The sequence below is a fragment of the Aphelocoma coerulescens genome, chromosome 6 (assembly GCF_041296385.1).
Source record: "Aphelocoma coerulescens isolate FSJ_1873_10779 chromosome 6, UR_Acoe_1.0, whole genome shotgun sequence".
NCBI classification, from domain to species: Eukaryota; Metazoa; Chordata; class Aves; order Passeriformes; family Corvidae; genus Aphelocoma; species Aphelocoma coerulescens.
Window position 1 is genome coordinate 33,704,766 of NC_091020.1, and position 288,358 is coordinate 33,993,123.

Below are 288,358 nucleotides of genomic sequence, written 5' to 3' on the forward strand. Positions count from 1 at the left end.
CCAGTCCCAATGTCAAGCACAGAGCTGTCAAGGGGGACCTTGTGCTTTTCCAACCACCTGATTATGCGCACCATGCTTTCTTCTCCAAACCTGGAAAAAACAAGGGCTCAGGTAATTAAACCAGAAAACAAAAGGCACAGCAAGTTTATTTCATCACTCACTCTCTCCAGCTTTTGCAAAGCCCCTCTTACCGTTACTGAGGTAACAACTGCCATAGCTCATATTCCATGTTTGCTTTGTTCAGATGAAAATTAATCACACAGCCTTAAAATTCACTGAAACACCAACTCTGGGAGGTGAAAACATCCATATATTAAAAAAGGTAGCAGCAAGGGCAACTTGCTGTGTAGTTAAACCTGAGCTCAGGGATAAAAAGCAGATTTGTCAGTAACATACACCTCAATTACCAGCTCAATTTCTGTGTAGTGACACACGTCCAGGTGCAGCTGAGCAATCTGCACTGTGAAATTGGGCAAGAGAGGAACTGCTGGTTTCAATGGTAAAACTCCCCATTGTTTTGTCAGCAACCCACTGAATTGCTGGCTGTGGTTTTGCAATGTCTTTCATGGTAAAGAAACAGCAGAAACACCCTGCAGGAATTATTTTATTTACCAGATTTCCCCGGTATCTCCAATGTCTTGAAAAGTTTGCAGTTCTCTTTCGTACGCAGCATCCCAGCTGGAGTCGCAGGGGAAGAAAGGAGAGGATATCTTAATTAATACTGGGAAATATTTAGATTAAAGAGGGATGGGAAGAAAAATTGAAAGATTAAGGCTATATATTTGGAAGAAATGTGGGTGGTGAGGCACTGGTTCTCAGCATAGGGAGAACATGAACATGTGGCATAGAGTCCAGGGAAGGCCTGGAGATGTTCCAAAGGCTGGAGCTGGGCTGGCAGAGCTGGGGGTGCTCACCTGGAGAAGAGAAGGGTCCTAGGGAGAGCTCAGAGCCCCTTCCAGGGCCTAAAAGGGCTCCAGGAGAGCTGGAGAGGGACTGGGGACAAGGGCATGGAATGACAGGACAAGGGGGAATGGCTTCCCGCTGCCAGAGGGCAGGGCTGGATGGGATATTGGGAAGGAATTGTTCCCTGGGAGGGTGGGCAGGCCCTGGCACAGGGTGCCCAGAGCAGCTGGGGCTGCCCCTGGATCCCTGGCAGTGTCCAAGGCCAGGTTGGACATTGGGGCTTGGAGCAGCCTGGGACAGTGGAAGGTGTCCCTGCCCACGGCCGGGGCTGGGACTGGATGGGATTTAAGGTCCCTTCCAACCCAAACCATTCCATGATTCTACGAAAGGGCGAGAAGGCTGCATCCCGTGTAGCAGCGCCACTTTATAGAGTCACAGACTCTCTAAATAAATAAACAATACATAAACCAGAGACTGGTTTGTGTTGCGGGGGGGACCTTTAAGACCACTCATTTTCACTCCCCGTGCCGTGGGCAGGGCCACCTTCCCCACAGCGGGTGGCTCCGCGCCCCGTCCCGCCCGTCCCCGCCCCGGGGGCACCGCCGGTGCCCGGCCCGTGCCCTGGCACTCACTGCTCTCTGGTGCCCAGCACCGAGGGGCTGAAGGGCTCGTCCCCGGCCACCGCCATGCCCGGCACGCCCCGGAACCAGCGAGCGCTGCGGGCGGAGCGGCCGCGGCCGCTCCCGAGCGGGAGGACCCGGGCTCGGTGATCCGGCTGTGACGGGGGCACGGCCCTCAGCGAAACTCGGGGTGTTTTCTGATCCCTGCGGTTCTGATCGCTGCAGCCAGCTAAAATCCCGTCCTGGGAGTGTCCAAGGCCGGGTTGGATGAGGCGTGGAGCGACCCGGTCTGTGCCAGGTGCTCCTGCCCATGGCAGGGGTTGTAAGTAAATGGCCTTTAAGGTCCCTTCCAACTCAAACCGTTCCGTAACTCCATGAAAATCAGTGCGATATTTAAAATAGCTGTTTATTCTTTTCAATATTTATTCGTTGCAAATGTCGCAGACGTTATTGCTGTTACAAGGTTTATTGCAAGGTGTTTTAATAAAAAAAATAAGAGTGGTAAACAGCACTGCTGCACAGTTGCCTCCTGTACTGCTCCGTGTGTGTGTGTGTGTCATAGAACCACGGAATTTCTCCCCAATATCCCGTCCAACCTTGCCCTCTGGCAGTGGGAAGCCTTTCCCCCTTGTCCTGTCACTCCATCCCTTTTCCCAAGTCCCTCTCCAGCTCTCCTGGAGCCCCTTTAGGCACTGGAAGGGGCTCTGAGCTCTCCCTGGGAGCCTTCTCTTCTCCAGGTGAGCACCCCCAGCTCTCCCAGCCTGGCTGCAGAGCAGAGGGGCTCCATCTCCCTCATCATCTTCGTGGCTTCCGCTGGACAAGCTCCAGCACATCAGTGTTTCTCACGACAAGACAGACATTGAGGGGCTGGAGAGTGTCCAGGGAAGGGAACGGAGCTGGGAAGGGGCTGGAGCCCCAGGAGCGGCTGAGGGAGCTGGGAAAGGCGCTCAGCCTGGAGCAAAGGAGGCTCAGGGGGGACCTTGTGGCTCTGCACAAGTCCCTGACAGGAGGGGGCAGCCGGGGGGGTCGGGCTCTGCTCCCAGGGAACAGGGACAGGAGAGAGGGAACGGCCTCAAGGTGTGCCAGGGGAGGTTTAGGTTGGACATCAGAAGAAATTTCTTCAGAGAAAAGGTTGTTAAATGTTGGAAGGAGCTGCCCAGGGAGGTGGTGGAGTCCTCACGCCTGGAGGTGTCCAAAGAACCACTGGACGTGTCACTCAGTGCTTTGGGCTGGGTGACAAGCTGGTGATCGGTCACAGGCTGGGCTCGATGGGCTCGGAGGTCTGTTCCAAACTCAATGGTCCAAAGTCTCGCTCGCAGTTTCCCATCCTTCCCATGTGGGTACCCCACTTCCCCCCGGGACTACACTCCCCGTGATGCCCTGCGGCGCCGCCGGAAGCGGGCGGGCGTCCGGCGCGCGTGCGCCCTGGCGGCGGCGGCGGCGGTGTGTCCGTCATGGCGGCGTCCATCTCCGGCTACACCTTCAGCTCCGTGTGCTACTGCAGCGCCAACAGCAGCGCCGACCACGTACGTGCCCCCCGCCGCCGCCCCGGGCTGGCGGGGCTCCCTCACAGTGCACCCCGGCCGGCAGCTGCGCTGCGGGGCTGCCAGGCCGCGCCGCCGCCGGTGGGGCCCGGCCGCGGGTCACAGTGGGCGGGGGCGGCCCCAGACGGACACAGCAGGCCGGGATGTGGGGTGTCCGGGCGGGATGTGGGGCGTCCGGGCGGCTCCCCGCGGGATGTGGGGTGTCTGGCATGTGGGGTGGCCGGGATGCTCCGCGGGGTGCCCGGGATCTGGGGTGCCCGGGTTGCTTCCTCCCGGGTAGGAATGGGGGTGTCCCGGCTGCTCCTTGGGCTGGCGTGCCCGGGATGCTTCTCCCGGAGCGTGGCGTGTCCGGGATGCTCCCCCCGGCACGTGGGGTGTCTGGGCGGGCTGTGGGGTGTCTGAGCGGGCTGTGGGGTCCCCCGGCATGTGGGGTGCCTGCGGTGCTCCCCTCGGGATGTGGGATGTGGGGTGTCCGGGCTGTTCCCCGGGATGTGGGGTGCCCAGGCGGGATGTGGGGTGTCCGGGTGTTCCCCGCGGGGTGGGGCTCCCGCAGGACACGTGCGCAGTGCAGAGCCGGGGTATTGCCGAATCCCTCGGTTTTGTTGGCACCTTTTTAGCCTGAGCTTGCTCTTTTTCTCTGCACCTTGTGCCAAAACCTCCTGATTCCAGCTCAGTCTCCTTCTTCATTTTAACTAGGGATAGAGAATAAATTAATTTACCTTAAAATTACCTTACTTTCAAATTGCCTTCTGCGTTTTACAATCCCTGGTGTTGTTTGGGCTCCAGCCCAGTCTCCACACTAAAATTTCTGTAAGTCCCTGAAGGTTTAGACTCCTCTTCCCTTGGCTTTGCTGGAGCAGAGCAGCATCGTGCTCAGGCCTCCTTCTTTTCCCCCAGTAGCTGGGGCTGGGGCAGAGCCCTCCTTTTGCGATGTGTTTGCCTTGTGTAAGTTGTGTGTAGAATGTTCCTTTTGGACAACCCATCCCTGTAGTGTTGTAAAAGGATGTTGGCAAAGCAGAAAATTGGCTTTGGTAGAACCTCAGGGCAGTTTATACCCACTGCAGCTCAGATGTGTCTTTCAAACTTCATCTTTGTTTCAATTTAAGGCTAAGAAAGCTACAGTAAATGACTGCATATAGTGGATTTTTTCCTATTTTTAATCTCTTTTTTTTTTTCTTTTAAAATTGCAGGAAGGATTTCTGCTGGGAGAGGTGAGACAAGAAGAGACTTTTAGCATTAGTGATTCACAGATCAGCAACACTGAATTTCTACAAGTGATAGGTAAGTGATGTAACTTTGAGATGTTCTGAAATAGGCACCGCTCAGGTTTCAAGTTTTCAGGAGGTTTCATTAAGAATTGCTTCACTGGTGAGGCTATCACAGGGTGTCAGACTTTCAGGTTCACATTTGCCACAGTGTCTGTCTGTTTGTGGTTAAGATGTGAGGAAAGGAAACAGATCTTTGCAAGTTACAGGGGCTTTATGCACCTCCTTTTACGGAGGAAAGATCATTTACTGAAGACATTTATCTGCATTCCATGGTGGAGAAGTTACTGTGGGGAATTTCCTGCTCGATACAGTCGCCTAAATACAGCATGTGCTCAAAATAAAATTAATTAATTGATTGATTTACTGATACTGAAAGGAGCAGATTTTCAGTAGCAGGTTTGGATGGATGGCTGGGAGCTGGTGACATCATAAACTGTCACAGCAGGGCTGGACAAGGAATATTTGTCAGACATTTGTTGATAAGCACGAGTTCTGTACAGCTGATCTGTTGTGAAAAAGAAATGAAGATCAAAGATCTTGCTGTCAGGTTTTGGTTGGAGGAGATTTTTTTTAGACATGAGTGAGAAGCTGTTGCATGTTTGGTTTATAGAAAATAGGAAAGCCCTGAAAGAAGCTGCCTTTTTGTTTCTGGATATATAACCAGCTGATAAAACATATTTAAACCTTCCTAAATACCCAAGCATGCCCATACCTGGCTTTGTGAATGTGATCCCAGATAACAAAGCAGGGTGTGCATAAAGCTCAGTGAAAACACCAACAGCTCTGGATTGACTCTCAGATATTGTTCTGACACAGAACAGGTGATCTGGGAACATGTGCAGTGGTACCACGTTACATCTCAAAGAGATTTCCCACCTTGCAGTGGTGATGGTTTTGTGGTCTGGACACCAGAAGGTTGAGTAGTTTCCTGTTCTGGTTCCTAAGAGAACATGGGTGGTAAATTGAAGTATCAGCTATGAGCTGAATTACAGAAAATAAAGGCATAGAGTTCTTTGTGTGTGCATACAATCACTGTCAGAGTGTTGCTGATGGCTCTGTGTGTTCAGACAAAACTGACAGAGCCAGTCATTTTTAGGTTTTTAAATTAGACCTTGCTCTTCAGTGGTCACTGATCTTGGTTATTGTTGGCAGTGATGTCACCACCTGCAGCCTTGGCCTGGTTTCCTAAACCAGGTGTTTGTGGTGTTAAAAATTGCTCCCTTTTTAGATCACCCCTTTGTCACATTATTGGTTACAGTGACTTTATGAAAATGGAAATTACCCACTCCTGGAGACCTTCTGGATATTTTTTTTTTGTTTGCCATTTTTACTTCAATATTTATTCAACAGAATTAACTCTTGGACTCCCAGTTCATCTCATGAGATTGACAATTGTGGCACCGTTGTCACAGATGAGTTTTAATCATCTTTTATGTCTCCTTAGTATTGTGTGTACATAGTATGTGTACTAGATATATATATTAAAATAAATCATTGTGTAAACCTTAAATTTAGAATGTTGGCTGCTTCATGTGGTCTGAGCAGGAGGCTTCTTGCTTCCTGTTTCTCAAAACACAAGGTCTGTTTAGCAATGTCATCACCCAAGAATCAAGAATGTTGTTGCAGTCAATGTATTTGCTGGAAGGAATTGGTCTAAGCTGGAATAATTGTACTTACAGGCTTTGTTAGCAGATTGTTTCCACAGATTCCTGCATGATGGTGTGAAAATATTAGAGTTGATACAATTTTATATCAAATTAAGGATAGTCAGTAACTCTTAACAGCAGCATCCTGAGGAGTTCTTGCCAGTGAGATTGTGCAGTTTCTCAGGCAGTGTGCCTGGAATGGATGCTCAGGGCCTTGTTTTGATAGACACCAAATGTGCTGAGATGTGAATGTGTGCTGTCTGCTGTTCTTGGGAATTGTCATCCATCCGCTGGTGCCTCTGCTGAGATGGCAACCCTGAGCAGCCCGTGGCTGCCAGAGCAGCAGGTGGTGAGTCACTCTAGGGAGGCAGAGCCTGAGCAAAGTTATTGCTAAACACTCCAGTGGGATTCTGGTGGAGGAGCTGGAAATATTTGTGCTACGTCATCACAGAATCCCGGGATGGCTTGGGTTGGAAGGGGCCTTAAAGCCCATCTTGTTCCACCCCTGCCATGAGCAGGGACACCTTCCACTGTCCCAGGTTTCTCCAAGCCCCTGAAAAAATAAGTCATGCTTGGTGTTGGAAAAATAATGTAGATTGGATTTTTACTCTTTTCTCACTCTTCTCCGAGACTGCTGACATGTTACAACCTCTGCTGATTAAATTAGCATCTTAGCATTTATTACAACCTTTTCAATGAAAAAACACTGCCCTGACTTTTTAATATTTCATATAAAAGAACTATAAAGTACAACTACATGTTTTGAAATTGCTTTTAACCCCTTTTCTCGTTAGAGATTCTGTTTGCATTGCCTCTTTAAACACTACAATGTATGATATTTCTGTGCTTCCCTTCCTCATCCCTTTTCTTATTAATTGCTGCTGTAATAAACAATGTGTATGAATGCAAGTAAGCTGTTGTGGAAGGGTGTAGCAAAAAGAAAACAAGAATCAGAAATGCTTTGTGAGGAATTTGCAACTATAAAATAGTATTGAAAGTGTGTATTTGAGGCTCAGATAAATCTCTGTGTATCTGAGCAAGTGTATGCCTTGCTTATTAAAATATTTTTCTGTGTAAAAGGGCAAATTATAAAGTGAAGGCAGTTTTCTGGGTATGGTGCTGTGTCATCAAGTGTTGTTGAGACATTAAGGGCAGTGTGTGGTCTGACACAAATGTTTTCTTGCTCAGTAGCTCTGATGTGGAAAGTTCATGCAAGATATGCCACTGTAATTTCTCTTTGCCTGGAGCAGTTGGACATATGTCACTTTTTTCTTTGTTTGTTTGTTGTTGCAGAAATCCATAACCATGAGCCTTGTTCAAAACTCTTTAGGTAAGCTTTTTTTGTTGTCTTGCATGGTGGCTGCAGAATACAAAAATAGGGAGCTCCTTGCAATATATTGGCATTTCAAATGTCCCTACCAATGTTTGCTCATCTGATGGTTTTACAGAAACACACAGAAATGGCATCAGCCATGACAATCAAAGTAGGAGTTCACAGCTTTAGTAGTAGTTTGGAAGGGGCTTATTTCTCTATCTCTTTGGATTTCCATCTTGTGTAGCTGGTAGAGGTAGGGCAGCAGTCAGGTCAGCTCATATCACTCTGATAATGAGAATGAATGTCAAAATCAATTAAAATTATTGTAGTCTTAGGCTGGCTCTGCCTGGGCCTGGTAGGTCACAGCATCCTCTGTGTCCCCTAACCCTGGTAACTTGCTGGGTTAACAAGTTGGTTTGTACTTAGTGGTACCAACCTGCACCAACTAATATTGTAAAATTTTCAGCTTTCTAGTTATTTTTGCCTTCCGATCTCCTGAACTCCAGAATTTACATTAAATATGGTGCTAATATATTCTATTTAACAGCTTCCATCTATTTACATGTAGATTTTCTGTATAGTCTCCACTTGTTACACAGTGATGGCTGCTAAAGCTCTGTCTAGAACTCCTTTTGAGAAGGAATTCCCAATTAATCTCCTCTTGTCTTGAGAGATTTCCAGCCAATTAAGAAGACACAGTAGCTTAGACATTATGATTGACACTGGTTGCATTAAAAAGAAAAGCTGCAGTCAGTCACTTGCTGGCTGATAATTACAGAGAGGGTACTCTTAACCCAGTGATTTAAATGCTGCAGACTCCACACATGGGGATAATATCCCAGTGTCTGGTCAGCTCCTCCTGGATCCCAGGGATGCTTTGTGCAGTACATATCCAAACGGATCACGTTCCCTCCTTCCCCCAGGCAAGGAATTGGTTGTTAGTGCTGGAGCTGATGGAGGAAGGGGAGCAGGCAGGATCTCACTGCGTGCTGCTGCTCAGGAAAGCTGATGAATTCATTTACCGTACAGCACCAGGAACTCTCACAGCTCATACACTTTTTATCAGGACCAGAGCGTGCTGTTGGTTATTCCTGCAAAGCACAGTGTGCCAGTTTGGACAAATTTGGAGGAAAATATCCTCTGATAGAAGGCAGGTTACAAGCAGCCCTCCTTATTTTTTTTGTCTCCCCCCTCTCAGGCTCAGTTTAAAGGCATAGAAAGGCACAAAATTAATTTCTGGGCATAGAATAGCGATATGGGATACAACATCATAAAGTCACCCCAAGAGACAGAGAAAGAGTTGGATATCCACAGCTTACCAGGATTATAAATAAATACTGCAAACATGAATTGAAAAGATTGTGACTATATAACATACTGTCTCAAGTTAGTCATTAGTTGTAGTCTGGGTTTTCCCAACAACTTACACCTTAAAGTAAATTATACTTCCACCTTTATTTACCAGCCAAGCACTGAGCTCAGGATTTGGTGGTTTTTTACCCCACCCCACAAAAACTGAGATCATAGACTCCTAAACCAGAGCGTTTTCCTGCACTGCTTTAGGTGTTAGTGATATCAGCTCTTGAAAGAGACCAGGGAGGACTCTATTTTCAAATGTTTTTCCTTTTATCATGCAGTATGATCTACTTGAATTTCTAAACCTGTCTGCATAGGTGGATTTATAAATTCCTAAGTCCATCATGTCCACAAAATAACGACACGTCAGGGTTTGGGTTCAGCTGTGGAAGCAGAACCATATGGAAAGACCATGATACTTTGAATTATTGCTCACTCTTTTGGCTTCAAGGGTCCAGCCATGTGAGTGTAACTGCAGGATTGGAGCTCAAGAAATTGATTTGGAGTTGCATGTAAAATGGCCCTGCTTTCATTTCTTCTAGGCTGGTAGGCTTCTGATTATCAAAGCAGGGTTTTACAGAATGCTGGTCAAAATAAAATTGCACAGTGCATTTCTGTTGGTAAAAGTAAGGCTCTGGAAGTTGCTTTGTATTGTCTAGAATGCCATCTACTTGTAGAACACTCAAAGTATAAATTATTTACTTTATGTATAATATGTGTGTATAAACTGTGTACCTACCTTTCTTCTCTCTTCCTTTTTGTTCAAGCTTTTATGACTATGCAGGCAAAGTTAATGAGGAGAGTTTGGACAGGATTCTCAAAGACAGAAGAAAAGTAAGTTTTCTATCTTTTCCTCCTGTTGCAGGCATTAGAAAGAGTGGGTTTGGAAAACAAATGAAAAAAAAAAAAAGGTAGTTAACTAGAAGAAATACTTTCCTTCACAAATCTGGTGGTTTGTTTTGATCCAGGGCTTATCCTGTACAGAAGTTGTTGGATTTGTGGTGCTTAGAATAAACTGGGGACAATGTCTAATTTCCCTGAAGAAATGTAAAAGATTTAAGTGTAGGTCTCCAAAAGTGTAGGGCTGTATTGATCTTCTCAAACTCAAGTCCCTAGGAATTCAGTTTGTTTCATTGTCCTAAAGCTTTTGGGTAATGGTGATAGCACAGTTTTAGCTCCTTTATTCTCAGAAGGTGAATCTGTGTCTCTCAGGTAACACTTTGGGGTTTTTTCTGATGTAATTTGATTACAGAACGTTATTGGATGGTACAGATTTAGGAGAAACACTCAGCAGCAGATGTCATATAGAGAGCACATCATTCATAAACAGCTGACACACATCCTTGGAGTGCCTGATCTCGTCTTCCTTCTCTTCAGCTTCATTTCCACTGCAAATAACTCAACCCATGCTTTAGAATATGTGCTTTTTAGACCAAACAGAAGGTAAGCAAACTGTCAATGAGCCAATCCTCATTCTTTGTTCTTCTTCTTACTGCTATTCTTTAAACAATTTAGGAGTTTGTACAATTGCACTTAAAGAAGGCTTTGTGTTTGTCCAGTGATTTCTTGGGGTGTTTGTTAGTGGTGACAGGTTTTGGGTTTTTTTTTGTGCAAATAATTTATAAATTAAAATTAGGGTGAGCAAAAATTCTTTTCAGTCTCTAAATCATCAGACAAAAAAATCTATTTTAAGAGACATCAGATGTCACTACCATGTTTTTTTTTATAGTGGATCTGAATGTTTGAGTGCACATTTCAAAGATTCTAGGAGGTGTGGAGATGGCTCTATACTAAGGGAGTTTTTGATCCTGCATTTATTTTGAACACAACTTGAAATATTCATCAACTTTTATAACAAACCTAATGCAGAAGCTTTAATATTAGATGAGTTCTGATCATCAGAGGGATGGGATAATATCCAGGCTTTTGTAAAGAATCTTTTTCCAATGAATTAAGACAGCTTTCTGAACTTTCTCTGCAGGTATAATCAAAGGGTGTCACTTACTATTCCTAATCTAGGCAACACTAGTCAACAGGAATACAAAGTTTCTTCAGTGCCAAATACTTCTCAGAATTATGCCAAAGTTATTAAGGAACACGGGTAAGGACTTTTCCTTTTTAAATGAAGTCGTTGTCAAGTTCTACACTCTGTACCTCCCAGAGAATACTACAAATGTGCATGTTGAGCAGCACAACACCAGTTCTGGAGGACAGTGATCAGTTCCCAGTGTGCTTTTTTCCTGCTTAGAACTGGATCTTTTAGAAGAACCAAGGGAACTCGGTGCACTCTTCAGAAAAGCAGAGTTGGTGTGGCCAGTCCATGCTGGGGCCCTTCTGGCTGGAAGCTTCTGACTTGATTTCCACCCACCACCCACCTCCCCAAGGAATTCCGTGTGCAGGCTTGGTTTAAAACTTGAACTCTGCCTCAGAAGCATTGAAGTCTTGTTGTTTTTCTTAAGTATTTTCAATCAAATGCCATAAATTCAAAGTAGCTTTTCTGGCTGTTAACAATGAAATTATACAAGCTTAAAGATTTTGGCACAAGTTTAATCTCATTCAAATGAGATTTTATTGTTACAGAAGGAATTTTGGTATTGAGTATGCTGCTGTCTAAATTTTGGTTTATGACTGTATGTACTATTGCTAAAATAGGATATTTAGTAATAAAATACATTTTAAAAATACAGTGATAGACTGCTTAACAGGAATTCGAAGACAGCATGAGCTAGAACCCTATATTGTCTTTTCTCACTAATGATTTCTGCTTTGCTTTCATTTTTAGTACTGATTTTTTTGACAAAGATGGAGTGATGAAGGACATCAGGGCTATATATCAGGTTTATAATGCACTTCAGGAAAAAGTACAGGTAACATCCTTTACTCCATATTGGTCTGTATATATGTGGCATCTTGCATTCGTCCTTTGCTTAAAGCAGGAGTGAAGGAGATGGAGATTTTTAAAGCTCATAAACAATTATCAGGAGCTGTAGGGAGAGAAGCCTGAATTTAAATGTTTCAGTTTCTTTTTAATGTGAGCATTTGCAGTGGCTGCTGTGATAGTGGTTGGTACGAATATCACCACAAATATCAATTTTTGCAAGTAAATGATTTAATACTTAGTGATTTATGGGAGGTGTTAGTCATTTTTAAGGGTTTGCAGTGAAGAGAAGCCCTGGTGAAGGCTGTAGGGATTTGCAGAGGTTTAAAAATGACTCCTGGCTCTGGGTATGGAGCATGAGCAGAGCACCATCTGTTAGCTAAAACTTGTGAACGTTTTGTGTGGAGCATGAGTGAATCCTGCTCTAAATGTGCCAAAGCATCTGAAAATGCCTCGAGTGTCAGCTCTGCTCATTGTGAGCTTGTCAGTTCACAGCTTGTCCTGTGTGAAGAGCAGTGGAGCTGTGCTGCCCCGGGAGCTCACGCATCTGCTAATTGTGCTGGAGTCACAGCTTGTTCCCAGGCTTTCCCTTTCATCTGCCCTGGGGGGATTCATGTCTCTGCTCCAGCTCAGCTCTGCTGGTTGGCTCCTGAAGCAGGGAACAAGGCAGGAATCCCTCCAACCATCCCCTGCACCTGCCTGCACAGGGGTAAGCTGCTCTTTCTCACTGGGAAGTTGCTACTTCCAACCTCCTTTGGAAGGTGGGTAAGGCAGATACTTCCATGGCAGCTTCAGGGAATAGGAAAATTTATCTTCAGAGATGTATCCATTAGCTAATGGCACTATTCTGTAATGCTGGTCTTGCCAAGAGCATGGCTATCCTTTGTGCTCCTGCTGTTGTTTCAATTACTGCCTGGAAAAATGGAGTTGGGGTTCTTTAGCCTGGAGAAAAGGGGGCTGAGGGGAGACATTGTTGCTCTCTTCACCCAGGCAACAAGGGCCAGGAGGAGAGGGAAACCACCTCAAGTTGCAGCAGGGGAGGTTTAGATTGGAGATTAGGAACAATTTTTTCACTGAGAGGGCTGTCAGGCATTGGAACAGGCTGCCCAGGACAGTGGTAGAGTCACCATCCCTGGAAATGCTCTCTTCAAAACTGATCATAATTAATGATCATGACCAATACTTAATTTTATAGCATCACTGCATGGTTTGGGTGGGAAAGGACCTTAAAGCTCATCGCATTCCACCTCTTGCCATGGGCAGAGACACCTTCCACTATCTCAGGTTGCTGCAAGCCTCATCCATCCTAAACACTTCTAGGATGGGACACTAACCAACTTTGGATCTTATTACAAATCTTCTGTCATGGTGAATTATTTGGAAATTCTTCTCCTATAACGCAGCAACAGCAGTAAAGAAAACAATCTCGAGGTTGAATATCTCTGCTACAGTTAAATCCTGCTTCTAGTTTTGTGCTTCAATGCCTTCTTGTTTGGTAGTAGCTTTATTAATGTTGTCCTGAAACTATTTCCTGTATTTTTGCCCAATCTTAGCATATCTTACGTTTTTCTCCCAGGCAGTATGTATAGATGTAGAAAAAAGTGAACGTGTTGTTGAATCTTTTCAAGCTGATGTAAACAAGTTAAAAAGGCAAATCGCACAAAAGAAGAATGAAAAAGAACAAGAAATAAGTAAGTTGCCTTTTAATTACCTTTTTTTTTTCCACAAGCAGATGCTGTGAGGAGAAAAGGTTTTGTGGAGTTAAAATAATTGTTGTATTGCTGATAACTCATGGGAAAAAACATCCCGTTGGGAAGGGCAATATGATGGATTTATGTTGGGTGACACCTGAGCTGTGAAAGTTTGTGTTGCAGGTATTTTTGCTGGAGTCATCCAGTGTTAGCAAGCTTAAAATACAGAAGAGACAACACTGTAAAGAAAGAATGAGCAAATCAGTTCTGGAAATAACACAGGAAAAGATCAGTTGTAGGAAAAGAAAAGTGGAAAAAAGTGTTAAATACTGGAGAGATTCCTTTTGAAGGAGAGAAACAGGGTACTGTGCTCACAGGCCAGGAGCTATCCATGGTTTTATAAAGTCTTTATTCCCACTCCCTTTTGCTGACTTAATGGTAAAGATGTTTAGCACTGAAATACCACTTCTCAATGTTGAAGTAAATCTTTGTAGGTGTTGTTCATCTTATTTTGCTGCTCCATAATTTCCTGAGTCAGTGAGCCTTGCTGTCTGAGCAGATTTGGCTGATTGCCACACTGTCCCTCCTTCCTAAAAACTGACTGTGGCCTCAGGAGACTTTGGTTAGCAGTAGAGAAGTTCTGTGAAGCACTTGGTTCTTTTCAAAGAGGCATTGCTGATCTAACTGAATTTGTGAGTGCAGGGGAAGACTGAAGGTAGAGAGAAGGGGCAGAGAATAGGCAAATGGGAAGTAAGATTAAAACCCAAATAATTCATAACCAAATCACTCAAAAAACCCTTTGTATTTCAGCAAACACTGCTTCTCTTTACCCATGTTTTGAAATGATAAGCAAATAAGGAAATGTTGTCATTTTAGCTACAAGGTGTTTTTTATTATTTCTGTACCCTGTTACCTAAAGCAGTGTCTGACAAAAAGATGGTTTAGGTGAGTGAACACCCTAAACTCTGCAATGGGCCTGCTGCTGCTATGACTGGTATTTTAATTTTCTCCAGGCAGCAAGGCACTGTTATCACATAAGCATTTTAGAGCAGTTTGATCTGTCAGCCCAAGTTCTTCTTTCTCTGAACTTCAAATATAAGGTAACAGAGCCAGGATTAGTCCAGGACCATTTAAAAGGTGGAAGTAAATGAGTCACTGCTGTTTCCTGCTTGGCTGTAGATGAAGTAGGCAGGGAACTGCTACTATGGGGAAGCAGAGGTGGGTATTTAGTGTGACTGGAGCTGATCCCAGCACAGATGGGAAAAGCTGGGGGAGGAGGAGGAGGAGGAGGAAGAGCAGTCAGTGCTCAGCTCTAGGTACTAGCAGGAAGATGCAAATGCTGGACTGAGAATTCATGCCAGAGCAGATAATCATGTGAGAGGGCTGAAACAAGAAAACATGCAGCGTGGAGCTCTGCAGTATTTTTAGATGTGAGTAGTTAATTACTGAATCTGGCCTTCTGTTCTCTCACTTGCTCAATGCTGGGAGAATTTCCTCGGTTTTAGTGAGGAAAAGGGAGCGTTTGATTCCAATTCCTGCAGGAGTGTTGTGTGAGAGCTTGGTGTTCTTACAAACTTTGGGTTAACAGGTTACGACTTAGACACTCCAGCAGAAAAGGCAGTCGAGACTTCAGTTGCCAGATCACTGAAATAGTTCTGTACATGTAGCAGGATGTTCCAGCCTTTGGTGAGTGCTGTGCACCTCCCAGATGCCAGGAAATCTCCCATTGCAGGTCTCCTGTTGTGGCCCAGAAATGGAGTGCTGTTATGTAGCCACTTGAGGGAATATGCTCTTTTTATTCCCAAGAGACATCTCACTGACTCGGTTAAAGGAGCTCTTCACCCTGCATTGGTGGTTTCTCCAGAAACACGGTGCTACAGTAAATAGAGCTGATCCCATTGTGTCCCTCTCCTCACACATCCCAGTGTCAGTTCTGACAGTTTTGTTGGTTAATAACCTCTTAGGAACCAGTCAAAAACCTCAGTCTCTCCCAGTGCTTAACAAAACTTCCTGCCAGGAAGTCTTTCCTTGTGTCTAGTGTACAGTACTCTAACTTACCTTTCTGCAGCAGCCTCTTAGGCACATTTAAGAATAAAATTGTTTCCTCAGTCTTCCCTACTGATCCCAGTTATTCCAGCCTTTCCTATGTTTTATATCTCTGATGAGCCCTTTTTTTTTGGTAGAGTTTCTCCAGTTTCCCCTATTTTTTAAATTAATATTTTTTTGTGGTGTTCAAAATTAGATATATTCCAGTTGCATTTTTAACAACAGTGAAATGATACATACCTGTATCTCCACAGCTGGGCACACCTCATGCATACTGATATTTATAGTTTACATAAATCACATTTCTTTTCTGCAGAAGGATGCAAGTGTTCCTCATTTTGCAGCTTTTGCAGTTCACTATTCCTGTGCACATCTTCCTCAAATTATTTTCCAAATCAGCTCATTTAAGGTGACTTTCACATTCCTGTTCTGATACCCTGCAACACTCGCAGCTGTAATTCCATCATTTAGGTTTTTTATGTGGGTGTAGTTTTTAAAATAATAACTTCAGGGAAGAAGACATGGTGACTTCTTTGCAGGGGATATGAGATTGTCCCCTGGCACAAGGGGCATTGGAAGAGAAAGCACAAAGTGATTTTTTGAAGATACAATGTCAAATACCAATTATCATGGATGAAAAGTGAGTTGAGTTTTACTGAATAAGACTCAGGTGGAGAGGAGCAGGCAGGTTGAGCCCTAATGGAGGTGCTTTTTGATGTGAGAAGGAACTGAAAAATACAGAGGAAAGATGAGGTGGAAACAGCAACAGGCTGTGGAAACATCCTGTAGCTGTGTTTTTTGGGAGCTTAAACTGAAGGAAATGATCTGTACAGGATGACTGTGCACATGAAAGTGTAGCACGCTTGCACTTGCACAGTTTATTTGCTTTCTGACTCATTTTGGGTTTGACATGGGATCACTGGGATAACTGAGCTTTGCTGATCCTGATGAGCTTCATGGCTGTACTGCTAAATTTAGGGAAGTTTGTCACGCTCAAAGAGCAGGATGCAGTGTTAAGCAAGATTTGATGTGACGGTCAGGGGTAGCGTATTGATGACTCTATAAGCCTAAAATCAGAAGTATGAAAGATGAGTAGAGCAGACTGAGAGGACAGGAGCCAGTGCTGGAGTTGGAAAGCAGTGCCAGGGATGAACATTTGATGACAAGCAGAAAGAAAGAAGAGAGGACAGGCAAGGTGGTCACAGCTCGGGTATGTGGAGCACGTTGCCAAGAAATCATTAAGTACCCTCTGTTCTTTGCTTTGTAGGAATGCAGCAGGCAATTTTAAGCAGGCAAATGCCAACAGATAACTTGGAACCCATGTTTGTTCCACGAATGTCCTACACTGGGTTTGCTGTGGAAGGCTGCACACTTGAAGATTCTGACGTGTCCGATCCTCCCCCGCCCTACTCGGATTTCAACACAACCACTCAAGACAGTTCTGTCAGCCCCGGGCTCCTGGAGAGCAGCGTCTTCATGCCTCGGCCTCAGGCAGTCGGTTCTTCCAGTTATGTTTCCACAACTGCAGGATTGAAATATTCTGGCAATGGAGCATCCATGCCATCTTCCCAAAGAGCGCTCGCTGACAATGGTGACGAATCAGAAGACAGTGATTATGAGAATTTGCTTGAACCCACAGAGTCCTCTGACAGTGAATACTCACAGACAAGGGAGTCACGACCTTCAGCACATCCCGATGGTGATTCCAGGAACACTCAAACGTCTCAGATTTGATAGGGGGGAAAACAAAACAAATCCACATGACACTGTTTTTTCATAATTGTTACCGAGAGATTTTGGGGATTTAACCCGGAGGAAATGAACTACACAGGATTACTGTGCACACAAAATGTAGAAGACTTGCACTAGATGGTTTATTCACCTTGTGATACATTTTGCAAGTTTTATAATGGAATCATTAGGATAATCAAGTTGTACTAATACTGATGAGGTTCATGGATGTACTGGTAAATTTAGGCAAAATGATATTTATAGAGATCTTGTAGCTTTTGTTGCCATATTTTCTTTAAGACAATAAATTGGGATGTAGTAACTAAGCACAGTTAGTCTACAGATAATGTTCTCAAATCAAAACTTACCTCTTGCACTATCATGCCTTGAATTTTAATTTTTGAAAGGGAATAAATATATCAGCCGCCTTCAAAATAGCTTTCTATGGTAAGCCAAATTGGCCTTTGCAAGCAAAGCAATTTTGATAATTCTGAGAAGCCTGATTGGAAAAGATGTGGTCAACCTCCTTCTGTGGGCATGCCCTCATCAGAGGAGGGGTTTGGTTTGCCCTTTTTTACTAGCAGAATGTGTCTCACTTCAACTGATGGTTGCCTTTTTTCCTGTAAAGGGTGTTGGGGGGGGTGGGATGCCTGGTAAATCATCCAGATGAATGTCATAAATGGAATTATTCTGGTTTCACTGGGTTTACAATGACTTTATGCCACACTAGCCTCATTTATTGTCTCGTGTTCTTTTAGCATAAATATGAAGTGCACATACAGGAGTAAATGACCGACAGAAATAGTAAATTCCATCATGATTGGACTTTGGAGTTTGCAAATTACAAACATCAGAGACTGCTTCTTGCCTTTTATTTGCATCTGAGTATTGGATTTAGGCTTCTAGATGAGTTATTTTATGTAATAAATAGGGGATAGGGCAGGAGAAGATTGTTTGGAGAGTCCCCTGGGTTTATTACCTCTTTTCCTCTGGGTGAAACATGTAAATGATTATTTTAATTTGAATTACAGCTCTTGTCAGAAAACTGCCGTTTGGGATAAATGAAGTGTGGTATATTTAGAGAATTTCATGTTTGGATGCACTTACTTTTATTTAAATACTGCTTGTATGCTAACGTTGCCCAAAATATGTGAAATTGTGCCACTAAGAAGTTTGTATTATTGGACTTTATCCCTGATGTGTAAATGAGAAAATACACATTTTAAGATGAGGTTATCTGCAGCATTTATCACTTTGAGGTGTCAATAGCCACTTCTTTGGTTTATACCCAGAACAGCAAAGCAGTTGCTTAAAAATGTTAAATATCTCAAATTTACACACTGAAATTTTAGTCTTTTGGATCATATCTATAGGCAAAAGTCTGTTCATTACCCTCTCCTTACCTGTACTAAATGAAGCAAAATAACTTTGGGAAAAAATGAGATGTTAAAATTGCCACTCTTCTACCGAGTGTTTCCACCTTTAAACATCTAGTGCTCTGGTTTTAACTATTTTACATTGTTCTCATTAGCCTTAACTGGATGGATTTTTGTCTTGGGGTGTTGCAGTTCCTTGAAACAGAGACCTTGCTGTGGAGTCCCCACCTGTGGCTCAGGTGTGAACTCTGAATCAGTGCTGGAATCAGAATTGACAGGTTGGCAGCCACCGTCTTGATTTTTATTCTGCACAGAAACCTGCAAAATGTACATCTCTGACAAAGCAGTTCAATGTGACAATAAAATCTTATTTAATCCTAACATAGGTTTTAATACTTGTCAGGTTCCACGTTGGTGGAAGAGCTCACTTCCACCAAGAGAAGTGCAGCTCAGAAGTGGTGTTTTGTTCAGGCTGGTCTGTTTGTGGGACTGAGGGATGTGGCAGAGGGACTGTTCCATGCCTGACACCTGTGCTTATGTTTATACAAGATCCTTGAATTCTGGGGTTGTTTAACAAAAAATATTAAAAGCTCTGCTTGCTATTCCATGCACCATGGAGGTGGAGCAGGTGTCATCGTGCCCTCCAGCCAGTGCTACCTGCAGGTATTTTCATTCACCATAACTGCTGATTCCTAAGTACAAAGGGTATGGCTTTATTAATATATATTTATTTAATTAATTCAGGTAATATTCTGGCAAAAATACACCTGATTAGACTTCACAGTTTTCATGACAGTCCTGTTAAAAACAACAGTGTTGGGTTGTGATCTGTCAGAAGGCAACAGGGAGCTGCTTTAATCCTGAATTGTGGAGTTTCACACCTGTGAAACATCAGGTTTCCAGTCTGACTCCTGGACAGTCCCTGTTGGTGATTCCCAGGAGCTGGGCCTGTGGCTGTGTCCTCTCACTAACAAGGAAGGCATTGAGGAAAAGCTACTGAAAATTGGCTTCTGTGCCCTTCAGTTCCAAATCAGGGAGTTTTCCTGGTACAATGAAATATTTTCTGGGTGATGTGAGAAACCTGGAATCGCTGTTTCCTCTATTTCCAAATTTACTCTGATTCCCCCTCTGTTGATAGCAAGAAGAACAGGAGTGCACCATATGGGAAGCCTCAATGAATTAGAACTATCACATATGCTTACAAAAGGAAGCATCATCAAATATTTCTGAAATTAGCTTGGATTGACAGTTTGGGAGTCTCCAAGTCCTCTCTTTGCTTATGGGATGGAACGTGTTGGCAGAAGGACGTGTGAGCATTGTTAATTTTGGGATATTCATGACTGTGCAGGTTTGGAGTTCATGTCTCACATCTCTGGGGACATTTCACTGCCTCTGACATGTCCTGAGTTAAAATGTAAAGAGAAGCTGTTACTGTTGGTGTAGCATCAAGATAAGATAAGCAAACAGATAAAACTCCTGTTAAGTGGGAAGATGCTTCTGAGTACACTGAATGTAACTAGAATCAGTCTGAAACTTGGCTTTTTTTTTGGTGCTGCAAGGTTTATTTTAAGGTTTTTTTGGTAACAGACTTGCTTTTCTTGGTTCTTCCATGGTTCTGTCTCTGAGCAGTCTGTGGATCAGCTTGAAAGATGTTGGTCCCTGGCTTCCTTTGAGGAGAATCTTCCCCTGGCTTTCTCTTTTCTCTCCAACTGCTGTGTTTCACACGCATTTCTCTGTCATGTTAGATTTGTGGGGAGTATTTGCAGGTACCTTTGCAGCTCTCTTCTGTAGCTTATGGATTTGGGAAGAAAACAGAAGTTTAATTAGTTTCATTAGTAAATTGGTAGGTACTTGGACACCTTCAGTGCCTGAAGTGGCTCCAAAAGAGCTGGAGAGGGGCTTTGGACAAGGGCCTGGAGGGACAGGACACAGGGAATGGCTTTAAGCTGAAGGAGGGGAGATTTAGATGGGATATTGGGAAGGAACTGTTCCCTGGGAGGGTGGGCAGGCCCTGGCACAGGGTGCCCAGAGCAGCTGGGGCTGCCCCTGGATCCCTGGCAGCGCCCAAGGCCAGGCTGGACATTGGGGCTGGGAGCAGCCTGGGACAGTGGGAGGTGTCCCTGCCCATGGAAGGGGTGGAATGAGATGATCTTTAAGGTTCCTTCCAACCCAAACCATTCTGGGATGCTGTGAGCTGTCCCAGCCCGTGGTCAGGACAGTGACAGGAATCTCCTGCGGCTCAAATTCCCATTTGTCCCCCTGGGGGGGGGCTCCTGCAGAGCTCTCACTGCTACACCTGTCACACCTCATGGAACCAAGTGCAAGAATGTTCAAACTTGGACTCCTGGGTTTTCTTCACTCTTTCCTATAAATAACCTTAAATTGTGTAGCAGCATCTTGGCTGAAGTTCTAAAAGAAGAAAAAAGGAGATTCCCTTGGTGTGAACAAAAATATGTGGATTCCCCTCTGGGAACGGCCGGTGTTATTCCCACTGATGGAAGCACAGAGGCTTCAAAGGCAGGAAGAGCAGAGCTTCAGGAGACCTCACTTTACAGAAGTTCCAGCCTGGGAGATTGTTCTCCTTATTCTGAGAGAATTTCAGGTCCAGCTTCCCAGGACAAGTCCTGCAGATGAAGATGGATGTCAAAGCAGGTCAGCCAGATCCGGTACGAGTTGCCTTCGGGAAAGAAGGGATCATCACAATCGCATCAGCTCGTGGTGTGGGTGGGTCAGGAGCAAATCCAGCAGTAGGCTGTGTGCCAGTGGAAATCTAGCAGGTTTTTCCACCTAGGAAAGTAGTTTTTTCCTATTTGTGACCTTTAAACAAGATGGTAACTTGCACATCCTTGTCTTTTCCCTAGGCACCGTCCAGAGAAAACAAAACCCCTTACTGTCTTTTCCAGGCTTATTAGGGAGCAGTGCCTGCTGAGCTCTGCAGAAGGAGCTCAAGGCCACCAAGGCTGGGAAGGCTGCTGCTCTTCAGCACTCCCGGTCACTGCAGGGTTTTGCATTAATCATTTACAGCTCTCCTGAGATCCTGTTGTGCTCTGCTCCGGGCTCTGCCAGCACCAGGGCTCTCAGTACTCACCTGGTATTAAAGAGAAGAGTTGGTTGATCCCCTCAGGTGGATTTGTGTGCCATATATTTATTTCCTCTGGCTTTATTGGAGAAGGTGTTAGGAAGGGAAGCTTAAAAATCCACAAGAGACAAGTCAGAATAAACACACAGGTGTTTTGAAATTCTTCCATTATAAGCAATATAATTTTTTTAAATTTTACTGAATTTATTTTCCTGCTCAACATTTTGCTTTGGGCAAACGTGGCTTTTTTTCCAAAGGAGGAAAAACAGTACTACTAAAAGTTTTCCTTTCAGAAGACTCCACCATGGGGATTGTTCCAACAATTTTTTTTTGGTGCTAGTTTGTGATTTTTAACACATTTTCAAGAGCGAGAGGCTGCTGTAGCTGTGAGCAGGGATCATTGGTGGTCTGTAATATTAATAAGGAATAGCCAATTTTGGCCATAAATGGAGTCAAATAAAACGTTGACACTCAGGACTTACAGGAAAAAGTCCATTAAACAGGATGATACCACCCAAATGCTGTGGCTGTAACTTTCTAGCCTGAGCAGTCAGAGTTCCCAGCTGAGAGGCAGCACAGAAAGCACTGCTTGTTGTTCAGCAAAGTTTTTATCTTAAACCTGTAGAGAGGTTTGAACCATAGAATATGGAATGTTTTGGCTTGGAGGGGACCTTAAAGCTCATTGTCAGTGCAATAATCCAAGGTTTTGGCGTGCAGGAAGGCGAATGCTTTGCTGACTTTGGGCGCATTAAAGTAGCTGTCACCTGCTAATAATAACCCTTATTGCAGGGATGTTAAATTTAATACAGCCTGGACACTTGGAAGAACAGAGAGCTGAACTTCCCATGAGTGCATCAGCCACGCAAAGTGGGAGTTTTGATTCCCCCAGAAATGGAACCTTTGTTTCAGCAGGTGCTGCTGTGCAGGTCCCTCCTTTCCCTTTGGTATTGGAAGCGCTCACTGCAGGTTGCATCCCTGATGGACCTCGTGCAGTCCCAGAAATCGTGAGGAATGCAATTGTGGGTACTGCAGGGAGCCCAGGGACACCACGGGCAGTTGTTTTAACAGGGAACACAGTATGGAATTGGAGACAGCTGCACCAACACAGTGTCACAGCTGCACAGCAGGAACTGCCTCCTCCATGCAAACAGGATTAGACAGAGGATGGAGAACACTCCTACTCACTCCAGCAAGGGAGACCTCTGGCTCTTCTAGTTCTAGATCCTGCCTTGGATTTTGAAGTGCCATACAATAAATCCCTGAACAGAGAATAAGGAGACAGTCTGAGCAGAGGGACCAAGGGACCAAGCTTCCAGGAGTGCCCACTCCTGGAGCTCCAGAGCCTTCACACTCCTCATCCTGTTGAAGTGCTGGTAGGGTGAGGTGAGGGATGTGCCAGCTATCCTTATAAATGCCTGATCCAGGCATTTTGGTGGGATTAAGGCTGTTATTTTAGCAGCAGGTTTCTGGTCAGTCCCTTGGCTGCTTGGTGTGGGTGGCTGAGGAGGGTTTGCTCTTGCTCTGCTAGTTTTATGTGGTTGTGAATTGTCCAAACCCAGGTGAATTATTGGCTCTGGCACATTTAAGGGATCTTAACCCAGCAAGACCTACCACGGTGCCTTTCCCTATGATGGATGCATAAAGCCCATGGCTGCTATTCCCATTTTTAACTGCTCTCCTACAGGTTGCTACCAGGGAATGTTTGCTTGCTGAGCTGTTGATTTTGGACAAAAATCCTTAAATCAAGCTTTTATACCCAAATTCAAACATTGCCTGTTGAGCCCATCTCCAAAAATGTATAATGTATCTGTGCCTTGCTACTGGAAGAGCAGGGAGTTTGCAAGGATAAAGGAGTAGGAAAAGGCACTGAGTCTTTCGCAAGGAGTGAGCACTGCTGTGAAAAATCACCCTGTAATTCCAGCAGCTCCCACCCAGCTGTTCACCCATGGAACAGAGAAGCTGGGGAACTTCTCAGTGCATTTATCAAAGCACTTGCAATTCAAAGCAAGTGAAGCACTAAACAAATACCAAGCAGTGAGAGATCATTTCTCCAGCTTGTGTGGATGCTCTGTGTACAATCGATGGGGACAGGGGATGGGACTTATCCTGGGCATTTCTTCTGTGCTGATGTTCCCGAGGAAGGAGATTGATTTTTGCCAGGCTTAAAAAACAGCCTTGGCCTTCAGTGTTGTGGGAAGGGTAATTTCAAAACCAAATGTTTGTTGATGGTGTGGAATTAACCCCCAGGCTTTCAACAGGCTTTTTTCCCTCAAACAGTGGTTTCCAGACCCCGGGAGCTCCCAGTGCCAGACCCAGTCCTGCAGTGAGTCCCTCTCTGGCTGGAGTGACCACGGCAGATGAGGCAGAGCAGTAGGATTGATTTGACCTTCAGCTTAAGCTGGCCCAGGTTACAGCCTGTATCCCCGAAATCCACCTTTGTAATACCCAGCATCACATGGAAAGCTGAGTGGTTCCCTTTATCTAGGTGTCCTAGAAACTCCACCAGCTTATTTCATCCTGGCCCTTGGGAATCACGTCTGAGAAGTCCCTTTTCAGCAAGGGAAATGGGTCAGTGTCAGTCCCTGGTAACCATGAGTTCACAGCACGTGGCTTCTCTACTTGGCTGCAATGTAATTTTCTCTGTTTCATTGTTCATGTCTTTGTCATTAAGTACAACTGTTGTGATTTAATTTTTCCATTTCATGGTTGGGCTTGATTTGAGGGCACTACAAAATCAGATGGGGCAGCCACAGCTTCTCTGGGCAACCAGGGCCTCCCTCCCTGGGACTTTCCCTCCTGGGGACCTGCAGAAAGCAGAGCTGGACCCTCCCACTGGTCTGCCTTACATTTTTTTTTATTCCTACTGTTTTTGGCAATGATCATTTTTAACACCTTTGGATAATTCTCAGCTGTAACTGCACAGTCATTGTGGGGGGGAATGATAATCAACGTCTCTGATTCGAACACCCTGTGCTTTTCCCTTTTCCAGAAATACTCGTGCAGACTGACACCTGCTATTGTGCCGAGGCTCTTTTTGCTTCATCAAACTTCTCTGCAGATATTTAATCTACCTTTTTTTTCTTCCAGTTGCAGTTACAAAAGGCACTGACTCAAGTCTTTCAGCGTTGTCATTTCAAAAATGGATTCAGAATAACAAAAAAAAAAGGTTTCTTTTCAGGGGAAAATGAGAGAACAGAAAAGTCCTAAAGTTAAGCACAACTTTTTACAGGTGCTGGAAGAGGAGATCTGCACTTTTATCATTCCTTCAGAATCCATATTTCAGGATGTTTTAGGCAAGAGTAACACCTTGAGGAAAACCAAGCAGTGTTTGGAAGAGCTGCACTCGGGGCAGAGGAAAGGCACAGAACGGTTCCACCAATAATGAAATTACAGGGGAGATGGAGAGCTGGGATGTCAGGAGAGGTCCTGGAGGAGAAGCAGTGGCTGCTGGCTGGCTGCTGGCCCTGGAGTGTGCACAGAGGTGCCCACGGACACCGTGACACACTGTGGGACACCGTGGGACACTGTGGGACACCATGACACACTGTGGGACACTGTGACACACTGTGGGACACCGTGGGACACTGTGGGACACTGTGGGACACCGTGACACACTGTGGGACACCATGGGACACTGTGGGACACTGTGGGACACTGTGGGACACCATGACACACTGTGGGACACCGTGGGACACCGTGGGACACTGTGGGACACTGTGGGACACCATGACACACTGTGGGACACCGTGGGACACCGTGGGACACCATGACACACTGTGGGACACTGTGACACACCGTGGGACACTGTGGGACACTGTGACACACTGTGGGACACCGTGGGACACTGTGGGACACTGTGGGACACCATGACACACTGTGGGACACTGTGACACACCGTGGGACACTGTGGGACACTGTGACACACTGTGGGACACCGTGACACACCGTGGGACACCGTGGGACACTGTGGGACACCATGACACACTGTGGGACACTGTGACACACCGTGGGACACTGTGGGACACTGTGACACACTGTGGGACACCGTGACACACCGTGGGACACCGTGACACACCGTGGGACACCATGACACACTGTGGGACACCGTGGGACACCGTGACACACCGTGGGACACTGTGGGACACCATGACACACCGTGACACACTGTGACACACTATGGGACACCGTGACACACTGTGGGACACCGTGGGACACCGTGACACACCGTGACACACCGTGGGGCACCATGACATACCGTGACACACCGTGGGACACCGTGACACACCGTGACACACTGTGGGACACCGTGACACACCGTGGCTACCGTGGCCATGGCTGCCAGCCTGGTGCAGCATCTGCCAGCTGATCTGCCAGGGAAATGTGATGTGCTGGTTGCCATCTGTAAAGCATTGCGTGACCTACCCCCCACCTCAGTCAGAGACTGCCCTGACAGCTGCTGTCGGCAGCAAGGCTTTGGCTGCCTGCCCGCGGGGGGAGGCTGCAGCAGTGCGGAGCACATTCGTGAAAACCCACGCGTAAAAAAGAATGAGGGGTTTTTAAAGTATGTTTTAAACTATTAACGTCCTTTATTTGTTAAAAAATGCCAGCTGCAGTTTTTATGTTGCTTTCTACATTTTAATAAAATCTTCAGGGAATGCTCAGTGACAGCGGCAAGTACTTGGAGCCCAGGGACTGGGATCTGTTTGAAGACACAAGGACTGAAGGTTGGCTGCTGGGACAAGGTAAGGTCCCCACAGCACTTGGCTTCTGCCTGATGAAAGATAAATGGACATTTGTTCCCAGAGTGTGACCTGGCACTTTCTGATTTCATGACTAGAAGGATGGATGAGCTACCGAGTCCTTGGGCAGCTTCACTCGGTCTCTTCTTGGAGCTCCTGATTTTTAATGGACTGATCCATGCTATCCCAGTGCAGGTGCAGTAGCTGATCATACAGGCTCCCTGTATGCTGACATCAGGGACTTGGCTTCACTGGGATGCCCAATAGCACAGTACCTTTCCTACTGAGACATGCTGAGCACAATGGGGGTGTTCAGCCTGGAAAACAAGAGGCTCTGGGGAGACCTTGGAGCCTCTTTCAGTACCTGAAAGGGCTCCAGGAGAGCTGGAGAGGGACTTGGGACAAGGGCCTGGAGTGACAGGGTGAGGAGGAATGGCTTCCCACTGACGGTTAGACGGGATATTGGGAAGGAATTGTTCCCTGGGAGGGTGGGCAGGCCCTGGCACAGGGTGCCCAGAGCAGCTGGGGCTGCCCCTGGATCCCTGGCAGTGTCCAAGGCCAGGCTGGACAGGGCTTGGAGCAGCCTGGCATAGTGGGAGGTGTCCCTGCCCATGGCAGGGCGTGGAACAGGATGATTTTGAAGATCCCTTCCAACTCAAACCTTCTGTGATTCCACGAAATGCAGTGCCCTGACACCTTATCCAGGTCCATGCCAGCCCTGTGGGTTCCAGGGAGCTCCAGCCACACACCTGGTGGAAAAGCAAGGACAGAATGCAAAGCTCAGAGTCTCTGGTGACATGCCACGAGCAGCAGGAGCAGGGCCCAGGAGCAGCTCAAGCAAAGGGGAGAGAGCCTCAAACAGGTGAAAGGCTCATTGTTGCTACTGGCAACATCTCTGGGTTGCAGTGTTTGATGAGACGTGGGAAGGCAGGGAGGAGGTTGGTTCATCCATCTACTGCTCCCGTAGGATGGGAATGTGTCTGCCACCCATTTTCAGCTGAGCTCATTAGAGACTCTAAACTGGTATTGATCATAAATTCTCTGTTCAAAGCATTTTGAGAGAAAAGCCCTTTCAGTCCACAGTGAGCCTTTCCTGCCATATTTTCAGGTTAATCAACAGTTTCCACCCTTTATGAAAAATCATGAAGCATGTGTTCTGTCTCTTAGTGCAGTTCTCTCTCACTTGGAAACCTTCTCCATCCCTTCTATTTTCCAAAGCAAAATAATTAAAATCAGAGGTTGTTTTGCATTCCAACATAGCTATTTTTTAATGTTAACTCAAAAAATGGCACAGATAATTTTACCGGGGAAATGTTTTAACACACATACTGTTTTTCCCCAAACAGGGAAGGTATTTTCTCCTTCTTGCAATGGCTTTGCTGAGCTTCCCATGCACTGGGGTGGAGCTCAGCACTGCCCCAGCCCCTTGCTCTGCCCAGCACATCCTTTCTCCCACCCTCTTTTCCCCTTGCTTGCTGCAGCACCAGCAGCTCATCCCATCTCCCTGCCAAGCGTTCCCCAGCCCCAGCAAGGGGATAATAATGCTGTGCCGTGCATGAGGATTAATATTTTAAAGTGGATTGAGGTTAAAGGGTGTTAGATGGATCTGATCTGTGCTGTTGGGAGGTCAGCAGAGGCTTTAGGATAAGGATGGCGTGATAGTACTTTAAAAAATAATTATGGTTTATTCTTTTGAAATCCAATTATTTCCTGGAAGAACAGCAGGGAGTTTTAGTGGAATGGCCATGGAAGTCGATTGCAAGACATGCAAACCCTGCATGGCTCACAATGCCCACACCAGCCCTGGTGCCATCCCTCCTCAGCACACGAAGTTCTGCTTGCAGAGGAGTTTATAGTAAGCTCTGTGCTGCATAAATATTAAAACATATAATCAGATGATTGCCTACATGTTATATTTTCCTTTGCAGGGATGGTTTTTACTCTCAGCAGTGGCACAGCGTGCCATGCAGCCAACCCCAGCCCACGCAGCCCTGGGGGATTTGTCCTGTGGAACTTGTCTCGTGTTTCTGCGGCTTGGACATCACCTCCTGCGTGGGTACCCGAGTTTGGTTTGCAGATAAATTCCCAGACATGGAAAAAAGAAGCAGCTGCCTCTTTGCTGGTCCTTCAGCCACGCAGACACATGGCCCATCTGCAGGGTGTGCCCCAGGGCTGGGTGGCAGAAATTTAGTGCCCTTTCTTCCTCCTCACCATCGTGTAATGATCCAGGTAAGGATCCAGGTCAAGCTGCAGGTGTGCACTGGATGATACCTGGTTAAAGAGCCAGAGATCATCCACCCCAGCACACCTGAGTGTGCAAACACAACTGCTGTGGAGTGGATCCACCCCTGCTTTTATCCTGTGGATGAACAGGCAGCCCTGGCACCGCTGGTGTTCGGTGTCAGTTTGTTGGAACACATTGCCCATCCCTCATGGGACGTGCTGCATTATTCATCAGAGAGATGAAAAACTGGAGGAGCTTTTGTTGGTCCTGCTTAAACTCTCCGTTCCTGCAGCATTGAAAGGAGCAGTCATTACCTGTCTCCTCTTTCAGATCCGATTTGCCAGCATGCATATTTCCCGGGAAGCTCCTCAAGGCTGGGATGATTTATTTATAGGGATGACCTTACAGCCACTTGGAAGAACGTCTGCTGACATTTGTGCACTGTAGAGTACTTGTGGCAAGAAACTCCCTGTATTTCCAATTCCCCTTTCCATCTGAAAAAGTTTTGCAGCCTGTTTCACTGTTGAACTCTGGAGTAAGCAACTGCATGTCACAGCTGGATTCCTCCATGGCTCACTCAGACCCCCTGCTTGTTTTCCCCACCTGTTTTCCTGTTCTCTCTCCAGTTCCAAAGTCTGGTTCCCTCTCCAGATCCTGACCAGCTGCCTGGAGCAGCACTGCTGTTCCCTGCAGGCTGCTGTGGGATGCACGTTCCCCTGGTGCTGCTGCCTGGCTGTGTGTGAAGCATTTTCACCAATTAAGCTGCAAACGCCGCCAGGGTGACCCAGCATTACCCAAACCTGCTCTGGCTCTGACCAGGGCAGATTAATAAAGTGCAGGTTCATGATCCATGGGCTTGGCCACGCAAATCTCCGGGCATGTTCTTGATGAACAGGAGCCCCTGAGATTCCCCTGGGGCAATGTGACTGAGCTTTTTGTGTCCTGTTTATAAACAGCCAGGCTGGGCTCACCCAGAAGGGTTTTGTTTGTACCCACGCTGCACTGGGCTGTGAAGGGCTTTAAATAGCTCCTGACAACTATTTTAGGATTTCGAACAGGGAAAGAGCTAGTAAATGTCTTTGGAAAAGGTCTGATTATTGCAGCGGGAGAGCAGGGACAGGGAGAGGGAGGCATGGATGCAGAGGGATGCATGGCTGCCCAAGCAGGATGGCTGTGCAGTGAAATGACCCTTCTGACCACTGCTGTGTACTCTGGGGAGGCAAACTTTGGGCTGGATCTTCTGATGAGGCTGTTAAAATTCTCCAGTTTGGGATCTCTGTTTGTGAACCATTTATCACTTTATGTGGGTAAGAGCAGAGAGAAAAACAAATTACCCTAAAACTCATCACTGAGTCACTGCCACGGGACAGGGATTAGAATTTGGCATCTGGTGCTCACCTCCTTTTTGGAGATCCAGGCAATTTAGTTCCCAGGCGTCTCCCTGAGACCCTTCATCAATCCCCTCTGTCCCCAAATTCCACAGGTAGTCTGAACAAGTCCTTGCACCATGCCTGCCTCTCACTGGGCAGACCAGCAACCCAGCCCACTGCTGCTTCAGCAGGGAACCAGAAGAAAACACTAAAATCCCTCACAGAAGGCTGGGAGAGTCAGGCAGATCCCATGTTTCAAGCTGCAGCTTGGTGCAGCTGCAGAGAAACACCGAGCATGAGGCAGGGGGTGGTGGATCCCATCGGTTCCACCTGGGAATAAACACATTCCTGCCTGGCACAGCCAACCCCTAAACAGGCTTCTGGCTTCATGCAGGGGAAACGTTGATCTCTGCAAATCAAAAGCCTTAAAAATGTTCCAGGAAAAAAAATGTGGTTTATTCCTAGGGGGAGAAAATGGGACAGCTAAGGGAGAGCGAAGCAGAAGGGTGGCAGGAAGCCTTTGGGGACACGATGGCAGGGGACATGGACACCACATGGAGCAGTGGCAGGGCAGGACTGGAAGCCACACGGCCTGTGCTGATGCTGGCAATCATTCCAGCTGCCAGCCAGAGGAACGTGGAGCTGCAGCTTTCACTGGTTTATGGAGTGTTTATTGTCCCCATGTCCCCACTCTGTTCCTGGCAGGACTGTGTTGGTCACCCGAGCTGTTTAATCCTCTATCATCTGCTTTGGAATATGGGGTCTGAGGAATGCTTCATCCCATGCACACATTTCCAGATGATAAAGGACTGTCTCAGAAAGGTCCCCTTCAATTATTTTCAGGGATTAGATATTCTGCAGCAGGAGCTGACATGGTCCATGACCTCTGAGACATCAGAGTGAGAAACGACAGTGATGCTCCATTTAGATGAGGCAGATAGCCTGGCTGGAAACTTTCTGAAAATGAGATGAACCAAACAGTTAACAACTTTTAAAGAGTCATAATGATGAAAGGATTATTAAATCCTGAAGGTGGGACCAGGTCTTGACCCTTGTCTTGGGTTAATTGCCTTCTGTGGGGACAGTCCAGGACCTGGTGCTTTTCAGAGGGTTGTTCCAAGGGTTTACATTGGAGAAAAGGGAGAAAAACTACTGATCTGCCACTTGGACCAGGGGTGGGAGTTATCTGACAAGCTATAATTTGAAATCTCTGAAGTCTAGGAGAGAGCAGTCCTTTTAAAGTCTCAAACTGGTGGCAGTTCCAAGCTGGGACATCATGTGCCACTAGGGAATGGAAATTCAGTCATGCAAAACAGCTAAACATAACAACTGCTAAAAGAGAGCCTGTTTTGTGCAAGGAAATAAGGAGGCTCAGCCTATAAATTTATTCCCTCATGTCCTGCATGAGGTTTTTAGAAATTCCCGTTTACATAAAGCAAAGGTTAACCCCTGGTTGGGAGAATCCCTAAAACCCTACCCCGCTCTGGGTCTTCCCAATGCCTCTGAGTGGTCAAGGGTTAAATCCTGAAACTCAACTCTCTCTCTCTCAAGTGTCTCAACCACCTCTAAATCAGGTAAATTGGACTTGGAACCTGTCTTTAAGCTCTTCATCAGAGAACAGCTTCCATCATACTTCAGAGAGTTTCTGCTAAAATATGCGACTTTGGAAAATTTTTATTACTGAAAATCTGAAAGCACAATTTCCCCCCAGTTTGGCTTCCAGAAAATATCAAAGTATTGTCTGGCCTTGAGCACACACATAACTGATGGGGTAAACAAGGGAAGTTTATCTCACATCTGACTTACCAGGGGTTGTGGTGACCTACCCACAGGGTTTGTTTGAGCATTTTGATTTTCACACATTGTAATTTTGGTTTTTTTCCTTGCAAAGCCATATCTATACTTGAGACAACAAAAGGACAGAGGCACAAATGTGAGTGTACCACAGAAGCCCTCAGCAATCCGTGGTTCCCAGCTTCACAAAGCTCTTTAGATTCTGCTTATTTTCAGTCCCTGCATGGGGTTTCCATAGGGTTTCCCACCTATCTGCAGAGGATGGGGGAATTTTCCTCCTCGTAACAAATATTTGTTATTTAGCTTCTGGTCACCACAAACACTTACCCAGTGTTTTTTAATGAATTTTGAATTTCTTTTTTTTTTGTGCCAGACTTCCTCGTTTCTTCCCCCTGCACTGATTTTTCATGCCCACATATGATTCATTTAATCTTTCCCAAAAGAGTGTAGGAAATTAGATTAACGAGGCAAATTAATAAGCCAGTGTAGCTGTGAGACCTCATACACTTTACTTACCAAGTAGAGCACATCATCCTTCACTCAGAGGCCCAGGACAAGTTATTAATGAACAGATTTTGCCATCCTTGGTGCTATGTGGCTACTGCCAACCTGGAAATGCCACAGGAATGTGGTGGCTGTGCTCTGGATGCTGGGACAGTGGATGGCCACGGGGTGCTCTGCTGCAGCTCGGGAATCGAGGTGTGCTGGCTGCTCTGAATCCCTGCCAGGAAATGCTCTGCAGAGCTGGAGATTTTATCACAGCCCATTGTAACCCGACAACAATGAAGCCATTAGAGCCTGGACCTGAGCCCGCAGCGCTTGGAAGTGTGACAGACCTCACCTTTATGGGGACTAACAGCACAGTTTGTGGCTTTATCCATCAGCCCCAAAGTGAACCAACCTCCCACAGCCTCGGTGGGGTGGGTCTGGGGCTCCGCACCCTTCTCTGAGGTTTGAGATCTTTCCATCGTCAGGCAGCTGGAGATCAGAGGGTTGCCCTACCTGTTTCCCTGCTGAGGTCAGTAAAAAGCACACCCAGACTTTGCAGAGGGTCACTTTAGGAGCAGTAGCTCTCTGTACTCTCAACACCTCCAGCCCTTTGGCTGGGATGAGGTGGAGAGTGACCAACAGGATCTGCCTCAGGAGACAGGTCCATGAATCCCTGACCGTGCCTGGCACAGCTGCGGTGGGATGCTGTGCGCTCTGGACAAGCTCACGCTCCAAGACAGGGCTGGAGCCCATGATTCTGATATCGATCTTTGTTTAATACAATATATTAAGCAATTTAAACAGCAAGCACCTGGCAGTGCTCCCTGGCAGGCAGCCCACGCTCTGGGGAGCATCATTTGCTGGCTCTGCTCTGCCTCCCCCACCAGCAGCTTTGGGGAGAGGCACGGGAAGCTGGGAGAGACTGGGAGGGCAGGAAGCAGGGACTCTCTGGCTGAGCCCAGCCCCAGACAGATTTTCTCTGAGCGGAAGGATTGGAAGATTTCTCTTTTCTCTTTCCAGAGACTGGAAGATTTATTTTTTTTTAGTAATATTGCCTTTTCTGGTGAGTTTTTTCCTCTGGGATGGGGTACAGAGGGAACACCAGGGAAGGCTGTATTCTGACAGGCTGCTTTTGCTGTCCAAGGCAAGGAATGCTGAGAGACAAGCAAGTGCACAAATCCAGATGAGACTGGCTTTTATCAGTGGCTTTCTTTCAAAGTGCACCTGTGTCCGTCTGGAGTTAGTTTGAAAAGACACAGTTCTCGAGCACAGGGAAGTGGGACAGAGCAGAGTGCTCTGTTCCAGGTGGTCTCTGCAAACTTGGAGGCTCCTGACCATGGGAATGATGCTGTCCTGATTCCCTCAGTTCTCTGCAGCAGGAGGTAGGCTCCTTGGAAACCCGGGGATGGCAATGTGGTGATTGCCATGGAGCACCTGCTGGGAAGTGGTGACCTTGACTGCTTTAGTCAGACCCTAAAGCTTCACCCATTCAGGCTGGAGACAGAAACGCTTATCTCATCAGACAGAGTAATTTCTGTGCATCCTTTAATCTGGGAACCCCACCTTCTTTAGGGAGAATGGATGCAAGCACCCAAGAGCATCCTGGAAAGAGAGCAGACTAGATTGCTCTTTGGAGCTCTGGCAGGTTTGGGACTGAATGTCTTCCCAAGTTCCTTTATAAACAGATTTTTCTACTTGTTTATGTCAATTTTGCACTGCATAATCTGTTTGGTTTGCCTGAAGGAGCAGCAGGACACTAATTAATTAATGATCAGAGGAATGACTCACTTTCCTTGTGCCCTCCTGTGGCACCTCCTTTGTCACAGGAGGAAGCAGGAGCACAGATCCTGTCCCAGGCTGCCCTGGCCTGTCTCCTAGGGAAGGAGGGCAGCAAAATATGAATTTATACCGACCATGCAGTGTTTGTCACTTGCCCGATGTCACCACAGAAGAAGCAGCGTGGTGTGAGCCTGCTCCATGAATAGCCACTCAGTGTTCCTGAGGGAAGCTGGAAACGTTGGGATTTTAACAGCACTGGGATTAACTGCCTGCTTAAATGAGGAAGGCAATAGCTCTGTAATTAGTGTGACTTCCAAAACAAAAATGGGGATGCTGCTCAGGGAAGAGACTAAGCCTGGTCCCAGGGCAGGCTGGGCAGGAAAGCTCCTCCCTCAGGGCTCACCCATCACCACTGCTTCCCCAAAATGCCACAGCCTGCAGGAGCTCCAACACTTGCACAAAGGCTGCTGCAATCTCTATGTGGGAATCTGTAAAGGGTGGGAAATCTCACCAGGATTAAAATTCTCCCTCCCCCCACAAGCTGGGGTCTAGTGAGAACAGAGAATTAACAACGTGTTTAGGACAAAATAAAATTAATCCAGATTTGACCACCCGGTCTGGAACAGGAGAGAGAAGGGATGCTGAAGGGAGAGGAGAAGCTGGGAACATCATGTGGAGGGGTCAGTTTTATTTGTGACTGGGCAAAAAGCTCTTTGTTGTGGGCAGATCCCTTCCCTCAGGTCATCCTGGCTGTCACCAGATGTGGCTGAGTTCTCCATTCCTAAACAAGGCTTGGTCATATCCTCTTATGACAGCTTAGAGTCTGTCATTACTGTTCATTACCAGATTGACAGAGCAGGGCCCGTCCTTGCTGCCCTGCCTGCAGCTAAAATCATGGACGCAGGAGTCAGGAATCCCTGCTGCCATTAGAAATCATTAGAAATCCTATAGGAAAAAAAGCCTCCAAACCCCAAACTCACAACCCCCAAGGTCACGGTGCCAAAATAAAACATATATACTTATATTTGTATTTTTTTAACTGAAGGGAAAGATTTCCGTGTTACAGCATTGAAAAACAGCCTGAGGAGTGGCTGATTGAGCCCCTTAGAGTTCCCCTGTACATTTCCTTTTCTTGCCATACTGCATAAATGTAAGATTGAACATCACACAGCTTCCTTTGGCCCCTGGCCAGGCAGAGCTTGGAAAATAATTCCCTATTTTACAGATGTCTTTATCCATCTAGAATGTATAAGTTTAGACAGGAAGGATGTGAGCACTTCAGAGAAATTGATGTGCAGTAAAAGAAAAGCCCCACTAGGTACTTGCCTATTTTCCTACAGATATTCTTGAGAAACTTCAGGTGAACTGGAACCAGCAATGCACTGAGGTGAAAGCTAAACTGGATGTTTGCTTTCCTCCCACTTCCATTTGTGATCCGTAGCTAGGAACTGTTCAGTTCCCTATTTATTTAATGGGAGATGACAGAATATTTCAGGATACAGCAGCCCATGTTCTGCCAATTCATAGGATAAACAGACAAAATGTTTCCTGGGGTTGATTTGTCAGGAACAGCTGTTCTTTAGGACGTTGTAGGTATCTTTCCCCTCAAATAATTTGATCAGGACTTAGAAAAACCTCCACAAAATAAATACTCCACAGTTCAAGCAGACACTGCAGCTGCTCGGTGGGGAAGGCTTAAGTTATGAAAATAGGGAAATTGCTACTCCACAGGAAGATGGGAGCTAAATATTTCCTCTGGTGTGGGAGGAGTTGTCACAGCCATGGAGAAAAACAGAGCATCCAAGGAAATGGGAACCACAAAGAAGGGCAATTAGTGACTGGCAGATCGACATCATTTTCCTGTCTAAGCACTTGGTATTACCACTTGGGACAATCAGGGTCAGGACTCACCTTTAAAATATTTTCTATACAAGGAGAGAGACAGAATGTGTCTAAATAGAAAACATCTTCCTTTAACGTTGTTTTACCATTTCTTTCTTCATCTTCTCTTAGCCATCATTTTTGTGGCCGAATATTTTGTCACCAAATACAGGTTTTCCTCCATACCATGTAAACTCCCTTGTCTTTTCAGTTTTAAAACTGCACAGTGTTTTTGAGACCATTTATTTTAAAAGAGCCTTTAAAATGAAGGGGCTTCATTGCACAGAACCCCTGAGGTAACTGTCAGGAGTGCTGCATAAATTACAGCCTTTTCTAGTGACCATTTAATGCAAGGAAGATGGAAAAAACCAGCATGCAGATCATGATGAAAGCCAAGAGCATTTTTCAAAACTCAAGGTCTCCACGCTCATAATAAAAAATTCCTCGTCTCTGCTGGGGGTGACCTTGTAAAAAGCAGCTTGTATGTGCATCTCAAAACATCAGGACTAAATTAGGTCTTTGTAATGTGAGTGTAGTCTGAACTAGGGTGTTTGTATTCCCCAGAGGGGTCAGTGTGCCTGGGAGGTAACTTGTTTAGCCTAGTTCAGATGCAGTGAAATGCTCCGAGATGTGTTCGAGTGTGGTGAGCTGCAGGTGCTGCTTTCTCCTCGCCTTTAGAAGAGAGGACAGCTCAGAGCAGCTCGCAGGCAAGTGGCTCTTGGAGAGGTGGATGCTGGATGAGAAGTGAAACTCTTCCTTTTAGATGGGAAATGTTGCTGGCTGGACAGCTTACAAAAATGCAGACGTTGTGGTAAATGCTGGTGTGTTGAAACCAAGCTGGTTTGCACAAGCTCAGGAGTTCCAGCAGGTTTCTGAGCTACACTAAAAGTGCTGCCAGTCTGCCAGCATGACCAGGAGATGACCTGGAGATGGAGGGCATCTCTGGAGAAGCCCCATGTCACAATGAGGCATCTCCATCACTTCAGGGTCCACATCCAAACCAGCCTCGCTCCCTGTCTTGGACACCAGAGACTTTAGGAGATCCCACAGGGCTTTGGAGAACAAATTTCAGGGTTTCTGGATAAATTATAAAAGCCCCAGTTTCTGTGATAATTTTTGTTTTAAATACCATTTTTCTTTTTCTGGCAAGTTTTCATTATGTAGTTTTCATTACTTTCATTACCTCTTTTGTAGAACTAAGTATTTTAGAACTTTGAAAATTGAAGCAGAAAAGAAATAGAGGCTTTAATCAGCTCTAGCTATAAACTTGGATGAGAAATATAAATTAAATTATTTTTGTCATGGTCCTTCCAGTATTAGGCTGGCAGAAAAAGAAGCCAAAACTGTTCTTGGTGTTCTAGGTTAATGGCTTGTGTTTCTAATCCATAATCTCTTTCATTTCACACAGTCTCACTAAACTTGGGACTTCATGCTCTCTAGTCACATTATCTCTCAAGGAAAACCAACTCAATTAAACTTCATTTGGGTTTGAAAAGAGGCAGAGTGTGCATGTTTTGGAGACGATCAGGGCAAGCTTAGATTGCTTATCAGGAAAAGAATAACCAGCATCAGTCAGACCCTGGAACAGAGCTCAGAGAAGCCATGGGATCTCCATCCTTGGAGGATTCAGGCTCAATGGTACAAGGCCCTGATCTGAGCAGATCTTGTCTAGACTGTGCTTTGGGCAAGAAAAGCTGGGCCACAGGATCCTTAAGGTCCCTTCCAGCCTGCTCCTCTGTGATTTGTGGCATTACCTGATACACATCTAACTCCAAAACCCTGCAAATCTGCAGGCAACGCCTACAAATACAAAGAAGTATTGTAGCCTGCACAGCTCTGGCACAGTCACCTCTGGAATGGGCTGCTGCAGCCATGAATCCAACTGCAATGCCCGAGGGTATGGAAAGAAAAGGAATAGGTAGGTATTCTGCTAGATGAGGAAAATTAGCTAAACAGAGCACATCTACCCAAAATGTCACCCAGAACCAAGATGCTAATATTCCTTATTTTTCCTGGTGCATTTCAGGAAGTCCATGTTTAGTTTTAGATGTAAGGACTCAGGCTGAGTGAGCTCTGGGTGAGAGCAAATCTACTCATCCCTCTGAACTGAGCTGGGATATTGATCCAGCACTGGCACAAATTGAAATGCCTTCTGCACTCTGAAACTGGCAGTCAAAAACTTAGGGAAAAAAAAATTAATCAGCTAGTTTGTTTTGTTCCAAAACATTGGAATTATATTTTTAAATAATGAGATTTAGGAACCGATATTTGTGGTTCTTTTTTGGTCTTTGCTTTTAGTTTCTGAACCCTTTATTTAGTTGATATTTTACGATTTTCTGTGCTGCTTTGAGGACTAGAAATCTACTTCGAAAATAAAAACTCAGATTCTAACTTAATCACTTGACTCTAGAGGCAGAAGGTCTAGGACAGGAAGCAAACATTCCAAGAAAAACATTAAAATACTGACAGCTGACAGAGCTGTGATGTAACAGTGTTTAACTGAGAAGATCTAACAGGACCATATGCCAAGGCAGTCAACAGCTCTAAGGGGAAGCCAAGGTCCAAGGGACTTTTCTCAAGGGGTTATCAAACCTAAATAAGATGAAGCTATTTTGATTCTGAGCAACACCAGTGAGGCTTTATTTGGAATATTCTCTGATGTGAGAGGAAGACAGCCAAGAAATGAACACAGTTCAGCTTTGGAGCCATGTGCTCTGAGGGAAGCCCAGCTCACTTGGCCTCTTCCCTGAGTGCCTGAGGACACCGTGAAAACTCTTGAAGATTAAGCAAATCGGGCAGGATGTGTACTTGGAATAAGAGAGTGAAAATTCAAAGCCAGGATGGCAAGATAAGAGAAACAGCAACAAAATGAAATGGCAGTGTTGGAATCCCAGGTTCAGAGAATTTCAGCCTTTCAGTGCTGACAGGCAATGATCTTCAAAAGCACACTGCATTTGACCTGAGGCCTTGGGAAAGGCTTCCCAGATTATGTAATAGCACTGAGATTGTTGCTGTGCAATTAAAGTTATGTCACGGGGTGGAATATGCAGAGATGGAGAAAAATTAGGTTTATGGCATATAGTAACAATATGGAGGATTTTGCATGTGGATTAGTTCTTCTTCTTTCCTCCTTCTTCTTCACAAATCTGGGTGTTCTGGTATTGGTTCAAAAAACCCACAGTGCGGAACATGAGTAATTAGTTATTGGATTATAAGTAAAAATAAATTAGTTGGCATTCCATGATTGGATAGTTTGGACTTTAAATGGCTTTGGAAGTTAGAACTCAGGGCCATTTCCACCTTGTTAACTTAAGAGGCACATTCTGTACAGCTGTGCTACAGATAAGAATTAATAAACATCAAATTAGAAGAACAACTCAGCATCTTCTGCCTTTTAATGCAAACTCTGAGTAAAAGAACTCGCGAATCAGAGGCAAAAACGAAAATAGAGAAATCAACAGGCAGAACTTCTGTTTCTTCGGCAGAGTGGTTGGAAAGCTCTAATCCAAACAGATTTGGGCTCCATTTGAGAAATAAGCTCCCTAATTTGATGCAAATGATCAGCCCCATTCATTTGAACAGCCTTCTGCTTCCGACATGGATAGTCTGGACTCTCATCTGCATCAAGTTGGACGGGGCTTGGAGCAACCTGGTTCAGTGCAAGGTGTTCCTGCCCATGGCAGGGGGTTGGAACAAATGACCTTTAAGGTGCTTTCCAATCCAAACCATTTCATTATTCTATGATCAGCTGTGTGATAAACATTCCTGATATAACCAATGTAATGTGATTTTTCTATACCAATGAAATATGGCTTGTGAGCAAAGGGCCAAATCTGGACTTTCTCCCTGGGCCTTTGGTGTCTGCCCAGGCCCCTTGACTGTAAAAGTTGACTTGGCAGAGGGAGGAACCACGGGAAGTCTTGGGGAAACTGGGCTACGTGAAAGCCATACCCAGGAAGAAAAGAACATGGATCCTTCCCGGCCAAGGATTTCAATGGTTCCACCTCCAGTGGAGGAATGTGACCTTCCTGAGACTGAGCAGCTTCACCAATTTCCAATTATTCCAGCAGGAGCTCAACATCTTGCGCAATTTTGTAAAATTGGTTTTATTGATTAAGCTGAATTGCATTGGGCAAAGCTAAGTCAGCGACTTGGGCTCTCTGCTGTCGTGGTGCTTGGGCAGTAATAAGATGTGCAGACAAATGATTACACATGGATCTGGCTGGCTTATGGCAGCAATCGTTTCCTCCTCAGTTAAGTATCCCCCTGAATTCTCTGATCCTCAGTCCTCACTCTGACCTGTTGCTGCCTGTTCCGAGCATCCCTTCCCCCTCCCCAAGACAAGCCAGGACTTGCCTCTGCCATGTGCTCCTGACTCCTTTGTTCCAAAGGCGGGCAAACCCAAATGTACCCCAAACTCTTTAGCAGTGTCTGATTGGCCACTCACCCCGGGTCTGCCCCCAGTCCTCCCCTTTCCCCTTCTCCCAATAAAAGAAGGGCCCAAGGGGGGCCTGCCCTCTTTGGCTTGCATCCCTTCTGCAAATGTCTTGTCTGTGTTTCTATTTGAAAGCTTCTAATTGCAGGAATTAGGCAAACTGAAGGCTATATTTCTCCCTCTTTGCTTCTGCTGGTGGTATCAGCTTTGCAGCTACCATTTGCTGCTTTCAGAGCTACTGAAATGCTGGATTGCCCGTGCTACCTCTCTAGGCTGCCCAAGGCTTTCTAAGGCATTGAACTACGAGCCTAGCCGGTAAAAAGCTGTATTTCCACACTGACCTCTATGGAAGATCTAAGTCGCTGTAATATTTAAGCAATTTCAGCTGTACACAACCCCAAGATATGCTCTAAATTGTCCTTTGGTGTTAAAGCCCTGTAAATTTACAGCTGTGCCTGGACATGGGCAGCTCCAGAGCTGGCTGTCTCACAGAAGTGGAAGCTTTTGAAGCTTAAACTTTTTTCAAAGGGCTTAGGCAAGAGAAACTCAGACACAGCTGAGACATGTGGTTGGGAAAATGAAGCAACAAGTTCCTGAGACACAAAATCTGTAATTTCTCAGGGTGGCAAGGATTATTTGTGAGACAGCAAACATATTTTTCATATGAGAGCAGAAATGTGTGTTACAAAAAGCCTGTTTACAATGCAGCTTACCTACCAGACAGCCACGTCAAGCTGTCAATGGAGGGAGGACTGACAACAAGCTAATGACCTCCTGCTGCTCAATAAATATCTCAGCTTTGCTCCAGCATCTCTTTGTGCAGTGGGAGGGAGACAGTGATACCAGGCAATGTTCTGTTGCAATTATTTTATTCTGCTTCTACCCATCTTTTTAACACAACATACAAGGAAGGCAGGCACAGCAGCTTTTGTGAGGCCTGATACAAGTAAACAATAGTTGCTCAAGCTATAATTACTACATTATTTTCTTTTAAAGTTAGGAATAAAAGCAATCAAACAACTGTCCTTTCAGAAAAGTAATCTGTTTCAAAAATCATTTATTTTACCGTTCCCATCATTGTATTTGTAAATAAGGCAAAGCATGATGAGGTACCCTGCTAGACAGCTTTCTGCAAGATTAAATTAGAAAAAGATGGAAAGCTACTTTTTATGCAGTTGTTAAAACTCCCTGTTTGTGATGAAGAAGGCTAAGAGAAGGTACAGATTTTTTTACAGACCACACTTCTAAAATACATTAAATCATATTAAAGTAATAAGAATTTATGGATCAGGCCGGGCCTGAATTAAAACAAAAATCTCATCCAAAATTTCAGAATGTTCCAGAAAAAAAGTCCTTTCCCCATTTTAATTCCAGACTTGTGTATTCCTTATCCTCCTCAGTTACCATCCAAGATCTCCACTAATGGCTTCAAAGTACCCCTGATATTCTTTCACCATCCTGCTGAGCCAGTAGTGTGGCAATTGGCACCGCTCTGTTGGAATCTCACTCTTACCTGGTTTGTGTTCTGGTTTTTATTTGAGCTGTCTGTGTTTAATCCCAGATTTGCTCATAAAAAGGATAAGTCTTGATAAATGGGTAAGGGAAAGGCTTCTGAGACACAGAATGAAAATATCCAGAGTCCTTAAGCAGTCTATTGGTGGATTACGTCAACTCAAAGATAGATTTTGCTCCCTCTGGCTCATCAAATAATCTGATTAGCTGGTGCTGATTATGCTGGGCATGATGCACTGTGTTCTGCAAACCAGACACAGAACGTCCCTTCTCTGTTGCCTCATGTGCTCCTGGACAGCCTTATTTATAATAAATCCCATTTTCACTTTTGCCGACCACTAACAGCTTGGGCTCGAATTTGGGCCATATTAAAGCCACCTGATAACGCTGCCTTCTGCACAGGGGAAGTGCTGGGCTCTCCTAAAGCAGAAAAATGCCTGAGTTTTTGCCTCTCATCTCTACAGCCACTGGGTTTAGCATCTATGGCTTTTATACAATGTTTGGGGAGGGGTGATGCCATCAGGGGGCTCACAAAAGCCAGAGTCAGAGGAGGGGGCTGCCTAACCCAGCATCAAAACCAGTAGCAGCACAGTGTGGTATTTTCATCTCCTCCAGCCCCAGTTGCCAGAGTTGGAGGAGTCAGTGTTATGCTGACCCCCCACTTCATTTTCTGCTGCCAGAAGCATTTTGGAGGGGTCCAGGGGGTTGGTGGTTGTTAAAAGAGGGTGAGAAAGACGGTGGCCATTGTGCAGAGCCATCCAGGCTATTTAGGCCTGGCATTTCTGTATAGCAGTAAGTTTATGGATTTCAGTCCATTTTTATAATGGATTTTTTGTCTCGAGTCCTCGCAAATGTCTTACATGCCCCTGAAGGGACTCAGGCTGCTGCGTCCTTCTAGAGTTGCGTTGTGACTTGTCACTGTCATCCCTGATGACTTTCAGAGTGCATCCAAAGAGCTCTTTGCATTTTCCTGTTCTATTTTCCTTTCCTGTTTGTTTTTAACACCCTGTCTCACATTTTCCTCGGTTCCCTCTCTCTTTTCCTCCTCTCTGTCCTCCCCCCTGCATTCCTGCGCTGTGACAGACCTGCTGATGCATGCTCGGAGCCGCGGCAGCCACGCTGTGCTCACCATCTGGGATGGGCAGCTCCTGCAGTCTCGTGGAGTCTCCAGATCCACACTGAGTGCTGGAATACAGCCACCCCATTGCCTCCCGGATTCCCATTTTTCTCCACGTGTGCTGCCTTTCTGTTGGCCACAGACTCCTTCACCTACACAAGGTCTGCCCAGCTGAGGGAAGTTTCTAAGGTTCCCCAATCACAGGGCTCAAACCCTTCATTTGGAAAGCCCCATCCCAATGGATTTACTCCTTCACCCACTTCCTCTGCTCCATGTGGAACCAGAGAGAAAGCAAGAAAAATATGAGAATGTGGAAGCTTTCCATTCAAGTGCTCTCCACTTTGAACCTTTTTCTTTTTGCTATTGAAATATACTTCAGAGTGAGGAGGTAACAACTCAGAACAGACTTTAGACATATTTCTGCATAGTTTTTCCAAGATAGATTTGTTTATTCTCTATCTTTCCTGGCTGTTTTGTCCCTGAAACAATCACCTCCATACACTGACTACTTGGAGAGCTGTGAGGGGTCTCTTGCTGGCTCCATGGATGTTCTTCCATGTCCCTTCCTACCCAAGGCATTCCATGGTTCTGTGATTAAGCCTCCTCTGACTCCATTCTTGCCTGGATGGGGGGATAGTGATCAGCTGTAGTTGAATACTTTTATGATTCAAATGAAAATGAGAAAAGGAGCCACAAAGATGGGATTTACTGGGTGTGAAGGCTCAGGCTGACTCAGAGGCTGGAAAGCTGGTAACAAATCAGTGAACCATTTAAAACATCCTGTTCTCAATCCAAAACCTGTGCTTCCTTTGGATTTTTGTGCATTTCTATTCCTCGCCCTTTATCTAAGTGTTGCAAACCTTCCTTGCTCCTAAAAACACAGGATAAAGCAATGGCAAGTGCAGGATCTGAAGAGCTGGTCGAGTAGGGAGCTCTGCATATTCAAAGTTCAGCTAGTGAGAAATAACCATCTGGTGAGCACGTACATCCCTGCTCCTGGATAAGCTGAGAATGAGTCTCCTAATGGGAGCCAGCGCTCTGCCTGAGAGCGAGGAGTCACCAGGGTAAAGAGAATTACATAAGAGCAAGATCTGCACTTAGACATCACTAACTAGATGTAATCTTTGCACTCAAGCTGAGGTAGTTCTGCTGCAGCACAAAACCACTTCATGCCAGCAGACAATAATTAGGGTTTTGTCTTTTTTTGCTTACCTGAAGCACAATTTTGTGTCACTGAATCGCCCCAGCTACTGCATGTAACAAATGTGCTCCCGTGGAATGTTTCAACGCTTGCCTTCTAATTATAGCTTTGGGTATCATTTGCTCGGGTATTAACAGGGTGAATCAGAACAGAAACGTCAGGGAGGGTTGAGGGAAAAGGCCTTTTACTAACAGTGAGCATCAGGACAGAAAAAATCAGGGCATCTTGTAAGGCAAAGCGCTCGTGTTTAATAGGGGACAGCGGCAATTTGCAACTCAGGCTTGCGCCGAAAAAATCCTAAATGTATAAATTCTTTGTGGAAAAGGAAGGGAACTTCCCAGCCATCTGCCTCACTGGCTACCTGCAAGGCTCACACCTCCCAGGCACAAAGGGTTCCAAGCTGGTGGGGCAGCTCCAGGCTGACAAGGAGTGGGAACCAAGGGGATTCTTAGCTGGACATTCCTGCAAAATCACATCATTTGTGGACGTTGCTTGGGTTTTATCAAATCTGTGAGCTCTGACAGGAGATTTACTATCAGTTCTGGTTCTAGAGCAACAGGAAGAGAGGAGATTGGAGTTCGGATGGCTGAGGAAGACGGGAGTTACAAGAACAGGGATTTATGATGTTTGAGAAGTGCAGAAAAAAGAAAGCTGGAACACATATATGTGCAAATGATATTTTTATATCATGGCTCTGCCGTGGGTTTATTGTGAGGCATGTGGGGTAGTTGTACAACTCTGTGTGAAGGCACATGAGCTGCAAGGCCTGAGCAAATCCAGCTCTGCAAAAGAAGGCTCCCAAAATAACAGCTTTAGCTGTCAAATGAGTATGACTGTTCCAAATTCCTTCCTAGGGAGTTAAAATTTCTCCTTAAACTGGTGAAAGGAAATGAGAATTTTGGGTGGGATATAGGAAATTAGTACTTGCTTACAACTTCTGCTACCTCTAACAAAAATAGAATTATCTTTCTGACATTAAAAAAAAAAAAAATCAAATACCAAATCTATTGAGGACTGGACTATCAAGTCATGTAGATTTTGATTTGTCTCCAAATTAGAAGTCTGAAAGCTCTTATTGGATAAAATATATGTGCAAATATCAATGTTTTAAACTGCTGAAAGGTCATTCCTCTTGTATTTTTTTGTTTAAGTCTAGAACAAATGGCAAACTCCCGCAAGGTAAACCTGGAAGGAAACACCAGCAGCTTTTTGAGCTAAAGCCAAGGACATGGCCTTAACAATAAAGTCACCAACATCAAAAATGTCAGGTAATTGGGAGATGCAGCCCAGGATTTGCTTTTGCTCTGGTAAATAGTTTCAAATTCAATTTTAGCATGTGTTCTCCTTTGAATACTATCCAGGGACCCATTTCACTACTCAGAATGCTTCTGTTCTGCAGAGCAACTGTGCAGAGATTAAAATCTCTTAGAATCATAGAATTCTTTGACATTTTTTTTTTCAGTTGGTCATAATTTTTTTCCAATCCAAGCCCCTCTATGAGTCTATGGTTCTATGATCTTCCTTGTATTTTCATATATTTTTATTCAATCTAATCTATAACAACTATTTCTGGAAATTTCCCCCTGTTGTACAATTGGGGCAGCATTTAGGATTTACCCCAACAGCTCTCCCATCATCTGGCCTAGATGCCAAGAGCAAGGGATACATTTTTCTGGATGATTTCTAAGCACAGAGATGGTACAATTCCTTAGGAAAAGGAGTATTTTTTTTACATGACTTATCCAAGTCTTATTACAAAAAAAAAAAAAAAAAAAAGCTATCCCCCTTTTTCTACTGCTGCGTTTTGAGAAATGCACCAACTTGTTCAGTGGAGTCAGAAAGAGAATTTAGTAAATAATTAGTCTGGGAGAGAGAAATCACATTACCCTCCCCCTGCAACAGTTCTTGATGTTTATAGGGAACTAATTTAATTACAAATGAAGACGAATTTCTATTTCAGTCTCCATAAGTAATTACATTTTACTTGTCCTGACTCCAGTCCTGGTTGTTTGCCTGTTGGACAAAGGGATTTTCTCTAGCACTGCTCTGCTGGAATATCTCAGGTGCTTTTCTTTTATGCTGACTGAGGGAGAAGGGATGGATCCAGCTGGTCCAGGATGAGTTTCCCAATGCAACACCAAGCCCAAGGCATTATCTAAGAGAGTCTGGGAATGAAACCATGGAAATAAGAAAGTGCTAAAATATCTGAGAAAGCCTGAAATAAAAAGTAGTAACTGCAGTGGGAAAAAAACCAATCAAGTATCAAACAGTGTAAAACCCATGAGGGAAAAGCAAGGATGTGGACAAATACACATTTTCTGTCAGTGAGCCTACAAGGGCAGCTTAAGGAAGATGCAGACTCGCAATTTTTGAGGAGAAAGCAAAAAAAATATTGTGCAGCCAGTACAAGGACTGAACCCAAGGGCTGGCAGAGCTGTTGTTGCTGGTCTTTCCTTCCCAGAAGAGGAATGGGCTTTGCACTGTGGGGCTGCTGCTTGGATGAGTCCTTCCGGCCAGGGTGGACATCCTGAACCCCAATCCCACACATTCACTGTCCCGAGTCAGCAACGGCTGATAGCCACATGTGGAGGAAATATTGAAAATTTATTTCACAGAATCAATTTAGATTGAAAAAACCTCTGAGATCGAGTCCATCCCATGACCCAACACCACCATGTCAACCTGACCATGGCACCTGGTGGATTTTGGATTCCCACCCATTAATTCCTTCAGTTGTTCCATGGCAAAATATTTCCTGAGAGCCAATAAGAAATAGAGGACAGAGTCTGAAGCTGCAACCAGGGGAGGTTCAAGTTGGACATTATGAGGAATTTCTTCACAGAAAGGGTGATTAGACATTGGAAGGGGCTGTCCAGGGAGGTTTGGAGTCCCCATCCCTGGAGCTGTCCAAGGAAGGACTGGATGTGCCACTCAGGGCTCTGGGCTGGGGACAAGGTGGGGATCAGGTACAGCTTGGACTCGGTATCTCGGAGGTCTTTTCCAGCCTCAGTGATTCAGTGATTCTGAAATCACTGAACACAAAGCGCCGTTCTCCACGGCTGCTGCCTGGCCACGTGCCATCACAAGGAGGTTTTTTGAGGGATTATTCCCACAGGAAACTCCGATGTCCATGTACTCCGCACCATGGTGGATATGGAGCCATGCGGAGGATGCTCTCTTCTCCGCTACTAACACGCTCCGCGCGTTGCCGCCGGCGACTGAGGCGCATGTTTGGCTCGGGAAGGGCCGCAGGGTGCCGAGGGGTCCGGCGGGACGCCCGGGAACGGGAGCGGGAAGGGCCGGGAAGGGCCGGGAAGGGCCGGGAAGGGGCAGCGCGGAACCGCCCCCGAGGGTCCCCCGGGACCCGCCCTGAGGGGCCGGGACGGGCGGCGCCCCCTGGCGCCCACCCTGCGCGCGACACCCCGCGGCAGCGATGACATCACCGCTCTGCGCAAAGAGCCGCCCGCCGATTGGCGGAAGGCAGGAGCGGGCCCAGCCAATGGGTGGTGCGCAGGGCGGCAGGCCGCGCTGACGTGCGGCTCGGCCGTGCGGGGGTTTATTTTGCTTTGGGCCGCTCCGGCCGCCGCCATTAGAGGAGCGCGGGCAGAGCCTCCCCCCCCCCCCCCGCCGCGCCGAGTGGGAGTGCCCGCGGCCGCGGCAGCCGCGGCGCCTCGGGAGAGACCATGTCGTGAGCGGGGGGGGGGGGGGAACGCGGGAGGGGGGGGGGGGGCGGCGCGGGGCGCAGGCGGCTCCCAGTGCTCCGAGCGTGTTCCTCAGGGACGGATCCCGGCGGAGAGGTAAAGCCCCTGTGCGCTCACTGCCCTCCTCGGGCGGCCCTGCGGGACTAGGGGGCGCGGGGGGGAACGGGGGCGAGCTGAGCCAGAGCCGTCCGGGGACCCGCTGCAGGGTCGTGGGGGCTCTAAGGAGACGCCTCTGGCGCGGCCCGGGATCCCGCCGGCATCGGTGTCCCGCGTGGAAGGGTTTGCTGAGGGAAGGCAGGCTGGCACAGCCTCGGTACAAAGGCAGGAAACTCGGATTTTTTCTTCGGTGGCTGCTGCTCCGGACCCCGGGCTGTGGTGCCTCGGTGTGCCTGGGTGAGATCATGCCTGTGCTGCCTCCCTCCCACTTCTTCCCACCCTCCTGGTTTGATTTTGTTCGTGTTCGGATGTGCCTGTGTCGATCTCCAAGCGGTGGTGGAGTAGGTGATGGGAGTGATGGGTTGTGTCTGTGGATTTTGGGTAGCAGAACTTCCATGATATTGCCTGTCCCATCCTTGGAAGTGTCCAAGGCCAGGTTGGACAGGGCTTGGAGCACCGTGGGGTAGTGAAAGGTGCCCCTGCCCATGGCAGGGGCTTGGAACAAGTTGATCTTTAAGGTCCCTTCCAGCCCAAACCATTCTGCGATTCATTCTGTGATCACGTATTGTCGATGCTTTATCAGAAGTAAAGTACAGTGTGAGAAGTATTTCAAAATCGACCTCGTCTTTTGGAACCGAAGTCTAAACAAAAATTAGGAAAGTTGGATTAAGGAGCGAGGCAGGCTTTGGTAATCCGTGCTGCCCGCGCCTCTCTGTCTGCCTTCACAGTCCCAGACTGCAGCAGCTTCCTGGCAGGATAAGATAAACTTGTCTGCGGAGGTCATGGATGTGTCTGAGAGTCCTTTGGATGTGTCTGTGAGTCCTTCCTTGGGAGTGACAGAATCAGCCTGTCCCCACAGCAGTCACCGCTCCCTTGGGAGCAGCGGGTGGGAGAAATGATGGAGGAGATGAATCCGGGTGTCCTACACGGCTGGCACAGCCCGGCTGCTGAGAACTTTCTGCTGCTACGGTGACTTTCAGCGATGGCAATAATGACAACTTTTTCTGGAATTCTTGGGGGTTGATGTAGTAAACAAACGTTGTTTGACGGGCTTTGTGCTGTGCTTGAACAGTCTCTGCTCACCAGCTGCCTGCAGTGTCACAAGTGGTGGAGCTGGCATGTGAGGTTAGTCCTTTGATGCGTTTGTTGGTGCAAAAATTGAAAGGTGAGATGTCTTCTGTGTAGTAACTCCCTCTTTCTCTTCTTAGAGCTTGTTCTGGTGTGAGCAGAACCTTTTAACAGTAGTTCGGGAGAGATCAGTTGTAATTAGTTTCGTTTTTCCGTCCGCTTATCGGTCTGTTGTGACTGCAGAAGAGATTAATGAGGTTTATTTCTTTTTTTTCCCCCCTTTTTCAGTGGTTACTCAGAGAGGGGGAAACAGGTGAGCAGCAGGAGGTGTTCTGGAGCTCTTTTGCTGGCCTCCTTCGGAAGGCTAAGCTGAGTTGGTGTCTCAGCATGTGGAGTCTGGCATGTCATATGTAAAAGATCACCTCTGGTTTAAGTCTGTCACAGCATTCAAAGAGAATAAAGCTTTTGGATGGGAAAGCATTTCGTGGGGTTTTTGAGACTCTAATTATGTAGTGCAGTTCTCTTAAAGGAAGTTGCTACCTTTACTTTCCTTGTGGTGCTTTGAGAAAGGACAGGCAGGTGGGGGTGACACCGGTGAGGCTGTGATCTGTTCTTGTGGAGTTGTGTCCATTAGCATTTTCTCGGAAGTATAATTACAAATATTAATGTAATTGGAATGCTGAGTGGCATAAAAGCATCAACGGGTTTCATCACAGAAGCGTGACTTTAATTAGAGACTAATTCCAGCTCAGAATGGGTCAAGAGGACATTTTTAGCTTTGTGTATGGCCATTCTCATTGTATGTTGTCTGACCTGTAAATTCCTCAGGGACGGGAATTCCCACCCATCTTTGGTGCCCTTTGCAAGAAGGATCTGTAAATAAGTCAGAAGTGTAAGTTGGAAATACTTTACTGATTGAATGGGGAGTTATTTTTAATACAGTCAATCAAATAATCAAATGTTCTCTCAGTCACTTTAAAGCGAGATTTACCGGCTCCTTCATGTGGTATTAACTTGGGTGTTAATGGTTCTCTTTCCAGCTTCTCTTTGGCGTATCAGTTCTAGCACAACTTCAGATCAATACACTCCTTGTGATGTGCTCTCTGCTAATCACAGCAAAGCATTTAAACTGCTACTGCCAGTTCTCTTAGTAATCTCATGCCCTTTCCTCCCCCCAAAATTTGAAGACTGGGTTATTTTGGGCTGTTCAAAATTGATGTCAACAAGTAATCCTCAGTTTAACTGCATGAATTATGATCCAGAGTCTCCTGGTACTAAAATGGAACTAAACTTTAGTTTGGCAGCTGAAAATGGCTGGCTTAGCTGTAACAGAGTTCTTAATTTTTTATTTTTTTAAATAGTACTATGTATGAGGAGGGAAACAAGGGAAAATTGAAAAGAGAGTTTATTTCCAACGCAGCTGATGAAGAGTTTGCCATTTCCCTTGTCAGAAGGCATAGTTTGGTAAAATCAGTTTAATGACACAGATAATTGTAACTTTGTAATGTCAGTTGAATGGAATTTGTTACACCTTAAAAAGAAAACGTCTGTCTTCAAATTAAGATTTCAAACATTCGGAATCCAGACACTTTCCTGGTACTTTTCATAGCATTTCTTGTGTAGCTGTCATTGCTTCATCTTGCACAGGATTGTGACTGTGCTCATTTTTGCATCATCAGTGGCTGGAGCACAGCTGCTCTATGTAGTTAATTCTTTTGGTACTTTCTTGAAGTGCAAGATTAATAATTACCTCTTTGGGGTCTACCAGTTAACGTGCTTTAGAAGAACTGTAGTACTTCAACAGTTCTGAGAGCATGTTAATCTATAATAATATTTATGATTTTGCATTTCCTTCTTTCGTGGCATAGGCAGGGGTTGAGGAGCTCTGTAGTCAAACTGGAGTTATGTCCACCTGGAATTTTTCAAAACAACTTTTTTTCCTGTGCTGATGTCCCATTTATGCAGCAGCTCACTTTGGTGAAGACCAGGGAGAAGGGAGGTGTGGAGGGGATGGAGCAGGGAATGAGGGCAGTGATGTTTGAAGAGGGAGCTGTCTTCAAGAGAGGGCTGATACGGAGTCCCTGGTTCAAGAAAGCAGAAGGAATAGTAGAGTAGGTTTTTTAGAAGGAATGTGGGGAGGTAATACAGTGGAAAGATTGCTAGTGACTGGTATGTGCAGAGCATCTTGCCTAGGAAGCAGCCAAATTTGCAGCCCTTTTGCATTTTCTACTGTACAGGAGATATAATTAAGTTGGCATTTCCCCCTTTGGTTATTTGGGTTTGTCCTGATGTAATGTGTTCTTAAGACAAGGATACTACTGCGTGGTTTGTTGTTGGGTTTTTTGTTTGCTTGCTTGTTTGTTTTTTGTTATGTCTACTAAGTTGAATTGCTTTTTGCTGAGAATGGCTTGCAGATTTTAAATTAAGGACAGTTACTACTTCTAAGAAAAATGCTGGAGAAGACACAGCGTTTAAGGTTAAATTCAGAACTGAGCTGAAAATACTCGAAGTACTGTGAACTAGGTATAAAGAGAAAACCAGACATGTAACCTGCTGTCCAGGGAATGGGGGACTGGAAGGATGGACCTGTGTCTGCTTTGGCGAGTGTAAATAGGGCTGTGTAAGTAGGACTTGTGTCTGGAACTGTGACTTGTGAGCAAGGAAGCTGCAGTCCTCTCTTCCTCTCCTCCCTCCCGCTGTGCCAGAAGCCAAGATGTGGTGCTGTTTTATTTGGGTTATGTTTGCCATTACTTCTGTAATCTAACATTAAGGTTTAAAAATCCTCCATGTGGTTCTTTGACTTCAATTTGATTTAGCATCTGGTCCTGAGAAGCTGGTTTTAATAAAACAGAGAAAGTTGGGGTTACTTAGGAGTTTGTGGGCATTAAGTAACTTCTGTAAGGTATGTTGATTTTATTGGTAGCTTCTAGATATTCAGGAGTTGGTGTTTCTGAGCTAAAGAAAACTGTCAGAGCCATGATTTATGTGACTCTGGAAGGAATAATAAACTTGCGTGATCTGGTTTTTTTTGTTGTTGTTGTTGTGTTGTTTTTTGTTTTGGTTTGGTTTTGTTTTTGTTTTTTTTCCCCCCCTCACTGGATTGGAACTATTTTGATCAGGTAATCTTTTGTGGCTTTGAATTTACACCCACTTTTATAGGTGCACTCATTTGAAAACTGTGTGGCTCTTGGTGCATATACAGTTGATTATCTGGGAAGAGAAGCTTCTATCATAAATCTCATAACTGTATAATTCCAGCAAAATTAGGAAGTTTGCTTTGTTACGGTGATTGTTGGTTTATGAGAGAATGTTGTTTTTTTGTGGTTGTGAGGACTGTAAGTGCACTGTGAGAGCTTGCCTTGTGCTTCTCTCAGGCTAATGGGCTTGAAAGTATTCCTTGAGTCTCCATTCATCTTCCCAGTATCTAAGCAGGGACCCGTAGAGCCAGCTGGCATATTTATTCCTTGCTGTTATTTCAGTACTCCCCTGGAACAGCCTCAATCTACAGGTCTTGGATTCAAGAAGTGTTGAGTATATACTTTTGGTTTTTACTGGTTCTCACTGCCCTGGTAAGTCACCAGGAGTGTTTTGTTCTGGCGTCTTAACAGCTTCTGGTCGTCATTGACGGCGTCTGACAGATGGACCGGTGGGTTTAGGTTTTACCTGGGAAGGCTTCCCCTTACTGGGGGCCTGCTGAGAAGCTCTTTTTATCTTGCTGAAGGGCTGAGATGGGCTTCTGGGCTATTTACTTTTTATTTTTGACCTCTCCATTACTGTTTAGCTTGGCAGGGATAAAAAGAATTGTCACCACATGGCTTTTAAAGGGTTTACTTAAAGAAGGTTGTTCAGTGTTGCCTTTAGTAGAAACTTACTCCCATCCCAGAACCTGTTATTACTGCTTTAGAGCTGTTACTCTGAAACTTTCCAGCAGTGCAGAGTACCCTGCAGTGAATAACTCAGAGATATGGATGATGACCAAAATACAGATTACTAATCATAGGGTTAAAAAAAGAATTATTAAAAAACTGGTATAACTCTGTCTCTAGAAGGAGTTTGGATTTGTTTTCCTTGTGATATTTGACACTAGTTCTTTGCACTGTGTTAAGCAGCAGCATCCACACTAGTGGATTTTGTGTGCTGTGATTGTAGCATTTTTGCTTCTATTTTTTCTTTTTCCCTCTTTTTGATACTTTGCTGCCTTGCCAGGATCTTAGGAAGAACTGGATAAATAAAATGAGTGTGGTTTGTTTGGCTCACTTGAACTGGGACTTGCCTTAAATGTATTCCAATTGCAAATGCATGTATTGAAGACAGTCCTTAGCTGTATCTGAATGTGGCTTGCCATTAATTTGGAGCAAACTGCCCAGTAGTGGATGCTGAGTGTGTGTCCATGTTTCATTTGGAGGCAGGTGGTTTTCCTCCTCCAAATGGTGACTGTGTGTGTAGCCCTCCTCTAATTTATTGTCAGCCAGTATTGAGGAGGTCCAGGGGATAATTACTAGAAAATGTACGAGTCTTGGTGTAATGTTCCTGCTGTTGGACAGGTTTAAGTGTTTCAGAGTTTTGATGTCTGACTCCACAGTGTGTTTTCAGTCAGAGCGTGACATCTGGTTTTCCTCCTTGTGTGTGAGGATGGCTGAGAGCTAAACAAAAGTGGGTCTGGTGTTTGAGGCACAGTCTAAACACAGATAAACTGTTTCTGTATTTGACCTCACTTTTTATAAAGAAACATCTTGTTCAACTTCTGTACTTTGTCCAAGGCTAGTGTCTTTTTAAAACTGAAGTTTTAACAGTTCTGTTTTGTATGTTTGTTCTTGTAGATCTTAACTCAGTATTCATCTGTTGCTGTTCGTGGGCAAATTCATTAAATGCAGGTGGCTGTATTTATGCAAATGTTCTATCACAGCTCATTATTTTAAGTCATTTTGCTTGGGTTTTGATTAGTATTGTGTGGGAGATGCTGTGCATTATGTAACTGTTGATCTGCTTACCCTGGTTTGCCCAAATGGTGTTGGTTTCTAAGCAGTCAGTCGTATTTAGTCCATCCTAATGTGCAGTAACATCTCATCTGGACAGTCGTTCACTTTTAATTGAGGTTAAAATAAAACAAAAATGCAACCCTGAAAAAGAACTGAACTGCAAGCTGCTGCCACGGGGTTTTTATAGGTTGTTTTCAGCAGTTAAGATTTGCCTATCTTTTAGTCACAAATTTAATAGAGCTATATGGAGTTTGACCCATTTGAGATGAGTAACAAATAAAATACGAACTTGCACTGTGCAAGTTACACAAGAGGGTTAACTGTAGTGGCTAAGAGCACAGAAATGCTTCAAGAGATAAACATTAAAAAAAAAACCAGCAGAAAGAGAAAATGTTTACTATTCTCAAATATCTCTTAATTCTGTGATGAGTTTCCAGCTTTTGCAGAAGTGTCCGTTTACATTAGGCTGTAGACCTAATCATAAAGTTCATTGTCAATCTTGTATTTCAGATGTCTCCAAAGATGTGAAACCTCCCAAATGTTTTCCTTCTTACTCCATGGAGCATTAGCAAAATTGGACATCCTCTTGCATTAAAGCTGCATATAAATTCTTTTACTTGTGAAAAGTCAGCAGTTGGGTTGGAAGTGTGAATAGAATATTGAAAAGAAAGCTGAAGCAAAATCAGCATAATTTTTCTGAATACCATAAATACCTAATAAAGTAGATTTAAGACGCTTTGAAATGAGATATGAATCCATAAAGCAGAATGAAAACAATTTTTTATTAATTTTATGTAAATGAAACGCATCTGAATTCACCAATGAACAGACTTCTGAATATGTTCAGAAGTTAATTCTTACTTTCTTGCTTTTTTTGGTTAAGAGAACTGTGTTTCTTGCACTGTGTTTCTTTTTGAGAGCTCAGTTCTCCTGGATTTTAACTCATTGCCCACTTACAAAATGAAAAGTTTTAGGTAGTGAGTCAGGTCGTACCGAAAAATCTGCAATAAGGGAGTATTTTTGGTGATCTGGACTATCAAAAGTGAAGAAAATGTTAGAAGTCACTTAACATACTAGATTGTAAATAGCTACTCAGTCATAACTAAAATCTTTTCAGTTCTTCTTTTCTCATGCACCATTAATGCCGTCGTTTGTAGATTGTGTTGTGATGTGCATGGGAGTGATTTGGTCTTTAATGGAATTGAGATTTATGCCAGTCTTAACTGGGTGATGCTTCTCTTGAGGCAGGAGCCTTGTCCCTGCTGCCGGTGTTGGAGGGAGCAGAGGAACAGCTCCATTCCTCTGGAGAGCCAGAGGTGATCCATGTGTGTTTTGGAGCAGTGCTCTTGCTGGCTTGAGGATGGGAGGATGATGCAGTTTGACAAAAGCCTCCCGATCCTGCTCGTATCTGTGTTTGGTGAGACGGGGGTTTCTGCATTCTGTGGCTGCTGCAGTCTGGGTCCAGTTCCTGCGGTCTGCACTGCCAACAGCCAGCTGGTGTTCTTTAAGGAAATCAACATTTCCGAAGTAAAACCCCCACCTCACAGAGCAGCTTGTGGAAAATTATTTCAATGCTCTTTTGCTGAGATGACAGAGTGTTTTCTCCCTTTTGCTGCTCTGTTTGGGACTGAATCCTTGCCTTTTTAAAGAACTGTCCTAACAACCAAGGCAGACTATGCTTGCTTATTAATTCCTTGCTTCAGTGAGTTCAGGCTAATACAGAAAATGCTTCTATGTTTGTGGCTTTGCAATAATTTTTCCATTCTTTATTATAATGTGTAGATACTATTGCAAAGCTTCCAGATTCAGTGCTGATGTGATCTGTTTGTTCCATTGACGAGGTCAGGGTTCTTAATTTTGTTAAAATTAATTTGCAGGGATGACAACAGAGCTTATTGTTAGTTCCCATCAGATTACAGAAGCCCAAGTTCAAGCTTTCTGTTTTTAATATACTGATCTGTTGAGGCTTATACTGAATTATTGAGAAAGAAGAGCAAATAGTTGAAGGTAGAGTGAGTAATTTTGGTAAGGTAAGAGAAGAAAGTCAGTAAATGTGAGGAATGAGACAACTCTTTGTAGAAATTAAAACAATTTATTAAAACAGAAAAAAAGTTGAAAAATTGCAAAAAAACTAACAAAATATAAAAATTTGGGATCCAGATGGCTCGAGAGATATGCCCCAGGAGCGCAGGGATTCAGGAACTTTAGGCTTAAGACAGCTCTGAACCTCAGGTAGAGAAAAAAATAAACTTGCAGTTTAGGCTGGTCAAAAAGAAATCTATTTCTAAAAGCCCCTAGAAAGGGGTAGGCTTCTCCAGCACTGCCTTAGCAAGCTGGAGAGGAAGGGAAAATGAGAGTGGGCGTGTCTTTTGGATTCCTTTTATAGCTTTTGCTCCGCCCACAGTCCGCCCACAGCCCACCCACAGTCCACCCCCCTGGTTCAAGGCGGTTGGTGTTTTCCCCTTGACAGACCACCTCTGTCCACCAATGGCTCCTCCTGGTCAGAGGGGTGATATTAGTTGAGATAAGGGTCATGTGCTTATGGGGGGCTGGGCTGTTTGTTGCAACTGGGGTTTTTTTAAAATCTGCCTTGAAACCAAGATACAAGTAAAACATAAAAATACATCCAACACATCTTAAAACACTTGTAAAGGTATACAGTAAACACAGGAAGACCATAAAAGCTTGATTATTGTACCTGGACTGATGGATTGATTTTAACATTCAATTTAAAAATATTAAACTCAAATTAATTAAGGCACTTAATATGCAAAGACCAAGCACAAATAGGGATTTCATGTATGACAGTAAATATCCACCTTGGAAAATTAGGCTAGGATTTGTGAAAGGCTTTACTTCTGTACTCCTGAAGTGCTGAATTAATAGGTTCTGCATTTGGTTATCGAGATCCCTCGTTTTCCAAAAAATATACTTCTGCTTATTTTGTTCATCTGAAAAGTTGCTTTAGTGTTTTTGAAACACAGAAACCAGCCTGCCTTTATTTTTGGAGCAGCCTATGAGAGGCAGCTGCATGGGAGGAAGGAGGGTGATTCTTACTTTACCTTGCAAGTCTTACTGAAGGCTGAAGCTGGCACCTTGAGCTCCCTTTCCCCCTGAAAATACAGAAGCAGTTTTATTTGAAAATCTGTACACATGAACAAAATGAGTTTGAGGTGGGAACCCTGATTTGATCAGTGTAATTATGTAAGGTTTCAGCCAGCACAGATGCCAGCACCATCCCAGCAAAAAATCCGCAGTGTAGACTGGTCTAAATCAGCATCTGGTCTGTTTGCAGAGAGGGCTTGGTCGTTTAATGAAGTGGAGCTCCATATTGTTCCTTCTTTGAGCCAGTGGAAAAACAACTTCTGGACACAGCGAATAATTATACTGAGGAGAGTGTAATATATCCTGTCATGAGAGTGGTATTTGAGAACCTTGTTGTTTCTTCCCAATTTCTGTGAGCCTTTTTGTGTTTTCTTGTGCACCTAAAAAGAAGAATATTCTTGAAAGTTGAAACAAAGCAAAAGACAAATTTCTGATTATTCTAGGTCACCTTTTACTTCTGACTTTATGTAGTAAAAAGGTTATCTGATAAGGTTTTGGGGTTGTTTGTTTGTTTGTTCCTTATTTATCAGAACTTAATATATTTTCCTCTTCAGTGCATTGATTTACTCTACAAGTGTGTCCAGAAGATATTCAGCACACTGTCTAAACTAATCAGCTGGAATTTGTTTGAAGTTTTGTGGGTTTTAATTTCTTGTCTGCTCATGCTTTTTGGACATAAAGGCATGTACCTGCACTTCACAGTCATTGTGTTGCTATTTCTCTGTCAGAGGAGGCACTCCATGATTCAGCTTCTCCTCTGTGAGGAATCTAAAATAACATGTTAACTTGAAAACAGAGTCGAAGAAGTAATTGGAAAAAAATGTAATAAGCTTCAAACTGCTGTGGCTGGATGGTGATGCTGTTATCACCAGTAAATCATGGAATCACAGACTGGTCTGCATTGGAAGGGACCTTAAAGCTCATCTTATTCCGATCCCCTACCATGGGCAGGGACACCTTCCACTGTCCCACGTTATTCCAAGCCCCGTCCAGCCTGGACTTGGACACTCCCAGGGATCCAGGGGCAGCCACAGCTTCTCTGGGCACCCTGTGCCAGGGCCTCCCCACCCTCACAGGGAACAATTTCTTTCTAATACCTAATCTAAATCTACTCCCTTTCAGTGTGAAGCCACTTCCCCTTGTCCTGTCACTGCAGTTCCTGATGAAAACAGAATTGGATTGGTCTGGTGTCTCTGACCTCTAACTGTGCTCCCACCAGACACCAATCCCATCCATGGGTAGCTACAGTGGTGGGTAGAATTGGAGGTCAGACCAAGTAAAAAGCAGTAAAACAGTAAAAAAACCCCCAATGCTGAATTTCCTCACTGTACTTGGTGTTGGCAGAGCTGTCAAGGAAGAGAGATTGCGTTGCTCTATTGAGCCTTTTTATATTCTTCATAATAACCCGAGGCCTCGTGTTCAGAGGTGGTGAGCTCATATCTCAGAGGCTTTCAAAACTGCAGGTACTCAGCCTCTCTAAGAATTATGTCTGAGAGCATCTGCTTTTTAAGGGCCACAGAAGATAACTGCAGCTAAAAAGCTGATCTTGTGATACGTATGAAAGCTTTCCTGTAATGTGGGATGTCCTGAGCAATTATTTAGTTTCCTAAGTAGTATCTAGTATGTGTTTAGGTTGTTTTTGCAGCCAGCTGCTTTACAACTTGAGCTCCAATCTCCTTTCCCAGTCTTAATATCACTAAAACAGATGATGCCTTGTTTTCATGCCCCATCCCAAATGTGGGTTGGGATTTGTCTGCAGTGGGAACTGCTTTGTTTAAGGCTTTACAAACTAGGGCAGGGAAGAAACCATTTACAGTTACAGATACCCATCACACACTGTTTATGGATTTGATGGGAAGCATCACCTACTCCAGCCACACCAGCTTCTGCTCCAGTAGGAATTATTCTCAAGCACTGGAGTATTGGGACAGCCACTTTTGGTGGTCCTTGGTGGCACAATCTCTTGGTGGCAGTGGGCAGGTGCATGGGCAGTGTTCTCTTGCCTTCTCTGTTCTGAAAACCATGTTCAACTCTCCTGTGTTTCTAACTACAAAACATTAATTCCTAAAAAAACTCTACTGTTTCTAGAGAGAAGAAGCTTATTAAGAAAGTAATTAAAAACCTTATTTTGGGAATTGGGGGCAAAGCTTTGACCAAATGAAGTAGATAAACCTCATGTCTAGTGTACTCATATAGGAGGTGTTTTAGTAAAGTAGAGAAACCTTTTTTCCTTAAAGTTCCCAAAAAGTCTTCTTTGTAAAGTCACCTTTAGTAAAATCAAATTAATTTCATATTCTCCTGTATATATGTATGTATTTTCACTTTATCACAGATATGGGGAGCCTGGTATGATCCCACTTCTTTTTTCTCTATTATAAATGGGCATGGACATCTGTCAGGAATGGTGGAGGGGAAGCAGCAGGGAAATCTAATTGCCTTTTCAGCACATTCCTCAGTCTGACACAGTTTTATAACGTAGAGGTGGGAGTGAAGTGCTCTGCAGGCTGTTCAAACCAGTCCTGTGGAACCCGAGCTTTATGAGAGAGCTTCCTGTGTTCCCGATTGCTCCTCTGCTTTCATGCAGCATAAATATGGATCGCTATGGAAAAGGATAGTGCTGCCCTCTCCTCTGTCCTGGCCATGCGATAGGCCCTCATTCATGCAGCCACCTGATCTGGTCAATAGATCACTTGAGCTCTTGGAAAAAAACCATGTTCTGTGCCGGAGTCCTCAGGAGGAGATAGTAGGAATAAGGGTGACAAATTAAGTAGAAGTTTTAGCTGTGCCTTAGTAGAGCAAGGTGTGTGTGAAGGTATTTCAGTGAAGAATGTACTAACTTGTAAAACACTGGCTAATTGGGGAAGAGGTATTAACTAATTTTTGGGTTGATGTATCTAGTTTTGAATTTAATCCTGTTGTGCAGCTTGCGAGTTTCAGTTTCCTAGGCTCTGGGTGGTTTTGTTAGCTGAGAGAGTTGCAATATGATAAACAAGAAGTGTCTGTCCAGTGATGCGATGAGTTTGTATTTAATCAGTTTTGCATTCTTAAAACCAGCATTTTGTCGAATTTTACAAGCTGGGTAATTTTTCTGGGGTAAGGGAGGAAATGCTGTGTACGTTTGTCTGTTTGTCCTTTATCTGCCTGCCTCACCCTTTCCCTCTACTACACTCTCTACACGAAGCTTTTTCTGCCTTCCCCATCCTAGGTTTCCGATTGCAGTAAGAGTGTTCATGGATGTTTTGGTGTGAACTTGTTGCTTGGATCTACTTATTTTACTTCAGCAGATTGAGCACTTGTGTGGTGACCATTTTTTTTATAAATACTGGTTTATTGTAACCAGTCTCTCTTGGCCTCAGCAGGTCATGACTGGGTTTAACCAAGTAAATTAGGATTAGAATAGGTGTGGCATTTAATAATTAACTTTCTGGTTACTCAGGTCCAGTAGGAAACCTATAATGAATCTGTTTTCATTTTGTTTACAGGAATAGTTATCTGCTTAGTCTCATCCTTCATATTTGGCAATCTGAAGAAAAGGTCTGAGCCAGCATGAAGACAGAATCCCCTCTTCATTAGAGAAAAAGTGAGTTGGAATTGGGTTGAAATCTGAATTTGTAGCTTGAAAATACCGTCTTAGCCTACCACCACACACGGCTTGTGCTTGCTTTCAAGTGGCATTTTCACTTGTAACACTAGTGATATGGGTGATGTCCAGTCAAGACCTAGTCTTGGTTAAGCACATTTATAAAATTATTATATACAAAATTCAAATTATAAGCATTTTATGTAAATTCCAACACCCTCCTTTTCTGAAAGAACTGCTTACTCACTGTGTAACTGCCCACCTGATACACTCCTTCCAGATCCTGTAAGGTCTATTACAGGATGTTACAGGACCTAGACTTTGTGTTCCTTTTCTTGTACTGCTGTATTCATATTGAGTTTTATTTTAATAATTTAATATTTATAACTTGCTTCTGTAGCTGTACTGGTCTCTTCTCCAGTATTCTCAGTGCTTAATGCATATTCTGAATTTGTTTGGAAGTCTCTGTGCAAATTTGAGGAGTTTCAGAAATGCAGGACTGAGGTTTTTTCTCATTTCTGCACTAGTAAATCCTGAATTCTGCATGTAAAATACTGGTAGGTCAAGTCTTACCCTTTTCATAGTGGTTTTACTCCCCCTAGATGTTGTAATAATATCGAGAAAAACAGACTGCCCGTTTGCCCAGCCTGATTTTTATATCCACTGGGTTAAATCTCATTAATTTGTTGTGTTGAACAGCTCCTTTGCTGGCACTGTTTACTGATGGTGTGTTCCGACCCCTCAGCTTTCTGCCCGCCGCAGTTCATTTCAAGAAGTGCACGATGACAGAGCGTGGAATTAAATGGGCCTGTGAGTATTGTACATATGAGAATTGGCCTTCTGCAATCAAGTGCACCATGTGTCGTGCCCAGAGACCCAGTGGAACAATTATCACAGAAGATCCTTTCAAAAGTGGTTCCAGTGACATCGGCAGGGACTGGGATCCTACGAGCACTGAAGGAGGGAGCAGTCCTTTGATATGCCCGGATTCTAGTGCAAGACCAAGGGTTAAATCATCCTACAGTATGGAAAGTGCAAATAAATGGTCGTGCCACATGTGCACGTACTTGAACTGGCCAAGAGCTATAAGGTGTACCCAGTGCTTGTCTCAGCGCAGGACCAGGAGTCCCACGGAGTCTCCTCAGTCTTCAGGCTCCGGTTCCAGACTGGTCCCTTTTTCTGTGGATCCATGTGAGGAGTACAATGACAGAAATAAACTAAACACAAGGGCTCAGCACTGGACTTGTTCTGTTTGTACATATGAAAACTGGGCCAAGGCCAGGAAATGTGTTGTATGTGACCACCCCAGACCCAACAACATTGAAGCAATAGAACTGGCAGACACAGAAGAGGCTTCTTCCATCATAAATGAGCAAGACAGGGCTCGGTGGAGAGGCAGCTGTAGTAGTGGTAATAGCCAAAGAAGATCTCCACCAACAACCAAACGGGAATCTGATGTGAAAATGGACTTCCAAAGAATTGAATTGGCTGGAGCTGTTGGCAGCAAGGAGGAGCTTGAAGTTGACTTCAAAAAACTAAAGCAAATAAAAAATAGAATGAAAAAGACTGACTGGCTGTTCCTAAATGCTTGTGTCGGTAAGTTGTTTACTGCTACATTCTGCTCTTGAGCCCATGGTTAAGTATTTTGGGAGAATGAAGAATTAAAACAGAAACTTGGCATTTAATTTCAAACCAGCTTTTTTTATCTCTGCATTTCCATTTTAAAAAGTAAGCCAAATGTAGAGGTTCCTGAAATAGCACCTGCTAAGAGAGGCTGTGAAGTTCATCCATAATCTGAACAGGGTTAGACGTGTCTCTCAAGTGTACTTGGACTTTTTTGACCTTTTGTAGAAATGGATATTCTTGTAACCAAATCCTCTTGTTCCATGTAATTGTTAAAAGGTGGAAAAATTACAAAGCTAATCTACAGAACATGAGTGCATATAGTACTGTAAAAAGTGCCCTTACTGGATAATTAAAATTACTCTTCTTTTTGCTATGGGAAGACATGCTCTGTAGAGTCAGCAGCTGCAGCTTGGGAGTATTTGTAAACAGTGTAGAGCTTGCAACAGTACAAGATGCTCTGTCAGATGTTAAAAATAACACCAAAATATGTAGCTCCAAGAAACTGCATGTGTAATACTGACCTTGAAAGTAATAATGTTGTATTAATACACATAGTGTGTTGTAAATGTTTACAGGCTTTCTGAAAGTATTTTTTTAGTCAGCTGCTTCAAAAAACATTCAAATACCAATTTTGTTCTGTATTTTAGTGCTTTCCTAAGGAAATGCTGGATAATTCTCGCAGTGCTGTTAAAGAACAGAGCCATGTGAGAGCAGGGTTTTCTTCAGTTATTGACCTTGTGAGTTAACTTTTGTGCTGTAGCTTCCCAGAAGCAGATATCGTGTGCCCCAGCATACGAGCAGGTTCAACACTTGAAATACGCAACTATTATTAGAGTAAAACACTTCATTTGAAACTCTGGCTCTACTAGCATGTCTCATGCTGTTCCTTAATGTTTCACAAAGTCACTTCATGGTTGTTGTAATCAAAAAACTAATTAGTGGAGCTGCTTTGTTTAACATATTTGATCACGTGTAAGCGTTTTTGTGGGTATGCTGTGCTTGGTTTCTCCAGGCTAATAAATATTCGAGTTTATTTTTGTGTTCTGTGAATAGTTAGACGTTCACGCTTCCTTTTGGAAAGAGATGCCTCAGTATTTCCTGATACCTTCAGTTCCTTACAAGATTTTTTTCTTCTGAAATGAACAGCTGAAATTCTGTGTGGTATTTTTTAAGTTATTGAATACCGAGGGTGAATTGTCAGAGGTTGTTCCTATGTCTTACAAGAATATTTATCTTGCCTTCTGATAGCAATTGTATTAAATATTAGGGTATTTTTTCCTTTTGGTTTTTCAAAAGAGGTGTTTTTTGACTATTCTAATATTACTTAAAATATTTCACACTTTCTGATTTAACCTGTGTGGGAAGGGTTGTGTTTATATTTAGGAATGTGGGTTTGCAAGTATTTAATGTTACTTGTGACTATATAGTTGCACATAAACCTCAAAACCGTGTTCATAGAAGTTTTGTAATGCAGTAATGATTTGGTTTGAAGGGATCTTTGTGAGAAAGGCAGAATGCAGATGGAATTGTGTGCTGATTGTTACTGCTGCCTGCTGAAAGCTTTCATGGATTTCTTTCTCTAACTTAAACACCTGCTATACTCCTAGGGGAGAGGGATGATGGGGGGACAGGAACCAGCAAACAAAGCTGTTAATTATCAGTCCTTCATCTCAGAACTTCATTTTGCATATTACAGATGTCATATTTTCCCAAACACTCCCTGTAACAGGAATAACCTTAGGAAGACTGATGGAAGTTGCATGGATTCTCCTGTGCTTGTCTCTGGTTGTTGTACCTGTAGTGTGTCTGTGGTGGAAAAGTACACCAGTTTAGCCAATAATCATTAAAGCAAGAAGCTCAATTTCTGCTGGTGATCTTAGTGTGACATACTTAAACCAATTTAACTGTCAATTGAATAACTTTGCCCAAAGCATCTGTTTTTACCATTGAAATCAAGTGGGTTACTGTGACTTAGTGAGTACTGTTTGTTCTCCAGCTGGAGCTCTTGGGAGGTTCTAGCTGAGCTGAACACTTGTCAGTCCTTAGCCAAGCAAAATTATAAAGTAGGACAAGTTCATGTTACATGCCAAGTAAATTTTGTGAACATTGATGGACCAAGAGTTTGTGTGTTGCCCTGCTCCATCTGACAGATGGTGCCTTCTTAGGATTTGGGAGCTTCACACTGAAAACCTTCAAGTTTAAGCTCAATCAGTTGTGGAGAGTCCATTTGCTTTGAATCCATCTTTTGTAGGAGAGATGTAAAAAAATTAACTTTTAAAGTTAACCCTGAAGTTAAAAATAAAGATTAAAGGAGCAGGAGTAGGAGGAATTCTTGGCAGAGTGGTTATTTTCTTTTCTCTTCGAAGATATTATCTGTCAGAAGGTACCAAGGAAAATGTCTGATACTTTAGGACAGCTGTTTGGTTGAACTCCCTCTTCACATCTTAACTCCAACACAAAATGCTTTTTAAATTTAATGTCAAGTTTCATTAAAAAATGTATATCAGACTACTCTTTTCCACATCTGTTCTTTTTAGCTGAAACATGAAGAGAGATGTGTATCAAGTAGATTTAAGAAGGTACTCATGTGTGTGTTTGGATTTTTTTATTTTTGTTCTGTTGCAGGCACCCATTAATGCTTTTCCCACCTCAGTAAGTAAACAAGGCTTCCATTCCTTGCAAATCCAGGCTGTAAGAAATGTGATGAGTGCAACTCTTGCCTTTCAGCATGCATAGTTTCCTTGATGGAGGGTATTCCTTCCAAATCAGAAGGATTAGTGGCATTCCCCTTTTCAAACTCCACCAGCAAATGTACTTGAATGTTGGTTTTTTTACTGGCTTGCTTTTTTCAGAGTGAATGTATCTGTTGAGTGATTCTTTCTCACAAAGATGAGATTTTAAACTGATTCATGTGGTTAAAATTTATTAAAATCCTAGCAGAAACTGGAGTAAGTGTGCCTGGATAACCTGGCTTCCTGCAAATGCCAGTTTAAATTACAAAGAGGAATTACAAATGGTTTCTGCAATGACACCAGCGTTTTCTACCATCGTGTCCTAGGATGAGATTAATGTGAAGTCCAAGGTGACTCATTTCTTAGGGGAGGGAACTGATGTATACTTAAACTCTATTATCTTTTCTGTAACTCATGGTGCCTGTGGCAGGGACTGTCAGGGAGTCCTGGTGGCCTGTGGGACTTAGGGAGTGTCTTGTGCAACAATCAAGTGTTGCTGTGGGGCCTGGTGAAGCTGGTTCCAGCTGGCTGTGGATTTAAGGAGTACAAATGGATGAGGTTGGCTGTGCCTATAAAACCTCTCTGGCATCCAGAGTTTGCTTGGGGGTTACCCTGGAGCTTCCCCTCTCCTGGCACTTCTGGGCTGGATTTGACAGTGATGCTGGCAGAGTGTGTGTGCTGCAGGGCACTGCTGGGGATTCTTGAGTTATGAGTTCAACTCCTGAGCTTGAACTGCAGCCCATAGATTAAAAGTAAACTGAATTTCTTCTCCTTTTCCTTTCTCCTCCACGTGTTTATCACCTGCTGTGAGAAAAGTGTGTTTTTCTCTTGGTTCAGGTCAGTAGGGTGGACACTGCTCTCATGGGCCAGACCTCCCTGTGGGGATGGTGCCTCCCAAATCAAGTAGGCACACGTTCTTCTTAGCTCTGTGAAAGAAACAGCTAAGAGTATGTTTCTTAAACAAATCCAAAATATTTAGAGCAATCTGTAATGAATCTTGTTTTGCAGTACATCCTTAAAAGGACTGTTAGTTCATTCCTAGTATTCCTACACCATGTCTGCTTAGTTTTTCCTTTGTCAACTGCTTTATCTCTCCTACAGGGTTTTTTTTTATCTCATTACTTTTTTGAACTAGTGCCAGATGTGTTACCCAGGCCTTCAGAAACCCTGTGGGCAAGGAGAGTCCCTGTCCAGACATTGGTATGGAGTTGGCTGGGCTGTGTCCCACTCTCTCCTGCAGCTCCAGGAGACACAGAGGCACCTCCTGCTCTGTGTCCTGCAGAGCCTCTGGCTTTTCACTGAGTATTTATAAAGGCAGCCTGAAGGCATTGACATAAACAAGGTGCTTTCAGCTGGCACTGCCGCCCAGAGTCCTCCCAGGTGCCCCTTTCTGTTCTCCTGGGATGTTTGAAAATGAAGCTTGATTAGGGGATGTTTTTGTGGGGGGTATGGGGGTTTTGTTTCTTTTTGCTGGTTTAGTAAGCTCAGACTGGCTTCCTTATCACACCCATAGTCCAGCTGAACCTTGATGGTTCTGTCTATGCTGTGATAAGGGAGTGGGAAGTGTATGGGTGGAAACAAGCTGCTGGAGGCCAGGAAAGGTCATGCACCTTCTCTTGCTGGTGTCAGTCTAGGCTTGAAGTGTTTAGGGAAGTGCAGCATGGATTACTCACTGCCAGGTGATGACCTGCCACTCTGGCTGGGGATGGCAGATGGTGCCTGTAGGGATGGTTGGGAGGAGAAGAGTCCCTGCTGTGTGTTGTACAGCCTGGCCTCCTTCCCTGTTCCCCCAGGATAGTGGGAAGCATGACTTGGCTGCTGTGCCAGGTAGCAGAGATGCAAGATCATAGCTCTGACCTGAGTAAGAAATCTTGGTGTGTTGTTATCTGTGCCTTGTACATCTGTCCTATCACAAACGCCTTACATTTGTGTGTGTATATCTTTGAGACTGAGGAAAACTGCCTGCCTTATTCCTTGGCAGAAAATCATCTCCTGAAACACACTTTTAACTTTGGTCTCTTGACTACTTTTCTTAAACACTGTGATATTTTATGCTAAAAATAATTGAATAAATGATCAAGTTAAAACCAGTTATTTCAATTTTCCTTAGAAGCTCTGATGGTTAACTTTAATAATTGACTTTAATGATTTTCCACTGTCCAGCCTCCTCTTAGGGTACAACCCTGCAAGCAACAAGGGGTGTGGATACCTCTGACAGATTGGAGAGGGATAAGGATGTCTTTAAACAGTTTTTCTTACATCTGTGCTGCTTTGTCCTGTAATGATACATTCAAAACACACTACATGGATTCTATGTAAGGAGAAGAGCTGTTTGCATGGAAAAAAGAATAGCCAATAGTCATCCCCTCATGCATTGGATGGCTTCAAGTTTAAGGTAAATGTCTTCTTGGAAGTATTTCTTTCTTTTTTTAAGCTGATGCAAGTTGCTGAGCTTGAAGAATCAAAAAAACCTTAATATACAGAAGTTTCTGTCTCAGTGTCATTACCTGGAGAGTGATCTACCATTGATTGTGTGCTAATACTGACAGGGGAGGCCCTGGAAATCAAAAAAGAGGAGAAGGAACAGAAGGGTGTGGTTAGAGGCCCATAAAGGTTTTTCAGACAATCCCTCTCTTTTTTATCAGTGCGTCATATTTGCTTGCAAAGCAGTCCTTCCTTCAGGAGAAATTCTTCCCAGGCTGAAATTGTGAGTCACTTAGTATCAATAAAACTTCATTTATGGCCACCTGATGTACCCCTGGTGAAGAGCTGGAAGAGCCTGAGGGCTGACTCAGCTCCAGAGAATGCCACAGGTCCTCAGCACTCTGTGTTAAAGAAGCAGAGATTCTTAACAGGTGTCAGAATTAGGTTTTAGTGGGTCAGTTGATCAGCCTCTCACTTGCTGGCACTTAAACCAATCTTAGGATTAGTCCTTAGACAAGTAAATGAGAACATATATATGACAGACCACTTGCAGTTGTATCTGGAGCAGAAGAGAAGCAGCACAGGGCTCTGTCTCTCATCTGTTTTATGTTATAGCAGGATCTGTCTTGATTTCTGACTTCTAAAATGTGTAACTTGGTTGTTTGAGAAATTTGCCTTCTCTTGCCAAGCAGTTCAAGGCATTGTCCCACACAAGGTACCTCCTTAAGATGTGAAGTGTTTCCTTTTGCAGTCTGCTCGGATGGGAGAACACGTTGGTTGCGTGGCATTGCAGCCTCCTTGAATCCCAGAAATCCCTAATCCCCAGATAGTCACAACTGCATCAGTCTGCTTGAAAGAATTTGCCTACTTCATTTTGAGCAGGTTGTGCCAGCCTGTACTCCACAACTGTCAGAAAGATACTGAAGTAAATAAAGGCTGCTGCTGTAGTATTTTCCTTGGGAACTTTTCTATCTGGCTGTTCTGAAGCCACTGGAAATGTGCAGTTAGGGAAAACAGGACTTGGTTTTCGAGAAATGCTTGTAAGCCTATCTCGCATATTTTCCAAGTTTATATAACTGCACTAAACCCTATAAATATTTACATGTTCTAAAGAATAAACTTAATAGCACCTGAAGCTGAAATAGTTTGGTTTTATCAGCTAATTCTGGCTTATTTAATATGAGGGTAATACTGACATCTAATAAAGAAGGAAGCTGTAAAAGTTGTAGTAGGATCAAGATGGTACAAAGAGATATAACTGATTAATATTTTTTTTTAAATTTAGTCTTTTAAAATACCTTTCTTAATCTCTATCATCTAATATATCCTGAGACTGCAAATGCCTGATTGGTGCTGTAAGAGGCAGGGCTTTACTAGAAGAAGAAAAGCCTTGGCTTCTGGTGCTGTGAAAGTCTTCCAATAAGAGGAAATGCCTGAATTGCAAAATGGGAGCACAGTTGAACCTGTAAATGCAGAATTCTGTCTTGCAGTTGTATTTTCTCATGACTTGGGTGAAGCACTTGGCATTCTGTCCTTAAGATGTCAGACTATAGTCAGAGTTTGTACATTAGGCCAAGCAAGATTTTTTGGAGGGGGTGCAAAAACTGGTGTATTCAAGTGCAACAGCAAAGGGACGTTTCTGGAGGCCACTTTAAAGGAAAGCTGTGATTGTGTGGATCAGGTACTGAGTCACTGGGATGTGTTTGCATTTGTGTTGCTCTTGAAGCTGATCAGGGCTGTGCCCTCACAAGAGGCTGAGCTCCTGGAGGCTCCCGGGTGTTCTGGGAACAATCTTAAGGCAAATGCCACTCTTCCTTTTGACATTTTAACAGTCTGGGGAATGCAGTGGGTGTCAGTGGGGAGTAATCCAACTGGCACGGTGCTGGATCAGGACACGATTCGGAGTCTGCTTGTGTAAGTAATGAGGCACTTCTGTGTTGTGAAATGCAGGGAATTATAACATCAGTAAATATTTCTGTAATTGTTTTCATAAACAGTGGGGTTTTCAAGCTCTGTTTAAATAGACTTAATGAATTGGAGACTCTTATCTCACAGAAATCAAAGCCTTCATAGGAATGTGCCTCCTATTGTCAATAGAAGCATATTCAGGTCTCATTTTGAAATGGTGATACTGAATTTCAGAATTGCAGGCACGGTGCATGTAGGCAAGTCCACCTCAGTTCTGGGGTAAGATTTGTGTTTTCTGGTTCATATTTCTGACAGTCTGCCTGTTATCACTGTATTTTGTGTTCACTGCTGCCTTGGCTTGCATGGACTGGCACTGTAAGCAGGAGGGCACCTGATGGGCTGTCAGGAATTTTCCCTTTTTTTCTGCAGTGGCTCCAATGGAGTAGGTATTTGGTAGAACAGGTAAAGAGAAATGTTGATTTTTCTTGCTGTGGCTCAGAGGGGCCAAAGAAGTTTGTGATGCCTACTGGTGCTGCAGTAGTGAGTTGGACTAGACAAACAAAAATTTCCTGATGCTTCCCCCTGCTATAAAGAGTCATTTTTACCTGTTTTGATTACAGAGTAAAGAATGACCAGATACAATCCATGCACACAGTCACATTGCGATCTCTCCATGAGCTGTAGCTGTGCTAGTTTGTGTCATGTAGCACGCCAACCCTGTACCTAAAATACCACTAAAAATACATTTATAATTTTTTAAAAAAATAAGGCCTAGAAAACATCTGCAGTTTGCCTGGTTTGGATGTATTAATTGATCTTTGGCTTAAACTTCATCAGCAAAGTTTAGAAAAAAGTTTTTTAACTGACAGCTTATATAACAATTTTAGTAATTCTAGGACATGGGGCTTTTAGGAATGTCAAGAATTGCAAGACGTGGGAATAAACTTCCAGAACTGGCAGTGCTGCATAGAGCACATGTCACTGATTTGGATCCTTATTGCAGCTTGTAGTAGTTAGTGCTTGAAAAAGGCATTGCCAAACCTCACGTGACCACCTCGGTATCAGCTTAGACCTCAGTTGTTGCTGAGGTTTGATGAAGAGTGGGATGATAATAAGCAGCTGAGGGTGGGGGACTAGAAGAATAATTAAAATGATGAATTTCCCAGTAGTTGGCTGTAGTAAAATGTACTGCTTGACAGGCTGGCTGGCTGGAATGTGATTTGGGTCTAACCATCTGTCACCAAAAGATCATTTTAGGGATATTTGTTTGAGTTTTGAAACTGATTGTGGGTATTTGGATTCTCAGAATGGCCACCTACCAGTCTTGGGTGTGTTTGTATTGAGGGATGTGGTGGAAGGTGCAGATGTGGTAACAGGAATCTCTCCTGTGTCAGTAGGAGTAGTTAAAATACAAAAAGGGGCGATTAGTCTTTTTCTTAGTGGCTTTTAGTCTTTAACAAGATGCTTCTCGCAAATTAATGTAATAATAAAAAATTAAGGATATTATAAGATAGCAGAGAACCTGCTCTTCTATCAAATTTCTTCTTTCCTGGATTCTTGGGTTTCCAAAGCTGTGGTATAACTTGGTTTAAGAGGGCAGGTCATGAGAAATTAGTCTGATTTATTATCTGTGTACACATACATATCTACACACACGCAAAAAAAAAGTCAGTTTGGAGTATTTGGTTGGAATGATCATTGCAGCAGCCATGAGGAATTGCCTTATCAGTGGCAAAAATGTGCTTGCATGGAAATAAAGTTGTACACTTGGCACTTCTGACTCCTACAGAGCAAGAACTAAAATTGGACAGACAAAACTCATCTTGGGAGAATACACAGGCAGGCACTGAATGAGACAGTAGTGCTGGAGAGGAACAGGAATGTCTTCCTTACAGGAGACAGACACATGCAGCAGAAAACTAAAAAAATATTGTCTTATATGGTTTTCCTTTTGCCCTGGTCTGTTAGGACTTGGGAATGAGTGGGTAGGTCTTGTATGACTAAAATTTGCAGTTGAATTGTTGTTTTGGAACTTCTCTGCTTTAGACCACTGTTGAATAATCAAGCTTTTATCAGTGGAGGCTTACAGAGCACAGCTGATAACTTTGTAGAGAAATGTCTTGAACTGATAATCCCATTTTTCCCCCCTGCATTTCTTCTGAAAGCTTTATAATCTCAGCATTCAAAATGATACTTTTTCACTGAGCTAAGAATGCTTTTCTAAATCGTGGATTAACCAGCAAGCCAGTGGTTAGTGTGCTTCTCTCTAGCAGCCACTTCAATTTGTTGTGTTGGAGTTTTTTTAATTTTGGTTGGGGATTTTTGCTCGTTTGGGATGTGGAGTTGGTTTGAGGGGGCAGGAAATGTTGTGGCTTTTTCCTTTTTTTTTTTTTTTTTTGTTTTATTTTAAGTCGTGAGTGGGAGTGATTGTCCTGATTTGGTCTGATGACCTTTCCTTTTCAATCAACTTTCTGAGTTCTGGTGAGCAAATGAAGTAAAGGATGGACTTGGGTCTCAATCGCCAGCCTTGTGGCCTCTATTCAACTGCTGACTCTCAGGAGCTGGGAGGGAGGTTGAGCTGCAGAAAATAGGGAGAGGGTTTTCTCATTTGTCATCTGTGTTCTTACTCTTCTCTGCTTGAGCTGCTGCAGCAAGGGCTGCTTCTCAGTGGTGAGATTCTATTTACTTCTCCATTCAAGATAGCTTCAGGGACACTATTCTGTTTCCTCAGTTCAGCACTGCACTGTTCTCTCATGGACCACATACCTTAAATAGAATATATTTGAAGGCATTTGTAAATTTAGGAAGTCTTATATTGGAACAGATGCTGTTAGCAGCATCATTTCTTAGTGTGTTCTGATAACTGCAGCTAAGGAATACATTCAACATGAGTGGTCTTGATATGAAGCATGGTGCAGAAGTCAGATTGCCAGGGACTCTAGAAGACATTAGGATCATTCACTGTTCCTCCCATCTTGCTTTAGAAGGTACACACAGTGTATTTAATTCCTCTTTAATTCAGTTTTAATAGAGTACCCCGAGTGAAACTCTCAGGTTCCACTAGTAGCAGAGATGGTGAGCTGAAGAGAAAAATCTGTGCTCTGTATCATTTGTACTGTTTGGAAAAAACAAAATTTTTAGTCCAAAAACCTTTTAATAGATCCTATTTCTATGAGCTAGTAGTTTGTTTTTTGGGATAAAAGGGAAGATAAAACAATCAAACTAATCTTTGTCCTGTGAAGAAATTACTTTCTCTCTGGTCAAATGAAATGCTTGTGAGTATGTTACTGCCAGTGTTTCATCACAGGTCCAGTTCTGAGCTGGCTTTTGATCTCTTACATTTTCCAGCTAGTGTAGGTTAATAGAAATGGTCTGAGAGATGAGGTAAGTGTAAATATTTTGTAATCTTCTGCTTAAAATAATTAAAACTTGTCAAGTTTCTTGCTATGCAATTCATCATCTTCTGTTCGACCTGTAACAGGGTAGCTACAGGTGAGCTGTTAAATAAGGTGGCTTGTTCCAGAATGGCTCTCTTGCTGTCTAAAATGAACTGTATGTTGTTTCTCTGCCCTCAGGAGTTGTGGAAGGTGATTTAGCTGCTGTGGAAGCCTACAAGTCGTCCGGAGGGGACATTGCCCGGCAGCTGACGGCAGATGAGGTACGGCTGCTGAACCGCCCGTCCGCCTTCGACGTGGGCTACACCCTCGTGCACCTGGCCATCCGCTTCCAGAGGCAGGACATGCTGGCCATCCTCCTCACTGAGGTGAGTTCCCCTGGCCCTTGCAGAGAGGGAGCAGCATTTTATGTAACTGCACCACTGTGTGCAGCCAGAGGCACGCAGCTTTGACCTGTGGTGTTGTTAGAATATAAGTGAATCGCTGCTTTGTGCCTTGGATTGCTCCTCAAGAAGTGAGTTTGCTTTAAGAGACTTTGTTTTGATGCTCCTGAGGATGTTCAGTTTTCTCATTAATGAACAGTCTTGGCACACGTTGTGACCTTACTGGCAGTGGAAGCGAGCTATTGTGAGGCTTCCTGTGCTCTGGGTGGGGGAGAGGAAATGCTCTCAAAGCAAAGCGCTGACATCAGTGTCAGCGTAGTTTGTTCTGAGTTTGTTAATGAGTAAGTCTACCTGGTCTGGCCTTCCTGGCTTTTGTGGGAGCTTCTCTTCCAGAGTGAAGTAATTTTCTTGCTTTGCAAAATTGCTGAATTTTTTCTATTTTTTGCCCATTTTATAAACTGACTGGTTCTTCTGTTTTGCTCTTCATGTTCCATTTCCTTCTGTCACCTCACTTCTGTTGACTTGCTGTTCTTCATCTTTGCCCTGTAAACAATTCTGTTATCCTTTTTTGTCTGTTTTCTTTAACTCAGACTTTTGGTTCCTCACCTGATCAGGGCAAGATTTTTATTCTGCCTCCTTCCCTGATGCTTAGTGCAATTCTGAAAGCTGCTATTTGCCTGCAAAGTACATAAAGATGATGGAATTCTCAGTGTTGAATAATTAAAAAGAGTAGATGAAGCAAGACAAATGTAGCTAAAGCCTTGAGTATATATTTATATACGACTAATAACAGTAGCTTTGTGCTGCTTGCATAACTCTGCGTGGATGGAGTTACATGTTTAAAAACAAGTTAATTTACTGAAATACTGTCTTAGAGACTTTTGTGGTTGGTTTATTTCTGTGCCTAGGAATACTGACTCATCTTGCCATTTCTGAAAATGCTTAGTAGTGCTTGAGCCCCAGTGATACTTTCCTTTTCTAGGATATGAATGAGTGAAAATGTGGGTCTTAAAGGTGTTTTTTTAATATGCATCTGGTGTCATCCCTGTGCCACTTACCCTTCATTGTTGAACTAGTTTCTGCTGCCAGTGATGACTAGAACTGTAGAAATTTAACTCTCTTAGCTTAATAGTTTTTGGGAAGATTGTTTGTAGGAAACTGTCTAGTACTGGGGTAATGAAGTTTTGTTAAATCTAGACTGGGCTCATGCATGAGATTTGAGATTGCTGTTATTATGAGCTCTTTCCTATTTTTATCTCTTTTTCAGCTGGGAGTGGTCACCTGTTAATTCACTGCTTTGACTGAAAGATATTTTTAACCAGTTATCATTTCCATGACAAATGAGACAGTTCATTAGGAGTCACTAAACTTTCAATCTTTCAGAGTGCCAGTGTTTATAGGTCTCTTGCATTCCTTGCTAACCAAGTACTCTCTGCTGGTGGTCATCCCTCCCAAATCTTCATATTTAACGGGATAATCCTGAGTGCAGTAACTCTGTTGTGTTACAGGTATCCCAACATGCAGCCAAGTGCATTCCTGCCATGGTGTGTCCAGAGGTCACGGAACAAATCCGCCGTGAAATTGCTGCATCTCTTCATCAGCGAAAGGGAGACTTTGCTTGCTATTTTCTGACTGACCTTGTGACATTTACGTTACCTGCAGGTAGCTACAAAACCCTTCTTCCTGCTGGAAGATTTTATTGCTTGGTCACTAGTTGAAAATAATGTATTTTGACTTTCTGGTGATGATGTGTGTGCAGGTTTTATTTATTAAGAGCTTTATTAATTTGTTTATTAAGAGGTTTATTTATTAAGACCTATTTTATTAGATCAGATTTAATAGTTGAATTTAATTGCTCAGTATTTGTACACTTTCATCCATGCATTGCTCCTGTGAGCTGAGCATCTGTTGTCCTACTTAGACATGAAGAAATGGAAGAAAAGTGGTGTGTTCTAAGGAAAGGCTGTTTTTAAAGTGAATACTGAAGCCCAGACATTTCTGGTCCATGGTATGACTTTTCACATAGGCTATTTTAGCTTCCAGTCCTTTCTCTTGAGACCCAGAGCTGTTCTTTGTACCTGCTTGTAGCAATAGCACTTTTGGAATATTTTTGAGGTACTCTGAGATCAAGAGAATGTTTATCTATTAACAAGGAGCTATTAGAAGACTTTTAATCTTCAGTAGCTATTTCCTTTAATAGAAATGCTACCAGCAGTAAGAAAATATGCAGCTGGAAACTGTGCCAATCAGCAGATCTCTTTTGTGTGTTTTATAAAACATTTTAAGAATTCTATTTGGAACCCTTTTGGTTGAGTGTTACCTCATCTCCTCCTCTTCAGAAAGTCTGGATAATATTTACCACTTGGGTACCTGATTGAGGTGCTGTATTCAGTTGTACTCTGTGGGTTGTGTATGAGAGGCAGGTAGGATGGGTGTACAGGGTGTCTGTAGGAGGCTAAAACTTCATTGCTTTTTGGGGGACAGAAGGGAAACGGGCAACAGAAGGATTTCCTAACACACGTGAGATATGTTGTTCTCTCCAGAGCTGAAGGATTTGTTCAGTGTTCTCAAGAGACACATCTTAAAGCACTGTGTAGCTTTTTAACACATTAAGCCATTAAGTAATTAGAAAATAAGACTGTTCAAAAGCATCAAGGCTTTCCACTTTCCTCACACTTTGCCAATTGCACATCTTTTGCAGTTTGGCTCCAGAGAGCATTTCCAAGGATAGAAGTATAAATCACACAGTTCTGTTCAGATATTACCTAAACAATGTAGTTTAGGAACCAGTTTCCACTCAACCTTTCAAATTAACAGATTGGATCCTCCTGAAAAGCCAATGCATGGATGTTAGAGTGCAAAGCTTTTAAATTGATTGCTGGCCACTAAAAGCAGTTTTAGCTTTAAAAGCCCCAATCAATCGCACAAAAAAAGGACCACCCCACGTCACCCTGCCTGCACCAAGCATTAATGTGCTTCAGTAGCAACTCATGTGCCTAAATGTGGACTTAAAAGCCCTGGGGTATTGGACATCTGAGCAGGACTGGCAGCTACCACACTGCAATTAAGAGAGATCTTTGTGTCCTTGAAATACCACGTAGGCCCCAGTCCTTATCCCCTAGAGTGACTGAAGGGATGCTGGATGTTCCTGTTCCTATTTTATCTATTGCCTTAACTTTCACATGTTTAAGTTTCATGATTGTGCTGAAACCAGCAAAGTTTCTCTGGTCGCTGCTCTGCCCGGCAACCCTTTACTGCTTATCCTGTTGGAATGCAGGCCAGGAGCAAATATTTACTGTGTGGCACATGCTGAGTTTTAGAACGTGTGAGAGTGTTTGTTGGTTTTTTTTCCTTCTTTTTTATGAGGTAGTTGCAAATTCTGTCTCTAAAGTTCTTGGAGCAGTTGTCAGTAGGGGGCATTTTCCATGGCATAGCTCAATAGTTTTCCCATTTCTTGTTTTCTAACTTATCTGCAAACCTTTGGGGTTCTCAAAACTATTTTATTGAGGTCTGAATGAGATGATTAAGGAAGTGGATATTCTGGAGAAGAACACGTTCCTTGACAAACTGTACCTGTCCATTGGGATAGACTGCAGGGGAGAAGCCATTCAGATAGGTGGAAAAGCATTGCTTAGGATTGCAGCTGTGCTAAGTACAATAGGGTTGAAAGGAAAATTACTCCTTCTTTAAATTTCCCACCTCAAAGTGGTTCTCTGCTTTCTCCTTCAGAGAAATCCAGTCTTCACCCTATGCATGCTGTGATGATCCTTTCTGCATCAAAGGTGTGACAGTGAGGCTGAGGTGCAAACCTCCCTCAGCAGCTCTCCAAAGCCTCGGGTCATACATGACAGCAGCTTTCCAGAGGAAGTGTTAGACCTGATAGGGCAAAAGCTGTTCTGTGAGTTCTCCTGAGCAGCAGCTGATGATGTCTCTTTTACAGTAGCATTAAGTGACTCTTGTATTTGCTGTCTGTTTTTCCAGATATTGAAGATTTACCACCCACAGTCCAGGAAAAATTATTTGATGAAGTACTTGACAGAGATGTTCAGAAAGGTAAATGCACCGAGAACAGCTGGGATCATCCTGGCTTTTCATCAGAGCATGTTTCTCTTACTAAAAATAAACTACATGTGTCTTTATATATGTGGCTTTGTCCATGAACATGTTTCAAACAGAGATTGGATGCTTTCATGTTAATCTTCACCCTGGACATAAAGTCACAGAATGGTTTGAGCTGGAAGGGACCTTAAAGACCTTCCCCTCAACCAGATTGCTCCAAACCAGCAACTTTCACAGATGAGGCAACCACAGCTTGTCTGGGCAGCCTGTGCCAGGTCTCACCATGCTCAGAGGGAACAATTCCTTCCCAATATCCTATCTAACCCTGCCCTTTGGCAGTAGGATGCCATCCCCCCTTAACCTATCACTGCATGTCCATGTGAAATTATTTTAATTTTAATGTTTCCAGTCTATTTATGCAGCAGAGGGAGAATAGAGTCTGTAGAAATCATGTTTGTAGTGTGTCTTTGTAGAGCTTTAAAAATCTTTAGAAGTCAGTTTTGAGTCACAAGCTTTTTAAGGAAAACTGAAAAAAATCTTTTCATTTCAGTAACAATCCTCAAACAAATGATGTAGTGCTATGGTTTGGTTTGCTTTTGGTTTATTTTATTGACAGTAGAAGAAATTTCTTCTGCCGGTGTAGTTCACCTGTTCCTTGTAGTATGAAGGAAAGCAGAGTTTTATTCACGCAGAGGGGCAGATTATTGAGACTGTGCCATTATTCTTCTGTGTGAATTCTCTGAGATAAGTAAGTGGAGTGTTTAAGAGCTGGCTGTCCCGTTGCAGAGCTGGAAGAGGAGTCTCCCATCATTAACTGGTCCCTGGAGCTGGGGACACGCCTGGACAGCAGGCTGTACGCACTTTGGAACCGCACTGCTGGCGACTGCCTGCTCGACTCCGTGCTCCAGGCCACCTGGGGCATCTACGACAAGGACTCTGTGCTGCGCAAGGCTCTGCACGACAGTTTACACGACTGCTCCCACTGGTGAGTTAGGGCAGCTTTTTCCATGTGCTGTAGTGGTAAAACCCCACAGCCACCCCTCCCCAGTTCCCTGGGATCGTGCTCCTCGAAGCTGTCGAGTCACCGTGGTCCCGGCTGTGATCTTAATCTTATGTTTTAAATACGAGCACTGGAAACTTGGACACTGTGAACGCAGGGATGGCGTGTGATGCTCAGCAAATGGCATTTCAAACACTACAAGGCTTTATACTTGTCAAGCATGCATTAACCACAGTTACTGCAGCTGGAATTTGTGTCCTTGCAATGTAAATCATGCACATGCCATGCCTTGCTGCTTGGTGGGAGCTGTGCAGAAGAGTGTTAGTAGAAGACAGCCTTTTATTCCTTATAAACTTTTCAGTATTTTCATTCCGTCTGCTTAGTTATGGCTTTACTCAGGACTGCTCTTTTTATCCCTGTTCTGCCTGCTAAAATAATAGCAGTAAAGCACAGAGTGTTGGCCTTTAACTTATTCTGTCATTTGGCCATAAAATTGATTTATCATTCTGTAAAACAACTTCGGTTGCTTTGCACTGACAACCTTCTTTAGTTGGATAGTGTGGTTTGCTTCTGCTAGAGGGACGATCTTAGTTGGACCCCCAGTGGTTGTCCAGCAGCTCTCCAGGGTGTCCTGGACTAAGGGATGAGCTGATAAAGACTGATAATCCAAGACACAGGTGATCATTTATTTGATGTTCTTGTAGTCAAGGACAGGAGAAACACTGTCAGCACATACTGCAGAAAGATCCTCTCCCCGTCCTCAGTGCTGTGCAGGAGGTCAACAACAAAGGTTAATTTAGGAGTACCTCTAAGTAAATTTTGTGCTATTGGGAGAGAACTGCCCAAATTAGCCTCTGGAGCTGGATTCCAGAAAGTGATGTTTCAGTAGCAATTCTCCCAGGAACCAGTGTCTGAAAGGATCTGTCACTGCTTTGGTGTTGTTCAGCATGGAGTGTGCATCTTGTCCATGCAGGAATCTCCTTGGCATCACAGGCAGCTCCCATCAGGCCAAAACAGAACAGGTTTTGCTCTTTATGGTAACAAAAGCAAGCATGGTATCCAAAAACATGCTGCAAACTACTGAGCTTTGGATCAAATCTCTCAAAATGCTGGTGTTAACTGTGGTTGACTTATTGGTGTGTATAAATGTAACACTCATTTAGAGGCTATTAAATCTTGTTAAGCTTTTTAGTTTATGTCTAGACAGAATTTTCATTTTACTCTGAATTTGCTTAATCTTTATCCTTATTAGAAGCATAATTTTTAACTGATTGGTGTGTTCCTTTATAGGAACAAGTCTTCAGACTTTAAAGATCAAGTCTGTAAGGAACAAGTCATGTTCCTTATTAGGAACAAGTCTTTAGAATAAGTGTTTTAGCCAGGTTTTGTTGTAAATTGATCATCCTGTGCATTCTATACTTGCTGTATAGATTCCATTTGAGAAGATACATTTAATTTTGTGGGCTAGGACATGTGGCTGATTGGAAGCGATGTCGTCACTGGAACAGGCTCTTAAATACAATCCCTGCTTAAACTTTTATCTAGTGGAATTATTCTTCAAAGCCTCCACAAAGACACTTAAAAATGGGTATTTTTATAGTCAGACAGAAAACGCTCATGTAACTCATTTGACCTTGTTTTGTTCTATTTGTTTAGATGCTAAACAAAGAGAAATCTATTTACCAGAGACAGTCTTGTATGTGGTACTTGGAAAAAGCTCCATAGTGAAGTTCCCAGAGGCTCTGGCCTGTGGAGTCTTTTCCACTCACCTTTCAGTAGCTACACTTTTTTAGTTTACACAAAAGTGTGTTCTGATGTGTCCCTTTTTGTATGCCACCATTAGCTTTTGCTGGAGAATGGGCACATGCCCTAAGTTGACTTTCAGAATTTTATTCTTTAATGGATGCATTCAGTTCTCTTGTGTTAACCTGAAAAGTTTGCTTTAAATGAGATCAAAATCTTGTGTATGGCTGGCTAACTCAGGGAAGAAATTTCTTTAGGAGAACACTTTCACAATCAGTCAAGCTTTTGGGGAGTAGTTTGGTGTTTTTCCTTTTTTTCTTTTTTCCCTTGAATTTTCTGGGCTTTCTCTCTCACTCTGGTGATGTGGGAGTTTTTGTTGTTGTTGTTTTGCTTTGTTTTTTCTTTTACCCAGAATCTGATTAAATTTCTTTCAGGAGACCTGGGAATGAATTCATTTAGCACAAAGTGCTCAGAGATTTATGGGAGAAAACAGGCAAAATATTTATCAGCTGCAAAGGTGGAAATATTGGTGTGTTTGGATAAAAGCTGGAATGCAGATCCAGGAGATTCCCTGTGGATATATTACTGTGAATTAGCACAGACCTATCTAAACATCTTAGTAATAGGTATTTTAAGCCATGCAAGGGCTTTAGGTGGACTCAGGAAAGCCGGCCTGGCTGGTGGCTGCTGTCCTACACACCAAGATTTTAGGGTGATTCCAGCTTCACTGAAAGCATAGGAAAGATCTTATCCACACACACTCCCTGTCTGCTAATACTCTCAAGTTTTAATTAAATGAGTTCATTTCAGTGACTTTTTTAATAAGCTGAAACTTCAGAATGGTTTCTTTGTCTTCACAGTAAAGACCGTTGTTAAAAAGTTGGCTTAGCACTGTTCCCTAAATCCTGATTCCTAATATGAAGTTGTGGCTTTTTCATAGTGTGGTGATTATATAGAGTTTAAAATTTTAAAAAGTAAACATCATCTTCTTTATGTGTCATTTCTCTTGGTAAATGGTTAAATAAAATATCATGACTAAACTAAATCCCACATTGCATATTTGATTCTTATCCACACTGCTTTACAACTCCATATAATATGGAATTACCACCCCTTTGCTCCAAAATGTGGTAGAAAACAGATTCTGCCTCTTAACCATGGGCTGTTGGAAATTGATATGCAAGTACTTTGAAGTTAATTAACTCAGGATGTTGTTAAAAATAGAAAATACAATTATTTTTTCTGTGAGAAGAATGAGCAACTCCTCTTGTACGAAATGGAATGTCTTACTTATGTTCCCTGTATACCAACACTTAAATAAGCCTAAATAAGACTTAAAAAAACCCCTATTGCAAGAAGCATCAAACTGGGCAGGAGCCTGGTAGGAACTTGGATCATGTTTGCTGCCGAAATTGCTTTTCTTTTTTAAATGGTTCTTAAATGAGGATTAATAAATGGAGTCTCCTGAAGATAAAAAAAAAAAAAAAAACAACAAAATCAGTTTTCCTGATACTTGCTCTCTTTCTTCCCCCTTCTTGGGATAAAGGATTGCAAGGGTTAAATATTGCTGTCAGGATTATGGTGGTTGAGTAAATGTTTTTGCCTTTGCCACTCTCTCTCTCTCCCTTAACATCTTAGGTTCTACACACGCTGGAAAGAGTGGGAATCATGGTATTCCCAAAGCTTCGGTTTACATTTCTCCTTGCGAGAGGAACAGTGGCAGGAAGATTGGGCATTCATTCTCTCTCTTGCAAGCCAGGTAAGAAAACTCCTTTGTCAGAGGGCTTTTGGAAAAGATATTTTAATTTCTGAAAGAAATTTCAGAACTAGAAATGGTTTTGGGGAATAAGAATATCCTGTATGAAGGAAAAGCATCCCTCTTAAGCCAATGATCTTAAAATATTACTGAGTAAACTCTTCTGCAAGTATGGAAAGGTTCATTTGAAATTAAAATTTTTGAGCTTGCTATTAAGCAGTGCAACACAAAAAAGGAACGATGGTATTAAGGTGAAGTCTGTAGAACAAACTAGTAGATAATCATGTGTTTAATATCCTGCCTCCAGCTCCTGCAGCACTTTTACCTCCCAAAACACACCTCCAAACCTGTCAGCTTACACTGCTCAAACTCCAGCAAGCTGAGGTTTTACAGCTCCCCTCCAAAATGAGATTTACGTTCCCATAAGCTTCCAGCTATAGGAATATTTTTAGCTCCTCTTTTAAAGTGTAAACATGATTTTGGTGCTATTTCTTTGAGATTTGTTTTGGATATGCCCTTTTCCTATCATCAAAAGGTATTTGCCTTAAAGTGCCCTCAGATGAGTGCATTATTTTATTTTTAGACCTAACATTATGTAGAGTTTCACTTCTAAGTGGGGAATGAAATCCATTACATTGAATCTGGGCAATAGGACAGAGAATTATTACTGACAGCTGACAAGCTGAAATGTTTTTCCTTATTTCCAGTAATTTTCCAGTCTCTTGTTTTTCCTGTTAAAGCTTTATCACTCTTAAAAGCACTTTCTCTCTCAATTTGAAGACTGTTTTTTAAATTTCAATACACAGGATGGTAAGTTGTGTTTCAAGTGATGTCATTCTTTGTGTTTGGTTCAGCCTGGAGCGAGTTTGGAGCAGACACACATTTTTGTACTTGCACATATTCTTAGAAGACCAATTATAGTTTATGGAGTAAAATATTACAAGAGTTTTCGGGGAGAAACATTAGGATATACCCGCTTCCAAGGTAAGCATTTTGTTTTTTAAATTCAGTTTTAAACAAGGTTGGGCTGTAAAATCAATAGTGACATGAAGGGACTGTCTGGAAAAGGATGGAATTCTGTTGTAGGTAAATTTTCATTTGCTATTAAAAAGATCAAGACAATCTCTCCAAACTTGCAGTTTTTCATTTTATAGTAGGCATGGTGCCTGTAAAAGTGAACTCCATTATGTACTTTAAAGGAAGTTTTAAAAATTTATCTGTGTTTGAGTAATTTACACTTTACAGCAAGTGTGGTGTGAATACTGACTTATTTCTCATTAGTATTATAATTTTGCATAGCTTGATCAGGTTCTTTCTAACTTTTTCTCCTCCTTGTCTCCAAGACAGCCTGACTGTCCTTAACATAAATATGAAGATGGCTCAGTCCAGTTTTGCTTAGACTTAACATCTGTAGATTTCTAAAGATGCATTTTCTGCTTTGCAAACCAAATCTGTGGGCAACTTTCCCCTCTATTACATGCTAATACTTTACTATTCAGATAATAAAATGAGAGGGGATTGGGAGCATCTTCACATCCTGAGCTGTAAATAAAACCCATGGGGAAGGCTCTGTGTGTGTTCCAGGGGGTTGGGACATTTGTTTTGCCCACAGTTCATATTCCTGGCCTCAAGTACATCTGCTTGATGATGACCCACTCTATTTATAGCTTAGCAGAGGGCTTCCCAAAACATCTTTGTGATTTGAAAGAAAAAAAGTATGGTGACTTTGGAAGGAGGCAAACCCATGATGTATAGGAAACCCCAAACTGTGGAGTTAATGTTAATTTATAACTATTTCGAGTCTTGGCTTCTAAGTTTGGGGCAGTAACAAGACTTTATCTGGGGAAATTAATTACTTTTTTGTGGAGTCTAAAAGTTTGGTAGTCTTTTTAGTTACATGTTAACTTTTTTTTTGAGGATGAAAGACTGGGGAGGAACAGTTACTCATGTCACTTAAATCTGACTTGCCAGGTTTGTGTTGCTTTTAATTCTAAGGCTTGGTGGTTTGCAAATGGTTTTATTTCCTAGATTGGGCATCGATGCAGACAAGTATTACACGGCCTAAATGTGCTGAAATGGTTTCTTGCTCTGTGAACCAGAGGGAAACAGGGTGCCTGGAACACCCTTTTACAGCACATGGCTTTCCATGAATTTAGGCAGCCAAATAGTTACGACTTGAGATTTGCTTGCCACAAGCCACATCCAGCCATACATGGAAACACACAGCACGGGGAACAGGTGAACTTGGAGTCCTGTGTCACAGTACCTGGAATTGCTCCTCTCCCTGCCCAGCCACATTTTTGTGGTTAATGTGTGCTAATCAAACGCCATTGGCACAGCTGAAACCCAACAGCCGTGAGCTCCGAGTGGGGTGGGCTGCCAGGAGGAGGCTCCTGCTCTGGGCCTGTGTGTGGGCTGTGCTCAGCATGTGGAGCTTTGGCGAGTGCTGGGGTGTCCCTCAATGGCTGGGTAGCACCCTGCCTCTGTTTAACATCACATCCACCAGAAGAGTCCCTGGAAGTGTTCAAGGCTAGGTTGACCAGGGCTTGGAACAACCTGGTCCTGTGGAAGGTGTCCCTGCCCATGGCAGGAGGTGGAACTGGTTGGGCTTTAAGGTCCCTTTCAACCCAAACCACTCTGTAATTGTGGGTTATAATAGAAATGGGGAATTGAATTTTTTTAATGCTTGTTCAACATCATGGTTCAGTTTGTAGCACCCTCTTGTCCACCCCTAAAATACTCTCCCTGACAAGAATTTTTTCTCCAGAGATTCCTTGTTCCAGCTTGGCATCCTTGCTGTAGCTGCTGTGAGTCCCATAATTGCCAGCCTCCTTGTTTCCCAGATTCCAACTGACTGTTAATGCTTCTTTAAATACTAAAGCTTCAGTGGTGGAAGACCTGTTTGCTCAGGCCCTAACTATGACCCTGGTCAGACCCTCCTGGTCTGGCCACATGTATTTAGTGGCACAAATATGCAGCTTTTAAAATTGAGCAGAAAAAAAGGTAAGTGATGGAAGTGATCATCAGGTCAGGCTGGAGACACTAAATCCTATGTGGGTGGCTTCAGGATAGGTGTTAGCCCATACTCTTTATTTTCTGTGGCTTGTGCTCATGTCAACTGTTGTTACACGACCTTCTCACTTTATATCAGAGTGACTTTTATAACTCCTAAGAGCACTAGATATTCTCCCTGGCAATGCTTGAAATTCTTTTGTTGTGGAGCTCATCACAGTGTTGAGGAGGAATGGAAAGTGTAGCACAGCCTTCTGTCTTGGGGAAATGATTAGTGTGGAATTTTCAACAAGATAAAACAGTGGTGAAAAAAGATTTCCAAAACTTGCTGAATTTCAGTGTAGGCATGGAGGCAACCAGATGAGTTTCAGTCCTGAAAGGGCACATAGCTGTGCACTGTGTGCATGAAGAACTGATTCCCAGAAATTGGGGGACTGTCTTCCTTACATTTGACTGGATGTTATCTTCAGTGTAAACTGGAATTTTGACCGGATGTTTGGTTCTTTCCCTTAATGCAAAGATCTGAAACTTTCTGGTGAAGGCTTATCCCGTGATCTTCACCTTTTGTGTTTAATGTTGCATTAGAATGAGACTTAATAATGGGGACAGGAGGAAGGGAGGGCTAAGAAGGTATTAGAAGGATCTGTCCCTAAATCGTGGTGTTGTAAAAACTTGAGTGAATCTTCATTTTAAATAAATGGCAAGACTTTTAGGTAGCTCTTGATTGCTAATTCAAAAACAAGGGGGGGAAAAAAGGGACAATTATTTACTGGCAGCCCCCACTAATTTTTACTGCAGCACAAAAAGATGAGCTCAAAACTTTAGTAGAACCTCCAAAGCCACCCCCTGCCTCCGATTCCCATTTTAGCGTTGCCCTTCCCTCTCCGTGGCTGTTGGAGGAGCGCCGTGTTTGCAGCAGCAGCTGTACTAGAGGGGTTGCTATGCTACATGTGCACTTGAGTTTATGTGGGGCTATTTTTAACCTGTCACAAGGTGAGCTGTGCCTTTGCTTAAGTTGTCTTGCAGTACACACCAAGAATTATTTATGTTTCTGGAAGAAAGGAGTTCCAGTTTTATTTTGAGACCTCAAGCAAATTGCTGTCTTTATTGCTAAAAGTAGTGGGGAGAAAAAGTGCAGTTCCTCTCAGAATCTGTGGCACCAGGTGTTGGTTGTAGCTGAGCAAAGTAGTAAAATGTAAAAAAGCTTTTTGGTGCTTTTTTTCTTTTTTTTTTTTTTTTTTTAATTTATATGAATAATTGATGTGTGTTAATTTAATCTGTGAGTACTGTATATGAGCAGTCCCATTCTCTGGGATGGGTTACATCAGTGCTGAGTAACATTTTGTGCAGTGAGTTCTTTTAATAATAGGTTTTGTGAGCAGATGGTGGAATTTTTTGCTCTGGTAAAAATAGACATCTGACTGTAGCCTTTATTTCTGTGATGCAGAATCTAGTTTTTTTTCTTCTTCTTTTTTTTTTTTTTTTTTAAGAGTTACCAAACATAAAAGGCTGCTTTTCTAACCTTGTTTTTTGTTCATCACTGCACTATGGACCATAAATTTTAGGGCTGTAGTAATGAATTGGTTGTGATTTTAATCTTTCGTGTCTAAACTTGTACAGTTGCAAAGATGCTTGACTTGTGTTAATTAATAACAATTAGCTCTACTGAAAAGTGTGTCAGTGTCAGGCCAAACCAAATACGTTTTGAAAGTGATGTGCTTCTGTTACAGTTCAGCCAAAACCACAAGGTTTGTATCAAAATCCTTCCTTGTTGAGCACCAGTTCTGAGCCTCACCCTGTGCTTTAATTCCCCACAGGTGTGTATTTGCCTTTGTTATGGGAACAGAGTTTCTGTTGGAAAAGTCCCATAGCTCTGGGCTACACGAGGGGCCATTTCTCCGCCCTGGTTGCCATGGAGAATGATGGCTATGGCAATCGAGGCGCTGGTGCTAATTTGAACACTGACGATGATGTTACTGTTACTTTTCTACCCTTGGTGGACAGCGAGAGGAAATTATTGCACATTCACTTCCTTTCTGCTCAAGAGGTAAGAAAGAAACACCTGATGTGTGGTGGTGGCTTTGTCACAGCTGCTTGCTGAAGCTCAGCAATCTCTGTAGCCCCGTGGGTTTTTGGTGTCCAAAGAATTACAGGGAGTGTGCTGTTCTGGTTAATTAATATTGCTCCCTTCCCCATCATTCCAGGTGATTCTGAAAGGTGTTTTCCCATAAATATGATGCTTATTTACAGCTCTGTAAATGGAATGTAACTTCATTGTCCATGTAAATGACAGAAACAGAACCACAGAACAGAGTCACAGAATATCCTGAGCTGGAAGTGAGCCACAGGGATCATACAGTCCAACTCCTGGCCCTGCACAGGACACCCCAACAATCCCATCCTGTGCCTGAGAGCATTGAATATCAGCATACCTAGAAAAGGACACAAAAATAAGGGTTCTGTACCTAAGGCAAGACTGAAATCTGCCTTTTGGTTTGGTTTTTTTTTTTCCTAAAAGATGCAGCACAAATATTGGCCCATAGTTGCAGCATGTTCCACCTTCTATTCTAATGAAACTCAACTCATTTTTTCTTTAATAACTATGATAAAGACATGGAACTATTTCGGTAAAGGGTGTGCATGGATGAAGGGAGGGCTGGAAGACTGAAGTAATTGCAGAAAGTGGGCATTCTATAAATAAAAGGAGAAAGATACGGGCTTCAGGTCTAGAGAGGGGTGTTTCTTCAGCAAGCCATGATATTTGTTATGTGTTACAAGAGAAAATATTTCATCTAAGGAACTCTTAAGACTCCTGAAAATGTCTTTGTAAAGCCAGAAGAATCTTTTAGGGCCTGCCCTTTATATATGGTGCCTACCACAAACAAATAGTTGCTTTAAAATAACTGAAATACAGAAAGGCTGCATTGGAAATACACATGTGAAAAATTGGGAAGAAGAGCTGGAGCATATTTCCAGAGCCTTCAAACTTTGGTTGAGTTTGGCTTTCAGAGTCTCTGGGTGCGGCGATGCGCTCGGAGCAGGAATCGCGCTGGGCGTTGGGGAAGCCTCATTCCTGGTGTTTTCTGTCCCCCAAAGATAGGCAACGAGGAGCAGCAGGAGAAGCTGCTGCGGGAGTGGCTGGACTGCTGCGTGACAGAGGGAGGGGTTCTCGTGGCCATGCAGAAGAGCTCCCGCCGGCGCAACCACCCGCTGGTCACCCAGATGGTGGAGAAGTGGCTCGACCGCTACCGCCAGATCCGGCCCTGCACGTCCCTGTCCGACGGCGAGGAGGACGAGGATGACGACGATGAGTGAGGGGGAATAAAGTGCAAATGAGCAGTGCAGAGTGTGTGACCCTGAGTGAGCGTTGTGCTGTAGCAGTGGGGTGTGGAACGACCCAGGCCTAGGGGATACATGCTGGGAAGGATTCTCCGACAGCACGGGGAGAGAATGGACGCTCATCCCGCTGCCTGGAGAGAGCCAAGCGGGCTGGACTGCAGTTTGTATAAAAACACGAAAAAGAAACAAAAAACAGCTAATTTTATTATCAAGATGGAAGAAAAAAAAACCCACAAAAACCAACCCCATTTTTCTTTCTGACTGTAAATCTGTCTATAAATGTACCGCATGTGGTTGTGTAAGAGGTTGTGTAATAGGAAACGTATACCAGCATCTTAATTATTGCAGAGAAATTTTTCAACTAAGGGCACTTCTGAAAGCACATGTGAGCTGGATGGATAGCTCCTCCCTCTGAGATTCTTTTACAGTAGAACCTGGTCTTCTCCATCACCTTTTAGATACTCTGACACATTTCCCTGAAAGGCCCTTTCCTGTGAAATCTCACCAGTGCCCAGGTCAGATTGTGAGAGGTTTTTTTTTGTTTGCACAAGATATCCACAGCAAGTTATAAGCAAAAATACATTCATTATTTTACTAATATTTTAGTTATTGCTGTGCCCACATAATAAAGCCTAAACTCTACGGAACAAACTGGAAAAGAAACTAAATTTTTCATTGAGTGAAATGATTTGTTTCCTGAAAAAGCTTTTCGGGTTTGTTATTTTTTTGCCTTTTTTTTTCTTCTAATAGTTAATAGATTCCTTTCAGTATACATAAGGATATTTATTCAGAGAAGTGACCTAAAAGATAGGGATTTTATTCCTGTGAGCATACACTAAGCAAAATTGTGTGAAATCTGAGAATTTGAACACAATTGAGAATTTAATCTTGTCAAAACTCCGTCTTGCTGTGTTACAAATTATATCATTTTATCATTTATTCTTTGATCACTCAAACTTTGCTGCAAATGAAAAAATACTTTTTGAAGGGTTATTCCTTGGTCACTAAATCTAGTGAGAATCCACTTGGCAGTTCTAATTAAAAAGAAGAATCTATGCTCAAGTTGTTTAAAAGCACTGTTATATATTTCTCAGTATGTAAACCTGGGAATTTCTTGCATGTTGATTGATGTGGCCATACTTAAACTTATGTAAGTTCCTAAGAGTGTAAGTTCAGAGTATATTCTCCAGTAGAAATTTTATTATATTTGATAACTTTAGCCATGTAACCTGTAATGGATAAAGTTTATCTAAAAATCTCACTGAAACACTAAAGGTTAATGCCAGTTTTTACATATACAGTGCAATTCAGGTTGGCTTGAAAAGCACTTTTGATGGTGTGGTGGTTGAATAAGCAATTTTGCAGTAGATGGAATTGTTTTAATTAGAATTTGGAAAGAAGCCCCATAGCACCTATTTTTATGTAGTTCAGAGCTATGGAAACCCTGAGGAACTTGCTGCTTTTTCTTCCAAATGCTGCTTAGATGGTGTTGAAACGTGCACAACTCCTACAGAAACTTGGTGACGACACCGAAAGTAAAGAAATAATGAAGTACTGTATTAATTTTGAAATTTTCCCGTTCTAGATTCCACTGAGGTTTATTATGTCTTCACCTTTTTGGCCATTAGAGCTCCTCTGATTGGTGCATGCCCAGATTTCCAGGTGAAGGATGAATGCTGCTCTGCCATGAGTGAGTGACCCAAATTCAGTGCCCAACCCCAGATACTACAGAGCTTCTTCATGAGCACACAGTCCTGGTTCAAGCTCCCTTTCTAAATTGGGATTTTTTTTTTTTTTTTGTCCTTACCTTGCAGTGAAATCCTTTTATACCTCATCTAGCTGAGGATGTAAAGCTTTTCTGTCAGGGGAGCTGAATGCAGGGTAAGCTGGGATGAGGATTTCCATGCCCTGAGCTGGCCAGCACCGTGTGCTGGAGTGGTTTGTGTCGTGCTGTGACCATGGGGGTCCTAATTCACCATCTTGAGGAGCCCTCAGTCAGTGGCCAGACCTGTAACTTCAGATCCCAGCCTGCCCATGACCAGCTGCCCTGTGGACAGAAGGATAAGCCCCCAAGTCCGTGGGCTACTCTGAGGATGCTGCTCCCACCCCTGTGCTCTTGGCAGTGCTGTTCCATTCACGGAAGCAAAGCTTCCTTGTCCCAGGGGGAGAATTACCAGTGTGAAAGTCTACCTTGAGCCAAGCTGGCCCAGCACTCCTGCCCTCCTCTCCTGCTGTCCATGGGCAGCCTGCATTGTGCCCCTATCCCCCAGCCCTTCCCAGAGCAGTGGAGTCCCTGTGGTCAGTTCAGGTGTTCTCAAACGCATGCACCGATGAATTCCTCAAGTTCTGCTCCAACAGGACAGTCCTGGTACTTTGGATCACTTGGCTTTCTTGATCATTATTGTTTTGTTCTGATGTGTTGTACAATGAATGGTCTGTTCAGGTTCACAAACTTCACAGGCCTTTTGGGAACTGGTGAAGTGTCTTTTCCAGAATCAGAGTAATCCAAACCTCCTGTACCTGTAGATTAAAGAGGTACAACACCCCGGCTTCGTGCTCGCACCGCAGTCAGTGCATGTCAGTGGCTCCTCAGTCACACACCTGAAAGTTTACAGACACTGAGATTCATCTGCACACACTCCCTTGCAGCTTGTCAGCAAGTTCTGCACTTTCAGCCATGAAAATACATACAAAAAATTGGGTTTCTCAATGTTACTTTCCTCATATATTGCTCGCAGCAGCACACGCTTTTCCTAGCACAGAACTTAGCTTTTCATTGCTACCTCCTTTACAGCTGGTCAGGGTTTTTTTTCTGGTTTTATTTATGACTTCCTCAGTGAAAATCCCTGTATTTCTTTTGGTTTTAATATATTAAAATTTAGTAATTCTGGATTCTTCCAAAGTTCTGCTGCATGGCTTATGGCAAATACCCCCGAGTTGCATTTCCTCCATTATCTAGGTTGGTGTGTGTGTGTTTGGAGACCTTATTTAATTGCTGCTTTTCCTTTTCCCCCCTTTTATTCAATAACTTCCCCATATACCCTTTTTAAAAGATTATGTAGTGTTTGTAACCTTGAAGCTGCTTGTTTTAAGCTACTGTGACATCTCTGGAGTTCTCCCTGGAGATGATTATCCCCCAGGAGAGCGTCCCTGTCTGCCTTCCCAGAGCAGGGCAACAGCAGCAGCATGGCTCTTCTGTCAGTCACAAACCTTCAGCAGCAACTGTTCATTTCCCATTTCTCTGCCCAGTAACTTTCCATTTGAGAGCTGCAGCTCCTGGTGCTTCAGCATCTCCCAGTTGTTGATGATATTCTTCCCTTTGCGCTTCCACAGCTCCGATCTTCGCATGTTTTGCTGGTGTTCTTACTGCAGGCACTTGTAACACTTGGGATGGCTCAATTGCTGCTCCTGTTGAGCTTGTGGCACTTCTGTCCTTGGTTTTGTCTGAAAGGGAAGTTGGGTGTTGGATGAAAGCTCCAGCATTTTCTGAGCTCAGCTCTCACTGTCCCAGTGCGGAGTCACTGCTGGCACAGGGGATCCTGCGGCACAGGGAGGTACCGGATTATTGAGAAACAAAGTACCAGGGCTCGTTTATTTTTAAAACAACTCTAAACCTTAACAACAATTAAATGTTTTCCTCATGGTTTTGATGGTCATTTCAGTGTGTCCCAGACACCTCCCCTGTATCTGACCTGTTTTATCCCGGTTTCTCACAGAGGTCATGGATAATTCACTGCTGGGCTGTGCTGAGCACTGACAAGGAGTGGTCGCTCTGTAACAGGTGATCTCTATTTTGGATGTTTGGAGCTGGTAACCAAGTTTTCAGTTTAATTTAAAGCAAACAAAATACAGAGTTTTGTAACTTAGACACTTTGGTTTCAGCTTTTTTTAGTCCCCATCTAACTCCATGTGTGTGGTACTTGGACACAGTGGGAAAGAAGGGTGGAAACAAGAACAGGCCTTTTGCCCAGTGAGGCTCAAAGCCACCAGCACCTCTTGAGCATTTTTTTGGCTTTATTTTCCAGGGGTTTGATAATGCTTCAGCTCTTGAGAATGTACAGAAAATGTGTGAGTTGTAGCTGCCTTTGTACCTTAGTGGAAACCCACAGTGATCTCTTCATCACAGAGTGGTCTGAGTTGGAAGGGACCTTCCCTTCCCACTGGACTGTAAATACTTGCCAAGTGTGACCAGAATTACATTTCTGTACCTTATGGTTACCTCTCAGTGTCTCCAAGCCCCAGACTGCAGCGAGAGCTCTTGCCTTTCAGAAATTATAGAAATTTTATCACTTTTTATTGAAAACTGCACTGAACGCTAAATGTCCACCTTTACAATAAACAAATACAGTAACGGTAACACACTAAAACAAAACATACTGATAGCCATTGGTTTCTTTTTTGTCTGTTTGGGACAGCTCAAGATTTCTTTTTTTTTGTCACAGAAACAGGAATGTACCCATACAAAGGCTCAAAACAGGCCATCTTTAAAAACAAAAAGGCGATGATTCACAAAAGACTATGAATATAACATGTAACTAGTTGATACAAATCTAATAGGATTTGTTAAAATCAGTCACATCTAATAACACATCTTGAAGTGTTCTTGTATAAAATATCACGTGAAGAAGACCTTTATCAATGTCTAAAAAAGTGGATTTTGTTCATAGACAGTCTGACAAGTTACCATAAAAAGTGTTTCCTGAGACATAAGGAAATGCAACATTATTCTTGAACCCTTTCCAGCTCAAGACTTTTTCCACTTGATAAAATAGCTGCAGATTTAAAACTGAGAAAATATATTTGAGTACAAATAGTGTGTGAAACTTAATACTTTCTTCTTTTTTTTTTCCTTTTTTTTTTTTCTTTTTTTTTCTTTTATTTTTCTTGCATCATTGCAGGGCATAGGTGGATGCACAGCTACTTTATTCAGTGTATTGGGCAGAGAAGAGACTGGCAGTTTGGTTTTCCTTAGCCTGGGAGGGCAGTGGTCAGTGCCAAGAGCCCGTTCTGCCCTCCCCATCCCACGGGTCCCGGCTGGAATGGCTGGAACTTAGACCTGGCAGGAGAACTTCTGTTACACGGCACTGGCCCTGTGAGACTGCAAAAAGGAGGAGGAGTAGTGTTTGCTTTTTTTTTCTCTTCCACTTCTAAGCCAGGACTGCTGCCCCCCGTTAGGAGAGGTCACCAGATGCAAGAGAAAGGAAAGGGCTGAAGCCACACAATGGTTTCCTCTGACACGTTAACTCTGTAAAGATGGCTTAATTCAGTGGCCTGGACACAGTGCAGGAGCCCTGTCCTTTCCAAGGAATTGAGGGGGGAAAAGAAATTCATTTTTATTCATGTGATTGATGCACAGATGAAGGAAACTCAACACACAAGAACAGAAGTTGCTCATTAATGTATCACATCCTAGTTTTCAGCGCTGCAGGGAGCAGGTGACTTCTCCAGGGCTTCTCCCCAGTCTTGGCTGCTGTCGCTTTGTCGGGAACACTGGAACATCAATGATGCGTCTGTCCAAAATCAGCATTACAAATTTCGTATCAAATTCTTCTCTTTTAGTTCATGTATAACTTCTTTTCCAATGTCTCTTGGTCCTAAGTTTATTGAATGGTTTTTAAATTATCTGCTATTGCTCGTTGGGATGTTCCCTGTTGTCCCCGTGTTTTGTGGGCTGGTTGGGCGATGGAGCTTGGGAAGGATGTGCCACTGTGGGAAGGTTGTGAGTAACGGGGATGCCTCCGGGAATGATGCCCTCCATAGCTGCTGGGATTCCTCCCGGTGCCACACTCACCATCCCAGGGGGATACCTGGCAGAGGGGACAGAGAGAGGCAGGTTTGTCACAGCAGAGCTCATCACACACCCATCACCCCCACCACCTCTGTGGAGAAAACACAGCAACGAGCTTCCACTTCCCTCCTGGAGGCAGGTTTGGTTTTCCTGTTGAGTTACAAGGGAGAGCTCAGAGTTACCCATTAACTGCTGTGCCTCGGGTAAGCGTCCTCCGCTACAGCACCAGGACTGCAGCTTGTTCTGTGCCTTCTCACAGCCTCCTGAGCCAGGGGGAAGCCTTCTCCTTTGGGAAACTGGGTAAGGAACCATCCAGAATGCTCTCTGAAACCCCAGATGCTGGTGTGCTGACTGCATCCCTGTGTGTGAATACCTTGAACACTTACACCTGTTTGTAAATTTTTCCCTGTGTGGAAGGTGAGCTGCATCTTCCTCATGGAACAGCACAGCTGAAAGATGGGATCAGATCTAATCCATCTTTTCCAAAAGCAGGAGGAATTACACACATTTCAAGAAACAGTGAGTTTGAAAAAGGAGAATAATAAGAATTTCTTCAGCTGTGATGTGGGAAAATGAGGACAAAACCCTGAAGCTGAAGCTTAGAGCTCTATAGCCACATGAGGCCTGAGCTCCCACCTCCCTGTGGCTCTGCTGCCTTAGGGAAAGGCAGGTTGGAAAGCCAGGAGAGGAAGGAAGTTTCACCTGCCTGTGAAGGTGGGGAGCTGAGCCAGCTTACAGGGGCTGGGGGGCTGCAGCTCCCGAGGAGCTTAGCCAGGAGGAAGCTCCCTGCAGAGACAGGTTAAGCTGGGAAGCCAAGGCTTGTCCTCAGGTGATGGCACTGCCCACGTGTTTTGGAACAAGAGCAGCACTGGGAAAGGCTTTTTCCAGGTTTGGACGTTCTGGTGAGAGGGAGCATTCACTGCCTGTGGCCTGCATGGCACCGGAGCTGCCTGGGGCTCTGCTGCTGGGTAACTCCTGCCTGACGTGACCTGATGTGCCCTGTAGGGTATTTTGTGGCTCAGAGTATTTTTGGCAGTAGTGATACCCTGAATGAGCCCATGCTCCAGCTCCTTGAGCCTAATGTCTCCTACCAGCATGCTTGGAGCCATCTAAACAGAGCAGTAAGTAATCCTTAATCTCGGATTTAGGTGGAAATTGGGTCACCTGACTACAGCCCTATATTTGGAGCTTTTCCCCTGGCTCATTAACCCTCGAGGTGGACCTGGCTCACAGCAATTGGTCAGGAACAGGAGCACAGAGTCCAGTGACTCCCAGCCCAGAGGGGGATGCAGGCTCTGGAAAGGGAGGCTCTACCCACCCGTGGGTGGCTCAAGCAGCATCAGTGACTCCCCGTGCTGGTCCCCGGGGAGGAGTGACAGCGGCCGGGGTACCCGGGTGTCCCCCCTCGTGTCCAGCTGGATCCCAGCCCTGCCGTGCCAGCGGCTCCCGCTCTCCCGGTGCTCCCGTTCTCCCGCTCACCTGTACGTGGCACCATTGAGCTCGGGATGAATCGCCTGCTGGTCTATTACTGACCACGGAGCCGTCGTGACAAAGAATTCCTTATTCACACAGTTCCTTAGGCTTTCTGGGATGCGCCCTGCAGTTGGCGAAAAAGGTGAGTCTGTCAGGCAGGGCCCACCTTTATCACCCTCTAAAAAGCTGCAGTGTTTATAATTTCACTATGTCTGTCAGTGTAAAGGATGGGAGGAAAAAAAATTCCATGTTCCTTGTTTCAGGAGGATGTTTTGGCTGTCCCAAGGTGCAGGGTTGGAGACCAGTTTCCTGCCCTCACTCCCACCACTTGGGAAGCTGTTCCCTTGAGCCCCCTGCTTTGGAGGCAGACATGAAGCTGTGCCTTCCACCTTCACATGGATGGCAGCTTTTAGGACAAAAGAAGCACCCTTTTTGCTGGAGTTTTGTGCCCACCACCTTCGGATTTGGTTTTGGAATGCAGAAGTCACATCCACAGTGGCTGTGTCTGCACCACTGTGTGGGTTAGCACCAGTAACATGGGCAGCAATTACTGCTTCCCTGTCCTGTTCTCCCCAGTCACCAGTCTTTGCCCTATTCATTAAAAAAAACCCAACACAAAACCCCTCACCCAACCACAAACATTCCCAAATGACAGAACAGGAACGTTTGGGTTCTCAGCTCTTTTACTGGGAAGCAAACTGGGGTTAGATCCCTTTCCCAGTGTCCTGCTGGGACATGGGCAGGGTCAATCCCTGTCTCTGCTCCTCCTGACTCCTGTTGCAGGCACCCAGGGAGCCAAGCCCAGCGTCCCCAGGGGCCGGGTACCTGTGATCGCACGTCGGATTTCGGTGGCAGCAGCTTCTCTCATCTCTAGGGACGCCTGCTCGCTGTACCAGGCCGTGTGTGGGGTGCAGATCAGGTTGGGAGCATCTTTCAATGGGCCTTGAGCAAAACTGGGAGCAGGGGAAAACAAGCAAAGAGATTAATCAATGTTTAAACAGCGAATAAAAGATGAACGGCAGAAGGCTGGTGGTCTGCCCTCTGCATATGCAACACTCCTTCCAAGGCCAGGCTGGATGGGGCTTGGATTAACCTACTCTAGTGGAAGGTGTCCCTGCCCATGGTAAAGAATTGGAACTAGGTGACCTTTAAGATGCCTTCCAGCCCAAATCATTCCATGATTCCCTGGCCTGACAGTCCTGCCAGCCCAAAATGGCCACAGAAGTGCTGGGGAGGAAGCACAGCTTCTGTGCAAGGCTCAGAAAATGCAGGCTTCTGAAAATGCACCAAAAAAGAGCCAACAGGGCTGAAAAACCAACCCATGGAATGGCTGGGCTTAATGCTCTCATGGGAATAATGTTTGGGGGTGTCTGCAGCAGTGTGGGGATACAGGGACAGGCTGTGGGTCAGCCCAGGATGGGAGGAGGTGGACACTGGGGTTCCTCTTGTGTAGGAGCAAACTTTTTGTTCCTTAAATATTTCTGTGGTGAGAGAAGCTGCATTCGAGTTACAACCAACCCTTCCCAGGCTGCAGCCAAAAATGCCCAACACCGAGTGCAGTGACTTTCTTCTCATGGCCCAGTGAGTGTTTTGGGTTTTCTTTTAAGCACAGGCTGGGTTCTTGTTCTAAGCTCCCAGTGTCCCTTTGAGCACCCATAACCCCGGTGCTGGACTACAACCGATGGCTGCTGCAAGGTGACAACAGCAGGACCGTCCCTCAGTGCTGGGGCTGTGTGACAAAGGGCCGTGACACTCAGTGGCTGCCACGACAGACGGTGACACCAACACCACCCCAGGGCCGCCACCCCAGGGCCAGCCCCGTGAACCAGAGCTTTACCTGAATGGCTCCGACTCGTGCACGTCGAGCGCCGCCCCTCGTATCCGTCCCTCCTTCAGGGCTTGAGTTAAGGCCTTCTCGTCCACCAGCCCCCCGCGGGCCGTGTTCACCAGGAACGCTCCCTGCCTCATCTGCCGCCGGCCCGGAGAGGGATGACCGTCAGCTGGGCGCAGTGACCCCATCCAATCCTCACCCCCACCCTGGGATGCTGCCTCCAGCTGGGACAGCATCCCGCTTTTCGTGCTCCGGCCCCAGAGCAATCCCCATCCCACTGCATGGGGGTTTTCCACGGAAACTCCATCTCTGGTTGGTGTTGGCAAATTAAACCCACTGTTGCCGTCACCTCCACACCACGGGGGTGGGGATCATTTACTTGGCAGGACACTGCTCCCCTAAACACTGTGGGGAGACACACCTGGGTGCAACCAGCTATTCTGGAGGTGCTGGCTCACCGTGGGAGCTGAGGGATCTGTGGCCAGCTCCTGCACCCTGGGCTTGCCCACCGAAGAGCTCTTTGGCTGTGCAGGCGAGGTGAATTAATTACCTGCTTAATCGTGAAGTCGTTGATAAGGTGGTGGTTGTGTTCGTTAAGGTTACAGTGCAAGGAGACGCAGTCGCTCTGGTAGAGCAGGTCCTGCAGGGTGTAGACCCGCTGGACGCCCAGGGAGCGCTCGATGCCATCCTGCAGGTACGGGTCATAGAAGATCACGTTGAAGCCGAAGGCCTTGGCTCGGACCGCGACCGCCTGCGCAGTGCGACCTGTGCCGAAGGGAAGGGACAGGGGCAGTTAACTGAGCCCAACTTCCCTGTGTCTGTGAGGCTGAGCCCCCAGCAGAACCTGAGGACTGTCCCCTGCCCTGGGGCCTGCTGGGCTCCCCAGACATTCCCTTGCCTTGCCTCCGTTTCCTCATTTAAACACACTCATATGAGCTTTTGGCATTAATTAGCTGATCCCACCTCTAATGCTAAAACTCTCTACAGCTGTGGCTGAACATAAGACAGACTGTTTTACACAGCCCTGCCTCTGTGCAGGGCAGAGTGGCTCAGGAAGGGCTGGCTTGGTGTAGCTGTGGCTCAGGGATGGGGGTTTGTCTGGGAGAGGACAGCAGTACTACCTCTAGAGGTGCGGTCCCTCCAGAACACCACCAGTGCTCCTCCAAGGATTCAACCACAGCTCCCAAAAAGCTCCTTCCCCAAAAAGACGTGTGAGATGTTCTCCCTATTTCACACCAATCCACTGCAGTGGTTCTGTGGCTTTGGAAATGCTCGTTGTGGGTTCTCCCCGGACCAGTGAGAGGTGCTGAGCCCCGCTCAGGAGCTGCCCCCCTTGTCCCACGCACCGAAGCCGATGAGGCCGAGCGTCTCTCCGCGGATGCGGGCGGCTCCGGAGGCCACCTCCCGGATCTGCTCCACGCTCTGCACCCGCGTGCCCTCGCGCAGCGCCTGGTACAGCCACGTGTTCCGCCGGTACAGGTTGAGCACGTGGCACACGGTGGAGTCGGCCGTCTCCTCCACGGCGGCTGAGGGGATGTTGCAGACGGCGATCCCTGCGGAGGCCACACACGAATCAGCTCCTGTCCCCTGGCTGAGGGACCCTGCTCGTGGAGTGGGATGGCACCGGGCTGCCCTTCCCACGAGCTCCTTAAGCTGGTATTTACTCTGTGCCCCTTAAACACCCACGGGCAGATGGTTCAACTCCAACATCCCATCCTGGGGGTGCCTTTTACGGGTTCCAAGCTGGTGCCCAGCCCAGCCAGTGGGTGGCCCTGGCACTGTGTTCAGACACCGGTCATTGATTGACTGCATGGTTTAAAAACTACCTTATGGAAAGCAATACCAATTAAACTTTACGCTACATTTGTGGGGAGTCATTACATTTTCTAGTCGAAACCACATCATTTGGCCACCCAATTTGCCAAGTATAAAAAGAAGGATTATGCTGCAGTATCCCATTACTTTATTCGTTATATCTTTCCTTTCCTGATGTTCAAAGCCTCAGAACATTGTTATAATGGATAATAACAATAAGAGTTAAAAACATGAAGAAACCATTACACTGAGAAGACACTGTTCTCCTCCCGAAAAAGAAAACAATTCACTATATTGAGAATTGCTTTTTTTAGGAATGACTATTTGAGACTCTCTTATCGCAATTATCTCTGTAAAATGGCTCAGGTGGAATGGCTGTTATTCTTCACTTCCCCAGAGATAACCTTTAATACAACATATCCCAAACACTACTGCAGGCCTTCTCCATAGACTGAACCTTGGGATCAGATGAGTAAAACCTGCTGTAACTCAGCTGATAAAACCAAGGATACAATCAAGCTCCTGCAGCTGGAGGTGTGCAGCCAAATGTCTCTGTGACCACCCAAACCAGTTTGGAAACTGGGTGGCCCCAGCACTGTCTGACAACATGACCTCCCTATTTTTGGCAATACACACTAAAAGCCTTTTTCAAGTTCCTGAGGCACCTTTGATGAGATGGCAAAGGAGGTGGCAACAACCCAACACACAATTCCTGCTCCACCATCCAACGCAGTGCCTTCCCAGCGGAGTGGGCATGACTCAGAGAACCAGCTCAGATCAAGAGACTGATCTTGCTAACAAAATATAATAAAACACCCTTCCTCCAATTTTTCTAAAGCTGTGTCAACTCTCCTGTGCCAGAAATAGAACAACCATACAAATATCCAGTGGCATGAGGGGGCACCTGGAACTCGGAACAGCGTAGGAATGAGGGATTCAGACAGGGCAGTTTTAACACAGTAAGAACCCAAAAGCTGCCTTCTAAAACTGCACTGTTTTGTTCACTTCATGGTCAATTTTCTTGTCATAATATTCTCTGTGTGCAAAAAATGTAAACTGCACCTGTAATTTTGGGGCCTGAATGGAGGTCCTGCCTGGAACTCTGCTGTGCCACCTTGGTCCCATGGGAGCAGCAGCTCCTTGTGCCAATTTTAAAGGCTTTAGAGGAAGGACAGGGGAGGGAGTCAGGGGGCAGAGCCGGGACTTACCGAGCTCCCCAGCAGCTTTGATGTCGATGTTGTCGTAGCCGCTGCCTATTCGGACGATGACCCGCAAGGCCTTGAACTTCTCCAGATCCTCCCGGGTCAGGGTGATGGTGTGGTACATCATGGCCCCCACAGCTTCATTCAACACCTGCAACAAACACAGGGGTCAGGTCAGGGAGATGGTGTGGTGCAGGGTGATGGTGTGGTACATCATGGCCCCACGGCTTTGTTCAACACCTGCAACACAACACAAGGGTCAGGAGCCACCAGCACCCCTGGGGGGACACCTGCAGCTCAGGAACCAGGAATATGACACAGTGAGTTGGACACTTTCACTGCTGACCTGCTGTCTGAGCCACGTGTCACCAAAACCAGCAAGCTTGTGACCCACCAACACCTTTGGGAATGGATTTGGTGAATATCTGCAAATCATGATGTTACACCTGAGCAGACCAGGCAGACGAAAACCACGTCTGTCTCTCACCTGGACCCTTTTCCAGGTGGTTATCTGCAAACCCCTCTGCTTCCAAGCAGCAGTAAGTCTGCTTCTAGGAAGGCATTTGGTGTTGCAGCAGTGTCTGTTGGTTCTGAACAGGACTGTGTGACACTGGTAACACCTCAACCTCCTTGTGCACGTCCAAACCCCTGCCACACTGTTCACATCCACCTTTCCTGGCTGTTCTCAAGGGGACCTGAGAAGCTCTGCAGAGGCTGCAGAGTCACACAGGGCTGGGCTTTGTCCCCTTCAGTGAAGATCCAGACCTTCACTGGTGCTCGCCACCAGCTACCTCAGTGCTCTGGAAACCCAAGACCCATCCAAACCCCCCAAGCCTGGCTCATCTATCAATGTCTCACAAAAAACTCCCATTCTCCTTCCCCCAAATTTAATATCTGCCAAGACCAGCAGATGCTATTTGTATTCCTCTTTCCCAGATCTTGGAAGTGACTTCTGATCACTTCAAACTTCATTTGAGGTATCTAAAATAATACTTTTAAGAGAAGTATTTACATAAAGCTGAGCTTCCAAGCAGAAACACTCATCCACACTGCATGGATCTGCCTGAATGATTCCCAAACCTCCTCCACTCCCGGCTGGAGAGGGAGGAGCTGCTGGAGGTGCACCCAGCACCTGTGAACACCCACCAGCTGCAGGTGGGATGGTGTCAGCAAAGCCACAGCAAGAGCACCACAGACTTCAAAAAACATGAGAAACGTTAATAACATTGATGTGAAAAACCTGATGCAAAGAGATAAAAAGTTACTTTTTTTCCCCCAAACTAACATCTGGCTTCTAAAACAGCCTGAATTAATTTTAATCTGCACTGGCTTCTGTTGATGTTATCTGCTGATTGACTCCCAGTGCAGCTTTGTACACTTTCTGCTCAAAAATCAAACAGACTGGTTTGGGTTGGAAGGAAGCTCATTTTTCCAAACACAGGCAGGGACACCTTCCAGTGTCCCACGCTGCCCCAAGCCCTGTCCAACCTGGCCTTGGACACTTCCAGGGATCCAGGGGCAGCCACAGCTTCTCTGGGCACCCTGTGCCAGGGCCTGCCCACCTTCATAGGGAAGAATTCCTTCCCAGTATCCCATCTAACCCTGGCCTCTGGCACTGGGAAGGCACTCCCTGTATCCTGTCCCTCCACACCTTGTCCAAAGCCCCTCTGCAGCTCTCTTGAAGCCCTTTCAGGCACCGGAAGGTGCTTTAAAGACGTGGAAGAGCAAGGCCAGATCCCGCTGCCCCCACCCGCCCCAGCTCTGCCGGTACCTTCTCGTGAATCTCCTGAGTTGATTGTGCGTCACAGAACGCCACCGTCGCCAGGTCCTTCAGGATGGGCATCTCCACGGTGCAGTCCCTGCCGTCCAGCAGTGCCACCAGGGGCCGGGGGTGCATGGGGCCGTTCATGATCTGCGGGCGGATACCTGCGGGCACAGCGAGCGCGGCTCTTACACGGCGGGCCCTGAGCGGGGCTCCCTGTCAGGTGAGGGGCAGCAGCACCTGGTGACACCCTGCTCAGCAGGTCCAGGGTAACAGCAACACAGGGTGAAGTCTGGCCGAGGGACTGGGAACACAGCTGTGGCTTTGCCCCCCTTTTTTTTATGGGAATGGCTTTATGGTTCTGACCACCTCAGAAAGACAAGTCCAGAGAATCACTCAAAAAGTAGGATTACTGGAAAATCACGGGAAGAGCAGGACACTGAAGACCTCTTTAGCACAGAAGGTTATACTCTGATGCACAAACAACTACTAACAGTTTCATGGGAACAGCAAAGCTCATCTTTGTAAACCCAACGTTCTCCAGGCTGAGGTGAAGGAATTGATCACCACCAAAGGCCACAGAAGGCTGATTTTTATATCCTATTTACTGCTCTGCTGGGGATTAACTGGTTCATTTTGGGAGAAGTCACTCAGGAATTTCTACACTGCCTTTTCAGTAAGGATGTTTATGACATTAGGACCCTACAAAATATCTCAGGTATCTTTCTCAGCTGCCCAGGCAGTTTCTGGGCAGAGCACAGGTGAGGGGACCAGATGCTCTGGGTACAATGTGGTGCTTTATTTCTGCTGCTGCACCATGAGACGGCTGGGGCTGGAGGGTCTGCGTTTGAGTCTCCAAGCAGCCCTAGCAAAGCCTCTCCTCACCAAACCCCACTTCTGCACAAGAACCTGGCAGGGCTACCAGCCAACATCTGCCTGGCCTTTAAATGCAGTGGTTGTGCTGGTGAAGGGGACAAGCCCAGGGCTTGGCTGAGGGAACTCCATGGGGCTGTTTTGGGGTATTTTGTGGGGGCACCTTCCCCAGCTGATGTGGGTGTGACACACATGGGCACTACTGGCCACAGTGATGAACCCCAGACCTGTGAGCACCAAGAGCATGGCCCTGGGGAGGGACCCAGCACTGCTGCTACACTCACACAGCTACACTCATTTTACATGGGAAAACATAACTCCATGGAAACAGGCAGGTTTAATGGAGTGGGTTCAGTGGCTTTCCATTCCTTTTCCACTGAATCTGCCTAAAGAAATGAAGAACCAACCAACCCAGCAGACCTGACTGAAGGTTTTCAGCATTACAGGTGGGCGCTTTTAGAACAGCTCCTTCCCTCCCCCTTCCCTACTGAGGTCTCCATTACTGGAAGTTGTACATTCTGTTTGCATGCATTTCATCCAGATGGGAGTGCAAGTGTGTCAGTAGGCAGGCTAGAGTGCCGAGACGATCTGGATAAGGGAAAGAAGCTTGTGATAAGCAGATAAGCAAGAATAAAAACATGCCCAAATCTCCGAGCGCTTACACAATCCCTCTGGGCAGCACTGCACCCAGCCAGATTATTTTCTCAGGTTAACAAGGGAGTGAATTATAACACTGACTTAAATGCTTACTAATGTGTATGATCTCCAGGGCTTAGAGCATCACCTGCCAGCCTCACACCACAACTGAAAATACAAAGGAATCTGATGCAGGGGCAAGGTGGCCATGGTGGTGCCAGCCGTGCTGGCCACCATCCCTGTCCCCAAGCTTGGAGCCCAGAGCCCACCAGGGACCAGGACCATCCTCAAGGCAGAACAGGGGGCACACAGAGGTTGGAGTGGCTTCCTGTGAGTGTGGCACATGGAAGATGAAACCACAGGTTATCTGAAACTTTGACATTTAATCCGAGCCCCAAAATAACGGGTTTACTATGCTGCCCTTAGATAAGCTTCTTTCAAAGTCAAACAAAACACAGCTTTTTTTTTCCCCTTTTTTTTTTTTGCAACAGCATCTGTGTCTTTGCTTGGGATTAGGGATGTAACTGTGCATGATGACACAGGCTTCTTAGGCACATCACCCTTACCCACACACTCAAGTGCAGTCACTGAGGATGAATGTGGCTGTAACCCGAGAAGTACTCACAGGAACTGCTCTCGTTTCTCCCACTTCCAGGAGGGAATTTATTTCAGCTCGACAAGGAAAGTTTTGAAGCAAATCAATACAGGATGAAGCACATAATGTATGGAAATTACGTTTTAATAAAAAACATTGGCAGGTTTGCAGCTTAAAGCGTGCTCTGTTTTCCTCGCCTGCCTCTCCCGTTGCCTTTCCACCACCCTGCATCCATTCCTCACTGTCCTGGTTCCTACCTCTGCACAAACACATTCAAACCGAGACATTTGGGCTGGCAAAACCAAGCTAGCCCGGCTCATACAGCAGGTTTGTTCTGCAGGCGACTGCTTCATTAAGAACGAGGTATGCCACGGATCAGAAAGTAATTAAACAGCAGCCACTCCCCCCGAAATTGCGATAAAACATCGCAGCCATTAACCCCTTTCGCTCCTCGCCCCACCGAGGATACAATGCTGTGTAAACCATGAGCATCATCACCACCCCTGCGGAGCTGGGCACCAGCTCTCCTCGAGGCTGGGGTGGGATCAGCTCTGCTTCCCAACAGCCCCCCAGATTCGGTGGCTCCCACGCCATCTGAAGCTGATTTTTGCTGAGAACCCCCCCAGCTGTTCCTGCAAAGTTGGGGCAAGTATTGTTCAACACATATATATTTTTTTTTTTTTAGGCGTTTTCAGCTGCCTGCAGAGCCTGGCCAGCAGTGCGGGGAGAGCTTGCTAAGGAAGAGGGAGAGGAGGAAGGGTTTATGCAAAGGAAAAAAAAAAAAAAAAGCAAGAAAAGCAAGGTTTTGCAGCCACAGAGAACTCAAACTCCACCCCGGCTCACAGGCAGCGCCGCTTGTTGCACGCAGCCCCGCGCATAAAGTGCTTTTGTTTCATTTTTAATACACAAAGCCTGCTTGTCCTTTCCTGCCGCTCCTCCCCTTTGCCACCCACTTGTATCCGATCCCAATGGCACCCCTGCCAAGAGAATTAGGGAGTGCTCCCTGCTAAATGGCAGCCTTTGTGTGACCGCAAGACGGCTGGTACTATCTCACCGAAACAAAAGCAGAAGCCATTTGCCTAATTCTTATTAATCTCAGTTGCCTGTGCCATGCAGCATTAAAATAATAACAAAAAAAGAGGGGAAAAAAGAGGAGAAAAGGCTTTAAACATGTTGTCCTGAAGTATATAAAAGTGCATCAAGAAGCAATCCTGACACTCGCCTGAATTACCCGCTCACAACCAAGTAGCTACAGTTTTACAGTCAACTACACACTTTATTAAACAAACAGAAAAGAAACAGGAAATTTCCCCTTGCCTGGAAAATGTTGCCTCCACATTCTTCTTCTTATTAAAAACCACACATGGCAGTGGAGGAGTAGGGAGGGAGGAGGAAGGGGGGGGAACCCACACACGATAAAATACTACCACTTTTCAGTGCGTTGCCTCTCCTTTCGTCTACGAGGGGGTATCTTCAAACAAGCGATCCCGCGGCCCACAGCTGCAACATCTCAAGACAAATGTCTCTTTGAACACGGAGGGAAAAGAAAAGGCTTTTGTCCTGAGCCCCAGAAGAATGGTCTGAAATTGCGAGAGGAGTTACAGTCACCTCTGCGTGGCTCCCAACTCTTCAGAGCACTCCCTCCAGACTTTGCCGAAGCTTTTAACTAATCGTAGTTCTTTCCCAGCCCTTGAATAAAATCATGTGAGTGCCAGCCAAAAAATCTTATGCTATGCACACTAAAGGGTTTGTATATGTCACAGTTGCTTTCCCCCCTTCCACTCCCCTCCTCCTATTGACTTGCACATACGGCGGGGTTTTTTTTTGAGTTGTCTCAAATGGATTTAATCTGTGCCACGCTGCGTTTTATGTTTGTTTGGGTTTTTTTTGTGTGTGTGGCTTTTTTTTTTTTTTTTTCCAACTTAAAAATGAAACATGCCTTTCTTCCCATGCAGAGTGTGGCTCCAGAAAAAGGCTGATAGCCTTGAGCAGCAGCACCTTGAAAACAAACACAAAGCACTGGGGAAAGCAAGGCTGTGCTGATCTCAGCTACACCCAGAAACCAAGGGCCAAATTCTTTCTTGATGTGTGAATGAACTGATTTTCAGCATCAGAAATGACACTCGATCGCTGGCAGGATTCACATCTTCTTGGAGACGTCCATCTCCTCCTGGTCCTGCTCAGTTTGTCCCAAATAGGTAAAAGCAGCCCCATGTCACTGTTTGAGGGAATGGCTGGAGCTGTGTCAGGGAGGGTTATGCTGGATATCAGGAAAGGTTCTTCCCCCAGAGGGTGCTGGGCACTGCCCAGGCTCCCCAGGGAATGGGCACGGCCCCAAGGCTGCCAGAGCTCCAGGAGCGTTGGGACAGCACTGCCAGGGATGCCCAGGGTGGGGTTGTTGGGGTGTCTGTGCAGGGCCAGGAGCTGGAATGGATGATCCTTGTGGGCCCCTTCCACCTGAGGGTATTTTATGACTTTGTGACTGTCATCCCGATCCCACACTCTGTCAGAGTATGTAGGACACTGCTGCTGTGGGATGTAGAGAACGAGGGCCGGCTGTGCCTGGGCAATGCCCCATCTCCAGAGCATGGCTGGGAGCAGTCACTGGAGCAGTTGTTTTTCCCTCTTTCCAGTTGCCATTGTCACTGCCAGTGGCACCAGCAGCTACAGACAATTCCCACCCAAGAAATAAGAAAAACATCTGCACCTCAGTCCTGTTCAATACCATCAGCACTGCCTCTCCATAGTGTTACTCTATCCCCATTTTATCACCACCCCGCTGAGTCCAACAGCATCATCCCTCCCCTCCACAGACTGCAGGGTCCTGAACAACACAGAGCCGACCCAGGGGAGCACCCAGGAGAAACGGGCAGCAGTTCACTGGCACGCACAGCCCGCTACAGATAAGGGTCCTGCTCACCCTGTCGGGAGCTTCGGGATGCCCAGGGGAGTCCTGGAACTGGAGGACAGGGCAGGAATAAGGAGAACAAAGGTCTATGACCTGGAGTTGGTACTGACTTCTAACACTGACATTGAAAGACCTGTCAGTCTCCCTAACATCCAGTCTCTGAGTACAGGACAAGGGGATTTAGGTACATTTTTCTCTTGAATATAAACCATTGCTTAAGCACTAGAAAATCCCCAGATTTGCTGTCCCTGCCATCACCTCTGCATTACGAGCTGGAGAGCCAAGGTCCCAAGTGGCTTTCCACGGGTCTCCACTCCCTGCAAGCAGAAAGGTTGAGTGGGAAAGGTGCCACTGAGTGATTCTGTGAGGATGGGGATGTTTCAGGAAAGCACTGTGATGCTGCAGGACCCAGAGGACCAATCTCCTCCACCACAGTGTGCTCACCAGTGATGCTCTTTTTTTCACTTACATTTTCCTGTTAGCAAATGCTTCTCATAATAAATGCATATGCAAAAATGAAATAGGACACAAGTCTTATCTCACACTTAGGGGAAAAAACCCAAACATATTTGTAGTTTTTCTAACTACAAATACTCCAGAGGCACTTGGTACTGTGCAGACAGAAGCCACACACACACAGCATATTTAGAAAGTGACATCAAATATATATTTTTTAGAAATAACCACGGATTGTTTTGTATTTTAAAAGCAAAGCATCTTTGAGGCTGCCAGGATCCTACCAGGGACAGACTGCAACATCTTCTCCTTCAGTGGTGACCCAGGTGTTTGAACTGATGCTGGAGCGCCAGGCTCGCAGCCAGGGCTGCTGTGGGGAAGGGGGATGATGGCAAAGTGGAGGCAACTTTCAGCCCACTGGAAAAGCCCACAGGTTCATGGCAGTCCCCTCTGGTGAGGGAAATTGTGTTTCAGAGAAACTCCAGAGATGGGCAGAGAGGCAATAAGGGCCATCCTGCCCTGCTGGAAAGGGAAAAACTCGTACCTGGTGTTGGGAAGAGCCTGTGCAAAGCCCTGAACTCCCCAGCACATTTCCTCCAATCAGCACACAAGAGCTGGATTTTGGCCACTTCCCTTTCCAGATAACTTTTCAAGGCTTCCTTGAAGAAAGTATTTTTAAAAATTCATAGGAAGTTCCCATATAAAACAATGTCCTTATTAGCTGATCCAAGCACCGTGGTTACAGTTCCCAGCTGAACTACTGACACGTGAACCACAGAGAAATGTTCAGTTAAAATATAAATATACATGGTATTTACTTACTCTTTTTAAAATTCCTGCAGGTACACACACCAGAAACACCTCCTTTCGTGTACCCCATTAAAGCACTGGGATACACTGTTGACACCACAGGGATGCAGCCCTGGGGCACAAAAGCCAAACACAAGCTTTGCAAAACTCCAGAGTGCTGGTGTATGAAATGATCTCTGGGCTGAACTAAATCTCACCCAGGAGCACCGCACATACAGCTGCAAGAACAGGAACTGGTGTTAATGCAAGGAAAGAGTAACAGAAGGGTAATGCATGGCCTCTGCTACGTATCAAAATGTTGGTGTTTGGGTTATTCCCACATTGTTGGGTTGGTAAATCCCTGTCTGTGAACACTGAACACCAAGGAGTGACTTCAAGAGGAGCTAACATGAAACTCCTAATGGTCACACGAGGGGATGGGAGACAGGGGTGCCTGAGGGATGTGCTGACCCAGGGACCCTGAGAAGTGGGAGTGCAGAACAGGGCACGGATGGATGGGACAGCAAAACCAGGGAGGCAGTGGGAGCTGCCAGGGCATGGGAGGGGCCATAAGGGGTGGTGAGGTAGGGATGCTACCAAGGAAGCTAAAAGAAGCACCTGGGAGAGAAACTGCTTGCTCAGAGCAGCTCAGATGCCTGTATATATATATAGGGTTTTTTTGTAAGAGAGGGATGGGAAAAAAGAGTGGAAAAGCTCAGTTAGGGTTTGTTTGGTGGTTACGATTCAGACACCATATGGACCCTCAAACTGTCCCACTGCCCAGGGCTGAGCTTTGCAGCTCATATTAAAAAAAAAAAAAACAAACATGGAGAAGATAACAGAAAAACCCCCAATGAATTCTCCCTGAGTATGCTCCACTACTAAGCCCAGTGCTGGAAACAAAGTGTACTTCTAGAGCTCAGTGGGCAGCTTTCCTAATGTTATCCAGCACTCTCTCCAGTGCTGCACTTCAGCTGCAGGATATATCCTTTATTTCTCATGGGTGGGACGTTCACCTCTGAGCCACACATTCCAGCCATACGGCATCATGCACCAGGGACAACATCCCGTGCCAGCTCTCCTTCGGGTCCCTCCCCATCCTCGTTATCCATTTATCTTTTCCCTTTCATCCAAGTGGAAACAAAACTACAGCAGTAGAAAACGAATGAGCTGCTCCAGGAAATGGACAGCTTTCATTGTTTTGGTTTTTGGTTGTTTTTTTTGTTTTTTTTTAAATTTAAAAAATAAAATAAACCCAAGGAGAAGGATGCTGCTGCCAGGGGAGAGCTGCTGATATCGGCCATCTGGGCAGGAGGCTGCTCAAACTTCAAATTGCCCTGAGGGATTCAGAGGCTGTAAAGACGTTTTGGAACATGAGATATTGAAATCAAGGCTAAAGATGGGCCTGTTGACCGGCAGTGACAGCCCTGGCATGGGGACAGCCTGGAATTCTGCTGCCTGAGACCCCCACCAGACCAGCAGCAGGGCTGTCCACAACACACCAGCATTGTGGGGTGCAAACCTGGCTTTATCACACACACAGACCACCATGGTTTAGACTGGAAATTCCCTCAAATTAAAAAAAAGGTAAAGCATCAAAGCAAGCCCTTGGAGCCAGTTTTGGGAAGCGGGAAGGATTCAATCCCACCAGCTGTCCGTGCGCCACCAGCACCATTGGAACTTGTATTTGCACATTGATAGTGAGAGATTCTGAGTGGAAAACAAAGAAAAGGCCATGTTGGGAGATACCTGTAGGAATTACATGATGCTGTTAACCACTGACATTAGTCCTTCCCATTATGCTGGACAGAAAGTGCTCTGAGTCTTTTAAGCAACAGGGCTCCCTCTGAGCATCTCTGCTTTGCTGCTGGCATTCCTGAGATCTGCTGGAGGTTTAGATCCCACAGGAGGGCTGAGACAGCACTGGAGGAGTTTCTGTCTCTGGAGAGACAGAACTGCTTTGCTGGAGTGGGAGCCTGGAGAGCCTTTTGGAAGATAAATCCTCATTTCCATGTCCACCCGTAGCTGTTGTCATCTCAAGTCACTCGTTTACAGCCAGAAGGGACAACAACCCCACCAAGGATCCAGCCCAGGCTTTACCTCATGCTTTTTCCATAAGGGCAATGGGGGAGCCTTCAGTGAGAGCCCAGCTTGACTTTAGGAGCCTCCCCAAAGCCATTTTTGGCCAAGCACAGAGTGCCAAGAAGGGCTGGCCGCTGCCTCAGCTCCTCCTGCACGTGCTGCACATGGGCCAGGGAGCAGCTGAAGCCCTGGCCTGGGGCAAGGGATGGCTCCAATCCTTTAAATCCACCTGGACACCTCCAGCGCCTTCATTCAGAGGAATAAAAGGCCAGGAGCAGTGAGTGCTGTGCCAAGCAGCCAGGAGCACATGGGCTGTCCCTGGGCTGTCCCCACCGCTGTGAGCCACACCAGGAGCACTGGGCTGTCCCTGGGCTGTCCCCAGCGCTGTGAGCCACACCAGGAGCACACAGGGCTGTCCCTGGGCTGTCCCCAGCCCTGTGAGCCACACCAGGAGCACACAGAGCTGTCCCTGGGCTGTCCCCAGCGCTGTGAGCCACACCAGGAGCACTGGGCTGTCCCTGGGCTGTCCCCACCACTGTGAGCCACACCAGAAGCACACTGGGCTGTCCCTGGGCTGTCCCCAGCCCTGTGAGCCACACCAGGAGCACACAGGGCTGTCCCTGGGCTGTCCCCACCGCTGTGAGCCACACCAGGAGCACATAGAGCTGTCCCTGAGCTGTCCCCAGCCCTGTGAGCCACACCAGGAGCACACTGGGCTGTCCCTGGGCTGTCCCCAGCGCTGTGAGCCACGCCGTGTGTGCTACCGGGGGCTCCTCCACAGCCTGCCTGATGCCTGCTGGCTCCTGCAGGGAGAACAGAGAGCTCACTCCAAACCCACAGGTCCTGCCAAGGCCTTGTCCCTCCTAAGACCTCCTAAAATAGCTCCTGGGCGCTGGCCAAGCACACAAGCCCAGCTGGAACCGTCTGCTCAGCGACCCCGCTGCAAGGTCACCCCTCCTGGAGCCCGGGACAGCCACTGCTCAGCCCACTACGGGAACGTGTCAGCCGAGGCCGACAGACCTTTGGCAACTTTCTCCTCTCACATCCCCACCCTCTTCCACATCGATGGTCCAGTGAAGGAACCTCAGCACAGACAGGAAGCCCAAGTATTGCCATGTTCCCAGCAGGTTCACATGGCTCCTGCTTCTCCTTGTCCTAGTTTCTTGCTTCTCTTTATACCCATTTCTTTCTCCATCCCAGTCTGTACCCAGAGCTCCTCTGTGCTCTCCCATCACTCTTTGAGGAATTTGAGACCAATTCCTCTAAGTGCAGAAAGGATGGTGAAATATGTAAGCAGGGGAATAACCTGGAAGGTCCTGGGAGGTGCTGAATGCCTGCAAATCCCACTCATTTCCCTAAGATAAACACCCTCACTTCCCTGTAGCACCGGATTATAACTACGTGAGAAAAACCCCCTAAATGCTAACATTCAAAAGCACTTAACTATGACCTACTTGCTATTAAAGTTGATTTACTTTTACAACTAAAGCTTTACAGGTCTATCATAGGATTTTATCATGGTTGCACTTTAAAAAAACAAACAGGGCACACTTTACATTCCTGTTGAACTTAAAGCAGCCCAGAACCATAAAAACAGAGCAAACAAAGCTCCAGGCTTGGCAGTGACCACCAAACCCCAGCTGCTCCCCCTTGTATCCTTCAAGGAACAGTTGAAGGAGGGAGGCTGATCACCTCATGGGGCTCAGAGCCACCTGGCCTGGCTGAAGATGTCCCTGCTCATGGCAGGGGGTTGGACCAAATAACCTTTAAAGGTCCCTTCCAACCCAAACCATTCAATGATTCCATGAACCCCAATATTTTCTGGTTTAACTAATATTGAAAAAGACTGGGTGCACCTCAGGCAGGATTTCCTAAGCATGAGTGCCTTAAGAAGACAGAGCCCTGTGTGTGGTGATATCCTAGGAAAAATATTGAAGAGAAAATCACTCCTGCTTCAACCCATGTTCCCTAACTAATATATTTGATTATTTTCAATATTGCTGTAAAGCTGTCTCCCAAGATACATCAGGAAAATGATGATGGATCCCACACTATGCTTGCAGCCACATTCCCAGAGGAGAAGGTTCTGCCGGAAAGTTCAACAGGAATGGGGGATGACACAGGGTCCAGCAGCATCTCCTGGCCTGACATCTTCTCTCTGAGCCACCTGCAAGGCTGCTCACTCAGCTGGGGAAAAATAAAACCAACCCAAAGCCCCCACTGAGAAAGCTCAATCTCTTTATCCAACTTCTCAGAAAAAAGATTTTAGAGATGCCACACAATAGAGCCCTTTTTAGCTATCTGTGCCCTCGAGCCATGCATTAATACAGCTGAGACTAAGCTGGATTGAGGGAATTTTAAATTGGTGTGCTGGATGATGTAGAAAGCTATCAAAAAAAACCCCAACAAAACCCAAACCTAAAAAACCCTCACTCAAAAATGAAAAAAGGAGACTACACAGAACTGGATTGTAGGCTGGAGATTTCATGAGGCCAGGGTGAGCAAGCAAAACCTCCCACTGGAAATGTTATTAATAATCATGTCTTATCTCCTGGAACAGAGAAATTACCTTGATTAATAACAATACACGGATTATTTACAAACTCCCACATCTTAGAATACTATCATTTAATCATGTTTTTTTTAGACTGAGGGGAAAAAAAGTGGTGGTCAGAGCAGCAAAGTCTGTATACTAAACTCATCCTTCTTAACCCTTCTGACTTTGCACCTCCTTAGAGCCACACTGGCTGCTCATCAGTAACTCCTGTGTGCTGAGGGCATCCTGAAGGTGCAAAGGGGCCTTGTAGGTATTTCAGGAAGATATGAGAGCGTAGGTATGGAGATTTTCAGGTGCACAAAATTAGGCTAAATGTAGAAATTTGAACTTCAGAGAATCATTGAGTCATTTAGGTTGGAAAAGACCTCGGACATCATAGAGTCCAACCATTCCCCCAGCACTGCCAAGACCACCACTAACCCATGTCCCCAAGTGCCACATGGCTCTTAAATCCCTCTAGGGATGGGGACTCCACCACTGTCCTGGGCAGCCCTTTGGTACACAGATGTCATGTTCCTATGAGTAAACTTCAAGCCAGAAAAAAAGTCTTTTGTAATTCAGGGCTATTAAATCTTTTTTGAAATGTTCAAATCAAATTAAACCAAATGAGATTTTTTTTTTTTGTAAGTTGCTTTTAAATTCAATTCTTTCAAATATCCGCTGAACCTTTTGAAAATTAAATTAATTTTATTTTTAATGCAATGTGCAGTTGTGGAGATCTGAGGAAAAGCATGTGGTCCCAGAAGCATGTGGGGTTTTTCCTAACTATACAAGTTGCTCTAATAAAAAGATATTATCTCCCCCTGCAAACCTTGTCTGGCTTCAGCTTTCCAAGCTGAATAAAGATAGCAAAAAGTTCAATTATTAACTTTCCCATTCTTTATTTTCCCTCTTTATCAGGCTTTTCCTGGCCACTCGCATTCCTGCCTGGCTGCAAAACCCGGGCTGCAGGTCTGGACAAGAGCCTGTGGACCCAAAGAGGGCTGGAACCAGCCAAAACTCTTCCAAAAATTCTCAAATGACATTGAGGATGTGATTTCTTTTGGTACAGTGGACAGAAGCTCTGAGGAAGGACCCAGGAAGAAGCTGAGGTGCCTCTGGTCACCCCACCTCACCATTCCAGCTTTCTCAAAGCTCTGGAGGCTGAAGCAAACCCCTCCAGATTGGTCCAGCCAGGCTGTTCCTGGGGCCTGGCTGCACAGCATGCACTAGGAATGGGTGAGAACATACCTAACATTTTTTCTCATCCCTGACCCTAAAACATTCTGTGGATTAGTGATAATCCCCAGCCACACATTTCACATCTTAAATTAAAACAGGGGACCGGGCAACGCTGACTGAAAAACCGTCACCAATGTTGTGACACCAAAGTGCCCCCTCACCCCGTGACCTTCCATCTGTCAGCACAAGTGATGCTCACCCCACCAAGGGTTTCCACATGGGGTTTTCCTCTGTGTCCAGGGTGGGCTGGAGTCAAAGCAAGGTTAAACTCCCATCATTTTGTAAATCCTACCCCTGAAGCTGCTTCATCTCCCCCTCTCCCACCCCAGCCCTCAGCCAGGTCAGCTGCACGCCAGCGCCTTCTGGTTTATGGAAAACCATGTTCAGTGTCCAAATATTGCACAGATCCTTGAATAATAGAGCTTATAACCCCCCTAATTTATCATCACTGTTTAAAATAGTATCACTAATAAGTAATTGTAGTTGAAACATTTATCTTAAACCAGAACTATTTAAACGATGATAATCTAGAAAAATCTTTGCTAATCTGCTCCATCTTTGAGCAAAAGAAATACACACTCCCTGGCTTTCGTACTAAAACAAAAATGAGCACTGGCAGAGCAAGCAAAGTCATCTGCAAACACAAATCAACCTTTTCTCCTTGTGAGCCAGAGTAGCCCAAGGGATAACGGCACGATCACGCTCCTGATGTATTCATACAGCACATTTCATCTTCATTAATCCAGATAACACACTGGCAGATTCTTATTTTTCAGTTCCAAGAATGATGAGCTGTTCCTGTGCTCCAGCAGTCCAACACCCACCTCTCCCCCACGCACAGGGGTCTGACCATCACCCTGGAGCTCCAGGGGTGTCTCCTGCCCTCCCAATCCCTTGGGAAGGGGCTGTAGCACTGGAGCCCCAGCCTGTCCCAGCTCCTGGCTGTGGCCCAGGAGGCTTCAAAGTCCACCACACCTTTGGCCACCGTGAGGGGCTTTAAGGACCTCCTGAAGCTGCCCTGTCCTTGCCCTTCATGGCTTTTCTCATAGGGGCAACCTCAGCAATGCAACAAGAGCTAAAGGAGGCAGCTCAGGACGCTCAACAAAGAATTCCTGCACAGATCCGTATTTTCTCTTCGTTTTTCATGAACTGGTGTTTTGGTCAACAGTGTTCATATTTAAGGTGTCATATTTTCTTGTGCATGCCAAGGATTGCTACAGTGCAACTCCCACAGCTGCTGGGAGGCATTTCCTGCAGGCTCCTCAGCACACTGAGAGACAAATAAAATCCAAACTGTAGAGAAACTGACTGCTCTTGAAACCATGTTAACTCTAATGGGCTGAAAAAATCTTCATTTTTATGTCTCTTCACCATCACAGTGCTGATGTAGGTGAGCACAGGATATAGGTTTATCTAATAATGTATACCCAAGATAGTGAAAAATATTTTACATTTGCCTACAGTTATAAAACTGTAAATCACACTGAACAACATCACTGCAGTAAGCTCTTTTCCTCTAACCATTTGCTATATTTTATTGGTTCAATGAATCCCATCACCTATCAGCCCAAGAGCTGTACTTATAGACTGTATGGTGAGTCTCAGGTAATTTATTTAGTCTTAAAATTGTGCCACAAACCCACCAAAGCGAGGTATGGGAAAATGAACTGATCAGGTTTAATTTCTTTGTTGGGAATAAGATAGGGGAAGAGAGGGAAAGGAGTCTTGCACTGAAATTTCAGAAAGTTGACAAAATTTCCTGCCTTGCAGCAGAAAGCAGTTGGCAAAGAAGGATGCTGATGCATCCCACCCCTGTCTGCAGGTTTATACACTTGATTAGATCATACAGATTACAAAACAAACCAAATGAAACTGAGCGTGCTGAGAAAACTCCAGTGGCTCCTGCAGCGACGACAATCCTACACTGTGCCTCTGTCTGAGAGGGTCCCAAAGCTTCCCCAAGAGCTGCCACTGACACAAAACCACCCTGCTGGCTGTAGTCAACAGGTTCAGGCGACATGGCAAAGAGGGGAAGTAAGACATGGTGCTCATCAAGACACCCAGCTAAATGAGCACTGTACAATTTCACACAGTTTTCATCGTTCATTCCATCAATACCCAAGAGATAATTGTACAATACTCACTGTAATCTATTCTTTTTAATTAATACCTTTGGTAATACAAAGAAAAACCCAATATTGTGAAAAATAACAAAAACAAAGCAGAGCACATGGCCAGCTGACTTTCCTAAGAATACTTAAGAATACAGAGGTGGCTTTTTAATTACAATCAAACCCCTTTCTATTCTGTGGCATTACTTTTAGCAAGAGTTTTCCCAAATCTCTCCCTAATTCTCAGCCCAACACAAGTCGCCTTCCTTGACCTGCTGTCCTCTCTCTGCAAGCAGACAAAATTTGTCTCCCTCAAGCCCTCATCCTTTGGAAGGAAAAAGGAAGGAGATTCTTCTGCAGAAACATGTTAGAAGTTGCTCTCAACATAAAATCACTGAATTCTAGAATGGTTTGGGTTAGAAGGAACCTTAAAGACCATCCAGTGCCACCCCTGCCATGGGCAGGGACACCTTCCACTGTCCCAGGTTGCTCCAAGCCCCATCCAGCCTGACCTTGGACACTGCCAGGGATCTAGGAGTAGCCACAGCTTCTACAGGCAAGGCCTCACCACCCTCACAGGAAAGAACTTCTTCCCAGTATCTAATCTAAACTGACTCTGCTTCATCTTAAAAACCAACACAGAGATCCCCTATAAAAAGAGACCTAGATTTGTCACAGGATGTGGAAATTATTCCCCAAGTTTACCAAAACAAGCTATTTTGTTGCTGCTCAGAAGAACCAGACCTTGAGAGAGGTGCAGATCCATCTCAGTGCCTTGCTCAAGGTCTTGCCAACTGACATTGAAGAGTTTCATAACTAATTTTTGTTGTGTTTGTAAAGCAAGGGTCACAATTCGTGAAGAACTCCTCTTCCAGCTCTCACTGAATGAACATGATGGATCTGCACCAAGTGCAGCCACGTTGTGCTCTCTGGGGGCCCTGCAGGAGGTGTGGGTGAGGATGCAGCACAGATACCCAGACAGCAACACATCTCACCCTCCTCTGCCTCCTGACTTCAGTGAGCTGGTGAACGCTGCCTGCTGCCAGGATGAGGTACAGAGTGTGCAGGGGACATCCCTGGCATGTGCCCGGGTTCGAGCAATCGACTTGTGACTGCTCTGCTGTTTCTGCCCCTGTCAGGCACAAAAACAAAATCCCAGTTGCTACTTCCTTGTGATTCACATGAGGAGTGCCTGGAGTCAATGGGTTCAGTGTGGGGATCATTCAAACCAGCTGCGGCCACTAAAAGAATCCATTCTTCATTCCTGCGACCAGGCTTGCTAGAAAGTAGGGAGCAAATGTTCCACCCTAAATAGTTTTGGTCTGAGCACAAGAGAAGCTATTGGCAACAACAACATTGAGAGAAAGAATGTCTTAGCATCAGGCTCAGATGCCTTGCAAATGTATTTTGTATCCTCTACCCCAATTTGTATTTCTTTCTGCCTGTAACAGACTACATGCTTTAATCAGCTCTGGCAGATTGCTGAGCGTCTTTATTTTGGCTAGTAGAGAGCTCCCTTCCATATGGGACCTATCTAGGATGGAAAGCACATCGACTGGGATGGAGAGCCCAACCCCAGCTGAGCACCAGGCCGCCGTGGCCTCCACTGTGAAGCCAAATTGTGCAGGAGCCACAGAATCACAAAATGGCTTGGATTGGAAGAGACCTTAATGCTCATCCAGTTCCAGCACCCTGAGGGACACCTTCCCCTAGACCAGCTCCAAGCCCTGTCCAGCCTGGCTTTGAACACTTCCAGGGATGGGGCAGCCACAGCTTCCTCACCATCCTCACAGTAATGAACTTCTCCCCAGTATTCCATCTAAACCCACCATCTTTCCGTTCAACAGCTCCCTCTGGGTGACCAACCAGGCCTGATCTGAGCATTTTCTTTGCGTTGACTAGCAAGAGCAGCCCTGACACGGTGCATATGTTCTGAATTTGATGTACTTCAGAAACAAAATGAGGAAAAAAGTTATTGTGCTGCACTGTGAAATACCAAAAGCACTGAACTGTGCTGCATTAACATGGCATTGTCTCCAAGACTCTTGTCCAACTGCAGGCTGACAGGAGGAGCTGGCACACAGACACTGAGAAGTGCCCATATCCTTTCCTCACACCCCCAGCACATGAATGTCTCCATCCAGTTATCAGTGCAGCCTGAACTGGGGACAATGCTCATTAACAAAAGATACAAGGGAGGATAACAACTGAAAGATAAAGATTTGCATTTATTAATGTCACAATATAAAGGAAATGATAAAGCCCTGCAAGCCGAATTTCTAATTTGGTCCTAATCCCACTGGGCGTAGCTGTGCCAGCCCTGGCTGCCTCTCCGTCTCAGTCCCAGTCTCCTTTCCATCAGTCAGGACAAGCCTTTTCCCAAGTCACAACAGCTGGCTGGAGCAACCCTCCACCTCCTCTTTCTTGCTACAACTTTCCCTTAGAGCATGATGACTTTTAAATCCTTTTAGGCTCAAAGCCCAGTAACCAGTAAAGCCCAGCACAAAGTGATATTTATTTCTCACAACTATTTTTTTTTTCTGTAAGAATCCAATAGAAAAATAACCTCAGCAGTATTTGTCATAGCCAGAGGTGGATTTGAAGCTCTTATGAAGTGAGTGTGCTGCCCACAGTGGTGTTTGATGCCTGGTTCTTAACAGAGTTAGAGGAAGAGCCTACCCTGAGCCAAAATTCCTGTCCTCCTCCAGCTGTAGTAAGGAGTGACTTCAAATCTTTTGGGGGGCTGGAAACTTTGGTATGGACAAAGAACTCAAATGAACAGCGACAATGGCTGCAGAGTGATTTCCTTAATTAGAAAATTGGCTGTGTTCCTAAGGAGGAAGAAAACAATGCTGCAGACTGCCAAGGCAAAGAGCAAGTAAAAACTGTAGCACATGTAGCTCTGGAGGAAACACAAACGGGCTCTATCAGGCCCTCAGATCCTCCAAAACCACTTGTAATTATTAAGCTGAAAATCAAGCACAGTCCTGCTGCTGAATCAGAGCAGCACAGGCTTGTGAATATGACTTGGCCTTAATTAATTCATTTTGACAAAGCTCAAAACACTCTCCAGGCGATTTAAGACACCGTAAAAAATAAGGAACTGACAGTTTTTGACCTCAAGATGTCAAATACAGAACTGCTGCCTAGTTGTGATGAGCTGTCAGTCTCTCCCCTGGACATCCCCACTGCAGCTCTGCATTTCACAGGGTGGGCTGCAACCACCCAACGTGGTCCACGAGACGACTGGCACGTTCTGACAGCATCAGTCAGCCCATCCTCAACAGCATCCAAGAATCCCTGTCAGTACAGCAGCAGTGGTGGGTGGTCTTCTCAGCCTCTGCTCTGTTTGGTGATGGAAAATACTAACCAGGAAGGCTGTGTAGCTTTGTTAAACAGCAGACCAGATCCCAAGCACAACAAACTCTCTAAGAAGAGACATTTCAGAGCGTGCGTGTCTCTCAAACCAGCACAGGGACAGAGAGGCTGCACAGAAAAGGGAAGAAAACAACAGGCAGAGAAACTGCAGCTTTTCCCTGCACTGGTCACATGTGGATCTGTCAATCTGACCAGCACCTGACACCTGTGATCAGAAAGAAGCTGATACCTGTTGTGCTGAGACAACTGAACATCCTGCTACAGAAATTCAATGTCTGGTGCCAAAACAGCACTCCCGGGGAAGAGACAATGTCTGGGGAGACTGGGAAGGCAAAGGCAGAGGAAAACACTCCTTAGCTGCAACAGAAAACCAACATGCTGATGCCCCTCCTCAGCACAGGACTCTGGCCAAGGAGAAACAGGGGTCATGGACTATTTCCAGGGGCACACTTGAGATGCTCTCACTGTAGTTGAACATGAAGCTGTGGCCTCCCAGGGCTGCGCACGCTCCTCGGGGTGATGGGAGCCCCCCATCCGACTGAGCATGGGGGGTTCAGGTTTTCCTGCTTCAAACCAGCCACCCAGTGAAACAAAACATGAGTTTCAGATGTGAGGGAGGCTGAGGAGCACAGCTGTGGGCTGCGGACAGGTGACCACAGAGCAATGGCAGCAGTAAGGCTGAGTTTTCAGAGTGTGGCTCCAAAAAGAGATCTCAGAGCACACCCTCATGATCCACTTCCAGGCAGGAGATGAGAATCATCCCAAACTTGACAGGAGAATACAGGTATCACTCCAGGAGATTGCCAAAATTGCCTTACACTGACACCCAGGAGCTCCACATGGCTTAATAAAAAGCATCAAAGCACAGGTCACACACTGTTTACCAGAAAATTAACCTTAAAGCAAAACCTTGGAACCAAGAGTTTTTTTGAAAGGAATTTTAAATTGCTATTTTGCCAAATTCTGATTGAAAATTTTTGCTCAGACCCCAAGGGCTCATGACCCACTTACCAAGCATGGCACTGCTGTATTTGGAAGGACTTGAGTCAGAGTATTTCTAACTCCACAAAGGGTAGGAGCTAGAGGCAAACAAACAAAGCGTGTAACTGCGCCAGCTTGAGAGGAGAAGTGTACAAAAAATTTGGAACGCAAACATTTGGTGACTGTTACCAGCACCATTTTTCCCAAGCATGGAATGCTTTCCTATAAACTGGCCACCTTTAGGGCACCCTCTGTCCTGCCACAGTATTTTGGTTGGATTACAGTTACTGATTCCAGTATTTTCCTCTTTCTTCTGCTCTCCTGCTTTCTTCCTTCCTTTCCCACTTCTCCAGATGTGTTTGTGCTGGAGGAAAGCTGCTCCCTTTGTCTCAGTGGGGCAGTTTCCAGCCCTGCCTGCTGTCAGCAGTGCGTGCAGCCTGGGCTGTCCAGCACCTCTTAGTATGTGCTTCTTCAAAGAACCGTGGGGCTCTAAGTGCCTTATGAGCAGATTAAACAAACAAACAGGTAAAAGGCATATTAACTCAGTGTGCCTAATAACTTCCTAGAGTGGGAGTAAAGGAAATTGGAGATTTCCCAGGAAATTATGCAGAGTAAGGCCAGATCCTCCCAGGTGGCATCACATAGAGGAATTGTGTCCTCCTGGCACAGGCAATCAATGACCAAACCAAAACACCACCAAAACCTGGATGGGAATTGCATTGCAAATTCCTGTCTTGTTGAGTCCAGCTGCAGCTCTGGAGCCTGAGGGCTCTGGGAGGAGTGCGAGAGGCTTTGCAGGAGGAGTTAGAGCAGCAGTGCTCTTCTTTACTGGATCTGATGCCTCTTCCTTCCTGGAGCAGAACAGTTCATTGTCCCCTGGGAGAAGAGTGGAGCTTCTCCTTTGGCTCTCACATGTGCTCTGCAACTTCCCGTAGGCTGAACCGCCTGCACAACGTGACTGCACAGTGCAGAACCTCTGAGCACCAAGCCTTGTAGGAGCCAGGGCTGCTTCTCCCAGCCCTTCTGAGAGATCTGCTTTCCACATGTCTGTGCCAATGTATTTGCCTTCTCCCCTGGGAAAGGCCAGTCTCCCTCTCTGCTGATCCAACCCCTCTCTCCCTGCCTCAGCCGGCTGCACAAGGAGGAGAGCACATGGATGGGGACAAATGGTCAGGTTTGCTTTCCTCAGCACCACTCCTCTCTTTGGTGCCACCTCTGCTGAGGACACAACACCGTGGCTGTGCTGTCCCCAGCCTCTGCTCAGGCAGTCCCCCTGCTGTACCAAAAGCTATGGTAGGATGGGACTTCCCTCTGCATTTCCCAGGAAAAAGCTCATCTACTACCACAAAAGAAATACCACGTGAGAAAAGCTCCGTGTCAGAGCTAAGCACAAGTTACAAGACGTATTAACCTCCAACTTTCCAAACTCCCTCCTAGACGGACAAGGCAGTCAAATGGATCTGCTCTGGATTTCTATTACAAACCCCTCACAGCTGCAAATCCTTTACAAGGTGATTTTTACTTAGCAAAGCACCTGTTTTTCACCCTGAGCACTGTCTCCCCTCTGACAAATATTTCTGTTTACAGTCTGGAACTTTGTCATATCGAGCCGTGACTGAATTCATTATCTCCACACTCCTGTTGTGTCAATATTACATGACTGCCATTTCTCTGTCTCTTCCTGAACTGCTACCATGATTAACACTGCTGTTTGTGTTCACAAGTGACCTCCTTTGCTTTATTGCAGCCCATAGTGTCACAAATCCTAAAATGATCCCAAAATACTGATGGACAGGCCAGTTCTGACATCTGCTAGTTCCAAGGATCTTCAAACCCCTCTGTCAAACATCCCGCAGAAGTCCATCCTTCCCTCTCAAGAGAAGCATCCTTGGTCCCCTTCTGCTTTGATCACTTGTAACTCTGAAGCACTTTGCTGTTTCAGAAGCCCTGGATGCTCCTTCCATCCACCTTCCAGCTCAGATTTTCCACATTAACACTCCAGACTTCGTGTAGTTCAATCAAGTTTAAAGTCTCAGTTTTTGCTCTTTCCCAGCTACCACTCAGCTGTGCCTGGTGAAACACTTATGGCAACCATTTAGAATGGTCAAAAAGCCACAATAATTTATCAATTAATTTTGCACCCTCTCTACAGTAGAGGACAATGGGTCTGTATCTATGAATAATTTTAATTTCCTGAGTTATTTTTTGTCTTGAGAGCCTTGCACTGAGCTAGTTGGGCTAGATCATGAATAGGAGCAGTAGCCAGCCTGACAACAGAGTTTTAGGCTGAGCAAACCAAAATTGGGGTAAGTTGCCTAAACAGAATGAGAACAGGTATATGATGGTTTTACATAAAAATGTCAGAAATTAAGAAAAAAGAAACATTCAACTGTATGCAAAACATAACCTCTTTTAAATGTCCAAAGCAGAACAAAAGTTGTTAACACACAGCCAGTTCTGCACCTCAAAGACCATGCAAAAATAACCCAAAACTGAATAGTCGACAGCAAACTAAATAGTCAGCATCAGTGCTGACTGGTACCACGTCTAAAAGTAATTTGAGCTTTAATAATTCAACACAATTTAATTTGCTGGTAGTAGGAAAGGTGGAATTTGCTTTTTTTCCAAAGGATGACGTGGATGGATATCCTATCTCTGTAAGGTACACCCCAATTTGTGGTAAGTGCTGGGCGTGAGGCCAAACACACAGAACACACACACAAAGCCCTGGTGTTCTCTGGATCAGGTCCATAAACCACAGGAACTGAGATCAAACAAGAAATTCTCTGACAGATTTAACATGTGAAACCAAGCAACATCACCGATATTTATTTTACCCAGAAGACCTGACTAGAATTTTGTTTCAGAAGTTTTCAAACTTGCAAGTGTTTGGTGGAATTCCTCTTCCTTACTTCAGCCTGTTAATATCAGTCCCAGTGCTAACAACCCAACTTGTGAATGTACAGAGGGAAAACAGAGCTTCATGAAATATTGATACACACTTGGAAATTTGACAATTATCTCCAAAGCTCCTTGGTAAAACCTGAAGCAAATAAATAGCAAACATTTCCTGCACTCATTAAAACACTGAAAAACAGAGAAAGAAACCTACTCATTATCCATTTGACAAATCTATCCTATTATTTTTAATAATGCACAGGCTTCCAATGCATGAAACCTACAGCTTCTCCTGCTTAGGAAACCACTGGGTTTGTAGATCTAATTTTAAGAAATGCAATAAAAGTCAGTGATGTAGAGCTGGTTCCTTTTGCAGGAGAGAGTAAAAATCCTTCTCCTATTGAAATCAATGACAAAATCACCATTTTTCAAGTGAACTTGACTCACTGCCCTACTCTGGAAATTACTTCTCCAGAACGGTATTCTACAAAAATTAGAAATAATAATTTTGTTGGCCTTTTTCATGCAAGCTTCAGAAACACAAAACTGGAGTGAAAAAGAACTGATGAGCCAGAGAGTGGGGCTGCTGGTCCATGGGATGTATCTCTGTATCTTACTTATCTCACACCAGGAGATGATCCCCTGGCTCTCCCTCTGGCCAGAGCACGGCATGGGAGATGCCACACTGCTCCAAGGGAGCCTGGGCTTTCAGGATGAACAGCAAATACAGAGAACACCTTCCCTGCTGAATAAAAATGAGCCCTAAGGGGAAAACTTCCACTGCAGAGCATAACAGGTTGTTTGGCATTGCCCTGATGTTATTAGTTATTAGTAATCCTGGTCTGGGGACCTTCTAGCCCTGACTGCAGATGAAACAAGACCACATTCGCTGCAGACAAGAATGAAATGGAAATTTAAGACTCTTAAGCCAAATGTTTCAGGTGGCAGGATAACAGCTCCCACTGTCATGCAGGTCCACTTGACATGAGGAAGAATTCAGAGGCAGGGAAAGCTCAGTAGGAGATTACAGGAACTGTTGGCCAGGTGGGATAACTAAAGATGCATTTCAGCATTCCTGATTACTTCAGTGTCCCAGCAGGATGGTCTAGATACTGACAAGCTCTCTGCTGTCCACACTGAATCCTCTCTTTCATCCTTCATAATATTAATCAAGATTCCTTGCATCAACAAAATGAAATATATGCACTTGCATGAACTACTGTACTTTTTCAATATTCATTTAAACCTTTCTAACAAAGCACTCAGAAGAGGGCACAGAACAAAACAAATGCATGTGACATTTCCATTCCTGGTTTTTTTCACTCTGCACATAACAGACTCCAGTAAGAGACTGGGCCATCCTAAGAAAAGGCTGATAATCTATAGGGTCAGTAAGGGAATGTGTAGGAGGCAGCTTGAAACCGCTCAGGGATTTGCAATGTTTAGCACAAGTGTCAGGAAACGTGCTAAGGTTAAGAAGACCAGCAGGAGAGTCAGGGGGGTATTGCCAGGTTCTGGCATCCCACCACCCTACACCACCTGATGCTCCCTGGGTGGAGGGAACCCACCTGGAGATACCACCTTCACATCTGGAAAACACATGCCAAGTGTTTCCATGACACCTCAGTTCTGACCCTCTTCTTCTGAGTTTTTTCACGGAAAGTATATCCTAAATTATTTCTTATCGCTGTGTTTGCTGTCTAAACAAAATCACGTCTGCTTGTTTGCTTGCCAAGCTAGGAAATAATAAATTGCTCGATAACCAAAACAAGACACTTCTGGCAAACAATGAAGACTGAAGAAGCACTGATCCAAATGGATAATGACTGAGACACTGATTATATTTTTGAGATTTTTTTCTCCCCATTTTCATGTCTATACGTATCTGCATATATAAATAAAACATGAGAATGCCATCTTGGCTGTTCATACCAGTATTTACCAAGGATCTCCACCAGCAGATAAGCCCTGCTGGTTTCCTTCTTATTGTGACAACATGCTTATATCTCAGATTACAGAGCCTAAACCACCCTTTTCCCAGGAACTGTAACACTTTTGGGAAGGGCAGGAACTGTCCTGTGGTGTCACTTCTCCCAGCCTCTCCTTGCCTGACACTGCCTTCATTTACAAGATGAGGCGAGGGGCCATCATCTCCCTTGGCCACCCAACATTTGCTGGCTGAGATTCCGGGAGGGAATGCTGCAGGTGGGAAAGGACCACAGTCCTCCACCCCTGACCCACTGCTGGAGCGGCTGTTCCAAAGCGGAGCACAGCTCACACATCTGGTGGCCATGTTGCACACACTCTTTGCAAACAAAAAAAAATTGAATTTATGCCTGGCAAACGAGTTCAGGTGAAGGGCTTCCAAACTACCAAGGAAGTGGAGCCACCAGGCTGGGGGATGCCGAGGGGCAGTGGGGGGCCCTGCACGGGCAGGGCGGGGGCTGTGCCACGCTGTGCCACGGGACCCACGGTTAAGCCGATTGTTGGCCGGACACCCCCTGCACCGGGGGAGAGGGAGGAGGAAGGAGAGCCGGGCACTAATCTGCTCCATCTGCTCTGGAGCAGCTAATTGGATTGTGGGTGCACAAGGCAAGGTGCTGGACATGGTGCTGGGCACTTGGAGCCTCCTGTTTCCCTGAACAGAGCTGCTCCAGCACTGCTGCCCAGCACCTCTGCCCAAACCCCTCCCCAGGGCTGCCCTGCCCAGGGCATGGATACCCAGCACCGCTGCCCAGCACCTCTGCACAAACCATTCCCCAGGGCTGCCCTGCCCAGGGCATGGATACCCAGCACTGCTGCCCAGCACCTCTGCCCAAACCCTTCCCCAGGGCTGCCCTGCCCAGGGCATGGATACCCAGCACTGCTGCCCAGCACCTCTGCCCAAAACCTTCCCCCAGGCTGCCCTGCCCAGGGCATGGATACCCAGCACTGCTGCCCAGCACCTCTGCCCAAACCCCTCCCCCAGGCTGCCCTGTCTGGGGCATGGCTGCCCAGCACCTCCCTACTGGAGAGGTGGAACTAAATATTGGAGAAACAACCCACGCTCGTCCCACTCCCAGAAGTAACACTTCATCTTTAACAAAAGACCTACAGCAGACAAAAGAGATTCAAGATTACCTTTCTTTACCAAAAGCCAGCCGAATGCTGTTAACGTCAGGTTTTATTTAGGTGTAAAAGTCAAAAGTTTGCCTGCCAGTTGCCATCTTGAACCCTTACTAATACCAGTCCTACGTCTGCAACATCTATTCTACATCAGTGGCTTAATGATGTTGGTCTCCTTCTTTTCAAGGATTCAGCTCAGCATCTACTTCGCTTTTAAAAATAACAGGCAATTCAGTTGTGCAGCATTTTCATTAAACTGGGCTGCAGTGTGATGATACGAGAATGACAAGGAGAAGAAATATAAAAAATGTTTAATACAATAATAATAAGAAACCTTTAAATTTTTTTTTCCCCCTCTGCGAACACAAAGTTTGTAGCTATGGAAACTACTTATGAGAAAGCTAAAAAAATGTCAGCAAATATAGTCAGAGAATGATCTGGATATATGAAAGTCCTAACAATGCTAGAGAACCAGAGACACAGGGTGAAAGGAAAGTGTAAATTGAAGATGACAACACTTGTACATCTGACAACACATTCTCCTTTGACAGGCCAAATTCATTTTTATTGCCATGGCACTAAAGTCAATGAATTGCAACTGGAATGACTTTGACACTTTATATTGCTTTTGATAAAACCATTATAAAAAGCATATTTTAGCCTTCAAATGAGTATTTTAAAAGCATATTCTCTGCCACCAATGAACTGTACGTGCACATTGGCCAAGATAGTCAGTGTTATATCAAGACAGTCAGCAGCACCTCTTGAACATTCTGTTCTTCAGCCACTCACCCTACTAAGGTGGGCAGTTGGGGTCCCTTCCATTTTAAGATCCACCCACTCATGTGCTCAGCTGAGGTTGGTGAGGGTCCTTCTGAGCCTTTCAAAGGCTTTCCCAAAATCAGTGGGAGTTTTCCAGCTACTTCCCTTATCATTTTGCAAGTTAATGTCTTGATGCTGTGACCATTGGGACAGCAGACACGAGAAAGACCCATCTGCTTATTTCAAACTGTATTTTTGTATGGAACTTATGATCCCAGTTAAAAACATTACTCCACTTTTGGAGTTTTTGTTAATGAGCGCAGTGCAGCGTTTACCTGGACTGACACACTAGCTGGGAATGGCTCCAAGGACATGCTATGGTCTGTCAGGTCAATGTGCAAATTAAATCAGATTTATTCAGTGCACGGAGCTTCCCTTGGTGCTGTTTCAGTCCAGATTGTCAATTGAGCGGCCTTACATGGACACATTGTGATTCCGTGCTGTAGTTTGTACAGAAAACACAGGCAAGAAAACCTGAAATCGACTTCTGAGCTCTCCAGTGTACTGGGCAAAGAATAAATCAACATCAACAAATGCTCAGGAAATTTATACTGGGTAGGAAATATCCTGCTAAACCCCACCCATAGAAAGTTATGGCAATTTAGCTTTAGTTAGGTTAAAAGAATTAATAGTTTAAAGGAGTGGGCAAATGTCGCTCTTTTAACCATCTTTGATGGGATCTTTTAACCATCCTTTAACAGCCATCAAGGCTTTTGTTCCTGCCTATGCCCTTTCCTCTTTGGGGGTTGTCCATCTGAAGAGTTTCAGCCTGCAATTACGTGTGGTTAAGGCAGTTTTTATCTGTCACAGGGGAGAAAATACCAATAAAAGGCATCACAACGAGGTGTTAAAGAGCATAAGCAGAGCTGAGCTAATCACAGTGAAAAGCATTTCTAGCTGGGCTCTAAGCTGATAAAAGAGAGAGGGTGAGTTCCCTTCACACTGGAGAGAGCAACTTGTCCAAGGAGGGCAGCTGCCCTCAGCCTGGCTTTCCCTGCCCATGAAAAGGTCAGGCTTTCAACCAAATCTCACAGCCAAGTAATTTTTCTCTTGCTTCCTGATGATACCCACCTGACTTTACAGGGCAGCCCTGCTCCTCATCCCTGTGGGAAGCATCTCCCCTTTTGTGATAATTCACTTCCATATCTTCATGTGTAAACAAGAGCTTGAAAAACTACCCAAGACACATATTTGCAATGAATCACCATTTCCCATTTAAGCTCCCTAAGTACAGCATCAGAAACAGAAATCTGGACCAGCCCCTGTTTGGGAGAAGTCCAGGCTAGCTACAAAAATACAAGACTTCTCATCTGCCAACTGCTTTACTATTAAAACATTGGATCAAAAAGAAAAAGTAAATTAGGTAACCTAATAAAAATACTAGCAAACATCATAAATCGAAGTTGCAAAATTTGGAGGCGGAGCTGCAGCAACGTGATCAGTGACCGTGAGATGCTGCCTGCCCTAACCAGCTTTGCTGACCTGGACTATTTATTTCCCTGCACTCCCTCCCAGCTCAGCATGGGGCTGGCCACAAACCCGCTCTGGCTCAGCCCTCCTATTGACATGTGTTTGTCTCTCAGACCTTGCAGGGCTTTCTTCCTGCTCACCACTGAGTTGACTTGGTGTGCTCACTACTGGTGATCCTGTGGATGGCTGCAGGAGCATTCCTGTCAGCTTTTCCTGACAAGGTCTCAATGACACGGAGAGCAGCAGCTCTGCCAGAACTGGGGCAGGAGAGCTCCTGGCATGGGAAGCCGGCTCATCTCTGGAGACGTCACTTTACCAGCACAGCAAAGGGTTTAAGCTGCTCATTCACCACCTTCTCTTCACACAACCCTGCAACTCCCAGGAAGGGCAATTTATCTAACTTCTTAATAATTATTTTATGAAAAGCAAAGCAGTTGCAGCACTAAATCTCATTCCTCGTTTTCCCTTATCTGACCATGCCAAAGCAAAAGGTCCATAAACATGTGGCACGTGCCTGTATCCCTGGCCAGGATCCTGCCTCTACCATCAGGAATACCAGGCAGGAGAAGACACCTTCCTCCTGCAAGCCCTCTGCCTGAACTCCAAAGTGAACACAGCTGTGCAGAATGCACACGGAGTGTCAAACTCAGCACAAAATGACAAATGGGATATTTAGGAACAACTCACTGCAGAAAGACTACAATGCATAGTTCAACAAGACTTTAGAAAACCCCAAAATGATCTGTTTTAAGGTTTTATCCATACAACAAGCTTCAAAACATGACTGGGCTGTAACATGCACTTTATAAACCTCTGCTGACTGGGAAGACACTAACCTACACCAACAGAAAATATTTGCAGCCATTTGGAGACAGAGTTTAACACTGAATTTGCTTTCACCTTGTGATTTGAGTATCCACAGCCAAAACTACAGCCAGGAGAAGGCTCATCGCTCCTAAAAACAAATCCTGGCTCTTCCTGCTGGCAAATACAATTTCCCTGGATTTAGTCAAGTTTCTGCCAATCCACTCAAAGCTTTAAAACATCTTAACATATTTCTAACCTCAGCTTATCCCCTTCGTGGGTAAGTGTGAACACTCCTGCTCAACAAAGCTCAAACATCTACAAACCACCACACTTTTTCATTTTTAATCCATATCCTTCCATGTGCCACGTGCCTTACCTCGGTTTCTACTTTTAAAATTTAGTTTAACAGGAAGAAAACCTCTCAGGCTATTTGGAAAGGAAAAAGGGGAAATAAATAAAAATGAAGACAATTTTACAGGTCCTACTTCAGCTAAACCTTTCAGGGCCTTCAATGAGAAGATAATCTTTCTGTGATTATGGCCAAACCCTCTCGTTGCTTGGCAACACATAATTAAGGAATATGTTTTCAGATCCGCTTTGCAAGCTGGCCATTATCAGATGAAATTACTGGAGCAACAAATGTCATCCTCATGCAAATGAGATGGTCGTAGGCAAAAGAAGAAAAAAAAGAGGGTTGAGTAGCAAGAAAGAGCTCAACAGCACAGAAATGCTGCTGGATTCTTCTTGCTGTGCACCAGTAATTCTGGTGAAGGGAAGGGATAATCTAAAGATTTTTAGAGAACAGGGTTTCCAGTTAATAAACGAGACACAGGCAAGGAGGGATCTGTTTCCCATGGTGAAGGAGATTACTCCCAATCCCTGTGCTCTGGAGGTCCTTCAGCCCAGAGCTTTCGCTGCGTCGGCATCGACCGCTCAATCAGACATAGCGCAAATAAATGAACATATTTGTGTTCCCCACATTATGCCAGTTCATCTTTTTAGCCGCATTTATTTAAAAATACTGCCTGGATGTACTACTTTAGCATCTGATCCATGTCAACACAGAACATGCTGCCTAATACTGAAGCATTTTTTAGAAATCAATACATTACACCAGCTACATAAAGGACTCATAAGCGTGAAAGGACCGGCACTTACTTCCTAGCTGTGTAATTATGGTATGGCAGGGAAAGGGGTGTGCCAAGTGTCTGCATTTTGACAACTTTATCATTTCCACTCAGAAAATCATTCTTTATTTAGATTCCTCTGGAATGGCATCACCAGCTTGGCACCGTCTCGATGCCTATAAATGGTATCCCTCTCATTAAAGCTTTGTGTGTGTGTGCTGGTAGGGCACATTGTTCAGCAATTGTTTGCATGGGAGTTCAGCTGAGCTGCACAGGGAGAGAACTCCCTGCTCACAGAGTCACTACCGGCAAAAACATTTCAAGGGGTGTCTTTCCATGTTTTTTCAAACAGGCCACAAACGAATGCATTCGATGAATTCTCTTATACTTATCCAGGTGGTTTTGGGGTTAATTTTCTGGCAGGCTCTGAGTGCTACCATCAACATACATCTCTCCAAAGCAGAGGAGCAGAGCCGGCTTGGATTGTTCAGCTTTTCGTCTAAACAGCCAAGGGCCTGAGCGTTTCTAGAAGGGGAAGGGAAGCCTAGGAGCCACCATTCATTTTTATTGTTCCAGTGCTTAATGACAGGCTTTTAGTTTTAAGCACAGCCCTATTACTTTAACAGCTCTATCGCTTCACTTACAGGCATCTCGAGAAGGAAATGAAGGGGTTTATTTTGTATGCCTGATAAAACAGCAAATTAATAATAAGAAGAAAAGCCTTAGGTAATGGCCAAAGGTAAGTCGATTCTCGAATAACACCATTAACTATCTGATGAATTTAGTCAAAACAATGCTAACCATTTCCTCGGAGGAACACATTTGTGCCTGATAACAGCGGCAAAAAGTCAATCTGCAGCAAACCCTGTAGTCCTAATTGCTCAGCCAGCACAGTGTCTAACCTCCTGTTCTCTACAAACAACGGGAACGGCAAGATTAACCCTGGAAGCATTATCTGAGATACTGCTCATGTTTAACTGAAGTTGGCTAAACAAATAAAATATTTGGAATTTAACCACAGAGCGAGAATCAGCATCTTTAGCTCCATATGGCCGGCACAGCCCTGCACAGAAATCCCCTTCACCTCCTTTTCTAAGTAGGACAGCGTCTTAATATTTAGGCATGAACCCCCAATGACACTTGACTGTGGGTTTTTGGAGGGGTAAGTTAAGCAACAACAAGGTGGTTCTAAACTACTGCACGGACTAAGCCCCTTCAGTAATTACTTGGTTCAGGCGATGCCATGGTGGAGACGATGACGGGGGGCCCCGTGCGCCTGCTGAGCTTCGGGTACGGGGAGAGCTGGGCAGGGAAGGCGGGTCCGGTGGGTGCCAGGCCGCCGTCCCCCGGTGCTGCCGGCCGGCGGAGGAGCTGGGGGCTGCTGTGGGGGCTGGGTGCCGGTGACGCCGCCGCTGTCCGCTCCCTCTTCATCAGCTCCATGGGCACGGTGTAGGTGGTGGGGTACGCCGTCTTGGGGCTGGCGTGCGGGTTGGCCGCCGTCATGGGCAAGCCGACCGGAGCAGAGTAGGCAGAGGCGGGACGCGGGTGCGTGCTGCAAGGCAGGGGGGTATTGTATCCCGAACCGGGGAGGAAGTGCGGCCCCGCGGGAGCCCCCGTGGGGGCCGGGTAGGTGGTGGTCTCCAGCAGGTGCTGAGTCGGGGCGCTGGATGGCCGGCGGTGCATCTCGACGCCTCTCGGGGACAGCGGCTGCAGCGGCGGCGGGTGCTGCGGCGCGCCGGGGCCGTCCACGGTGGGCACCCCGTACTCTGCCGGGAGCTCGCTGCGGTGGCTGAAGCTGTTGGAGCGGGTCCTGGGGCGCAGCGCCCCGCTCCTGCGCTCCTGCCTCTGCAGCTGCATCTCTGCCTTGTAGTTGTGGGCGATGCGGGACAGCACGCGGGCCTGCCCCAGGTTGGGTGCCACCGACTTGATGTCGTTCTCCTCCATCATGGCCAGCAGGTTCGGGGAGTCGAAGCCCTGCTGCAGCAGGGCAGCGAAGGTGCTCTCCGAGACGCCCTCCGCACGCAGCAGAGCCACAAATTCGGGGTCGAAGCTCCTCTTGCCCTCTGGCCCAGGAAAGCTGGGGGGCACCGGCGGGTGGGAAGGAGTCGCCACCGTCACCTCGTAGCTGTCGTAGGGACCTTTAGCGCCGGTGCTCTCCCTGCCTGGCCCGTAGCTGGTGCCGGTGCTGGTGGTGGGATCCACCACCAGGCAGGTGGGGGCAGCTTGCCTGGCCGCCGCCGCCGCCTCGGGAGCCCGCTCTGCCCCATCGCTGTAGCCCGGCCTGCTGGGGAAGGCGGGTGGCTCTGCTGCGTACCGGGGGCCGGGGGGCTCCGTGCCGTACCACGCCGGGGAAACATCTCTGCCACGCATCCGCTGCCCGTCCAGGGCCAGCTTGGGGTCCCTGTAGAGGCGGGCGGCGTCCGGCGGGGCCGGCGGGCGCACTGCGGCCTGGTCCCAGGACAGCCGGCTGCCGGGCGCCCCGTAGCTCGCCAGCGGCCTGCCCGCCACGTGGTCGCGGTAGCAGCGGGGCTCCTTGGGTGACCTCGCCGACAGCGACGGGTCGCTGTAGTAATCCTGGGGCGGCAGAGAGCCCCGGGCCGCCATGGGCGCCGGCCGGTCGCAGTAGGCGAAGTCGGGGACGGATCCCTTCCTCAGGGGCCCCGGCGCGAAGGTGGCATCCTGGTACGGGTACGCCTCTTGCTTCAGCTCCGCACCGCCCTGCAAGATGATATCATTTGCCCGCGGCGGCTCGTACCAGCCACCCTCGCCGCCATAGGTCAGGGAGCTCCTCCGGCCCGGTGGCCTCTGGTACTCGAAGGCGCTCTCGCTCTCCCAGTTTCCCTCATACCAGCCGGCAGCGTCCCAGCTCTGCGAGCGGCCGATGTTGGGGTGCTTGCTGGGGATGGGCATCGCCACGAGGCCGCTTGCTCCCGCTGACACGGAGAAGAGGAGGTGCCTGCCTTCTCAGCGCTGCTCCGGCACGCATCCAAACCGGACCGCGCTTTGCCTGAGCCCTCCTGGGACTTCAGAAACCACCGGCGGGCGGTTTTGTCTTTCCGAGTGCCACCTGAATTATGAATGGTCGGTAACCTTAGCAGGCAGAGCATGCGGCGGCCGGCGGATGGGCTGCCCTGGCCGTGCGGAGCAGCCGCGCAGGAGAGCGGCCGCGCTCAGCCCAGATGCTTTATCCTGTGCCGCTGGGGACGGCGAGCGCACATGGACAACTGGCCGAGCAGAGTGTGGGGATTAGGAGCTAAATAAAACCACTAAAGCCCTCGCTCCATGTGACATCATTTTAGCCCGATGAAATCTCACGCAGTGACCCAGCCAGCAACCTCAATGCAATTTTTCCCTCGGGGCATGTTGATTTTTTTTTTTATTATTATTATTATTTTGTGGTTTTTTAACGTTTTTTTTTTTAACGCGTGTTTCATCTGTTTCGGTTGTTCCCCCTCCCCCGCTCCCGTGCTCGGGGAGGCTGTCCCAGCGCCCGCCAGGGATGGGCAGCGGGATAACGGAACGTGCATGGATCCGCTCGGCCCCGCACACGGAAAAATAAGAAAGAAAGCTTCAGTGTCAGCTCAATCTTAATCCAACCTGATGAAATGCTAATCCACTGCACACAGCTAAGGACAAATTAAATGGGAGCCAGCAGACAGGCCAAAAAAAGGCCAGTGCAAGATACTCGAGAATACAAGAGCGATTAGAAATTAGTTAGGTATCTGTTTAGCACTTTATGAATATTATAATTTGCGTTGGAAATTACTTTTTTGGGTTTTTTTTTTTTTGTAGTTTCAAATTAGCCACGCTAACTAGGCTCCAAAAGGATTCTTTATATTATTACCATAATACGCAAATCCTTTCATCATCCCAGGACAGAAAATTGTGGAGGTGTAATCTGGAATGTATAATTTTAAGACCCTAACACAGGTCATGGAGAAGGAGGGGAGGATCAAAGGATCTTAAGCCTGGCCTAACAAAGCAAAAAGGAATTGTAGACTTTTGCCCATTATCTCCAGCTTCCTTTGGAAAAAGTACATGTTTATGAAATAGGAAAACACTCAGAAACATCACACAAAACTCAATTTATACTGAGCAGTATTTCAACATTCATGTGGATTAAGCTTTTTTTACACTTAGAGTAGGCAAAGGGATTTAGATGGAATCACAGCACAGAAAATTGTTATTTGGGAATGTAATAAAAATTTCCATATAGAGTCATTGTTTTCAGAGGAGATATTAAAATGGCTCCCCAAAACATGTAATCTAAATTATGACAGGCTGCTCATGCTCAAATATTCCTTTTCAAAGAAGAATAGCTCAACTGCTCCTTATTTTGCTGACTACTGCTACAATGGCAACATTTTATTTTTTGAATTAAAAAATTCAGACAGAAACAATTTTGCCTTTCTCTGCTACAATCACAGATTTCTTGCCCTCCAATATACCCCATTCCAAGACAGACCCACTGAAAGCAGGAACAGTCACTGTCCCTGGTCTCTTTGCAAGACAGCTTGAGCATTTTTCCTGGCTAATCCACAATAAATGTTTAGTGCACAAGCCATCACATGATGCACTATTGTGCTATTATGATAGCTAAATCACTAATACAGTCTAATGCTTATACTTGCCTATCATCCTAATACCTCTGGGCTATATTTCTGACCCAAATACTGACAGGATCTTTGAGTAATCCCTAAATTTCTTTATTGCAGTAAATATTACAAATCCTCTTCAAACATTCTCTCCTCCAATTCCACCCTCAAGAATGAGGATCTTGAAAATTATGCTGGATATTACACAGACACGCAAAACGTGGGCCCCAAACGATTATTTATGCAATTCTCAGAGAATATCTGATTGGCATTATACTGAATTAACTAACAAACTTCAGGCACACTGGAAAATTTCTTCTTTTGTGAGAGTCAAGATGGGAAGACACATTTGTGGCTTACAAATAAAGCAGAGAATATTTTAACCAACAAAAACGTTTTATTACAACAACATTTTGCTAAAGAATAAAATGCATTCCCAACTGGATACAGTGAGATTGGTGCCATTTGTTTGTTCTGAAACAGCAGAAGGAATCTACCAAAAATGTATATGACAAAATAATAAAATCCTGGTCTGTAGATCAAGGGCATCTTCCACCATTGTCTTCAAAGAAATTACTAAAGAACAGTCACCATTTTAAGCCCTGGTTGACAATGGAAAAAATCATGCCACAGAGAAATTAAATTTCAAAAATGCTGATTTTCAACAACTGCAAGGGAAGTCAGAAGGGAGCTTGGAGCATTCACTACCTCTGAAAAAGCCAAAGGCTTTAACAAGCCCTTGGGTCGCAGGACGGACACACAATAGAAACCTCGCCCAAACCAACACATCTGTGCCTGGTGGCCGTGCCCTGCCCAGTGCACGCATGGGTGACAGCAGCACCCAGAGAGCCACCTCCAGACTCCCTCCATCCCATGCACAGGAGCACATCTGGGCTCTGAAAACCACCCTGGCACCAGCCTGCCCCTGCAGCCTTGCAGCCCTTGGGCAGGAGATGTGCTCTTCTTCCAGCTCTTCACAAGGGCCAGGAAACCCTAACTGGGGACTTGCCACTGGAACACTCATGCATATGGATGGTTTATCCCCTAAGTGCTGGCCTCAATGGAACAAACCTATTATTCCCGTGCTCCAAGCCAAGCAGAAGCAAACGCCTGCAGGACCTGGGGCTGCAGGATTTGCACATTCCCTGCAGCCAAGGGCCAGATGTCCTCTTTGGACGGCTCTGGTGGTCCCAGTTTTTCTTGACCAAGAGCTGTATCCAGTGGGGAAGACGTGGCCAGGAGCCACGGAGCTGGGCTGCCTCCTGTGCCACCAGAGCAGCAAAGGAAATGTTACACCCCCAGTGAACCAAGAAATGAATAAGAAATGATCAGAATGAAATATTTATGGACAGGCAGGAAGGGTCTTCTCTTTTTCTCTTTTTGGCAATCTTAAAAGCAGCCCCTTTGCAAATTCAAGCAGTGTGGGCAGCAGGGCAAGTGAGGTGATTGTCTCCCTCTACTCCACCGGTGAGACCCCCATCTACAGTGCTGCATCCAGCTCTGGGGACAGAAACATAAGGAGGACACAGAGCTGTTGGAGCGAGTCCAGAGGAGGCCACAAAGATGATCAGAGTGCTGAAGCACCTCTGCTGTGGGGAAATGCTGAGAGAACTGAGATTGTTCACCCTGCAGAAACTTTGGGATGATCTTATCACAGCCTTTCAGTACCTTGAGGTCCTCTAAGAGAGCCGGAGAAGGACTTTTTAGAAGGGTATGGACTGCTAAGACATTGGGGAATGGCTTCCCAGTGCCAGAGGGGCAGGGTTAGATGGGATATTGGGAAAGAATTCTTCCCTGTAAGAGTGGTGAGGCCCTGGCATGGGGTGCCCAGAGAAGCTGTGGCTGCCCCATCACTGGAAGGGATGGATGGAGCAGCCAAGGCCAGGTTGGATGGCGCTTGGAGCAACCTGGGATAGTGGAAGGTGTCCACAGCAGGGGGTGGAACTAAATGGTCTTTAAGGTCCCTTCCAACCCAAACCATTTTATGATTCTATGAAATTCTATGAAATTATTCTCTTCCTATTTCTGCATCCAGACCCAAGCAGGATGGCCAGGAGAAGATACAGAGACCCTGGGGCCCAAGCTGATGTAACTGATGGCACTGGAGTGCCAGGAGTGCCGGAGGCACCAGCACCCACACCCTCAACATGAGGGGGAGACAAGGACTGTGGAACAAGCAGAAAATTTATTCTCCCTTTATCTTTTAATTCTAGCAGTATTTTGGGAAAGGAGAAAAACACCACACACAGGAAAAAAAAAATCTGACCAAGAGATTAAATGCTCTGGTATTTCAGATCACGTGGAAAATGCAGAGTTTTGACTTAATATCCTGATTCTCAGTTTAGCATTGATCTCATACATGGTAACTTTTGCCACAATATTTGGTTACGATACAACTACCACAGAAGTCTGCTCTGAAAAAAGGTGATGACAGAGTACAAGAAAGGTGGGCCCATTGTTTAGACACTGCATTCAAAAGGCAAGAAATGTGAGCCTGGAACCCTCTTGCAGTGGATGTGAAACAAGCAATGCTAGAAAGTGCTGTTCTCTTCCCATGAGGAGAGTGTTTTACACATAAAACCCAGGGTAGGAAATCAGGATACTAAATCTGCAACACAACTGCGTAAACAACATTTTTTGGAGTTTGTAGCACTGACTCAGGAGAGGTTGGCTGCAAAATTTCATTCATATTGATATAAAACATTTCATTACCTATTCTGAAAGCAAGTTGCAGGAAAAATTATTCTGTGCAGCAACATAATACAGATTTGGATTAGTTCTGCTTCTTATTATTGTAAAATATATTTCAACTATAAACTTAAATCCTGTTTATATTGGGGAAAAATATTTTTAATGTAGATTACGATGTTGATGTTTTCCCCCCAATTATTTTCTTCTGGGAGAGAGTGGAACAGAAACAACGTGCCAAATGTAATTTCTGGCAAAACCTGTAAGATGCAGCAGTGTGGGAAAGGCTATTTCTCTTTCAAAGGCAAAGGAATCCTACCCCTGGTAGTGAAAAATCCTCTGGAGAACAAATACATCTCTTGTTAATGGAGAGAGCAGGTATCAGGACACCCAGCCTTTATACCTCGCTCTGCCACTGTCAGGAAGTAAATTGCTTAATTTCTTACTTGCCGATTCCCCTTCCATCAAGAGGGATATAAAAATATACACCTCTCACACTCGGATGGTGTTAAGATTAATCAGTGTTTGTCATATGTTTTCAGGTGACAAGGTACAAAGCTACTGGGAGGATAAATGCTCCTGCCTTCCCTGCCTGGGCTTTCAAGGACTGCGTGTGATTGTGCTTAATGACCCCCAAAGCTCAGGAAGCCTCTCCCGAACATCCTCCGCCCATGTTCAGCTTGCAGGATGCCAAGGAAGCAGAAATGAGCTTACTCTGTACTGTGGTGTGCCATGGATGCTGTGGAGAAGAAAAGGAATGGGATGCAGTGTGAGGAATGCACACACACACATACACAAACGTGCACAAATTGAAAAGAAAAAAAAAATTACAAAAAAAAAAGGGAGAGGAAAAGCAGCAAGAAAATGTTCCAAATCCTTTGAAACTACTGCATTTGCTAAAATTTGGCTCTGCAAAATCTCCCTCACAGTGGCAATAAGCACTCTGCCTAGATGGACTTTTTAACAGTCTCCTGAAATTAAGGGAGCACAAAGAGAAAATTAGCAGGATTGTGCTGGAATAATTTTCAATAATCAAAGGAGCAGCACAGCATCTGAAAGCACTCAGCGCTTGAAGCCCTGCCACATGCTTTTACCAATTTCCAAACCAAAAGCATCAATGCTTTGTAACTTCAACAAAACGCTCACAAACACCAACTTGGTGCATTACAACAAAACACTCTTAAGATCAGCCGGTTATTAAACAATCATTGCCTCATGGAACTCTGCATTTTGATGACTTTAAAGCAAAAAAACCAAAAGCTTATGTCCGTTTGTAACTCAGTCCCTCAGCGCTGGGATAGAACGTGCCACAACCATTGGCGTGACAGGCTCCAGGAATGAAGGAGCACACACTGCCCTGAAATGTGACCCACAAACTGGGACCAGCGACTGGGTTCAGCCACCATTCCCATTAGTGACATACAACTGGGCCCAGGCACATGGAAAATAAAAGGTCAGTATGGGACCCCAACAAACAGCAAAGAACCTCCCATGCCAGAGCCAGCAGACGTGTCCTCTCCAAGCTGGTGACACTGTATTGCAGTGCCCTTCTGAATCATTCCCCAGGGATCCCCCCAAAACCCCACAGGCCAATGTGAGGAGAGAGGATGTGAGACCTTTTCCCCTCCCACCAGCCAGCATCGTGCTGAGAAGGTGCATGGAAGCATTTCACGAACAGAAATGAGTGACCTTTCCCTTCATCCCTGTGGACCTGCCTCTCTGCTGCAGTTTTGTGCCAACCTCTGGCTGGAAGGGGTTGGATGTAGGAGATGTGCTCCTTCCCACTCTCATGGCCAGCCAGCCACATCTCCAGTCACTGCCACACAACAACTCTCCATCTGGATATCCCCTTTCACAGATGGGTGCCTTACCCCAATCTTCCCTATAATAAGAGGGAATGGCTGGAGCTGTGTTGGGGCAGGGTGAGGTTGGGTATCAGGAGAAGGTTCTTCCCCCAGAGGATGCTTGGCACTGAACAGGCTCCCCAGGGAATGGGCACGGCCCCGAGGCTGCATTTGGACACCGCTCTCAGGGATGCACAGGGTAGGATTGCTGGGGTGTCTGTGCAGGGCCAGGAGTTGGACTCAATGATCCCTGTGGGTCCCTTCCAGCTCACGACATTCTGTGGTTCTACAAATTATCTTCTCTTTATTTGGGAATGAGGTAGGTGCTGGAAGCACCCCAGTGAGCATGTGGTAACTTATCACCTCATGTTATACTCCATGGCAAAGCCTTGGAGGTTGCCCTGAGAAACTGTAGATATCCCATCCCTGGAAGTGTCCAAGGCCAGGTTGGACGGGGCTTGGAGCAACGTGTGATGGTGGAAGGTGTCCCTACCCATGGCAGGGGGTGGAACAAGATGGTCTTTAAGGTCCCTTCTAACCCAAACCATTCCATGATTTGCCATCCAGGAAGAAAATCAAACTGCAGGTAACAAATGCAGGAAGGCAGCAATCATCTAAAGCACACTTGCAGCTAAAAAAGAGAAGTGCAGCTGTAAAACATACTTTGAGCCATTGGAATGAGCCTTACAAGCTCTTCAAACTTCAATCAGAAACCATTTTGCCTTTAACGATGGGGAAACTCCAATAAAAGTTGGCAGAAACAGCACTGTCACATTCCTGCATCAACAAAGGGATAATAAAAATATCAGATGTATCCCTACAGCACACAGCTACAGTCTCAGGGACTACAGAATAAAAATCAATCTGGATGCTGAACAGTGGGTGAAAAGCAGCAGACAAGGTTCATTGGGCACATCCCTCAACCATTCGCAAAGATCTAATCTACGAATGCTCTTAAAAATAATCCTCCAGAAATCACATCAAGCACCTTGTCTCCAAAACTGGGTATTAGACTTTGAGGTCAAATCTCATCATTTTTAATAAGAATTCAGGATCAAGATTTAAACAGCATGTGTAATGAAAAGCATGGGAATTATGTCTGTCCCAGAAAGCAGTAGAGAAATCCATTGTTAAATGAATATATATTGTAAATCTGAACTCCGCCATGCATGCCTGGGCTTTGCATAAAAAATAATTAATTACTAGACCATGACACGGCCTGGGGTGATAAACAGGCTCGGGCTCAGGGTGCCTCTGTGCCTTACTTCCCCTGATGATGCCAAGAGTTTGAAACATGTACTTCCCTTTCACACCCATCGCAGATAAAAACCAAAACCAAACAGGAGGAAGTATTACTTTTGCTAAAAAAGCATTTATGTCTTGCTTTTTTGAAAGACTGGTCTTTTGTACTGCTGTATTGCAAATCATCAAAAGTGAGCTCTATCTTAATATGTTCCCTCTTTGTTGAGTCAATCAAATATCTGTATCATCATCAGCAGCAACACAGTTTTCTCTCCGAAGTGGGTGTCAATCTATAACTAAGGCTATTTTGTGAACTTAACCTGAGTTTTGAGGTGCTAGATGGCAGCAGAGAGTGTTTTGTTTTAAATGAAAATTAAAGAGATAATTAAAAAAAAAAAAAGAAAAACCAAATTAATACTGTTAAGCTAATGGGCTATATAAAAGTGTCACTAAGAAATGATCAATGTCCTGCAATTTCAAGAAATGCAAAACCAACTCAAAACTTGCTCTTTGAAGAAAGCTCTCTAATGAAAACCTTCACTGTTTCGGCACTTCGATCCATTACATCTGTTTGTGGAAAGCAAAAAATATAAAAGAAAAGTTGTGTAATGTGTTTCCCTGCAGCTTTATTTTAGTATAGCCAGATGTCCTACGCCTGTCAAAATATTTACCAATAAATTTTCAGGAAATCAGGATAAATTAAAAAAGACTGGCCCAGATCCAAACAGCACCAGTCCCTGAAATAGGGTAACTTGGGAGTCAGATAGAAGTTTTTTTTCTGGTATTTTGAAGGAAAACCCATCCTGTTCTCATGTGTCCCCGAGGACTGGTCATTTCTCATCACATATTTGGAAGCAGCCAACTTCTACCCCCTGGATGCTGGAGGCAGCTTCTGCAGCGCTCCCACATTCCGGAGCTCGGGAAGAGGCGCCAGGGCTGCCCCGAGGCCCTGCTCCAACAACCCCTTCCCAGTGAATATTCTGGGAATATTACCACTTTTCTGAGTAATCTTTAAATGTGGGGGAGGATTTAGAGTAAGGAGAAAAAAAACCCAGATATGATGACAACATGTTAATCCCTAAACCAGTTAATTTAAACGGGAAATGTGGTAAGGATGAAAATTAGGTTGATGGTATTGAAGTCATCAGCTGTAATTGTTTCTTAATTAATGACATGAAGTTGTATACCGTGTTACACAGAACCTTGTCTGGAGGCAGGGGAAAATGGAAAAATACAAGGCAGAATTAAGAGTTAGACACGTATTAAGTTCCCATCAATGGGGGTTTAAACACAAGGAGAACACAGCAGAAGAATTTTTTCCTATTTTGGTGCATACGCCCCTCCAGTCCAGGGAAAGGGGAGCTCCCCCTCCTGCAACAGCTTGAGCCACACATCTACTATGATGCACACCAAATTAATGGAATTTTTGTCTGCAACCTTATCTAAATGTGTCTTACTCTTTCCTGGATGCCTGGGGCATTTTGTCAGGCTGGCTCTGTATCTGGCTCGAGTCCTACATCTTGTCATGCACATTCCCCTATGGAACGTCACAGGAGGGAATGCACAGGAAAAACATCCACACAGGACTGGAAGCTACTGGAGCAGCCTGTGCCTCCATGCAAGGAGCACAGCACACCCCTGGATACAAGCTCCATCCCAAAGCACAAGAAGGACTCTTATGAGCATAGAGAGCTCTTGATTCAGCACAGCAAAAGGGTTGAAATTCAGGGAGTAAGGTCAATAAGCTTGAATAATATCTGTAAGCTCACTGAGGCTGCTTGAACTTTCTACATCCACATGATACTGTCCAATTTAAAAAAATTAAAAATCATAACATTTTAACAGAACCTATTAATGACAAGTAATTCCCAAACCTGCCAAGCCTCTATCAGAGAAGGGATAATTAAGAGCACTACTTTTTCACTGGTAAAAAGGGGTGTAATCCAGCTTTTCTAGGAATTTGAAGTGATTTTCTGAAACCTTCATAAAGGCCAAAGAACTTAATGTTGGAAAAGCAAAACATCAGGAGCAGCCAGACAGATCTTCAGTTTGCACAAATCAGCACAGGGTGCAATGGCAGAAGATCTGACAAGCTAACACTGCTTTTTCTCTAGGCTAAATGTGGTAAGCAACCCTTCCTTAAAAGCCTGACAGTTTATGTGCTTTGAGGTGGAAACTTAAAAAAAGAGAAAAAAAGTACAAAAAGCTTTCTCATGGGGGGAAATCCTTGTACTGTGTTTTATATTCATGGAACAAAGAAACTCAAATCCACTAGATACAAAAGGTCTACATTTATTCTAAATAAGTCACTTTTACTCAGGACAAGCGGTTTCTTCCGTGCCTGATATCATCTTTAACTCATTGTTTCTCATCAAATGCCTAGTGGTGATAAGGATTTCCTGAGATAAGATGATTCTATTTCTAAGCAGTAAAATAAGTATTATCAGATTCTACTTGGTGTGCAAATTTGCAAGAATGGAAGAAAATTTCTCCACCTAAATATCAAAGGTACTCATTTTGGCTACTGTTACATTATACAAAGCAGCAAGAATTGGAGGCAGCCACTTTTCAGAATTGCAGTTTTAAAGTATATTTTCCCTTTTGGTTCCAGGAGCAAGGTTCCTCTATTTTTTTAGCAGGGATGGACTGTGGTTATTGAATGAGAACCTGTTCCACAGTCTGCTGTCAGTGGTGTGTGAGCCCAGACCGCAGGGATGCATTGTTCAAATACTCCTGAAAAGCCAGAAACATCACAATTCTTCAGGGGGGCTTTTATTGAAGGTTACTGTGGGTTTTTTTAACAATAAGAAAGTGCACAATAAGCAGTAATTGACTTTGTGATTATTTAGTCCACTTCTATGGAGGATAAACTGAAATAAAGAGGTAAAATGCACCCCTGCCATAGCTCCAGGTAGGTACCAGAGTACCTACCATTACATAGTGTATTTACTCAAATATCACTGGACATGGTCTGCATTGACTTCTGTCACAGGAGGAAAAGTGGAACACAACATTTCTGTCCACCCTTGAAATGAATTAACCAGCCTCATGCAGCCACGGCAGAGATAACTTTGGTGATGTTGAAAACATCCATTTCTATCCCCAAATTCCTTCCTCCATTTCACACTATCACCTAGGTTGGAAAAGCCCTCTGAGACCACCTAGTCCAAGCTGTACCCGATGCCCACCTTGTCACCAGCCCAGAGCCCTGAGTGCCACGTCCAGTCCTTCCTTGGACACCTGCAGGGATGGGGACTCCAAACCTCCCTGGGCAGCCCCTTCACCCACCCTGGAATTCCATGATCCCAGCTGGACAGTGTGTCATGGGAAGGTGCCTATTCAAGGTCTGCAGACAAATTATTGCATCAAGGACTCAGACCCACCCAAGAGGCTTCAGTAACCACACTGGGGTCACATTCCCACCGAGAAACAAGGATTTGTGGAGAGTCAAGGCCACACACAGATACTACAGTGGCTGGAAGGTAAATACATGAGGAATTCCCACAGGAAGTATGAATTATGGGTAGCACCACAGAAGCCTCAGCCAAAGAGGACACCCTGGTGCCACTCAGAATGTAAGGCATTTAAGTCAAAAAGCCAGGGACTCATGCATTAAGCACTGAAAAGTATTATGTGACTGTGCTGGCATTTATCAGCCAGCAGACATATCAAAGGATCTGAAAGAAAACAAAGAATACAGATGGCTTGTCTGCCCTGCAAACAGTTCTGTTTTGCAAAGTACAGGCAACTTTGGTGGCACAAACTGACACGTAAGGACATGATTTCCCACTGGATAATGACAAATCCTGGAGCAAAAACTGTCAGAAAATGTCTGGGCTCGCTTGGCCTTGCAATTATTTTTTCACTTTGCTTCTTGCTCATCTCAGGGCTGCCACTTTTGGGGCATGTGCTGAAAGCTTAACTGACTCAAATGTTAGTGCAAACTGTAACCTCTAAAGCCAGGCATTCCCATTCCATGGCACTGGTGTTGAAGACAGGCTAGCGGGGCTGCAGTGGTCCGGAGCACAGGCAGCACTTGGGATCATCACAGAGGAATTCAGTGGCGTTGGGAAACCCGTGTTCTACACACAGACAAGATGCTGCTATCCTGCTTTTGGGATGTGCCACCACTGCTGCCTTGTCCCTGATGGGTTTTGACACTCAACAAGGCAATGACACAGCACCATAGCACCTTCTCCTCTGCCTGCTCCCACAGACACAGCCAGCACTGCGGATGGGCTGCTCCTCACTCCCTGCCTAGCTCCTGGTGATGTTTAATATTTGTTTAACCATATTGACAGAAACACAGGATAAAGATCAGCTGAGCAAGCAGCAAAAATGATGCTGCAAGTTATTTCCTTGCCTGGGAATGCCGTGTGCGAGCACTGGAGTCCCATGGGAGGGATGGATACCATGCACCAGGAGTGCCATGCTCTTCTGAGTGTGGGGTTTCTTGGAGGCACTGTCACACACCTTGTTCTGCCACAGGTAGCACAGAAAAAATTACATCTAATCTCTCTGTTGTTGCTTCCTAAATGAAAGGCAAGGGAGCTTCTCCCCTGAGGGCTTTTCTGCCATTTCTTTGAAAGGAAACTGCTCCAGATTTGGGAACAAGCCCACTCCTACACACTGCAACTTGGCTACAAAATTCAGGCCCTTTTTATCCCAGGCAGAGCAGGCGGGTCTGCCAGCTCCACATCCATGGCTGCAGGACTGTGCCTCGGCTTTGTTTCACACACAGCAAAGCCAACAGCCCTCCCTCTCCATCTCCCACTCGGATGTGGCTCCACAATTTTTACTGGAATTTTTTTTTTTCATACACCCTGAGGTAAAAACCCCATCGTGGAATGGAAAATTTCAGCTCAAAAAAAAAATTTAAATGTGGCAAAATCACAAGCTTATGGGAACAGGACCAAAAAGAGGGGCTGCTGGACAAGTCTGACTCCACACAGCACCAGCAGCTCCACCTCTAAAGCATACTTTGACCCACTATGGAATAAGACACAATTCCACAAACTGGAATTATGTAAACCACTCTGTATACATTATTTGCAAAAGCCCCAGCCATTCAATGGGTCCATGCTTCCACCCATATGGATCCAATTACAGAAGAGGCACCCAAAGTCTCTGGGACAACCAGAAGAGAAAGAAATGGGTAAGCCAAGACCACTGTGAGCACAGTCCAACTTCACTTGATCTGGATGAGCATCACCAACCCACTTAATTGTTGACAGACTATTCAAAATGTCTTTGCTGCAGGCTGCTGCCCTGAAATTCCTTTATCCCCTCAAGCCTGGACCTTTATCCCACCCATACACCTCTACAGATCAGAATTTGTGACCTGGTCAAAAAGCTCACATCTTCAAACCAGCCTGCTCAGAGCAAAAAGTAATGCTGTCATACAAAGATATCATAAATATATACTAAAAAATCCCCAAAACTAGAGGAACTGGTGAAGCTGAGCCATGCACTGAGACTGCATAGCTCCTCTCTTTGGAAGACTCATAAACCTGCCTGTAAAGGCTGTGAACTGGCTTTTTAAACAATAGCACCTCCTTGTATGGCTTAGATTATTTTTCCACGCCAGATGCACGTTTAACAGAGTAACACAAACACTGCAACTCCTTAATAAACTCTTTTAATGATCCGGCAGTTTGTAAGGCATTTCCCTCAACATGTGTCTGGTTATGGTTTCAGTAAGCCTGCAGGAAGAAGAATCTGTCTGGCAGTTTGGACAGTGATTACAACATGTAGCCTGAGGATATTTCACCTCCAGACCTGCCACCATCCTGCTGCACGGAATAAAGTCCATTCCTAGCAGAATCCGCAAGGGTTTGTGTGGGGAGTAGTAAAAGGGATGGTATATGCAACTTCAGGAAAAGCACAGAAATCCACCTCTGTGCTACCAGACATTTGGTCTTTCATCAGGTAAATGCAGCTTTGTATCCCATTCACATTTAAAGGGAAAAGCTCCTTAAGTGCTTCCACAGAACAGGAAATCATTAAAAGCAACTATTTTGGACCACATTGCCCTAAGGTTGATGGAGCGATAGATTCCTCTCAGTGAACACAATTCTGTTAGCAAATACTCCTCTCCTCCATCTGCTGAGCTAGTTCCCCAATTTCTCATCATCTTTCACTGATTATTCCATATACCTTTAATGACAAAACTGGGGAAAGTGATCATTTTTTTCAAAGTGTGTTTTCACAGCAGCTGGAATGGCCCCTTTTAGTGCTCTTCTATGCTATAATCCAAGATTAGGAGCCTGTAATAAAAAATAGCCATCAGAGAGGCCAGTAGAGTATTCAGCTGTCCTACAAACATAGTATTTTGGCAGATCCGAAGCTTTTTGCATTTTTCAAGGTAATTTTTACAATGCTCCTCACATTCAGTCCTTGTCTGTTGTTCACAAATACAACACAACAGCATCTTGCAATGGTGACTCCCATCATTTCCATCAAATCACAAACCCAGCGGCAAATGACAAAGTATACTTTAAAAAGTTATGTCTCCTGCACATTTACAGATTAGAAAAGAAGATCTTTTGACCAAGAAAGAAGAAAAAAGCTCATATATCAGAGAAAAAGAATCTAAACTTCAATCACATCTAAAGCTCCGTTAGCAGGTTTGTCGTACGATCCTTTTGAATTTCTTGTACACTCAGCAACTAGATCTGATGGTAAACATCAAACCAGGAAGGCAGCTTTTGAAAATCCAGGCTCAGCTGATAGAACTCTTTTAAGTCAAGTTCAAAGTAAGTTTTGAAGATGAGATAGTGTGCTACACCTGAGTGTTTATGACATTCTGTAGAAGGAGGCAGCTCCATACTGCAGCATACCCTGGATACTCCCTCCTAACTCATCTCCTCTGCTTTGTCTCCCCTTTTCCAAAATGAACAGGGCAAAATTAATAGAGGCAAGTAACTTATGATGAGTTTCAAACAGCAGCAGTGGAGAGTAAGCAATATATAACACAAAAAGGTCAAGGCAAAACCCACCCTTGTCCTGCTGATCAGCATTTCACACTCAGTGAAACTCCACAAAGCCCCACACATTTTGCTCAAATGGGTGCAGCACAACTCCCCTGTGAACTCTGTGCTTTCATCCACCACCAAGTCCTATTTCACCTTGTTGGCATTCAAGTAATATTGCAAATTGTTACCCTGCAGGCCACTTTCCATCTCCTCAAGAGCAACTGAACACTGGAACTCCTGGAGAGACGTAAGATATTCTTCCTAAAATAACACTGCTCTGCATTTGTTGCTGATGGCAAAACTTGCACGAGCATTGGAGAATTATTGGAGTGGACACCAAAAAGTCAGAGCTTGTTTGCTGTCACTTGATTTCAAGTAGCTTACACCATGTGAGCTGCAATAGAAAATGTTTCCTAAAAACTTTTTCTGCTGGAAAATTGATCTAGAAGGTAAAAGTCACCTGTGCCGTGACACTGTAACACACCATGAATGAAGAATTACAGCAAACCTGCCTGATCCCCACACACCGACCAAAGAAAAGCTGTTACAACAATGTGCTCAAAACCACTGGAACAACCACTCTTAAATTTTCCATCAGTTTCTTACAGGATGATAGTAAATGTGTTTTAAATTGGGACCAACCAAATCATTTTAGTAGAAATTAGGATACGAGGAGATGACCTGGTCTTGTTCACAGGACTACACATGACTTCCAAGTGAGTAACCAAAACTGTGTGAATGTATTTTGAGCCTACAGAGAAGACAGGGAATCCAGCCCTGGCTTTGGATCTCTTTATGCCTAAGTACTGAAAGAAACAAGGAAAAATCAGATATTCTACTCTAATCATCTGTCAGACAAATGAGAGCACACTCTTACCTTCACAAATTCTGTCCAGTCGCTGCCGCTTGACTTTGTGTTTATCCACAAGTGCCATTCTTGACGGGATTTTGCAACTTTCTGACTCAAAAAGCACAGCAGTCCCCCAGGAACTTAGGAGAACTCACAGGAATTGGCGTGCATACCGCCACTGTGGATCCTGCAGAGAAAGGAGAGGACTCGTAAGATTTGTGGACTTCCCATCCTGGAAGTGCTCCAGGCCAGGGTGGATGGGGCTGACAACCTGGGATACTGGAAAGTGTCCCTGCCCATGGCAGGGGGTGGAACGAGATGGGCTTTAAGGTCCCTTCCAGCTCAAACCAGTGTGGGATTTCCAGCACACCAGGTGAGATCTGCCTGTGCCCAACAGCAGAGCAGGTTTTGGAAAGGACAGCTGTGAGTTTGCATCGCACCAGTCACACATCTGGCACCACAAATCAGTCTCTTTATCCTCCCTGCAATCCCAAAAACCAGTCTCATACACAAGAACTGCCAAAACCCTGCATGGGCTTTCCAGTTTTATTTCTCACTTTAAAATCTATTCCTAGCAGATAAAATCCATTAGGTTATTTTGTAGGCTCACATATGCTGAAAGATTCTTAGAGAGTATATAAAACAAGGAAAGTAGGTTTTGCTCTGCCAGTACTTTCACACACAAACCACTTTCATATTTAAGCCTTGCCCTGTAAAAGTCATCAATGGACCTTGAATTTGCAAGAAGACCTTGATGTTTATTCCAGCTGTCACCGCAGCCTGTCCTTGCCCTCATACTTGAAGGGCCAGCATTAAACTTCGGGTGCCTTTTCTAGTGCACATATTTTCAATGCCAGTGAGATAAAATGATCCATGAAGCCACATCTGTGGCTGCTTGACAAGAAATGCTCTCCAAAGAGACAACAGCTAAAGGTTTTCTGCATTTTGGTGGCACAGAGGAAGACCCTTAATGGAGACTCTCAGGTCTGATGCGTTTTGCTCCTACAGAGCGCCAAAGGTTTGTTTAATCCCTGAGCACTCCAGCCTCAGCTCAGCTGCAGCCTCTAAATCTGCTGTTGTGGTACTGCACCAGGTTTGATTTTTTTGATGTAAAACCCAGGTGTGAGTTTTTCAAAGCAAGTTCCACAACAGTATTCATGAATCAAGACATGGAGGAAGAGGCCTCATGCTGACAGCTGAATTCCAACAATCCAACATAACACGCACTAATATTTTATGTGACTGCTGATTCAATATCCTCTTTTGTATTTTAAGGTGAAGACAGATGACCCTGGTAACAGCTACAAACCTTCCCAAGGAGGGATCCTGCTCAAGGAGGAAGCCTTTGCTCCCCACCAACCATCCACCACCCACTGAAAGGCACTAAAATTAGTGTAAATCTGTGATTTCTAGAAGCAAAGCACAGCACCACATTTTCGGAGGCTTTTCAAGGAGAGGGGAAGAGGAAGGCAGGAATGAGTGTAAGCACAGCAAGAAACCCTCTCCTGAGTGTCCATCTGTATAACCCTGAAAAGTCCCATGTAGTCTCTGTCTACATACACTAGAGAGGGTTAAAAAACAGAATAAATTCTGAAAAGCCAGCAGTAACCACAAACTTGGCACCACTCGTTCAAACTGACCCCCAAACAGCTCCTCCCCAGCAGGTGAATTTTCACACTGCAGCATTTGCAAACAAAATTTTTGAGATAAACCAAAATGTCCAGTTCACAAAATGCAGGATACAAGAGAAGACACCACACCAGAAAGTCCAGGTTGATGTCCAGAAGTTGACCTTGGGCAATGTTTGTAACCTGGAGTTTTGCTTCCCCTTGTGCAGAGCAGCAATAGCAACACTTAACCCATCCTCTGGAGCACTTCAGGTTCTGCAGGTTCACGTAGCCCAATCAGGCATTTCTACTTTGCATTTTATTCCTCTGCACCAGTGCTGGCTCTCCTAAAAACACTCCAATAACTTCCCAGAAAACCCAGTTAACCAGTGCAGTAGGCTGAGCACGCGAGGGGTAAAGGCTCTAACAAAGCCACCGCACGCCGGGATGACAATTTCATGGAGATTACTGTTATTATTATAAATGGTTATCAATTATGCATCACATTGATAGTTAATTTCCAAAAGGAAAAGCCTCGTGTCGGTACAGCTGAATTCCAACTAAGGGATGATCGGCGATTTCCTGGTAGTTAATGGCCAATTTCCCAGCAGCACAACTGCAGCATAATCGCTGAGATTTATAGCAATAATTAATTGATTTTTTTTAAACATAGGGATGCTACAGAGCACGATTCCCACTCATATTAAAAATTAATGCAACATTCTAGAAGACGCAGAAAACTTCCATTCCGGAGGCAGAAGCTTGGTACGGTCAAAATATTTCATGCAACAAAAATTAAGCTGTTAGTGTAGCTAAAGACCGAGCAGCTAATGGCATTTCCATGATCAACATTCACAGGCACACACATGGTTTTTTTACCACTTTTACATCCCATTCCACTTTCAGGGAAAAATACCAGGTTATTAAAAAAAAAATCACATCAGAAAAGAAAAAGTTACCATTTTGTTCTGAAAACATTCAAATGGTTCATTATGTTGGGGCTGCAACTCTTTCCCCCTTGACTTCCCCAAACAAAACCAATTTAAAAAGTGTACTTAATTCTGACAGAGTGCATTTTCTGATGGACAAATGCATCCATTAAAGTTTTTTTTTCCCCAGCCATCTCAATTCCCTGCATTACTCCCTGGAGGAAAACTTCCTACAAAAGAAACTAATAACAATCAGAGAAATTACTGCTCATCAGAGTCCCACGCAGCTTAATGTAATGCCCATGAATGAGCTCCTTCCTAATGACATGAACTGCCCCATCTTTGTCTGACAGGTGTCCATGGTGGTACCAAGCAGCAGTAAAAGCCCAGCTCAGAAGACTTATTAAAAATGTGGCAGGAGCTGCTGAGCAGGATTTGGCAGGGATGGATAAAATGGAGAAAAGCAGATGTGTGGGGCACAGAAACAAGAGGATATTCCCCAGCCTTTGCATGAGGCTGTAATTAAGAAAGCAGTTCTTCCATTTGTGGGATGGAGGATGCAATTAGTTGTGCACCCAACTTTAATCTATCCCCAGTGGTTTCTACGGCCAACCCAATCTCAAAACAATCACAAGGCCAAATGTCCCCCATAATAAAATAAATACAATCAGGCTAGGCAGAACAAAAATCATGGTCAGCAATTAAAAGACAAGAAAACATCATTGTCTAAGGAAATTTGAGAGGGAGAGGCACATGCACAAAAATTGTACTTCATCTTCAGCAAGATTAGGAAACAAGTGGAGTGATTTACATACAGTAATTGCATGGCCGTGTTAGCCTCCAACAGTGTCTTTCAAAATGTAAATTTTGTTGAAACCCTTGGACACGATGATAGCCCAGTAGCTATTTATTTATTTAAGGAAGGACTTTACTTAAATAAAACACTTTAGGAAAAAACCCCAATCCTGACGTAACACATTTAAATAGCTTCTGAATACTGTCTGTTAAAGAGATCCATGAGCCAGAAAATGAGTGAGACCAGAGAAAGCTGTATTAGGGCTTTTTAAATCCCAACTTTTGATGGAAAATGAAAAGAAATAAAGGTGATTTTCCAAAATAAGATGCACTGTTAGACAAAAGTAAGAGAAAGGGGAATTTGTGAAGAACATCCTGTCTTCTAAGCTCTCTCTCTCTCAACTTGCACTGTTTTATCATCTTTTTATGGCACGTGGAGGTAGGACAGGAGCACACACATCAACCACAGGACCACAGAAGGGTTTGAGTTGGAAGGGACCTTAGACTATCCAGTTCCACCCCTGCCATGGACAGGGACACCTTCCACTATCCCAGGCTGTTCCAAGCCCCGTCCAACCTGGCCTTGGACACTTCCAAGGATGGAGCATCCACAGCTTCTCTGGCCAGCCTGTGCCAGTGGGGAACATCCATGTTAGAGCATCCATCACAGGCACTGCCACCAAACCATCCAGCACCAGGCAGGTGATTCACAGAAGCCCTTTCCAGTGCTCCAGGCACAACATCTCACACGTTCCCTGTCTGTGCATAGCCTTGGGAAAGCAGGATGGTGTTCCCTACACCCTGTTCTGTGACAAACCAACTGACTACATTTTCTACCCTCTATGAAATATGGCAGCAACAAAATGGAGATTCTCTACTACAGAAAACTACCAGCTCCACGAACTGCAAAAGATCCCATTTCCAAACAGCAAAGGAAAATCTCCATCCTTCTTTCCTCACATCTATACTGAGTTTCCACATGTACAATTCCTTACTTCAGCAAACCCAGTCCAAATGTTTTGATGGTGCTGCCAGATATTTCCTAGGCTCTCGGGAAAAGAGGGGTTTCTGGAGAAGGTTTTGTACTCATGATTACTGCAGGACATCAGTCCTCTCCGCTGGAAGCAGAGCAGGATGCCCAAGCAGAATTGTTGAAGTCCGTATCCCCTGATGCCTTGGGCAGCTCTCCCTGTATCCTCCTTTGTGTAAAGGTCCAGTTTTTCAAAGCTCGATCACACTTGAACTGAGATTTGAACGCCACAACAGCCCTGAGAGCTGTGAGCTCTTCCAGCCCTGCAGCAGCACCCCTGGGTGTTCACTGTCCTGAGCTCCGGCCTTTCCCCCTGCTCAGCGCTTCAGCTGCCGTGGGCAGGGCAGGAAGGGCTGGGAACCAGAGTTCGGCGTAAGAAAGGCAACGAAGGGAAAAGAAAGCAGGAGACACGCAGAGATAATGACAGGGGAGGGAAGCGGACAAAGGAGACGGCACAATGCAGGAGGAACACTGGGAGAACACTCTCTCATCCCCCCTCCCGGCGCCGGCGGCACAGCCTGAGTGCGATGCCCTGCGCAGCCCCATCACCTCCCTCTCTCTCGGAGACTGCAGGGGAGGAGGGAAGCACGTGGAAGGGAAGGCACGGACAGCACGGCCCTTCTGGGCATGGGTTTTTTGGATACCGTCTTTTAAAGCACAATGAAACCACGCGGGAAACTCACAGTGTTAAGACACCATTAAACCAAATAGCCCAGTAGGAACCGAAAATGGATTAAACATTCACACAAATAGTGAGAACAAACAGAATTTCATTACCCAAAATAGTTGGTTTTTTTTAAATAATGCCTGAGAGATATAAACCCCCCCACTTGGGAAGAGGAATCACAGTTTCTGTGTGACCAGGGTTTGACTTCTCCCGCTCCATTAAACATGCTCAGCCACTGCATGTGAAATAGGATGCTGGAGGGGGGAGAAAGGCTTTTTCTCATTTTTTGGAAGAACTACCCTGGCTGTAAATCACACCTTGGGTTTGGCTGGGGTAGAGTTAATTTTCTTCGTGGTAGCTGGTGTGGGGTGGTGGTTTGGTTTTGTGCTGGAAACACGGTTTATAATCCAGGGATGTTTTTGTTCTTGCTGAGCAGGGCTTACAGAGAGTCAAGGTCTCTGCTTCTTGTACTGCCCCACCAGTGAGGAGCCTGGGGAGACACAAGGAGGTGGGAAGGATCACAGCCAGGACAGCTGATCCCAGCGGACCCAGGGATATCCCAGACCATGTGGTGTCATGCTCAGCATGTGGAGCTGGGGAAGAGGAGGAAGAGGGGGCTGTTTGGAGTGTTGGTGCTTGTCTTCCCAAGTCACTGCTATGCATGATGCAGCCCTGCTTTCCTGGGCATGACTGAACTCCTGCCCGCCTTCCCATGGGAAGTGGGGAGTGAATTCCCTGTTTTGCTTTGCTTGCATGCAGGGCTTTTGCTTTCCCTATTAAAGTGTCTTTATCACAACCCACGAGTTTTCTCACTCTTATACTTCTGGTTCTCTGCCTCCCATCCCTTGGGAGGGAGGGAGACACTGCATGGGACTGAGCTGCTAGCTGGGATTAAACTTCAACACTCTCCCAGCAGTCTGCATCCCCCCCAGACCATCATCACCCTCAAAACAGTGAGGGCAGGACTCTTGCTACAAAGCCATTTATAATTAGGTTTAATGTTTTTAGCAGTTATTATCATGATGCTGCTGCCACGGAGCATTCAGTGATGGTCTGTGTTAAGGCTTCTCCATGGGAATGCCTGGATGCTGCTGGGGGTGGCAGGAAGAATTATTTGTCCAGCTTCTTTTCCAGCCCAGAAACCCAACAACCAAAACCTTATCCTTCAACTGCCTTCCTGGTGCCTTCCCCCGAAACCTGCTGGGGGAGGTGCACTCCCTGGAGGCAGGGAAAGCAGGGAGGCAGCAGGTTAAACGCGTTCATGGAGAGCCAGCACTCCCACGTGAGCACCTGCTGGTGGCACACAAAGGGCTCTTCCACTCCTCATCACACAGAAAAGGTGAGTAACACCCTGTGCGAGTCTTGTGGTGAAGAAGTGGTAACAATTTTGAGGAACTTGCTATTATATGAGTGAACGAAATGTTCCATAATGGCATATGAGCCTGCACATCTGCTGCTAAATTAAACACGCTCCATAATGATGCAGACCACATCTTAAAACACTATGCAGTGAAATAAAGACTCTGCCAAAATAATGAGGCTTCAAAGATGACACATAGAGCCTGATCCTGCATCCCTTACAGGCCTTGAAAGTCACAGTGATTATCCCTCAGCAATTCTGCTCCATCAAAGCTACTTGTTGACTCAGGAAAAGAAAAATCACAATTATATATAGGTGCCCTTCAAAGGGAAAAAAGACATATGGGTTTGTAGCATTTTTCTTCCTCTCATCTTAATGATGTGTAAAGCATAAGAGAGGTTTTGGTTTGGAACTGGATTTTTAGAAAAGTTTTGGTAAGAATTGTATGTCAGGCTACAAATTGCTCTCCAGACTGCGTTCTCAGCAGCCAGACAGATATTATGAAGACCAGTTGAAAAGACAATACTCAAGTTGCCACAATAGCCATGGTACAAAAAAGAGGGGAGTGAGACATTCCTTTTATTTTCAACTTCTTTTACCAAGTTCAATTTTCAACATCAGTGATTTGCTCTTGACTTTGAGAAAACAAGATCCAGACATGCTCCCTTGTCAGGCACTAACAGCCCTCCACAGGTCCTCTGTGGGCTTTCAAGTAAAAACTAGGAAATACCAGAACTGGCACTCCCTTCATTCCTAAAGCTGCAATACAAACAAACAACCCCAACAGACAGCAAGAAAATTGTTTTAAAGAAAATAACTGTCATCTCTCTTTCTGGCACCAGAAGCGAAGCAGGTTGATGCTCTGCTTACCCTCCACCAACAGCCTTCAGAGGCTGGTGGTGGGCAAAACAATAACCAGGAGCTGAACCCCAATTATCCACTTAGCTTTGAGAGTGCCTAATCTATTTGCTAATTAATCATGGGCCTCCTTCAACCTCTCTTATCTTGTTTTTCTAAGTATCTGATGCTGATAACACACACACACACACACACACACACACACACACACACACGCACACGGATCTTGCAGAAGCATGTAAATGGCTGAAAACTACCCTTAACTTTTCAAATAAAACAAGAGGAAACGATACATAAATAATTTTACAGTCTCCAGGGGTCCCTGCCATACTGGAAAATAAAATCTCATTCTGCATTTTACCAAAATTCCTTAAATTACTCATTATTGATTTGCACCAATTGCAAAGATCAACGCCAGAGAAAGGCGAACCTTCTCTGTTTGCACATCTGGATAAGCAAAAGCTCTTCTCTACTCAAGCCATTAATTGCTCCCATACCAAAATCAGCACAGCAGATTAGAAATCCTGAGAAAAATGAGTATTTGCCGGTTTGTTGGCTGAGTTATGCAGTTACTTGTCCATTAGAGGGCATTTTATACTGCAGAGTGAAGCGCCGGCAGCTTGGGAACAGCATCACTAACCCCATCTGGAGTTGCTGGAGAACAGTTTCTGTCGACTCTCATTTAGTAATTGCCACTTTTCAACCTTTCCATATGCTGCATATAGATGAGCAAGCAAGAGCAAGGACAAGAGGAAAATAAGATGAAACAGCTATGAAAAAGTCCTGCTTAAATAAACCCTTTGGCGTGCGGCTATTGTTGCTTCCAAGGTTTGGTTTTGTTCAGTTCCCTTCTCGACCCCCACTTTAACACAGCAAACTTCCTCCTTTTCACTCTCACAAACAGCACTTTATGTTTTAAATTTTGAACATGATTAAACGAGAAGAACTGCAAATTGTGCCGTGGCACCACTACCCATCTCTGGAGCTAGAGGGGAGAGCTCATCCATCTCTGGAGCTGAACAAAGGCAAATCCAGCTTCCTCACTGCCATGAGGTGGGACATGGCCACTTACCTTCAGATGTCTCCCTCTGGTTACTACTAATACTGCTAAATGTGAACTGTAAATCGCTTTCTGCTTCTGCTGGCTAGGAAACCACACAAAGCCACCCACTCCCCAGCTCCGGTGGTTTTCCTCTCCCCATCTAAATGCAAATCAAATTAGGAAAGAGGCAGATATCTTGCTGTACATCTCCAAATACACGTATGTTTGTAATCAGGGTGGCCAAACTTCCTGAGTATGAGCTGCATACCAAAATCTCCATGGGGCCAGGAGCCACATCCTCTCAACCTCTGTACCCCCTCCAGCCACACACAGTCCCGGTGTCCCTGTGAATCCCAGTGTTTCTCCCATCCCCACGACTCTGTGCTGCTGATCCTCCAAGCCTGCTTCCCTCCCTGATCCCAGGGTTGACAGAGGCACCACAGCAGCACCCGGTGCTCCTGCCTTGCAGGATGTGACTGAACATCTGCATGCAGCAAACACTCCTGCAATACTCACAAGTTACTCCTGAATTCTTCCTCAACAGAAAGTTCAAAACAGCAATACAGCAATGCAAACCCAAACCACCCCAGGATCAGTGCATTCCCTTTGCTGCCCAAGCCAAAGGACCAACCCCACAACCAGGACCAACTGTCTTTGAGGCTCTTTCAAGTCCTTTGCTCTGTATCACTCCTAATTAAAAGAAGGATGAGGGCATCCTTACACGCAAAGCCATGGAATACTCAGTGTCCCAAGCTGTAACCAGGTGCTGCTGCATCGGGTTCATGTGACAAGGACATGATGGCACCCACATCCCAGCCCTACAGAGTTACAGGATACTCAGCTGGAGTGTCTCCAAGTCTGGAATCCTGCCCTTCACTCCCAATTTCTTAATTCTTCCAGAACTGGCGTCAGACAATTAAATCTTACATGGATGCCCACATATGCCAGGAAAAGATAGCACCAGCCCACTTCTTCATGTCCCAGTTGAGGGGCAGAGAAGGAACCTTAAGCCCTGCAGGAGATTCCACCATTCACCCAAGAAGGGCCTCACTCACCTGAAGAGCAAAGATGAAGCCCCTCCTGCCCCAGAAAACCAGGAGACTCAGCTTTCCTCCAGCACACTGAACTCCCCCACACATGGCACAAATTCAGTCTTTTTGAATCCCTGTCCTGGGATCTCTGCCTGGACTGGGAATAGTGAAAGGCAGCAGTGACACTCTTCTGTCTCCAGGAAATCTTTGGAGTTCTAGTTTGCCCTTTTCTTAGTGCTTATATTTACAAGCCACTCTTACATAAAAAGCACTCATCTGCATTGACTTATTTAGCAACATGAAATAAAATAGCCTGAAGCTATTCATGTTGCTTAACGTACTTTTTTTTTAATGTACATGATGCTCTGTGTAAAGGAATATTCAAAGGGGAAAACTGTGTTTTGTTTGTAACACTTATTACTATCACTGAAGGAAATATGTTCTAACAAGTCTCTGAAGGGGGAAACACGTGTAATACCTTTAACAGCTCTGCTAATTCATCTTCTGCTGCCCAACTGCTGGCAAAATCTCAAATGGAAACTCTCAGAATGGAAACATGGAAAAACCCTGTTTCTCGTGGTCTGAGACCTGTTCCCACTATACAATCTCTTTCCATCGGAGTGAGTCTTGCTTGTTTTCAGCACACAGCAGCCTTACTCGACAAAAAAAGAAGAGAGTTCAAGAGTTCAAGGCTACGTCTCCATTCAGGCGTACACCCACAATGCGAACCGGGCTCTCCAGCCTGTGCTGGAGGCATTCCTCTCCCTCCACCTACCCACAAAAGGGCCTTATCTGAGGGAAATCAGAAAGGAAGGAAGGGGCAGGATGCAAAGAACAGTGGAAGGGAGAAGAGCCCAGCCAGGTGTTGGGGCATCAAGCACCAAGGAGGGCTTGGATCATGAAATGGGGCAGCAATGAGGATGGAGGGTGGCTTTTGGAGTAACCAAGGGTCTGGGGAGCCCCTGGGGATCTGCCTGCAAAACCCATGCTCCAGACAATACTGAGCTCCATGGGGTCAGGCACAGGCACAGGCAGGATGGAAATGTGTGAGTGTTTCCATGAAGTCCCGTGGGAAAGAGCTCGTCGGGATGTGGGGCGGCTCCAGGACGGCTCAACTGCAGAACGCTGCCTCCTTCCCGCTCCTCCCATCCCTCCATCCCTGCCTCTCCCTTGCTGCTCTTCCAGCATCGCTCACACCGAGTGAAAGGAGAGGGAAGGAGGGAGCCAAGTGAGTGGAAAGAGGCTTAGATTTAGCAATAAATAAGATTAAATAATTCTCCCACCACCAACCTTTAGTCAAGAGTACCCTCTGCAACCACCAGGTTTGCATAATCTACACATCTTTCTTCCAAGCCTTGCCAGCTCTCTGTAGCAGGGCAATTTTGGGATTTAACAACACTCAGGTTATTGACCTAAATTTATACAGGCTCATCTGGAGCCATAACGGTCCATTGTGTGCCCAGGCCTGCTCGGGACGCCTTCATACACAGATTATTGATGCAATGAACTGTGACGGCTCCTATAGAGCTGTTAGGGTTTATTGTAGCAACACCTACTCGGGGTCCCTTTAATGCGCGGATCGGTGACACAATAGACAGAAGCGGCCACGACTTGGGGATGCATTATCCCACGGATCACTGGCCTGACAGCAATGGCTCCAGCCTCCTGCCTCAGTGCAGCCAGCGGCAAACACGCCGAATCCCCACGTTCCCAAATCCTGGGGAAGCTGGGAGTGGATGGCCGAGAGGTGTGGGGCCTGGCAATGCAGGGACGGTGCCCCCCTACCCACCCAAACCTCTGAGAGGTGACATTTGCAGAAAGCAATTTGCTACTGAAAATAAGGATTTATAATGAAAGCCCTGGTGGGATCAAACTTTTAGCAAGAACAGCCACAGGCCTGCATTATAGATCAAGGCTAAAAATCCTGTCTGAGAAATACATGGAAATTAGCCAGAAAAAAATCGGCATCCAATTTTCAGCATTAAAAAAACCCCAAAAACCAGAAAACATTTTATGTTCCAAGAGAATGCAACGAAAACAAGAGCAAAAGGAAAGTGCACAAATATCTGTATTTCTCTCTTCTTTGCCTCTTAAAGAACAAAAATAATCTTACGAGGCTGAGAGTTAAGCACTGTTTACAGAAAGTCACTTGTGCAGGGAGACCTGGGGCTGAGGAAAGGAAAATTAAGACATCACCACAAACCAAGTGTTTGCAGCCTCCTCACGAACACCAGCGAACAGTTCAAAAAGCTGCAGCTGGCTTTGCACTATCGCCTGCATCTTCCCCACCATTTACCAGGAGCTTTTTTTAACATCGGTGACACTTCACATTCAAAACTGCAGTTAAAAATAGACCGCTGGTCCTCCCCTCTTAAACCTGCAAATTCCCTCCCCTCCTCTCCATCTCCCCAGACACCCACTGGTCTCTCCTGCCCCGTTGTCACCCTCGGGGTGATGGAGGAGTGAGGGGGGCCCTGCCCAGCTGCAAGTCACAGAATCAAGGAATCACAGAACAGTTTGGGTTGGAAGGGACCTTACACACTCTCTAGTTCCAATCCCCTTCCATTAGACCAGCTTGCTCCAAGCCCCATCCAACCTGCCTTTGAACACCTCTAGGGTGCTCCCACTGCTCCCCAGGACCTCCTCCGACCCTGGGAGCATCCCTCTCTCATTTCATCTCAAAGCTGGTAGCTTTATTTTCAGGAATGAAGGCAATGTCTCTATTCTTGGTTTCCCCTCCCACCTGCTTTTGCAGATGATGTGAGTCTAAGGCTTTAAAAAACAAAGCACCCAACACTAATGCTTTCTCTCTGGTCTTAAACCCTGCAATCAGCAGATCAAATGTGATTGTAGAGAAAGAAATTCCTTTGTTATCCATAGCTACTTAAACACTGAACCTTCAAAACCTCCTCGGGAAACAGGCCTAGGGAACGGCTGCTGCTACTACAAGGAGCCCAGCACAAGAGAGACTTGAAAATCAATATCCTTCACCCAACTTATCAAATTTACTGAGGACATTTATACACTATAATTAAATAGAAAAGAGATACAAATACAAAAGAGTATTTGCACGGCACTGAATAGCAATTGCATTATCTCTGGGACAGAGGACACTTTGACAAAAAGGAGGGAAAACGCCATATATCAACTGAAGAAGCTGCAAGGAGCACGGGGAAGGTCTTTGCTCTCATAGCTCACGGGGAATGTTCAGCACTTAAGTAGAGACAGCCACAAAATATACATCACCACGTACACCTAAGGCATTTCTGCAGGTCCTGCTCAGTCAGCCAAAACGATGCCGTCAGAATTACACTGGTGATGGATATGGTCCAGAACACTCAGATGCCTCTCAGACTCGTGTAGGGTCTCCAGCACATGTTGGGGCACTTCCCCCTCACTGGCGTGGAAGCAAAGCAGACGCTATTATGTTGCTTTTCAGCATATGAATGTACCAAGTAAAATCGATTTTGCCCACTAATCCATTTGGTAAGTCAGGGATGCTTTCCACAACCAGCAGCCGCCTCTGCAGACTGGCAAGATAAAATCTTCTTAGCAAGGTTAAACCTGGGAAAGGCTGACTGCCAGTGCAGGGCAAACTAAAACACCGTGGAAAAGGCAAACTAGATTATCTGGCTATTTGTTAAACAATTCTTCTCACAAGGCTTGTGTTACAAGCTTTTTGTGAGTACTCCTTGCTTTCAGGTAGAGCAGCTCTGGCTCCTCACTCCGAGTCCCTCCAGGCAGCACACTGCTGTGGCTGGGACATCTCTCTTGCCATGGTGACCCTAAAATTCAGAATAGCCCAGTGTGGTGCTGGACACGCTCAGTGCAGGGGAACAAAAGGCAGGTGTGTTTGCAAAGGCACCCAACTGCAGATTTGCTTCCACCTCAGCCTCAAAGGTGTCATCTTCAGGGTTGCCTACAACAATTAGGCACTGCCTAATTACACTGAGCAATAAAACCCAACAAGCAAGATGGGCAGGACCCCTGCACGCTGCTCCTCCAATGCCAGGTGCCATGAGGGGAATCCCAACTATCCCCTTCCCAATATCCTCATGGGGATGAGTGAGTATCAGGTCAAAGGCTTCTTTGTTGCCTCTCTTGGGTCTTCGTTCGTTAATGTGAATCACACTCCACTCTATTTTGAGCAATCCTTTATTAAAAGTGCCTGTGAGTCATTTTCTCTAAACTTGAAACTCTAAAAATGGTAATGTTTGGGTAGTAGTCAGGAATTTTTAAGAATTTGCATTCTTTTTTTGATTGAACAGGAAAAGGAGGGTAACCTGACTCACAGAGAGCTTGTTTCCCCTTGTCCTGCACAGAAATGCTGCTCTTGGATAGAATCACAACTCATGAAATAAAACTTCTGAACATCTTCCACTACATACAAATGGAGACTACTGAAAGAACAAATACAAACCAAAATATATCTTTAGGGAAAGGCAAAAAGCCCAACAAGTGACAACCTGGGAGTATCAATCAACTTACGTTTGGTATGCTATTAAAAAGGAGTCTATAAAGGTAAATCTGTGAACTTTGGATTTACATACAGCCCTTTCCAGATGCATAACACAATAACTGAAAATCGTACTGCTAATTATTCCTATCTCCACTGTCCCCCATCTGAAAGGTAAAGAAAGGATTACGAAGAAATTGTTCCCTCTGAGGGTGGGCAGGCCCTGGCACAGGGTGCCCAGAGAAGCTGTGGCTGCCCCTGGATCCCTGGAAGTGTCCATGGCCAGGCTGGATGGGGCTTGGAGCAGCCCTGGGAATACTGGAAGGTGTCCCTGCCCACAGCAGGCGGTTGGATGGGATGAGCTTTAAGCTCCCTTCCAATCCAATACAGGATTCTGGGATTTGCTCTCTGAACTGGATGTCACTAACCTAGGACAGAAGCTTTGCACCACACAACACAGCAAATAAACTGTGCCCACAACCACCACATGGGGCTTTTTGCACCCCAGACACACAGACACCTCATCCTGCTTGATGACATCCCATGAGACACTACTGCCATGTCTTGGAGAAAGGCTCTTCACCAAAGGGAAAGGTCTCCAAAGAACTGATGGCACACGCACCGGTCAGCCTCCACGTTTCCCTCCTCCATCACCTCACTGCAGAGCTTGCTCCCGTGGTCTCCAGGCAGGACTGGCAGAAGAACACAGGCTCTGGCCAGGAAACCCACCAGAGAAATCACCTTTAACTGTCTCCTGGATGAACTAGGCATCTCTGATGTTCCTGGACACACAGGTTATGGTCAGACTTGCGTTTTCCTCAGCCCACGTCAAGAATGAGAGCTTAACTGCTCTTCCCACCACATCTGCATTCCAAAGTGCTTCGGTTCCTGCAGAGATCCCCACCTAGCACCATCCACAGGTGATGTGGGAGGGAGGAAGACAGCACGGCAAAAAAGCAACACCAACGTGATCTCCACGCAGAGAAGACTGGGATGGAGCTGAAATTCTTTTCATTCCCTTGGGCAGGACCAAGACCCATGGGGCAGAGAGGAGAAGGCACCAGCAGGTCCCAGGATGGCTCCACAGTGATGAAAGACCCAGCTCCAGCACTGTCATTCTTTTACTTTTTGAGCTTGGAGATGATTCTAAGATCCCATTCACCCTGCTCAACCACCACAAACAGGGATAAGGGTGATGGACGTACTGCTCCAGCCGTGGGGTTTCAAATCCAACCTGTGCAAGGACTGCTAGGGAAAATATTCTAAAGGGAAACTCACTTCCCCCAGCTGCCTGATAGAGCTCATCACAGGAAACATCTGCCATCCTCCACAGAGGACAAAAATCAGGAGGAAGCGGTTGGTCCATCCAGAGAAAAGAAAGTCAGAAACACTAAATGCACACAGGTCCTGCCCAAGGCAGGAGATCCACTTCTTCAGGCAGGTCTCAGCAAAACAAGTTAAATAAGGAGTTTTATAGACTGCCGAGCATGAAAATGGCAGCAGCCCACTTGATGAGGTCAGGGACTGAAGTGGCCTATGGTACTTGTAAGAGAAAACATCTGTTGGTGTTAAAAGGTCAGCAGGAAATGAACACTATTTACTTTGTCCTTACTGGTTAGGCCACCGCTCCTCGAAAGAGAACCACACATGGCTCAGCTTAGCACCTTCCCCTCGACAGCCACCCCATGAGCTGCCCACCTTCAAGTCCCCTTGGTGCACCCAGGAACTCTCCAAGCGACCCCTGGGATGGGGGATGAGGGTGTCCTTGCCCCTGGCAGACGCCAGGGAGCCTCCCTCCCTCCTCGTGGGAGGGAAAAGTCCTTCACACCGGCTCAGGAACAAGCCGTTAAAATAAATCCATCAACATAAAAGCGAAAAAACAAGAAGTTTCTTCTGAAAAACAGGAAGCGTGAGGTACATAGCAGCTTAAAATAGCTCCCGCTGGATTTGTTGACAAAACATGGGTCCCAAGGGGTCATGCCTTTCTGTAGTATTTTATTTTTCCTGCGGACAGCCGGCCTCACCCCCGTGGCTGCCCAGGGCTCTCCTGCCCTCAGCCCGGGGCTGGCACTGCTCCCTCCGCCCGCCCGGGAGGCCGATGGCCGCGGGCCTGGCCACGCTTCCTGTGCGCGGCACGGGGCTCCCACAGGAAACCCTGACGGAAAACACCCCCCGCTGCGAACCGGGGCTCGCTCCAAGAGACAGAGCGAGTGTTTGAGGCTGGCACCCCTCGTCAAAACGCAGTCTGAAGTTATACGTGAGTAGGAAGCTGGTTTCAGACTTTCCCTCACGGGCTCTTCACGCGTAGAAGAGCGCAGTGCTGGCCAGGCAGGACGAGCTGTTGGCACCTCAGGACAAGCTTAAAATGATAAGGGTCTGATCTCAAGCTCTAAGCCAACAAAAATTCCTAAATGAGGAATTACAGGTGGCATCTTCTGCAGAACAGAGGAGGGAGGAAATGCTATGCTTTGGCATTCAGTCAAGGTTGTGTGATACCCTCCCATTCCTCAGTATCTCCCCAGTTTGGGTTCTGCCTCTCCTTCCCCACAATCACAAAATCATAGAGGGGTTTGGTTTTAAAGGGACCTTCAAGATGATGCAGCTCCACTCCTCCACACCTTCCACTATCCCAGCGTGCTCCAAGCCCCGTCCAACCTGGCCTTGGACACTTTCAGGGATCCAGGGGCAGCCACAGCTTCTCTGGGCACCCTGTGCCAGGGCCTGCCCACCCCCAGAGGGAAGAATTCCTTCCAAACATCTAACCTACATCTCCCCTTTTTTCGTGTAATACCATTCCCCCTTGTCCTATCCTGATTCAGTCAGCAGAGGTGGAAAGCAGCACCATTTTTTTGGTCTTAATTTAAAAAAAACCCAAACCACATTAAAACAAGAATAACACTCTCAGATGATCTAATGTAGACTAAAAGGACTGAAAAGCAGGATGAGATCCTATCCCTTTCCACATCCCCTGGCCTACAGACCAAGGCTGCCCGCGAGCCCTGCCTGCCTTCTCCTTACACACCACACCAGACACGAAGGGGCCCCTATCGTGAATAGCTAATTACTGGCCCACATTAAATTATTTCCCAAATTAAGATTTGTGGGTTTTCCCCTCGCCTAACAATACGCCTTTGAGAGCAGCATTGCAAACACACTGGAGCAGGAGCAGCAGTGTAGCTCCATGTGCAATTAGGCCAGCATGTGGATCTTATTGCTCCTAAGGACTCTTATTTGATTTCCCGCACCACCAACTGGTGAGAAGTTTTCAAGTCTATATAGAGAAGAATTAGATCACTCTTTGGGGTGGTCGCATCTAGGGCTGGAAAACCAGATGGAGCGCGTTTTTCCGAGCCCTTTGTAATTGAACCAGCACACCAAGTTGCTAGGGAGCAGGCAAACACAATCACTGCTCTGGGGCAGCCCACAGCAGCGCTGGTGCCGCGGCTGCCAACACTCGTAGGCACCGTCTGAAGTGCCAGCAGGGAAAACGGGCACACAGGCTGGGGTTTATACAATATCAACGTGAATGTGGACCTACTGCAAGCATGGAGGAGCTCTGGGACTCCTGAACGTACCCATCTGCACCCACAGCCATGGTGTTAACCAAAGGAACCCAGGAGATGGATTTCTTCAGTTCCCTAAAAATGCAAAGCTCTCAAGGCTGAATCTGGGGAATGAAGAGGGGAGAGAGGGAGGGAGCAGTAAGGAAGCTTCAGCATTTCAAAGCTGAGTGGGGACTGAGCCATGGACACTGTCCTTCCTGAGGATCACAAAGGTGCATCTGACTGAGCACAGGATGGACAGGAGGCTTTCCTAATCGAAACATGTTTTATTGACTGAAGTGAGAGATGGATGAAGTGGTTTTATTCAAAACCAGCAGCATTGCACAGCACACAGAGAGCTACAGCCTAACCACAGAATGGTTTGGGCTGGAAGGGACCTCAAAGCTCATCTCATTCCCACCCCCTGCCATGGGCAGGGACACCTTCCACTATCCCAGGCTGCTCCAAGCCCCATCCAGCCTGGCCTTGGACACTTCCAGAGACGAGGCAGCCACAACTTCTCTGGGTTTCAAGTGCCTCACCACCCTCACAGGGAAGAATTTCTTACTAATACCTAATCTTATCCTGCCCTCTGTCAGTTTGAAGCCGTTCCTCCTTGTCCTGTCACTCTGGGCACTTGTCCAAAGCCCCTCTCCAGCTCTCTTGGGGCGCCTTTAGATACTGGAAGGGACTCCAAGGTCTCCTCAGAGCCTTCTCCTCTCCAAGCTGAACAACACCAGCTCTCTCAGCCTGTCTGTGGAGCAGAGGAGTTCCAAATGGCACAGTCTTTGCCAGGGAATGGCTATTTTAGAGACAAAAAAGGAGTCTATTTTCCCTGGTGCTTGACTGTGTACTGCATTTTAAAACCTGTGGGTTTAAAACCTCCTTATCAGCAGCTAACATGGAGCATGGCTCCCCGAGATGCAGGAAGCATGTGCAAACCCTACTCTCCTTTCTTTTCCTGCTATTTGTTTTTCTCCTTGGAACTCAGAACATGCAACAATAAAGTCACAAGTCAAATCATAAAAATGAGGCAAAATTTCTCCTTCAAATGCTGAGTTTGCAGATGGAGCAGCAGGAGCAACCTGCAGCTTCCCACGTGGCACCCCTGGGGCAGGGATGGTGAGGGAGGGCTGTTCTTCCTCCCTCCACCAAATATCCCCAAAGCACAGCGATTTGAAAATGAATTAGCAATTCCAGCCTAAGCAGAACACCTTTAAATATTTGTTCAGGATTTTTTCAGAAGGGAGCAACAAATAGGAAAACAAATGTAGGTCCACAGTCAGCACTTCATGACTCAAAAACGACATAGATGACTCATTCTCATGAGCACGGCCTGCATATAAACATTCACCTTGAAAATAATCCTGCAACACTGAACCAGGAGAGCAGGAGGATAGTGGGGACATCAGAGAGCTCATGGCAGAAGGAAGAGGCAATCGGTGATGGGGAAGCTATCAAGAAAAGGGGCCCAACAGAGAAATCCCCCTTGGAAAGCATATGCAAGCACCTGGACAGAGAAATCCCTTTGAAAAGCACTTTCAAGCACCTGGCTCATCTGTTTTATCAGGTTTTTGCTTTCCAGACAGCCCAAAGGTTTTGTGCATGAAAATAAAGATTTTCCTTTCCGCAATTTATCAGCATTTTGAGTTGGTGTTTGAGGAGGACTCAGCTTTTTAAAGACTATTACTTCATAGGTGTTTTCTTAGAAAAAATTAGAGAATATTTTCCTTTGAAGACACTAAGCTGACACCTTTGGTTTTGCATTTTTCATATCCAATTCCACGTGGGTTCCCCTTTTCCTTCTCACACCACTATTAGTCTGGCCACCAGCCCTCCTTTTCTACATCCACCTTTCTCCTGTCTAAACATGTGGGCATACAATACAAGCTACACCAGACCAACTTTTCCAACTGCAACTACAATGAACTCCTCCATGGCCCTGGAGCATCTGGAGCAACTGGGATTTCTGAAATAACATGATGAAATATCTGGGTGACTACACAGCCGACTTTGAGCAGCCAATTTGGAATTTCTGGCTGGTGGCGCACCAAGGGAGTGCAAGGTTCAAGTGCTGGCCATCACACAAAGTGTTTCACAATGAATTCCCACTGCTTTCTAACCCAGCTGCCTTGTTTAAAAACCAATGCAACCCTCTAAGGTATACAAATAATTAATTTCAACCCAAACTTTAAAGCAGCAACTCCCAAACTCTCTTTCCTGGCTGCGACCTCATTTTACAGACTGGTAGCTCCGTGCAACCCCCAAACAGCAGAATAAATATGGAACAAAATGAAATTTCCATCAGGCTCACGACCTTGTTCAGAACTTCCCCAAAACCTCATTCTGGAGCCATCACTCCGCTCTGGGAACCGCTGTAACACAAATGATGTTGGAAACCCACACTGAGCCACAGACAAACCAGTGGCACCCACGGAGACACCAATGGCTCCACAGTCTTAGATGGGAGACTGACACCTGAAACACGAGGCTCAGGATCTACAGGCACCTTTGGTTCTATGATAAAACCCTTATTTACCCTGTGAGTTCAATGATGTCTGTCAGGGTTTTCCCAGCAATGCCCCCAAATCTCTCCAGCCGGTTTCACAAACAGCAAAACCCAAAATGTGGATGTTACTTAAGAGCATCATAAAAAAGTCCCTTTCAAATTACCTCCCTTTGGCACTTTTTATTGCCACAAGACAAATTTTAGCTTTAGGGGAATTCCGATGCTTTCTGCACACTGCTGAGGATGCAGTCAGTGTCACAGACATAAATTATCAAGTCAAATGACTTGCTCCACTATGTAACTCTGGTGGCAGGAGCTGAGACTGGAATCAAGGCTTTCCTGGTTCCCACATCAGATCCTACACAATTACAGTTTCCCAGCCAACTGTACAAACGGGATGTGTCCAGGCTGGATATCAGAGACCAGCAAGAGGAAAACAAACAATGGGAATCACTTCAGAAAAACTTGATCTCTTCCTCTCTGACTCCAAGTTCATGATTTTGGCATCATCCCTGATGGTGGTGACTTACACAATAAAAAAGCCAACCAGCAAGTTCATGTGGCAGAGAGGGGGTAGAGCAACACAGATCCTGGGGAGGGATTTTTTGGCCATCTGCCCTCTTTCTGACATATTTTAAGAGACGAGAAATCCCCAGAATGGTTTATCTGGAGGGTTGGACTGTGAACTGCAGCAGTGTGGCCATTAATGCCTGTGAAGTGACATTCCCTGTACACACACACTGCATCCCAGGGCAGCAACCTGAACAGTAAACACGAGGATATTCCCCTACATGTGCAGAAAACCAAGGATAAAAATTTAGTCCTTTGGCTCCCTATTGCCATTAAAATTAATTGCCACATAAAGTTGCTGATTCCCACTAAATGAAGCCACACAATTTATCAACTCAAGGATAGAGCAAACTCACTCGTGGTTTAAATACGTTATCTGAGTTATTACAGGATTCTGCACCAGTGACAGTTTTATGGATAATGTAGGTTTTGTAAATTCATTAGTACGGGACGAACTTTCAAAGCAAACAAAGGCATTAAACAAACACCACAATACTGTATTTACACACAAATTAGATTTCCCTTCCCTCTCCAAAGCCATGCTGGGATACTCGGAGGAAAAATAGGAAAGCAGGTCTGCTGTAACACTTCAGGAAGGGAAAACAGGGCTGTTCATTAGCACCTGAATCAGTGGGGCTGAGCTCAGGCCTGTGTTTCCTGACCTAATACATGAGCAGGTCACTTGTTGGCTTCTGATTCAGCCCCTCCAAGCTCTTGAATTGTTGAAGAATCACTTCTATACCACAAAAGGAGACTGGACCTGCTCCAGAGCCCTTTGCAGTCCATGGCATCTTTCCACTGATTTCAGCAGGCTTTAAAACAACGGCACAATATCCCTTAATTAAAGGGACAATGTCATCTGGAATCTACTCCATTTCAACCAAAGTTAAAGCCAGTTTCAAACCTATTCCTGGGTGAATCCCCCTGCCCTTTTCCTGTTGATTAAATGCCTTCCCTCCCAGCTGAGATAGGAAATAGCTGCTGAGCTGACACAGGACATGGGAGAAAGAGAAAAATTGCATCTCTGTGACTTGCTGTCAAACCAAAGGAGACACTGAAAATAAGAGGAAAAACATTTTTTGGACTTTCCTACAACAAGAGACGTTAAAAACAATTTCAGAAGGAAGCACAAATTTTCAGCTGATACGGCTTCTCCTGCAAGAAATCTCATGATGGAAACTGTTTTAACCTGTACTTGCTGGAAGGAATGACTAACATTGGTATTAGAAAAAAAAGAGATTGGAGGAAAAAAAAAAGCTGTTTTTCTCCACTTTTCCATTCTGTTTACTCTGTGCATTTATCACCAGCATGTGTAGAAGCAGCCTCACTCTTTCCCCTGTGCAGGCAGTGAGTTAGTCACACTTTCCCCTGTTGTGTAGCTCCTTTAGTCAGCAGCAGGGAAGTGATAAAGATGAAAAAAACTAAACAAAACCAGGAAAACGCAATTGTGAAAAACACAGAAATTAGCAGGAGGTCCTTGTAGGCAAATGTAATATTCAAATCGATTTGGCTTGCTTTAATTTAGGAGACTGCAATCTGGAAAGGAGCTCCTGCCTCTCTACACAGCCTCTCCTCTGAAGGAACTGCACGTAGGGTACAGGAGAGGGAGGGCAAGGACAGAGGAAATGCAGCAGAGCTACAGGAACCCCTGGTGCAGAGTCCAGGCAGAAACATTTCAGAAACTGAGAAATTGCTGCTAGAGAATAGATGTGAACCCCAGAGTCAGTGCCAGCCTCCAAGCCCAGCAGGGCACTCACTTACGCTCACCAGGTGTTAAATAACCCGCCTGCAGTGGGAACAGCCCAAATTTTGTGGCCAGGATAATGTAATTATGCACCACTGCTTTGTTCTTGGGAGTCTACTTATTTAAAATGCATTGAAGAAATAAATCACTGTTGACTGTGTCGTCCCCCTTCCCTTTTTTGCTGGGCTGGGGAAATGAATGGCTAAAAAGAGTGACTCCTGGTTTAAATAAACCCAGTAAAAGCAGTAACAATAGGAAAGTCCCAAAATTTATTTCCAGACTCACAGCATCGCTCATTTTCCATTAAATTATTTGCCACAATAGGTACATGAAGTGACAAAGATACCAAATCACCCTAATAAACCTATACAAAATTATCACCCTAAACCATCTGGAATCACAGTGTTCTCGTGGGCAGTTTTACAGTCTTGGGACTCTTCCTTGATTATAAAAACCATGGATTGGTCACAGGCAGAGCAGGGGGAGGATGAGACTTTACATTTATTAGGCACAAATCTGCACCTACCTGCATTAACATAACGTAAAGACCAGGTAGGATCCTGCTTCCAAGACTTTGAGGTCCAAATCCTGCAGACACCTGCTGTGCATGACCAGACCTGGCTCTACCCCTGCAGAGAGGGGCACAGGATGGACACCACCCAGTTCCACCAAAATCCAGGGAAGAAAGGCTCATTTCCAAGTGCCACCAGTGAACCCATTAGTGCTACCACAGTTTCATCAGCAGGTGTGTGTGGGAGCAGGCCTCTGGATGATGGGGTTGATGCTTCAAGGTGTCCAGGAGATGGGGAAGAATGAGGGGATGAGGCTGTTCTGCCATCACTGCACTGCAGTTTTGGGGAGCAGCAAAGGTGCAAACCCCATCACTCTAATCCATGGCCGCCCACACCATCCTTTCATCTCCCAGTTCCAAACATCCTCCTGGCTCTGTGAGGGCAAGGATTTGTCTTAAATCAGCACCAAAGAGTAGCACACTTCCACTTAAAATCAGCCCCAAATCTGAGATACTTCCAATGTAGAACCCAGTCAGCAGGGGTTTGGGAATGGTCCAGCTCACACACAGCTGCTCCATCCCGACTCTTCCCTGACCTGCAGCCTGGTCCAGCCTGGTTTCCTGCCCATGGCAGGGGGTTGGAACTAGAAGGGCTTTAAGGTCAAAAAGCAATCTGTGAATCTTTGATCCTGTGACATCCTTCTAGGAAAGCCCCAAGTCACTAGCAAGACAACTTGAAATAAAACCACTTACAAGCTTGTACAGAAAAACACTTCCCAGACACTCTTTTCCCTCTCTGGTGTTAGTCATCAACCACCCCAAGTATAAAAACGACTGAATTTAGCCTGGCCAGGCACTTCTGTCAAATATTTAAAGAAAAAATGGCTAGCAAGAGGCTGTGCAATCTCATGTGAGCATTTCTGTCCCTGAAACAAATCTGAATTCTCTAAGGATCATCTCACATGCCAATGGGAAGCTCAGTAAGGGATGAGATATTTAATCTGCTTTCAAAATAATTTTGTTGGCATTGATTGTGCTGAATTGTATCTATGGGAAAGAATTTAAAGTAAGAGCAAATACATACATATATGACCCAGACAAGTAAGTGTCTGTTACCATTACTGTTGGCTGATAATCACAAAGAACAACAATGTAAATATTAATGTAAGGTAAAACCACCTGGTTTCAGCAGCCAGCACACAGCTGTGTTTTTAAAAATTATTCCAACATATGCAATATTATAAAAAATTCTCCAAAATGGCCTGGATTCAAATTCTTTTGCTTGACTCTTCCCTTGTTCCCCCAGAAAACCACCCCTAAAATCTGAGCTGTCCTTAAGCCCAGCTGTTTCCTGGCTTTTCTATGCAAATTGTTCTCCCTGGATTTTATTGTCTGCATGTAGATGTCTCTCAAAACGCACTCAAGTTTGAATTAGGGGCCCTACTTCCATCAAAGGGCATTCTTGTAAAATAAGCTTCACTCTCACAGTATCTGACACGGAATTATTATCCCATAACTCACGGGTGTCCTAGCAGTTCTGTATTAAACACAGCTCTGGAAAAGTCCCAGAGGGAAAAGCAGATGAAGGGACATGGAGAGGCACTCAGATGTAAACCTGTAAAGCCAGGAATTCCATATTTCCCTGCCAACCCGCAGAGCTCACACCATGTGCTGAGTGAGGATGTGCCTCCTGCCTTGCTGCTGAATTCTCACCTTTCATGATTAACTAAACACCAATTGCATTATTGTGTAATTAGGTTAAATTAAAACTTAGCTTAAAGCAGGAAACACTTCCTTTTCAATTCCAATCAAAACCGTTTGCTTCATTTTCAGTTTGATATTAGCATCTCCCTCCAGCATGACAAATTTAAAATTATTACTGTATGACAGCAGGAAAACCAGAAAGTAAAAGTTACTGTGGTAGCTGGTCTGAAAGCTCACAATTACCAGAAAATGAGGAGATTTCTGCTGCTGCTTTTCATGCTTATTCCCTCCCCAGTTTCCCACTGACTTTCTGGCTTCGTTGCAAAAAAGAAACTCAAATGGTAAAAAGTTGCCCAAGTTTTTTCCCTCCCCACAAGGATTTTTTAACCCACTGCACCTACTGAGCTCACCCTATAAATCAGCATTTTCTATCCACCCCTCTTTGGACAGCCAAGGCTGTAGTGTGTTTCAAAACGTATCAAAACTGTATCAGCACTGAAATGGTCCAATTCATCTTATTTATCAAATTCCAGCCTTAGGCCAAAGTATTTTTATGGTCAACCCCAAAATACCATTAGATTCATAACAACTGCTGCCCTAACATGCACCAGCACAGTGCCAGCCTGGAGAGTTTTCTTATGTGGCTCTTGAATATTTTATGTGCAGACCTTGCAGTGTGTGACCCAAATTCCATCCTCAACCATGGATATTCTTGGAGTCACAAACGTGGGGACACCATTCGAGAGCAGAGTCTGTCCTGTGCTGTTTAGGAACTAAATAATAGTCTGTGGTAATAAAATATTTATTATGCTCCACAACACTGCAACTGACCGGCTGTACTTCCTCCCCTCTCCATCAGAGAACACTGGAGCCCTCTGCAACTTCTGCTCAAGGCTTCTCAGGTTACACATCTTTATTTTTCTTACAGATTTTCCTATAGGATTGTGTCTCTGCAAGGAACCATTTGGCAGTTAAGGCAGTTCACCCAGAAACCCAGAGTGCTGTTTGGTTTTTTTCTCCTCATTGCCTCCATTTCTCTGGAATGACATCCCTGGCAGAGTGTCCAGAATCAATTTCCCAAACACAAATAAAAGCCCACGAAATACTCTGAACAGAGCAAAAAGCCACATCATACTTTGTTACCCAGCACTGTACCAGTCTCCAAAGGAATCCATCATACAGCAGGAGAGGAAAATAATGAAAGTCCCGTGTTAGGATTGCTTAATCCTGCTCCCAGTACAGACCCTGACACATGATGGTGGGAAGAAGTTCTTTACACAGAGAGTGGGCAGGCCCTGGCACAGGGTGCCCAGAGCAGCTGGGGCTGCCCCTGGATCCCTGGCAGTGTCCAAGGCCAGGTTGGATGGAGCTCTGAGCAACCTGGGACAGTGGAAGGTGTCCCTGCCCATGGCAAGGGGTGGAACAGGATGGGCTTTAAGGTCCCTTTCAGCCCCAACCATTCTGTGATTCCATATATCCCTCATTCCCTCCACCATGCCACGGTGATGTTCCCATTTCAGTGCTCTCAGAAGCAGCTCAATAAACTGGGAACCCACTCACAACAGCTGCAATTTCTGCTGCCACCAGTAAAGCAAGGCCATGCAATGAGGACACAGCACCAGGGAGATCCTTAATTTGGATTCCCAAAGGGATGTGCATCAAAGAGCTTGGTGTCCCGGGAGTCCCTGCAGAAAACCCTCGTAGCAGAGGGCGGATGGGGCTGCTGGGAGGTGGAGGATCACACCCTGCCCTCCCTCCCTGGTTATGTTGCTGTTGGCACCAAAACAGAGAGACCTGCAGGGGATGTAAGGAATTGAAATGGAAAAACCAGGAAATAAAATGTAAAAAGTGTATTGTGAGCAAGTGATTGAAGGAAGTAGCAGAGCCCTTAACAAATTGGTTATTTGTCTGGTTAGCTGATGCAGAAGTGGAACAGGAAATTAATTCAATATGCCCTAGACTTACATTCCACTATTATTTTCTGAGTTTTTTCTTTTTTTTTCATAGACATATATAAGCCAAAAAGTAAGGTATTTCTGGGCAAGCCAGCATTTGATGCTGATGAGACTTCCAATTAAAAAGATCTAATCATTATCAGAGCTAGACTACAGACAGGCTTGGAAACAAAAGAATAAAATAGGACCAGTTCAGGAGAAAAGACCCTGCTCAGAACCCACTTGCTACCAGCAGGTCTTGATTTGTTGAAAAATATCCCAAACCAGTAGGTAATAGTCACACTCACAATAAACCTTTATGAACAAGTTCCCACTCTCTGTGCCTCACACGATATGGTAGCCTGCCAGTAATTTTGCTTTAAATATGAAAATGGATATCAAATCCAACTTTCTAGATAAAATAATGACCTGGGAGATTGATGGCATTGCTATACTGCACAATGACCATTTAAAACGCTTTTGGCTGCAGTTACAAGGCTCCAGTGACCTCCAGAACCAGAGAAACTCCATGCAGCGATAGGAGAAAATAAAATTAGTGATTCACAATGAAGAAGTGAAGCAATTTAGTGCTTTTCCAAGAGGTACTGGCTGCAGTTAGCACTTCTGCAATGACACCAGTACTCAGGGTCGTGTTCAGAGAAGAAACAAACACTCTGAATTTCCATAAATGAAATGTCTGCTGCTGAGATGGCACTAAAAATGGCACTGGGGGTGCCAGGGAACTGAAGTGGAATGGAAATAGGTTTTTCATTATCATTGTGGGGAACATCACTCCCCCACCACGCGGTCATGGCACGGGAGTGGGCAGTAAGAGGATGGCAAAAGACAGAAAAGAGAGACAAAAGGGAATGAAGCTGGAGGAAGAATACAGGAGGAAAAACGAGGAGCTGAGACTAAAGCCAAAGGCAGAGTGGATGGAGCAAGAAATGCCAGAGAAAGACAAAGCAGAGGAGGCACCCCCGTCACACCTACAGCTGAGTCACATTTTGGGTTACTTTCGTTATTTCTTTGTATTCCGGCAGCATCTGGCATCTGCTGCTGAGATCAGAGCCGTGTTGTGCCAAGCGTGAATCAAGACCTTTCTGCTCATCAGCTGAAAATCCAAACAGACAAAAGGGAAAACTGAGCAAGGAACCACACCAGTCCTGCCTGGAGCAACCAGGAGCTGCAGCAGCAACAGAACCCACCCAAACACCACTTTGGTCATCCTGGAAGGACACAGAGAACTTTTTTTTTTTTTTTCCTACACCAAAAGCTGATTCTTTCAAGTGGTTTTTAGAGATCTCAGCATCCATCTGCCCCTCAGGAAGGATGGGTGAGATGCTTGGGATTGTCAGGCAGTGTCTGCATTTGCTGCTGTAAGCAGCTACAACCCAGCTGTGCTGCCATCAGGAACCAAGTGGGCTCTTCCAAGCATCCAGTACAGTCCACAGACAACATTTAAGCTCATCTGACACCCATCAGGCTACAATAATCCTGGGTCTGAAGCTCCCAGGCACGGCCTTGGACTGCCTTGCACCCTCCAGGCTCAGTAGATCCATTTAACTTGTGGAGTAAAAAGCCAGGAGCGCGCTCCTCTTGTATTGTGCCATGGAGCTGAGCAGAACTAATTATTGTGCAAATAGAGCTCTAAATCATTAACAAAAAAATGATTATAGCATCTGCCATCATTACTTGGCCCATTACTTAAAAAGCTGGATGCAATAAATAGGATGGGGAATAGCTGGTATTACACTTACAGAGCTCAAGAATCCGGGATGTCAGAAAATGAGCCCTGCCCGGAACGGTTACACTTGGGCTCTGTGAGTAATTTGTAGTCAGACCAATACAGTAAGTCCTTCATCCCCAAGCACTTAAAAAACCCACCAGATAATCATTAAAAGAATGAAAACACTGTGGCATTTTCTCCCAGGCCTTTTGTGTTTTCTTCCTGTTCTTTGGAACTTTCATAAACTTACGTTTTTACATTTCCCCATTAGATGTCTTAGATAAATATTTTAACTAAGTCAAAATACCACAACTTGAAATGGGGATGGCTTTTCCTTATTTACTTTCTCCCATGCTGGCTCTGGGAGATGTTCCATCCAACGGTGGCTGCTCTGGTGGGAGTGCAAGTGCCCCACATTCCTCACTGCTCTCCCCTCCTGCAGACACAGCTGAGCCCCACCACCTCTCAGTCTCCAGAAGAGGCATTTTTAGCAGGATACCATTTGCCACATGGCCTTCTCCATGCCAGCTGTGGATGCCTCATCCCTGGAAGTGTTCAGAGCCAGGCTGGACGGGGCTTGGAGCAACCTGGGATAGTGGAAGGTGTCCCTGTCCATGCCAGAGGGTGGAACTCAATGCCCTTTTAGGCCCCTTCCCACCCAAACCATTCTGTGATTCTGGAATCTGCAGTGGCAGTTGCAGAGTGCAAAGTCAGGCTTGGAAGGCACCTTCCAAAGAGAACCTCACTGCATTGCCCACACAACAACCAAGCAGAGGATCCTGCTGCAATTTAATTTCTATCAGAACTGAGCACTCCAAAGTTCATCATCCATCCTGGAAACACGTGCATGTCTCGGGCTTTGGCAGGAGCTTTGATCTAAAGCCTGTCTGGAGTGGCTGTGTGCTGCAGCAAGCGGCTGTCGGGAGCTGCACCACTCACTGGCAGAGGATGACACGGGCAGCTCATCCCTGGTGCTGCTGCAGGACCAGGGCCCAGCTCTGCAGCACACACAGATGAGCTCTGCCAGGTCCCACAGGACAATCCAGAGCTCCAGCACACACACTCTGAGTTTACAACTAAAATACGACAAAGGTCCCACTCCCACAAGGCAAATTCCCAACAGGGAGCCAGGGGTCCATGGCTGGAAGGGACCTCACCGACTGACAGCTCTAGGCCATGAAGTTTGAGAAATTTTTCTCTTCAAACAAAATACACTTTCTTTTACATACAGCCTGAATTTCTCAAACCACTACACACAGTTAGCAGTACAGGCAGCATCCCCAGAAGGGTCTCCCAGATGCTCCACAGGGGCATTCCTAACACCCCTCTCTGCCAAGTCCCACCTGACATGCACGTGACTTTTCTTCATGACTAACTAACCAACATCCTTTTATTAAACATTTCTTGTTTGAATCCCCTCCTCAATTAGCTCTTCCTCTCAGAGCTTTTCTTCAGCCTCACGTCCTCACTGTGGCCACATTATCCCTTCCCTTCTTGCCTGATCAGGGGTTCTGTGCTGGCTCCTCTCCAACTCCACTCTTCAATGCAATCATTTCACTTAAGAGCCTGGCAAGCCAGTTTGTTTTTTTTCCCCCATGTCTGTTTTACACAATTTCAAAGCAATGGAGAAAAAAAAAAAAAAGAAGGCATTTTTTCCAGTATGATGAATAACAATCTTACATTGCAGCAGCTCAGCTCAACCATGAATAGGGCACTTTTTTGAAATAATGAATAGAATAGCTGGTATGGTAAAACAGTGCACAATGGAGGCCTGTGGAAAGGAGAGAGAATGGAAGTGCAACTTCCTCACCTGCCTCTTAAGAAAGGTGCCAAAGGAGTCAAAATGAAGCAGAAAGAATGAACTTCTGTGGAAGTCTCTTTGAATTTTGATGCAGAATCGCAGATTAATTAAATCTCCTGTCTCTGTTTCTAAACCTTTATCTTCATGATAGGAAAAAAAAGGGGACAACCAAGGGTAAATGGAGTACAACATCCAAATGGGAGCAGGCAGTGCAGTGTTAGCCTGCAGTACTGGATACACTGGTCATCTCCAGGGAGGCATCCTCAAAACAAACAAAAATAAGGACTAACAGAGGCCACCTTTGTGCTAATTAAACTGTTCTACAGAAAATGACCAGAACTCCCTGCAACTGCAAAGCTGAGAGAGACTCACCTCTGAGGTACCACTGGCACAACATGGGCCATGCCCACGGGTGCCATAAGGTCCCTGTGGCCAAGCTGGGCACGGCCACCCCCTGCCCAGTGCCACCAGCCCTGAGCTGTGAGTCAGCTCCCCCAGCAGCACTCCTCTTCCTACCGCTGGCACAGCTATTAAAAACGTTTTTTCCTGCGGTTAGTTTATATGCTGCAGCTCATTAACATCTCCTAATACCAGAACTTGAGGCTAATTAGGCATGGCAATCCTGAGGAACATATTCTCCGTTCATCTTCCCAAAGCAGGATGCTCCTTGGCGGCCCAGCTGTAGCTCCACATGCTACCATGAGGGTATCACCCTGGAAATAAAAATACTCCAGGATCCCACACATTACACAGCAGGGATCCCGTACTTGTTAGTTGATGGCACAATTTACAGGCTGTTTTGCTTAAAAATTGGAAGCATCTCTGTCATCAAGGCAGATTCCTGCTCAGCAGCCTCAGGGATTTTCCCCAATAGTTATCAATACACCATGGCTTTCACAATAAAAACTACTGACTTGAAAACAAAGGGACAAAGTGGTTAGAAAACTTAGGAGACTTAAACAAAAAGCATTTGACAGAACAATGCTAGTGGGAATTTTTTCCCTATGGCTACAAATGCACAGGAACAAACAGGCTGAGGGCTCTCAGACAGGCTTCATGCACATGGAATACTTCTAGGAGCAGGCTGTCCATGTACACATCCCCTAGGAGTAACTCCCATCACAGCAACAGGTACCCAAGGAAGATGTGCAATGGGAGCTGTGCTCAACACCAAACACTTCTTTAAGCACAGGAGCTCCTGAAACCTGATTTCCCACATGTCTTCTGGACCACACAAATGCTGACCAAAGCTTGTCCAGAACTGACACGTTTTAAAGCTCCCTTTACCCACTGGATGTTCATGTTGTAGTTTTTTCTTCAGTGCAAACTGGGGTTGTTTCCTTCTGCCTGTTTTCAAAGATCATCCCTTCCAATGCCTTAGGTCTGCTAAAAATGACTATGAGGGTTTACCAGTTGTGAATGAAGAAGGCACTGCCTAAATCTGCCCAGTCTCCACTTCAAAGTCTCACAGATTTCCTTTCAACATCCGCATTTTATACCTAGAAGCAGCAAAACTTAAAAAACATCTTTTGAATAACTAAAGCAAAAGGTCCGTATAGTGACGGTATTTTCATCCTCAAGGACCCCACGAATGCTCACAGAACCCTTCCCATGGTCCATCACTGGAGAATAGGAACCTCTGAGGAATCAAAATGCAACTCTAGACAGCAGGAAGGATGATTTCCTTTTTTCTCATCGTCTTTAAAGATGTTGAAGCATCTTTACAGATGATGAGAAGAGCCAAGGGAAGAGCTGTGTCCATGGGCAAGGATACAGCGTGCCACCAAGAGAGCAGAGCGGCAGAAGTGATGGAACAGTATCATCCCCCTCTGAATCACCTGCAGCAAATCCTCTGTTGTGGGTTTTTTTCTCCTCCTTTTAAAATCCTTCCTCTGGGAACTGAGTGGGAACACTGGAAGCGTGAGCCAAATTCACTGCCCGAGGCAGCAGAGACCTGCCTTCAGCTGCCCTCTTATTTGCATTTTTCAATGGATTAATTTCCAAAAGCTTTTACAAACCTGGCCCACAGATTACAAGTTGGAAACATGAAAAAATCCTGGACAGAGATGAAGAGTCCACCTAAACCCTAATTTGAAGGCAGTCTAGATGCAAACTCTCCCTCACTAGACAGCTCAGTATAAAAATGTTTATCCACTCTTCCTCTGGAATCATTTCACATCACCAATGTGCCACTCTGGCCAACTACAGAGCTTCATGTGGGGACAATGTGCCCAAAACTCCAGGAGGAAAAAGAAAACAAGGATTTTCATTTTGGTCCAGCTCAATCCAAACAGGAATTTTGTTTGTTTTGAGCTGTCCAAGCCACTGACGTGTCGGAGTCCAGCAAAGCATTAACCCGTTTCACTAAGCAAGCAACGCATCCACCCTCTGGGCACAAAAGCATTGGGTTTGGCACCAAAATGAGGGCTGGAGCACCAAAGCCTGGCTCTCCACACAGAGCAGGAGCTATGGAGTGGGTCCCCACACCTCCACAGGCTCGCCAGCCTGCTCCCAAGGAGAACCAGCGCTTCCAAAGGAGCAGAAAGCAAAGCAGGCTGGCATCTGCAGAGGTTCCAGGGTTTTGTTTGCCTCCGAGCAAACCTGGCAGCGTGGGCCAAGCCTCACTTCTGTGCTCCGTGTTGGGGTGGATGATCCTTGGCAAGGAGGTGTGCCTGGAGTGTAAGCCATGGGAAATATAGCAGGAATTCTGCAGCGATCTGGGGTTAATATTAATTCCCTGTGCCCAAGGAGTAGCTGTGCGAGCGGCACTGTTTTGTTCCCGTGCTCTCGCAGGGGATTAGCTCTTGGCAGAGCGGCGCTGCCGGCAGGAGACTCCACCATCCGAGCTGTTTCCTGGCACTGAGCTGGCTTGGCTGGAGCTGCTCCTGACTCCTAGCAGAAGTAGGGTTTTTTAAATAATTTCTGAATCCTTGTGATGGTCTCAGCAATGGGCAGCAGCGCTCGTGCCCCAGCAGCCATCCACCATCTTCCCTGTCAGGCACAAAGCTCAGAGCAGTGTCCTGCTCCGTGGTAAGGGCTCATTAACACAATTATTGCCCAGCAGGATGGGAACACCTCCTTTGTCTCTTCTGGCCAGATGTGCACTCACTAGCCCAGACCACAGCAAAGAGCTGTGGATGTGAGATGTGACCCACCTGGGCTAACACTCACCCTTGTTCCATCACCAGTGCCCCAAACAAAGCCCATCAGAGAGCTCTGCTTCCTCAGATTCCACACAGATGATTAATCCTTTGTGGTTGATTCCCTGTCCTTGGATGCGTCCAAGGCCAGGTTGGATGGGGCTCTGAGTAACCTGGTCTAGTGGAAGGCGCCTCTGCCAAGCAGGGGGTTGGAACTGGATGGTCTTTAAGGTTCCTTCCAACCCAAACCATTCTGTGATTCTAAAACACAGCCACTGAAGCAGTCCCTGCAGAGAAAGCCACCTTCAAGGGACACACCCCAGGGACAGGGCTGCTTGTTGCCAACTGCATGCTCACATTTGGGGCAGCATTGTCAGGGCTTTAACTGAGCAGGCGTTTCTCTCCATCTTCACTTTGAACAATATTGTGCTGTTCCAGTATTGTACCAGCGAACTCACAGCGACCCTGTCAAATAAATATTTTTCCCGAGTAACACTGTTTTAAATATATTCATTTAGTATCCTTATTTGAAAACACTGGACAAATTAAACGACTGTAAAATTTGACTTTCCAGTATTGTGTGTTCAGATAAACTCCTACAGCACCCTCTTCCATGGCAGCCAGCCCGTATTTCCAAGTAACTACATTTTTAAAAAGCCAACTATGGTTTTCAGTATCTATGCATTAATCATCCCTGCCAGTTCAAGAATTATCCTTGAGTTCAAAGGAAAAAGTGTGAGGAAGAGGAATGCGTGTGGAGCTCCCCTTCAAAAAAGCTGCAGCCTGACCATCTTGTATCCCAGCTCCTACCCCATACCCCATCCCCAACCAGGGGCCCCCCCACAGGATCTACGAGGTTCCCCTATCGCTTCCATAAAGACTGAGCGTAAGAAGCGTTTCAGTCTGACAAAGGGAACCGTGAGGCTGCTGAAAACACCGCTGAGAGAAGCCCTGTGCTCCCAAAGAAGTCATGTTAATTGAATGTGACTTCAAAATATTTCAGATTCTCAGCAAGGATTTGGTAGCAGGGGAGAACACGCTGTGACCAACCGTATTTCTAACGCAGTATGAAAAGCAGTTTCAGTACACGCTGCCAAAAAGTGTCAAACGGGCTAAAATATGCTTGTCCATAGAGAAGGGGACAACGCTTCCAAAGGCAGGAGCAGGGAGGATGGAACAGGTCAGGATTGGGCCAGCTGAAGGGCTGTGTGGGGCTGCCCATCATTCCTGGTGTTTCAGTGAGCACCAGGAGGAAACATCAATTGTGGAGCGCCCAGTGCACGCCCCTGGTTTTATTGGATTTTCCTTTGCTCTCGTATTTTGAGAAAGGTTAAATATGTCAAACATTAGTTTACAAAACCTCTCACACAAATCCTCTTACTCACATGATCTTTCTAAACAGCCCCAATCTCTTCAACTACGCAGACGTGGCTACAAGCTGTGACTATTGATAGGACAAGGGTGAATGGCTTTGAGCTCAAAGAGAGGAGGTTTAGATGGGATATTGGAAGGAAATTCTTCAGGGTGGTCAGGCCCTGGCACAAATTGTCCAGAGAAGCTGTGGCTGCCCTGTCCTTGGAAGTGACCAAGGCCAGGTTGGACAGGGCTTGGAGCAACCTTGGCTACTGGAAAGAGGGGTGGAATGAAATGGTCTTTAAGGTTCCTTCCAAGCCAAACCATTCTAGGATTCTGTGATTCTATTTCTGCCACCACCTCTCAAAAACCTCCTGAGCTGCAGAGTGAGGGGTAACCTCCCCACCACACACTCACTGGGACACTCTGAGCACCCTCCTAACGGCATTATCATATTTTCTGTATATTCTCACCCATTCTTCCCATGGTCACACGCCTTGTTTGATCTTTTGTGACTGTGGCTGCACACTGAGCAGATGTCTTCATCAAGCTGTCCACAGCGACCCTCGGGTCTTTTTCCCCAGTGGTTCCAGTTCATTGAAAGTGCAGCAATGTGTGCAAGGAGCTGGGAATGCTTCTTCCCGGGCGCCCAGCCTTGTGTTTGGCAGTGGTGACTTTCATCTGACCGTGTGATCCTCCTTAATTTCAGCTCTGCCTCCTTCTGCACAGAGCTGACTCCCATCAGAGATGCCACGGAATCCCTCATTGTCTCTGTGCCACCAACTCCCTGTCCACCCCTTCTTTCCAGGTTATTGATTAATGTATTCAGACACAAAGTCATGATGCAGATACTTAGAGCAGTCCAGTATCAACCTATTCCCTGACAAAAAGTTGGTGCTTTACTTGTTTTCTGTTCTCATCCAAGCAAGACACTTGCTTAAACAGAGGCTCTTTGAAAATCACAAAGGCTGGTTCTCAGAAATCTACCACCTTGCTGATTTGTTTTTCTTTTATCTCATCTTTGTCATGTAGGTATCCTTTAACCGTGCTTTTTTGGTGTAGTATTCAGACGAGGCACACAGCTGTTCTCCATTCCTTTTTTCTTAAAAAAAACCACCAATAGGTGAATTTTGTGTACAGGAAAGACTCTGGTTAATTGCATGTACTGAAGGCAGAAAATCCAAGAAAAGGAGATGTCATAGAATCATTGAATGGTTTGGGTGAGAAACGGAGCTTGAAGATCATCCAGTTCCAACCCCCGTATCAGCATGACCCTGAAACTCAGCAGAGTAAAGTGGTTTCTCCCATGGAGCTCCTGCATATCCAAGTGTGTGTGTCCAGAGCAGGACCCACATGGGTGGGAAAGGACAGAGAAAGCCACACCAGCAGCACCCTGAGAGCAATTGCCAAGGCCACAAAACGCAGAAACTAAAGATTTGTTACTTTTTAAAACTGCAGTCGTCATTTTAAAGATGTAGCACATTTCTGGATGGGTTTCTAGAGAAGGTTTATGAACGTGCCGTGGTCTCTAAAGGCTTCTGTCCCCTGGGAGCAGGACACCAGCCCCTCAGCAGGGAACATGCTGAGCCATCGAGCTGCCACGCGCTCGCCCGTACCTGTCACTGCTCATCGGCGCGCGCCCGCTGCCCACGTCCCACACGCTCCTGTCCAGCACGGCCGCCGGGAAGCAGCTGAGCTGGGTGAGGCATTAACTAGGTCTAGGCTGGGGAAAATGCTGACACAGAACCTGCATGTCCTGTCTCCTCTGTCTCCAGCCTCACCCACGGCTGCTGTTAACCCCAGAGTCCATCCGAGCGGACAGGCTCTTCCCACAGGTTTGCCACTTGCAGGTTTTCTTTCATTTTTCCCACATCTTCCTACAAACCCTCTTCCACTACATCCTCACCATTCCCATTTCACTGCACGTTTTACCAGCCCACTTCCTGCCTTCACAGTTTCCATTTTCTGATTACCAACACCTTTGGCTTCCCCAGTTTTCAGCTGTTTTACCTGCCCATGAGCAGTGCCAGCCTGCTCTCCCTGGCACCTCCCAACCCATCCCGTCATGGCCAGCAAAGCAACATCAAAGACGAGAACGAGCTGGAAACGTCCTGGTGCTAAGATCTACTTAATAAGTTGTCAGCTGGGTCCTGTGTATCTATTCTTGCGGGCATAAAGATCTCTGTCAGCAGTCAAAACACGGATTTACACCCCCAGCACAATTCCGAGCAGCATTTAAAGATTTTTAACGACCATCCCTTTGTCCCAGGGAGTTAAGCGCTGATCGAATGTCACAACGTGACACATGAATGCACAACAAGACGGAGGTTTGACAGGCAGCAACATTGTAATATGATAATTCCTCTTTGTCCCTTAATCGCCTCTGTTTTTTGCAGACTTGATTCACTTACCAACATGTGATCAATCACTGCCTTTTTCAGTGAGATAATTTTTTGCCCTCTATCTAAATGGCTCCTGTCAAAGGGAATCCAGTACTAAATTAAAGCTGATATGCCTGTCTCTGTCCTTTGTTTGTAGACTTCTTCTCGCACACAATTGATTTTTAAATAGATTTTTTTTATGGGTTCCATCACTATTTAAGTATATGTATTTTTAAAAATCTGTCTCCTTGAAATTAACACTGGCTATGTACACATTTAGAAATGGTCTGGAGAATATAATTTAATGGAGAGGAATAAATACCAGGGTACGTGATGGCACCTGTATCAACTTCCCACTAGATATGGAGTAAGTTGCCTGTTCAGATCTTCCCACATGCTCTATTTAAAATGGGAAGAACAACAATCTTAAAATTTGTGACAATAACAGAAAGAGGATGGTGTAATTTAACATGAAAGGAAGCAATGCCGAGATCATCACTTGCTCTGAGTCTCTAAGGACTGTCCTTTTAGCTGCAGGCCACCACAGAACTCCTCAGATGTCTCTCACTGGTGTTTGCACACCCTGATGAGCATCTCCTTAACAGCAGGTAAGAGATCTTTAGTGGCACAAGCACCAAGAAGAGAATCTACCCTTGTGTACAAAGCAGAGGGGTGTTTTTACAGCTCTCAGGTGACCATCACATGTGCCCCAAAGAGCTCTGCATCACCCAGGTCAGAGGCAAAGCAGCTGCATCTGGCCAAGCCCCTCCAAGCAGAGCCACACTCATGCCAACCACCCAAACCCTCTGCCCTGCTGTCTGCTCTTCCCTCAACTTCCTCAAGCACATCCACTCCGCATTTGAAATCTCAAAATTTCACAATCTGTCCCTTCCCTCCAGCTCGTCTTTCTGATGCTGGCCTCTTCTGAGTTGGGTCTTCCACACCTTGCCCTGATGCACCACCTCAGCCTGGCCCTGCGGAAGCCAAGAGCACGACACCTGTACATCCAACAAAAGCAGGAATCTGCTCTCTGGTTGTCCTGGCTCCTCTGCCCCATCTGAGCGGCCACAGCTCCCCAGCAAGGAAACTGCAGGAATCCCCAGGTGCCTCCTCACCCTCATCCTCCCAGCCCAGCCTGTGCAGCACTTCCCAGCTGCTGTCCTTCCTCACCACTGTATTTGCGTAATTTGCAGTAATGAAATGGGTGATTTCAAAGCTTGGTAAGATGACACTTATTTAATTCACTGATTGAATGACAGTAAATTTTTGGCTGTGATACGCATTATAAATTATTCTACATGGTTTCAGCACTTGTCCTGGTTATGCACATAAGGCACTAAAGATTTTGCCAAGATATCTAATAGACACATCATAATTAGCCCTATAATATAAAGAATCACCTCTTTTAAAGCATATTTTTTCTTCTATTTTTGAGACAAGCACCTCAACAAAATGCTGGATTCACAGCTCTTTCAAAGATGGGACAGTTTCCCTGAAGGAAAAAGCCCACAAATTAATGTTTTCATCTTATGGTTCTATCAGCTTTTTCCTTCCTTTTCCTGTGCAGAGGAAAAAGGGAAAGAAAACAGCTCTGCAACAGAGGCATCACCCCTGGGTGAGGGCGAGCGGTGTTCCAGTGAGGATGCATCCATCCACAAAGGACAGCGGGAGCCAAGGCATTACAAACATACCCATAAATGAGGCTGGGGGAGGACTGGATCCAGAAAAAAAACCCAACAACAAAAAAAGCTCATTTTTCACAACACATTATTACGGCACAAAACGTATTTTAATGTATTTTCAGCAAGGCATCAAATCCCCCCAGTATCCGCTTTGTGTCTCTTGGCAGTTCAAGAATGCCAACGCGCCCCATCCTCGGGGTGCCAGAACCAATCTGTTGCCAAGAGACACAAAACTGATATCACGGGTGTGTAAAGCCGTCTTTGGAAACGTACGAAGCAGCCAACGACCTCATGTTCGGGGTTTGACTTAGTCAGCAAGACGTCAAGGAAGAAAAATTAACCTTTTGTTATAAGGTTTAAAGCTGACCATTTGTATCCACCTCCGAGGGAGAATCTGCCTTCCTGAGGCAGAAGCACGCTCGTGTCTGGTACTGCACTGCATTCAAACAACATGGTTTGGGGGGAGGTTTAATGTTTACTTTTGTTTTGTGAGGAAAAACATAAAAATCCTGAGAGCTGCGGCACTCAGGGAGCAGGGAGGCTCTGGCCTGGGGCATCTGGGCAGGTGAAGCATCTTCTGAGGAAACCCAAATGCTGGAGCTGGACCTTCCCATGAGCACTCAGAGAACCTCAGAATGGTTTGGTTGGAAGGGACCTGACAACTCATTGAGTTCCACCCCCTGCTATGGGCAGGGACACCTTCCACTAGACCAGGTTGCTCCAAGCCCCATCCAGCCTCATCTTAGACACTTCCAGGGGTCGAATGTCCCCACTCATGTGGGTACACATTGATGTGACCCTGCTGAGAGGAATTTTGAGACTCCAAACTGTAAACATCCAAAAGGTTTTTGCATTTAAAAATCCAGTCACCAGCAAGTTCGTCAAATGCTTATTACTCCAATTGATGAATAACCTGAATATTTCCCTGCATTTGGTTCTGGCACCTCTCTCTCCCTCCTCCAACCTGCAATATGGATGCAAACCCTTTCAAAAGGAGTAATTTTTCCCCCAGAATTTTCCTGCCACAATTATAAACACAAATCGCTGCCCTTCCCAGTTACGGAAATAAAATTCAATGCCTTCAGGATTCCTTCAAAATACAAAAATATAAAAACAACATGACTGCTTCTTTCAGATGGGCTCTCTGTGGACTGCTGCTTTTCCATTTGTTTCACTGAAGTTAAATAGTTGGAAATTAAGAATCTAATTAAGAAATACAGTAATTAACTGTAATTAAGACTTACAGCAAGATTTGGGCTTCTTTTTTTTCCCTAATCTGGAGCATAAATTTTTGCATGTCAAATTAAAAAGCCCATTTAGGAATCAAAATGTTAGAAGGCGGTGAAGCAACTAGACATCAGTTTGATATTATCCAGGAAAGGTCAAATTTAAATTATAGGACATGTTTAAAACAGTAAGTTGTTGGTGTAGCTTGCAGCTTTTGCATTTCAACTAATATATATAGATATAAGAGCATATAGATATATAGAGGTATCCATATCACAGGCGTTCACTATCAAATTACCTTCAGAGATAGAAAATGCACCATTTCACTTTTAGTAATTAGGATTTCCAGGTGTTTTTTGTCCCAAGGACTCAGAAGCACAACAAGCCTTCACCAGGACTGAAGAGCAAGGAATCCTGATAGATGGGAGCCTTAGTGCAAACAACCAAAAGCTGGTTGATAGAAACAGGTCATGGATTTTGGGGAAAATTTTTTTGGACTAGAAATAAAATGTCTTGATATTATGACCAGAGAAAAATATCCCTTTGTCTTATGAGCCCCCAGTTGTGGGAAGGGAGCTGAGCAGTGCCAGACCAGCATGTGGGCAGAGAGAGACAGGGCAGGCTGCGAGGGGGTGAGAAGAGTTAAAATTCCTACCAGAAAACATAAAACGAGATTAAAGGAGACATTTTGGCCATGAGGCCTTCTTTCGGCTGGAGAAGGCCTCAAAGCCAACGTGTCTCTTCTAATCCTATTTTCTATTTCAAGAGTGCATTTTAATAACCCCTTTGTATATGGTACAATGACTTTAGCAAGTCCTATTTTAAGCAGATTTTCCACACTAGAAGGCGAAATGGGTTAAAATAATTGCAGCATACACCTCGCACGCGTGACACTTTGTTTAATCCGGTGTCGGACACTGGGGACGCACAATGCGGAACAAGGTCCAAGGATAAAGGCGCCTTTCAGGACGAACAGCCCAAGGCATGGAATGAGGGAACCAGGCTGAGGAACACGGTTCCCTCCCACCAGCAGCCGGGCCCTCACCCTCCCACCTGGATGGGGACTTGGCTGATGTCACCACACCCCAAAATTCCTCCTTCTTTGGGTAACAGGAGGGACTGGCCATGTCCCACCAGATGAGAGTTGGTGTGAACTCTCTGGGCCCCAAAGCAGAGCCCATCTGCAGCTCCACTGTGGTGTCCCCAAAGGAGAGATCACCTGAAGCTCCACTGTGGTGTCCCCACAGCCAGCGACTCATTGGCCAAGCTCACCTTTGTCTTGCTACATTTGCAAAAACCTGCACCTGGATGATGTTTTTCTTCATCTCCACGCACACAAAACCCCATTAAACTGTTTATCTTGAGTGCGAGGTTAGAAGTTTCTTTTGTGTGCACAAAACTCAGCGTTTTTTGAACATAACAGGTGAAATTCTGTTCTTCAGAAAGACAAAAACCCAAGGGAGTGCCAGCTGTGCTGGGCAGCCCATGTCTTCCCCTCCCTGCCATAGGTCATGTTGTAGGAGCTAGAACTCCTCCATCAGGGACTCTTGGCTCTCCATCTCCCTGCCCTTTTACAGTCCAAGTGGTGGAATCATCATCCCTGGAAGCATCCAAAAAATGTCTGGGTGAGGCACTTGAGGACATGGTTTAGAGGTGAACAGGAAGGAGGTACCTCCAGAAGGAGAATGAGTTCTGCAATCCCATGGAAAAGAAAATTTCCAAGCCCAGAAGAGCCCTAGTGGAACCCATGGTTTCTACTAAGACAGGTTGTACGATGAAGTTCCCATGTAAACATCATGGAATCACAGAACTGTGTAAGTTGGAAAAGCCTTCTAAGATCATACAGTCAATAGTTAATCCAACAGTACCAATTTCACCACTAAACCACATCCCTAAGTGCCCCATCTTGACGTTTTTTGAACACTTCCAGGGATGGTGACTCCAGCACTGCCCTGGGCAGACGTCACAAAATACCAGAAATATCCAACCACAGACATGAAACTGCAAATATCAAAGTGACAGAAGGGGAACGGACGAGCACATGCAACAGTGAGTGGGAGGGCACCAAACAGGGGAAAGGCAAGGCTGATGAGAGAACTACTCATCTCTGATGATGAAAACTGGACTGGAACAATGGAAACAAATCCAAGTTAGCAGAGAAACTCCTGAAATAAAGAATTTGCAAAAGAAAAAAACTATTTTGTCCTCTCTATGCAGCATCAACCAGCAGTACCCAACCTCTAGGCAGCACACAGAAAACCAGTAGTCAAACTGAATTAAGGAGGAGGTTCAAGCACAGTGGTTCAGACACTACCAACCACCCAGCAGCTCCCTGTGCCCCTCCTCTGATGAAGCCCACTGGCTATGCCTGGGCAGCAGAGAACTTCAACCCCTCACCAGACAGATCAACTGGGAAATACCAAGGAGAAAACACCAAGAGGCCCAAACATCACAGGGTGCGTTGCAGAAAAAAATTAATTATCATAATGACAGGTTAAGTACACCTGAAATTTTTCTGCATCCCAGCAGCGCTTCGTGGTAGCCAATGCTCAGGGCCAACGGAATAAAACAAAGCAGGTGAGAAATACAAAAATCTATGTAGCATGAAATATCTCTAAGAGACTTGTTTAGTGAAATTAACTAGTAGTTTAATAGAAAAAAGCTTGATGTATGAGAGCGCTCCAATTTCTTCATAGAAATTAACATTTCAATCCTGTTTTTATCTAGAAGTCATTAAACTGTGCAACATGAATTATTGGAATTGTAGCAGAGAATTAACTCTATTCATCAAGTAAGTCCAAACAGTTTAGAGTGCATCTGTAATGAAAAAATAGCTCCACATTTCTATCTCTTCTCATTAAAGTAAACCAGTTTTCCCTCTCTCAGTATATAAAACTGTCTTCTCCTCATGTAATTTATATTACCATAAGCCAGCTCACATTCTAAACTATTACACGCCTCCAATTAATTTTTGCAGCTTTTGCCTGAAAATTTAATGAGATAGTAGTGTATGAACCTGCTGACTCCAGATTACATGTGTGCTTCCAATATTAATGTTGGCATAAAATAATCTGATACATACTTGATGAGAGCTTTCCACTATTGTGAGAGTAGTTAAGGCAATATGTAAACCAATTCCACTGATTTTCTTTCTCCTCCCACCACGTTTGCAATAAAAAATACCCCCAAAACCAGCTAAAATCATCAGTCTGAAATTGCAGAGTCCTGAGTTAAGCACTCATGAAACAGGTAACATCACCAGTATTTCCCTGGATGTTTTAAATTTATTACTCACCTATTAACATTTATTTTAAGGCTATACTTATTTCTAAATGCTTTTACTTTTGAATGCTGAAGGAGGAGAGGGACATCAAGGCCAGGCTGGATGGGGTTTGGAGCAACTCTGTCTAGTGGAGGGTGTCCCTGCCCATGGCAGGGGGGTGAGTGGAACAAGATGAGCTTCAAGGTCTCTTTCAGCCCAAACCATTACGTGATTCTATGTTGGGATTTACTTCTCCTAAAAAAGAAGGGCATATTTTAAATCCCCCTCAATGCTACCCTAACACTCACAACACTCGAGAAATCAGGAGTTTGCATTGGTGCTGGAAAACCAAGGGGAGTTTGCATCCCAAGAGTTTCCTTGGTTGCTTTCTCTTTGCGGCTCGTTTTACGGGGATAACTCTTACTTAATTTTGCAAACTGTTCTCCAGCATCTTAGACAAATAACCTTTTCTTCAGAAGGACACATTCTTTGAGACTAACATTAAAGGGGAAAAATTGTAATATTCCTTTCCACTGTGACTTCAACTTTACAAGCACATATAGGGCATAATATGATTTTAATACCTATGTGCCCAAGAGAAGAATTGGCAAACGCGATGCCCTGCAAGATCAAATAATTTTATATATAGACTTTAAAACACACATTTGGCACTCTTTGCTACAGCCCTGAATTTATATTTACAGGAAACTATAAGCTGCTTGGGGTGAGTCATGGAGCCCCTGAAAACATGGATTTTGCACCAAACTGGCAGGAGCAGGGAAGCCATGCCCAGGGAGCTGGCACAGCCTAGAGATGGGAGCCCAGTGGATTTAAACTCAGCCCCATTGCAGCCCAGTACCCTCCCAAGACCACAGGAATAACCTTGATTGCCTATCCCAATTAAACCATCCCCTAACACCATTAACACCTGCATTATTTCTGTGTTTCAATCACGGAAGAGAAGCTGCTGGATGCAGGGAAGAATTTTGGCTCTGGGAGATGACGTTTTGGGACACGGCCACAGCAAAGCCAGAATGTTCCAGCACTTGTCAGGAGAAGAGGCCTCACACCCTCTATGTGATGCACAGAGCCCCAAAACTCAGGTCTCTGTGAGACAGGAGGAGCAAACCAGTCAGATAAAAGAATGGGAGAAGGGATGGACGGAAGTGGACGGCAGGAGAAATAATACACAGCAAGTATGGAGGCCAACGACTGCACACTTTTAACGGCTCCCAGTGGCTTCAAATCAATTTACATTTAAAATAAATGAATTAAATCTGATAATCTCTGATACCACTCAACCTATTTGCTCTAGGGCACTGAAATTCAAATATTCTCCAGTTCTGAAAGTAGGCTTTCGCTCGCATGACAGACAAATGAAGACAAAGAGTACCCAGCCCAAATGCCACCTCCGTGGTTTTCACACCATCAAATGGCAAAATCACTTCCATGGTGTTCAAGGCATTTCACTACTATCACTTTTGCCCCTTGCAGTCAATCTCCTGCATTTCTAAGGTGGTTATAAAAAGAAACGTTTTAATTCCAGAAAATCACGGCCATCCAGATGACACCAAGCAAACAAAAAAAAAGGGGCATCCATTCCTGGCTCACAAGAACCCATCAGCTGGCACCCTGCTGCCATGTTGGATGGGGCCACACCAAAAAAACCCAGATGATTGCACTGATTTTGGCTAAAAAGAATCTTTTTGGTTTAGCAGGCAGCTATTTTCAACTGAGATCTGATTTTCAGCAGCACTGTCCTGACAAAGTCACGACACTGGGAACCAGTGGTCCGGCCTCTAACACACACGTGATGATGCTTATATACATATTTGCATCCACAAGAACTCACTGGAATCTCTGCTGAGGGTGACATTACCTTTTCTTTTACAGATTTTCAAAAATCAACCATGCACTTTTTTTTTTTTTACACAGGCATGTCCTTACACTTAACAACTGCTCGTACCTTTGCACGTCAAAAGAAACATGTAATTAAATTAAGAGATGCACACACTCTTCTCCTGTCTCTTCTCCTTGAACGCCACGCCAGACAGCAAATCAAAATCTGCATTTAAATAGAATATTTTTAATGTATGAAAGTGGGCGGCCTGAGGGTAAAGAGGTATTGCATTCACTCACCATATGCACAAAACTGCATTTAAAATGTGATACTACGCTTTAAAAATTTATTGAATTTTTTTTTCTCATTCCAATACCTTTGTTTTATTATAACAAAATCTTCAGCTCTACGGAGAATTTTGTATCAAAGCCTGCTAATAAAAAAATGTGATATTGCATCATTTTATCAATTTAATCTCGAGAAAAAGGATGATATTCAATCACATCTCATAAGTCACTATCTCTGGTAATTCCGGCCATTATTCAGTGCGAAATCCAAGCAGTCGGAATTCATTAACATAGGGCTGCTACAAATCTGCATTTTCTAGACTTTGTCAGAAAACGCAGCAGCCCAAACTCAGTGACCTGGATCTAACAGCCTTTTAGCCGAAAGGGCCCCGCTCCCCAATCCCAGCTCCCTTCCTGCGCTGGGACAAAGCCGGGACCAGGTCACGGAGCCGGTGGGGGCTTCAGAGAGCCCTCCCCGCCGGAGCAGCATCCCGGCTCCGGGGGGAATGGCGGGCACACGGAGCTCCCGAGGCTGGAGCTGGCTCCCCACAAAGCGAGGGGCTCTCCTCTCCCGCAGTGCCAGCACGGAGTGACATATGTTAGGGCTGGAGTGTCACATCCCATCGGACGGGCCGCGGGGTGACGGCGACCGAGAGGTTTTGATGCTGCGTTATTGGGTCAGCACCTTCGGGGAAAAAATTATTAAAAGACTGGATTTTGGGGTAACTGCAATGAGAGGCTTCTAAAATCAGGGGGAGGTTCACGGGCATGGTGGAACCCCAACCTTGTGCCCCAGGGGACAACAGCAAAACCCTGCCAAAGTCATCGGTGCAAAATCCAGCTGCAGTTAAGCAAAGCCCTTGGTGTGAGGACGCTCAGCGCGCCACTCTGCAGCAGGTTTCCATATCCCACCCGCATCCAGGAGACCCTTTTGTGGCTAAGAGATGCTCTTTGTCCTTTGTTGCCCACATGGCCCTTCTGCTGGCCACCCAGCAGCTTTTCCACCCAGCCAGGAGCAGCCTCCCACCAAAACACTCCCAAACTCAGGACTGTGAAGGGTCCCAAGCAGGAACATGCTGTCTTCCAAGTATTTTCCATGGATCTCATCCATGAAATCACAACAAAAATAACAATTTAATTCTAATTAGAGCATATTTTACTGACCAATGACCTCACTTCTTCACCATACAAGCAAGCTGAGAAAAGTTCATAATATAGTGCTTGTGTTTATTGCTGTACAAGGGGTACAGCTGCTATACAGGAGCAGAATCCCAGCCAACTTCAGTGGCACTGGTCCTGGCTACCACAGAAAATCTCTTCATGTTATCACATCTCACAATATCTGTAAAAATTGCAGTGATCTCCACTCCACAGCTCAGGTGGGCTTTGAAGCAACCACAGTGCTGTGTTCCAGAGGCACCTTCAACAGGCTACAGATCACAGACTCACAGAATGTTTTGGCTTGGAAATTACTTTTAAAGATCATCTGATCCAAAGCCCAAGGCTGCAGAGTGTTTCCATCACCCACAGATCCTACTCTACTCTCACCAAAGCCTGCAGCATTGAAAAACCACTTTGGTTGGGTAAATTTACATTAGTTTCCCCATAGAAATAAGGCATTTCAGTATGGACTCCTAGAATGGTTTGTGTTGGAAGGGACCTTAAACCCCATCCAGTGCCACCCTTTGCCATGGCAGGGACACCTTCCCTTCTTCCACTGTCCCAGGCTGCTCCAAGCCCTGTCCAACCTGGCCTTGGGCACTGCCAGGGATCCAGGGGCAGCCACAGCTTCTCTGGGCATCCTGTGCCAGGGCCTCCCCACCCTCACAGGGAGGATTTTCTTCCTAATATCTCATCTAAATCTACCTTCCTTCAGCTTGAAGCTGCTCCTCTTGTCCAGTCACTGCTTGCCCTTATCAAAAGTCCTTCCATGGCAGTAGCTGCTGCAGAGCTCCTGCTAGTGAAAACAGGCTGAAGGGAAATTACTGCACCCCAGTGAAGGCTCCTGTATCAGCATCATTTTCTAGAGATTTGGGTTATTCTGCACAATTCACACTTCAGAGATCCTTTTCCATTTTCTTCTTCCTTTGGTAGATACCAGTGAAACATCCACCACTGACAACAGCCACACCGGATTACTCTAATTCAAGTCAGACCCGTAGTGCCTAAGACCTTGCCTAGGAGAAAAGCATCTCCTAAGTGAGCAGCTTAAGCCCACAGAGCAGTAAAACCCCACCCATAACCACCACCAACCCACTCCTGCTCTGGTTTGAAAAATGTTACAGCGCACTGACAGTCACACAGACACAAATCTGCAGCAAAACTCCGAGCCCAGAAAGGTGAAAGTCATTATTTGTGAGAGCAGATGAGGCTGTTGCAATTCCAGAATAAAATGGTAATGTGCTGTTGGGAGCGAGCGGTACATTGTTTTAACGTGTTGTGATATTTATAAATATATGAAGTTTAAATAATCAGATGACAGAGAGCTCCTTTTCATCTCCTGAATGTTTATTATTCTTCACACATTAGCACTTTTTCCCCCAAATGTTATATCTTCTGCCATTTATAATTAATTTTAACAGCTTCTGCAACTTATCCCACAGGTTGTTGCTGTTTCTTTTAAACAGCGTGCTGCTGAGAAATTGATTTGTTTGCTCTGTGTGCCTACAGAAATCACATTATGAAATATGCATAAATGTCATTTCTTGGGCTGCTTCTGAGGATTAGCAAAGAAGAAAAGCTTGCTGAGGAAAAGGAAGAGACAAACAACAACAAAGCCCAACTTAACACTTAAATTCAGCCACATTCCCTGCCCCTGAATATGGGAAACTCCATGGACTACACTTCATTTACCATTCTGATGGTGTTGTTTTGATACACACACATTATTTACGAATTTTTCCAACAGCCATCCTTTCACACACATGGAATCAGAGCAGACTCTATCACCAGCACTTTCCCATGTGCGGGCTCAAACAGGCCCTTCCTTTCCATCCCAAGAAACCACAGCTTGCAGCTCTCATTGTCCACAGGGTCAGCACAGAGCTTGCAGATGGCACCTGAGACGGTCACGCTCTCAAAAGGTTTTATTACAAAAAAAAGGCATCACAACTGTGCAGTCCAACATCACAGAATCATAAAATAACCCGAGTTGGAAGAGATCCACATGGATCATCCAGCCCAACTCCTCTTCCTGCACAGGACAAGCCCAAGAACCCCACCAGGCTGCAATAAATGCTGTGATTCCAGACCAACAAAACACAGCAGCACCCACAGATTTGGATGAAAACAACTTTTCCTCAAAGGCTGGAGCAGGACCTGCCCTGCCCTGCCCAGCAGAGGCTCCCACACGTGCTGGAGGATGCAGTGGAAGCCTGGGAGGGAAGGCAGCTCTCCCATGCTATCTCCCACTGCAGAACATATTGAATGACACGTTCTGAAATGCAAACCAGATATTTTTCTCGAAGACTTCGTTAGACACATCACTCTCCTATATTATTACAGAGAGCTGTCAAAACAGCCTGGTGGGAAAGCTCTTCCCCAGACATGCACAAGTATAAATTGTCACAGTATAAAGTAAATTCCATTAACAGCTACACAGTCATTATTTTGCATAATAAAAGTAAAGGCTCTTCGCTTGTGATCTATGTATTTACGACCATAGAACCAACAAGCACTTTCTCTTTTCTGATGCCTTTGTTAGAATTACAAGATAATTGGTTGCTGTTGCAGATATTAATGTCTGATAACAAAGTGCCTAAAGGCAGGAAAGCTGAAGTGGTAGTGAAACAGCACCAGTGACAAACCTCAAAGTCCTGTTCTCTGAGGAGTAACCACACCAACACAAAGAAAATAGTAATTTTTAATTTGTATCATCACAGATATTATTTGAATGATGCATATTGCAAACTCTGAGCAACACTTTTAAAAAATACACTTCTCTTAATTCTGACAATGAAACCCCCCAAAACTGAGATAATTCAAGGACTCTTCAGTGTTCAGAATACCCCAGTATCCTGAGGGATATCGAAGAATCAGTCCTAAAATAAGCTGGGTAACTTCTCTGCTCCAGAAACAAATGTATTTCCATCCATAAGGGAAAAAAAAAATTTTGAAATAACTGAGTTCTCAATGATTAGTGCCAATGCATTCCCAAAAAGCCTTCACTTCCAGAGCATGTCCATTCTGGTTGGAAGCAGGAGCGATGATACACAGGAATACTCAGCTCTGCCTGAGTTTACACACAGTTGTGTTTATGAATAAAATTGCAGCTTCAAGTCTCAGCCATGATGAGCAATTGGGAGCCTGGCTGTTATAAATACCATGCCAATTGCAGCAAGCTGGGTTGGGGATAGTGTATATTATTTATTACAATTCAGTCTGTCATGGAATTAAGCACATTGAGCCAATTTCAATATGAGCATTGAGGGAAGAAGAGATTACATTCAAATGAATAAAGTTGCTTTGAAAGCAAAACAATGTCATCTGGTAGCTTTTTTTTTTTCTCCATGAACTGGCTCACTGATAGGTAAAAAATAACCTGCAGTTACCCACTCTGCACCTTCTCAGTCCCCTCTCCCTTCCTGTTGGGAAATCAGGGACATTTCTGGCATCTCCTCTGGGAAACTTGATGGCAAAGCTCAAGGATGCCAAGACCCCAAGGTGTAAATAAGAAAAACAAACATCTGCATCTGCTGTTAGAAAGGATTCCTCACGACAGCCGTTCACTTTTAGTTTTTTAATTATTCTTCTGTGATGGACACGATACCACTAATTTAATTTCAACTTGCATTTCCTATTAGTATAATCTACTGAGTTATCTCCACAGCAGTAGCAAAATCACTTTACGGTGAGCTATATCACTTCAGAGTTAATTACATGTATTTTGGGTTTGATAAATGAAAATAGGGGCTGTGATTAATTGAAGGACAATCAATATGATCCAGCTATTAGACAGCTTGATGAGGTATCCAGAGTATGAATATAATCTATAGTAATCAGCTAATTGAAGACTGTGGACTAAAAAGATTTTAGGAAACCCAAGCTTCAAACTGAAAAATATCCCAGTAAAATGGATGAAGAAAGAATGCTCACAAAACCAAGGAAGGTTTAAGACCTGTTTCTATTTTGGTTGGTTTTGAACAACAACAACAAAAAATTGCTTCACTGACTTAAAAAAACTGCTTACTGGAATAAAATACAGAAAACAAGATGAATTTTGTAAGTGAATCCTGAGCATGTTTCTTATTTACATCCCCCCCAAACTCCTTTAATCATATTTTACTAACGCCTTACGATTCCTGGAGCTGCCAGAGATGGTTAAATAGTTTCATTAAACCCCCTCTGTCTTGGTGTAGCCACATCCTCGATCAAATTAAACAGTCAAATAGTTGAACAAATGAACCTTTTCCATCTCCTCTGACATGAAGCCAAGTGTGCAAAACAGACATAAACCAGTGTGGGTTAGGCCTGTGATTCCAAAGGAGAGCTCGGGAAGGGAGAAAATAATCAATAGGAGCAAAACCAGAGTGTTCCACGTTCAGAAAAATATGGAATTGGCAAGTGCACTCCATCCAGCATCAGCATAAATGCTGACAACTGTTAATCTACTGTAACCCTGATTAATGATTGCAGTTGTCCATTAATACCAGGCATTTAAACTTACTACTAAAATTGATTAGTCAGTTAAGAATTCAATCCTAATGCTCAATAAAACTGCACTCTCTCTGCAAACGCAGCGTGGAACGAGGTGATGCATCCAGCAGCACTCCCAGGCGTGAGGAGGGGGCAGAGGAGGGGAGGAGCACGGTGCCGCTCCTGGCTGGCACATCCCTCTCCATGCTCCTCTCCTGAGCTGGTGTCAGAGCCATGGGTTCAGTACTTTGGGGAAACCCAGCTGGGCAGGCTTGGGGGCAGCATCTCAGGCTGGGATGTGCCCCTGGGAAGGACAATCCCCCCAAGCTGGGTATTGTAGATGGGGCCTCCTTCGACAGAGGGGTTTGGTGTGCTCGTCCCAACTCCTCCTCTTCCCCCTCAATGCCACCCTGTGCTTCTCTACCTTTTCCAGCCCGTAATTTCCATCATTATTATTCTTTTCCTACCCTGTTTGCCTTCCCAGCACCAGCCACAGTTGACTGTGTACAGAAGGGACTCAGCACACACCGAGGGGGAAATGTCAGTTCGCCACATCCCTTGTTTCTCCCCAAATGTAACGTGGGGGTACAGGATTTCACCCCACATTACAGCAGCGCTCTGCAGCCTGCAGTGCCACGGCCACAGATCTCTCCCAGCTCCTGCTGCAAGCCCTTCCTTCCAGGGGGCCCTTTGCCATGGATACTTCAAACACCTAATGCAAGGATTTTAGCATCCAAAAATCAGGTTTTGGGCTGCACCTGGAGCCTGGCAGCTATCAGGAGTGCTGGAGAAGGAAACTGAGGAGGCAGCATCAGTGCAGAAGAGACAAACAGTGCCAAAAAAATCATCTGTCATGAGAGAAATACCTTTTAAAGGCAGTCTTCAAATTCAGCTTAGACAAAGGAGATGTTTTCTGAACAGGTAAAGGCAGATAAGTAATTCTGAGGTTCTCTTTGCCAAGGGAGATATGCTTTAGAACCAACATTACACTCCTGTTCCTTTAGGTCACCTTAAAAATCCCAGAATCACAAAATCACAGTTTGGTTTGGGTTGGAAGGGACTTTAAAGATCATTTACTACATCCCCCTGCCATGGGCAGGGACACCTTCCACTACACCAGGTTGCTCCCAGCCCTGTCCAACCTGGCCTTAAACAGTCCTGGTGCACACAATCCTTCCAGGGATGGGGCAGCCACAGCTTCTCTGGGCAACCTGTGCCAGGGCCTGCCCACCCTCCCAGGGAACAATTTCTAATTTCCAATCTAAGTCTACCCTCATCCAGCTTGAAGCCATTCTCCCTTGTCCTATCACTACATGCCCTTGTGGAAAGTCCCTGATGACAGGGATAAATGACAGCTAAAAAATAACCCTGGAAGCAACAGAAGGAATCTGCTTTCCACACTGGCAGCACCAACTCACAGCTGCGGATCCAGAGATCCCAGTCTGACCTCTGCACATGATTATGGAGCCATCTTACTGGAAAGGTTCTCTAAGCACACCCTCCTCCAGCATCCCTGTAAAAGCAGGAGCCCCTGGAGATAAGAGCAGTAATTTGGAGCACTCAGGGAGTGCAGAAGTGGAGCCTGGGGTAAGATGCACAGATGATGTTTCCAATTAACATTTTCTAAGTGCTGTTGAAAGCAGACTGAAGAGGTGCTGAGCTGACCAAGCCATGGTCCTGTTCCAGCCAGATGCAGCCAAAGTCTTCTGAAGTTGACTCTGGAAAGGTGGGAATAGCACCAAGATGGAATTTAGGTGAATTTCGGATTCCTGTCCATTGGGACTCCCAAGGCAGTTCCAGTCTGATGCACCAGTGCCACAAGAGCTCCCACTGAGAGAAGGAATTAAACCACCACCGTTTTACCCACGGCCAAACCCACGGTGGGACCAGCACCGTGCAGGCTGCAGCCCAGCTGTCCCATGGATTCATTGCCCAGTGGTTTGCCAGGATGCTCAGGCTTCCCTTACTTTCACATATGACCCCTATCCATGGGCCCAGAACTGCTCAGGGCACTCGGAGTATTTCAGACACTGCAGCCACACATCACAGATGACGGGAATGCCAGCAGCCTCTGGAGAGGGTCTGGGGCCCAGACACACTGCTCGCTGCCCCTGCTACATTAAACATTTCAGAGCAACAGTAAAACTTGTTAACATACTGTCAGAAAGAAAAAATACCAAGAGAAAGAGGAAACTCCACACAACAAAATACCTGGAAGCCACCAAGGACTTCGGAATAAATCCACAGCTGATTCATAAGGACAACCCAGGACACAGCCCGGATTTTTTCATTATTTACCTGACCAGCAGCCTGGAAAACAGTGCTTCTGCAATGGCAGCACCCGAGGACATGAGCTGATTTTTCGTGATCTGCCAGGCTGCAAGACCAGATGCTGTGGCTGCTTCTTCCTGGAAACATTCAAGGTCAGGCTGGACAGGGCTCTGAGCAACCTGATCTAGTGGAAGGTGTCCCTGCCCATGGCAGGGGGTTGTAAGGAAAGGATCTTTAAGGTCCCTTCAAACCTAAACCATCCTGTGATTCTAGGAGAGCTCCTGGTGCTCCCAACCTGCACATCCCACACATGTCATAATTGCAGCAGCACCAGCAATGATGCAATGGCCTCCTCTGCAAAGCCCTTTAATAACATTAATGTCTGTCAGACCAGCCTTTAAGTATTAACATATGGGGGAAAAGCCAAATAACTTAATATTATTGTGTGTGCATCTGAAATAACACTCCACAAGGTCTCTTATACCAAACATTAAACCTGCTTAAGAGAAGACATTTGAGCAGAATCAATTATTTTGCAGTAATTCTTCACATTGAATGAGGCATTTTAAGTATAAGTTGTCACAGCAGAACTCTTCACATATTTAAAAGCACATTTTCTGTGAAATTTAGTTACAAAAACAATAATATGAATATGAAATTATCCTTTATGCAGCAAAAGGCTTGAGAGCAGATCCTTCCCATGACTGTAGACAGACATACTCACAACATTATACCAAAGGTCCTACCAACACTTCATTATAAATTTCTCCCCTTATACTCAGGGAATTAGAACAGTCTCTGCCTAGAGGGGATTGTTTTCATAAACTCGGTGCACAGGGGTCTCGGTACAGACAGGAATGTTTATGGAAAATCTGAGATTAGAACATTTCAAACTGACTGGTTTCAAGTTGCACACATGTAAATCTATAAATAGCACGGGAAATGTGTGTATGAAAACTGAAGAAATAACACATTGGGAAAAAAACCCCAAGTTTGTCATTACAATGGAAAATGAGCAGTTTTTTCTATTTGACTAAAAATCTAATTTACTACCAAGCTATTCCATTTTGCTGCTAGATTGCCACAAGTGTTATCTGCAGGAGCTTTTAATACCAGCTTGTGTTTACAGCCCCCAGTGGGGCTCTCCAGGCAGGGCTCTGGAGCAGGGTGGGTTTAACCCTCCCAGTGATTTCCCCAGGAGCAGAGCTGTGTCACTGCTCACCGTTTCGGGACCCCACCCTGACTGGCAAACAGGAATTCCAGTGCAACCCAGCAATTTCAAAGCACTTAGAAACCAGTAAAACCCAGGTATCAAAATGCTGTGCAGTGCCTTGATGCTCAGGCAGGAACCCCGCGATGCTGGGCTGGATCCAGCTCCTCCTACCATCCCAGAAATGGGCAGTGGGAGGGGATGACACTCCAGGGATGTGCTCATAGGAGGAAACACAGATGCACAGACTATGGCAAGGAAAGAGCATCCAAGTTGCCAAAACAATGATACTGGCACAGCTCAGGGCCATGTCCTGCCACCAGCAGGATGGGATGGCCAAAGGATCAGACAGCAGTAGGAGATACAGCACTTCTACTGAGCCAATGCACCATTACCTACCAGTTACTGCCAGAGTACTTGCTCTTCAGTAGTGTTTTAATAGAGAATCACCTTGGAAATAATGTTGGTGATCACAAGCTCACAGCTCTCATGGCAGAGGTGCCAGGTAGGATTTAGCAGGGGCTTTCTGACCTGCCTCACTACAGGTACTGTCCTTGCCGCCCCTTCAAGAAATCACAGGATGATATGAAATCATCCCATTCCACCCCCTGCCACGGGCAGGGAGCACCTTCCACTATCCCAGGCTGCTCCAAGCCCTGTCCAACCTTGCCTTGGACACTGCCAGGGATCCAGGGGCAGCCACAGCTGCTCTGTGTAACCTCTGCCATGGGTGCTTTGCATTGAGTACAGCAACTGCAGGACATGTCCTGAAAAGGGACAAAGACCATTGATGGTAGGGAGTGGGTCAGCAAAAGCTTTAAAGGCAGCAATTAGGTCTGATGGATAAAATATATAATGCAACATCAAAATTAAATTAAAAATTAAATTTAAAATAATTTTAATTTGGCTGACTTGGGATAATCCTACACTCTACAACATTAGGGCTTTGGCCAGCACTGCAATCTCCTCAAATCTCATTAGCTCAGCTAACTGCACTTTGCCTCCACTTTCTTCTCAGTTTAGATTTAAACTCTCTACAGCAGAGCCCATGCAGGGTGAAAACAAATTTTAAACATCTCACTTTGCTGAAATGTACTGCAAGTGTATTTTCTTTTGAAAGAGGCAGGGTGGATTATCTTCCTGAAGTTCTTGGGATGTTAATACTTGAGGGCAACCTCTGCCTCTGCAGTTGCAAGGGAAGGGGACGGCGAGCGAAGGCAGCGCTGTCGCTACTACAGAGTTCCTCAGGAATTCCTGCTGACACAGCTTCCTCTTCATCTCTGTCTCACATCAAGTTAGTAGTCAATGTGTTATTTTAACAGCATGACAACAACTATACAGAATGTCAAATAGTTACCTTTTATCTGGAATTTTATTCCTGCCATATATTTCAATGGAAATATACAACTTAATGTTGCAACATATTTCACGGTGAAATGGGTAATAAAAAAACTATAGACTGTGCACTTCCCCTTCAACATAAAGGAGGAATACACTGAAAATCTCTACTGTTTGCTACTCTTTGTTGTCCAAAATCTCCACACCAATCTACTGTGTTTGAACTATAAATATTGCTAGCTTCAAGGCTTTTGTTTTTATCTTTTTAATGAAACAAAATATAAATGTAAAATACACTCTGAATCCATCTGCTCAGCCTCAGTTTCAGTTCCAGACTGATGTAAGGATGGAGACAGAGGACAAACCCTTCAGACCACACTTTGATCCCAACACATGGGAGCCTGGTGTCCCTTACCCTGAAGTAAGGTGCTTTCAAAACCCCAGGGAAGGAGAAAGTCAGGATCAGGAAATTTTACATCAGCAGGTGCAAAGCAAAACCCCTCTGTTGTGTCCTGTACCATTCTGGTATCAGGCCAATGCTGGGGGTGCACTCAGGAGCTCCTTCTGGGGTCTCAAAAAATGCACAGAGAATCCTAGAAGAGTTTGGGTTGGAAGGGACCTTCAAATCCTGTTCAGTCCACCCCACCCTGTGGTGAGCAGGAACATCTTCAACTAGACCAAGCTGCTCTCTGCCCCAGCCCGCCTGGCCTTGGACACTCTGAGGGGTGAGGGGTCAAATGCCTCCCTCTGTCTGACACACTAAATGCTTTTAGCAAACTGAAAGTTCCTGTGTATCTTCAGAGAGATACATTTTCCCTTCTAAGTAAACTACAGACCAGGGAAGAAATATTCCCTGTCATTTTCCATACAGATGACAGCTGGCTAATTAGTGAAATTATAGCTTTGTCAATATCACTTCATTCACTCAACCCCTCTTGCTATTAAAAAAAAAAAAAGAGCTGGAAGATCCAAACTCTTTCACATATTTGTGTTTATCCAAGAAAAGTCTTCTTTTTCAAGGGAGGTCGGATGGGCAGAGCTGTGACAGCCACAACGTCTACATGGAGCAGTCTCCAGGACTCATTTAAGACTCTCACTTAAGTTCCCCTGGCTTGGCCAGGTCCTACATGAATAATTATATACAAATACACCTGCTGGGAACATAAGGAGGACAGAGAAGCTTTAGATAGTGAGAACATGAGCTACTTTAGATGAATGATGCCTGGCAAGTTTTCCTGCTGGAGGATGGATTTACCTGAGGACCATCAGGCTTCTGAGCTTTTCTCTCCAGCATCCATGCTGAGTGTGCTTGCTCTGTCCTCGCTGTGCACAGAGGCACCTTTCAGAGTACACAGGGATCTACCAAACAAACATCAGATCTGTGATGCCTTCTGATGATCCCAAGCTTTTCTGCTAGCCTGGCCCTGCCCCCAAGCAGGACCTGGCAATGCTGCACACCCTGAGAGCTGCAATTAACTCCCAGTGCTGTGACTTTTTCCTGATCAGTGAACAGTTAAACCAGAATTACTATCTGCAGTTCCTGATGAGGTCAAAACACGTAAATGGACAATACCACTGGAGCTGTATAAACCCAGACAGTGCTCCAAGGCCAGTGTCTGAGCAACCTGCTCCACTGCCAGCTCAGGACTTTGCAGAGGAGCCTGCAGGACCTGCTCTGACCTCCTCCAGAGGCAGTTTCCAGTAACTTGACTACACTCTGAGCTCCCTCTTGGCTTTTAGAACCTGCACAACAGCCTCCAGCTCAACCACAGGCTGCCTGGTCACTCTGAGACACACAAGAAAGACAACAGGGCATCCTCAAAGGTTTGCCAAGCCCTGCTCTATTCACATCAGGGCCGGTACGACCTCGCAGTCCCAGCCTTTTCTGGGCCAGGCATGAGTTCAGCATCTGCATTTGCCCAGCAAATCCATGCAGTTTGCAGACATCAAAATAGGAACAAAGCAAAATCGCTGAATTCCCTGGTTTTCTTTCTTGACATTGATTCCTCTTCAACGGCTTCCTCCCTCAGCAGGAAAGCCCAAGCCACTGGATGTCCATCCATCTTGAGCTGGGTGACACCAGCCAATGACACACAGCTGGTGACAGCAGGCTTTTGCTCTGGGGACCTGCCCAGGATTACTGCTCCATCTCCTTCCCTGAGAAGCAGCCTTCTCTGGAAGGCGGCCGGGATGCGCTGCCGGCTCCAGCCCGGGAGGCTTTGCTGGCAGAGGCAGAGATGAGCAGGTAGCAGCTCCTGAGAGCTCCTGCACAGCAGCACAGCACAGGCAGCACCACTGCCAGCAGCCAAAGCTCCTGATCTCCTGGAGACCTGCTGGGCTGCCCACAGATCTGCCCTTGACGCAAATGCCCTGAAAGCTGGAGTGCAGAGCACCACATCCCACAGCTTTTCCTTTCCCCTGGGAGAGGTTTCACTGTTTGGCCCAGCAGCTTCATCACTTTGGTCCACCACCACTCCAACCACCCCGGCTCCTCCGTGGGAGTTGCTCCCTTCACCCTGCAAAGACCCAGCCAACCCCTCAGCTCTGCTAATGAAGGCAGAATGGCAGCCCCAGGTGGAACACAGACAGCTGGAAGTGGGAGAGCCAACAACAAGCCAAAGGCTATTTTGGAAGGATCTGAAAAACTGCTGAGCGGTGATTTATTCAACAGATTCATCAGTTCACCAACTTTCCGAAGCTTTGGAGATGGTATAAATGTAACAAGTGAGTCTCTTGCATGAATAAAAAATTACGTTTTACATAAATTAAATATATAATTTGATTAAACATGTTTATGTCTCTGCAGTGACATTTAGAATAGGAAGTATTCATTTTCTGTTTTGAAAGGGAAAAAACTCTTTCAAATGTAATTTGAAGCTGTCAAACCAATCTTCTTTACAGATCTTTTAAATGTCACATACCTTCGAAAGGGGATGGCAGATTCCTTTTAAATATGCAATTGCAAACAGTCCAAGCAAAATCAAGAATTTATTAAAATATGCTACTGACATTTATACTGATTAGGTATAGCCCTTTCCTCACTCCCTTTCGATAGACTCCCCTACAAAAGATGTGTCACAACAGCTCCCATTAACTCTGTGCTCGCTCTAATTCCCCAGCACACCACCAGCCCTTCCCAACCAGCAAAATCCAGCTGCAGGAGAAGAACCTCTTCTTCTCTAGGGGCAATAATATGGATTTGTGGTTCCTTTACATGAAGAATTGTACTTTTTGATGATTTCTCACCAGCACGCCTGAAATTTATAACCAAAAATATTAACTGCACTTACTTTAAATCAAGTGCAGCACTACCCCTAATGGCTTTAAATGGGAGAGTGTGTTAATCATACTCGTAAAGAAAACCCACTGCAACTCATTTCCAACAACTTTACAGGAGCAACCTGTATGTTTTGTTTTATAATCACAATATCTAGCCTTAGATTATTCATTATTTTCCCTACTTAGAATGCATTTCTGGATTGTTTTTTCCTTTCCCTTTTCTACCAGTGAATGATCGAGTGCAGCAATGATGGCAGCTCCCATTCCCAGTTGCTCCCCACTGACATACTGGACATTTTAGGGTCATTTTATTTTTTTAAAAGACAAAGAATTTAATGATTATTTCTTCTCCTCTGTCACCAGGTCAGTGAAGTGCACAGGCATAACTCTCATTAGCATTAATGGAAATCCCCACTGTAAATTCTCCCCCGTGAAGCAACATTAAAAGCAAGGCCATCCTGAGCAAGCACACTCAAATTGGAAAATAAAATATACCTCCCATTTCTCACTACCACCAAAGGGAAAACATAATGAAGAGCAGGAGATTAAGCTACAATTCCTGTATCAAATCTTCCTTGTACTCTATAATTACTCAACACAACATATACAATAGTTACTCCTTAATGACGAGGATTTGTTGCACGTTATTGAAAGACTTTATCCTAATGCTCTCTCAACTTTCTGGTGCGTAACACAGCCAATTACAGCATGGCCACTGTGACATAAATCACAATCACCACCAAATCTGCCTTTCTTCAAGCTTATACTCAGTGTTTAAAAATCCTCCACCACCTGCCCATCCACCATGAGGAAAGCCACACTGGTGGGTTCAGCTTGTGAGGGTTAACAAAGTCATTTGCCTCCAGTCCCCTTCCCTCCCTCCACCAACCATTGCAAAGGGTGACCAAGATTTCCAGGGATTCCCAAAGATGCACTTTGGAACTCGTGACATAAATATCAATACACAGTCCCTCGGTGAACAGCTGCTCTCTGGTTCATGGGTCTGTCAATACCTTCTGCTGACACAACAGTGATCATCAGTGTCATAAACATTCTTTAAATACAGCCAGAGAAAGCTGAACACCATAGAAAGCACATCCATTTTCAGGGGTTTCTCAACCATGCACAGTAAGTCACTGTTCCACCCCTCAGAGCTCCTCCCATCGCTCCCCTAAATCACATCTTCTGCAGGACTCAGGAGAGCTGGGCCACCAGAGGAGATCCTGCCTGACACCCACCACACCTGGATGAATTCAGCACCACGTGGGGTAGCTCATTTCTTCACAGAGCCCCTTGAACCACACAGCATCATCTTCCCGGGGGAGGGCACTCAGCACCTGACAGCACAGCACCTTCTCTATCCCATCCAAACCATTTTTCCTGCTCCCACAGAAAACAAGGAATCTTTTGGCTAGCTGAAGCAGTGTTATTCCATTTCCTTGCACTTGGAAAGGGATCCTTGACCAAGACTCATCTGCAGAGCAGGGGCAGCAAGGAATTTGTGTTCTGTCCTGCTTCTCAGTGTACCCAGTCGCATTTATACATGCTAACACACACAAGAACAACCAAACACCTGAGGTGTAAATGGGACCAGCTCAGCTTTGGCTGTGTCCATCTCCCTGGTTTATGGAGTCCAGTCCCACCAATCCCTTTGGATTGCTGGGGGGCACAGGAGTTAAGCTCTCTTCGTGTTTAAATCAACTTCAGCCAGTTCACGGTACTTTCCAAACCTCTGTAAGGTCTTAGAGGTTTTGTGCACAAAAACAAATGGTCTGGACTTAAGGCAGGACCCCCTTCCCTTCCTGCCTTTCCAAGGAATGAGTGAAGGAACAACCACCAAACACTGTACATGCAGCCTTTGCAGGCAGGCCATTGCCCTGAGGAGAACACCTTCAATCCCTGAAGGTTTTATTCTCATGAAGTGCAGCCTTGGGAGTTGTCAGCGGCTGCTTTCTGCCCGGCATTTTTTTCCCAAGCACTGCCAATGCAGGAATGGCACCTGGAAAAGGCAGGAAATCTGCCTGGTGGGCTTCCCAAAAGCACAGCGAGTCTGATCCACACCCGAGCTACTCTGAAACACAATTTTGGAGCACGTCACCAGCTGGTGTAAATCAGCATCACTACAGCAGCGTGGCAGAGAGCGGAGCCTGGCCCCCATCACCGCTCCAAGGCGCAGGAACATCCCTGATTCCCTCTGACAGAATCAGCGCACTCGTCACCGGCGTTTTTCTGAGCCAGAGCAGGAGGTTTGCCTTTATTTCCACTTTACTGCACCCTGCTGACCCAGGACATGACTTAAAAACACCAGCTATGGAGTGACAAGATTTAACAGTCAAGTGGTAACGCGCTCTTGGTGCTAAAAGCCTCCTCGGGAAGGTTCTGCTTTGTCACGTGAGCAGCCCGGGCACACGGACACATCTCGGGAGACCGGCCCACGGATGGGCCAGATCAGCCTCACGTCCTCTGTGACAGCAGAAGACACAGATTCCTCTCAGACTGCCTTCTGTGCAGTTCCCAACGTGAGCTTTCCAATGACAGCTGCAAAGTCCCCTCCGCAGGAGTCGGTTCTGTCCAAACCTATCCCCACTTCCAAGCAGCCCCTTCGCTCCCTGAGCGTTTCCTAAGCCAGCAGACCCCCATCCTCCTCCATCTCCACCACACTGAACAGCATCAGCAGCTCTCAGTGTTAGGTATCCAGCAGACAACATTCCTCCCTCCTGGATCATGGTATTTGCTCAATTTCTGGGAGCAGGAATGGGGGAAGCAGCCCTGGAAGGAATAATACCTGAAGATAGTTATGGAAAAATTACAGAACCATAATACAAACTCCATACAGAGTGTGTGAGCATGCAAGCATTTCTCCTGCCATAACAAAATTAATGCAAAACATGCTGGGATCTTGTTCTTCCGATGTGACATGGGCATTATTTTTGTTGATCTGTCTGGCTGGGTTTTTGAAAGCCATCGCTTCCTGCATTCCACAACAGAAACTTTACACCCACAAAACCTGGTACCATTTCATTTTATTCTTCCTGTCTTTTTTCTATTTGTTTATTCAGCTAGCCAATGTGAGAGGCCGTAAATCGCACTGATATTTAAGTCACAGGGGGAATTCCTTTAAACCTAAGTAAAAACTCATAAACAACTTCCTGCAGTCAACAATGCATTCATTTTCTTCTCTGCTTTCTGACTAATCTTCCAGCTAACAAATCAAATCAAGTACCCAAATGTAATTATTCTCTTGTGATAATCATCTCCTTATACTCTACTACAAGCATACCTTGGCCTATTTCTTCTCAAATTAAAATTAGCAGAGAGGCTTGGGATGGCAGGAAGGAGAGGAGGAAAGGTCATGAGCCATTGATAAACCCAAGGTACAACAAGGAAACTCTTCAAGTCGACCAAAGTCCTGCATCTTGAGCAGAAGGTTTGCCTTTTTGTGCTAGGTTGGTGAAAAAAACTGATGCCAAATCCAATTTAGATTCACTTTTTATTAGTATGACTCATAGTACAGTTTTCAAGGCAATGAAGTGCACGATACAAAAAATAGATGGTTTTAGAACCAGGACAATTCCCCTAAGCTTGCTGGAAGCAATGCAACTACAAATAAATCCAGGAATTAATCTGTGACAAAGTCAGTAGAAAGCCAAGAAACCTTCACAAAATGCACACACACACAGGACAATGTGGGGTGAACATTTATTTAACCCTCCACGAAATTTGCTGTTTGTCCTGTAATTAGCCCTTCCACACCCCTCCTGCTTGCTGTGGGCAGGGACAGAGCCTGGTGGTCATTCCCACCGGGATGGCAGGTCAGGGATGAGCGAGGTAAATGCCCCAGAGTAAAGATCCCTCCCACAGCCACGGACCCGCTGCGTCACCACTGCTCCACACCATCGGATCACAGAGGGGTGGCCAGCGCCGACAGCGGGGCCAGGAGCACCAGGCTAAAAATAAACCCCCAGAAATAAACTTGCCTTGGCTGCCAGCCTCCTGAGGATGCAAAGGCACACAGCTGGAGGGGAGCAACAACAGCCCCGAAGTCGTCAGTGTGTATGCAACACAGCAAAGGGACAGTGTCAGAGGGGAAGAGGTAAGAGACCCACCATGGGCATGGAAATGCAGTGGGAGTGGGAATGGAATCCCAGCAGGTGAGCGGCAGCCTGCCCAAACTCATCCTCATCCTCCCCAGAGTGCAGCTGGGGAAGGCAGAAGCTGGCATGACCCACCTGGGAATGTGATGCTGCAAGCCAAGGTCCATGAGAACAGAGCTGGAGGGCAGCTGGTAACCCTACTCTGCATCATTTTCTTTTATTTCACTGCTTTATTTTGTCATCTTCAAACAAAATCCCCATGACAAGTTTTCCCATGCAAACACTTTCTGTAAGCCTTTGCAAATGTGCAGGTTTGAAACAGAGAAACAAGCAGCCATGCCAGGCAGGGTCAGCCATTCCCAGTTAGGACATGGGCACTTCAGAGGACACACAGCTTATTCCAAAGGCTGCAGGAGCGGGAGCCCGGGGTGTTGAACAGAGCCCTGCTCACACGGCTCCAGCAGCACCTCCTTCACCAGACCTGTGCCTCACCAACACAGCCACACCTCAAAAACAAACACTTGGATTCCTTCATCTGACCTACAGGACTGCCTGTGTGTTACAGAGTTCAGTAAGGGACAGCAGAGACACTTGGGAAGTGGTTTTTTTTAAATCAGCTCGTTTGGGGGAAGATGCACATCAATGTTTGCAGTATAATCAGTGACAACGCTCTGGCTGGTTAAACCCTTCAAATAAAAGGGGATTATTCTGCAAACACTGATGTATCCTTCAACGAGGACCACCATTAAATTGCTGACAAATTATTCCCCTACACAGCACACATTACAATGTGAGGAAACACTTCCAAGCCCAGGCTGCAGCCGTGTGTTGGTGCAGGGAGGCAGGAGCAGCCTGGCACAGCAGCCAGATCCCCGAGCCTGACACATCCCATGGCTTAAAGTGAGGGAGGGATGGTCACCAGGCCACCAGCCACAACACAGAAGTCTCCTGCAGCACTTCCCTCCCAGCAGACCTTATCCTGAGTTTTCTGAGCGTTGTTTTTTTACTTTGATATATTTGTTTGACGCATTTCAAGGGAGATATTCCTAATTCTGTATGATGGAAAGTGATTTCTAAAGAAATGCTGTGATTTCCAGATGAAAACGTTCACTCCATGATTTAGAGGAAAAATCCACAAGAGATCATGAGCAGAGTTTCCCAGAGCTGATGGGGAGCAAGAGCCCCAGGGCTCTCCTCATCCCTTTTAGACACCCAGCACAGAACCACAGAATGGTTTGGGTTGGGAGGGGCCTTAAAGATCATCTTGTTCCAACCCCCTTCCAGGGGCAGGGACACCTTCCACCAGACCACGTTGCTCCAAGCCCCATCCAGGCTGACCATAGTCTTGGCTAGCTCATTTTAACCTATTGACGCTCTGCAAAATGTTTTGAAACCCTCAAATAAAGACCTCATAGTATAATGAAAAACTCTTGTATCATCTCTATGGGGAGCTGAAACTCCCTAACACTCCCTTTGCACAAAGTTTACACTAGGAAAAATAATTAAACAGCTATTGGACTGATTCTGTGCCTGTTCAGCAAATATCAGTGGCTTGGTAACTTCCTTATGACTTTACAGAGTTTCCTGTAATTCCCAGGGAATTACCAGTGTTTCTACACTTCCATGCAGGTTATTTCAGGGGTTTGGGTCTTGGCTTGTGGCACATGAACACGGCATCACTCACACAAGCCAACACCTGCACAACTCCCCAGAGCAGATCTTAGCTGCTGAGGGTATCCAAGATTCCAAAGGATGGTCACTGAAATCACAGGCAAACATCAATTTGTTAGGGAAACACTGTTCCAAGTGTCCTTTTCCTCTGCACCAGCCAACAGGGAAAGACAAGGTGTACATGGAAACTCACAGCAGGGTAGACTGGATAGTGGGAAGGAATTCCTCCCTGTGAGGGTGGGCAGGCCCTGGCACAGGGTGCCCAGAGCAGCTGGGGCTGCCCCTGGATCCCTGGCAGTGTCCAAGGCCAGGTTGGACAGGGCTTGGAGCAGCCTGGGACAGTGGGAGGTGTCCCTGCCCATGGCAGGGGTGGCACTGGATGGGCTTCAAGGTCCCTTCCCTCCCAAATCATTCCATGGTTCCCTGAGTCTGTGAAGCAGGGGTGACCTGCAGTAGCCATGAGCTGTGGGGCGGTTGCCCCGGACTTTGGGGTGCACAAACCTGAGCAAGGGGTGCCTGCCCAGCTGGCACCACACCTCCTCCTGCTGTGGGGCAGGGGAGACTGACAGGAGCTCAACAGGAGAGAGGATGGAGGTCAGGACTGCCTGAACATCTCAGCTTTACGTGGTATGCATCTATCCCAGGAAGCAATGTATTTTTTATGCCTTTTTTTTTTCTTCTGTCTGCTATTTTCAAGTCCCAAAAAAGCTACAGGACATGGAGCATCGTTATGCACACCACAACCTGAGCACAGCAGGCAATTTTAACATTTCAGCTGCATGCACAAAACCCTCTAACACATGTATATTTTATTTGATTTACTGCAATACTTTTCCTCCATCTCTTGAAAGTAATTTTTCTCTAAAGCGTAACTGCTTAATTGGCAAGTGTACAAAATATAATTACACTGCATACAAGTTACAATATTGCTTATGGGAATATCACTGTTGATGCATTCTGCTTTATTTTGTGTTTAATCTCTATTAAGAGATCTGTGTGAAAATAGCAAGGTACTCTTGATCTTATAAACATGACATGTAGTTCAGTCATTTCCCTGCCTACCCAAAGCCCAAACAAATGCAATTGAAAAGCAACAGAGAATTCCTGGGCTAGCTTGGCATGTCCAAGTTAATAAAATTCTTATATTCTCCTCTAAAGAAAGTGCAGTCCACAGGACACTTAAAAAGAAAATCCCCAACCTCTCCAGGCTGAGGTTTGTCACATCCATTACACTTTGAGACGACAGAAAGACGTGGCACATAGGAATACATCGCTCTGTGTGACAGCTTTAGGGGGGTTTATTACATTCCCCACAAGGACCTTTGCAATCCCATCTTTTATAATGAAAGGATAAAGAAGCAACACAGCGACGTGGCTGACTCGTGCCAGCGTGGGGAGCAGTGCCTGGTGCTTGGCACAGCAAAACCTCCCACCCTTTGTGCCCCTGGCTCTGCCAGCCAGGCCAATGCAAATCCCAAACTGCAGGAGAATGTGTCAAGGGAGGGTGAGGTTGGGTATCAGGAGAAGGTTCTTCCCCCAGAGGATGCTTGGCACTGAACAGGCTCCCCAGGGAATGGGCACGGCCCCGAGGCTGCGTTTGGACACCGCTCTCAGGGATGCCCAGGGTGGGATTGCTGGGGTGTCTGTGCAGGGCCAGGAGTTGGACTCAATGATCCCTGTGGGTCCCTTCCAGCTCAGGAGCAGCTGTGGGACCCTTCCACCAGCCCCAGAGCAGCTGCCCATGCTGTGAGCACTTACACCTGTCTGTAAGTCACAGGCAGGAGGAGATGCCCTGTGCAGGAACGGGTCTTGCTGCTCTGACAAACACCTACCATCAGCATGGTTTAAGTGCCTTAAAGGTTTATTTCATTTGCTTGAGTAATGAGATTAATGTGATGTTTGTTTGTTTAAGCTAAATCATACAAAGCCAAACATCTAAACGTCCTTAATTCGTGGCATTAGCCCAGGCTGTGTTACCATGTGAGCCCATCTCACTGTCCTGCTTTTAATTGCACCAACAAATTCCTGCTTTGCTCCGGTTCCTCTCCCAGAGGTCAGACAGCACAGGGACACCTCAAGCAGACAAATAAACCAATCAACATTGTCACTTTGACATTTTACCACGCTGCTTGTTTTCTCTGCCACTGGATTTTAACATAGTTTACTTCTACACCTAAAAACCCAGTGTAAACCCAGCAGATACAGACCTCTGTATATTTATTTTTAAATAGACATGTACCTCTGTGCATAGATACAGGAGTAGATACACAGGTACATAGGTGTATATAGGTGTATATAGGTATATACAGATATACACACATACAGAAGGGATATGAAACAATGTTCTTGCCATAACAGCTCCTGCATTCTCAAGCACCACACAGACCAGAGCCCAGTGATCCCACAGACCTCACCCACGAATGCTGGATGAGATGGGCAGATCCATCTGCAACCCCACCTAAAAGCAGAGTAAACCTGCAAACCTCCAGCTGTACATTCCCACTTCAAAATAAAAGTAAACATGCAAACAAACACATTGCTTTTGTACCTACCACTACCCCAGCACTGTACAATTAATGTTTAAATCTGAATTTGATCTGTTTTGATCAGTTTTCACTCTTCTACTCACAGGTTTCCCAACAGGGATAGTTATTTCTAATGTACCATGGTCACCAAGAGCTGGCTGGGAGTTTGAGTGAGTTCTGCACAATTAGATACAGCACATGACTTTCAGAAAAAGAAATCCTCCCTCTGTTCCTTCCTGCACCTAAATTAACTCTCAGCTGACCCAGGCATTAACCACAAAATGGACCAACACGGCCCCTGTGAACTTCTCACCCTGTGCCAAGTACCTGGTGTTGATACAGATGTAGCTCACCCCTATGACAGACACAAGGCAGTTTTTAAGGAAATGGTGGGAAATGAAGAACCCATCTAAGTACTCAAGATCCCATCCTGCAATCTCCACCTTCAGACAGAGGTCTCCTCTCTGCAAGTCACCCTCTGGAAGAAGATCTGTCATGCTGGTGCTTGGGCTCTGCAAACTCTTGGATGCTCTCATTTAAATGATGGGCTTTCATGGATTCTGAGGTCAGAAGAAACCCCCTTGATTTTCCAGCCTGACACACTGCACACTAACTTACCTAAATCAATCCCTGCTTGAGCCTCATTCACTCCAATGAACAAACATCCCTGAATTTGGCATTTCCAAAGATGGACAAATCACCAGCACCTTCAGCAGCCTCTTCCACCACCGTCACTGCTGAAACCATGGACCTTAGCTCTATTCTCTCCCTGGCTTCACCTTCCAGCTTTCAGGTCTTGTTAAAACTCTGCCTGCTAGGTCCAAGAACTCTTTATTATTCAATTTATTTTCCCTGTGACAACACTAATTCCCTTAATTAATTTACCTTCCAACACTCTCCTGGATAAGTCAGGCAGACAGAGGTCCTGGCCCCTTCCCCAGCATCCCTTCCTGGCTCCTTTGGCATTCCCACAGCCCTCCCCAGCCCCTTCTCAACAGGCAGCAGGGACAGGGTGGCTGCCACATCCCTCCCCCAGCCTGGCAGCCACCTGCCAGCGCAGACAAGGAGCACACAAGACCTTTGGCCATGATATCATATTAGTGGTGCTGGCTCGTGCCTCCTCGCTGCCCCACGAAGACATGATTTCTGCAGACAGCATCCTGGAGCTACGGCCCGAGTTGTTTGCTCTGAGATAGAGGAATTTACAGTTGGCCATCTGAGAAATATTACCTGCTCCTAGCCAAGCAGTACAAATTGCTGTCACCAGCGGTCACTCCTGTTTGTTATTTACCACTCTCCCAATCTTGGTGACATTTCAAGCTCCAGCTGCGGTGACTCTCTGCCTTATCACGGCTTGCTCAAACATTAAGCAGTGTGAGGACAGAAATGGGTGTTCAGGGAGGCTTCTGGAAAGCGTTGTTTGGAAATTACTCCTGGTTTTACCACGGGATTTTGAGAGCTGACACTCTCAGTTGTTCTGCATATCCCCAGTCCAAACAGTGCTGCTGTACCAAGCTGCATTTCTTGCTGAATTTTAAGGAAATAAACCCCTCTCAGTTACTTTTATCAATCCCATTCATGAGTTCTTTAAGTGAAAAGAGAGAAGTTGGTTCCCAAGGATGTGCTGCCCCCAAACCCATGCCAATGGGAACTGAGTGCATTGCCATCCTGCCTCCATCAATCAAATAAATCCTCAGAATGCTTGCCCAGGGCTCACGTGGAGCTGACAGGTCTGTGGTGTTCAGCCTGGCCCATTTACTGCTTTTCTAGAATAGCACAAGGTAAGCATTGCCACAGCTCACAGGAACTCTTCAGTAGTTCAAGACTTAGTAAAAAATTCACATTACTGCCTCTGTTTACTCTCTAAACCTCTTCAACAAGAGACACCAGGGCTGAAGCACAAAGGTCTGACTACAGCAGTGGCTGCTCAACATTCAATTCTACCACAATATTAACAGGGAATAAACATATCATCACTTTTCCCCATCAAAAAGTGTAATATTTATGATTTTTCTATTAACATCATGTTAATTTGCTCCGGTTCCTCTCCCAGAGGTCAGACAGCACAGGGACACCTCAAGCAGACAAATAACCAATCAACATTGTCAGTTTGACATTTTACCACACTCCTTGTTTTCTCTGCCACTGTTTTGCAACTCCAGCGTTCCACCTGCACTATCACCTCAGAGAGGAGAAAATAAAACTAAAAAGCTCCAGATGTTTATTCCTGGTTCTCAAAAAAACTGCAACCCAGTTTTATTTCTAACATCTTACAGTACTGTTTGTTGTTCTCATCACTACCAGCCACAGCTTCCCTCTGCATCCCTTTCCCCTTCCCTCAAGCTTTGATTTCTGTTCTCTGCTATTGATTCCCCACTCAGGCACTTGGGTGTGCAGACATGGACTGAATTGGTGCACCCCAATTTGGCATCCAGCACCTTAAAAAACCCAGACCCCCAGCTGGAACAGCAACAGGTGAAGGTGGCACAGACAAGCAGAGACACACAGCCAGATTCTCCCTTCTAGCACATCATTCAACTGAATTTTTTTCAGAAACAACCACAACATGAATCAGTGGCCACAACCTCACTGCCTGTGGCTAGACCAGAGCGAGATCTCATCCCAGCAAAGGGCAAAGCTGAAGTTGGCACAGGTATTCCAGCATTAAGCTTTGGGACATCCTAATTCCAGGCTTAATGTTGCACTGTACCATTTTAGTATGAAAAAAGGGAAGAGCTCAAACAAGTGGCAAATATAAAATCTACATGAGATTGTGCTGTAGGATCATGAAACTTCTGAGAACTGTGAGAACATGAAAACTAATGAAAAGGGTGTTTTTCCACATATGGAATTGAAATTAATGTCATCCACAACTAATCGCAGCAAAGCTTAAGGCTCTCAACTTTTAAATGTAACAACTACTATTTAGCCTAATTACTTTGCTTAATTTACTGACTCCTTCCAACATCCCCTCTCATGGAAAACCTGGTTTTCAACATAAAAATGACAAAAAACCTGACACTTTATGACAACTCTACAGTACCACCAGCATTTGTATTTGGCCTCAAAGATTTTTTTAAAGGGGAATTTATTTGCAGGGTTTTCCCTCCAGCTAACACAAATAAAGGACTTTCCCCACACTCCTGCAGAGCCCATGACACCCCAGGGTGTGACACCCACTGCCCTCACAGGAACTAGCCGTGGGATTCATTGCTGGTTTTGCTTATTTTCTACCCCAGCAGTGATGTTACCAGCTCCAACACCGTGCCAGCTGCATGGAAAACTACTGGATTTCCATCTCTTCCCTCTGCCTCTTTTGGGGCCGATCCTGCACTCCCTGTACACCTGCTGCTCTTCCCAAAACCCATCAGCATTTCAAAGGGGTTCATCCATGCTCCCAGCCAGGGTCCCTCACACCTTGCAGAACCACAAATTATAGTTATTACAGTAATAACCAAAGGCCAGGCTAATTTTGGAACATCCTACAATTTTGTGCCAACCTCTCCAGCACGCAAGCTCCTCTTTTTTCATGTGAATGGATTGCTAAAAAAAAGAAAGAAGAAGAGAGACAGCATCCATTACATATCTGTTATATTTAGCAACAGAGAATCCATCTGCATTATTCCTGGTCTCATTAAAGACTTGGCTCCTTGTAAATATTGTGTCTGTAATCCCCACGTTCTCCCTCCGCTCAGTGCTTCAGGGGTCTATTTCTGTAATAATTGGTGTGTGTTGTTGCACAGAAACAGTGGCTGAGTGTCTGTCAACATTGCACAAGTCAATGTACACAGCAGCAACCGCAGCACAACTCCTGTGGAAATCTGCTCCACGAGGTTCCTACAGCACCTCCTCAGAAAAATCGCAGCCAAGGAGCCCTGCACTCTACACCTGGGCCCAAAAAATGGTGGGATTTGGTCAACTTCGATTTGGCCACCGTGGTGGCAGAGATCCCACACTGCTCCAACTGCTGGTGGGGGTTAGGGAGAGGACCTGAGTGAAGCAGAGTCCAAAATTCAACAACCAAGCAGGTTTCTTTTAACCATATAAAATCTATATCCATCAGGAGGGATGGAAATTAGCCCAGGAAGAAGCAGGGCAGTTACTTTCAGCAGGACCACTGTTTTTTACTGGCTCAAAGGATACATTAAATCACTGCTAGATAAAGCTGGAGGAGCAAATCATTAATAATTAATATCTACAACTGATGCATTCAGGTAACTCGGGTTTTATTTGAATCTTACAGTAAAGGCCCAGAACAGATGGGACTTTATGGATGCCTATCGAGATGCCTACCTTGATCCACCCTGGAAGACCATGTATTTGAAAAACAAGCCTGAATTATCCAAAATAACCCTGTCATGCATGGACACATAGCTGCCATCAACTGTGGAGCAGGGGGACCCTGAAAGGTATTCCAGGAACTGTCCTCCCCTGGGAAAACCGCAGAGCAAGGATGAGCATTCAGGATGCCCCAGAGCATGCTCTGCTCCTGGCTGGGACTTCAGGATGGGCTAAAAACCCCATGAAAACCCCCAAAATTGGCAACCCCGCCAGGCAGCAGCAATGATGACCTCAGGGAAGGGTGGGTAGGTCCATCCAAGTTGATTCCAACCATGCTGAGCCCTCTCCACGACTGCTGAAGGGGTCTGACAGCAGCTCCTTACCCAGTCCCTGGGAGCTACACACATCTCCCCACCAGATAAAACATGAGGAACCCCCAAAACCACACCACCAATGGGAACGGAGGCAGTGACACACACAGCACTTCGGGGCATCCTCTGCAGCACCACAGCTTTGGTGTTCTGCCCCAAACGCTGCCCTTGTTCCTCACCACACTTCTCCTGACACAGGACACAATTACAGACCTCGGACCAGGCAAAGCAAACTCCATCCCACCCACACTGAACTCCAGAGTGTGCAGGTGCAGATGCAAAACTCTGGTTCCAACAGGTGTTTTTCCCCTCCAACTATTTCAGCTGTATTTCTTTTTAATAATCCCATGGAAGTTCCAAATAATGTAACCCAGGCTCTCATAAATCACAGCACATCCCAGGAAACGCTGTTTAAGGCAAAGCTGGGTGGAGCTTTGAGCTACTGGGTGTACTGGAAGGTGTCCCTGTCCATGGCAGGGGTTTGGAATTGGATAAGCTTTAAGGTCCCTTCCAACCCAAACCATTCTGTGATTCTATGAAAACATTACAGAGCAAAAAAACCCCACAAGCTTTGGCAGGAGGGCCCCCATGACCTTCCCACAGAGCGCTACTGTGCTCCCCCTCACCAGATCAAGTCCAACAAAAAGCAAACTCCAGTGTTCCACCTGCATTATCACCTCAGAGAGGAGAAAATAAAACTAAAAAGTTCCAGATGTTTATTCCTGGTTCTTAAAAAATCACCGGGGCTAATGGTGCAAGAAAGGGGAGTGCACACTTATAAAGCACCATTGTAGGACTAAATAAACGACACTGATTCTTCTATGCTCTGTCACCAAAACTCCTGCTGACTTCACACAGAATGTTATGTGGTGACTCCCTGGTAAAATGCCAAAAATCCTGATCTCCTCACCCGATGGAGCAGAGCAGAAGGAGAAAACACACGGGTGGCACAACGAAAAGATTTGGTTTTCCTGCCCTCGCTGCTGCAGAGGATGGTCATGGAATTTTTCATCCTTTCACCTAAATCTTATCTTATTTTGTTTGGCAAAAGAAAAGGAGGAAAAAACCCCAAACTATGGGAACATGGCATGAGGAGTGACAGTTGGCCCAGAAATACCTGACCATGACAAACCACATTCTAAAATTACATCTTTGTACCTGGGTGTGACAAACTTCATTTGAAATTACATCTTCCAGCACCACAAACAGCAGTGAGGAAAACACCAGTTCCTGCCTAAACAACTGTGTTATCCCAGTAACCACAGCGAAACCAGCAGTGACTTGCCAAAACCTCCCCTCCAAAGTTTCAGTGCTTCCTGCCAAAGGGGGAGACCAAAAATCACCTTGCACCACCTGTGAGCCCTGACCATTTCTCCTTTCTTAGTCTGTAATCTAAATGTCCTTCACAGCTGGGGCCAGGGGTCTGAAAAAAACCCCAATTTCTAGGGCAGGGGTAAGTGATCAGCCCAAGCTGAAGAGCTGCTAACCAGCAGCTCCACTCTCCACTTCTTTAACTTACTACAACCAGAATACAAAGCAAAGACAGGAATACTCACTAGATCTGATGTGGGGAGTAAATGTGACACCCATCAGGTTTTATGAGACAGCATCACCCACCAGATCTTAACAAAACACTTGCAAATTGCCAGTGCTGTGTTCTGAGCAGCTTTTCCACTTCTTCTCCTTAAAACATGAAGCCTCTTTCAATTCCCACAGCTAGTAAACAGCCCCAAAAACCCAGGGAAAATTAACCTACCTTTTCCAAATGGTTGGGCAAACCCAGATTCAGGGGTTTTTTTTCATTAGAATATTTCATTCTTGCCAGACTCAGCTGAACTGAAGAAGTTTTATTTGAACTGCAGCCAGCCTGATGGATAAATCAACTTTCCTGGCCAAAGGCTTCAGTATGTTACTTCCAGCTCATGCCTGGGACCTCAAATTTGAGGCTGATGTTTTTCCTGATACAAGGAATATTATCACCAGGTCCCAGTGACAAATCTCTGTACTGAAATGCCAGCGTTAAAGATGACAATTTGTGCTACAGTTCTTGCTGTGGGGAAATTCCTTGGAGTGTTTTCCATCTAGGAAAAGCAGGAGTGGAAAAAGGGCACACTTTTGCCCTCGGAGGAGTGGAGGAGATGAGAGGGAGCTGTCAGCAAAGGGGGCTGTGGGGTGGCAGGTCCATGGGGCATCGCGCTCTGGAGCCACCCTGCCAGCCAAGCCCCGGGATGCCACATTGGCTGGAAAACCTTAAAAAGGGGGAAAGCTGATGGCAAGAAAACATCATCTATGATTTGTACAATAAAACCCTGGACCAGGGAAGCATCTCAGTCTGAAATTCTAGGAGAGAAAGGAAAAGCCAAATGCTCCTGCAATCCATGCTTCTAAACACAGGAGAGTGCCACCACTCTGACTGAACTACCTTATTTTCTGTTCAGCTTTAGAAATACTTGGTTATAACTTTTAAAGGGAGAGATATTTTGATTGCTCATGACTGGAAAGAGCTTGGATCAAGTGAGGAACAGTGCACAGCCCCCAGATGCGCCCGGGTTTGCTAACGATGAAAGCCAACCTCTGTCCCCGCTAATGGCTAACAGGTGGGTTTCACAAATGTCTCCAAAAATAAAAAGCTCCTTTCTAAAAATACCACCCTGGATTCACAACGCCAGATTTTCCAGAAAAATACTGACGATAGCTGACGTTTCCCAAACAACCGCTTTTATGGGAACTTCGGGCTGCCCCTGCAGCAGAAAGTTTTGCGAGGCAAAGAACACAAATCCTTGTTTAAGACTCGAGCCCGTGGACGGACCCATTCCCTCAGCCAGCTCCAGAGCTCGAGCACAAATCAGCTTTATGGAAGTAACAGATTACAGAACACATCGCTACAAATAATTTTTTTTTTTTCCTAGAGGATGCGTAATTGAAATGTCTGCGATCCAACAATCACCTCTGAATTCATAAATACCTCATAGTATTCCAAACACACTCTCCTATAATGAGACCGTCTTCAATTTTCCTTGGTAAAGAGACCTTTAAAGAATGCTAAAGCAGGTCGGCGCCCTTATGCACTGATGGAAACAGGAACAAAAGCATTTTGTCACCAGGCATCTCGTCTATCATTAGTTTCCCCACTCTGCTTAAACAAACCTAAAAGTACGTGCCTTTTCTTCCTCCCTCCTCCCCAAACACCCGCAATAAGTGCGATTTCATCCCGAAGGAAAGCCACCATCTGTATGGAAACAAGGGACCCGTTACACCGAACCGTCACCGCCGATCGGTTCTTTCCTGCTCCACTAATGTTTTTTAAAACACAGGATTAAAATGTCATCCCATCCCTCCCGTTCAAGGGAGCCGTGTGTATTCCTCTCCTCTGGTCACGGTATACTTAATCAAGTGTGAATGATTAAAGTACTTCAATTAGAGCTACGTACATTCATTGCAGGCAATTCAAAGGCAGCGGAGAAGTGCAGCTGAAAGAAGAAATTACTTCTACTACTTTGAGATCTCCATCTCCTACTTTCCTCCTCCCCAGCACAGCCAGAGCCCTGGGACCCGGCAAAGTACCAGGCGCTAAGCTCCAGCCAGGATTTACCTTGGGGGCACGTCCCTCGGCAGGACAAAAGGCTATTCTTTCCCCCTCAGCAAGTCCGGCAAGTTGGGGGGGGGGATGTTATTTTCTTTTTTTTTCGTGGGGTAGAGGGGTGTGAAAAGAACAATCTCAGCGCCTAAATCCACGCACCCCCTCTGATTTTCCATTCTAGTGATACCAGGGAAGGGCTTAAAATATCCAAATCGAGAGGGAAAAATATACGTAATAAATAAATAGTGGGGAAATTATTTTGAGCTCTGGCGGCGGGGAGGGGGGGGATAAAAGGTGGGAGGGAAGGAGCGAGGCGCGGCCCCGCGGACACCGCGCACCTCCGCGGGTTAGAAGCGTGGAGAGTTGCTAAGTGACTGAGGGGCGAGCGCGGTTATCGAGGAGTAATAAAATAATTCTTAAAAAATTAAAATTAAAGAAAAAATTAAAAACACTAAAACCATTTTTTTTCCCAGAATAGACCTAAAATTAAAAGGGGAAAAAAAAAAAAAAAAAAGGCAATAACTAAATACACTCATCTCCCCCCCCCCAAAAAAAAAAAAAAAAAAAAAAAAAAAAACCAAACCATTTATAAACGCAGCGCAAGGCGGCGGCTGCTCCGCGTCCCCCGGAGCATCGGCCGCGCCGCACCGCGGGGTTCCCCCCTTGCCCAAACTTTCCTGCCGCCGCCGCCCCGTTAATCCCCCGGCAGATGTTGTCGGCGGCTCTCGGCACTAAGTAAACAATGCGGGGCCCGGCACAACAAAAGATTTCCCACTTCACCCCGCCGCTCCGCGCCCACCCGAGCAACTTGCGCGGCCGCCTCCCACCACCATTACATTTCCACCCACCCTCCCCTCCTTGGGGTTTTTTTTTTCGCCTCCTCTGTCCCCCTCGCCGGTGAGATTGACTAAAGCAAAGATGTCCTCGCTTTTCCCTTGTCCTTCTCGCCGGGAAGCGCAGCCGCCGCCGCTCCCTTACCTGCTCCCGGCCGCCGCCAGCCCCGCGCCGCTCTTCACCGCCGCATCCCTTCCCGCATCCACCGCCGGGCTCTGCTTGCCGGAGATCCACCTTAAAAACGCCACCCGCTCGCACACCGCACAAAAAAAAAAAACTTAATCCTTCCCCCCCACCCCCCTTTCCCCGCTCTCCTGCTCCGCCCGCCGCCGCGCCGGGAGCGGACGGGGGCACCGGAGCCCCGCAGCAGCAGCGGAGAGGATGCTAATTGCAACTTGGGGGGGAGGGCCGCTCTTCCCCCCCCCCCCTTCTCCTTCCTCTTTTTTTTTTCCCTCCTTCTTTTTTTTCCCCCTTTTTTGTTTGGGTTTTTTTTCTTTTTTTTTTTTTTTTTTTTTTTTAAGCCAGAAAGTGCCCGGGCGGCGTTGGGCGGAGCGGCCGCTCCCCCTCGCCACGCTGGGTGAGCGGAGAGCGAGGAGAGGTAGAGGCTCTCACTGCCTCGCTTTTTTTTTTTTTTTTTCCTTCTTCTTTTTTCCTTTTTTTTTTTTTTTTTTTTTTTTTTTTTTTTTTTTTTGGGCAATAGGCGGGGTCTCTCCTTGCAAACCAATGACACAAACCCACATGGACCAGCCTCGCCCCCTATAGATACTCTTCACTACAAATAGGCTCTCTCGGGGGATTAGTGGATCAGCTAAAGTACAAACAGACGCAGCGAGGAAGGGGCGGGGGGGCGGCGGGAGGCGCCGGGGGGGTGGGGGGGGACCGGCCCCGGGACCGTGCGGGGAAGGGCAGAGGCTCGGCGGGGCTCCGGGGGCGCGGAAGGGGCTCCGCGGGGCGCGGCGCCTGTTGCGCTCGGCGGAGGGCGGGGGGGGGGGGGGCGCGGGCAGGGGCGGCCGCCGCCGCCGCCTTTGTTCGGCCACCCGAGCCCAGCGCGCCCGGCCCGGCTCCGCGGCAGCCCGGGCACCGCCGCCGGCCCCGGGGGGACGCCCGGCCCGGCCCGGCCCCGCTGCCCCGCGCCCTTTGTAGCGCGGCCCCCCCCGCGCCGCGCTCGCATCCCACCCGCCGGCCCCGCACCGCGGCCGGAGCGGATGCGGCGAGGCCGGCGAATAAAGGCCACCGGGGAATAGAGGCCACCGGGGATGCGCGGCCGGCGCTGTTGACATCCCCGCGGCCGAGGGGCTGCCACGGCCGTCCCCTCCGAGCGCCCAGTTTGCTGTGACCGGGGTGTGATCGCGGCGGGGCGTTCGGCTGGGTGCGAGATAACGAGAGCGCGCTCGGCGCGCATCTATTTGTATTTGTATTCCGTATTACCCCCGTAGATTTGGGAATTAATGTTTTGACAGACGTTCTTCATCTGCTTATCACAAGAATGTGGGCAGGTGGTGATCCCATCTTTTTGTTGTATAATCATCGAGCCTCCTGCATTATATATATCCCGTGCTTCTCAATCAGCCTGGGAAACAGTACATTCCTTTCCTGCTCAAATAAAACCCTTGAACCAGCTCAATTGTCCATCACAATTAATAAGCGAGCTTCAGTTTTTGTGGGTGGAATTACACGGTTCAGGGCCTAAAGATCTTGATTCTTAAAAGCACGTTGTATGTCCTTAGTGGATGTTTACACCATGTTCATCATTTGTCCTCCCAGCACCTGCTGCCGGGGGCTGCTGCCGCTGTCCTGCAGAAGCTGAAGCCTCACGTGGCCTCAGCTCCCCAGGATTCCCCGTGGTGTCAGGGCAGAGATGGCCACAGCTGTGGCCACCCCATGACGCCCAGGCTCTGCACAATGTGGGTATGGCCAGGCACCTCCACGTAGATTTTAGCAAAATTCAGCAGCTTTCAGCTGGAAGATGCATCTAATTCTGCGCTTTTCCCTTTGGCAAAAGTCCCTCCAAAGGGAAAACTCTGCCTGCCTGGTGGAAACCTCAACATGAAAATCACCATTTCCGTATTATTGGGACTTCTTGGATTTCCTTCATCGGCAGCACTGCTAACTGTCAAAATATTGTGGGCAGCTCCTTTGCACGTGGAACGTGGGCTGCAGCAGATGGAGGGATTTGCACTGACCAAGGCCTTGCTCATGGCATTGCAGTGGGGAATTTTTTACACCACGACCCCCCTCTCTCTTTGCTTTACCCAATTTGCTTTGTTAAACATTACATACACAATGTATGGGGGCGCAGGGCAGGAACACAGCAATTGCTTCTAATAAATAACCTTGAGTTCATGATGTAAACAAAGGCAGTGACACAAGTTGAGGCCAAAGACACAAATAATTATTTCATTGCCAGAGCAATTAGGTTACAGGTTGTAAAGGAGAAAGCTCTTAAGCTACGCATCTTCGAGTTTAGCAGGGGGCAATCCTCAGGCATGTGGATTTTTCTTCAAACTATTTGGATTGCGATCGAACATTCATCAAGTGTGAAATAGCCTTTGTAATGAGATGCTCGGAAAGAAGATACACACTGGGTTCAGTAGGAGGCCTGGAACGATGGGGTTTAACTTCAAATTGCAGCTTTTAAAACTTCCATTCAGCTGCTGTCCAACCTTGAAGGAGCTTTGGCTCCTCCAGTGTCTCACTGGTTTGTGTAAAATTCGGTGTGTGCTCCGAGTGGGGCGTTTTGGCTTCCCAGAGCTTGGGAGCAGCAGTTTTGGGACAAGTAAAAGAATTAACAGCCCAAGAAGAGGATTGTTGTGCTGCCTGCAGGCACCGACCAGACCTCTCTTCTGGCCTCTTTCTTGTGGGTTGTTTCTATATTTTACCCAACTTCTGGACAGATGTTTCAGGCAGTAAGGCTGTTACTGAAAAGGAAGGTCCCACACATCTCTGAGGCACCCAGCCTTATGGACTAACTGGGGGTAGCTGTGCTGATAATCCCTACTAGGAGAAGAATAGTCCTGGAAACGTAGCTGCTGAGGGATGCCTGCAAAGCAAAACCAAACTGTTCCTCTATTCTATTTATTTTAATCTATCAGTAGCTGTACTGAAAAGTTCTTGGTAACAATTAGGAAACAAGCCCTTCCAGCATCATTTTTTGTGAAATCAAATGAACTTTAAAAAATGTACTTCCTACAATTCCTTCCAGAATGAGAACTGGGTGTTTGGGGTGCAGGATTTACACGATGCCCCCTTTTCCCTGCCAGCCAGGGTTCACCTGCCTTGCTGGAATAGCACTGCTTGCCCAGTGTTGCAGCTTTACTCCCTAAAATACAACAGAAAGTCTGCAGCCCCTGTGCCGGTACCAGTTCCATTTGATGAATTTGTAATTATTTTTAGTAAGGGATTACATGCTTCTCTTGTGAATAACTTGTTTTCTCTGAGCAGGGGATTCAGGGGAACGGTGATGTTGGGATATTGTTTCCTGACCCACATGCTGGCTCTGAGCAGCTGAGCACCCGTCACACGAGGCTCCGTCAAGCGGGAGCACAATCACACTTTGCCTCTACACTTCACTGACACGTCAGCCTGGGAGCAGCACCTCCTGCTGCACTGGTATGGCTCGAGGAACTAAAAAAAAAAAAAAAAAAAATAAAATTTACAGCCTGCTTTTCATAAAGAGGTTGATTTGCAGATGCAAATGTGGGCCTTGATCCTGCAAAGACGATGCTCCTGCGTCGCTTTTATGTAGCGCGAGGAGTCACGGTGACTTCAGCTGGATGACTCTCAGTGCATAAATTTCAGCACCGGCATCTCCCTCCCTGCAGATTTAGAGCGAGTATCTGTTGACTAGAATAGACCAGTTATTTTACTGCTCCGAGTGTTTGTGCAACTTAGTTACTTGGTGCTCTGCAGGAACAGGCAGTCACAAATCCTGCCTCGATCCTTCTGAGCCGCGTTTGATCGTTAGAAATGAGATTTGGATGTGAGGAGCGCCGAGTATCCAGCACCAACGTCAATACCCCATTTATTTTTTACCAGTTTTTAAAATGTAACTTGTTTTGAGCAGATATGCTGGCTAGGTTGTAATGGATAATCATTACAGTAATTGAGAAGGTGCTCATGGTTTTTTTACAAATGGGTGGCAGGAAACACTTGTTTTCTAGAAATGTAAGTCAAGAGTTTGGTTCATCTGCCTGCAATACAAGTGCAATAAGCAGGAATATGGATACAGTGAGGCATGTTCCTGAAAGGCTTTTGTGAGTGTAAATCTGGAGAAATGAACTGGTTTATTTTCCTACATACTCCACTTTGAATATTAGCACCCTACTTTAACTTTAAAATGTATTAAAAGAAGCACGTCCTTCATTTCACTCCTGTGACTGATGCAAACCAGGGATGGATTTGTTCCAAAACGTATTTGGTAAACTGTTCTGGACCTGAGCATTTAGAAGATAGGTTGTTTTTCTTAGAGTTTTGATCTCGCACCAGACTGACACGGGTATATAAGCACCATCAAGAACAATTACTTTTAGTGGGGAGCCAAAATTCCAACATTTGGTATCAGTCTTGTAAAAGTTAGTTCATCAGGAGGATGTTTCACATCACTTTTTTTATTATTTACTGTAAGGATGTCATCCAGTGTGAGGGAGTGCACCGGTAGAAAAAAATTGCTGTTGAAGGCAGTGTATGATCTTAGATCAGAAGCTTCCCCCTCCATTTTAGGATCAGTTTTTAGAATTTAATTACTGTAACACTATTTTTTACACATTTAAAAGGTTTTCAATGAAGACTTGGAGTTTCATATTGCAACAGTAACTTAATGCAAGTGAAAAGGACTCATTCCTGCCACAAGCTCTCAGTGGGAGCCCAGGGAAAGAAGGGTGGATGCATTTATCTTTTTTTTTTTCTTTCTGGTTTAAAAGCACAGTGAATCTTGCTTGTCATCATGAAAAAGAAACCACCACGGCAGGTTTCAGTGTGGAAGTTGCCAGGAATAACAGTTCTCAGTATTCCATGGGAGTATCTCAAGTGGATTCCTTACAGGAGATGACCCTCATTTGTCCTCTTACACTGATGCTGCCTTGGTGTTTGAGGTGCTGGGTCCCCCAGCTCTGATCCCACACTGCTATGGGTGGTCAGTGTGTTCTGTAAGGGTCCTGAGACCACAGATCTTCCTTGGTCCCGCCCTTCCTGTGGGAGCAGGACTTGCACATCCCGGGCAATGTCCTGCAGCAGGGTCACGCTGGACTTTGAGCTCCTGCTTGGCAAAGCGTGGGTTATCTGCAGTCTGGGCAGAAACTCTCTCAGCTCTCCCTAATTTTGAAAGAAAACCAAGCCCACTAAAAAAAAAAAAATAGCCGTTTGTGCTCAGCTGCTGCCGCAAGTGCCTCCAGGAGCAGTTGGCTCCTCTGGGCCCCGGCCACGCGCTCCCAGCCCTCCCTGCCTCCTCCTGCTGCCAGCACCAGCATTTGTGCAGCTGCAAGGTGAAGTGGATCAGGGAACAGATCCAGCTGAACACTAATCCTGGGGAAGAGGGGGGGGGAGAGTTAAAAAAAAAAAAAAAAAAAAAGCTTATTTTCAGCTGGATCTGCTGCCCAGGCTGGTTCTGTCTTCAGCCTCGTGGGACACGTGCTCTCACCAGGAGAGGCTGCAGCAGGAGGAAGGAGCAGCCGGGGCAGGGGGAGCAGGGCTGGGTTTATGGCAGCTCTGGTTACGCTGCCCGAGGAGCATTTGTCAGGCTATGACCTCGTGTTAATGTATGAACTGTGTCCGTGCCCCATGCAGCGGGGTGACAGCGCTGGGCTTGCACTCCCAGAACCATGACGCTGCGTTCTGCAGGATCTGGGGGAGAAAAGGCTCCGGTGGAGTTCATGTTTCTCTTTTAAATACAGGGACGTGGCTGTGGTGGGGAGACAAGTGTGGGTTCACAGGGATCAGGGTACCCACACACATTATTGGAATTTATTAATCCTCTCCTGGCTTCGACTGCAGCAACAAGTGGGCTGTAAGACCAGCAAAACACCTGGGATCCCCTAATACAATATATAAAACAATTTAGTTCAACAGTACATTGATCGTAATGGTAGCAGTTGTGTTGCAATCTGGGCTCGGCATCGTACTTTCCTCACATCAAATTAAATATAGATTTTGACTGATTTCCACAAAGTCGCACAAATTTAGGGGCCGGGTGATGTTTTACATAATATGTTGGTGTTATCCCTTCTTGGCAAATTTATTCCCGTTGAGAAAGAAAAGGAGTTCCATGCTGAGAACTCTTGAATTGAATCGATGATTAGAACGAGGCAATACATATTACTTCTGCCCTACTACAGCCACTGAATTCAAATCGGTGGGAAATTCTCAAATCCATTTCCCTTCGCAAACATGAGCAAAAGGATGCCAACATACAATAAAATTCTCTTTTCATAATCCTGTTGTGGGGTTTTTTGCCCCTGCATGTGTGTGAAATCATTATGCAGAACTGTTGGGGTATATTTATTCCCATTTTCTTCGGTTTATATTCTTAAGCAAGGAATTACAAGTCTGGAGAAAAGCCTCACAGAGTGCATGCACATTTGTACCCCCCTTCCATAAAACATCTTAATGTCATCGCTGCGTGAGCAGAATTGTTCTGCTGATAGAACACAGGGCTGATGTTTAATCTTTCCAGGAAAGTTTAATGAAAGGTGCTTGAATCAATCTGTCTGGTTTAAAGTTTGAAGGGCATTTGGATGCTCTAATTTGATGTATGTGCCAGGTGTTTCTAAACAAATAGTTATCAGATAAAGACACTTCCTTCTCCCTCTCCCTTATCATGGACTTCCTCAACCTTTACCTTCCATAAACGCCAGCTTGTTTCAATGGCCTCTGCTTCCAGCATCCTGTAATATCTTAATGGGGAACTCTACAGCACCCAGCCTTTAATTCCACAGTTTTTATTGTTTTGTAAGCCAGTTATTGGGAGATTTAACACTAGAATGTCAACAGAGGAGAGTTTGGTTACAAAATGAAGGGGTGGACTGTGCCTTCCAGGCAGTGTGCTGCCTTCTGGGATGCTGGGAATCTCCCTGCATGGGCATTGCTGGTGTTTGGAGGGAAATGTGGGCTTGTGTTGCTCAGCCCCGACTCACGGCACCTTATTCTATCTGTCACTCACTGTTTGAATTACAGTCACGCCTGGGGCGTCATCTGAGATCTGTTTGCAAAGGAGCTGGCCAAAGGGGGTATGACAGATGTCTCTAAAACCCTCAAGGGTGTGGGAGAGGGAATAGGGAATGAGGATCCGTGAATTCTTATAACACAAGAATACATCAAATCACCATTACGTATCAGATTTTACATCTGAGCAAATTAAATAGTGCATCCAAAATACTGTGGAGCCAAATCATATGATGGGGCTGAAATAATCTTGTGGGATAGAGGTCCATCAGGGGTTACTGTACACAGCCATCCAGGCACGGTCTCTGGGATCATGCTGCTGGCTGTTGGAAGCTAGAAGGGATATTTCTGTTTCTCAGAGTTTGCCCTGGGGCATCCATCGTGATCCATTAGAGACAAGGGCTGGATCCAGCCAGCAGCTCTGACCTTGTCCTCCTTATGCTGGCTGTCTTTGGGAAGATCATCCCAGTCCCAAAGCACCTGCAGGCTGGTGAGTCAGAGAGATACCTGGGGAGCAGAGATGCAGTGGCTGGCGCAGAGTCCCTGGGCAGGGCAGGAGAAGCTGCTTCCTGGCCAGCATCCTCCTCACCAGAGCCTGCAGTCTCCCGTGCTAATTAGGAACTTACTGGCATAAAACTGAAGCAGTGCAGCCCTGCACGAGGCCCTCCAAGGATTTCAGTGCCTGGAAGGCATAAGTTGCATTTCATTGATAGTACAATTGTGTCTTAAATCTCTCTGGTCACCAGAGATGTAGCGAGCATGGTGTCAGCTCGGGAGGGAGTGAGGGAAATGCAGATGAGGCGGTGCCTGTGGATTGCCAGGTGTGATGCAGTGTTGGCAAACAAGTACAAAGGGGCCTGACATGGGTGAGCCTTGTACCCTCCACTGCCATCCAGATAACCCAGGGCCACTCAGCACAGGCTCCTGCAGCGGGCACCATCACCAGGTGGGATTGGCACTGGACCTGACCGGGAATTTAAAGAAGGAACAGCATCCCAGAGGTCTGTTGGGTATTTGGGAGTGATTCCACACATGCACGGGCAGCAAAGCTACCTGCACTCATCCTTCCAATTCTGCATTTTGACTGAGGGGTTTCTTATGGGAAAACAAAGCTCCACAGCCAAATCTCAGCCAGCCCTGCCAAAAGCTGCTCATTGCCAGGTTAATTCAGAACCACGGAATCACAGAGCAGTCCGAGTTGTTGTGTGAGTTGAAGCAAAGGACAACCCACCTGAAAACAGAGCCACTGTCACAGCAGTGACTGCTACAGAGAGGATTGCTGGGTTTTAAACTGAAACAGTTGTACATTGGAAGTCCTATTTTGATATAATTACACTGGTGTAAACATGTCCTGTACCATCTTGCTTATTTTCCTTTCCAAACTGGAAGAAGCTGCACTGGTGTCTGCATTTCTTTTAGAGACTGAATTGTGTCCCCAGGAGGATTTTTTGCTGTTTTAACAGCAACTTTATCAAAGCAACAGACCTTTGTGGTGAAGACCAGTTCTTAGTTTCTAAGTAAGCATTTTCACTTTTTAGTTGGCAGTAAACAAGCTGTAGGAATCTGATTCTTTAAAGAGAAAGATAAAAGGCACAGAAGATCTGGTCTCTTACATTCCCATTTCCTGAATAAACTTCAGAACACGGCCGCCAGAGAAATCAGACAATGATTAAAGTTTGAAAAGACCTCTAAGATGCCTTCAATCTTCACCATTAAATCCCCAGGAAACCTCAATGCCCAGGATATGTGGTCAGAAAAAAAATATCTCCAAAACACAGAGACAGGACGGATGCTCCTGTTTGTTCCAGCGTCTTTGTGAAAGCACGTGGTGCAATCAACTTTCTGCTGGGTCCTGCCTTTGAGTACATAAGGTCTTCTCTCCTGGTTTGGGGGAGGTTCCAGGATGAGAGGTTTCTGATCCTGTTCTGCGTCACGTTTTGAGAAGCACTATGTATTCCATGGTGACAGCTAATATAATATAATGTAGTATAATTAATATGACAAGTACCAACTGTGTGTTGATTATGATCAATGATATATTACAGGTACCAGCTGTGTGTATAGACTGTTCTGGTTTGGGATCTTTCCTTGTCTGGGACACATCTTTCTTTTCCTCCTGCTTCCCAGTATGGCCTCTGCTCCATCCCTTTGTATCTCCAAGGTTTTGGTGAGTGCATTCAGTAGCACGATGAAGAGCCCTGGGAGGTGCAGCAGTACTTGGGTGGATATTGGAGGTACAGGCCAGTCTCCCAAACCAGAATTCCATGCAATCCTCTTTCCAAAGCACGCATTTGGATGTGACCATATCAACGAACAGGCAGCAACAGGGACAGCTGCTCTCCTTGAGGAAGCAAGCAGAAGTCTTCGCTAGCCAGGCTCAAACACTTTGACAAGTGAAGAGGATATTTCAAATGCCATTGATGCTGTTTTCTAGGGAAATTTTAGTTCATTTAATGAACCATCTTGTTTAAAACTCAGGTACCTAAAGCTAGAGGGACTGAGTCTGGAGTGATTCTTGTTGAGAAGCTGGGGAGCAGCAGCAATGCCCCTGCGCTGCGTTGGCTCTCAGCAGTGTGAGCAAAGAGGAGTTTTATAAACCACAAATGCAATGTGATTTCCAGATAAACTTTTCTTTGTACCTCTGAGAAGTCTGTTGGGTATGGATCCTGAGCTAAGCAGTTGCTCATTACTGGAATTAACTCATCCTGCCTTTATTTCTGTGCATTAGCAAGGATGGGAATAACTCCTGTGCAAAACTCGGCCTAAACTAAAATCCTGGGAAATTGTGTTGGGTAGGGCCTAGGTTTTGTTTAAACAGATAAACAGAAAGTACAAAAAGGAAAGAACTACTCAGAGCCAACCCCAAAGGGATTGTGTTGTGCAAACCAACATTGGCATTCATCCTCTGCAGGTTTTTATCTAATTTAGATAAATATCTAAATCAAATTTCATTTGCAAAACAAAAAGAGGCACTTAATCTAGAAAATATCAAACTGGGAAACTGGGAAACTTTTTCATTTGGGGCTTTTATTCTACAGGAGGCTATTTCCTGAAATCATGATGAATTTGCAAATAGTTTCAGCTGTCCCAAAATTGCACTTTTCAGCAAACAGCTACTTGTCTGATGAAAATCACTCAGCTGTTACCAAGGTCTTGGCTAGCTCTGGCTGTTACATTTCCAAGGGATTTTGCTACAACAGTTAAGCAGGAGCATCCTGGGAGTTTAAATATGGATCATTCTCCCCATCCTGTTGCAACTTCTGCAGCTTCAGCTTTTCCTTGGCTCCTGCGTGCTGGGGGCTGGGGATGTGCATCGGGATGGCAGCAGCTGCTGCTGGAGCATCCTTCAGGAGGAAACAAGGACAAGGTGCAGCGTTTGGGATGAAGTCTGAAGGAGTTACAAAGTGTAGTTGGAGAGGGAGGGCTGGATGGAGAGCCCAAGTGGAGCTGGGCAGGGTTGGAGGATCTCTGTGGGAAGAGAAGCATCCTGGCAGCTCCTGGCTGCCAGCTATCAAATATAAATGTTATCTAGTGAGGGAGGCTGGGGGGAAAAAAAAGGCTTTAAAATCCAGTTTTACACACATTGTGTTTTGAGTAAATATTATTTTAGCTATCTAAAGTATTCAAACTAATCATGGCAGTTTCCTTTAATGCCTGCCATTCCAGGCACAAGGTTTATTTACTGTAATGTAATACATCTTGAGGGAATGTCGTATGCAGATATTAGCAATTAACTCATTAATCTAAAAATCACAATTCTTGCAATTAATAGAGCACTGCACAGTCACTCTAATTACAAACTCTGCACAAAAGGCCAGTCTCACAGGGAACATGTAGCCTCCTAATTAGCCAAGATTTCAAAGGCAGACAGAAAATTGAGATGTTGAGGGTCAGGAAGGGAAAAATGTGACTACAGTGCACTGTGAGCATATGTGACAGCGGGACTGACAAGCAGTGCATGAAGAGCTCCTGTGTGGGGTGGCACTCCCCTGCCCAGGACAGGTGTGTGCTGTCTGCCCATGGTGCTGCCATGGATTTTGGGGGGAGGCACCACAGGGACCTGTGGCTCCTCCAGACAGGCACTTCCCAAACTTTGGCAGGGCGCTCAGACAGAGGAGCCTGAGGAAAGCACTGCTTTGCCTGCTGGGACACCCATGGCTACACAAGGGGCTCAGGGATGGGGAGCAGCCCCTCGGGATGTCGGGATGTGGCTCAGCATTTTTCCCCCAGGTCCCACAGGACGGAGTCTCCTGGCTCCAGGCCAGCAAAGCACTTCTGTGTGGTTTAACTGTAAGGACAGGAATAACCCTGCTGGCTTCCTTAGGGCTGCTCACACACTTAAGGACTGGTCGATTTGGAAAAACTGCTCAGCACGAAGCAGGAGCAAGTCCTCCATGGCTGGGCATGACCTTGCACTCTTTCAGCATCTCCATTTTTCCAGCTGTAAATGGCAGCAGTTCCCTCGCTGCTCCTGTGCCAGCTGGTGTGGTGGCAGAGCCCTGCAGCTACCCACCTGCCTCTGGAGTCACCCACCTGCCTCTGGAATCACCCACCTGCCTCTGCAGTCACCCACCTGCCTCTGCAGTCACCCACCTGCCCCTGGAACCATTCACCTGCCCCTGGAATCACTCACCTGCCTCTGGAGTCACCCACCTGCCTCTGGAGTCACCCACCTGCCCCTGGAATCACCCACCTGCCTCTGGAGTCACCCACCTGCCTCTGGAATCACCCACCTGCCTCTGGAGTCACCCACCTGCCTCTGCAGTCACCCACCTGCCCCTGGAACCATCCACCTGCCCCTGGAATCACCCACCTGCCTCTGGAGTCACCCACCTGCCTCTGGAATCACCCACCTGCCTCTGCAGTCACCCACCTGCCTCTGCAGTCACCCACCTGCCCCTGGAACCATCCACCTGCCCCTGGAATCACTCACCTGCCCCTGGAGTCACCCACCTGCCCCTGGAACCATCCACCTGCCCCTGGAGTCACCCACCTGCCCCTGGAACCATCCACCTGCCCCTGGAGTCACCTACCTGCCCCTGGAACCATCCACCTGCCCCTGGAGTCACCCACCAGCCCCTGGATGGGCTCTGCCCTTCCCTGAGCCAGGAGAGCTGCTGTGCTCGCTGCACATCCTGGCAGGAGCACTGGCCCCCAGGCACTGCAGGCATGCCTGCCAGGGCTCCGGAAAACATCCCCAGGGATGCTGTGGGAAGTGTTTCCTCGCCCAGGCCTCCGCCCAGATGCTATTGTAATCTTTATCTTCAAGCAAGAGACAGGGAGTCTGCCAGGACACGGCTGGTGTTGGTAGAAACTGTTGTCATAAGCTGCCTTAGGGTGGAAAAAGGCTGTATAAGACAAAGCCTGTTTGGCTCACAGAGTAGAAACATGATTGCAGCGCTGACTTCTCTCCCCTTGGATTGTGTCCCTGGGCTCCAGACTCCTGAGAAGTCTGGAAGCTTACGGGTTTAGTCCCAAAGAGAGTATTTTTTTATCATAGATTTTTTACTGATCGTGTCCCAGAGATAAACCCGTGTGTGGGCAGCAATCTTTTTAGGCAGCACCAATTTTTCTAGGGGGCACATCCTGTTATCCTTTCTTGCTTACAGGACCCTTTCAACTCAAACCAAACCATCAGTGACTACAATAACATTCTTGAAGGACACTGAAAGGCCCATAATAATAATAATAATAATAAAAAATCTGAGATCTTTTGGGGACTAAGAATACTTAAAACGTGTTTGGGAGAGAACTGAGGCAGGTGAAAATGCATCCTAAGGAAAAACACTGTCTACCTGCCACTGATAGAACAGAACTGCACAGAGGGGTGGGACCTTGGAGGCTGAAGTTGGCCCAACATCCCACAGAGAGAGGAAGGCTTGGAAGTGATGTCACAGGGTTTTTTTGCCATTTATTGGGCTATGCCAGGAGCTGCTGGTGCTGCTATGGGACGGGGACTAAGCATGATGGTCATCCCTGGAGAGCACTTCACAAGTGGTTAGAAAAGTGGTTAGAGTGGGAAGAAATGTTCATTTCTCTAGAAAGGTGGACAAAATGCTTAAGAAAAAAAAGTTTTGCTAAAATTACAGTCTGTGGATTATTGTTTGCTGGGAACAGAGTGATTCTGATGGATTTTTTAATAACAAAGGTTGCTGGATGTGGGAATAGACAGGAGTTATTAATATATCCTTGCAGGATGCCCTGGCTGGGAGTGGGGTGAAGCTGCAAAGATCTCCAGGGCTCTTGTCTTGTCTTTGCCCTTTCCCTCCTTGTCTTAACCCAATTGTGCCCGACCTGGCTCTGCTGCAGCCGGGGCACTGCAACCTGACCTATGGCCAGGGCTGTTGGGAAACTTTGATTAATTAATGGTTGTAAAGCATTGCTAGGGCTTGGCAGGAAAGGCACAACGGGTACATGAAGTACTGGGAAGGAGCACAATGATGTGATGTTTGTGTACAGAAGAACTCAAGAAGTCAAGTTTTCTTTCTTAAAACGTTCTCTTTTTTTGCCTAAGAATTTCACATATGGAATTGCTGTTGTGAAGGGTTTTGTTGCAGCTTAATGACAGTTATTCAAGGGGCAGAAAGTCAGTGTAAATCTTAAAACCTCTCCATGGCTGTCACGTAATTAATTTCATGTTTTATCAAGATTATCTCCCCAAATGAATGATGAGAATAATATGTTTTCAATACTGTTCATTCAGTAATTAATCATTGCAGGAAAGAAACTTCATTTCAAGCGCTAGTAATGTATATGTAAATTATTAATCAGAGGGTTGAGCTAACAACAGATCACTGGATGCCATCCAGGACAGATGAGATGTGACCACTTGCATGCACTTCTTAAAAGCAGGAATTTTATCCAACCATTTCAAATCACTTAGGAAAGCCAGTAAGTTACAGATATGCTGAGGGAAGTCATGCTCAGATTTAAGGATTCAGTATTGCACCAGGCATTGTAGAAAAGACGTGAAGAAAAATAAAATGTAAAATTTTTCCTAAAGTTCAAATACAGCGGTCTGTCTTGCAAGACAAAAAAGATGATAAAAAAAGAATTGGTAAGTCCAAGCTGGCAGTTATTAGAATAGTAAAAACATAGTGCTTATGTATATAATGGTTTAACTTAGATTAAAAACCATAACTTATCTGAAAACCCTCTTTCTAGTACGTTGGGGGTTAAATATGGTTCACAGCAGCTCTCACAATTAAATTGTTTTTCCCTTGCTTCAATAAACTGTATTAAAAACCATTTCCTGAAAAGTAAGAAAAGATCATTATTTTGTTTGCAAACCAACCCTGTGTTATTCCTTTAAAGGGAAACCATGTGGAGCTCCAGCACCAGGATCACGCACCCGAGCCCAGGCACAGGCAGCAGAGAGCCCTGCTCCTCTCCCAGTGTCCCACAGAATCATGGAATCCTTGAGGCTGGAAAAGCCCTCTAAGATCATCAAGTCCAACTTGATGGGAGGGGTCTGAGGTTTACAGTCACCTCTTCCCTCATGCTGTTTGCATTTGGTAGGGGATAGTATTAAAAGCATTCCCAAGGATAAGAGTGCAGTGTGCAACCTCCAAATGACTGCAGGCTCATGTGCTCGCCACGAGAGCAGCTATAAATGCACCTCCAGCCATGAGACTCGTGTTTCAAAGAAGGAAAATGCATGAACCTGTCACCAGCAGGAAGGTGGGCTCCCCAGGCCACCTGCTGCAGTCATGGCACTGTCCTCCTCCTGTTTACCATCCACCCTCTCCCCTTCCCAGGATTTCTGTCATTATTTACGCCGGAATTTCCACCTCAGTAGGGAAGGAGGATGCTCCTCTTCCCTCAGCACTGGAGGAGAGTTGCTCAGGAAGCACTGGGCTCTCCCACTGACACAGCCAGTGGTTTCTGAGGCACTCCCTGACGTGGTGCATCCCCACGAGGACACTGACAGCCTGTTGTGGGACACAGGCATGCACAGGGTGGCCCTAAGTGGCACCAAGAATTCCCATTTCCATTCCCTGCACTGGGAGCTGGGTGGCTCTATCATGGAGGTGACAAGGTTAAAAAAGATGGGGAGAAATGGGAATATTCCTCCAGGCTTCGTTGTGGATGCAAAGGGCCCTTGAGGGATTAAAATATGAAGATGGGAACTGTCATCTATTTTGGGAAATGTTTTCCTCTCAGGGACTAACTCCAAGGCTATTAATCAGCATAACAAGAAGAGGAAGAGACTCTCAAAGATCAATTGCTCCTCGCTGGAGAACTAGTTCAAAATAATTGTATATGTGTTGGGGCTCTTTTTGGTGTAATTGAATGGTACCAAAAGAGTCAAGTATATTTAAGGGATAATCTCTCCTGTGCTGTAGTGAACAAAGCAATAAATGCCTGTTGAGATTGATTAATCACTGAGGAGGTGCCAAGGAGTTTAATCCATCCCAGAAGTCTTTTATGACGAGGATCCTGCGAAGTGGTGGGGATTCTTATTACGCACGAAAATTGATAGAAAATTAAAAAATCCCTTGTCTTTGAAATACACAAATATTATGTTTCTGCAGCTACCTGCAGGAAACCTCCACCCCAGAGGCTGGGATAAGGATCTGCTGGTCAAACTGCCTGTGGACAGGAAAGGGTCATGCAGTGTATTTCCCAGAAAGCTCTCCCATCACCTCCCCCGTTCTGGTGGAGAGGAAAAGCGTGGAATAAGATTCTTCTGACAAAAGAAGCTTCAACAGACAGACCTTTTAGTCTTACAAATCAGCAGAAGAACAGTCATTCGAGCACACAGAAGTGCTCCCAGAGCCAGGAGAGTTTCCCCAGGACCTCTCTGGCTGCACCTCCATCACTAACCACCCAGTGGCACAGCCAGGAACGGTCCCATTTATTTGGAAGTACTTGCTGGATGCAGTAATATATCCCTAAACTATATTTTGGGAAGGATCTTCTTTTGCCCCCCAGTTTCAGCTCAGAAGCCCACGAACTCCCAACGTGCTTTATGATAAGCAGCAGCTCAAAAGCAGCCTTTGTGAGTTGCCATAAAATGTGGGAGGGAAGGCAAGTGCTTCTCCTCATGGAGATGTAAAGGTGCATTGATCAGGTACAAAGGTGAGGCTACAAACCTGAGCTGGACGTGGCCACCGCTGGTTCAAACCCACAAAGGGCTGTGTGCTGGGAGTGCACTTTCACTGGCATTGTGCAAAATCAAATGAAAGACATGATGGGAATGAAAGCACCTCAGGGCTTGACTGTTGGCCCTTCAATTCAGCGTGACTTTTGCCATCAGCTTTAAAAAGTGTGGAGTCAGACCCCAAAGGAGACCCACAGCTGCTGTTACCTTAGCAGGGACAGCTACAACTGCCTTGACTTCTCTTGCACAGGATGTGGTAAGAGTGTTTTCTGGTTAAGGAACTGGATGGGACCCAAGAGATCTGATTTCAGGGTTTATTTCTGCCCTAGACTTCCCATGTGACCTTGGGAACGCCGCTTAACTGTGGGTGTCTGTCCCCAGTCACACACCACCACCACCACCACCACTTCATTTCTGGTCCCAGGCTGGACTTTTAGCAAGGGAGGATGAAGGATGTCATGCTAAAGTGCCCCCCATACTTTGCACAATATGGCCCCAGTGTTGGCTGACACCTCTGCGATGCAAAGGCACTGGAATTTTGGAGCAGAACACATTTTTCACATGGGATAAAAACCTTATTTTGCCTACCTGACTGGATAATGCTTGGAGCTGTAACTACTCAGGAATGAACCATCCCTAACTCTTACGAGAATATTTCTGTCTTGATTAATCTAATATGAACAAAAAATATTAGTATGAGAAAAGTCTGAAAATTGCTCTTTATTATTACTTGTAGGTAATAGATGAGTTTAAAATAAAATTCATATTCCCTTCACCTTCTCCTGAACAGTAGCTGGTATTTGATATCAAGAGATTTTTTTCCTATTAAATTAATCAGAACTCGTCAAGTTCTAGGTAATGTCAAGGGTTTGTTGGTTTTTTTTTTGGGAGGGCTAACTTCAGAATGAATACCAGTGAGTTTGAAAAGGGTATACATTTTTCATTATGTCAGATGAAAAGAACATCCTTCCTATTTGTATGATAGTGCAATAAAAGACATCACCGGTGACTTCAGCTCCTGGGTAATTTTTCACTTGTCTCTCTGGTTCATTTTCCTTTGATCAAACAAAGACTAAAAATACTGTGGCATTTTACTACTTCAAAACTCAGGCATACGTAGACTTTATCTTTCCAAGGGAATACTGGAAACTACTGAATATCTGAATTGCCTGAACTCTGCGGTTCTTGGATGAGGACCAGTTTCACCAAGCGCAGCAGAGCTGCAGCATCGCCTCTCCCAGGGCTCACTGCAACCCCACCCCAGTGCTGCCCCCAGCCAAAGCACAAGTGGGGCTGAATCAGGCAGTCACAAGCTGGGGGGAGTTGCAATGCCTGACTTTTATTGCTTGAATATTTGAAAATCATCTTAATTCCTTTTTTTTCCCACCAGAGGAGAAAAATGACAATGTCAGAAGCAGCTCAGGCTCCTGATTGCTTAACTGTCCCCTCCACTTCCCTGACCCTGATTAATTCTTTGCCCGTGCTGCCTGCTCACCTTTGTCTTTCACTTTCTACCTTCTTGCCATGCTTATCTTTGAGCACTTCCCCTAATCCCACTCACTTCTCTATCGTTTATTTTCCTCCTTTGTCCCCAAAATCAATGGCAAAGTTCTTAACTCTTGCTGCCTGAACTTCCTGTCCTTTATCTCACTTCCTCTCCTCTCTGCAGCAGCATGTTCCTACTTCTCCTCTCTCCACCACACATTCATTCAGCATTTTCTGCAATGCTTTTCCTCCCTTCTCCATCGCTGGCTCTCCACCTTTCCCTGAGCTCCCCTTGCTCCAGCAGCTTTCCCAGCTCACTGGGCACTCACCCTTTCTGCTGAGGCAATGACAGCCCACGTTCTGCAGGGCCTTTACTCCACATCTGCTGTTGAGCTCCTCTGCAGTTTTCCCACCAGTCACTCCACCAGCATCGCTGTGGAACCTCTGCTCCCAGATGTGCCCACATCTGCATCTGCCCCTTCAAACACTTTTGCCTCAATCTTCAACTTTTCCATCCTGGCCTCACAATCGCCTCGATTTCCATGATGAAGCTTTCCCTGCTCCAAAAGCCTTCCCTGCAACCCATCCTCTTTCTTCTCACCATTAATAATCCCTGCTCTCTCCCTCATCTAAACTGCTCCGTGTCTCTTGCCTTTTTTAGCCCTTAAGTGCTTTGGGACAGGGAACATGGATCATCTATGTTTATAGAGTGACTGGTAAATTCTGTGACACTGTATAAATATTTCCTTTATTAATTACAGTCTCCAGCATGAGACCTTTCTTCAAAAAAGGTCTGCAGAAAGGAAATACATATTTTGGCAGCATCTCATTGAGTGTGTTGACCTCTGTGTATAATTTCCCTCGCAGCACAGGAAAGCACATCCCACAGCGATCGCTATCGGTGCGGCAGACACGCAGCCCTCCTTCCGCATGCAGGAGATAAAGACCTGTCTGTTAACCTCCTGTTTGTCTCCACATCATCACAGACCCATTACCTGATAACATTTTAAGAGAGGGTGACGCTTCCTACACCTCGGCTCCTACAATTAGATCTGAGTGTCAGAGAACATCATGTCAGTGCAGGTGAGGAGAAGGGAGGCATTAATCTTCCCTGGCGGCACCCGTGCCAGCTGTTTGTCAGGGCTGGAGTAACATTTCACTTCATTCCCTCACTTTGACACGAGGCTTTCTGTGGTGTTCAAGCCTTCCCTGTCAGTGGGCACTGGCTGAGGAGCTCATTGTGTGGATGCTTCCTCAGATGGCCAAAAGCTGAGTTGAGTGCCTCTCACTCATATGGCATCTGATGGTGCTGCTGAGGTGGAGAAAAACCCTCTTGGTGCCTGGGCTGAGCGGGGGGCACGGACGGGCCTTGGCAAGTGAGTGTCCCATGGTGTGGATTAGCTGAGTGTGATAGGGAGAGCAAAGAGATGGAGAAGAAGTGAAAATCCAGGAAGGAAATATATGCCCTTGCCAAAAATGCTATAAATAATTCCCACCACAGGCAGCACAGCCTGGTCTCAATAATGCCCAGGCTCTTCTTTCAAACTTTCCCCCTGCTCTGCAGAGCTGTGTCTGTACAGCCACGCAGACACAGCCATAGAAGTGTCTTTACACTCACATATTTACAATCACTTTTAATTTTTATAGGGAAGCAGATTAAATTTTGTTCATAAAAGACACTTTTTATCATTTTGACTCTTCCCACATTAGGAATTGTACCAGTTACAACTACACCAAGTATCTAAATACATTTTAAATAATCAGCTGCCTTACCCAAATAGATGAATATGAAATGTGTAGAGACCTCACTCTAGTCCTTCATCAGCTCTCTCATAAATGAGTCTTAATGAAATATTGACTTAGTGCTGGCACTGTTTCAAGAGCTTGCTTGCACCTTACCCCAACCACTGTAATATCAAAAGCCTAATCACAGCATAAATCATCACAAACAAACAAACAAACAATCAAACAAACATGTTTGATTGCTTTGCAATGCGAGAGTTTAACAAGGCTTTCCCAACTGGGATCCTGGAAGTGAGGTAATCCCAAATTGACAGCTGCTCAGCTGGGAACTGTAATGATCGGGACCCAGCAGGGGAAAAGTCCATGTGAACTGGGGTTTGAAAGAGCCAACGATGCCTCAGTAAAAACTCTTACATTGGAGAGATTGTTCATTCTGAATAGCTATTGAGCCCATCAATACCTGTGCCCTACTGCAGAAGAAACACACAGACTATTTCTACCCCTGCATTTTATTCACCTGCTTTTACAAATTTCCTCCAGAAAACAGAGGAATAATGAAGCGATGTTACAAAATGGTGCAAAAGGCAAAGGCAAAGCCATCAGAGAGCTGCAGAGGGTCCCACAGTGCCAAAGGACTCTGTGGCAAAACTGCAGATTGAATTCAATTCTGCCAGGCTCAAAGGGAAGCCCCAAGCCTTGTCTGTGTGTACTCACTGATGAGCTCCTCTTCAGCTCTCACCACTTAGAAAAGAGATCTGAGAGCCACCGCTGATAGTTTGAAGAAACATCAGTCAAAGCTCCTAGGCAGCCAGAAAAGCAACTAGAATCTATAGGCATGTGTGCCTGAAAGCTCATTTAATTTTTCCAGCTGTATAGCTGGTGCAATAAAAGGTGCTACATCTGTCCATGAGCTCTGATCCATCTGTATCCTTCCACCATCACAACTGCAGCAAAATGCCACTAAACCAGACAACATCATTATGCCACTAGATAAATTCATGTGTGCTCACCTCTTGAATATTGTGTGCCGTTCCCCCGTATCCCCCTCAGCTTGGAAAATGAGATGATTGAAGGGGAAATATGATAAAGATCTGTAATAGCCTGAGTGGCATGGAGGAGGTGTAATGGGAGCGATTATGTGGTACTCAATTTAAGAATAAGTGTTTGCCACATGAAACTTCTGAGCAGTTAAAGCAAATAGCAGGAACTCCTTTTTTTTTTCACCCCCACGTAAAACCTACTTAAATTGTGGAATTAATTTGCCTCTGTGTGTCAACTCCATTAAAAAAATAATGGATTTTAAAGTGATAAGAAAAATTTACATGGGGAAAAGTCCAAAGGATGGATTGTGCCTCTTTCTTCTTCTTTCCACTCCTCTGTTCACACTGAGCTGTTCTGACTCGTTCCTCCTTGAGTGGTCTCACACCTCCTTCAGTGTCCACACCTGCTGATAGCTCTGGGCTCTTTAATTACTGTGCAGCTTCTGCTTTATGTGGCTTCCTGCTGGTCAGCAAAGAATATGATCAAATATGGAGAATATATCAAAATATGGCCTTAGCATGCCTGTAGCTCCTTAGGGGGAGCAGGTGTAAGGAAGGGAAAGTATGGATCAGGGCACATTTGGTGTCCCAAAATGATAGTTCTCCCATAACCTCACAGAATCACACAGAATCATTTAGGATGGAAAATACTTCCAAGATTATCGAGTACAACCTGTGACTGATCAGCACCTTGTCACCCAGACCAGAGCACTGAGTGCCACATCCAGCCATTCCTTGGACACCTCCAGGAATGGAGGTTCTGTCACCTCTTTGTGGTTACAAAGATTAAGGTGGTTACAAAGACTAAGCTACAACCTGGAACCACCACTGCCAGGGAAACAGTATTTATCTATTTGTATCCAATGGCTTTTACCCGAAATAAATGGCTTTTTGTATTTAATGGCTTAAAACTACCAGAAGGCAGGGTTAGATGGGATATTGGGAAGGAGTTGTTCCCTGTGAGGGTGGGCAGGCCCTGGCACAGGGTGCCCAGAGCAGCTGGGGCTGCCCCTGGATCCCTGGCAGTGCCCAAGGCCAGGCTGGATGGGGCTTGGGGCAGCCTGGGACAGTGGGAGGTGTCCCTGCCCATGGCAGGCAGTGGAACTGGATGATTCTTTAATATCCCTTCCAACCCTGACCGTTCCATGTTTCTGTGATTGTATTGGTGTTTATTAACTACCCACCCAGAAAAGCTTTGCCGTGTGCTGGAGCCAGGGGCCTGGCAGTGTCCCAGCTCCCTGGTTAGGAATGGCTTTAGTTGGAGCAAACCTCTGCCTGTGCAGCTGCTGTACTTTCAGACAAGGAGGAGTCACTGCAGAACATGGGAAGCACAGTCCTTGTGCTCAGCCTCTGCACAGCTGCTGCCCTTATCAGCATTATCATGTTTAAGTTTCACACAGTGTGGAATAAACAGCTTTAAGTTGTCTGCATGTAACCACAAACAGGGAGTGTTGAAGTCAGGATTAGGGCTGGGGTCTTCTTGGCTTCACTCCTGCACTTCCTTAGTCCACGGTTCATTAGTACAGAGGGACAGAAATGCTGGCTTTGACCTAGGATTTAGTCCAGCGTCCTGGAGCATGGGATTAGAAATCTCTTCCAAAATTGTTTCTCAATAGCCTGTAAAGTTATCCAGAATATTTTCATATCCACAGGTCCCTGTTGCTGTCAGAGGGCACACACACACACAAACACACACACACACACACACTGATCAGCCTCCTTCCCTCCCCAGAACAGCTTTTCCTCATTTGGGGCTACCCTGCACAACTCCCGTTCCTGCCAGTGGGAGTTGTGTGTGTGTCTAAGAAGAGAATTTGGCTGCAGAACAGTATTTTAACTACTATATTTAACATATTGTATTATGACATTTACAATATTTCCCCCAAAGCTCTTCTCAGATTGAAGAGAAGCGACTCTCTGCGTTGTGCTGGCCCTTTTTCCCTGCTGATTGACAGGGAAATTAAATCAGTTCATTGCTTGTATGTTGTACACGACTAATTGTGCTCAGCATGGTTGAGCAATAGCTCATTCTGTGAGCCACCCCATGGACTTCCCCAGAGCCTCTCCCTGCGAGGGAGGGCTCATCCTGAACGAAGCTGGGGCTCTGCCTCTGCATCTGAAGGAAGGTTTTTGTCACCAGAGAAAGTTTGGGGGCCGGGTGCTTGTTTTATTTTGGGGGAGGTTGTCCAGGTTTCTCTGGGTCTGTTCAGCTGTTTGAATGTAGTTCCATAAAACTGGACTGGAATAACATTTACAGCAAAAATCTGTTTCATTTGATGTTAATTATTTAATATAAATTCAGTTATTATGCCATGCCCCAGTAGCACACAAACTGTTCAACCATAAACAGATGAAAGACTACTTCAGGGGCAAACCACTAATGTCTGGAGACATGAGTCAGATAACAGAGTCTTGGAGAGGAGGAGGAGGAGGAATCTATATCCAAGAGTAACTGAACACAGCCCTTTTAGTCTAGAAATAGAACTATAAATTCCAGGAGATAAATTAGTCTTCTGAAATGTTTGGTTCTGTGGGCCGCAGAAGAATAAAGCAGTATGCACAATTTTGTAGAGAGGGAACAGTTCATGGAGACCAAAAAAAAATTTAACTTCAAAACAAAAGCATGGGAGTGCATTAATTTCCCTGGAGTCCTTTGGAACAGTTTGGATCATTTCTAGTGTTATTCACACAGCCTTTTACAGTGAACTATTACAAGAGGAAACTTCCCTATACCCAAAGCCCAAGCTATGTCTTAAGTGTACAACCAGAGGCAGATCAAAATTGATCAAGGAGCTCCCCAGTGCCCTCAGACAGACACGTGATGGCCACAACTTCTGCCTCTCAATGCTTGGAAGCTGCTTCTGTTGGAAATGTGTAGCATTCCTCCTGTTCTAGTCAGGTTTTGGCTGGATTTGAGGATTGCACCTTGGATTTGTGTTGGTTTCACCTGAGTAGGCAACTTCCCATGTCCCTGCTGCAAGAACCTTCATCTCTGGAAAATTCAGGCTCTCTGTGGTGTTCAATATTTTATGGCACCACATCTAGGGTCCGTATCATGCTTTGGGATCTACTTCTGAGCATCCTCTGCTGAACCTGAGCATGGATGGTGCCTTAGGAACCTCTCCCAGGCACAAGGCCATGTAGTGCTGTGTCAATACACATTCCCAGTCCATTTGCCAGAAGTAGCTGGTGACTTCAAAAGCTGACTGCCATTCTGGAAGGTAATTTGAGCACTTCAGAATGTAAACCTGATTGAAAGTCAGTGACATTGAAGGGGCAATTCATCTCATCTCCCTTAGCTGTCCAAAAGTCATTCCAGGCTTCCTGGGATTCCTCACAGGCAGCAGAGAGCAAGGTTCCTGAGGCTGGTGACAGATGTAGGTGACATTGTCTGCCCTGTGTAGGCACTGAGCTTTCTCCCCTGGCACAGGCAGAGCCCAGGCATCCATGTGGGACAGATATCCAACTTGCAGACAATTAGTGATACATAAATTAGGGGTTTAAGTATTCTAAAATGTAATGCAGGGCACAGATACTGAAAAAACCACATTAGATGGTGTGAAACTCCCTGCTGATGTGACTTCAAAGTTCCAGGGTCCAAGAAAAACTCTTTTATAGGTCTCTGCTGTGCCTAAAGCTCAGTTGCAGTTGAGATGCCACTGTTATCCTAACAGCACAGGTACAACCTCTGCACAATTAGGAATCCAAGTAACTCCAGGAATTTAGCTCCCAGTTCACACTTGAAATAGCACAGAGTTGGCTTTTTAGTAGTTTCCCCTCTGTGCTTCGTATTCCCCCCTGCAGAATGCTCATCCTCCAGAAGTTTAAGAAGAATATGTTGTGTTTTAGGGACAACAGGGCACTTGGCAGCACTGGGACATGCACCCCGTGGCAATGGAGACCAGTGGGAACTTCGAGGTAGATCCAGCCTTTAACCAACCCCAAAGCCCAGCAGACACCTCCGGCACTAGGGATGCTGAAGGAACTCTTTTAATGTCTGTCCCTGTAGTTGTAAAGTCTGTCACTGCAGTTCACGAGAGACAACTAATCAATAACCATGGAACCAAATAGGCAAATAAAAATAAAATCCATTAAGATGGCAGAGGTATTTACTTCTTGTATTTACACCATGGAGAGCTGCACTGTCAGTCAGTGCTTCCCCTTTGCAAGATAGAAGCAATTTGTGCAGACTGATCCCAGTTTTCTCATTAATATGTAAATGAGGCATGCCAGTTGTTAGGTTAGAAGAAAGCTGTCATGTTTATTGTGACAGATTTAATGGATGTGTTTGGATTGTGCATTCAATGTGTTTTCAAGAGCATGTCTTATCTTTGTTTAGGCAGTAAATCAAACATGTAAACAACAATTCATTAGCATCTGTCAGAAGCTCAAAGCTACATTGTTATAGTTGAAAATCTCCCCAGAGGTGAAAAAAAGTATATCTGACTTATTCCAGATTAGTTGGAATATTTTCTCTCTGTTTGCCAACTTGTAAGCAATGATTGAGCTGCAGCATAGGTACACTCGGGTAGCACTAGGGGTCAGACAGAAACAGCCAAACACCGGGAATCCACATCCACTGGCCAGAGAGGGGACTGCAGCCACCCACCTCTGCCACCACTAGGGACCTGCCACTGCCATGCCCAGCTCTGGGGTGGTGGCTGCAAGACATTGTTTATTGCCTTGGAAAGAGCTGAAGCCTGTGGATCACCACCAGCAGCTCAAGCACAACATCACCAAGTGGGAAATTTTGGTGTTGGGTAAGTGGGGTACATGGAAAAAATAGCTTGGATTTAGAGATCTGGCTACGAGTGGCCTCACAGGGTGTCAAGACTGGATTTGGTGGAGTGAAGAAGGACTGGACCTTGAGAACCCCTGGTGATTCATTGCCCAGCAACACCTCTGTGTCCTGCTTGGAACAGCCTGAAGGTGAACACACAGAGCAGGATGACTCCTCTCAGAGATCTCAGTGTGCTTTGCAAACATCAGCCAAACCTTGTCACAGAGCTGGGACAGAGGAATTGTTGTTTCCATTTAACTGATGGCTCTGAGCAAAGACAGAGGTTAAACCATTTGTCCAAAGACATGATGGTGCAGCCAGGTGGACTAAAGGGGAACATAAAATCATAGCAACCTTTATTCTCATAGGAATTACTGATGTTTTCAGCTCCTACTAGTTAATAGAATCACAGGATGGTTTAGGTTGGAAGTGACCTTAAAGACCATCTAGTCCAACCTGATTCTGCTTTTTTTTGCTGTGGTCTCTGAGACAGGTAGGTGGGAAGAAACAAAAGACAAGTTCACTTATGACCTTCCCTAAACCCAGATCTGCAGTGTTGAAGTGTTTCTGCATTAACTCACTCTTCCATCCCAAGTTTCTATGCATTTAATAGAAATAATAATTTGGAAAATGGTACTTAAGAACTAGTAATTACAGTACATCAAATATTTATGATTTGCAATCAACCTGAAAACGTTCTTATCTACACAGCAAAGTGTGATCTCTTCCAGTGAAGACACAAATTACCTTTCTTAAAGATTCAATGGGCTTCATGTATCAGCAGGCTCCTTGGGATGGTCCAGCTGCACCCACAATTTGGGGTTTAACTACTCTGTTGCAGCTGAAACAAGAGATGTCCACTAAATATGAGTGACAAGTCTGACTTGGCCATGGCAGTCGAGCAGCTCTGCCAAGTCCTCGAATCACAGAGTCACAGGGCTGGAAGGGACCTTTAAAGGTCATCTAGTCCAACATCCCTGCACTGAGCAGGGACATCTTCACAGAAATATGGAATGCCTCAGGAGTCAGGTGCTCCTGCCACTGTTCAGTCAGAGAAACTGTGAAAATCTGATGGTATTGTAGTTGTGGGAAGACTGAGACCTTGAACAAGGTCAGGATTGGTGCCCAGGCAGTCTGAGTAGAAATGGGGCAGTTTGATTTGGAGGCAGGGATGGATCTGCATCAAGAGAGCTGGGTAAGGTCCCTGTGGCTGGGGGTTCTCCCTCCCCATGAGTGCAGAAGGACAAAGTGTCCTGCACGGTGAGGATGACACAGGGAAAAGGTGGGGAGCCAACTCCTCCGTCCCTGTTTGTGGACACAGAGCCCAGGGTGGCTCCCCCATGGGCACGGCCTGGGCTCCAGTGAGGGATGCTCACCAGCCATACAGGTGACCCAGCATCTCTTTAAGCCCAACTGGCCTATTAAACACAGCCCTTCCTGGTCTTCTGCCCTCTCCCCTCAGGTTCGTGATGGATCTGACCTTCAGAGGCCTGGGGTTGTGGGGCAGAAGGAACCTGTGAGTCGCTGTTGACCCCTCAGCCCCTGCGAGCCCATCACAGCTCACTGGGCCAGATTCTCATTTATTCAACTTCCTTCCTCCAAAGGAACTTACAATTTAATCAGAACTTCTTAATAGTACATGAATTCTAAATTGCAGTCATTTGTTGCCACTAGCCGCAGGCTTTTCTGTCTGTTAGAAATATCTACGTTATTTCTTTCTTTTAGAGTTTACGTAAATAAAATAAAATAAACTTTTACAAATAACGTTTGCCACTTAATGATCTCAGCCAAAGTATCTATCTGAGGAAATAGAAATCCTTCCTTACAATTCATCTTAAGGATGTAGTTTCAGTTTCTTATAAAGTAATAATGAATGTACTACAGATAATGTTCCAATAGTGCAAATGAGAGGAGCATATAATCAAAATGATAATAGCGGGTATTGTATGGCTGGTATAATAAAATCTATCCCACAATGAAAATCATATCTCAAGGCAACGTTCTGTCTGATTTTTGCAATAATTGTACAAGAGAGTGCAGGGCACCAGGCAGCCAGAGAAACAAAGGTGCCGTGGTGGTTCATTAACCAGGCATGCCATCACAGCCCATCCTGCCCGGTCAAGGGTCTCTGCTGGGCTTTACGAGAGGAACCAACCTCTCAAAATGGAATAAAAGTCCATACTGGATCCAGTCCACATCTCCAGTGCAGTCAGGATGCAGATTAAGGCACACAAAGGGCTCGGTTGTGTGTTTAACAGCTCCCTGCCTGCGCAGCCCTCTTGGTGGGGGAGATGGGCTTTCCTCCAGCAGAGCCCACGAGTCCTCACAGAGCCAGAGGATCATGGAATGGTTTGGCTTGGAAGGGGACTTAAAGACAACCTGGTTCCAACCCCATGCCATGGGCAGGGACACCTCCCACTAAAAGCCTTGTAAAGCTCCATGTGGGTTTTGTTCTTTCATCACAGCCAGACTTTTCCAAGTGATCTTCCTCATGATGGGACAACCTGTGGCTGTTCCTCAGTCTGAGATTTCTGTCCATGCTGGTGAACCTCACATTCCTCACGTGTTTATTTAATTTCAGTCTGCTGTGCAGCGCTCTGGGATGGTGCCTGTGTTTCTGACTGTTTGGGGCCCATTAGAAACATTTGTGTACATCCATAATTACTGAATTTTAAACCTCAAATGACTGCCTTTGGGGACAAGAGGCACAGCAGATATAATCTGTCATGTCAACTCTCGTTCACTTCACAGTTATGTATTTCCATAGGAGATGACCATGCCAAAACTGCTCTCAGGGTACCAACAGCATCAAAGCTGCCTCTCCAGCCAGCAAAGCCAACTCAACGGGAGAGGCAATGCTCTGGGTGAAATGGCTGGAGACAGACTTTTTTCTCCCCTGGTCTAGCTTTTCATTATTTGCCATCATCTTTGATGCCTTAGGCATTTTACTTGGGTCCTGCCCAGCACTCTGGTATTCCCAGTGTGCTGCTTCACCCCACTGTAATCCCTGTGGAAAGGGGCACAGGGCAGACACTGGGGCAGAGCTGATCCCCCGCAGGGTGTGGGAGATACTACATGGAGGGCATCACGTGGCTATCAGATTTCAGCAGCCTGAAGTTATTTGCAAGATTAGGATCTTAATCTGGAAAGTGGATCTAATCTAGCCTTCCATACTACTGCCATCCGTGGCTGCAATGGGGTTTGTGTTTGGGTTTAAGTGCTGCGGATTAGTTGAGTGGCACGTACGTGTATTTACATGTGTGTGCCCTTAAGTGAGGAATCATTTTCATTCTGCTCTCTGCATGCTTTTCTACTCTGTTGAACACGTATTCCTGTTTTCATTACACTCCGGAGTTTGATTGCTGAGCTGTGTTAAAGCATCATTACAATACTTCACAGTGCTCAGATGGGAAGTACCATTAGCATCTGCTTATGGCACTCTGCACATGCATATCCACCTTTCCCAAGGAATTCCCATGCAAGGCAGAGGGCTGCAGACCACGTGTAGGGCTTCCCTGGGCCAGCCCCAGCGTGTGACCACGTGTGGGGCAGGGCAGGAACATCCCACCTGACATTCCAGCTGCTCTGGGGCTACGTGCATCAGGAGGCCCCTGAAGGTTTTATTTATAACACATGAGCTGGAAACAAAGTGCCAGCTCCAAAAACTGAGATGCCACTTCACTGAGAAGGAATGGCCACTTGCTAGCAATGGCAGAGATAGGGAGTAGGATCTTGACACAAAGGAAAATTGAAAATTTAGTGGCACTAAAACAAGCATGGAAATGTGATACTATAGCTCAAACTCCATGCAAACCCCATTGCATTTGTTATACACACAGGAAGGGCATCCCATGCATGGACAGAGACTGGACTGGGAGAAAGAAAAGCATCTGGGCTCACCACTGGTCTCATATAAAGGCAGAAAAGTGTAGAAAAAGTGATTAGAGCTTTTGACAAGTTCTCACACAGCCAAGTGGCTTCTGCTAACCTCCTTCAATGTTGTATTTATACATTTGATCTGTTAGAAAGACTGGTTTTACAGTCCAGAAAACAACTGGGGGCTAAATCTGTTGGGTGTACCTAAGAGTCTTGTCAGAATGAAAATAATTTTAAAAGTTATTATAGTTTTGCTCAAGTACATCTTCCTTTATGATGGAAAATCCTGATCCCACAGCCACAGGAGAAGGCCTTCCTGGCTTAAAGAAACAGCTCGATTTGAAAGAGAAGAAGAAGATGTTTCTGAAGCTAAGAGAACACATATAAACACCACAAAAGTAAAATCTTATAAATCAGGAAGTTATAGATGCTAAGTAAAGCAATGTAAAAGTTGGAAAAGGTCTAAAAAGAAAATTATGGTCAGCAAAATAAAGAGAATGATAATTCCTTGAAAGCATATTAGCAGAAAACCAAAACAAATTCCTAAAAATTGTGTTGACCTTGCTAAAGGCAAACCCTCATCTGTTGGAAGGTAAAGATTGCATTGCAATTTATGTTATTAACCATCAAATCACCAATAATGATGCAGAAAGTCAAAGCTCTGAACAGCTTTCATGGCTGTACTTGAAGAACCATCCCGAGGATGTGCTCATAGCACCTGCATGAAACTTTTCTCTCCACCAGCACTCCAGAAGAATACTGAACACTACAAGGAGACAGTTTAAAACTGGCAGGATAAATCTGTGGGTTTGCAGTTTAAAACAGCCAGGTAGGGTGTATTCTAGAACAGGATTTTTTTCCCTGTCAGCTCTTGGCTCCTACCTCTGTCCTCCCTGCCGAGCTTCCTGACACAGGGCTTTTCCCAAGAGCCTGGAAAACAGCAGTGAGGAGTTTTCTGCTTCCCCGGTGCTGCTTCTGCCCTTTGGTTTCCCAGGGATGCACACACTGACCCCACAGTCCTTCACCCAGAGTTCTTAGAGCCTCTAAGGGCTGCTGGGGGAATCCTTCTGTTTTCCTACAGATTTTGGTGCTGTATTTCCACGTGTGGTGCTGCTCCATCAGCTCGGCACAGAGCTGTCTTTCCCAGCTCCTGCCTCACACCACACACTACAGGGGCAGCATGTCTGCACTCACACACCTCACAACTTGTCTGGCTTCTTAACTTCAGACTAATTCAGAAACAAAAGCTGAATTAGAGTTGGTAAAGAGATGACAAGTGAATGCTGGCAGCAAAAGCCACAAAATCAGAAATATAAAATGAGAATTAAGTTGTTAAGCAGATTGAATAATTTCAAACAGAGTGGGGAGAATTTTGCAATGAAAAAGATGACTCCAGCATATAAATTAATCTTTTGTATAGGAAGAAATGAAAGTCATTAAATGTCATTGTCTTATTTTAAAAGCAGCAATATCCTGTCTGATTGCAAGTACTTAAAGTGGGATGATTAAACAGAAACCTTATCTTCAGTGTTCCAAGGAGAAAAATGGAGAAGTTATCCAATTATGGATAATAAAGAACAGGGAAATATCGGAGCAGAGGGGAACTTGGTTAGGTAAGTTATGGAAGAATACTTGGCAATCTATCCCACCCAACATCCCAGGCACAAACAAAAGGGGAGCTATCCCACGTCACACCAAATGTCACGGCTTTGAGGAGCCTTTGAACTGCACACTTGCTTGTGATTTGCCATTTTTGTAAGCCCTCTTCAGACCTGTATAAAACAATAGCCTGAGGCCCTTGTAAATACTAATATTCTGTTAAAACATCTGGTTACTGTAAAAGGGGATTGTCTTTATTTCCAAACAGGAGTTTACAAGCAGATTATCAGCTGCTGGCTGGCTGTTACTTTATACTCTCCAGCAATCCTCCATGCACAGGCATCTTGCTCTGCCTGAATGGCATTTTTCTAGATTGCCAGTGAAATTTTAAGTAGAAACAGTAGTTCACATGGCAGAGGGAATGCTCTGGTTGGGGTCTTCCCTTTCTGCTGCAGATATCCAGATGTCCATAAGCTCTGAGTGCCTCCTGCCTTTAGTGCTGTTACTCCTGCAGCGCCTGTGTGAGCTGGCACAGAGGACTGTCCCCATTCCCTGCACAGAGGGAATGGGAATTGGGACAATATAAAACAACCTCTCACAATGTAGCAGAAACAGTGGAGGTTTAGATCTTTGGCCAAGAATGAAGCTTTGCACTCCTAATTCAAGGGAAAGGTTTCCTTCGCTCTGCCAAGGGAAAGAGCCCTTTGTCTGGACAGGACCTCCCGTTGCTGTCAGGAGATGCAGGAAGCTCCAAGCAGAGTGTGGAAAACTATGAGGAGCTAAAACTCAATTTGCTTCGTTTTCAGGTGATCTTGATGTTTCTGGGCAACACGACCTCTGTGAAAGGATGTACCACCAAGGGTCTGGTACCTGAGCCTGGGCAGTGACTGCCTTAGGGACAGCACAAAGCCTTTAACCTTTGCACCTTTCCTGATTTAACCTTTAAAGAGTGTAATTTCTACTCTCAGTTTTTTTTCTCCTTTCGCTGTTTGGGCAGCTTGGGCTAAATACAGCCAGCAGCACCAGGGGAGCCCCTGGAGGGGAAAGCCAGTCCCAGAACACCCCAAGTGGCACATCCCCTTTCCCATCTACTGCCCACAGTTCCACAACCACCTGCTGGGAAAAAGAGCAAGGTTAATTTGTGTATTTTTATGTCTGTGTGGCTGATCTCAGGCTCTGTATCTGATGCATTTGGCAAGTAAATAACTAGACATGAAAGTGGAACAATGTACCTGTCAGGGGGGTTGGTGTCTATGGGAAACTTGCTTTTCAGTTTATAAAGGGAAAATGACTGTTAATGAATTCAAAGATGCTTCAAAACAACCCCCTAAAAAAAGAAATCAGTCTTTAAAGTGCACTTAGTTACGCGTAATTGATGTCATTAAAGGGATCTTTTGCAGAATTGTTATTTATGTAAAGGAATTACCAGCTGTAGGACTTGGTATTTCTATCTTTTGAGCCAGCAATCGGGTAAAAAGTACCTTCAGAACCGAAACTTGCAGTCAGACGCAACCTGAAGCTCAGCCCTGGCAGCCTGACTGTCTGCAGATATTGTGGCTGAGTAGAGAGGATAACACTTCATAATCTGGTATGACTTAAATCTCCTCTGTGCCAGATAAGATAGCAAAGGAAGAAAATCAAATCAGGTTTCAGGGAGAGTTATCACACTTCTTTGTACAAATTTGTATCTAAATCTGCAAGCTGAGGAGCGTGTTGGGAACATCTTAAGCAGGATGGGTGGGAGGGAAGCTGCTCCGTGCCCCACAGCAGCCTGGCTGCTCCAAACGCACAATCCCACATTATCCATGGAACGCCCTCCTCAGCTGGCTGCCCACAGCCTCAGATTTATGGGCCATTGCCTTCCACATCAGCATGCTGGGACTGGTGGGATACAGAGCTTCTCCCACCCTTCTTTCCTCATCAGAAACCACTTTTGTTTTCCAGACCAAGAGACATCCCAAACGGATAGGGAACACTCACAGATCTTGGGACATCTGTTCTCTAGCCCGCCCTGCTGACTTGTAGGATGTGCTTTTATGATGGAAATGATTCCAGTTCCATTTGCTGGCTGTCATGCTGCAGTGGTGCCGGGGTATTTGCTGGAATAGCACTGCCTTGATTTTTACGATGGAGCGGAAATATTCTACAGGACCAGGGATGTATTCCTTCCCCCAACAGCTGAAGTGCCAGCTTTCATCTTGAGCCATCCTCCTTCTCTTCCAGACCCTCACCCGAGCCGGCTGCTGCTCAGCTCAAGAACAAACAGATGTTGCTCTTGCTACACAGTATGTTGTTTAATCCCATGTCAGGGAACAGTCTGGTGCATTCCCATGCAACTGTCAGCTTTGGAAGGTATTTTGCCCTGGCTCTGTAAGGAAATGCAGCTGATAATAGTGTTAAGGCTTTACAGCAACTCTGGCTTAATGGCCTTCAGGGTTGGATTCTGAAATGTTGCATAGGGATAAAAAAAGGAAAATATAGTGCCCAAATTTTAGACATAGAGCTGGGATGACTGGGATCTGCTACCAGGTTATGGTTTCAGATGTGTAAATCACCCCATCTAGTCCTAACAGTGACCTGTGCATGGAGCAACTCTAATTTGGACATTGAAATATTCAGGATCAATTCACAAGCTTCCAAGTCCACATGATTGGATTGAAATCTGGGTGTGATCAGCAGCGCAGAAGCAAATCCCTGGTCCAGGCTGGGATGGGAGTTGTGGTCCCCATGTCCTGTGCAGTGTGTGGGTCTGGGAAGAGGGGAGCTGCTGTAGGAAGTGGCCATGCTCAGCCTGAGGATGTTGTGCACCCACAGGACACGCAGCTGCACCAGGCACATCTCTGCCTCAGGTGAGGAGGGCTTGGCTGCTTCCTGCACTGCCTCAGGAGAAGGTGCTGCCCAGAGCTGTCCTCAGGCACAGCCAGCCCAATGACCACTGTGGCCCTAATCATACACTGGCACAGGGGAGGACTGTCACTGATTCCACACTCAGACCTGGGGCAGACACTGGAGGTTTGCCTAAACACTGTATCAGGACAATAATTTGCTTTTCTGTGAATTTTCCAAAGCAAATTAACATATGTAACAAATGCAGAGCTAGATCTTGATAGGGAATGAAACCCAGCTCCGTTTTGAAAACAGACCTTACAACGTGAGGCAGAACGAGGATCTCTGCACAGGGTTTGTAACCCACCTGCAGCAAAACAAGTGATGTGTTCCTGACAGAATGGAAAGGTCCCTGGGAAGCTCCCAGGGGTGGCTGGGGGGCTGATGAGGCTCTTTGAGACCTCAGCCCACCTGTCACTGATACCCTGCATGGTGTCACTGCCTCAGCAATGCTTTCTATAGTCAGCATCCTTCCCCTTTGGTCCCTCTCAGTCTGCTCACCACAACCCTTCCCCTTCCACTGAACTGGGTCACTTAAAACACCAACTCTCCCTGCTGTCGGTTGTCTGTTTGGGACGGGAGTCAGGATTTAAGGATGCAAAGCTGCCTCTCCCTTCTTCCCATCCCTGGATGTTGCTTTGGAAACACCCTCACTCCCTGCCAACCCTGTGAATGGCAGCCCATAACCCAGAGCCCGACTGCTCTCTCCTAGCAGCAGGGCCATTAGTATCACACTACCCATTATCAGTAGCCCTCCACACCGGTCCCACTAAAATCAATTTATCGCCTGGAGTATTTGCCTCATAAAAGGGTAGTTTCCTTTTTTTTCCCTTTTACCTTCATAACCAAGGTTGTCTGCTCAAGAATGTAGAGAGTAAATGAGGTGGTTCAGCTTATAGATACAAATAGATCTTGCTTTTTTGACTTGCAAAATGAATTCCACTGTGACTTCGATAAAACTTAAGTATGCTAATGTTCAGTCAACCAGTTGTCTATTTATTTCTGTTTATGCCAGCATACCCATTAGCAACTTTTTCTTGTTTTCTTTTAGAATATTAAATGGTTCAAACATATTCTAAAAATTAGTTGATTAGCTTGTTAGGGCACATTTCCACTGCTAGTTCCTTCTGTAGCAAAAGAGAAAATGAAGGTAATTTTGTTTGCAAGGAACGTATGATTGGAAGCTGACTGTTGAAAGATGTGCCATGTCAATGTAATGAGGGAGTGTAATATCTTAGTTTGCATCAATATGGAAATAACTGTGCAGTTTGACAGACCTGATGCTAAAGGCAGCAGCAGAGCACTCATTATGCATTCAGCCTCTGATTATGAAAAATAGTGTGTTTTCCTTTAAAGAGGAATACACATTATCAATCAAAACCATGCCAATTATTTCCAAAAGGGATCACAGCTAAACAGGCGTGGGGTCTCTTCAAGTATAACTGCACCTGAGAAAACAGACAGATATCAAAGTACATGATAGTTTAATTTCCTGACAGTTGAATTAATTAGGCAGTATAAACTCTGCTTCCTGATTGGTCTGAGCTTTGCTAGGCAGGCACCACGACTTGTGATGACTTTCTTCACTAAGTTGCATCCCTGGTTAGGAATTTGGTGTCCCTGGACCTGCTCAGGTGGTCCTGAACATGGGAATGGAAATGAACTGAGGTCATGGAGCTGCTCTTTAGGACAAGAGCACCCTTCCCTTATTCTGGCACTTTTTTTTTTTTGTTAACCCTTTTCCTCCTGTGCTGTTTGAATCAATATTTGGTCTTTTGATCTCCATGAGATTCAGCTGGGTGAATGTCATGATATCTTCACTCCATAGGCAGTTAAAGCCATTGCTCCAGTCCTTTTGCCATCCACCCAATATCTTGGCCCTCTACACACACAACACTCTTCATTTGGGGTCTTTAGTTTGTCTCAGAGCCCAAAGCATTATTTTAACCCATGGCCTGCAGGGGTTCCTGGCCCAGTTTGATCTCCCTTGTCTTATTTTCAGCAAATGACTTCTTTAAAATGCATAATCAGGCTGCATTCAACCACCTTAACAGAATGGTCATGGGGCTGTTATTACGTGTAAAAGGAAAGATAAGAGGATAATTGCAAACTTACCAAACAACATATATGAACACAGATAAATATCTGGAATAAACAGTACTAGCAAGGAGTGGAAGGGCTGCTAAGGTCTTCATCTTATTTAACTGGTTGGCTCACTGCCTTTTGTGCAGGGGGAGTTCAGAGAGCAGAGCTCGAGAACGTGCCACTAACACTTATATGTGGCATCTTGCAAAGCAGAGGCACAGCCAGACTTCAGAGGGTTCAGCGTGGAGCAAGCAGTACCACACAAATCAGAAACTTCCTTGGCTTTTCTCCCTGTTCCATTTCCATTCCATCAATTTGTCCCCAAAGAGATGTCTAAAGGAAAGTTGTGTTGTTGTAAATAGGGAAAGTCAGTTGATCATGTAGGATTTCAGGCTGCTTTTGCATTCGAAGGTCTCTAATGTCAAGTTGTCTGTAATTTGTACTGAACCAGAAGCAAAATACTGCTGTGCTGTCACTGGAGTGTCAATGACTTCCCTGCAAAACTGAATCTCTGTGACATTTACACATTCTAAGGACCTGTCTGAGCTTTGCATTCCACTGAGATGATGCAGGAATAACAGTTTCTTCAGGCTTCAAATTGAAGCTCTTCTGGCATTTTGCAGCTATAGCAAGGGGGAAAAAAATGGTAGCTTGTAACTGACCTTCTGTTCTGCTCCTTGGGAACAGCACACGCTTCATAGGGATGGATGGGACTTAGAGGATTGCAGTTGTACTGGAGGTATATAAATTGCTGTAGAATTAAAGCCTAACTGGTTCTGGTGGCTGTATTTTCACCAGTCATTTGAAGAGAATATGGGTGTAGAAATGCAAAGCTCAGTGCTGGTTTTCTCAGCTGCAGGAAACCAAGCAGATGTATTATTTCTTTGTTAGCAAGGTACAAATAAACACGAACTAAAGAAATCAGGAATGTAAATCCTGACTCTCCATAAGAAACTTCACTGAGAAAGCCCAATAAAACTAGTTCAGAACTGGACTACACAGATTTGTTTAAAGAAAACAGAGACCTCCTGGTTTATATGTCTCAAAGGAAAGAATACACAAAATAAACAAAAAGATTCAGTAAATACCATTCTATGATTTGCTGGCCTGAAAATTAGTGTGGTACATTTTTTTTTTTTTGGTTGAGAGACTGAACAACTCTTCTCATCATCAACTGTTGTCCGTAGATGTACCTGTTTTAAGTGTTCCCCCATCACAGTCCATCTTGATCCCTTGCCATTCAACCAAGTTGCAGTCATTTAGAGCACTTATGTATTGCAATAGTTTCTATGACAACAGATGATGGTGATGTTAAGAGTAAAGAATTTTAAGTTGGGTCTATGAATAGGGAGATAAAAGCACTGAACTGCAGAGGCAAAGCTTTGCTTCCAAACATTCAGCTTCAATATCCCCGCTATTAGTATTTACCAGCAAATAATGACAACTGTAGGGAAAAGCAAATACACTCAGACTTGAAGTTTTAGGCAAGCAAATGTTTTCCTAAAAATCGTTATTCTGTGGATTTGATGAGTTTCTGAGCAGCCCAGGTCGTTGGGGAACCGGATTCAGCCCAGCAGTCACTGCCCCGTTGCATTCCATTGAGAGGAAGGTGTGAATGCGCCGAGCCTACATCTCACCCTGCGTGGGACTGAGCAGCTGAGTGTGGCTGCCAAGCCCTCTCAAACACAAAAATACTACGCTGCTTAGTGATGATGGCTCCAAAACCTGGGGATTAGAACTCCTTCACTTGCAGAAAAACTTCCTACCGACACCTGGGAAGACAACACTTCTCTCCCAGTTCTCCTGCAGGCCCCCGTGCAAAACTCAGTCTGCGGCTTTCAGACTCACGCTCCTGCCACTAATCCAGTTTTTCTCCTAGCTGGTTTATCTCCACACAAAGCTGCACTTCAGCTTGCTGGGGTCAGGACAGGCTCTCCATCTTTGGGCAGTGCTGAACAGAAAAGAGCTTTGCCCTTCAGCTGGGGGCCAATATCTGATCGTATGATGCAGAGAACTCGCCAGGAAAAGTCTTCCTCGGTGGTTAGTAAACGTCAGGATACAATCGGATATCTACTGCACTAGTTTAGGTTGCATAATTAATTCAGTGTTACTTGGACATGGATAATAAAACCTGCTTACCTACAGCAGTCCAAAAAGGCCATTAAGAACCCACAGTTAAGAAAGCTTTAAGTTCCTGCCAATCCCAATGGCAGCTGCACGGAGAGAGAGAGGAGCGGATCATGGTTTTGTGGCCAAATTTGCTGTAATCAGGACCCAGCAACACCACATCCTGCCAGGCCTAATGACAGGAGCTGCTCAGCTCCCTGGGCCCCAATCCCGCTGGGAGCAGAGGCTGCAGGGCTAATACACTGCCCTGGGGGTGATAGGGGTGATGGGGTGTGGGACAGCGGGGATGACACAGGGAATAATTCTCTATCCCGGAGAGGGGACTGTGCTCCCCTCCTTGCCTCCAAACCTGTTCCCACTTGGTGTAAAACCATGAAGGCACCACTGATTTACCCACCGAGCTTACAACTGTAGCCAACCCCGACCTCTATCAATTCTGGCTTGTGTGTAACAGAGTAAATCCAAACCCTTATTTTCATCAGCTGTCGAGTACTGTTGCTGTTCTGGCCTCCTACTCGGCTCACAAGCAGAACAAAATTTATGGACAGAAGGATTTCTTTGAAAGCAAAACTAAACGAGTCCAGTTCTGTTATGGGCTAATCTGGGCAAAAGCATGTGCCAGCTCTTGTAACCTTCTCATGCCTGCACTTTGTTTTCCACTAAATGTCAGCTCTGATAGACTAGCCTGCTCATCTGAAAGGGCAGGTTTTTGCTTCAATAAAAACAAACCTAGTTAAAAAGATAGACAGTACCTCAATAAAAAAATACCACGGACACATGAAATGTTTGGGCTTAATTAATATGGCTACACTGCACCGTTTCCTTGCTGGCATATGCTAGCAGAGTGTATTTGTTGTCAGGGGATTTTCAAGGTTATAAAGCATCTTAAAGGTGTTGGGGAGTGTGTAAATTAAGCTGCTACAGGTAGGTAATGTTCCCATGATGTCAGGACTAAATATGCTGGTGCCTCCAGGTAAGAATTTACCGTGGTCTGGAGTACACGCTGGGGGCCGGATCCTCAGTTAATGTAAATCCTGCTGGCTCCACTGGTTTTACTGCAGCGATTCAACCTCGCTGCGTTTGGATTCAGAGATCCAGCCTTGCCACCTAATGTCTAGAGTACTCCAAGGCACAAAGAATTTAGACATTAAAAACCCCACCCTCAGCAGCTGAGACTTTTGGCTGGATGCTGCTCCTCAGGAGGGATGTGGTGGCTTACTGGGTGCCAGTTCATCTCCTTGGAGCTGGGGAGAGAGGGATTTTGGCAGGACAGGCTGCCCCAGCACAGCCCCACCTGGGAGCCAGGCAGCCAAATTCACAGCATTTCTGTTGCAATAAATTGTCATCAAGGGGAAGGCGGACATTTAAGTGGCTCATTATTTACTGGACTGGGGAATGAGGAAGCTGGAGGACAGAGGAGCCTTATTCAGTCATTTTGAAAGGGAAGAATAAAATGGCAGGAGCCTTCAATTTTTTCGCTGGAGGTCTAAAGGAACGAAAATACATGCAGCTTCTCACTGCAAGTCCTGTCCCTCCCTGGAAGGGTGGCACTTCCCTGAGCTCTTTGTCTTGCTGGTGAAGTCTCAAGCATTTCCCTCTTCCCTGTCCCCTCCCCATCTCTGCACAGATTCCATGAGCTATCTGTCACTGTCCCCTTGAATCAGCTACAAGTGCCTCTCCCACTGCCCCAGACCAGCCTGTGCTGGAGCATGGGACCCCCACAGCTCCCCACCCACTGAGGGCTGCACGTGAATGGATCCAAATGGGCTGGACCAGCCAGGGTCTCACTGGGAAGGACACATGCAGGAGTAGCATTCCTGATTCCAGCTCACTTATTCCCTCTGGGCTCTCTCCATAAGAAGAGCTTCCGGAAAAGTATTTAGGGAAATCTTGTAAGCATTAGCAGCATGATGGAGCTCTGCAGCCTCCGTGTAAATGTTATTCTGGGTTAAAAGCTTTGGACGAGTATGTTATAAACATAAGTATGTCTGTGGGGATTGTTAACTCTCCCTTTGCCAAGGTAACATTTCTATTCCTGAGCAAGGGAAGGCTGTGGAATGCAGTACAGCCATGTTGGTGTACTGGCACTCCTGGCACTTTGGATGCTGATTTAAATCACGGGGGAGTACAGCACAGAGTGGTGGGTCAGGTATGTGCCCCTTCCCAAGGAAGCAGTTGCTGTTCCAGCATGGTGTTAGCCCCAGCAGCAGCCCTGGTGAATCCTGGGGCAGCAGCAGCTTGGTGGAGGTGCCAGTGCCTGCCAGGATCTGTCCAGGCCACCCAGATGCCCCCTCCAAACCCCTCTGCTGCCCAGTCCATCGTGTATCATGTCATTCTTCCCATCAACAACCAGTGAGCCTCTGCTGTGGGGGTGAGAAGCCCCCCCCAGACCAGGAACTGGGCACCTCCCTCATGGAGAACTGGGAGTCACTGATCCCAGGGCCCTGGGCCAGGGAGAGCGACCCAAACCAAGTATGGATTTTAAGGTGTACCAGATCTGCCCAGTACAGGGTACACTGTCCCTGAAGAGCCAGACTGGGCACTGCTCAATTGGAACAGAAGCTGGGAGAGTTGGGGCTGTCTAGCTTGGAGAAGAGAAGGCTCCAGGGAAACCTCAGAGCCTCTTCCAGTGCCTAAAGGAGCTCCAAGAGAGCTGGAGAGGGACTTGGGACAAGGGCCTGGAGTGACAGGACAAGGGGGAATGGCTTCCCAGTGCCAGAGGGCAGGGCTGGATGGGATATTGGGAAAAAATTGTTCCCTGGGAGGGTGGGCAGGCCCTGGCACAGGGTGCCCAGAGCAGCTGTGGCTGCCCCTGGATCCCTGGCAGTGCCCAAGTCCAGGCTGGACAGGGCTTGGAGCAATGTGGGATAGTGGAAGGTGTCCCTGTCCATGGCAGGGGTTGGAACAAGATGATCTTCATGGCCCCTTCCAACCCAGAGTGTTCTGTGAACCTGATACACACATGGACACCTGAAAACACCAGCACAGGGAGGACATCCCTTAGGAAATACAAATACCAAAGAAGCAGAACAGCATCCAAACCCTTCCAGGTTGTACCTGACTGCTGTTCATGCCTATTAGGAGGACTTTCCCTATGGGAAACTTGGCTGTGAAAGCAGTGCAGAGCAGATCCTGAATGCACGTCCATGGCAGATGCCATGCAAGCAGCGCTGCCATGCCCAGAGCACGGGCACTGGGCTGATTTTGGGCAGGAGGGATGCACCCACATGGAATTCCTAAGGGATGGGAGCCCATGCAAGACTGGCCCACTGGCTCCTCTCGGGAGGTTTGGAAGGCACTGAGCAGCATGGATATGAATCCTCCTGTGGTGTGGCAGTGCTGGGCACCCTGGGGCAGGGGGGCGGTCACCAGGAGAGCATCCCTTGACCACAGTGGTGGGGACAGCAGGGACAGCAGGGACAGCAGCCTTTGGAGGGGGCTGCAATGGCTCATGTGCTGCTGCCACGTCTTCTTGCCGCTCGGGGGAACAAATTACCCTCATCCTTCTAACATTAGCAGCCATTTCCATAAGCAATTAACCTCTGCATTACACCATCAAGCATCTGAAAAAGGTGTTGTGACACAGTTTCTAAAGGATGGAATGACTCGGCGGCTGGCATGCATAATAAAGGGTGGCCTTGCTTTCCAACTCGAATTTCTAAACAGGGGCAGAATAAGCAAAAACTTTACCAAACAGAAATATTTCACACTATTTTGGGAAGGATTTGTTCTAGGTTTGTAATTTAAGTTTTGGCATTTATTCATTTGATTTGAAAGAAAGAATTATTTTTCAGCAAAGCAAATGACTACAGAAATTGTTTTCCACATTTGTCACTTTTTTTTTTTTAAGAAACATTGCTTATTTATTTTATTTTATTTTACTTCTGTTTTTTAATTTTACTCCCATGAAACTGATGAAACCTGGTTCAGGATGAAACAGCCCTGGATTTGCTTTGGGGGCCTCCCTTCTCCCCTCTCTCCCAGGAGCTGCTGTGGATGGGGAACTCCATTTTTGCCAAGGGATCCCCACGGGGCAGGAGCAGGAGCAGGCAAAGGGAGGGAGCTGGGTCCCTTTCCATTGGAGATGTGTGACCCTCACTGAGATCCTCAGCCTTGCTAAACCTTCCTTGGCTCTTCTGGCCTCCCAGGGCCTCCCAGCAGTGCCACAACACAGGAGAGGTTTAAGAGAAGGCTGCAGGTTAATCACTTCCCTGGTAATATGAGCAAGATGCGACCATTCAGCTGGAAAACCAGGGAGAAAAAAGGCCATTGCTTTGTAAAGGACTGTGCAGCTTTCCTTTCTATGCTGCTTTTTGTTCTCAGCCAAGAGGTTTCAGCCCTTCTGGGCTGGAGAAAGCCTGTGAAATCCCCAGGCTGTAACACCTTGTAGTACGTAAAAAGTGTCCATAGACATATATTTCTATAATCTTTATTTTTGTAATCTATATTTTTATAATGCTTAAGCCTGTTAGAGATTCCACATGCAGTTGGAATCCCAGAATCCCAGACTGGTTTGGGTTTGAAGGGACTTTTAAAGCTCATCCCATTCCAGCCCCAGCTGTGGGCAGGGACACCTTCCACTATCCCAGGTTGCTCCAAACCCTCTCCAGCCTGGCCTTGGACACTTCCAGGGATGGGCAGGAGTTGTGTGCCCGCTCTACAGCTGTCAGGGGAAATTTTTTTTTTGGTGCTCTTTGTTCTCTCAAAACTCCTTTGCTTCACCCATGAACATATCCATGCACATGAAGTTTTTCTCCAAATCCCTGGGGAGCAGAAAGCACCAAGGCTGCCCCCAACCAGGCTGCCAAGGAGTGTGGAGCCAGCCTGCTTTCGCAGCACCACTGGGACTGGCTCTATGTGAATCAAAATATTCCACCAATATCTGGTTTTATGGCAAAAACCATTAGAAATATTCAGTGGAGTGAATGGTAGAAGAGGGAGCATTTTCCAAATAACTCTACAGGGTTTTTTTCCTTCCTCATTTCCCTTTTATAACACAATGAGTCTGTATGGTTTTATGTCCCATTTTTTGCAGTGAGGGGGACTTGACAAGGAAGGGTTAGGCCAACAACAGCCTTACCTTTTTTTTCTTATTTGGGAAACAACACTGACACTTTTATTTAAAGATCAAAGCAAGGAAAACACCATGACTCCAAATCTATTCCTTTTTTTTCCCCATAAAAGAATGCTATGGAGTTTACTAGTGGTGCCCCTAATGAGGTAACTTCAGCCCCAATTTCACATTATTAGCACTCTATCTAGGAGAAGCTGATGATCTCTGGCCACTGTAAAACATGATTCCCAGGCCAGGTGTTGGGCTCTCAGCCAAAATGCTCTGTTTTTCCCAACACTGCACTACAAAGGGCCTCAATGATGATAGGAAAGATATACTTCCTTCAGGGATCAGAGATAATTAACTCTTTATAGTTGCTCTTTTATTATTACTGAACCCATGCCAAACTTTGCATTGCTTTACCTCATAAAAGTACCTCCTGCACTGCCGGTAGTATCCAAATTACTTTTTTCATTTGTTAACAGTCAAGCCTTTAACTGCTTTTTGAACTTCTTTGTTGTAAAAAAACTCTCCAAATTGTCATTTACACTGCATGTTTCTTCTCAGTTTCCAAACTTTGCAACATAATTGTTCTTACCAAAAGGGAGGAATTTAGAAAATATACAAAGAAGTCAAAATAACAACAGCATATGTTTCATAGAGCCACCTAAGGACCATATTTAAGGTATTGTGTGCTATTGTGCTGCCACAACATTGAATTATTAGCTTTACATGTTCATTAATAATGATATCACTGCTCATTTGCAAATCTCCAAGAGCAGTATGAAACAGGGCAGAACATTGTCATAATCCCAGCTTTACAAATGGGGAAGAGAGAGAGGGGGAAAATTACTTTCCTGGTGCTAAAAGAGCAGCACTGGAAGGGGCTGCCCAGGGAGGTGGTGGGGTCCCCATCCCTGGAGGTGTTTAAGGAATGACTGAATGTGGGGTGGTTGACAAGGTGGGGATTGGGCACAGCTGGGACTGGATGATCTCAGAGGTTTTTTTCCAACCTGGAGTGGTCCTATGATTCTGTGAATTTACTCATCCCCAGGAATGGGACTGTGCCTCAGGGCCAATCCCACGGCCAAGACCTGCCCACTCCCACACTCGAGACTGACACAGCTTCCACCTCTCTCCCCACCCCGTGACAGGGACATTTGAAGCTGGGATTTGTAGGGAGAAACATGAATAAGTTATCAATTAGTCCATGAGAGTTCCTGGGGTTCCTTGTGCTGAGATGCAGTGGAATGACCATCCCCTGGACAACCCCTGGGCTGGAGTTCTGGCTTTCCTCCCAGCCTTGCAGAGGCAGGGCACATCCCTCACGCCAGCTCACTGCCTGTGCTGGAGCATCTGCCATGGGAACAGCATTCCTGCTGTTGGAAAGACCTGCTCTCCTCAGAAAAAGAAAGGAATGTGTTCTGAGAAACAATGCATGTTGGATCAATACCCATTCTGCTCCTCAAGTTGGTATTTCCAGTGGGTTATTTATCTCCAGCCTCAGAGTTCTCAGCTGAAGAGCAGATTCCTCAGTTCATACCCTGCAACCAGGTGAATAGAGATTTGCAGATCTGCCGCTCAGTCTGAATACACATGGAAATGAAGAGAGAGGAAAAGAGATAAGTAATATTCACTGCATTTGGGATTTGCTTTCCTTTTGAAGCTGCATCTGAACACAGACTAAAAACATAATCTTCCCAGATCCAGGCTCCAGGATTTTAATCTGGATTTCTGGCTGATAACAATTAAAAGCTGACTGCACAGAAGTATTTTATTTAAAAGAATGATTGGCCTAATTGTATTCAACTGAAGCATGGCCTCCAGATTGGAGCTGGTCACATGTAAAGTGTGGGGAATAGCTGAGTTACTCAAGATCACAAAGGGAGTTAATAGAACTGGGATCCACATTCAACATCTTTTTCATTATCAGCTCTTTGTTCTACCCATTAGTATACACTGACTCCCTTTGGTAAGATCCTTTGTATTTCCAGCTTATCAGGGTCTCATAAATGAAAGCCATGTGCTTTTATCTACTCATTCCCTTTAATAAGTGTCACAAACATTCTGTGTGATTGATTAACTGGTAACAAGAAAGAGACAAAGTAGGAATATGCATATTAGCATATTTTTCTTTGCTCAAAGAAATGCATTTTATACGTACATGGCACTTATATGAAACTGCCAAAAGTTTCAAACAAAGGAGGAACTGAATTACAGTACAAAACACAGTGGCAAGGCCAGATTTATCCTTGGTGTAACTCACTGATGTCAGCAGGGTTAACCCAGAGATGAAATAGGCTCACCACATGTATGTGAAACACCCCAGTAAGCTCAGAGGGATGTTCATAGGTTTAGCAGCCAGAAGGGACTGTTAGGATCATATCATCTGGCTTCCTGCAGAAACAGGGTGAGAAGGTTTCACCCATTTCCCCATCACACCCAGCTGATGGACTGAAAGATTTCATTCTTGGCAGGGGAGTTGTTTGGAACCGCTGTGGGAAGATGCTCTGTGTACCTTGGAAGTGCTGAGCATCCTCCCCTCACCCCCGATGGCAGTGGGAGGCTTTGCTCACTCAGTTCATGCTGCATTTGGCTCTGTAGGGGCTGGAGATGGAGGCTGAAAGGCCTCATTGCACCCAGTTTGGGAGCACTTCCCCTTGGATGGTTTGGGCCTGTGACAGATGTGCTGCTCCTCTCTGCAGTGAGGTGAACACAGGCTGAGGTGGGAAGTCCTGAGAGCAGACTGGAGCATGAATTCACCTGTTCTAGACATGAAAGGCTTGTGCAGAGGTAGAGAAGGGACAGTGGTTAGCATTGCTGTCCTAAAAACCACTTGACCCCAAGGAATAACACCTGTATGGCAGTCGAGGCACAAGAACAGATTAACCTTGAGTGTTGACACTCAGCTCTGTGTGAGATTCACTGAACCATTGCTCTGTGTGCCAGCTCTGGGGTAGGAAACAGTGAAATTCACTTTTTGGTTTGCTGTATGCAAGAAGGAATAAACTCTGAGTGAGTGAGTGTACTGCAATGCCTCCTCTGTACGCCTTTGGAGGTGCCAGTCTCGAACTGAACCCTAACATTTCTCTAACATTTTACCATCTATAACCCCCTGAGTGTGTTGGTGTCTTACCTTGACCATTGAGAGCTCCTTGCTCCCCAGACAACCCCTTCCATCACATCAGTGATGTGATTTCTCCCTGTGATCCACAGTGATGCCCACTCAGTGCATTCCTGCTGACCATTTCGCACAAGGACCTCACATTTCTTCTTTATGGATAAATTAAGTTCTGTAAAAGTCCTGTGAGGTGTTATATGATCCCTAAATTATGATGGGAAGCTGAGCCATGGAGCAGACTTAGTGACATTTTTACTCTTCACAAAGCTAGACCAAGAGCTGGAAGCTCACCTTGCATCTCTGAAGGGTTTGTTTAGACCAGAGGATGTGTCTCCCTCCCATACGGAACCACCCTGGGCGATTTCCCACTCTGCTGTTTAAATGCAGCTGAAGAACAAGTCAGTCTTTTCCCTTATGCTACAGTTTATTTTTACAAAGTACTACACGAGCACAAATCCATTAGGATTCATCCCATCTATATGTTTCCTGACATATCCTGCCCTTTTTACCTCCTGAACTCCTATCCTGAACCCAGGGCCGTGCTAAGCCTGAGAAGATCTCTGGGATAATGCTGCTCTGCACTTCCAGGTCTGGCATCTTCTCTCACAGCCAGTTGTTTGGAGGGACAGGCACATTTGCAAGATTATCTTTTGGCTTGTGGCAGCAGAAATCAGAAACAGATTATTGGAAATGAGCAGCTCCTACCATTTTATCTCCAGGCCAGGTGGACATGGATGACCTAGAGGATATATTTAGCAGGGAACACTTCAGACCAGGGTGCATGTGTGTATCCAGTTACTAACTGTTAATCATATCTCCTTCCCCTAAATTGGCCAACTCGAAGGACACCTGGCAATTCTGGAACATTCCTGTTAGATTACTAATATCAATATTAAGTGAAAGAGCTTGAAGAATGTCACATTAGTTTCTGATGGCTCCCTTCCGCCATACTTCTGGCCAGCAGGCTTTGGCAGATGTGGCTCCATTCTGTCCAAATGCAATCCAGGGTTTAAGAATGTGCTCACTTTCCTGGGACCATCTGTTTGCTTTTCTGCTGAAGGAACTCCAGCCTCTTTGGCAACCTCAATGTATTGTACTCAATAAATCCTGACATGTAGCAAGTTTTTTTGGCAGATCTTGAATCTGAATGTCATCCAAATTGTTCATTATTGATATTAAAACCGATTTGTGCATCACCAACCATTAAAGGAATGCACTAAATATCTCCATGAATGAGAAACCAAGTAGTCTATCAGAATACATTTATCAGCAGCAATGTTAAAATGGAAGAAGAGTTCTAGGGCTTTTCCTGCTATTGCAAAACCCACATCTAAGAGCAGCTGCAGGACCCAAAATGTACAAAGAGCCAATGTACCAGGTAAAAAGTCAAAAGAAAGGTGTCTGTCCCAAGGACTGCCTCATATAGTCCAACATGTGCTGTCTGGAGCAGGGAGTAGAACCTTGCACCTATTCCTTACTCCACAAATCCACTGCATGACCACAGCAAGGTCTCTCCACCCTACATGGGTTTGACATCCTCTTCAAGTCGTTGTCTACCCTGCAGGATCTTCAAGGTATCATCAGGTTTGTAAAATAGGGACTGTGAATTTTTTTACTATACCCTGATGTCCAGAACGAGCATCTGTAGCATGACAAAGTATAATGCACCTTTCAAAGAGAATTTCTACAAAAAATAATTATGTGTACTTTCTCTGTGTGTAGAGTGTGCACACATGTTATCTTTAATTAAAAATGAATAATTTTCTAGGTAAGGAAATTGGTGTAAAATTAAGTTTACCAGACTTATTTTTGAGGTCTGGTTTCTGTTGGAGTTTTGTGTAAGTACTGTGGGGTTATTGGGCTCCAGTTGTTGCTGGTGTTTCAGTTGTCAGAAATCAGACTCCACATTTCACATGATTTTTCACAAAAAACTTGCAGAAGCTTTGGAAAAATCTTACCACCTGATCTCCCATAAAGAAATAGATTTCATTTCTTATTAAAAATATGTTTAAAAAAAAATCTACACTTAGCCAATGTAACGATCTATTCTGACACACCACATTGAGAACAAGGATTCTGTTGACATTTCGTCATCTCTCCTTACTCCTTTCTGCTCCAATAACTATTAAAAATTCTGATATAAAGTTTTTCCCCTTTTTAGTTGGACATGGATGACAAAAAGTAGAAATCAGACAACTGTTGCAATGCCACTTAGACTGCACAGTTCCACAGCAGTATCTGGATCCAAACCCGAAGGCTGGCTCCAGAAGGAGCATCACCATTCTCCTTCCTTTGCCTTTTTTCTTTCCAACAGGTGGCCCAGGAATGCCTCATTTCTAGAGAAGCTTTTCTCCATAAGCTAAGTGGGTTGTAGAGAGGTGCAAGTCAGTCTCTTTTTTCAGTTAACAAGTGACAGGATGAGAGGAAACGTCCTCAAGTTGTGGCAGGGGAAGTTTGGTTTGGGCATTAACAAAAATTTCTTCACCAAGAGGGTTGTGCAGCCCAGGGCAGTGGTGAAATCACCATCTCTGGAGGGATTTAAAAGCTGTGTGGCTATGGCACATGGGGACATGGGTCAGTGGTGGGCTTGGCAGTGCTGGGGAATGGGTGGACTCCATGATCTCAGAGCTCTTCTCCAACCTAGAGCATTTTGTGACTCCTTCTCTCTATGCGGTGGGAACACGCAGCCTCGACAGCACACTAAACTTTTGAACTTTTCCTATATATTCTCCAGACACTCTCACAGATCCTTCCCCAGTTAATTTAATGCTGCTGAAAGGCTGCAGATTGATAGCTCAGGAGACCAAAGCCTGTTGTTACAAGCAGGTAATTATTCAGTAGGATAAATGCTTCCTCCCATTGCCCTGTCACGGTGACTCCAGCCTGGGAGCAGCCAGACCAGGGCTAGGATGGGGGCACTGCCTCTGCTGCAGCTCCAAAATCAGTCTCTTTGCCCAGTTCAGTGCCAGTCACAGACCTAGCATGGATTTTAGGATGTAGCTATCTCTCCACTAGAAAATGGAGGGAGGGTGCCAACGCTTACGGATCTCTCTATTACCAAGCTGGCTCCGTTACAAGCGGCACACAGAGATTTCAGTGAGCAGCCTTCCAGCCTCAAGCCAGGGCACAAGGGTTTGAGGAAATGTGTTAACAATATCACCCAGTGTGACAAGGGAACTGTACTTTTAATCAGCTCTGCTCCTTGAGGTGATCGCTCTCTCCCGCTCTGCTCCTCCTCGCACAGCACAGAGTAGGGGAAAGCACTTCACTGGCTGTGAGGGGTTTTATTTCCTTATCAAGACTGGTGTTTTTTATCATTGCTGTTCTTCTGGTTTGTCTCACTTTCATCAAACTGCTGGGCCTATTAAATGAACAGAGGATCACTCCATGTATTTCAGTTGGGATTAAAACCCCTGCTCTGATATCCTGCTTTTTGCTGTTACAACCTCTTCTCCTCTCCACTTGGCCACATCAGCCTGTAGAGGCTGACACTCAGTCAACAGCTCCTGCTTTCCTCTGCCTAGGAGTACAAAATCCTCTGGTATCTTGTGTAGTCCTTGCAGTGTGAATCTGTACAAATCAGTGCAGTGGGAACAGAGATGACAATTGGAATTGATCAGTTAATAACTGCTGAGATAAATGTCTGTCCTTAAGGTGAGGTTCTGCTCCTGGTCATTCATTATTGCCTGAAACCTCCTGGCTTTGCTGGGGCAGGCATTGCCCAGCGTGGGACACCAGGAGCTGGATACTCCTTTGCATATTTATGGAAATCTTCTACTATATGAACTGGCAACTTTGCTGTCAGTCCTGTTCTGTCACTGTCTCTATTAAATGCCCACATAACCCAGGGTTGTATAACTGGCTGAGAGGACACCCTCGTGGATGTCAGGAAATCTGTATTCTATTTCCTGTATCATGTTGGGTAATGGATTCTCCATGGGTTTGGATTTCCATATGTAAATCTGGGATACTAATTCCTGACCTGTTCCTGGAATTTATGGAGCTTAATGGATGAGAAGTTATACCTAATTAAGGAGAAGTGATTGGTATGGAAGGGGATAAGGGTCTGGCTCTGATTCGTGCCCTGGTGTTCAGACATGATCTTTACCCAACTATTTTCTGCTAAAACACCAATGCTCCAGCAGGGCTGGTAACATCCCCATCTTTGCAAGTCACTGCACTGTGCTGTGGCAGATAATTCTGACAGCCAGCTCCTGCAGGAAATAGCAGCAATCAGAAACCTGACCACCTTCCAGTGAAAGTACAAGATGTACTCCTGAACTTGCCTCCTCAGTCATCAAGGCTCAGAAGCATGTACATCAGGAACAGAAACAAACCCTTTCCAAATAAAACACCAGGCTGCTTCCACAGGGGAGGACAGGAGAAAGAAAGCATCTGAAGGATGTTACTCATCTCCTTTAATACACTGCTCTGAAGTGCATCAATACACGGCGTGAGGGTGGCACAAGAAATGACACAGCCTCACGAGTCATGCAGGGCTTGGGGCAAATGTTGGTGGCCAGCTATGCTCCATTTCTTTGGAGAAATTGAGCCAATAAACATTTACTGCCCTGCAAAGAGTGCAACTCTCGTTTCTTAGGAGCAAAGCTGCCACTGAACGTGCACCAGCTGGTAGGAAAAGCTTTGCAGTTCAATAGCACCTTCTATCTGCAAGACTCTGCTAAAATAATAATAGTTGCTCTGCTCTCTCTAGTGGAAAATAAAAATGAAATGGAAAACAGATGATTTTTTTGCCTGTAGGACATGAAAATAATTGATTTAGGACTATAATTTTTAGTAGTAGGACTGTGGACGTCCCAAAAACTCCCTAGGAGATGGGAGCATATTCCAATGGAAAGATGACTCAGTGCTGCTCATTCTTATTCTACTTATTCTTGTTCACCAAACATCGTGTGCTGGCCACAGTTACCGAGCAGATATGAGGATATGGGGCTGTGGGAATCCTTGGCCTGAAGTGACATGACAAATCTTATATCTTTATGGTGTAACTCATGTTGGCTTCATTAGGAAACCCACGTGTTGGAAGTGGGATAAGGAGTGGCCTTGTCAGATCAATGTCCACTGACAAACACAGGAACCATGTACAAAGGACGGCTGGTGCCATTTTCAGGAGGCCTCTCTCCTCTGCAAGGAGGATTTCAGTGTACCAGGTGAAAGCACTCAGAAGGGTAAATCTATCCTTATGATCAGGGCCAGCCACTCCTGCTCTTTTATTTCAACTATTTGGATGTTCTTTCCTCCAGCTCTACTGAGTTGATAAATATTTGTAGTGGTTCAGATGTTGGAGCGGAATAAGATGATCTTACTTTAGAAGTGTTAAATGTATTTCCTCACAAAACAATTGCCACTCTGTGATGTCGACACGTGACCTTTTGATGGCTGCAATAACAATCTGGAAGGGCTGGGAGGGGAGGTTGGAATGAGATGACTTTTAGGGACCCTTCCAACCCAAACCATCCTTGTGATGATTCTCTGTACATATTCATTGAAAACTTGGGCTGAAGTCCCACACCTCTACCTCAGCAGCCACTTTAGGTGACCCTAAGGAGCCACAAACTATTATCTCTACAGATGTACCACAACTGGAAGATTATTTGATCAAACCTAACGAGGGTTTTAATGAATTCAGCAAATACTGAATCCACTAACAACTGTTGCTTACAAAGTAAATTCCTTGGGGCAGGGATAGATGGGATCTCTGTGTTGAGTGTTACACAAAACATATTGACCTCATCAATAGCAAACAGGGATCTAGAATGTCAGTTATTGAACACAGATAGAATTCAGCAATTTCTTTTTATCAGAGGATGAAACCCCGACTCTACCAGCTGATTTCAACAGAACCACTTGCCTGCTCAAATCAAATCAAATCAAATCAAATCAAATCAAATCAAATCAAATCAAATATTTTGGAAATAAATTCTGAAACAATTAAAAGCAAGGCCTGAGAATTGAGGTGCAGCTGAGTGATCCCACTCACATGATCTGGAGAGGGGAAATTTTGATTTGCGTGACAATGTAATGGTTTACAAGGTGGAGCTGTCATGGGATGGCAGGGAAGAAATCCAATTCTATTGGAGTAGGAAAAAGCCAGGGAGGATTTGGGTGTATCAAAATGCTCTGTAAATTCAAGATATTATTAACATTGCTTTGTGTTAATTTTATCCCAGGAATCACAGAATCATAAAATGCCTGGGTTGGAAGGTGATTAAAAATCATCTCATTCTACTCCCTGCCCTGGACAGGGACACATTCCACTAGACCAGGTTGCTCCAAGCCCTGTCCAACCTGGCCTTGGACACTTCCAGGGATAAGACATCCACAACAAATAGCTACAAACTGAATAGAAAGTTAAATGCAAATGGGAGCAATTCCTGATTTATGCTTAAAATATGGAGCTAGTCTCCCATGGTTTCTTCCTTTTACTTTTATTAATCCTGAAAATTAATTACTGCAAATGATTTGATTAGTCAAAATAGAGGAATCAGATGATAAATATATTTTTTTAAACAAGTTACTTGAAACCATGATACAAAAGTTCACAGTAATTAGCCCCCTACTAACAGTTACATAGAAATTAGAGGAAGCCTGTTTTGGTTCTTTTTCTTTTATCAGAATGATCTAATTCTCAGATTTTTATCACACTGGACTGGTGAGCCATATCTTTAATGCTCTCAAACAATAAAACACCACAAAATATTTGGGGAGCAGAGACAGAAGGGGGATTTAACATTTCCCCAGTTTGAGAAGAAAGTCCAATTCTCCTTACCAATTGCAAGGCAGGCTGGTGCAGGAGTGCTCCCCAGCACAGCGTCCTGCATGGTTCCTCCTGCCCTGTCCAGGAAAACCATCCCCTGCCCACCAGAGCCAGCTCAGGAGATGTGGCCACGTTGTCAGCACTGCTGCATCCATCAGGGATGGCTCATCTGCCCAGTCCCAACATGCAGGCACTCCCTCCTCCCACACAAAGAATTACATGACTTATGTTTCTTTAAAAAGGTTAGTGGGAAATGATGCTGAGGTCTGGGAGCACTGACAACAGGATTGCTGTCATACAAAGCTGGCTGTTTCCTATGCTCCCAGCAGTTCTCACAGCAGCAGATGAAAACCACAAGTTTCTTTTCAAATCAAGCAGTCTGTTACTGTTTTACACATCTGGTTTGAAGATTGATTGACACTCAGAGAGAGATGATGTAAAGTCTTCGGAGTGAATGGGAGAAGTGGTTTGCAAGACAGAGGAGGTTTTTGCACAGATTAAATCCTGGTAATGCACCAGCTCTGTAGGAAGTGTCTGAGGAGGATGGGAGGAAGGTGCCAGGGAACTCTTGGTCTCCCATACCAAGGGTCAGCCAAGTGCATCCAGATGTTCTGGCACAGCTACGCAGCCCTTTCATCTGCCAGCCCTCCCTTCTCACCCTCCTTGCCCTTCAGACTGAGCAAAGTGCTCTTGCAGGTTCACCCAAAGCACCTTTCCCTCTCCTGGAAGCCCCATGAGCACCAGAACCCAGTGTTGGGTCCCTGGGGGTGGCTCCAGCTTGGAGAGCCAGCCTGGGGTAACAAAATCCACCTGAACTCAGGAAAACTAAAATAAACTGAAAATGAAGTGACAAATTCCTGCTAGCATAATTTTTTTTTTTTTAACACCACTCCTGTTGGCAGGTTGGAGAAGGAATAGCATCTTCCAGGAGCTCTGCTTTATGGAGAGCAACTGCATTATCCTGGAGGAGAGCTCCTGACAGGGCTGCAGTGCTAGTGCTCTGCACAGGAAATAGCTTAATCCTATCATAATCTCCCTGCAATTTTCCTCTGTATTTTGATATATATTGTTCCAAAGATACAGTTTTATTTGAAATAGAGTTTATTTTGGACTCTGAAGTGTCAAATTTAATTTCAAGAGTTTTTAGTGTAGGACAAAATCTTTTTTTTTTTCCTTTAGTGAGGGATTAGAATTGTAGTAAATAACCAGCACTGAGTTTCTGCTCGGCAAATGTAACTGTTTCCAAGGCAGATATAGACCAAGAATTGACATTTATTCCCTTACTGTTACCTACACTTTAGATTTTTTCAAATGTTTTTATTCACTATCGCCTCTGGACCAGCAACATCAAAACATTATATTTGGAAAGATCATTACTGTGGGGACTCTGCACTGCAGGAGTGCAGCTTTTCAGACTGCCTGGATCAGTTTTGGATGGAAATCTCTGCACTGTCGCTTCAGAGAACTCAGTCCAGCAGGTGGTTTATGATGCAGAGAAAGCTGTAGTGGAAAAAAAGGAATGTTGGATTTTGTTAGTAGAAACAAAGTTTAGTGTGGATCCATGCCAAGGAAGATGAGGTTTACAAGTCCAGTACTCCTGGTGCACATGAGACATTATATCAGTGGTGAGAAATTTATTGCAATCATCTTCCTATTTCCATTTCTGCCTCCTTTTTGGTGACATAATAGTGTAAAGAGGAAAGGTCACACCTTGATGCCAAGATGATTCATAACTTTAATACCAGAAGGAACAATTGACCTAAACAATCGTTGGCTAAAGTGTATTTCCAGCAGTGCTTTTAGTCTTGATCTGAAGCCAAACAAATAGAGAAATATCCACCACAAGGATATTGTGAGGGGTTCAGAACCACCTGCCTGAGGAAGGAGGTTGATATCCAGTGGAGAGTCTCTGAGAAGCCAAGACAGAGCTGACCAAGCCCTGCATGGAATTATCTTTCAGTGGAGATGGCCCCATGGCAGGGGCTTCTCTGCAAAGTGGCTCTTGTTGCACTCACTAAAACTAGCCTGGAAGTAAAGCTATGATGGTTTTCCCAATGTATGGTATTGACAAAGCCATGGATACACAAAAGGGATGAAACCAAGGTCCAGGACAGCACAATGGCATTTGCTGCTTCGGGAAGCTGCTGCTGTGCAGCCCCTGGGGGAGTGAGGTGAAACTCCTTCCATTGCTCTGCTTGCACTGTTTGGCTGTGCACAAAGGCAGGCGTGAGATGGCAACGAGAGAGCAGAAACAACGTGGGGAGGGAGAAATCTGGGCCACCATTTCTGTGTCTGAACTGCAGACTGGGCTCTAGGAAGAGACCTGAGAGTAGGAAAGTGCTACAGATAGAGCCCCACCGATGGCGGGCCGGTGCAGCCCTGACTGCGGTGAGTTGGAAGCATTTTGACTCCATAGGAAGTTCTACCTACAGCAGGTTAATATTATCCAGAGGACACTGAGCCAAGCTGTCAGAGAAACTACTGCTTTAAAAAACCAGGAACTGTGTCACAGCACGACAAACATATGCACAGATTGATTTTGGCTACAAACCAAGAAATCCGTACAACCAAAGAGCCCAGCTTTTAGTTGTAAGCACGAGGACACAATTAGGATACGACCTGCTCCTGCAACACTCAGGCCAGCAAGGAAAAGCCAATGGCTCTTGAAATACTTCTGCTGGAAGAAAATTTTGGTACCAAGTACAACAAGGAAAATGTAAAAGAGAAAATAGAAGCAAATGGAGATGTGAGGTGTATGCTTGGCAAAACAGGCTTGGGTGGGTATAAACCAGAGTGAGAAATCTGAAAGAAAGACAGGAATCTTGAAATGGGTGATTAACAAAAGGATAGACCAAGGTTCTATTGTGTTGTTTTTACTGTGTCCAGAAGATCCCATGTGAAGGGGCAGATTGTCTCACACTCCTGTGTTACCACTTAAATCCAATTACATCTGGTCGAAATAAAAGCTGACAGACACAGCAGGTGTTATCAATGAGGTTTTTTGGAAGCAGCCATCCATCCACAGAGCATTACCAGGACCCAAATGGGCACCTTTGGCAACTTCAGAAAAGAATCTGGCTATTGAGTTGGAAAGTGTTTCCCTAGCCCAGAACACAGAGGGTTGTTGAGGGCAACAGAGCATGGAGCCAGGTATTACTGAGCTGCTGCTCACGGCTCCTTGAGTGACCACCTACAGCACATGAGACCATTTTACATCTTTCCCAAAAGTGCCTCTCAAGTTTGCTTTCACTCCCCAAAACCCCAAGCCAGTTTCTCTCTTCATTTTCTTCTCACATAGGAGCTAAATAAAATCCCATGCAAGTTTTGAAAAGAGGTAATAAAGATAACATCCTGTGTTTAGATTAGAGACGAAAAAGGGATGGAAGGGATGCATCATCAACCTCGAGGACATAAACTGCCAAAACAGCCTGGGAACTAGGATGAAAATTTAGTTGGCGTAGAGTTTGCTGTTAATTGACACTTGAGGAGGTTCTTGAGCATTGCCTGGAATTTGGAAGTGAGCTCTACCTGAAGTGAAATACTGGGTATTCAACACAGTTTGGTGGGGCAGTGTGTCTGCATGGTTTGTGTGCAGTGACGCATCACCATGTCACCAGTCCCAGCTTCACTGGCGTTCTCCTCTTTCGTGTAAAGATTTTCAAATGGTGCCTGGTAACTTCACGTAGATGATCCCAGCACCAATTTACACAAAGCTCCCAAGCTCTGCGTTCATGACCCCAAGATATGGCGGTCACATTACAAACATAAAAGATTTCAACTTATATTATCTTGATTTGCATCAATGCCCACTTGCAGTTCTCCTAACTTTGTCTTTTTTGGTGTTTCCTTTTGTTTCCCTGCCCCACAGACTGCAGAGCACCTGTTGCACAGTGCCCACTTCATGGATGGGGAAATGCCACACAGAGAAATTCCTAATTTAGCCCCAGTCCTATGGGCATCCTGCAGAACTGAAAGGAAGTGAAGCCTCTAAAGTCAAGTCCTGACTGCCAAACTGGCCTCTTTTCCCCCCAGGAAATTATTAAGCCCCTGCGAAATCTTGAACCTCTATCACAATGGCATTTGCAAAAGAGGATTTTAATGTTTAAACAGTGCTTGAGTTAAAAATATATTGAACATTCCATTTACATTTCAGACAAAGTATATTGAATTTACCATGAAAATATTCCTATAGAGGCAAGATAAAATAAATGAAAAGACAGCTCTCCTTGTATTTCAAATTTTTTTTCTGCAGAACTAATACAGGATTAAAGAGGAAAACCTGGTAGCTGCAGGAACAAGTTTGAGCAATCACTTGTCACTTGCAGTTAGCACAAAAATGTATTATAACAAGATATTACTTGTAGAATTTCCACTATAAATCTTTTATTCATTCCAAGGAATCCCAGGCCAGGCATTTGCCATACTGCATTGTCAAAAATAATGCCCAGCATAAATGGTGTGCGAGAGACCATGAACATCAGAGATAACAAGAGTACTAACACCTTATGGGCCTTAAAAACCCAGTAGTGGTATTTCTGGTCTCTCATTAAAACTGAAATAAAAATATTGTTTAAGAATGACTTTTATGCTTAACTATTAAATGCAGCATTGATTCTTTGCTTATGGTTTTCCCTACTTTTCTTCTTATAAATTGCTGAGTGAATGTAAACAAGAAAGTAAATTTTTATGGCCCCATTCTGTTGCCGGGCAGGAGAATAACTGAGAGCTGAAACAACCTGGCAACCTAAATGAGCATTAGGAGCTAAAGAACACCTGTAAAACACCACTCAGAACTAAGAGAATGGAGAACAAAACTGGTTGAGAGGGAGGCACGGTGCAAACCAGAGTGTTTCCATGGAGGTCAGGAAATTTTGGGCAATTTTTGTGGGTGAAAGAGATGCAGGCTCTGACCGGTATCCTGATAACTCCATCTGCGTTTAGCAAACCTGCTGAGCTTCTTTCTTGTGTTGGTCCCACCAAGAGCTGTGGTTTCCCTCACAAGTTAAAAAATTATAACTTCACCAGTTCCTAAAACTGGTTTGTAGTTCCGATTTTGCAGGTGAGAGATTTCGCCCTCGGAGCTGCTTCCCTCTGCACCAAGGAACTGCTGCTCGTGGCAGCACTGCAGCCCTGGCTGAGCGAGAGATGGACTCTGGGCTGGTTTGGAGAGTGTGGAGTCACACTTAGGATGGACTTTGAGATGCTCAGTGCAGAGCTGGGGCTGTGCCAGAGCAGCACTGACCTCGACTCTCAGCATTTGTCCTGCCTGAACACCCACACCTTCACTAACGTGTTGCACCCCTTGGCTTTTTCTGAACTCACCCAGGAAACACAATTTGGCAGCTGCTACTCGCTACTGAGGACACTTTGCTGAGTCTTTCCTTTTTCAGATTTCCACATTCAAATGCTGATTATTTTTTTGTAACAGTTTCTTCTGCTTTAGCTCTCTCCCTGCATCATCTTTCTAGTGTGTCTGTCCTGCTGAACGCCTCCCTTCACTTTTCCAATACGTAAAAGCCATGGCCAAATTCCCATTGGTTCCCATCTCTTAGCTGCATCTTCTTCCAGATTCAGCTGATTTGGGAGTGTGGGGGATAACAGTGGGAAATGTGAGCTGGTGTAGCTGTGTCAGTAGGGTGACTGCAGGGTGATCAAGAGGGCCCCTAAGAAAGGAAAGTTTATAAAGAGACGTCTGCCAAACCTCCTGGCACATTTCTATCTCAAACAGGTAAGCAAGCTGCGAGTTCATCTCTTTCTTGGAGATGTTCCCCTTTCCTTCCTCCCTGATTCAATCTTTTCAGCAATTCTTTATTTTCTTCTAATTCATCCCTCAGATTTTTTTTTTCTTTTCATTTCTCTTTCCTATGACTTCCAGAGCCCATGAAGGTAAGAAACATCTCTTGTCCCAGCTCACTTACCACAAATAGAAGAAAAAAAATAGATGTGTTTCCCGGATTCTCTAACACATCCTTGCTTTCATAGCAGAAGCACAGGGCGTGTTTCCTTCATCTGTAGAGAATGGAGAGCAAAGCAGGGCAGGGATACACCAAATGGAAGGTGACCTCTTGTGTTTTGGTCTCTGCTCTAGAAGTTGTAGACTGAACCAGACTCTCTGATAACATCAAGCCTCAAGGAGATCTAAGGTAGGATAGCCAAGGATGACAACATGCCCTTAATTCTCATCAGACCTGGAAGGTGGCATCCGAATTTTCTCAGCATGAAATTTGGAACTGCTGCAATAACTCATGCAAGTTCAAATGCCTGAGAGCCACACAACATCACCATATGTCCTATGTGTAACAAAAAAAAAAAAAAAAAAAAAAACACCAAAAAATAATGTGCAAATGCTTGAAAGAATATTTCCAGTTAGGAGGGCTTTTATACCCCACTTAGAAAGGGTCCTGCTGTGTTTCCAAGAGTTACTGTCTCAGCTACAGAGCTCCCATGAAAGGGAAAATTATAACCATAAAGGGAAAATTATAACTGATCAAATTTTAAAGAAACTTCTAAAAATAGCTTGTCTAAAGCCCTTAATGTCATAATGATAAAGTCTAAGATCTCAGGTCCTCCAAGAGCTTAGAGCAAGATTCATCCCATTAGGAAGTTTGGGCTTTTCCATTAATTTCTCCCCGGGATACAGACATTACTTTTGACTACATAGGCTTGAAAGGTAAAGAGCTGAAGCATCTTTCCAGTCCCAACTGGAATATCCCTAAACTCCCATCCAGCAGTGCCTGGGAAACAAGACTTAGCAGTAAACAGAAATTTGTCTTCCAGAAGATGTGGGTGCATCCTTACTTCCAGCTCCAGAAAACCAGGAATTTGGAGCAGTGGGTGGGCCGGAGAGAGCCCTGGCAATGATGGATTTCCAGACAACACCGAGGATTTGGTTAGAAATGCAAGATAATTACAGTTCATTTTCTGGCACTTCAGTTATTGCAGCAGCACTAAACCGTCCATTGAGGGGCTGTTTGGGATGGAAGATGGACTCTAAAGTTAAGCAGACATTACTAATAACCACTTTCTTTGCCATTAATATAATAAACTGCTGGTGACAGTGACCAGCTCTTTTGGAGTTAAGTTCCACAGCTTTCACTAAAAGATTAAAAAACCCCAACCTCTTGGTAGCCAGTGCAAGTTTTGCTTGGGCACAGTTTCTTCCAGTTACAAGGTATTTATCAGCAGCAGCAACATAATTTGTATTATACAGCCTGAGCTCACTGCTAAAATTTATACCAATCAGCAGAGTCATTAAGTCCTACATTTGCCTTCCCCTAATCCACCGTTAGATTAAATGGTTCAATTAATAATAAATATTAGCAGTTTATTAGATGAATAGTTACACCACTACATTAGTGTATGTGGTTGCAGAGAGACAGAAATGAAGCACCAGTTTTGCACTAAATCATTTTTAGCCAGGCACTGTACCATATGTTGTTCTGCTGCACTCCTCTCTTCTTTACAAAAAACAAAGCCAAAACCTTCGGCTTCACCTGCCACTTCTCGTTATTCAGCCACGGCCCAAGGATCTCGATGGAAATGAGGAACCAGGCTGTGCTCTGAGCAAAGCCATTGAACTCAGCAGGCTGCAGGAGGGGAGCCAGCACAGGCTTTGACCCATTTATTTGAGAAAATTACCCCTGGACAACGAGCTAATCCTCCCCAATAAGCCTGGCTATGGGCAGGAGGAAGCACCAGATTAGTGAATTTGGTTTGCTGAAGGGACTGATCCTTAGCAGCTGGAGAGGCTGTGCTATCCCAGGCTGAAAATCCTGGTGTGATAACCTGCCAAATTGTTGCATCTGTACACGATCTGTTTCCATCTACAAAATGGATTGCAAAATTTTCTAATTTTATAAGGCAGAGGAAGGATCAGCTAAGGGGGAAAGTTGGTTATATAGTCCAGGAAACTCCTGTTGATATTCATTTGCTTTTTGTCAAATGTCCATGGTTATAAATACATGGATCAGTTTTCAAGCACGTGGTCTAACTGGTGGGAGAGTGGGGAGATGACAGTCAGGATGCTGGCCTCTGTTCCCAGCCTCATCCCTGGCTGGACACTTGATTTCTTCAGCTCACCCAGCCATGACTAATGAAGCGTCTTCTCATCACTGTAAATTAATCCTTTCCAGATCTGACCTTTCCTTATAATGCTCTCCTTCTTTTGCCTCCTCCCTGGGTTAATCATGTCCTGCTTTGGGCCTCAGTTTCCCTCATCCATAAAAATAGGATAAGAATACATTTAAGAAAGTGTCTTTGGATGCAAAACAGTGTCAGGGATGATTAAAGATATAACCAGGGAGTCACAAATACATTGGATCACATTTAGCTCAGGGATATTTGTGGAGGGGTCAAAAATGTGTTTTCATGCTCTTCCCTGCTTGCAGGTTATGAAAAACAGCAAATCTGCAAGAAAATCAAGGAGGTCTGCAAAACTGCCTGAAAAACTCACTCAAATCAAGCAGCTCTACTTGAACTGGCATTTCCCATAGGAAAGAAGAGTTTCCATCCTCTCCTGAAGTTTGAAACATGATTGATTTGCATGAAGGGAGCGTGGCAGAAGGCCTCACCACCTTGGCATGACACTGGTTGAAAAGATCATGCTTTGCCTGCTCTTCTGAGTTCAAAGAGACAGCAAAAAGGATTTAACTTGGGAAATGTGCACGACGGGTATATCCCTAACTCCCATGGATGAGAATAGCTGGGGTTGCACAACTACAGTCCCACGCACAGAGATGGGATAATTACAGTTGTACAGTAGCGGAGGCATTGCCAATATCCCATAATTAATTTACAGACAGAGTATTTCCGCCTCCTTTCCCCCCATTAAGTGTAGAGAAAATAAATGTTCTTAGGAGTTGGCAGTTTCTCTTTAGTTTGCATATTCCTCCTAAATATGAACATTATGTTGTTTACTCATCTGTTAATGACAGCTGATTATCAAACCATAAATATACATGTATCTAATGGTTTGTGAACATTAAACATTGGGATGCAATAAACGTGGCTGCATGCAGGAACCCAGCACCCAACAATTCCCATTTGGCAGTTCAGCCTCTGTCACGGTGTCTCAGTCATGGGCATTGTCACTTCCCATGGATAAGAAGAGGAGAACTGAATTTCCCAGCTCCTGTTCAGATATTTGTTTGTTGCCACACACAAACAGATTGGGGTTTATGTAGCTTTAGTCCTGGCTCTTCTGCTCCCTCTGCACTGAGGAGCTCCCACTTCGTAGGTTTTTCTCCTCTTTCTAATGCTAATTCCATCCTTTTCCCTTACCCTTTGAAGCCAAAGCCCATGAACTGTCTCCTTTTTACTTTCCATCACCCTTTTTCTGAAATCTTGCTGAAATTCTGCTGCTGAAATTGTGGCCCCCCGTTATTCTGATCACATGAACTGCTTCCTTGAAGTCCTTCTGGACCTGTGATGTTCCAGAGGTAACTTAGTTTTCTTTTGTGTCACCTCTCTTCCAACTCCAGATTTACTCTTCTTTTCTAGTAGTCCTCCAATAATTCCTCTTTCTCCAAGTGCCACAACTTGCTCCCCACTCTCTACTAGCAAAGCTCTCTGAAAAACTCAAGCTGAGCCAGAAACAAGTTTTAGTTCTGAATTCTTGAAAAAGGTTAAGGGAACTGCACAGAGCTCTGATGTTTTTGAGCTTTGAGAAAAAACCCAAAGAAATAGGCAACTCATCCCTTGGAGCCAACCTGCAAAATACTGAGCATTCCCCTTTGGTATCAACTGCCCTCAGCTTTGGCAGCCTCTCTTTGAGGTGGGAATAACCCAGAGAAGCTGTGGCTGCCCCTGGATCCCTAGAAGTGCCCAAGGCCAGGTTGGACAGGGCTTGGAGCACCCTGGAATAGTGGAAGGTGTCCCTGCCCATGGCAGGGGATGGGACTGGATGGAATTTAAGGTCCCTTCCAACCCAAACTATTCTATAATTCTGTGACTGATAGCATCTTCTCATTTCAAAGCCTCTGGGAACAGCAGCATTTCTTGTCCTGTGCATTTAAGGATACAGGATAAAACTGACAGGTCAATGCTCTGGCCTGTTAATGCATCTGAATGGTCTTTTTAATTTTTGCAAATGTTAGGTCTTGGAGTTTAAATTCAAAATTCAAAGGAGAATTTTGCATCGCAGCAGTGTGTTCCCAACTGCACTGACCATTGTGCCATTGCTTTGGATAGAATCAGAATAGACTGGTCCACAATTTTTGGACAACTCTTAATGAATATGGTGAGCATTTCTTGTCTCACAAGTAGCTTTTGGAATTCCTCGAGATAGGATGAGGCATATGTGTAATTTTCAAGCCTGCAATTTTTATGCTGTTCCAAGTTACAGAAAACATTTAGCAATTCTGATCAAACAAAAGCACTGCTGTGATATAATTCCAGAACCAATGTATGAAAAATTTCATTTGTCTCTTTAGCAATTATTGATGAAGGGAATAAAGCTGCAGGTGAACACAAAGGGCTGGCTGTTTGCATTCCCGCACTGCCAGCACGCCAGATTGGAGAGCAAGCAAGTCATTTTGCCTGGAACTAAACCAGTGGAGTGCTGACAGATAGGTGTTCGTGCAGTGCAGCTCAGCAATGAAAATAAGCTGT

General features: G+C 45.5%; 4 protein-coding genes across 12 annotated transcripts in view; 2 read left to right on the top strand and 2 right to left on the bottom strand.

The window, feature by feature from the left end:
• The window catches only part of EEF1AKMT2 (EEF1A lysine methyltransferase 2), an 8,569-nt gene extending 6,929 nt beyond the window's left edge, over window positions 1–1,640 (bottom strand). The window contains exons 1-3 of the mRNA XM_069020236.1: window positions 1,536–1,640; window positions 613–678; window positions 1–90 (exon numbers count right to left, since the gene is read on the bottom strand). The exon at window positions 1–90 is cut by the window's left edge and continues 25 nt beyond it. Of these exons, the coding sequence (XP_068876337.1) occupies window positions 1–90; window positions 613–678; window positions 1,536–1,591 (212 nt within the window). The 5' untranslated portion in view covers window positions 1,592–1,640. The remainder of the gene's footprint in view (window positions 91–612; window positions 679–1,535) is intronic.
• A 1,294-nt stretch (window positions 1,641–2,934) lies between these two features.
• On the top strand, window positions 2,935–18,974 carry ABRAXAS2 (abraxas 2, BRISC complex subunit). Its single transcript, XM_069020237.1, has 9 exons — window positions 2,935–3,049; window positions 4,258–4,348; window positions 7,275–7,311; window positions 9,420–9,486; window positions 9,905–10,095; window positions 10,634–10,753; window positions 11,435–11,519; window positions 13,107–13,221; window positions 16,535–18,974. Exons 1-9 carry the CDS (start codon window positions 2,978–2,980, stop codon window positions 16,999–17,001), a joined length of 1,245 nt encoding a protein of 414 aa, XP_068876338.1. The 5' UTR covers window positions 2,935–2,977; the 3' UTR covers window positions 17,002–18,974.
• Window positions 18,975–47,722: 28,748 nt separating this feature from the next.
• On the top strand, window positions 47,723–91,826 carry ZRANB1 (zinc finger RANBP2-type containing 1). Of its 3 annotated transcripts, none has more exons than XM_069020249.1 (11): window positions 47,723–47,791; window positions 60,486–60,583; window positions 61,283–62,179; window positions 72,849–73,036; window positions 74,560–74,713; window positions 77,033–77,104; window positions 77,897–78,095; window positions 81,492–81,612; window positions 82,464–82,593; window positions 86,439–86,668; window positions 87,718–91,826. In XM_069020249.1, exons 3-11 carry the CDS (start codon window positions 61,366–61,368, stop codon window positions 87,934–87,936), a joined length of 2,127 nt encoding a protein of 708 aa, XP_068876350.1. In that variant the 5' UTR covers window positions 47,723–47,791; window positions 60,486–60,583; window positions 61,283–61,365; the 3' UTR covers window positions 87,937–91,826. The 3 variants fall into 3 exon arrangements, with proteins under 3 accessions (XP_068876350.1, XP_068876347.1, XP_068876348.1); XM_069020246.1 differs by having other exon boundaries at window positions 61,329–62,179; XM_069020247.1 differs by lacking the exon at window positions 47,723–47,791 and adding an exon at window positions 48,653–48,976 and having other exon boundaries at window positions 61,329–62,179.
• Window positions 91,827–92,223: 397 nt separating this feature from the next.
• On the bottom strand, window positions 92,224–225,208 carry CTBP2 (C-terminal binding protein 2). 7 transcript variants are annotated; one of them, XM_069020240.1, is made up of 10 exons: window positions 225,064–225,208; window positions 148,868–149,027; window positions 101,841–101,995; window positions 100,076–100,220; window positions 98,399–98,605; window positions 97,603–97,817; window positions 97,059–97,189; window positions 96,047–96,174; window positions 95,228–95,345; window positions 92,224–93,767 (listed from the first exon to the last, which is right to left on the bottom strand). In XM_069020240.1, the coding sequence occupies exons 2-10, from the start codon at window positions 148,923–148,925 to the stop codon at window positions 93,587–93,589; spliced, it is 1,338 nt and encodes a 445-aa protein (XP_068876341.1). In that variant the 5' UTR covers window positions 148,926–149,027; window positions 225,064–225,208; the 3' UTR covers window positions 92,224–93,586. The 7 variants fall into 7 exon arrangements, with proteins under 7 accessions (XP_068876341.1, XP_068876340.1, XP_068876346.1 ...); XM_069020239.1 differs by lacking the exons at window positions 148,868–149,027; window positions 225,064–225,208 and adding an exon at window positions 131,874–133,557; XM_069020245.1 differs by lacking the exons at window positions 148,868–149,027; window positions 225,064–225,208 and adding an exon at window positions 105,544–105,624.
• Window positions 225,209–288,358: the final 63,150 nt, after the last annotated feature.

What these genes read in the sequence shown, in the direction of transcription:
- ABRAXAS2 (XM_069020237.1), top strand. Translation starts at nt 2,978, where the DNA reads ATGGCGGCGTCCATCTCCGGCTACACCTTCAGCTCCGTGTGCTACTGC. An exon ending in TGAATTTCTACAAGTGATAG is followed by an intron (nt 4,349 to 7,274) that starts GTAAGTGATGTA and finishes TTGTTGTTGCAG; the next exon opens with AAATCCATAACCATGAGCCT. An exon ending in CACTTCAGGAAAAAGTACAG is followed by an intron (nt 11,520 to 13,106) that starts GTAACATCCTTT and finishes TTTTTCTCCCAG; the next exon opens with GCAGTATGTATAGATGTAGA.
- ZRANB1 (XM_069020249.1), top strand. Translation starts at nt 61,366, where the DNA reads ATGACAGAGCGTGGAATTAAATGGGCCTGTGAGTATTGTACATATGAG. An exon ending in TGGCCATCCTCCTCACTGAG is followed by an intron (nt 73,037 to 74,559) that starts GTGAGTTCCCCT and finishes GTTGTGTTACAG; the next exon opens with GTATCCCAACATGCAGCCAA. An exon ending in AGGATATACCCGCTTCCAAG is followed by an intron (nt 82,594 to 86,438) that starts GTAAGCATTTTG and finishes AATTCCCCACAG; the next exon opens with GTGTGTATTTGCCTTTGTTA.
- CTBP2 (XM_069020239.1), bottom strand. Translation starts at nt 133,557, where the DNA reads ATGCCCATCCCCAGCAAGCACCCCAACATCGGCCGCTCGCAGAGCTGG. An exon ending in CATGGCATCGCCTGAACCAA is followed by an intron (nt 101,996 to 131,873) that starts GTAATTACTGAA and finishes CTGTGCCCGCAG; the next exon opens with GTATCCGCCCGCAGATCATG. An exon ending in GCTCGGCCTCATCGGCTTCG is followed by an intron (nt 97,818 to 98,398) that starts GTGCGTGGGACA and finishes CCTTCGGCACAG; the next exon opens with GTCGCACTGCGCAGGCGGTC.